The sequence below is a fragment of the Canis aureus genome, chromosome 6 (assembly GCF_053574225.1).
Source record: "Canis aureus isolate CA01 chromosome 6, VMU_Caureus_v.1.0, whole genome shotgun sequence".
Lineage (NCBI taxonomy): Eukaryota > Metazoa > Chordata > Mammalia > Carnivora > Canidae > Canis > Canis aureus.
In genome coordinates this window covers 55388631-55624676 of record NC_135616.1, presented here as the reverse complement: position 1 = coordinate 55624676, position 236046 = coordinate 55388631, and the positions used below count along the sequence as shown (strand labels likewise).

The window sequence follows — 236046 nt, the reverse complement described above, 5'->3', positions numbered from 1 at the left end:
CACTGTGTGTCTATCAAAAATAAATAAAAGTTAAAAAAATAAAAAGCCTAAGAGGCAGAGTCAAGTCTTGAGATCATACAAAATGGCTCTGGGATCTGTGGTTTCAGCCACACTGCTACACTGCTCTCCTACTAGTGGTATATGAAGGTTCTTGTTGGTCTACATGATCATTATGCTTGGTGTTTACCATCTCTAAATTTGTTTTGCCAATCTGATGGGTATGAAATGGTAATTCACTGTGGTTTAGATGCATTTTTCTTTTTTTTTTTTAAGATTTTATTTATTCATTCACGAGAGACACACACACACACACACACACACAGAGGCAGAGACATAGGCAGAGGGAGAAGCAGGCTCCATGCAGGGAGCCCTATGCGGGACTCGATCCCAGGACTCCAGGATCACACCCTGGGCCAAAGGCAGGCTCTAAACCGCTGAGCCACCCAGGCGTCCCCAAGATGCATTTTCCTTTGATTACTAGTACAGCCAAGGCACCTTTTCACATGTGTGGTTGGCATTCAGTTTTCCCTTCTATAAATTGCCTGTTGTAGAAAACATCTTCAAAGGTGATCCTTAGGTTCTTCCATAACATTTTCTATTTCATAAAAAAATTATAATGAGGGAGGTATAAAATGTTAGAGAATGTTGGTAAGCAATGACTGAATTTTCAAACCCTTAGCAAGGGCAGTTCCCTCTTACCTTTGTATAGCTATGATTCATTCTCCAACCCACTGCAATCTGATTTGTGCTTCTGCTAACTGTTTCTAAGTGGAGCAGTTCAGTGTAAATCAACACTTTGTATATGTCAAGGCCCAGAGAACTCCATTTAGAATTATGAATACAATAAACCTGGGGTTTGCAACAACTGGGGAATTTTTATCATACCCAGTAAGAGTGTGCCCATGGGAAGTCCGCATTTCTAGTGGAAAATATCCTAAAATAGATTTTATGTGGATTGGGTATGAGGCAGTAGTAACAGCCAAACAGTTCATCAAGGATTGCTTATAGTCTTTCAATAAGAAATTACAGTTTTCTGTGTATAAAATACTGTACTGGACCCAAGGTTCGACAGTAAACAAGACCCATAGGTTTCCTTGTTTTATGGAATATTTTTTAAAATTTTTATTTATTTATGATAGTCACACACACACACACAGAGAGGCAGAGACATAGGCAGAGGGAGAAGCAGGCTCCATGCACCAGGAGCCCGACGTGGGATTCAATCCCGGGTCTCCAGGATCGCGCCCTGGGCCAAAGGCAGGCGCTAAACCGCTGCGCCACCCAGGGATCCCTGTTTTATGGAATTTTTAATTCTTGCAGAGACATTCTGAAATTAAACCATGAGTTGCACAATTAGTTGTTTAATTACTGTTGGGATATTGTCTGAAAGGGACCTGCAGCATGCTAAAGAAACTACATAATAAGGAGCCCAGACCTGGTCTAGAGGGTATGGGGAGGTGTGGTGGGCAGCCTCTGAGACAGCTCCTGTCTGGGAGCACCTGGCTGGCTCAGTCGGTTAAGGGTCTGCCTTTGGCTCAGGTTGGGATCCCAGGGTCCTGGGATTAAGCCCCATGTCCAGCTTCCTGCTCAGCAGAGTGTCTGCTTCTCCAGCTCTCCTCCTGCCTCACCTCTGCTCATGCTCTCTTTCAAAGATGGCTCATGTCATTTCAGGCTGCCACACACTAGTGGCTTAAACAACAGAAATACAGTTCTGGAGGCTGGGAAGTCTAAGATCAAGGCGTCATCCGATTTGGTTTTTGGTGAGAGTCTTCCTCCTGACTTGTAGATGGCTGCCTTCTCACTGTGTCCTCAAAGGGCGGAGAGAGAGAGAGAGAGAGAGAGAGAGAGAGAGAGAGAGAGAGATAAAGGGTTGGGGTGGGAAAAAGGTAGGGGAATCTCTCTGGTGTCTCTTCTTTTTTTTTTTTTTTTTTTTTCTGGTGTCTCTTCTTATAAGGACATGAATCCTGTCAGATTTGTGCCCTAGCCTTATTATCTCATTTAATAGGCCCTATCTCCAAATATAGTCCCAATGAGATTTAGAGCTTCAACATGTGACCTAGGGATGGGAATGGGGCACACAATTCAGTCTATAATAACCCCCGATGTTCTCTGCCTCATGGTATTCATGCCCTTGTGTAATTCCCTTGTTTGAGCATAAGCTGTACCTAGTAACTAACAAATAGAACATGGAAAAAGTGATGAAATACTACTTCCAAGATTAGTTTATAAAAGGACTGTGGCTTCTGTTAAAAATGTTATCTCTCTCTCGCTGACTGTTGGCTAGAAGCCTCTATCAGTTCCCTGCCATGAGAACCTCTCCATACCTCACGATATGGCATCTGACTTCCTTTAGAACAAAGCAAGTAATCAAAGTCCTCAATCCAACAGCCCGTGAATAACTGAATCTTGCTGTCAGCAACATGAGTGAGCTTGGAAGCAAATCTTTTCCCAAAGGCACCTTCAAATGAGATTGCAGCCTCTACCTACAGCTTGACAGCAACTTCATGAGAGACCTTGAGGCAGAGGCATCCAGCTGAGCCATGCCTGGATTCCTGATCTACAAAAGTTGTGAGATAATAAATGTTTGTTTTGGGGGGATACATTTTTATGTAGCAATAGATAACTAACACAAAAGACTTTACTGAGGGATTGACCCTTAGGCTGGAACATGAAGGATGATGGGGGTTACTAGGTGACTGAGTCAGAAGGGAGGAAGAAGTGGTCCAGAGGGTCAAGAATAGCTTGACTGTAGTGCACCAGAGAGGGTAGCATGAGACAGAGCTGGTGAACTGAGAAAATGCTTTGGGAAATTCAGGAACAGAGCAAGAGGAGTGGGCATTAATCAGGTAACAACAGAGCATTTTCCTAGTTGCTTAGATGGATCCATAGGATGATAGGATGGTATAGTGGAAAGCACTATGATGGGAGCCAAGATTCAGGGTGAACTCTGTGATCTCAAGCAATCACTTGGGTCATTCTGGTCCTCAGTTTTCTCACCCACAATATGGAATCTGAATTCTTTACAAGTCTCAGTCAAGAGTTATTAGTTCCATGAAAACATATGAGGAAAACTATAAGAGACTTCTGAAAGAAACAAAAGTAGGCCTGATCCAATAGAAAGACATTAGATATTATTGGATAGGAGGACTCAATTTCATAAAGATGATAGTTCTCCATAAGTTAACTTATACATTTAGTGGAATACAAGTAAATCAACATCAGAGTTTTGAGCTAGGTAAATTGATTATGAAGTTCATGTGGAAGAGCAGACAAATGAAAATATCCAGAAATAGCCTAAAAAAATAGAAGCAACAAAGGGGAAAGCCAACCCTAACAGATATTTCTAAAGCATGTCCTAAAACTTCTACAATTAAAGTTGTGGTATTGGTATATGAACAGACAAATGGAATGGGGTAGGAAATCGAGAAAGAGACCCAAAAACATATGGAAATTTAGTAGATGATAAAGGTGATATTTCACATCAGTGGAGAATATATGGACTGTATCTTAAATGATGCTGACACAGCTACAGAAAAAGACAAAATTGGATCCATTCCATATAAGGAATTGGACTCTACTGCAATCTCAACATAGGCTTCTGAAGCCCCCGTGAAAAGCTCTGAGGCTAGGATGGCCCTTTAGAGTTGTCACAAGTTGGCGAAGAGGTTGAGTATACTCCACACCACCCAAATTATCGGGAGTCTAAATGCAAATAATAAAAGCATAAAAATAGGACAAGAAAATATAGATGAATTTGTTTATTGAGAATAGAGAAAAACTTCCCTAGGCTCAAAATCTAGAGGCAAAAAGATTTATAAATTTGCATTTAAAAATTTTCCATGGGAAAAATATCACAAATGAAGTAAAAAAATGACACTTAGGAAAAATATTTGTAATATATATATCACAAAGGATTCATAATGTAATATATACATGGGTCCTAAAAATGGAAAAAATATAATATAGATAATTGGGCAAATATGTGAATGCCTGTTCCTCAGAAAAAGATATGGTCCTTAAACATTTTAATATATGTTCGTTCAGTCTTGCTTATAATAAGATAAATGCAAACTACAGCTGTATTAAAACCTGTCAGGTTGGTAAAAATCCAAAATTGGACAATCTGCTCCACTGACATGACTGTGGGGAAGGAGGTGTTCTCATTTATAGCTGGTGTACATACAAAATGATAAAACTTCTATGGAAAGGGATTAAGCAACATTTAGCCAAACTATATTTGCATTTATTCTCTGGCCCAGTAATCCTATTCTCCCAAGGAAACACCTGCAAAAAAAAAAAAAAAAAGTTATGCCTAAGGTTATTAACTGCAGGATTCTTCACAACAGCAAAAGAATGGAAACAATTACAGAGCCTCTCAATAGGGGACTGATTGAATAAACAATGGGATAGCCACATAATGAGGATTATGCAGCTATAAAAAAATGAGGAAGATCTCTGTATACTTACAGGGAACTTCTTCAAGATATATTATTAAATGACAAAAACCAAGTGAATAGTGTGTATAGCATGCCAACTTTGATTAAGTAGTAATGCAATGTGTTAAGTATATATAGGTGAATGTGTATTTACATATATATATTTTAAAGATTTGTTTATTTATTTGAGAGAGAGGGAAAGCACATGTGGTCAAGGGATGGCCAGAGGGCAGAGGGAGATGAGAGATAGAGATAGAGAGAGAGAGAGAGAATCTCAAGCAGACTCCCCACAGAGCACAGAGCCTGATGAGAGACTCAATCTTACAACCCTGAGATCATGACCTGAGCCCATATCAAGAGTTAAATGCTTAACTGACTGAGCCACTCAGGTGCCCCTATATTTACTTACATTTTTAAAAGAACAATGAAAAGATAAAGTAAGACTTTTTTTTTGAAGACTTTATTTGAAAGAGAGAGAGATTATGAGAGGCAGGGGAAAAGCAGACTCCTTGCCGAGCAGGGAGCCACATGAGCAGCTCATTTCCAGGACCCTGAGATCATGACCTGAGCTGAAGGCAGATGCTTAATCAACTGTGTCACCCAAGCACTCTAATAAAAGTGAAGCAATTAAAATGGTTGGCTAGAGGAAAGGAGGTAACAGAAAGGTTAGAGATAGAAACTGGATTTCTCTCAAAGTATTGAATTTTATATTTTAATTTATTAAACATTCTTAACAACTAAAAATTTAAGTGAAATCTACTTTTAGTTAAATAAAATTTTACTTTATTATTTTTTAAGATAATATCTATTTTTTATTTCAATAAAACTTAAGGCATTTTGGGATGCCTGGGTGGCTCAGCAGTTGATCCTGGTCCAGGGATCGAGTCCCTCGTTGGGCTCTCAGCAAGAGGTCTGCTTCTCCCTCTGTCTTTGTCTCTGCCTCTCTCTCTCTCTGTCTCTCATGAATAAGTAAATATAATTTTTAAAAAATCAAGGCCTTTTATTTAAAAGTCTTCAGTAACTTTAAGACAATATCTAATCAAAAAGAAAAAAGTAATGCCTAAATATAGAAAACAAGTGGACAGAACTATATGTCAAATTGGTGGCATACAGTGAATCCTGTAATGTGCCTGCCAGATAGCCTTCAGAAACGAGGGATGTAATCCACCAGTCACTGGAAGTGAGAGAGTGTGAGAGAGATCTCAGGTGTCAGCCTTTTCTCAGAAGCACTCTGGTGGAAGAGAACTGCCTGTTTAAGGCCTCACTCCCTTCCTGTGATCACCTTAGCCAGTGCCTGGTTGATACAGGGTTTACAAGGCACAGCTCCCTTACCCCAATCTTGGGACAACTCTGAAGGGCCATCCCAACTTCAGAACTTCCCAGAGGGTCTGCACAGTCCTTTCTTGAGACTGCACTACAGTCTAACTTCTCTCTCTGACCTGTTTCCTTAACTTTCTTTCTAGGTTTTGATCCTAAGAGCAATCTGTAATTAATTTCCTGCATGCCAAACTCCATCTCAGAATATGCTTCCCAAGGAGACTAATAATGACAGTTGGTGCTAGGAATGCCAGGAGTGGTTCAAGAAGCAGTCACGAAGATGAGATTTTTGGTGTTGGATCACCTGTTGCCAGGCTAGCAGAGAGGTTATATCATCCCTGGTGGTGGAAAGAGTGTAAGTAGTCCCTGACACAACTGCAATGCAATTGTTAAAACTTCCGCTATTAGCAAACTGTATATTTTAGTGGGAGGAAGCATTCTTATGGGTGCAATGTTTCAGGTGTCAGAAATATACAGAAGAAATATGGGTGGGTTGTTGCTCAGCTCATTTGATGCCATCTAATGAAATACAGAGTAATTAATTGTTTATTTAAAAAAAGCATAAGGGATCCCTGGGTGGCGCAGCGGTTTGGCGCCTGCCTTTGGCCCAGGGCGCGATCCTGGAGACCCGGGATCGAATCCCACATCAGGCTCCCGGTGCATGGAGCCTGCTTCTCCCTCTGCCTGTGTCTCTGCCTCTCTCTCTCTCTCTCTGTGACTATCATAAATAAATAAAAAAATTAAAAAAAAAAATAAAAAAATAAAAAAAGCATAAAAGCCAAAGGATTTCCTAGGTAACCAATACAGAAATTCTCATCTTCTGCAACTAGAGGGTAGGAAAAATTGAGGACCAGTTGCAGGACTTAATCATAAGAGTAGCAGAATCTATCAGGAAGTCTGCTATGCCAAGGACAGGGTGCTAGTTGGGAAAGAGTGGGAACTTGACATATGGGATGGGGACATTTAGGTTCATGCACCACAAAATATTTAATTCCCAAAGACCACTGAACCCTTTTAGCCAAAGAAGTGGCCCTTTCCTCCCTTAGGCTAGTGCTCCTTCCTTGCTGTAGGAAAACATGAACCCTTTCAGGATCAGCCCTATCTTCCCGGGTCAAGCCTTACCAGTAGGCTCATAAGTAGAATTAAGTCACTAAATAACCTGGCTGGGGATATGATAGAGCCTGATAATTCAGGCAAAGGACTACATATACCCCCAAGGAGCTCAGGATCTGAGAAAAATCCACATGATGACAGAGTAAAAGGTGATACGGGAGAGCTTGGTTCTGGTCTCACAGAATCGAAGAATGAATCTCGTGGACACAGGAGAGTGAGTAAAGCAATAGAAGTGTTACTAAGCAAAGATACAGAGAAAACTCTCAGAAGTGAGAGGGTCCCTAGAGGGTTGTCACTGAGGGCTTTTTGGAGATGGTACCCAGAATCACTAATAAATTCAATATTGGCTCTCCTGTGTCTTATGTCAGCATCCCCTACCATCAATCTGGGCTCCCTGATTGCAGTGAGGATGTCAGGATGGTCCCACTGCCCTCATACACACAACAGAGGCTAGATGACATAACTTAATCATCAGAGACCAGGTAGATACAATTATCATAATGACCAGCAGGGTCAGAGTAGAAGGAAGGGATCTGTAAGAGTTCTAGAAATGCTTAGTCTCCAGCCCATGCATAGATTGAGCTGATGCTGCAAAGCCCAAGGTCCCAGCAGAAATCACATTGTTAGCATAGGCTGTTGGAGCATGGCCCAAGGGCTCCAGGTAAACAAAGACAGGCAGTTCATTTCAAGGGCTGAGAAGTTACCTACTAGAAGCTTAGGGGAAAAGGCCAACTATTTTTTGGACAAGAAATTTCATTTTTCTCCCCAGCACTTTTCATCCACAGGCACCTCTCTTCTTCTGTCATACTGATTTCAGACCAAGCTGGTGGGGCGGGGGGGGTGGGGGTGGCGGGGGAGGGTTCTGAGCATTGCTGGACGGAGAAAATCACTCAGCTGTGCAGGTTGGGGTGACTTGGAATTTATAGTCTTTAACCTCATTCATCTCTTGAATGGCCCTTCCAAGTCTTCCTCCCTCAGTTTAAGCTTACTGAGTCCAAGGTCATGAAGCTTGGTTTTCTTCAGCCATAAATTTCACAGGAATGAAACATCCTCTGCATTCAAGCCACTGCTACTTTTTTCACTTCAAAATTAGAAGACCAAGTGAAGTTCCTCCTATTCGAGGCCATCACTCCATAGATACTTTAGTCCTTTACCCTCCGTTTGCCTTTAGCATCTTACTACTTCAGTCATCTCTTTATTCTTACTCTCCTCTTTCTATAAGTTCCTTGCTGTCACACTATAGACACACTCAGGCTTCTGTGATCCTCTCCCTGCCACAACATCTCCCTTGATACTTTGTATTCCTTTGACTTCTGAGCAATTTCTTCCCTCTACATTCTATTGGAATTTCTCAAAAGAATAGCAGATATTTACTGCCACTACTTCCTTTCCAATTACAGTTGTTAAATCAATTACCCTGATGTTATGTCTGGCAAATGCCAAACCTATCTTACGTTAAAAATAAAAGTATTTGCTGCAATTAGAGAGTTTTCCTTAAAAGTTTTTTCTTCTACCTTCTTCAAAGCTAGAATATTCTATTCCTAGGGGTCTACTTCATGATCTCCTTCATTCACTCCTCGGTCCATTACAATCTTGATTTTGCCTACCACCCTTCACTAAAATAGATCTCATAAAGTTTTCCCCTTATGCCAAAGTCCATTGTCATTTTTTTTTCAAGTCTTTTTTGAAACGATTTCTTTGGCTTCTATATTGCTTCATTCACCTGGGTCTGTTCATTCTCTCCCTATCTTGCTCTGCATTCTCCTTAACCTAACTATCCCCACTGCTTGCCCTCAGCACTCTGTTCTTGGATGACTCCATCCTCTTTGAAGGTTTTTGATAACATTTATATGCCATGACTTCCATATTTATGTTTATATTCCAGTGTTGTCTATTGAGCTTTATTTTTTTAAAGATTTACTTGAGGGATCCCTGGGTGGCGCAGCGGTTTGGCGCCTGCCTTTGGCCCAGGGCGCGATCCTGGAGACCCGGGATCGAGTCCCACGTCGGGCTCCCGGTGCATGGGGCCTGCTTGTCCCTCTGCCTGTGTCTCTGGCTCTCTCTCTCTCTATGTCTATCATAAATAAATAAATAAATCTTAAAAAAAAAAAAAAGATTTACTTGAGAGACAGAGAGAGAGAGAGGGAGAGGGAGGGAGGGAGAGAAAGTGAGGGCACCTGTACTAGTAAGGGAGGAGCAGAGGGAGAGGGAGAAGGAGCATCTCAAGCAGACTCCGCAGTGAGCAGGGAAACAGGTGGGGCCGTTTGAGCTTTAAAGTAAAATGTATGTTGGCTGGAGGCACCCTGATATTTCTGCCTCTGCTTGTCTAGGACTGAAGACATCATCCTGATTCTAACCCTGCTTTTCTTCAAAATCTCTCTGAATTAGAAGACCCCTAGCTACCTGGTCACCCAAGATAGACACCTGGGAGTCACTCTTGGCTTCTCTGTGTGCCTGTTTTCTTGTCTTTCTCCAAACTGTTCTTCACCCTGCTGTCTGACCTCTTCTAACCCCTTTAACTACGTCTCTCACCTCTCCCAACCACATATTCTTGGCCTCTTTCAATTGACTTATGCAATTATTTTGCTATTTATTTTGTGGCTCCATACCTTTTTACAAATTTCTTTTTGGAATGCCTTTCCCACTTCTTTGCCTATTGAATTTCTATTTGTCCTTTGGTTTTGGATTTTCATTCTGCCATCCTCTATCATATTATTTATTATTCTGATCTTTGGGTCATCTGTTAAGTATGCTTTCTAGGGCTATAGTTAAGTCACTGACACAAAGAAGTTGAAATGGAGAGAGTGAAAATACTAGAGCATCCTGCTAGAAACCTGCCTCCAGGTTTACATTTATCCTCTCATTAATAATATTTACACGCAGTTGTTCATCCACAAGTGAAACACCTAACTGTAAATTTATCCTTCCCAAACTTCATGTATGTATCTCAAAGAATAGCATGTTTCTAAAATAAAGCCATATTATATTTCCCCCCTTCCATAGTATGGGACATTGATGTTTTTTTTTTTTTTTTTTTTTGGGACATTGATGTTACAAGTAACAGAAATCTGGGATCCCTGGGTGGTGCAGTGGTTTAGCGCCTGCCTTTGGCCCAGGGCGTGATCCTGGAGACCGGGTATGGAATCCCACATTGGGCTCCCGGTGCATGGAGCCTGCTTCTCCCTCTGCCTGTGTCTCTGCCTCTCTCTCTCTCTGTGTGACTATCATAAATTAAAAAAACAACAACAACAAAAAAAAACCCCAAGTAACAGAAATCCAATCCTTTTTTGGGGGGGATTATTTAGAAAATAGTAATTTATTGTAGTAATTGAAAAAGGAGAATACAAATTAGCTTCAGGCATGTCTACCTCCAGGGCTCAAGCAACCAGCATCAGATTTCGATCTCTTATTCAGTTCCTGGCTTTTCCATTGTTCTGTCAACTCTATCCATGGCAAGATGGCTAGTCCCAACTCAGGCTGTCCTCTTGTCTTTAACCCCTGCTGAAAAAAAGCATGCCTATTACTTACAGCTCTGCCGGAAACTCAGGATTAGCTTCATTCCACTGATTTGTGTTCTATGTTTTTTTTTTTTTCCCCTGACTCGATTGTTATAACCAGGAGTGAAGAAAACACTGTGTGGCCAGGACTTGATCTGGAGTGGGATCTGCACCCCAAACTACATGGACTGAGAATGTACCACAGGGGTTCCATCCTAGAAAACTGGGTCTTATAATCAGAAGAGGAAGGATGAGCAGGCAAAAACAATGGATGTTCAGTATCACCTCTTCTACTTCTCAACTGTGGAGTGATATACAGAAACAGTTATTTAGTCACACACCAGGAGTGGCATTAGTATCTAATTACTGCCAAGGGGATCTTAATGTAGATTATTTTGAAATCAAATTATAATTTTGGACCGGCATCCTCTAATATTTAATTTGTTTATAGCTAACCAGTGCCAATTTTGTGATGATTTAAACCAGCCTGACCTATGTTCAAATTCTGGTTTAGCCCTTCTCTAGCTGTGTGGTTTTAGGTAGGTGACTCAACTTTGCTGAGTATCAGTTTCAGAATAGTAATACCACCTTCAAAGAGTGGTATGGGAATTAGTGATTATTTATTTTTATTCATTTTTTAAGATTTTATTTTATTTTTTTTATTCATAAGACACACACACACACACACACACACACACACACACAGGCAGAGACATAGGCAGAGGGAAAGGCAGATTCACCGTGGGAGCTCGATGCAGGACTCTACCCCAAGACCCCAGGATCATGACCTGGGCCAAAGGCAGACACTCAACCACTGAGCCACCCAGGAGCCCCAGCAATGACTTACATGAATGACTTAGTGTGGCACTCAGTATGTAACAGGCCAGCAATCAATGAAATACTATGATTAATGTAGCACATTACGTTACCTTGGAATAACTTTCAACTAGTCTATCTTGTTATTTCATCAGAAATTAACATTGTAAAAAAAAAGAAATTAACATTGTGTAAAGAACATGATTCCTCTGTGTCTCTCTCATGAATAAGTAAATAAAATCTAAAAAAAAAAAAAAAAAAAAAAAAAAGAACAGGATTCCTAGTCTATGAACTGTGGAATTCAAGAAATATAATAATTAAAATAATTTCTATTCAGAGGCCCCATTCTCTTAGGGTAGAAAAAATTAATTTCAATCAATTTGGAAACCTCCTCCTCCACCATAATTTTCTGGAGCTGACCTAATTTCTGCAGGGCTCGAATACTGCTTAACTCCTCTTCTCCTTAAGCCTTTTGTACACCAGGACTTCACTGTCTTATTTGGGTTCTTTATTAGAACCCACAGGTTGTTGCTAAGATCTGTCTCTTGCACATCAATTTGGCCCCTTCAGATCCACTGGCTCTTTTCAAAATTCTCATGCCAAACTTGTGGGGCAGGGGATGGGATGTAGAGAGGATCTTAGAAATCTTTCTGCTGTATCTAGGCCACCCTTAGGCCAGAATTCTTCATAAGACTGTTTCAAACCTAGCCTGCCTAAATAAATCACGCAGTTGTTTCTGACAGGAGTTAAGCAGAGAACAAGGCCCTTTGCTTTTAGGTTTCTCAGACCTACTTCGAGTCTTCCCATCCTTTCTAGAATTCAGAGAACTAAAAATAATCTTTAAGAATTCTATTTGACTTTCGGTATTGAAATCCACTTAAGACTTTGCATAAACAGTTGTATTTGGGAATTCTTCACACCCAGTGAAGATTAATTAAAAACAGATTCATGGGGATCCCTGGGTGGCTTAGTGGTTTAGCGCCTGCCTTTGGCCCAAAGCGCCATCCTGGAGTCCGGTGTTGGGCTCCCAGCGTGGAGCCTGCTTCTCCCTCCTCCTGTGTCTCTGCCTCTCTCTCTCTGTCTATCATAAATAAATAAAGAAAGAAATAAATCTTAAAGTCATCTTCCATCCAGATGTTAAAAAGAAACCAACCAGACTATGAAAAATACACACTTATAACGTATCAGAAGTGAAATACCTAAAATGTCTTACTCCTCCAACAGCTTCAGTAGGAAATGAATGGTTGGCAGAGCAAATGTGCTATATATTGTCTGCAGGAGTGAGCTAGCAGATGACAGAACTTTTAGACAATTGTTCCTACCTATAATGTCAAACTCTAATATTTCGACTATTACAACTACTTTGAATAAGCGAAATTTAACAATTACAGTTAAATTTTTTTCCAAACTTATTCTTTATTCCAGAACTTCAGATCTATCCTAGAGATATTTTGCTTGGTTCTTAGGCCGAATATTTATTTTAAAACTAGACTCTCCAGTCTTCAGCTCAAATTCTGAGCTCTTCTAAAATATTACCTCCTCCTTAACGATGTCCTTGTACAAACAGTAAAGAAACGAATGTTTTCCTTCCCTAGCTGTCTTCACTCCGTGATTAATGTGGACATTTATGTAGTTTCTGTGCAAGCGTGGCTCTTCTCTGCTGGCTTTTTTTTTTTTTTTTTTTTTGATGCCCCTGTCTCACCACTTCCCATCCTCCCTTAAAAAAAAAAAAAAGAAAATAAGAAGTCACCTGCTTTGGATCTTAAATTCCTCAACCAACCTAAACGTTAATTTCCAAGGTCCTTCCACTCCTGACACAGCGGGCACTTGTGAGGTCTCAGGAAACGGACTCCTTGGTGACAATGACCATATACCCTAAGAGAAAGACCTCTAAGGGCCTCGAAAATTAAGCAAGCTGCCCGTCATAACTACAATCTTTTGTAGTCTTTCAGAAAGCATTCTTGTATTTCTGGAAAACTCTTTAGTTCAAAGCCCAAAGCTAAGACTTAAGAGGGACCTGCCTCCAATACATACGCACGCCTTATTTTTAAATTTTATTTTTTCTCATTGGAAAGTAAAATAAGCATCATAGGACAGAAAAGTCTACAAAATAAACGACGAGCAGCCCCCCCGCCCCCGCCCCCGGGACCCCGAGATGCAGCCGACCCCGAGGTGCCCCTCCGCGCCCGCCCCCGCGCTCCCGCCGCCCCCGCCTCGCCACCTTGACCAAAGCGCGCAGCCGGAACCGCAGCGCTCGGGGCGGCGCCACCGCGCACGGGTGCGCCGTCGCCATGGTAACCGCGGAAGCCGCGGGCCTGGGGAGCGGTGAGTCGGCGGCGGCGCGGGGCGCGGGCGGCCGGGGCGCGGGCGGCCGGGGCGCGGGCGGCCGGGGCGCGGGGAGGGAGGAGCGGGCGTCTCCCCGCGGGGCGGCTGGGGCCCCGGAGCGGGAGGGGGTGCGCGTCAGCCGCCGCGACTTCAGGCTTTGCCCCTGCCGGGATGTTCGGGTCGCGGCCCCCGGGGGCGGGCGTCCCTCCCCTCCGGGGACGCGCGCTGTGCCTGCCGCCCCGCCGTTTCCCCTTTCTCAGGCCCGCCTTTGTTGGGCTCCCGTGGCCAAGGCTGCCCTGGGGACCCCCTCGTTGAGGTGGGACTTGAAACCCTCCGGGGACCAAGGCTTTTCTTTTTTTTGTTTGTTTGTTTTTTTTATTTTAGAAATTAAAAAAAATTATTTTTGGACCACGTGTTTTGAAGAAAGACTCTAGTTAGCTTAAGGAGCCTTAAGATCTATTTATCCATCCTAACAACTTCAAGCGTGTCTGCCTCCTTGCCCTTTGTTGATTATGCTTCTCCGCGTCTCGGGATTGCGCTGTCTTCTCCTTTTGAGACTCCTGCTCCTTTCGGAAGCCTTTTCCGAGCCGGCGCGCTGAGCTTGGTCTTCACTCTTCGCATCCTTCTACCCCCGGTCTCGGTGCCGACGGTGGGACTGGCCCAGGGCAGCCCCGTGGCCCCGTGATGTTCTGTTGCTAGTGTCTTAGCAGCCTCCGGTGGGTTCGCACTTGGTAGGTAAGAGCAAGAGTTCCTAGACCCCGCTTCCCAACACGGATTAAGTAAAACCGAGCAGCTGCGGTTCTCATTTCACGAATAAGGAGTGTGGGTTCTGAAGAGTCACGTCGTTATCAATCAGATACCAGAATTAAGACCAAGGCGTGGGCCCTCGGGCTCACAGACCGTTAGGCCATTCTGCCTTCGTAGTCCCAACCCTGCCTCTCTCCTCTCCGTGCTTTTGGTTCTAGGTACTTGGGTTGCCCTTGTGACTTCTCTTACAGCTTTTATGGGCAAAGAAAATTTAATTTATTTTTGTCAATGACCCAGTTTGTTTCTTCCTTCCTCTTTCTTTCCTCTTTTCTTTTCTTTTTTTCTTTTTCTTTTTCTTTCTTCCTATTTGTTTATTCATGAGACAGGGGAGGGAGAAGCAGGCTCCCTGCAAGGAGCCCGATGTGGGACTCGATCCCGATCTGGGATCAAGCCCTAAGCCAAAGGCAGACGCTCAACCGCTGAGCCACCCACTAGGTCCCCAGTGACCTAGTTTCTTTTGTGAGCGCTCACTCATTGGTTATTAGGAAAAGAAATAATGGAAATGTGCAGTTTTAAAGTGTAGACCAATCTGTAATTGGCTTGTCTAATGTTTAATTTCTCTTATGCAAAAATATTCAGGTTCTCAGATAACTTCTCCCCTGATTCTCTCCTTGAGATGATGTCCTGATACGTGGGTACATGTGGATGGCTCACGCGATCTTTGGGGGGAATTTCCTGAGGTCTCTTTGTCACGTCTGGGGTCATGTACTTTGTGAACAGATCTCTCCTGGTTTAGTCAGTGCCCTAAGCCCTTGTGACTACTCTTCCTCACTGGTTGGGGTGATTTGATTCACAGGCCTCCCTCCATACAGAACTTCTTCACCTTTTTTTTTTTTTTTTTTAATTTTTTTTATTTATTTATGATAGTTACAGAGAGAGAGAGAGAGGCAGAGACACAGGCAGAGGGAGAAGCAGGCTCCATGCACCGGGAGCCCGATGTGGGATTCGATCCCGGGTCTCCAGGATCGCGCCCTGGGCCAAAGGCAGGCGCCAAACCGCTGCGCCACCCAGGGATCCAGAACTTCTTCACCTTGCTACAGCAACCATGTAAAGGCAAGGGTCCCTGAAAGACTCTGCCACTTCTGAATCTCATTCATGTCCTAAAACAGTGGTCCCCAAAGTTTTCGGTCCCAGGACTCCATTACCACTTTTAAAAAATTACTGATCCCAAACAGCTTTCTTTTATGTGGGTTATATTTAGGCATACAGCAAAGATTAAAAATATAGTAAAAATTAGAAATTAAAACTGAGAGTTAAAAACATGTTGATTAATTCTTTTAACAATAACAGAATTGAGCAGCCCCGGTGGCGCAGCGGTTTAGCGCCACCTGCAGCCAAGGGCGTGATCCTGGAGACCTAGGATCGAGTCCCACATCAGGCTCCCTGCATGGCGCCTGCTTCTCCCACTGCCCGTGTCTCTGCTTCTCCCTCTAGCTGTGTCTCTATGAATAAAAACAAACAAACAAACAAAAAAACAAAAACAAACCAATAACAGAACTAAGCTCATTATATGTTAAATATAAATTACACATTTCTCATCAAAATAAGTATTTTCTAGGGCAGCCCGGGAGGCTCTGCGGTTTAGCGCCGCTTTTAGCCTAGGGAGTGATCTGAAGACTTAGGATCAAGTCCCATGTCGGGCTCCTTGCATGAAGCCTGCTTCTCCCTCTGCCTGTGTCTCTGCCTCTCTCCCTGTCTCTCATGAATGGAAAAAAAAAAAAAAAAAACCTTAAAAAAATAAGTATTTTCTAAAGCAAAAATATTAGTGAGGAAGTAGAGTTAAACATTTTCAATAGGAGGGTCCCTGGGTGTTTTGGTGAAGCGTCCAACTCTTGATTTCTGCTCAGGTTACATCTCAGGGTCATGAGATTGAGCCCCATGTCCAGCTCTGTGCTCAGTGAAGAGTCTGCTTGAGATCCTCCCTCTTCCTCTGCCCTTCCTCCCCCCAAATAAATAAATAAATAATAAATAAATAAATAAATATTTAAAATTTCAATATATAGAATATTGATAAAAGGAAGAAAGGCAAAGCTATATGATCATCCTATTAGTACTTATATTCACAGTAAAAATACTTTGAAATATTCTAAAACTTCTGTGTTATAAGAAGAAAAAGTCATAAAGAATAGAATTCTTTGCTCTGTCTTCAAAAGATAATATGATGAAGGACACAATCAGCAGTAAACCACCAAACATTTGACAGGAGTGTTTATTTTCTTGATTAGATGTTGTCTTTTAAAAGGCAGGCCTGGAGCACCTGGGTGGCCCAGTGGTTGAGCATCTGCCACCAGCTCCAGTTGTGATCCCTGGGTCCTGGGATCGAGCCCCAAGTTGGGCTTCCTGCTCACAAGGAACCTGCTTCTCTGTCTCCCTCTGCCTGCAACTCCCTCTGCTGTGTTCTTACTCTCTCTGTGTCAAGTCAATAAATAAAATTTTTTTAAAAAAATGAAATAATAAGCAGACCTAAGGATAAATACCCAGGAAGACTTCACTTTGTCCTTTTATTTCAGAAAGGCTGATCTCAGTTTAATCTAGATTTAGACTAGAACAGTCTTGAGAGTTTGACCATAGACCAGAGTGGCTTCAGTCTTAGGACTTAGTCCTAGTCCAGTGGTTCTCAAAGTATGGTCTGAGGATTCCTTGGGGATCCATGAGACATTTTTCAGGGAGTTCACCAGTAAAGCTATCTTCATATGAGTTCTTACACATAACTTGCCTTTGTATTCTCATTCTCTGCCATGTTATAGTGGTTTTCTGGAGGTTAAATGACAGGTGATATCACAACATCACATGACATGGCAATGAAAGCAGAAGCAGATGTTTGAACCCATCTATTAAGCCAGACATTAAAGGGATTTGCAAAAATATAAAACAATGCTACCTTCTCATCAAATTTTCCTTGTAAAATATAGTTATTTTTCATAAGCTATATTTTGTATATTAATGTATAATTGTTTTAAGATGAACTAATAAATATTTTAAAGATTTCTAAGTTTTGGGTAGCCCGGGTGGTTCAGCGGTTAAGTGCCGCCTTCGGCCCGGGGCCTGATCCTGGAGACCCGGGATCGAGTGCCACGTCGGGCTCCCTGCATGGAGCCTGCTTCTCCTTCTGCCTGTGTCTCTGCCTCTCTCTCTCTCTCTCTCTCTCTGTGTCTTTCATGAATAAATAAATAAAATCTTAAAAAAAAAGATTTATAAGTTTTAATTTTTAATATGGTAAATGTTTTTTTCTAATATGATAAATATTGATAGATATAACCCACATAAAAATTTTGGGACCTCTCCATTTTTAAGAGTATAAAGGGCCCTGAGATCAAGGAATTTGAGAAATGCTGCCCTAATCATGTTAATTTTGGGCTGATATGGAAATTAAGCTTCATTCAAGGGTATGTCAAGGGTAGCTTTCAGTATTCTGGCCTGAATTGTATTTCCAGATTTGATCTAGTTTATTTACAAATCTCTGAATTAACTTGGGACCACACTGATCTCTAGATGCAGAATAATCTCTCTGTAATCAAGTGTTTGGTGGTGGTAGAGTAGAAAATCATTTACTTACGCCCTACATAGGATAGCTGTGTAGTAGAGAAAAAGAAGAAATAATAATATTACCATCTTTTCTTTTACTTCATGAATGCTTTTGCTGGAGGAATGATGATATAATTAGTGATGATGATAGATTTTGCTTCCTGAGTGCTCAACATGTGCTTGACATATGCATCATCTAATTTGTTCTAATTCTCAGAACAATTATATTTATTTTTTATTTATTTATTTTTTTAAATTTATTTATGATAGTCACACAGAGAGAGAGAGACAGAGGCAGAGACACAGGCAGAGGGAGAAGCAGGCTCCATGCACCGGGAGCCTGACATGGGATTCGATCCCGGGTCTCCAGGATCGCGCCCTGGGCCAAAGGCAGGCACCAAACCGCTGCGCCACCCAGGGATCCCTCAGAACAATTATATAAACTAGGTCTAGTATTATTCTTACAAGGGATTAGGTAAATCACCCAGTATTATGCAGTTAATCAATTGCAGGATCAAGTTGAAAACTCAAGTCTTTCTGACTCCAAAACCCATTGTTCTTGGCTGTGAAGAAAAGCAGAGGGAATTGCAAGCTTGATGTTAAGAGTTATTGAACAAATACTTGTCAAGAATTGTGGTAAGTCTGAAAGTAACACAAGAGAAATGTAAACCTTGATCCTTACCCTCATCCAGTTTATAATCTAATTAAGTAGATGTCTTCTATACTTGAAACAAATAGAAAATAATTTAATACCATACTTGGTAAGTTGTATGTTACAGGCTATATAGAATGGCCTTTGAAGATCATAGAAGAGAGAGGCCTATGTACATTCTAGAGAAGAGTCAAGGAAAGTTTTAGGAAGAAAATAGGTTTATAGCTTGGCCTAAGTAGGATTTGGCTAGTAGGAATGGAGGAGAAAAAAACATTATTCTAGACCTAGTGACAGGAATATGTATGAGATGTAAATAGGATTTTCTCAGTATCTTCAAGGTCTCCTGTCCAGGCCCCCAATAAACCCACGAGGAAAGGCATTTTAAAGCATATTCTGCTTCTCTAAAGTTTGAATATGCATATCTATAGTAGATATGTTCTAGAAAATTACAATGTTATTTATAGGGTGACAAAACAATTTATTGTGTGGTAATGATAGACATTCTTGAGAGCAAAAGAGGATGCCATTAAAAATTACAGCAGGGGAACAGATGTAAATGGGACCCTGGGTACATCGAAACATATGTCACCCAAGCTATTAACCATAAACACATGCTGTCTAACTTCTGTTAAATTCTCTCTTGTTGATTTCCTGCTATAGTTCCATAGAGGTTATTCAAAACTAATGTTTTTTCACCGTGTGGCTTGTACCCCCATTAGTGGGTCATAAAATCAATTTGGTGGATGGCGCCAGCCTTAAAAATTATAATGAGAATAAGATGCCTGGCTGGCTCAATTGGTAGAACATGTGACTCTTGGTCTCAGGGTCCTGAGTTTGAGCCGCACATTGGATATAGACATTACTTAAAAAATAAAAAATTAAAAAATATATAATGGAAATAAAAATATCAGTGTATTACATGTAGTAAGTATAAGTAGTATTTTGGTTAATGATATACATGCAAGTATATCCCATATATGCAATGTATCCAGACAAAAGTGTCCATTACTACTGACAGTAAGTTATTTGGTTACCCTATGTTTTAAAAAATATTTTATTTTTTATTCATGAGAGGCACAGAGGGAGGCAGAGACATAGACAGAGGGAGAAGCAGGCTCCCTATGGGGAGCCTGATGTGGGACTTGGTCCAAGGATCCCAGGATCACTACCTGAGTCAAAGGCAGATGCTCAACCACTGAGCCACCCAGGTGCCCCTGGTTACCCTATTTTTTTTTTTTTAAGTTTTATTTATTTATTTATTCAGAGAGAGAGAGAGAGAGAGAGAGAGAGAGAGAGGCAGAGACACAGGCAGAGGGAGAAGCAGGCTCCATGCAGGGAGCCCAATGTGGGACTCCATCCCAGGTCTCCAGGATCATACCCCGGGCTGCAGGCGGCACTAAACTGCTGTGCCACCAGGGCTGCCCCAGGTTACCCTATTAATAGAAGATATATACATATATACATTTACATATATAAAATTAAAATAAGATATCATTAACTAATATATACTATGTAATACAATAAAATAATTTAGATATACTATGTATAATACAATATATTAAATAGCATATATGTATTTGGACAGAATATCTACCTCATAGTCTAAATTAGCTGTGTAAACTCTAGACATCATGCTTGCAATCCAGTGAGAAGGAATGACACTTTCCTAAAAGTTGCATACTATATAACTTCTTACGTCTACTATTTGGACTTATGGCCACATCATGTTGCAAGAGAGACTGAAAAATAGTTTGATTTCAGTATAAATATTGGTTTTTTAAAAATGTGTGGTTAAAAAAAAGAGAATGGGGTTCTGTTCCTAAGGAAGGGGAGATCAGATTTTGGGGAAGACAGCTATGTCTGAGTACTATATCAAAGGCTCACATAATCATGAGGAGCCTGGAAATGAGCAGGAACCAAGGGAGCTCTGGAGGGTCAGACCACAAGAACCACAGCATGTTCTCATAGCAAGAAGTTTGATCAGTACAACCTTGCTGTCACTGTGATGAATGACCTTCAGTTAGCCTCATGTTCATGTGTCCCTTGTTCAGGTGTTAAGATCCTGGTCACTCACATGTCAAAGCTAGAAAAACTTAACTCACAGATACAGAGAACAGATTGGTGGTTGCCAGAAGTGGAGTTAGGGACAGGTGAAACGGGTGAAGAGGGCCAAAAGGTAAAAATTTTCATTTATAAGATAAATATGTTCTGGGAATGCACTGTACAGCATAGTGAGTATAGTTAATATAACTATTGAAGTAAATACAATACTGTATTGTATTTGAATGTTGTTAAGAGATTAGATCTTAAAAGTTTGCATCACAAACTTTCTAATTATGTGAGATGATGGATGTTAACTTACCCTGGTGATCATTTTATAATGTATACATAGATCAGATTATTATGTTGTATATGTTAAACTAATACAATGCTATATGTGAATAAAAAATGAAATAATTAAAAACAACAGCAGAAAGAGTCTCAAGATCCTAGGATTGAGCAGCAGCTGATTGGCAGAGCCTAATTTATATTCTTGCCCCCAACCTTGTGCTGAGACGGAGAGGAGGGGGATCTTGCTTCTTTGGCTTACATAGTGGAAAGTTCCTTTATCTCTCACTAGAAATCTCCAAAATGGAGATTGGGATTCTTTAAGAAAGTGTGTGTGTGTATGTGTGTGTGTGTGTGTTGGGAAGATGGAGAGTTAGATGATAGCACTCAAAAGGATTATAGGTTTTCTTTATATTCTGTAAAATGAAGGAATTAAATGAAAAAATTTCAAAGATAAAGTTTGGGCCAAATCTTATGGTGGAGTCATCGTTGATTGGCTAACAACTCCCATTTTCACCCCATATACCTTGCTTGCTTCTTATAAAAGCAGGAAAATTGAGAAACGTTCTTTTTTGCTGCTTTTAAGTAAGGGATACAATCTGGCCTTTGTTCGGGCTTGTTCGGAAAGATTTTTTTTTGCTTTCCTTTTAAAAAGGATGGATGGCATAGATATCCTCTGGAGGATTCCGCCTTTTTCCTGCTTCAAATGCAGATGTGATGCCAGGAATTATGACAGCTCTCATGTCACTATGAGGCAACAGCCATGATGATGACGGTCTTACACACTATGATGACATAAAAAGCTAGAAAGAGCTTGGATCTATATTTTTGAGCTGCTGAACCATTTCCACCTTTAAATTTCTTGTTATGTGAGGAAATCTTACTTTTGAAAGCTAATCTTATTATTTTTCTGTTGTAATCAAAGAATTCCTAACTTCAACAGCTTACAAGTATTTATATATTTAGTGAAGGTAGAGATTAATGTAGGGCTATGATAGATAGAGATATTATTCTAACTAGATTTCCCTTCCTTCTGATTTCTGAATGACCAAATCTTGCCTATTCTTTATGGCCCAGCTTAAATACTTTTTTTTTTTTTTTTACTAACTATATGAATCATGTATCCCATTTCCTGTGTCTTCCTCCTACCCTCCTGCCACAAACATGTCCTAAATCTTGTGTTGAATCTTGCTTTTCTTCTTTTTTAAAAAATAGTGTTCCTGAGTCTATTTGCATTGCTAAAAGTCAATTTTAACTGCTTTGAACTTTACAGAATATATCTTGGTATATATAATCCAAAAGATTATACTTTTGGATCTACTTTTTCCTGTTAATATTATATTGCTAAGATTTATTTATATTATATGCTTCAGTTACTTATTGCTGCATGACAAATTATCCCCAAACTTTGGTAGTGTAAAATAGCACACATTCATTATCTCCCAGTTTCTCTGGCTCAGGAATCTGGGCACAGCTTAGCTAGATCTTTTACTTTGGCTTCTCTCACGAAGCTGCAGTTAGTGTGTTGCCTGTGACTGCAGTCATCTCAAGGTTCAACTGGGAAGATCCACTTCCAAACTCATTCAGTGGTTGTTGGCAGAGTTAAGTTCCTCATGGGTTAGTGGACTGAGGGCTTCTGTTCCCTCCTGGTTGTTGGCCAGAGGTTGCCCTCTGTTCCTTGTATGATGGCCCTCTCCATCATACACACCAGAAGAGTCAGGGAGAGAATACCAACACCAGTCACAATCTGCTATAACTGAACTGTGGAAATGACATCCCATCACTGTTGCTGTATCTTCATTATAAGAAAGTCACTATGTCAAGGCTGCATTTCAGGGGGAGGAAATTACACAAGGGTATGAATACCAGGAGACAGGGTAAGACGGGTGAGAGTCATTGAAAGCCATGTTAGAAGTTGCCTACCACATGGTATCACTATAATATGTTCATTTGAACTACTTATACTATTTTGTATGAATATGCTACAGTTTATGCTCACTCCTTTTCTTGGGCTTTGTTTTCCTGCCAGGATTTTTGCTGTTAAGAACAGTGATGCAGCAAACATTCCTATACACATGAAGGGCACTGTGCTACTCTTTTCTGAATCATTACCAATTTAGTATGTGTTCTGCCAGAGTGAGCATGAAGAATTCCTTGATTAATCGTGCCTGGAATTAGTCTCATTCCTTCTGAACTCTCATAGCATACTTCATGTCTTATGATACTTAGCACATGTTACATTTTATCACACTTATTTTATGCATGTCATATTTTCTCCCTTGAAATAGTAAGTCATTGAAGGCAGGAAATAAATTTGGTTCTTTCTTGTAATTTACATAGTGCCTGCACCGCGCTTATAATATTAGTAAGCTTTCAGTGAACAGTTCTGAATGAATAATTCTATCTCAGTGTCAGTGCCTAATTTTAAGAGTTTTAATCTGGCTCCAATAATCCCTCTGTGTTTCTAACTTTCCCCCAGCATGGACCCTTTTTTAGGCAAGTGAATCTGTTCAACATTCATTCTCTTTGAATCTTTTCCTAATAAATCTGGCCACATTGATCTGTTTTTTCTTCTGTTCCGGTTGAATTTACTCTTTATATCACACATTTAGCATTTTAGTATATATTTAGACAGTGTGCACAATAAACTTTTTGATTGCATGGATGAAGTGTCTTATTTTATAATTATTTTCAACTAGTTAAGTATTTTTATCCCACCTATATTGTCAGTTGACTGATAAAATAAGCAAATAAACAAATATTGATTTGTTCAAGTAGATTACTATTACTTTCTTTTTTTAGCCTCAGGTATTTTTGGTGTTAATGGAGCCAGAAGGACCTCCTGAATCAGAGAGTTCAGAAAAGTCAATATTTTTCTCACAGCAAGAAGAAGAAGGAGAAGAAGAAGAAGATGAAGAAGGGAAAGAACCAGAGGAAACAGGCACTGTTAATCCTCTCTTACAACCTGCTCTCACAGGGGATGTAGAATGTTTGCAGAAGATTTTTGAGGATCCTGAGAACCCTCATCATGAACAGGCCATGCAGCTACTCTTGGAAGAAGACATCGTTGGGAGAAATTTGTTGTATGCGGCTTGCATGGCTGGGCAAAGTGATGTGATTAGAGCTTTGGCAAAGTATGGTGTGAATCTGAATGAAAAAACCACCAGAGGTATTTTGTCTTTTTTCTCTCATCAGCATTACTTAGAACTATCTAAAGATGCCACAAACTATCTCTAAAGTTGGATAAATTTGACGTGCCTTCTTTACATTTTGTGTATATGTGTATACATATATATGAATGTATACTATATATATGTTGATATAGTAAAGCATAGTAGTTAAGTACACATCACTTTTTTTTTTGAGAGTGTGCATGCACATTCATGAGTGGGATGGGGGAAGAGCAGAGGGAGACTCTTTTTTAAATTTAAATTCAGTTTAATTAATATACTGTATTATTAGTTTCAGAAGTAGAATTTAGGGACCCCTGGATGGCTCAGTGGTTGAGCATCTGCCTTTGGGTCCCAGGATCAGGTCCTGTATTGGGCTTCCTGCATGGAGCCTGCTTCTCCCTCTGCCTGTGTCTCGCCTCTCTCTCTGTGTGTCTCTCATAAATAATTTTTTAAAAATCTTAAAAAAAAAAGAATTTAGTGATTCATCAGTTGCATATAACACCCAGTGCTCATTATATTAAGTGCCCTTTAATGCCCATCACACAGTTATCCTATCCCCCCACCACCTCCCCTCCAACAACCCTCAGTTTGTTTCCTATACTTAAGAGTCTCTTAAGCTTTACCTCCCTCTCTGTTTTCATCTTATTTTTCCTATATATTTTTCCTATGTACCACTATTTTGTTTCTTAAATTCCACATATGAGTGAAATCATATGGTATTTGTATTTCTCTGACTGATTTATTTCACTTAGCATAATATCCTTTAGTTCCATCTACATCATTGCAAATGACAAAATTTCATTCTTTTTGATGGCTGAATTTTATTTATTTATTTATTTATTTATTTATTTATTTATTTATTTATACACACACACACACACACACACACACACACACATACATACACACCAGCTCTTCCTCATCTGTTTGTCAGTGGACATCTGGGCTCTTTCCATATTTTGGCTATTATGGGCACTGCTGCTCTAAACATTGGGGTGCATATGCCCCTTCAGATCACTAGGTTTGTATCCTTTGGGTAAATACCTAGTAATGCAATTACTGGGTCACAGGGTAGCTCTATTTTTTAAAAGATTTTATTTATTTATTTGACAGGGAGAGAGAGAGAGAGAGAGAGAGAAAAGGAGAGCATGCACCAGGGGGGAGAGGCAGAGAGAGAAGCAGGCTCCCCCTGAGCAGGGAGCCGGATGCTTGCCTTGATCTAGGAACCCTTAGATACTGACCAGAGCTGAAGGCAGACACTTAACTGACTGAGCCACCCAAGTGCCCTGGGTAGCTGTATTTTTAACTTTTTGAGGAACCTCCATACTATTTTCCAGAGTGGCTGCACCAGTTTGCATTCCCACCAACAGTGTAAGAAAGTTTTCCCTGCATCTTCCCCCACAACTGTCACTTCCTGACTTGTTAATTTTAGCCATCTGACCAGTATGAGGTGGTATCTCATTTGGATTTGATTTGTATTTCCCTGATGCCAAGTGATGTTGAATATTTTTTCATGTGTCTTTTGGCCATTTGTATGTCTTCTCTAGAGATAAGTGTGATACTTAAAAAAAAAAAAAAAAAAAGATTTTGGATACTAGCCCTTTACCTGATAAGACATTGCAAATATCTTCTCCCATTCTGTAGGTTGCCTTTTAGTTTTGTTGACTGTTTGCTGTGCAGAAGCTTTTTATCTTGATTAAGTCCCAACCATTTATTTTTGCTTTTGTTTCTCCTAACTTTGGAAACGTGTCTAGGAAGAAGCTGCTGTGGCCAAGGTCAAAGACGTTGCTGCTATTTTGTCTAAGATTTTGATGGATTCCTGTCTCACATTTAGGTTTTTCAACCATTTAGAGTTTATTTTTGTATATGGTGTAAGAAAGTAGTCCAGTTTCATTCTTCTGCATGTGACTGTCCAATTTTCCCAACACCATTTGTTAGACTGTCTTTTTCCATTGGATATTCGTTCTTTGACCATAGAGTTGAGGGTCCATTTGTGTTTTTTTTTTATTCCATTCTCTATTCTGTATTCCATTGACCTATGTGTCTGTTTTTGTATCAGTACCGTACTGTCTTGATGGTTACAACTTTGTAATACAGCTTGAAGTCCAGAATTGTGATACCTCCAGCTTTGCTTTTCTTTTTCAATGTTACTTTGGCTATTCGGGGTCTTTTCTGGTTCTATATAAATTTTAGGATTGTTTGTTCCAGCTCTGTGAAAAATGTTGATGGTATTTTGATAGGGATTGCTTTGAATGTGTAGATTGCTTTGGGTAGCATAGACATTTAACAATATTTGTTCTTTTAATCCATGAACATAGAATGTTTTTCCATTTCTTTGTGTCTTCTTCAACTTCTTTCATAAGTGTTCATAGTTTTCAGAGTACAGATCCTTTACGTCTTTGGTTGGGTTTATTTGTAGGTATCTTGTTGTTTTTGGTGAAATTGTAAGTTGGATAGATTCCTTGATTTCTCTTCTGCCTCATTGTTAGTGTATAGGAATGTGATTAACTTCTGTGCAGTAATTATAATATACTGTGATTTTTGCTGGATTCCTGAGTCAGTTCTAGAAATTTTTTGCTGGAATCCTTTGGGTTTTCTATGTAGAGTATCATGTTGTCTGCAAAGAATGAAAGTTTGACTTCTTCTTTGGATGAATTTGGATGTTTTTAAATTTCTTTTTGTTGTCTGATTGCTGAGGCTAGGACTTCTAGCCTTTCTTTTTGATAACTCTGTTGAGGAGTTTATCAATATTATTAATTCTTTCAAAGAACCAGCTCTTAATTTTGTTGATATGTTCTACTATATTTTTGATCTCTATTATTGGTTTCTGCTTATATCTTTTTTTTTGTCTCCTGCTAGATTTAGGGTTTATTTGCTTTCTTTATCCAGCTCCTTTAGGTATAATGTTAGGTTGTATATTTAAGACTTTTCTTTCTTTTTTTAAATAATTTTTAAAAATATTATTTATTTATTTATTCATGAAAGACACACACAGAGAGAGGCAGAGACATAGGCAGAGGGGGAAGTAGGCTCCTTGCAGGGAGCCCAATACGGGACTTGATCCTGGGACCCCTGATCATGACCTGAGCCAAAGGCAGACGCTCAACCACTGAGCCACCCAGGCAGCCTTGAGACTTCTCATTTCTTGAGAAATACCTGTATTGCAATATACTTACTTCCCTCTTAGGACTGATTTTGCTGCATCTCAAAGGTTCTGAACTGTTATGTTTTCATTTTCATTTTCTTCCATGTATTTAAAAAAATTCTTCTTTAATTGCCTGGTTAACCCATTCATTCTTTAGTAGGATACTCTTTGACCTCCATGTATTTGTGGTCCTTTCAAATTTTTTCTTGTAGTTGACTTTATTTATTTATTTTTAAATATTTTATTTATTTATTCATGAGAGACAGAGAGAGAGAGAGAAAGGGGCAGAGACACAGGCAGAGGGAGAAGCAGGCCCCACACAGGGAGCCCGATGTGGGATTTGATCCTGGGTCTCCAGGATCATGCCCTGGGCTGAAGGTGGTGCCAAACTGCTGAGCCACGGGGGCTGCCCTTGTAGTTGACTTTAGGTTTTAAAGCACTGTGGTCTGAAAATTTGTATGGTATAATCTCAGTCTTTTTGTATTGGTTAATTTGTGACTCTTTATATGATCTACTCTAGAGAATATTTCATGTGTAATTGAGAAGAATGTGTATTCTGCTTTACGATGGAATGTTCTGAATATATCTGTGAAGTCCGTCTGGTCCAGTGTGTCATTCAAAGCCCTTATTTTCTTATTGATCTGCTTAGAAGATCTGTCCATTGCTGTAAGTTGATTGTTAAAGTCCCCTACTATTATTGTATTGCTATCTATGGATTTCTTTAATTTTGTTGCTAATTAGTTTATATAGCTGGCTGCTTCCAAGATTGGGGCATAAATATTTACAATTGTTAGATCTTTTTGTTGGAGAGACCCTTTTATTTTGATATAGTGTTTTTATGCATCACTTATTCTAGTCTTTGGTTTAAAATATAGTTTGTCTAGTATAAGAATAGCTTCTCTAGCTTTTTTTGGATATCCATTGTCATGGTAAATGGTTTCCTACTCCCTTACTTTCTATTTGGAGGTGTCTTGGGGTCTAACATGAGTCTCTTTCTTGTAAGCAGCATATAAGATGGATCTTGTTTTTTAATCTATCCTGATATCCTATATCTTTTGATTTGATGAGCATTTATTTAGTCCATTTTCATTCAGAGTAGTTATTGAAAGATATGAAGTTAGTGGCATTGTGTTACCTGTAAAGTTCCTGTAGATTGTGTTCCTTTCTGGTCTTTGTTACTTTGGGGCTCTCTTTTTTTCTTTTTTTAAGATTTTATTTATTTATTCATGAGAGACACAGAGAGAAAGAGAGAGAGAGGCAGAGACACAGGCAGAGGGAGAAGAGGCTCCGTGTAGCCTGATGTGGGACTCGATCCGGGAATTCCAGGATCACACCCTGGGCCGAAGGCAGGTGCTAAACCGCTGAGCCACCCAGGGATCCTCTGGGCTCTTTTTTTTGCTTAAAGGATCCTGTTTAATATTTCTTGCAGGGCTGGTTTAGTTTCACAAATTCCTTTAGTTTTTGTTTATTCTGGAACCTCTTTATCTCTCCTTCTATTCTGAATGACAGCCTTGTTGGATAAATTATTCTTGGCTGCATATTTTCCCCATTTTTCCCATGTTGAATAGATCATACCAGTCCTTTGTAGCCTGCCAGCTCTCTGTGGATAGGTCTGCTCCCAGCCTTATGTTTCTACCTTTGCAGGTTAAAGACCTCTTGTCCTGAGCTGCTTTTGGGATTTTTTTTCTTTATCTTTGAAATTTACAAGCTTTACTATTTTACCTATTTTTATTGATTTTGAAGGGTGTTCTCTGTGTCTCCTGGACTTGAATGCTGTTTTCCTCTCCAGATTCGGGAAGTTCTAAGCTATAATTTGTTCAAATAAACCTTCTTCTGTCCCTTAGAGATAGAGAGAATCTTATGCAGGCTCTATGTCCAGCACGGAGCCCACTGTCGGGCTCCATTTCATGACACTAAAATTACAACCTGAGCCAAAATCAAGAGTCAGATGCTTAACCAACTGAGCCACCCAGGTGCCCCCACAGACTTCATTCTTAATTAGCTATATGACTTGGGCTAGTTATCTAATCTTTTTGTGCTTCTGTTTCTTCACCTGCAAAATGGGAATAATAATTATATTTTCTTTATAGGATGTTGTAAGGATTAAATAAAATAGTAAATATAAATATTTTATCACAGTAGTTGGCACATAGGAAGTTGATATACAGCAAATGTTTAATAATAATAATGTTATTTCTTTCCTTTGAGGATTTTTTAGTTTTGCAGTCATGATCTAATTAGCTCTTATTATGCAGTCACTTTTTTTTTTCAGATTGCAAATATATTACATAGTCATTGTAGAAAATAGAACAGTGACCTCCAACAAATAGGGAATATATATTTTCTTCATGCTTACATGGAATATTTTTAAAAAATTGATCACAAGTAAGTCCATAAAGTCTCAACAAACAACAAAGGATCTAGAGCATGTAGTCTTTTTTCTCTGACCACAATAAAATAAGATTAGAAAATAGTAACAAAAAGATAACTGAAAATCCCGTATAATTTTAGAAACCAAAGTACACTCTAAATCATCTCTTGGTCATAGAAAATACACTAGAACTTATGTAAGTGACAACAGGATCACTCTATGTCAGACCTGTGGAAAAAACTAAAGTTAAATTCCAGTTTAATGTATATATGGAAACATAAGAAAGATTGGAAATCATAAACAAGACATTTAACTCAAGGAGGTAGAGAAAAAAAAAACAACTGAGTAATCCAAAGAAGGTAGAAGTAGGAAAAAAGTAGTAGTAAAATAATGACACTGAAAATAAAGAAACAATAGAGAAGATTAACAAAACCAAAATCTAGTTTAGTGAAAAAGACAGTTGAGGGACGCCTGGGTGGCTCAGTGGTTGAGCATCTGCCTTTGGCTCAGGGTGTGATCCTGCGGTCCTGGGATCAAGTCCCACATCAGGCTCCCTGCAAGGAGCCTGCTTCCCCCTCTGCCTATGTCTCTGCCTCTCTCTGAGTCTCTCATGAATAAATAAATAAAATCAGCCTCTCTCTCTGTGTCTCTCATGAATAACTAAATAAAATCTTTAAAAAAAAACAGTTGAAAAACCTTTGATAATATTTGATAATTTTTGATATTTGATAATATCAGAGAAGTAGAGAGCATAAATAATATTTAGAAATTTATAAAATGGAGCATACACACAGGAGAAACTAAGACTTAAAGAAGTCATATCCATTGACTGATTAATGGATATGCACACACACATACATATATACAATGAATGTTAACTCAAAAGGAATAAAATCTTGCATTTGCAATGATGTGGATGGAGCTAGAGTATATTATGCTAAGTGAAATAAGTCAGAAAAAAACACCATGTGCTTGCATTCGTGTGAAATTTAATAAATAAAACAGATGAACAAATGGGAAGGGGGAGAAAGAGAGAAAGGGAAACAAACCATAAGAGACTCCTAACAATAGAGAACAAACAGGGTTGATGGAGGGAAGTGGGTGAGGAATGGGCTAGATGGGGTGATGGGTATTAAGGAGGGCACTTATTGTGATAAGCACCAGTTGTTATATGTAAGTGATAAATCACTGGATTCTCCTGAAACCAATATTACACTATGTGTTAACTAACTAGGATTTAAGTAAAAATTTGAAGAGAAAATCATTAGAAAATATTATAAATAACTTTATGACAATACATTTGAAAACATGGATGAAATGTTTGACAGTTTTCTTATAAGATATAAATTACCAAAATTAATTTAAAAAATGGAAATCTTGAGTAGATAAATGATTATTTTGAAAAAAATGAATAAGTAACAAAAATAGGCCTCCTTCCCCCACCCCCATCTAACTCAGATGTTTTAAAAGGTAAGATTCATTGCACTTTTAGGGAAAGGTAATCTTTAGCTTATACAATGTTTGGAGAACATAAAGATAGTTGAAAAATTGCTTAACTCATTTTATGAGAGAAACTACTTTTATAGAAAAACTAGTTAAGGACAGTAGTAGAAAGAAAAATTATAGACCAATCTCAATAACATGCAAATATCTTAAATATAATATTAACAAATTGAATCTAAGATTGCATATTACAAAATGTAATATACTAGACTGGGTTTATTCCATTAACACGAGGTTGATTTTAACATTAGAAAAAATATTGTATAATTCACTACATTAAAGGATGAATGCACAAAACCACATGATCATTTCCAAAGATGAAGAAAGTCTTTTGAAAAAAATGTTGCACTCATTCATGATGAATGCTCTTAGCAAAATAGAAATAGAAGAAACCTTCTTTAAGGCTCTCTATCAAAAACCTGAAGCACACTTACCTAGTGTTGAAGCTTGTTTTATTTATTTATTTTTAAAAGTATGTGCAGATCCCAACATGGGGCTTGAACCCACGACGCTGAGATGCAGACCTGAGTTGAGATCAAGAGTGAGATACGTAACTGAATGAGCCATCCAGGCACCCCCATATAGACTTTAAAATGGAGAGATTAACCTAGATTTTTGAGAAGGTTGGTCTAATCACATGAGTCCTTAAAAGTAGAGGAATTTTTCTAGCTGGGATTAGAAGAGATTTAGAAAAGGAGATCAGAGAGGTTTCTTGCATGAGAAAGTAGTGTTGCTGTTTGCAGATACAGGGACAAGGTGACAACGAATGGAGGCAGCAGGCAGAGCTGAAAAAGGCTTCTGACAGCCAGCCAGCAGGGAATCTGACTTTAGCCCTCCAGCCTCAAATAACTGAATCCTAAATGAGCCAAATGAGTTCCTAAATGGGCTTGGAATCAGAAATTCCTGCAGTCTGCAAATAGGAGCGTGGGCTGGCTAACACCTTGATTTTAGGCCTCTGAGACTTTAAGTCACAATCCTAGCTGAACCATGCTGAACTTGGGCTTCAGAACTATGAAATGATAAATGGGTATTATTTTTAGCTGCTAAATTTTAGGTGCTAATTTGTTTTGACAGCAAAGAAACCAATACAGCTATCCCCTTATATCTTCTAGTGATATTTGTTTCCAGTGTAGAATTTCTTATAGGGAAAGGAAGGAATCAAGTGGTATTCTGAGCATTATGTGTGATAATGATTTGGTATTCCATGAAGATGATTTTATAAAGTATGCATGAACTGGCCAACCTAATTATACCAGTCCACTTGGCAATTATTATTTTAATCTTTGTAAGATAATGAATCACATTAAAGTTTACCAGTAAGCTTCTTGTTTCATTTGCATGATTCAAGGTCCCATAAGCTTTGTTCACCTGAAAGAACAGATCAAATCAAGAGATTGTGTGTTTTTTTTTTTAAGATTTTATTTATTTATTCGTGAGAGGCAGAGAAAGGCAGAGACATAGGCAGAGGGAGAAGCAGGCTCCATACAAGGAGCCCGATGTGGGACTCAATCCCGGGACTCCAAGACCATGCCCTGAGCCAAAGGCAGACGCTCAACCACTGAGCCACCCAGGTGTCCCAAGAGGTTGTGGTTTTTGTTTTTGTGAAACCATTTTAGTCCTACTCTCTTAGCAAATTTCAATTATAAAATAATGATCAACTATAGTCACTATGTTATACATTAGGTCCTCAGGACTTACTCATCTTATAACTGAAAGTTTTTACCCTTTGACCAACCTTTCCTATTTTTTTCACCCCTCAGTCCCTGGGTAGCACTTTCCTTTTTTTTTTTTTAAACTTTATTTATGATAGTCACACACACAGAGAGAGAGAGAGAGGCAGAGACACAGGCAGAGGGAGAAGCAGGCTCCATGCACCAGGAGCCCGACGTGGGATTCGCGCCCTGGGCCAAAGGCAGGCGCTAAACTGCTGCGCCACCCAGGGATCCCGGGTAGCACTTTCCTACTCTATTTCTATGGGCTCAACTTTTTTTTTTTTTTTTTGGCTTTTTGTTCTTTGTTTTTATATGACACATAAAGTGATACTGTACAGTATTTGGCTTTCTCTGTCTTATTTCCCTTAACATGATGTCCTTCAAGTTCATCCAAGTTGTTGCAATGACAGGATTTCCTTCTTTTTAAAAGGCTGAATAATATTCATTATATATATATATATATATATATATATGAAGTCTGAGGATGTATTGGAACATAAGAACCCATTGGCCTAGAATTAAAAGACTTTTGGTTAAAGGACTGCAGTACATATGTCTATAAAGTAATAAGATTTATGCCATTTATTTGTGGATGATACTGAGAAGTGGAAAGAAAATTATTTTCAAGGTGATTGATGAACCATGTATACTTTCAGGATTTCCTTTCCTATTAAATACTGGAGAATTGGACACTTGATCCAAAAGAAGGAGGAGGATGAAACAGTTATGTTGTCTCATCTCTCTGTATTCCTGACTTCTGGTCTATTGGGAAGTGCCTTATTTTCTTATTAATCCAAGGACAGGTCTCTTCAGTTTGTACTTTATTGATGATAAAACCTCCTCTGGTTCTGGCAAGGCTTTGGTCACTAAACTTGACCATACTCAAACAAGCACGACCAGAACTAGTTACCATCTTAAAATTTGTCTCATACGATCAGCAAAGATTTATTAAGGGTGGAAGAACAGCCAGACCTTGTCCTGGAAACAGGATAGAAAGCTGAATGAATTCACCCTTGGACTAGTTTACAGTTTAGCAGAAAACACATCTGTAAATAAATAATTACTATATGGTGGGATAAGGTATGAGATAGCTTAGAGGAGAGATACAAGTGAACTATACCTGGAAGCATTGGACATGGTCAGGGAAGGTTTCACAAAGGAGGCAATATTTGTATTGAATCCTGAAAATGACCAAGAGTTTACCAAAGAAGAGTTGAGGTATAGGCAGTTGATGCTAGGCAGTATAGTAATCACAGTATTAGATTTGGGTGTTACAGTATTGCTCATATTGTGGTATACTTGCCCCTATTTTAGGTAACTGAACCAGTGGTCTTTTAGTATTTAGTCACTCTGTATTTAGTAACCAGGAGTCTTCCACAAAGAGATTATTTTTCTCTTAGAATTAGCCCCAATCCTTCCTAGTTCCATTTATGGTACCTTTTTTCCTACTTGGATTTCTAACATGTGACCTTCTGTATCCGTCTCCTGGGACCCAGCACTCATTACCAACGTTATGGGAAGACTTTAGGAAAATCCCTTTCTCTTCTGAATGCTTTTGAAATCATCTTATTTAAATGGTTTTTCTTCTTCTGAGAAGGCAATAGAGTTAATGTACTATAAGGATCTGTGTGTTTCTTTCTAGAAAACAGATCATTTCCAACAAAGGGATAAAACACCTGTAAAGGTGTTTTAAAAACATGCAAATTTTTTGTTAAAAGCCTCTATTTAGAAATATTTTCTTGTTTTTTTTTAATTTATTTTTATTTTCTTGTTTTAAACCATGTATATTAAATAGAAAAAAAAATAGATGTTACCAGTGGCCTATAACTTCAGCCTTGAGAAGAGCAATATAAGGAGCCAGACATCGCATTTGGAATGGCTTCTTGCTCATGCTCACAGCATCTTGTCAATAGATAGCTCCCTCCCCCAGCAAATCAGGGAGCCTGGATCTTTTGGCTGATTGAAAACTTCTGTCTTCAGACAAAAGGCAAGAACAATGAAAGTGGTATCAGGGTATTTCTTTTCTTCTTTTTTTGTAGTGGATAAAGGCACAAAGAAATTTTGGGCTAGTCTCTATCTCTTTGTTTTTGAAATCTCTCATTTGTTGTGATATTAAGAAAAAAGAAGTTGGGCCAAAGAGGAGATGTAATACCAATTTTGGCTGATCCTGGAGTAGTTCACTTCATGTTCTTTTTGATTCCCTTACTAACCCTTCTGTTAATGATATCCTTACAACTTGATGTAAAACAGACCTGGGATGGTGGGAATTTGGCAAGTAGGGAGTCAAGGAGAGGTTTCTGGAAGGAAGTGGAGGAATCACTATTCTCTTTTTCCCTACTCTGCTCAGTGACAAGCATTAAGGTGCTGTTTCCTACTCCTTATAAACCCTTTATTTGGCAACAGACCTGGGTTTGAGTTTGAGTCTTGCTTACTACCTATGGCCTTGGGCAAGGGATAGCCTCTCTGACTTTCACTTTCCTTTATTTTTTAATGGGGCTAACAATACCAACCTCATAGGTTCTTGAAGGGGTTGAATGAAATAGTAGTACATAAAGTGCCCAGTACATAGTAGAGTCAGGACATGTAATCATTCTTTTGCTCAATTCTTCTTGTAGTAGCAATACATGCCTCTTTGGCCAGTTAAATGAGTCATAAATATATCCTGTGGGTAAGTTAAAACAATGAACTTTTGACTTGATTATTTTAAGCCAGTGTGAAAAAATTTTGATGATACCTTCCTTGTTTTTCACCCTCATTGTAGTTGTCTCAGCAAGTCTAAAAAACAACTTTATAATTTGATGGGTCATGATTTCAGTTTTAATTCAAATGATTAATTTCCAAACCAAAGACTTACACAGTTGTCATAATTCATATGATTTTATTGACAATAATGCTAGCATAATTTGAGTTTACTGAAAATCCCTTAGACTAGAGTAATGGGTTTAATTGTGTTCCAAAATATTGCTTCTAGGGAGGTTGCTGTCTTCTTAGAAGATGTTGAAGAGCTCAGACTTCAGGATACCTTGCTGGTATCTTGCATCCATCATTTACTGGCTGTGCTCCTTGGGCAAGTTTTTGGACTTGAGTTTCCTTCTTAACCTCTCTGGACCTCTGTTTCCTCATCTGGAGAGCGAGGATTATGATAGTTCTGACTTCATAGGGTTTTTATGAACTAAATTAGTTTATCATATATAAAGTACTTAGAATAGTGCCTAGCTCACAGTAATTGTTCAAGATTTGAATGTCATTAAGATCTTCTGTTCAGTAAAACAGCCTAAAGCAATAGTCTTATTTGACCTGACCATCTTCATTCTATTTGTTAGGTTACACACTCTTACATTGTGCTGCAGCCTGGGGTCGTTTGGAAACTTTGAAAGCACTAGTGGAGTTGGATGTTGATATAGAAGCTCTGAACTTCCGAGAAGAAAGAGCTCGAGATGTTGCTGCTCGGTATTCCCAGACTGAGTGTGTTGAATTCCTGGACTGGGCAGGTAAGGAGGCCCACAGGTAGTAGTGTAACTGAATTAATGTGAATACACTCCTTGGTAAGTCATACATAGAAACTACCCCAAGTGAGTTGTCACACATGGAAACTTTATTTGTAACAAATAAGGAGATCACAGAGAAAAACTTCCAAAATGGTGACTCCTCAAGCAAGGGTCCATGGGTTTCTTTTATTTAGAGTTAGAATGAATATTTAAAAAGGAGATCCTGGTCATTGTTTGTAGAGGCAAGCATAAGATCCCACATGCACCTTAAGGAACATTCCTGTACATACATTGTATGTTATGTAAATGAGGCTTGTGTCCCTCCTTGGGTGGAGATTTTAGTATTATAATGAGGTAAAGGTAGTTGTCAGTCATTCTAGAAGTCACTCCATGGCACACCGGTGTAGGTGTGCATCAGGGGTTAAGCTCAAACTGGTCTGGGTAGTCTGAGCTAGTTGGATGCCTTGCAGGGCAGTTGCTATCACTTAAGGTGTGGTTTCGATTTCGGTCTGCCTGAGTTAAGAGATAAACTGCAAAGAAGAGATTAAGGGAAAAAGTAGGACAGAGATCTGTGAGGCCAAGCAGGTAGGCGGTAAAGGTCAGGTCTTGGAGTCTGGCTGGTGATAGTAGCAAATGGGCTGAGTGATGGATTTTTTTTTTCCTGAGTTGTAGGTTATACCATCAACAAAGCAAGAGATGATTAGCATTTTCACCTTTTATCAAGATGTTTTATTTGTACATGGAATCACAGTCACTGTTGGTGATAGTGTGTGATATCTGCCTCTATTTTTCTATTTTGCTATTGCTATTGCCTATATTGTACTTATAGAAACTACATTTTGGAAGTTAGTTGATTGACTAATTTGTAACAATTTTATCAATAATTTCCTATAAGAATATATGTAAGATTTAAATTCAGGGCCATTTTCTAAGAGACTTAGGCAGAGTGGACCATTTTTTTTTTTAAAGATTTTATTTATTTATTCATGAGAGACACAGAGAAAGAGAGAGGCAGACACACAGGCAGAGGACAAGCAGGCTCCATGCAGGGAGCCTGACATGGGATTCGATCCCGGGTCTCCAGGATCATGACCTGGGCTGAAGGTGGTGCTAAACTGCTTTGCCACCTGGGCTGCTCCCCCCCCCCTCCTTTTTGTAAAATGGCATATTTGAGGCATATATATATTTGCTTTCCCAGTTAGATACAATTATAATAATTTAAAAAGACTTCCCAGGGGATCCCTGGGTGGCGCAGCGGTTTGGTGCCTGCCTTTGGCCCAGGGCGCGATCCTGGAGACCCGGGATCGAATCCCACGTCGGGCTCCCGGTGCATGGAGCCTGCTTCTCCCTCTGCCTGTGTCTCTGCCTCTCTCTCTCTGTGTGTGACTATCATAAATTAAAAAAATAAATAAAAAATAAAAAAAATAAAAAGACTTTCCAGGAAAAATTAATCTATAGTATTAGAAATCAGAATAGCAGTTACCTTTCTGGCATGAGGGGAACTTCTAGGGTACAATGTCCTTTCTTTTTTTTTAATATTTATTTATTTATGATAGACAGAGAGAGAGAGGCAGAGACACAGGCAGAGGGAGAAGCAGGCTCCATGCAGGGAGCCCGACGTGGGACTCGATCCTGGGTCTCCAGGATCCTGCCCTGGGCTGAAGGCGGCGCTAAACCGCTGAGCCACCCGGGCTGCCCCAATGTCCTTTCTTGATCTGGTAACTGGTTGGTTACATGGTGTATTCATTTGTGAAAATTCATTGAACTGTACATTTATAATTTTTTGCACTTTTCTGCACGTATGTTAATGCTTCACAGGTCAAAAGCTATGTGCTATTTTGAGTTTTAGTGATATTTTGCTTAATGCATTTACACAATCCTGTAGAGAACATAGCTTAGAGATTCCAGGGAGATAATACCTGCGTAACTATGTATGTGTACACACACTGGTTAAAAAAATAGTACTTGTGAAGTTCACAGTGTTCATTTTGCATAGTTCTCCGCATTTATGCTGTCAGCAAGCATTTATTAAATGCCAACCATGATAATAGCATTATTGTAGGTACAACTGGTTGTTCCTGCCCTCTGGACATTTGTTAGGTGAGGGATGATAAGCTATAGACATAATACCAGAAAGACTATAATTAAGGGTTAAAATTAGCAGAGGAGGTGGTGCATGCTATGGGGTGGTCGGAGAATATGAAGTTCGAGCATATTGGAGTTGAGCTGGGCCTTGTAGAATGGGTAGGATCTTAATAGAATAGAAGGGGACAGGGTGTGAGCACAGGCTGAGGGTTGGGAATGAATGTGGCAAATTGGGAGGAGAGTGATGAGACTGCCTTAGTAGAATAGCAAGTCATAATTTGCCAAGGTAGGCTACAGCACAGGTGGAATCATAAAAGAGAAAGTACATGGGCTTTTGAATCAAATTGCTGGAGTTTAAATATTGGTGTCTCCACTTGAAACCTATGTGACCCTGGACAAGGTACTTAAATTCTTTAAACCTTAGTTTATTTTCCAGAAAAAAGGATCCAATAATAGTTCCTAACCTTTTGGGGATTGTTGTGAGGAATGAAATAAGATGATACAAAGCACTTCCCACAAGGCCTGGTGTGTGATCAGCACCTGAAAAATGCTACTGCTGTTATTACAGCCAGATTATACGCTGAAATGCCAGGCTAAGGTGTTTTCATTTCATTTTTGTTGCAATTGGGAGCCACTGAAAGGTTTTATGTAGAAAAGGAAGAAGATGAAAGTGGTATTTAGGAAGATTCATCTGGTAGCAATAAGGAACTTGCTTATCAGTAAAATGAGAAAGGACTGGGAGAACAGATAAAGGAAATTGGAGGAAAATAGCACATTTGGGAAGAAAAAGGTGAGTTATATACCTTGTGGATTATTTTACAGATAATTGTCCACTTGTCTTAAATGTTTTCTAGGGCAATATTTCTAAGAATACTTTCAATTTCATGGTTAGATCTGTAAGTAAAAAGAAAATAACAAATTTAATTGACCTCCCATGAATAGCTATTATAGCTGAAATTCACATTGTGTAATTTAAAATCCATTTTTGAAGAATGACCCATAGTACTTAAAAAAACACAAACCAGGGACAAATTTTACTGTAACTTTTCTGAAAAGGAACAGTTTGGAACTTATGGGTGTGGAGTTCCAGTGGTTTCCTTTTTCCTAATATCCATGTTTAGTTTGGGTCCTTACATTCTTAGGGGTATTATACATAACATTTACTAATAATTGAGATAAAAGGAGACTACAGTACTATAATATTCTGCATAACATTTACTAATAATTGAGATAAAAGGAGACTACAGTACTATAAACTAATATTCTGTTTTCAGATCAGTGATAGAATTGTAAGGATTGGAGCTTCATTGTAATGTAGCTGTGGAATGTCAAAAACACAAACTACTTAAGAAAACACTTAACATTTGTTTAATTCAGCCTAAAGAGAGTTTAAACCACTGCTATTTCTTATTCTAGTAATTAGAGTAGGAGTCACCTGGAGAGGTTTAAGTGATTAAAGACTCCTTATGTTGCCAGATGAACTGGGAAGATTTCCTGGCCCGGAAGCCTCTGCCTCACCCATTCCCGGGATATCATCACAAAGGCTCTTGGTGTCAAGGACAGACCAACCACAACGATTGAGTGGTGCAAGTAGGAAAGTTTATTAAAGTGAGAGTATATTCTTGAGATATGAGCGTAGGTGAGCTCAAGGGAGAGCTGCATGCCCTAGCTTTGGGTCTCTATCTTTTATTGACAGCTCTTAACTAGAGGGTGGAATATTCATTACTTGGGGAGGGGATTTCTTGGGAGCAGAGTTTTGCATATTTTCTTCATTACCTGATCAGGGTTTCTCACCTTCTTTGTCTTGGGCCTGTCTGGTTTAATCCAGCTTCTTATGGGTTTGTTTGGGAATGCTCTTGGGACAGGTCTCTAACTTTCCAGCCGGTTGGCCAGGCATCCTGTTTAAAGCCTGTCTACTCCAATACCTACCCTAAAAAGAGTCTCCTCCACACTGTTGATAATTCCGCTATTAAAGATCAATTTCTTTGGATTTTTGAGATTTGGAGACTTTTCAAGAGTTCCCATTAAAATAAATTTGTATCAGTGTTCTTTTAGAGGGAATTGGTTAACAGGTCAGAACTCCAAAGGGTTGGAAGAAACATTTTTGGAGATGTACGAGTAGGGTTGTGCTAAGGGAGATTAGAAGTAAGGAGGAGAGTCTGGAAAATGGAATCATAAATAAACTTAATAATCCACAGTAACCTATGCAGGCACTATTCTATTACTTGTAAAGATTGTAGAATTATGACTGTTTCAATAATTTTTTTTTAAAGAATTGTTTTTCAAAAGCTTTTTCCTCCCTTAGGTATTATGGGAAATATGTTTTTCTGGCATTTTCAACATGTTTTAAATCAAATCTTATGTCCTATTCCTCAGATAAGTCTCCCAATTTGTTTGGAAAAAAATATGGTCACCGTACTTATAAAAATTGAGGTGGCTGATCAACAAATGTATGGAGTATGTTCTAAAAATTGAGGTACCTTATCAACCAAAGCCTGATATTTTAAAAATATTAATACTTAATTCACCATTTGCCATAATGAAAATGGAAAATTTTATACTTTTATTTTTACTTTTATTTTTTAGATTTTATTTATTTATTCATGAGAGACACAAAGAGAGGCAGAGACATAGGCAGAGGGAGAAGCAGGCTCCGTGCAGGGGGCCTGATATGGGACTCAATCCCAGGACCCCAGGATCACACCCTGAGCTGAAGGCAGACGTTCAACCACTGAGTAACCCAAGGATCCCCAAAAAATTCATACTTAAAAAATTATTCTTTTTCTTAATATTTCCATACTATTTTAGTAATCTGAGATGGGAAATTAAAATTTTTTGTGTGGCCAAAAAATCCGTTCGGGAAAGTAAGAAAAATCACAAATTAATTTTATCTATTTATCTATCTGTCTATCTATCTATCATAGGCTCCATGCCCACGGTGCTTGAACTCATGACGCTGAAATCAAAACCTGAGCTGAGATCTGAAATCAAAACCTGAGCTGAGATTAGGAAATAGGCACTGAGCTATCCAGGCACTTCACAAATATTTAAATCAGAGATTTATTGAAACACTAAATCAAGATTCTATTCTAATTTTGGTTAATGATTAGTAATCTAACACACAAAAAAGAAAAAAACACTTAAACATGAAGAAGTGATTGTATACAATCTTTTTCTTGGTACTTTAGTAAGTATGGATGCTGTTTTAGCTGAATGGGAATAATTTTTCAACCCATACTTCTTTGGAAAGATTCAGTAAAGTTTGTGACAAAAAAAAATTACAAAGGCTCTCAAAGAACCATTTTTATCCTTACATGAGTTGTCTCAACAGATTTCTTGTGTAATCTTCATATTGAACTGAGCTACATTTGCACATGGATAGGTCTAGTATCCCCTGGCTCCTTCTCCTCCTTCATACTTCTTCCTCTTTAGTTTTCGGTGCTTGACTTTCTTAGCTGGAGGATGATGGGACACCTGATTCAGGTACTTGGTCATCATTGATGTTGTGGCCACCAGCCGGCAGAGTATTTGATCAATGTCATAGATGGACTGATTTTCCAGGTCATTACCAAATGTATCTGTGGAGGCTGGTTTTTTCAGCTAAAAGAAGAAAAAGATGATATTACAGATTTTTTTCTTACTGTAGTTCAAATTACATTTGTTTTCTAGATATGTACATTAAACTCTAAACACTACATATTATCTATATAAAAGAAAGGTTACTGTAGAGGAAAGGTGTAAATGCAGAAGAAATGCTCTTTTGTATATGCTCCCTTATAAATTTATAGTAATCATTCTCACCATCAACAAGCATTTAATATGTGCTTTTTATAAGAGCATTCTGCTGAAAGAAATTACTTGAATATTAGGTAAATGTTTTCTCCTTACTAAGCAGCCTCAATGTATAATGCAATCAAATCATAGTAATTTTATAAATATCTAATTCTTGTGAAGGTCGATGAACTTTTAAGATTGCCTCAAAATACAGTGCCATTGGCAAAATGGGAACTTAGTTTAAGAGTACCATTTCCCAGAAAATTATCCTAACATTAGAAATTAGTTTACAGTCTATTTAAAAAAGGAAAATATATGTAACTTTGACATATTTATCTTTCTTAGATAGATCTGGAAAGGACTTAATAGATCTTTCATCCAGATATTTCATTTTATGGATGAGGCAGTGGAGAAAGATTGAATGACTTATACCTATGGCCCCAGACAGATAATGTCATCTCCTACCCATTCTACTCATTATTGCTTACTACATTCCTGATATATTTTGTAACTTGAGAGAGGATGAACTATATTATTTTAAGGACTTTCTAATTCAATACACATTTGTTGAGCCCCTAGTATGCGCAAGATACTGTACTACATGTTGAAGGGTGAGTGGTGGGGGGCAAGGAGATGTTACAAAGAGAAATAAGACATGCTACTTTCCCTCAAAGAAGCTGATAATCTTATGTTTTAAAGTCCTAAGTATTTTATAACTATTACTATTTGCATTACTAATTCACCTTTTTTTGATGTTTTTTCCATTTCATCCACAGGTAATGCACAGATAAAACAGACAAGATTAAAAAGAGAGCTTGTACTAAAATATAAAGGAGATGTAAAGAACCCTGAAATATATCCATATTAGCAAAATTACAGCATAGTTTGTCCAGAGGGTAAGGTAGACAGTGAGATGGAGAAGGCTTAACTTTCAGATAATGCATTTCTTCTGGAAAAATCTCCCATCCGACCTTTGTCCAGATTGTTCCATCACAAATGCAGAAGCTCTCCCTAAGGAAGCAGATAAACAACAGAGAAAATGTCAGGGATAGTCCTTGAATGGACATCCTTCGCAATTGGGGAAAAAAAATCGATAGCCAAAAAATTGGTCACAGAGCAGGATTGCTCTGGGAATCAGTTAATATGGTGCTCCACTCAACATTTAAGATCCTAGTCAGCAAATATACATTGATGATGTTATAATGATATAACATCATCAGTCATAGTGATTCAGGGATAAATTTAGTGATGTCATAAAGAACTACATTGGAACTAAAAGGTGTCACCTAGCCAATTACTGGGTTTCTTTTTTCTTTTCTTTTCTTTTTTTTTCTTTTTTCTTTTCTTTTCTTCTTTCTTTCTTGTATTTTTGAGTAATTTCTACACCCAACATGGGGCTTGAACTCACAACCCCAAGAATAAGGGTTGCATGCTACACCAACTGAGCCAGCCAGGTACTCTTACTGGGTGTTTTAGGGGTATTTTTCCTCGCTTTTTTCTAGAATGTTTTGAACTCTCTCCCTTTTCTGAAAAATAAAGACTTTACTAATATTTTGCTTGCTAATAAATTCTATAATCATATTAACAGAGTTTTTGTGGAAATAATTTACCTATACCTCCTTCAAGCTTTCTGAGGTATGGCAGTTTTATATCTACTTAAAAAGTTGCTACAGCCATACCATTTCACACAATTTAGCATCTGCTTCTATGTTTTTTCACTCTGGAATGTCCTTCCCTTTAAATAGTTAAGCAAATATTGAGTCCCTTCCTCCTTTAACCTATGTCCCTTTGGTGGCAATGTGGTACTGTCAGATAGTGGGTGAGGGGTGGGAAATTTGGTATGGAGTGTGATAAAAAGATAAGACATGGACCCTGCCTTTAATGAGCTTACAATCTACAGGTAGAAGCAAAAAACAAGATAGTAAAAATTACAAGACAGACTAAACTAGAGCTAGCTCAAACTATAATCGAGTAATGGTTGTAAGAGCAATGGGTTCTACTTGGGGAAATCAGAAATTTCATAGAATAGTATTTGAGTAAGCTTTGAGGAATGAGTAGAATTTTAGAAGATGGCAATGCAGAGAGGGCATCTTAGGTCGAGGAAACATAATAGAGAAATTCTTTGTCAACATTTATATAGCAAATATTTATTGAGTACCTCTGTGTGCTAATACTGTTCTAGGACCTGAGAGTATATGCACGACCTGGTGCAAAACTAGAATCTTTATGTTCCTGAAGTTTATGTTCCTACTTTCTGGTAGGGAGACCCACAAAATACACCTGTCTAAATCTATAGATTTATGAAGTGCTACTAAGAGTAGAGTGGTAAGGGGGTTATAAAGTTGCCAGCAAGTGAATGAGTGAATGTGTGTTCCTTTATGGAGGGCAAGCAGGAAAGACCTACTCTGATAAACTAATGTCTGAGCAGAGACCTGAGGAACTGAAAGAGTGAGCCATGTTGACAGGTAGCAGTGTTCCTCTGTAAATAATGAGTAGACTCTCTGGATGACTGTTGGAAGGGACAGAGTTAGAAAGGTACTTTGTGGCTAGATGGATATCTGAGGGCTCTGTGTTTTATTCAGTAGTCAGTAGAGAGTCATTTGTAGAGTTTTGAGGAGAGGAGTGACATAATAAACTTACTGGGTGGTTTACTGTGTCCCAGGCACTTGAATGCATCATACTTCATTTTGTTTAGTCCTTACAACAATCCTATGAGGACTGTACTATAATGCTTCCATTTTATAGGTGAAACATAGAGAGGTTAAGGTATTACCGTGGTCTGAATGTGTTCCCCCCACTCCCAATTCATATGTTGAATACTAATGCCCAATGTGATAGTTAATTAGGAGGGGTAAGGCCTTTGGGAGGTGCTTAGGATATGAGGGTGGAACCCTCACGAATAAGATTAGCATCCTTATAAGAGTTCCCACAGAGCTTCCTAGCCCCTTTCACCATGTGAAGACATAGTGAGAAGGTTCCAGCTATGAAGAAGAGGGCTCTCATCAGACCACAATCATGTTGTTGCCTTGATCTTGGATTTCTCAGTCTCCAGATCTGTGAGAAATGAATTTCTATTGTTTGTAATCTACCCAGTCGGTGGTGTTTTGCTATAGCAGCCTGAATACACTATATGGGTATGGTGGCATTAAGAGGATGCTGGAATAAACTCCTTTCTCTACCAAGCCCTCCAAATAAACATATGTTCTCAATAAAATCAGTGTGCTTGTTATACAAATGCAGTTTCATGACAAGTCCTTTAGTCTCATCTTTTGACTAATTCCTCCAGCCTGTATTGGAATTCTGCAACTACCACCAACTCTAGGTTACCCAAATAGTGGAGCCAAAATCTAAACCTTGGATTCAAGTTTAGGAATTAATTTTGCTTGCAATGTGAATGATGGATTTGAAGCTGTGAAGAGCTGGAAGCAAGAATAGTAGTTAACTGGTTCCTATACATGAATATTACTCCCAGAGCATCTGGGTGGCTTGGTCGAATGTCCCAACTCTTGATCTTGGCTTGGGTCTTGATCTCAGAGTTGTATGTTTTGAATTCTGTGTTGGGCTCCATGCTGGGCATGGAGTCTACTTAAAAAACAAACAAACACAAAAACAAAAAACAAAAAAAACTGTTCCCGATGTGGGTCTGAATTTGACCTCCTTTATTATGTCCACTTTACATATAGATAAATGAGGCTTAGGTACTACAGATGACACAGTTGAGTGTTACAGTGATTTTTTTTTAAGTTTTTATTTCAATTCCAGTTAACATACAGTGTATATTAGTTTCTGATGTACAATTTAGTGATTCAGCACTCCCCATAATACCCAGTGCTTATCCCGACAAACACTCTACTCAGTCCCCATCACCTATTTCATCCATCCCCCTAACCACCTTCCCTCTGGTAACCATCAGCTTGTTCTCTATAGTTAAGAGTCATTTCTTGGTTTGTCTCTCTCTTTTTTCCCCTTTGCTCCCTTATTTTGTTTCTTAAATTCCACATAGAAGCAAAATCATATGGCATTTTCTTTTTCTGATTGACTTATTTCGCTTAGCATAATACTCTCTAGCTCCATCCACATCCTTGCAAATGACAAGATTACATTCTTTTTTAAGGTTAAATAATATTTCATTGTATATATAATGAAATATATATATACGTATATATACACATATATATTTATATGTGTATATATACACACACACACACACACACACCACGTCAGTATAGTTGTCTATCAGGTGATAGATAGTTGGGCTGTTTCTGTAGTTTGGCTGTTGTAGATAATGCTGCCATAAACATCCGGGTGCACATATATCCCTTTGAATTAGTATTGTATTCTTTGGGTAAATACCTAGTACTGCATTGCTTGGTCATAGAGTAGTTCTATTTTTAATTTCCTGAGGAACCTCCATAGTGTTTGTCAGAGTGGCTGCACCAGTTTGCATTCCCATCAACAGTGTAGGAGGGTTCCCCTTTCTCCACGTTCTCACCAACACCTGTTGTTTCTTGTGTTGTTAATTTTAGTCATTCTGACAGGTGTGTGGTGGTGGTATCTCATTGTGGCTTTGATTTGTATTTTCCTGATGATGAGTGATATGGAGCATCTTTTCATGTGCCTGTTGGCCATCTAGATGCGTTTTTGGAGAAATGTCTGTTCATGTCTTCATGTTTTTTGGGTATTAGCTTTGATAAGTTTGTACAGATTTTGGGTACTGTTTATCAGAGATGTTAATTGCAAATATCTTCCCCCATTCCATAGGCTGCCTTTTAGTTTTGTTGATTGTTTCCTTCCCTCTGCAAAAGCTTTTTATCTTGACGAAGTCCAAATAGTTTATTTTTGCTTTTGTTTCCCTTGCCTCTGGTGATGTGTCTAGTAAGAAGTTGCTATAGCCAACGTCAAAGAGGTTACTGCCTATGCTCTCCTCTAGAGTTTTACTGGTTTCCTGACTTACATTTAGGTCTTTCATCCATTTTGAAGTTATTTTTGTTTACGGGGTAAGAAAGTGGTCCAGTTTTATTCTTTTGCATATTGCTGTCCAGTTTTCCCAGCACCATTTGTTGAGGAGACTGTCTTTTTTCTATTGACTATTCATTCCTTTGTCAAAGATTAATTGATCATATAATTTTGGGTTCATTTCTGAGTTTTCTATTGTGTTCTACTGATCTGTGTGTCTATTTTTGTGCCAGTACCATACTATTTTATAATATAACCTGAAGTCGAGAATTGTGATGTTTCCAACTTTGCTTTTCTTTTTTAAGGTTACTTTGGCTATTCAGGATCTTTCATGGTTCCATACAAATTTTAGGATTGTTTGTTCTAGCTCTGTTGGTATTTTGATAGGGATTGCATTAAATGTGTAGATCACTTTGGGTAGTATAGACATTTTAACAATATTTGTTCTTCTATTCCATGAGAATGGAATGTTTTTCTATTTATTTGTGGCATCCTCAATTTCTCCCATCAGTGCTTTATAGTTTTCAGAGTACTGGTCTTTCACCTCTTTGGTTAGGTTTATTTCTAGATATCTAATGGTTTTTGGTACAGCTATAAATGGGATTTATTCCTTAATTTGTCTTTCTGCAGCTTCATTATTGGTGTATAGAAATACAAGAGATTTCTGGATATTGTTTTGGTATCCTATGAATTTTCAGAATTCGTGTATCAGTTCTAGCAATTTTTGGTGCAGTCTTTTCTCTAGAGAGTATGTTGTCATCTGCAGATAGTTAAAGTTTGACTCCTCTGTGCCAATTTGGATGCCTTTCATTTCTTTTTGCTGTCTGATTGCTGTGGCTAGGACTTCCAGTACTATGTTAAATAACAGTGGTGATAGTAGACATCCTTGTCATGTTCCTGACCATAAAGGAAAAGCTCTTAGTTTTTTCCCATGATACTAGTTGTAGGTTTTCATATGTGGCCTTTATTATGCTGAGTTTTTTTTCCCGCTAGCCCTACTTTGTTGAGAGTTTTTATCATGAATGGATGTTGTACTTTGTTAAATGCTTTTTATGCACCCAGGATCATATGATTCTTATCCTTTTATTAATGTGGTATATCACATTGATTGATTTGCAAATATTGAATCACTCTTGCAGCCCAGGAATAAATCTCACTTGATTTGTTCACAAATTCTACAAAACATTTAAAGAAAAGATAGAAAATAAAGGAAAACTTCCAAATTTATTCTATGAGGCCATGATTGGTGGTAGTGAGTGATTCTTTTAATGTACTGTTGGGTTCTGTTTGCTAGGATTTTATTGAGAACTTTTGCATCCATGTTCATCAAGGATATTGGCCTATAGTTTTCATTTTAGGGGAGTCTTTATCTGGTTTTGGCATCAGTAATGCTGGCCTCATAGAATAAATTTGGTTTTTCTTTTCTGTTTTTTTTTGGAATAGTTTGAGAAGAATAGGTATTAACTCCTCTTTAAATATTTAATAGAATTTGTGAAGCTATTTGGCACTGGACTTTTGTTTATTGGGAGTTTTTATTACTGATTCAGTTTTTTTGCTGTTATGGGTCTGTTCAAGTTTTCTATTTCTTCTCATTTTAGTTTTGGTAGTTTATATGTTTCTAGGAATTTATCCATTTCTTTTAGGTTGTCCAATTTGTTGGGATATAGTTTTTCATACTCTTCTCTTATAATTGTATTTCTGTGGTGTTGGTTATTATTTCTCCTCTCTTGTTCATGAGTTTATTTATTTGGGTCCTTTTCTTTTTGATAAGTCTGGGGTTATAAATTTTAATTCTTTGAAAAAATGAACTCCTGGTTTCATTGATTTGTTTTATTGTGTTTTTTATAGCTTCCATATCATTTATTCCTGCTCTAATCCTTATTATTTTCTTCTTTCTGCTGGCTTTGGGCTTCCTTTCTTTTTTTTTTTTCTCTAGCTCCTTTAGGTGTAAGGTTAGGTTGTTTATTTGAGATTTTTCTTTTTTTTTTTTTTTCTTTTTGAGATTTTTGTTTCTTGAGATAGGCTTGTATTGCTGTATATTTCTCTCTCAGGCCTGCTTTTGCTGCATCCCAGATATTTTGGACCATTGTGTTTTCATTTTCATGTGTTTCCATGTATTTTTTAAATTTCTTCTTTGATTTCCTGGTTGACTCATTCATCGTTTAGTAGCATGTTGTTTAGCCTCTGTGTATTTGTGATCTTTCCAAATTTTTCTTGTGGTTGACGTCAGTTTCATAGTATTGTAGTCAGAAAATATACATGGTATGATCTCAGTCTTTTTGTACTTGTAGAGTCCTGATTTGTGACTCAGTATGTGATCTATTCTGGAGACTATACCATGTGCACTTGAAAAAAATATGTAGTCTGCTGTTTTAGGATGGAATGTTCTGAATATGTCTGTTAATTCCATCTGGTCCAGTATGTCATTTGAAGCCATTATCTCCTTGTTGTATTTCTGTTTAGATGACGTGTGCATTGATGTAAAAGGGGTGTTAAAGTCCCATGCTATTATTGTATTATCATCAATTAGCTCCTATGTTTGTTATTGTTTTATGTATTTGGGTGCACCCATACTGGATGCATACATATTTATAATTATTAGGTCTTCTTGTTGATTTATCCCCTTTGTTATGATACAGTGCCCTTCTTCATCTCTTGTTACAGTCTTCATTTTAAAGCCTAGTTTTCCATATAAGTATTGCTACTCTGGCTCTCTTTTGACATGCATTGGCATGGTAAATCGTTTACCATCCCCTCACTTTCAATCTACAGGTTTCTCTTGTAGGCAGCATATAGATTTTTTTATATTCATTCTGATACCCTATGTTTTTTTTATTGGAGCATTTAGTCCATTTACATTCAGAGTAATTCTTTTTTTTTAAAGATTTTTATTTGTTTATTCATGAGAGACACAGAGAGAGGCAGAGACATAGGCAGAGGGAGAAGCAGGCTCCATGCAAGGAGCCCGATGTGGGACTCAATCCTGGAACCCCAGGATCACGCGCTGAACTGAAGGCAATCAGCTGAGCCACCCAGGCATCTCCATTTAGAGTAATTATTGATAGATTTATATTTAGTGCCATTTTATTACTTGTTTTGTCATTGTTTCTGGAGATTTTCTCTGCTTCTTTCTTTTCTTTGCCACTTTTAGTTTTTCCTTTCCACTCAAAGAGTCCCCTTTAATATTTCTTGCAGTGCTGGTTTAGTGGTCACAAACTCCTTTAGTTTTTCTTTCCTTCTCTTCTGAATGATAGCCTTGCTGGATAGAATATTCTTGACTACATATTTTTCCCAATCAGCACTTTGAATATATTATGCCACTCCTTTCTGGCTTGCCATGTTTTTGTTGAGAAATCTGTAGCCTCCCTTACAGGTCTTCCCTTGCAAGTTAAGGACTTCTTTTGTCCTGCTGCTTTTAATATTTTTTCTATTTTTCTTTTTTGTTTTTAAAAATATTTTATTTATTTAATTTGAGAGAGATAGAGAGAGCATAAGGAGGGGGAATGGCAGGGAGAGGGGGAAGCAGATTCCCTGCAGAGCAAGGAGCCTGATGTGGGACTCAATTGCAGGACCGTGGGATCATGACCTGAGCCAAAGGCAGATGCTTAAGTCACTGAGCCACCCAGGTGCCCCAAGATTTTTTCTTTATCACTGTATTTTGCAAATTTAATTACAATGTCTTGATGTTGGCCTGCTTTTGTCGATGTTGGTGGGAGTTCTCTATGCCTCCTGGATCTGGATAGATGTTTCCTTTCCCAGATTAGGGAAGTTTTCTATTATTATTTCTTCAAATAAATCCCCCCCCCCCTTATCCCTCTCTTTTTATAGGACCTGTAATCCAGATGTTTTACTTTTGATGGAGTCACTCAGTCCCCTAAGTCTATTCTCATGTTCCATAATTCTTTCTGTCTTTTGTTCAGCTTCCTTATTTTCCATTATTTTGTCTTCTATATCACTAACTCTTATGTTTCTTCTAGCTTTGTGTCCATTGTCTCAAGCCTGTTTCCAATCTCAACGATTGCATTTCTCATTTCTGACAGATTCTTTTTAACCCTATTATTTCAGTGTTAGGGGTCTCCCTGAAGTCTTCCATTCTTTTCTCAAGTCCAATGAGTATCCTTATGATGTTGCTTTAAATTCGCCATCAGACACGTTACTTATGTTTCGCTTAGATCTCTGTGACTTTATCTTGATCTTTCATGTGGGGTGAATTCTTCCATCTTGGCACTTTGTCTAAGTCTCTGCCACCGCCTTCTTCAGTGTGGCCTCTTTTCTTGCTTTAGTCATAGAATTTGTTCTGTCAGTCTTCAGGTTCATTTCTTAGGTATTTAGGATGATTGTTATCTAGCTGTATTTGTGGGACAAGGTGAGCCTAGGGTGGTTCTATTCTGCTACCATCTTCCTCTGTAGAGTGATCTTTTTAAGTCTCTCAAAAACTCCTTTGTGAAGTTTCATGAGATTGTGTATGCTGATCATGGTAGGCTGGGTAAGGGCCCCCAAAGATATCCAGGTCCTAATTTCTGGAACTTGTGAATGTTATAAGGCAAAATGGACTTTGCAGATATGATTAAGGATTTGGAGATTGAGAGATTCTCCTGCTGGCCTCTAAGTATAATCACAAATGTCCTTATGAGAAGGAAATAGATGTTTGACATGACAAGAAAGTGATGTGACTAGAAGCAGAGAGTGGCACCGTGTACTTTGAAGGTCTTGGGAGGGGCCATAATCTGAAGAAAACAGAAAATTGCTAGAAGCTGAAAAAGACAAGAGATAGGTTTTCCCTTCAGGCCTCTAGTAGGAGTCAGCCCTGTCTATGCTTGACTTTAGTCCAGTGAAACCAATCTCAGACTTCTGGCACCTAGAAGTGTAAAATAATACATTAGTGTCTTAAGACATCAAGTCTGATCATTTGTTTTAGTAGCCATAGGAAACTAATACAGATTTTGGCACCTGGAATTGAGGTGCAGCTGTAACAAATACTTGAAAGTGGAAGTAGCTTTGGATTTGGGTAATGAGTAGTTGGAAGAGTTTTGAGGTGCAAAATAGAAAAAGGTAGGTCACCTTGAGCAAACTGTTGATAGAAACACAGATGTTAGGGATGCTGCTGGTGAGGCTCAAAAGGAAATGAGGAGCATGTTAGTAGAAAATAGATGAAGGACAATCATGGCAGAGAGCTGGGCTGAATCCTGTCCTGTCCTTATGTCAGAAGCAGAACTTGTAAGTGGGGAACTTGGACATTCAGCTAAAGGGATTTCCAAGCAAAGTGTTGAAAGCATGACCTGGTTTCTTCTTGTTGCTTATAGTAAAATGTGAGGGGGAGAAGATAAATTGAGGAAAAAACTGTTATGTAAAAGGGAAATGGGACTTGATGATTTGGGAAATTCTCAGCCTATCCAGGTAGTAGAAGTGCTAGTATTAGGAGATTCACTGTTGGGAAAGTATGTTCTGGAGAAAAAGCAAGGATGTGGCTGGACAGTGTTTTGTGGATGTTGAAGAGATTGGGTGTGTAATTTATGGCTCCCCTCAATTATCTTAGCAGATGTCAGAAATAGAAATGGGATTATCCAATGACCCGTGGAGGAGCCTCTTGTTTAATGGAATGAGTCTCTGTGGTCTGCAGGATACTCACAGCATTTTTTGAAAATGTTATACCAGTAAGAATGTTGTCAATTTGAACAAAGGGAAGATAGAGAAAACAAAAAGAAAAAAACCTACTGGACTTCCAAAACCATAGAGGCAGGAGGTGGACTGATGAAGCTATTCAGCTGCAAACACACACTATGTTTTCTAAAAAAGGATGATTGTGGCTGGAGCCACAGGTCAAGAGGATGGAGCCTTCTGCCACAAGGGTTACTCCTAGGTCTTGACAGCTAATAGGATTTGCCCTGTGGGATTTCAAAATTGCTTGGGACTGATAATTTCCATTTTCCTTCCACTTTCTCCCTTTCTGAATGGCAGTGTCTACAACTCTTATTCTGTGCCTGTCCCATCATTGTATGTTGGGAGTGGAGAACTCATAAGTCTTCAGGTGGAGAGGAATTTTACTCCAGGATGATGGATCACACCAAAATGTCACCCATAGCTTGTTTAGATGATTTAGATGATGAGATTTGAGACTTTGGAAGTGATGATATTTAGATGAGCATTTGGACATGGGTTGATGTTGTAATGGGTTGAGATTTTTGGATGTTGGGATGGGGTAAATGTATTTTGTGTGTGGGATAGATGTTAATTTGAGGGCAGGCTGTGATGAGCTGAAAAATGGCTATCAAATATATCTAGGTCATTATCCCCGGAACTTGTGAATGTTACTTCATATGGCAAAAGGGATTTTGTAGATCCTTCAGTTAAGGATGGGGAGATTATTCTGGATTATCAAGGTGAGACCTAATGTACTTTGAAGATGGAGGAAAGAGCTACCAGTCAAGGATACAGGTCACTACTAGAGGTTGAAAAGGGCAAGAAGATGGGTTTTCCCTTTAGGCCCCTCAGGAGGAATCAGCCTTGCCAACACCTTGACTTTAGCCTATTGATGTTGATTTCAAACTTCTGGACTCTAGAACTGTGAGAGAATAAATTTGTGTTGTTATAAGCCACCAAAATATGTGGCAATTTGTTACAGCAGCCACAGGAAGCAAATACATCAACCTTTAAGTTAATTTGGGACTAATCTATAATTTATAATAGTCAGTTGTTCCATCTAGGTATATGATAAGCCTTTCCATTTATTTGAGTCTTGTATTTTTCTCAAAGTGTAATTTTATTCAAAAAGTTCTTGCAGATTTTGTGATGACATTACTATGGGTGCTATAATGAATGGAATTATTTTAAACTTTTTTTAACTTTTTAAAAAAGATTTTATTTATTTATTCATGAGAGACAGAGAAGGAGAGGCAGAGACATAGGCAGAGGGAGAAGCAAGCTCCCCGCAGGAAGCCTGATGCGGGCGGGACTCAATCCCTGGTCTGGGGATCACACCCTGAGCCAAAGGCAGACACTCAACCACTGTGCCACTCAGGCATCCCTGTGTTTTGTTTTGTTTTGTTTTGTTTTTAAAGAGAAAAGCTGTGTGCCTGCTTGGCTCAGTTGGAGGGGCATGCAGCTCTTGATCATGGATTCAGACCCCATGTTGGGTGTAGACATTACTAAATAAATAAGTACTTAAAAAAAGATAAAAGATATTTTTGAATTTATTTTAAAGGATCACAAAGGGTAAGCAAGTGACAGCTTATCTATTGGGAATGATTTTTTTGTTCTTTTCTCTAGAGTAGATATTTTAATGGAATATGGTCTCTTTGGGATTAGGTGTCACATTTTTTAAAAAGATTTATTTATTTGAGAGAGAGAGAGAGAGAGAGAGTGCGAGTGCGTAAGTGGAGAGGAGGAGCAGAGGGAGAGGGAGAAGCAGGCTCCCCACTGAGCAGGGAGCCCCCGTGTGGGGCTTGATCCCAGGACCCTGAGATCATAATCTGAGCTAAAGGCAGATGCTTAACCAACTGAGCCACCCAGGTGCCCCAGGTATAACATTTAATATTTATTTGTCTTCAAAATTTTAGCACAATTTTAGGAATACAGTGAGTGTCCCAAAGTGCTGTGCTAGTTGAGTATTATATATCTTGAAATTCAGTGAAAATAACCTTAACAAATCTTCTGCACACAGTCTTTTTTTTTCTTTTAAGATTTTAAAATGTATTTACTTGAGAGAGAGCAAGTGAGGGAGAGAGCACAAGGACAGGGGCAGGCAAAGGGAAAACGAGAAGCAGACTCCTTGCTGAACAGAGAGCCCAGTCCTGGGGGCACTTAATTGCAGGACCCTGGGATCATGACCTAAGCTGAAGCAGATGCCTAACTGATTGAGCACCCAGGTGCCCATTCTATACACAGTATTTATAAAGTATTTATAAACTCTGAATATGTAATAGTACCTTGTAAGTAGTTGAGCATATCTTTTAGTCTTTGTCTTATTATTGGCATTTTATTGTCGTATTCCTTCAGATGCAAGACTGGCTCTGAAAAAATATATTGCAAAGGTCTCCACAGCTGTTACAGACACAGAAAAGGGACCAGGGAAACTCTTTAAGGAAGACAAGGTACTGCATTCTGACTATTGTTTGTTCAGAAGTCTTTTGAGATTTTTGCCTTACATCTTTAATTTCTATACTAATGCTCTAGAGGTAGGTGGTGGTCCTTACTGCTGTCTTCTCCTTCCCTCCCTTCCCACTTTCCTCCTGCCCTCCCTTTCTCTCTTCTTCCTTCCTTTACTTCTTCCTTAGTAAACTACTAGTAAGAGATAGACTGATAAAAATTAAATGTAATAATATTAAAGAGTGACATATAGATGTATGTGCTAAGTATTACACTCAACAACATGAATACTTTTTAAAAAAAATTATTTATTTTTTTTTTGAGAGAGAGAGAATGCACAAGCAAGGGGGAGGGGCAGAGGGAGAGGGAGAGAGTTTTAAGCAGACTCTGTATGCTGAGTGTGGAGCCTGATGTGGGACTTGATCTTACGACCCAGAGATCACCATCCTAAGATCATGACCGGAGCTGAAACCAAGGGAGAGGTGCTTAACTGAATGCGTCACCCACGTACCCAAATGTGAATCCATTTTTGAAATGGATTGTTGAATGAATGAAGGAAAAAAAAATCACCAAAGACTGTAGAGATTTTCATGAATGTCAAAACCAAGCAAAATAAAACTATATTGTTTAGGGATTCCTATACATGGGGTAAAACTATTAAAAAAAAAAAGCGAAGTTATAAACACAGATTGTAATTATCTCTTGCAGGAGGACAGGGGGATGAATTAGGGGCGGCACAGTAGTTGCGTTAGCACTACTGACAATATTCTGGTTATTCTGTTGATTAGCAGGGTCTACTGATACTTATTAAGTTTTGCTTTAAAACTTACATATACATCGTATTTTAGTTTCTATGTAGATATACATTACATATTTTTTAAATTTTTATTTATGATAGTCAGAGAGAGAGAGAGAGAGAGAGAGAGAGAGAGAGAGGCAGAGACACAGGCAGAGGGAGAAGCAGGCTCATGTACCAGGAGCCCGACGTGGGATTCGATCCTGGGTCTCCAGGATCGCGCCCTGGGCCAAAGGCAAGCGTCAAACCGCTGCGCCACCCAGGGATCCCCTACATTACATATTTTTTAACGTATCAAACTTTACATAATGGTAAAAAGAGATACACAAACATAAAGATAGCTAATTGTAAAGCCAACTTCCCACATTTACCATATACTAAGTACTGCATATGGACTAGTTTATTGCTTTGGATATACATTAAACTAAAAAGATATGCTCCAGGTACCAGAAATGTGTTTTGGTTTTAAATTATCTCTTGCAGAGCGCCTGGGTGGTTCAGTCAGTTGGGTGACTGACTCTTGATTTCAGCTCTGGTCATGATTTCGGGGTGGTGGGATCAAGACCTGTGAAGGGCTCCACGCTCACTGGGGAGTCTGCTTGAGATTCTCTCTTTCTCCCTATGTCCCTCCCCCTGTTTGCGTGTATGCTCTCACTCTTTCAAATAAATAAATAAATCTTAAAAACAAATAAAAAAATTATCTCTTCCATTTCTATACAGGATGTTCTGTGAATTCCCTGTCACTTATAATTCTGATGGAAAAGAATTAGCTTTGCTAAAAGTGTAAGACATCCCCAAGTCTGAGAACATGATAAATTACACATTTCACTTGTGGTTTGTGAAACACTTTACAAAATCTCTTATGAAACCAACAAAACATAGGCAAAATTTTATTAAAATAACTATTGCAGCTATTAGATCTGAGAAACAAAAATTTCCTGCCATGGACAGTGCCTTATCTAGTTACTATAAGGGCTTTTCTAATTTCAATTTTTAAATATTTGGTTATTTAAACTAGAAAATATTGCATACATATAGTAATAATTAGAATAAAATTGAAATGCCTAAAGCAAACTTAATAGCTTTCTCTCTTTTATTTCTAGTCTTACTACCCTACCCTGTGGGTTCTGATAAAATCTTGTGTTAATTTCATCATACTTATCCCTTCACTTAATAAACATATGTATGCACACATACAGTTTTATAAGGTTTTGTTTTTATAAAAATGGGGTTACAGTATACATATTATTTTTTTAAACTACATATTATTCCTTAATTTGCTTTTTTTTTTTTTTTAAAGATTTTATTTATTCATGAAAGACACACACAGAGAGAGAGAGGGAGAGAGAGAGAGAGGCAGAGACACAGGCAGAGGGAGAAGCAGGCTCCATGCAGGGACTCCAGGACTCCAGCCAGGATCACGCTCTGGGCCGAAGGCAGGCGCTAAACCGCTGAGCTACCCAGGGATTCCCTGCTGTTTTTCTTTTAATAATATAGACACTTTTCCAATTCTACTTGATTCTACATATGTTTGCATACAGTACTGCTTATTTTATAATATGGACAGGCCATGCAATAAATGCATTCACTTCTTTTTCTTATTACACACCATAGAATAATAAATATCTTAAATCAGACCCCCTCAGTTTGCTGTGCATGGGCAGAGATACCTTTACAATGCAAAATGAGACATTTTCAGTGAGATGGAGCTCTTTCTGCATTTCTTGTACTCTTCTCCTCTGACCCATCTGAGAGGGAATAAAATAGCATTGTCTGTTGGGTTGCATCCAGGTCATACCATCTATGTGTTCTTCTCCAACCTTTGCAAACACTTCTCTTTATCACAGGGCCCAATGAAACTAAAGAATTAGGGAGAGGGCATGTACTGGCCCAAGACTTCATGACTCTTAGATTATGAGTTTTATTATATACAACATTCCACTTATTTTAGAGCTGTGCTGTCCAATATAGCAGCCACTAGCCATATGTAGTTACTTTAAATTAGAATATTTAAAATTAAATAAAATTAAAAATTCAGTTCCTCAGTCAGACTAGACACTTTTCTAGTACTCAATGGCTCTAGATGTCAAAATGGTGACTATATTGGACAATACAGAAAGCACATTTCCATCATCACAGAAAGTTCTGTTGCACAGTGCTAGTTTAGAGATACTATAGAGTTTTATTTTTCAAGAAACAAGTGGAAAGTAAATTCTTTGTTTCTGTCTCTAGAATACCATCCTCACTGCATGCCGTATAAAAAATGAGTGGTTGGAAACCCATTTGGAAGCTTCCATTAACGAACTTTCTGAGCAGAAACAACAATTGGAAGATATTGTGACTCCTATCTTCACAAAAATGGCAACACCATGTAAGTTTTGGATGAAAATGGTTTTAATATCAGATAAGATGAAGATAAGGTTCAGTGTTGTCATTTCTGATATATTCTGATTTTAACAATCTTCATTAAGTAGCCATTAACCTTTTACCAGCACATATATAAGTATGGTATAAATCCCTAGGTTTATTATCAATTTCAATATTAAGAATAAAAATAATAACTGAATTATTTCTATAGAGAATGTCTAATGCTAGTCTTTTTTTTTAATTTTTATTTATTTATGATAGTCACACAGAGAGAGAGAGAGAGAGAGGCAGAGACATAGGCAGAGGGAGAAGCAGGCTCCATGCACTGGGAGCCCGACGTGGGATTCGATCCCAGGTCTCCAGGATCGCGCCCTGGGCCAAAGGCAGGCGCCAAACCGCTGTGCCACCCAGGGATCCCTAATGCTAGTCTTAATATTATTACCATTACTCGTTCATTTTATATAATTTACTATGCCTTTGATTTTCAACTAGGAAGGCATGTCCTCTTAGGAGATGGAGTGGCAAAATTTGAAAAAGCACTTTCAATATCATAACTGTGTTTTGAAAAGCCTGTTGGGGAAATGCTTTCCTGTCCATGGGGAAGGTGCACTATCAGAATCTTGGTCGCAGGCATACCTAAGAATTTTTGAAATGTCAGCTTTATTGAGATATAATTCTTATGCTATACAATTCACTATTTAAAAATACACAACTCCGTGGTTTTCAGTATTTTTACAGAGTTATATAATCAACACCACCATCTAATTTTAGAACATTTTACCACTCCCAAAAGAAACCACATTGGCAATCACCTCTCACCTCCTATAAGCGAATCTTTTCTATTTCTATAGATTTGCCCATTCTGGACATTTCACAAATGGAATTATACAATCTGTGGCATTTTGTATCTGCAGTCTTTCATTTAGCATATTGTTTTCAAGGTTCATCCATGTTGGAACATGTTTCAGTATTCCTTTTTTTCTGAATAATATTCCAATTGTACCAATTCAAAATTATCCATTCATTAGTTGATCAATATTCATAATACTTTTGGCTATTATAAGTAACAATGCTGTGAACTTTCATGTACAAATTTGTGTGACTGCTCATTTTCATTTCTCTTGGGAGAATTGCTAGGCTATCGTTTGAGGAACTGCTGAACTATTTCCAGTAAGCAATGTATATGAAGATTCCAATTTCTCTACATCATCACTAATATTTGTTATTATCTTTTAAAAAAAATTTAGCCATCCTAGTGGATGTGAAGTGTTATCTTAATGTAGTCCTTATTTTCATTTCCTTAATTACTAATGATGTTAAACATCTTTTTATGTGCTTGTTGGGCATTTGTGTATTTTCTTTGGAGAGGTATCTATTTGAATCCTTTGCCCATTTTTAAACTGGGTTGTCTTTTTATTGTTGATTTGTCTTTACATATTTTGGAGTGTACTCCCTTATCAGATATATGATTTGCAAATATTTTCTCCCATTCTGTGGATTATCTTTTCATTTCAATTGTGTTCTTTGAGACAAAAAAGACTTTAAGTTTGAAGTCCATTGTATCTATTTTTTTGTTGCTGTTGCTTATGCTTTCAGTCTCATATCTAAGAAACATTGCCTAATCTAAGGTTACCAAGACCTACTCTTATGTTTTCTTTGTAAGAGTTTTGTAGTTTTAGCTCTTTTCATTTAGCTCTATGGTCCATTTTGAGTTATGTTTTATATATGATGTGAACTCATTCTTTTGAATGTGGATATTGAGTTTGATCTTTATTTCCAGGGCAGAAGGTTGCCATTAAAGGCTTTGAGGTAGCAGAGAAGAAAGATTAAGTAGGGGTGAATAATATGGCTTTCCTTATAAAATGGATGAAGAAGAGCCTAGAGGGAGTGAGACTAGTGTAGTCCAAGAGTGAGATGCCTAAGACTTGAATTATTGATGGTTCAGTTTGGTTCCCACCATCTTCCCCTGTTCTACTACTACTGTTAGCCTGGCCCATCACCCCTCCCAGCTTCCCTTCTCATTTCTGAAGAAGAATCACCTCTCTCTTCAGGTCTCCTACATCCCCCCCTAAGCACCTCAGTATCTTATGCCTTCATATTATAGAAGTGTTAGATCTTGATTGAACCTCTGAATTGACCTCCTCATTTTACAATGAAGAAAAGTGAAGACCAGAGAGGTTAAGCAGTTTATTCAAAGTTATTCTATTCAATAGCAGAATTAGGAATAATAGTATCAATTATATGGGAAATGTGACCTCATACCTTTAAATATTAAAAAAAAAAGGTAGGGAAGAATTCTTGAATTGACATACCAACACCAAGGCTTAATTAATGACGGTTCAAGCTGGGACATACTCATTTATTTCATGCCAATTATTTTAAAAACTGGCTCCACTTTTATTTTATATTATAAACTAATTAAGTGTAATTTTAAAATCTGCTTCCTTTCAGGTCAAGTGAAAAGTGCCAAATCTGTAGCCTAAGCCATGGTCCGAAAAGAAATCAAGATCATACCTCCTACTGAACATATATTTTATAAAAGACCACACTTCCATCTAGTATTTATAAAAGCAAACTTATTCAATATGCCAATTGAAGTTAAGAAAATAGATGTGGGATTTTATAAAAAGGTTTAAATATGAAATTAAATCACCTTGCTTTTGTTTTACCCGATTCAGCATGGCTTAAGTCCAGGCACTGTGGCCATGCCTCTGCTCCAAGTGAAGTTCCGTATGAGTTCCACATGCTCTTTCCAGAGAGCTCTGGGGTACCAATCCCTCACCACAGCTCTTTGGGAGCTCTAACATCTGTATAGGGAATCCAACATTTTTCTGTGTCACTGAGGCATTCTATTAAATGGAGGAATTCTGTTTAAAAAAAAAAAAGACATATTAGCTATTTCCAGAGGAAAACTATGTTCTCCCTCTTTCAAAGGAAAGCTATAGGATGCCATTCTGGAGCAAGGAAATGTTAAGAGGGGTTTAGATTCACACTCCTCTTCTTGTGTAACAATTACTTTTTATGTCTAAATTAAAATGTACCTGTGAGGTGAGATTTAGTCTTTTAGTGAAAAATTTCTCATTTGTCTTTAATCTCTGCCTCCTCTTCTCTCTCTCTCTCTCTCTCTCTCCCTCTCCCTCCTCCCCTGCTCCCCCCCAACACTTAGATTTCCCCTATTCTATAGGTTTGGTAATATAGATATCTTAATAGGGCTCCATGCTATCTTTCCGTCTGTTCTGTTTTATACTTCTTAGGTTTTGAATATTATTGCTGACTTCCTATTAGCGATTTGGAATGTCTTTTTTTTCCTAGTTTACCTTTAAGCCTTCCATTACTGAACCTTCCATTACTCTGATTTTGTAAAAAAAAATTTTTTTATAGAAAGAACATGTTTTTAAAAACCCCCACATTTATTTGTTGTTCGTATGACTTTCTCTTTTGTCCTACCCTGAAAGCTAGTTTTTTTCACTATAGAGAAGAAGGAAAAGAAATAAACAATTCAGTAATTCCTTGTCAGTTGACACTTTCTCAGTCATGGTTTTGAGATTACATTGTTTTAAATTTGTGTCACAAATTTTTAAGTTTTGAGATCATTTTTATGTATGAGCAAATAGTTTCAGTTGCCTTAAGCAAAAGAATAGGGGAGTAGTTGTCACTGCCCTCTGGTAGACCCAGTGGTATTTACAGAGAAGCCCTACAGAGAAGGTCTGTCCGTGATTGCTCTGTTTTTTTCCTGCTGCGTGCTGCCAGAAGTCCATTACCTTTAAGCACTGTAGTAACTTGGGACAAGGCTAGTTGCCATTTTTACTGTTTCTGCTCTAACTTTACATTTTCTGAGCCTTGATCTTGAATATGACATGACGTCCCAGGTGTGTGGTCCTGGTAATTAGGAGACGATTCCTGAATCTCACTTAAAGGATTCCTAGAGAAGACTTAGACACTTGTGGAGATGCCTAGTACAAAATAAATCCCTCTCTCCTTTGTTTATCTGTCAGTCCTTATCTTCAAACTTCTTGAAACTTTTGATGTTTATAATATTGTTCTCTGGAAACTCCTTAATTGGCACCTTTATGTCATTATGGTTACTTTACTTTCTTAACAATCTCCTTTTCTAACTCCTTCACTAGCTTCTGCAGTCTGAATGTGCTAGTATCCCCCAAAAATTCATATGTTAAAACCTAATGTGATAATGTTAGGAGGTGGAGCCTTTGGGAGGTGATTAAAAAATGTTCATGAGGGTAAGGCCCTCATGAATGGGACTAGGCTCTCCTTATGAAAGAGAACTCCAGACAGTTACTTGCCCCTTGCACCATGTGAGGTTACAGAGAAAAGACAGCCATCTAGGAGGTGGGCTCTCACCAGACACTGAATCTTCTGGCACCACGTTCTTGGACTTCCCAGCCTCCAGAACTGTAAGAAGTAAATGTTGTTTATAAAGTGCCCAGCTGATGGTCTTTTGTTATAGCAGCCCAAACTAAGACACCAGCTCCTATTCTTCATCTTGCCTCCAGCAATGGAAACTACTCAAAAGTCAGTCCTATCTTACAATTTTATATATCAGTAATACCTCAATAAAGCTGAAAGAAAAGCACCAATTCTGACCTTTGGCAAAGCAGTCTCCATCCCATGGTCTTTTCTATCCCCAGCGTTAGGAAGCACTGATCCCTCCCTTTTTAGGGCAACCATAGTGCTAATAGCCACATAGACATTCTATTTAATTGTTCACATGTTTGTCTCCCTATGTGAATTGTGAGCTTTTTGAGGGTAAGGGATTTGTAATGTTTTTCTTCATACCTCAAGAGCCTATATGATAGTAAGTTAGTAAATAACAGTTGAATAAATTCTCTTTTGGCACTACTTTATTCATGGAGCTCACTGGTCTTCATTCATCTATAGAACTTATTCACCTTTCTAAAAACAACTCCTGAACCCTTCTCTCCATATCTTGCTCATGCCAGTGCTCCATTTAGCTCCCTCTCCTCCAGTAGACCAACTGCATGTACACGCAGCATCACAACTATATATCCAGTTTCCCCTGTAACCTTCTGTTTGCTGATCTTCACCTTAAATGCCACACTACTTTTTAGGCATGTGAACCTGGTGCTTACCAAGGGATTCCTGGGTCTCACTTCAAAGATTCCATTGATGTGAGATATAGTACTTATAATCTGTTGTTGCATTGATCTGTTGCTCCTATACATAGGAGGATTAAAATGCCCTTATGCTTTGAGTTTGAGCTATTACATAGGTAGCTGTAGGGTGTGTTCTGAACACCCACAAAGTAATTATTATTTCAGTTTTCATACTAGTAAATTAAATCATTTTATTTGGGAAGTGGTCAAGCAAAGGCTAAATTCAGTGCTGTGGTAAACTCTACACAGTGGTTCCTGAGACTTGTGTATTTTGATTGGAAGAATGTGAAAAAATGGAGAAGATTGATATGACATTATTAAGAAAACAGCTGCTATCTGCTCTTACTATTATTTAATAAAAGACATTTTGATATCAGAAAAGAAAGGAATGATTTCATTGTAAGGCTCTGCCCTTTAAATTGACTAAATTAAAAAAAAATAAATTGACTAAATTAAGCTTTATTATGGACTTTTATATTTCTCTCATTTTTCCATGTATGATGGAACTTTTGTCATGAATCACCACTGGTTTATGGTCTAGCCTTTGAGAACAACTATCTAGACTGAGATGAGGCAGCAGAATGCTATTTAGGTTAACATGATGCCCTAAGTTGTAAAGTGCTAACAATACACTCTGATATTTGATCTAATATGTGATACATTGTATTCTCCAAGTTGGCCACATTTCCTGTCCTACTGCTCTTACAATGTGATAATGACCTTCCTCATAGAGAAAGGTGCATCTCTGTTCTCTCTTGAATCTAGGCAGCCCTGTGATTATAGTTGAAGTAATACTATGTGATTTCCATAGATCATAAAAAGTGATGCAGTCTCCAGTTAGTTCTTTTGAGATGCTCAGTCTTGGAAACCAGTTTGTGTGGAGAGTCCCATATGGACAGAAACAGGCCCCCAACCTGAAGCCCTGTTTGAGCTCCAGCTCCAGCTAGCTCCAGCTAGCAGTCACCACCGACCTGCCAGCCATATGAGTGAACCATCTTGGAAGTGGATCCTCCAATCAAGCCACTGCAGCCAGTGCTCTATGGAGCAAAGACAAGCCTTCTGTGTTGAGTCCTGTCAAAATTGTAGATTTCAGCTAAATAAATAATTGTTGTTTTAACCTCCTAAGCTTTGTGTCTTTATGCAGCATTATATCATACAAATTTTAGACTCCAGTAGTGAGAAATTGACATAAAAAACCCTAAAATATGTGGTGTTGCCTTTTTGGGACTGGGTGATAGGCAGAAGCCCAAAGGGCCCAGATAATAGTGTTAGTGAAAGATGCAGAATCTTAAAAAAAAACCCTAGGAAGTTATTAGTGGGAGTTTGATAGGAAAAAGAGGAAAATATTAGAAGCTGGAAAAAAGGGGCCTTTGTTATGTGATGGTGGTAAGTTCCACCACACTGTTGTCTAAGTAATGAACTCAATCATCATGCTAAGGATGAAAAGGAACAGTTCAGTTTTCAAATGAAATTTTAAAGAAATATAGTATATCCAGTACTCAACTGGATTTGAAAATAAAATTGTTTCTCATGCCTAGCCTTTCTAGATGGCAAAAAAATCTCAAACTAAGAAATGAATTCTGAGAAATGATAAAATCTCAGCTGGGATTGTGAGGTTGTAAGACCTTAGAAGTATCTAAGGCAGTGGCTCCGGGAACTGCTCAGACTTGAGATAGGTTTTCTCAGTGCATCTAGGAAGATGACCTCTAGTTGCTCTAGGCAGTCATTGTCCTAGCTAAACCAAAATGCAAAGAGAGCAAATCTCTGTCAGTAAAAATATATATCAAGCTTAGGAACCATCTAATTAGCCCTATCCGAGTCCCATGCCCATCCCTGAACCAATCGTATAGGGGGAAGAGAAACTATGACTAACCAGCCTTGTCTCAGTCAGTTAATATAATCTATTAGAATATGGGGTTGGGGGAAATGCCCTGGGCAGCCTCTCAGCCCTCAGCTCCTAAAGATGTCATAGTTTACTCAGCTGGCTCTACTAAAAATGATGAAATACAGATTAATGCTTTTCTTTAGAGTTCTATGGGAAAGATTATAATGTAAAGATGTTCAATCATCTCTGTATTTTAGTTATGTTCCATCTCTAGCAGAACTATGTGTAATCTAGAGCCAACTGTGAATTTTGTCCAAGGTTTCTCAAGGTAACAAGGATTTTTCTAAAAGCCATGGAGAACCCGAATTTTGAAATATAAAGCTTCATGAGACTTACCGATAGGATCTAGGTGACTTAAGTGAGCCTGAGGGGATAGCAGGATAGGAACTAGGTAGAAGGCGGAAGGATGTTACTCAAAATGATATGAAGCAGTTGAGAGAATTCAAGGTGACCAGAGGTATAGATAACAAAGATGAAAATGGGAGAAAGGATAGTGAACTTGGTAACTAGGAGAGTTAAGTAAGGGCATGGGAAAGAGTAAGGAATTAGTCTCTCAAGAGATAGCTTGTGCAGGGTGCCTGGGTGGCTCAGTTGGTTAAGCATCTGCCTTCAACTCAGGTCATGATCCCAGGGTCCTGGGATTGAGCCCCATGTTGGCTGTCTGCTCAGTGGGGAGCCTGCTTCTCCTCCCTCTGCCTGCTGCTTCACCTGCTTGTGCTCTGTCAAATAAATAAAATCTTTAAAAAAAAGAGCCTGTGAATAAGACAGCTTTATTTTATTTTTTAAAAACATGATACCAGACAACAACAAAGTGTTGAAAGCAAATATTTTGAAGAATGGGGTATGGGTACCAATGGTGGTTGCTGCAATCAGGGCCAGACATAGAGCTATTGACTAAAACTCTAGTTTCAAGTAGGAATTGAGACTTTGATTTGTCAAAGATTCTTTGATATCTAGTGATGTAGAAGATTGATGATAGATTTAGTAATCTCACTGCTGTGGTGCTATCCTTGGTGCTCTGGGGAAGAGGATTAGACTAGTATGACATAAGAACGAGAGAGTAGAACTTCATTGTCACAAAATAACTTCCTTGAAAATAAACTATAAACTTCTTAACAATGTTCATTTGTTTAAATTTGTACTGTATGTTTTTAGTGATTAGATGTGAGGCAAAAATATATTAAGTTTGGGATCACAGAATTTGGGATACACTTGTACTCCAAAGAAGAATGAGTAATGTTGTTTCTTCAAAGTAAGGGCCCAAAGTGAGAAATTCCCATCAAAAAGGACAGATAGGGGATCCCTGGGTGGCGCAGCGGTTTGGCGCCTGCCTTTGGCCCAGGGCGCGATCCTGGAGACCCGGGATCGAATCCCACGTCGGGCTCCCGGTGCATGGAGCCTGCTTCTCCCTCTGCCTGTGTCTCTGCCTCTCTCTCTCTCTCTCTCTCTGTGACTATCATAAATAAATAAAAATTGAAAAAAAAAATATTAAAAAAAAAAAAAAAAAAAAGGACAGATAGGTAGAAAAAGAGAAAATGAGGAGAAATGAAAAAGTCAGATGGGAGACCAGGCAGTGTTGAAGAGGCTTAGGGTTGGAGAATGAAAGAGTATATATTTAAAAAAGAAAAAAATAGGAGGAACGTCTGTCTACATGGTGAGTGACCATTTCAGCTATTATGTCAGGGAGAGAAAATCAGTTAAAACAGTTGTGGGTTGAGCATTCAGAACTGCAAACTTCCCTGAACTGGATCACTTAGCTGCTTCTGGATTGGAGGGGGAGATGAATGTAGCCAATCAGAATGAAAGTAAGTTGGCAAGCAACCAATGGGAATTAGGAATGGAAATAGCTTTGGGTGAGATATCAGTTGGCAGTACTGTCTCTGGCAAACAGGCACAGAGCTGAGCATTGCTCTTTGTGATTTTCAAGGGCCTTCATCTTGATTTCAACTCTGAACCGGCTTAGCCTTGGAAGACGGTATCTCTGGTCTTGGTAATTTAGAGAAAAATTGGATTTGAGAGTGATGCTGTAATGGCAGGTGGGGATAGCAAGATGTAAGGATGCCAAAGACCTGAAGGGCTACTTGAGGGACAGGTGAAGTGGCTTGAAGATGTAGCAATTGAATCTCATTTCTGGCCCATTTCTGCTTTACTCCCAAATCATTATGGCTTGTAGACCAAACAAGTGCAAAATGAAGACCTAAAGATTAATTTTAAATATTATTGGGGATACCTCAGGAACTAATAGGGATTTTTAGATTAAGGTTAACTGCAAGGAAAAATAAAACAGAATGAGTCGTCAGGACCACTACATAGATTTGTGCATGCTGTGTTCTGCATAAGGGCACCAGCTGTGGGTAGGTACTGGGACTGAAATCCAACCTATTACTCATGGGCCAAGCCATGTGCCCTGTCATCAGGAAGGGGGACTTTTTCTAATTCACTTGAAAGTATGATAAAACCTCAACTTTAGTCTTTTCCTTTGCTTTTAGGTTATTGATCCTCTTTCCCCAACCTGACCTTATCTGGTGTGACTCCACTTTGACCTCATTTCCCTTTCCCATTTTGGATTTGGAGGGGCCCAAGAGAGGGAAAAGAGGACATGGGATTGAAGTAGTAAAGGGGAATTCCAGAATGATTTGTACCCATGGAGGAAGAGGTCCCCCTCAAAAAGTTCAGTTGATCAAATGTTATGGAGGGTCTCTGGGCCACATACTGTGTGCACAGCCTTAAGGAAAAATAATATTCAGCCCTGGCCCTTGAGAAACTCACTGTCTGATGAGGAATGCACATACATCACTAGATCATACAATGATTATGTGCAGAAATCAATGCAGTCGCTCCCTCGTGTATACGTAGAAATAGGAGGAAACACTAACACTGCTGTTGGTGTTCCTATAAAATGCTCTTGGAGAAGAGGTAGAACAGAAGGTATCAATGTGTGCCTGTGGCAAGAAGAGGCGTGCTCAGACCTGAGTGTGGTACAACCTTAGGTAGAAAGAAAGTGGATGCACTGGGACCCGGCAAATCTCATTTTCTTCTTTTTGCGCATTATAACAGGTAAGTCTGTGGTGGTGGTGGAGTAACTCACGAACTCATCACATTAGGACTGATGAAGCAATGTCGAATACAAACTCTTCCTTCTGGGTACACAAAGAAGGTCACAAACCTGAATTACTCTGTGGAAGTTCAGCTAGCTACACAGTTGTAAATGGGCATTTCATAATGCTTGTGTGTTCCACTATTATTTTGGGAGGTAAGTGGTTGTTTCTAAATTTCATCTTTTCTCTGTCCTCTGAACCTTTCTCGGTGCAGAAAGTGATCACAACTTCACCATAAGAAGTCCCATGTAACTAAGATGTGAGCGAATGCTGGCGGTGTAGCTTCATTTAATGATCAGTAGCATCTCTACTACATGCTTTCCTTTGGTGTCATTTGCTGAGCACGGCAGAGTGGTAGGCAGAAGGAGAATCAGACAGTCCCCAACCTCAAGGAGGGCTCTCACTGGGGAGACAGGCAAATAATAATTACAATGCAATGTGGTTAGTTTAACTGTAAGGTTGTGGTCCAGAGTCTCTGGTAATGGGGAGGCAAGCCTCATGCTGCCCGCTTGCCGGGCTTAACCTAACCAACGTATATCTGGGATGAGGAGAGGGCAACTGGGGCAAATGGGGCCCAAACATTTGTGTAGTTGGTGTCATTAGTTGTGTCCATTTTATTATGGCTTTAGATGTGATTTTACTTCAGGGAAAGTGCTACCCACTCCACCCCCTAGTGGAGAAATAGAGACTTCACAAGTAAGGGCCTTGTAAATGATAATTAAGAATTCAATAGGTATGGTGAATGATATTCATGTACATGAGACACCAGATTAAAAAACACAGGTACTTTATATCACAATTCAATGCTTGAGATTAGGGAAAGGTTTCTAGTCCTCTTTAAGAAATTTTTATTTGAGAAAAAATGGTCAGCTGCTTTAAAATCCTTCCTGGAATTGGGAAGACTATAATGAAACAATGAAGCAAACACTCTTAAAAAACGTCTTCAATTGTACTTACTAAAGGGAGCAAAATCACCTTCTATCGGCTGATCTTTAAAACACACACTAATGACACTGGTCCCTTGTGGTAGCAGGAGGTGCTGGTGACCATGAATTTCATCAGCTCTAGATCCTTGATGATTACATAGAGATAAGTGCTCCAGCAGGAAAGGGCATTGCAGAAATAGTTCAAGAAATATTTCTTTAGCCTTACACAAAAGAAGTATTCAATATATATCTGCTGATTTAGCTGGAAGACAGGAAATGCAGAATCTGAGATGCCAATGAATCTTGCCCTAGGCATACATTACCTTAATTGGATTATGTCCATATATTGCTTCAGGAGGGAATGAACTGAATAATGTTGGACAGAGGGGAGAGTGGCAAGGAAAGACAATGCACGTAGGCAGAAAATAACACGTCTGCTGTTAACTTGTCTGGTGAAGGCAGTTTTCCCTATAGTTAGAACTCAGTTAAAAATATTTCTGGCTTTTAGGAAAACTATAGAATATATGTTGCTGTAGTTTAGGATAAGTGGTTACTAATAAAAAGTGTACTATGTAGGTATGAAGTTTGGCTTTTTAATTTCTCATCAGACCCACAGGTAAGACACTTGTACAGTGATCATAATGTGCCAGTCATTGGGCAAATGGGAGATTGTTGGAACTTCAGCAGTTTTCAAGTTCACCTGTAAGAGATACTTCATGATGTGTGTCTTAAGAGACAGTATTTCTAATAGCTGCTAATTATTCATACTGATATGACACTCAGAAAGTTCAAATTGAGAAAGGTTGTTAAATTGTTTTGAAACTATACATCCTGTCTAAATAATACATACATGTGTTCCCTCAGGATTTTTGAAGACCCTTTTAAAGAATTCTGAAGTCACTGTTTTGATGATTCTTTCTCTGTTAGGATTTGTGATAGGACAACTGGCTCACAATTCTATTGAGGTAATGTATGTACAATAAATTAGTAAATTAGTAAAATGTGAACAGCTACTGAAAAAATTCATCTGGTATTATACATTTTGAAAATGAAAAAATATATTTTTTAAATATTTGGAAGTAAGGGAAATTTGATTGCATTCTTGGGTTCTTCATCCTCTGCCTTGGGAGCCTTGTTCTTATTTCCTTCCCCTGTCCATATATAGGCTTCATCTGTGCTACTGTCTGCAACACCTGTGGAGACTCTCACTCTCATTATCAAAGGCGCTATAATTGTCATAAGGAAGCTCAATTGTTCTTTCCTAACTGCCAGATTCAATGCAAAACGCATCATAAAATACATAATATAGATACAAGAAAAATTTTTATTACTCGATTTCAAATGCACAACAGTGTGATCAATAACAATTTGTCTCCACTCATTCTTTTATTTTTTTAAAAAATGCAGATTATGCTTGTATCTGTCTATGATTTTAAAAGCCTCTTGCTACTCTTCTGAAAACACCTGCATTACTACCAACATCTTTTGAGTGTTTACTATGCACCAGGCCTTCTTTAAAGTGTTTTGTATTTATTAGTTTATTAACTTCTTAATTATTTTTTCCTGTGAAATATGGAGCTTTTTAGTTTTAAAAATGCGTTTTATTTGAGTAGAGTTGACACACCATGTTACATTAGTTTCAGGTGTACAACATAGTGATTCAACTTCTCTATATGTTATGCTGTGCTCAACTTAGTATTAATTCTTGAGTTAATTCATTCACCTTCACAGGAACCCAGCAGAGGTAGGTATTCTATCCTATTTTATGGATGAGGACACTGAGGCACAGGGGGGTTATATAATGAAGATTAAACTATTAGTTGAGTGTACACATTTTAGTGTACAACCTTCATGATTTATGTCTTATATATACAACATGTGCTATTATCTGTGTGTTATTTTTCTCTTCTTGACTCACTGGAGGCCTTTATTATTTTTTCTAAAGATTTATTTATTTATTTAAAGATTTATTTATTTATTTATTTGAGAGAAAGAGAGAGTGCAGAAGGTGGGAGGGGGAGACATTCTTCAAGCAGACTCCCCACTGAGCAGGGAGCCCAATCCAGGGCTTAATCCCACTACCTGGTGAGATCCCAACTGCAGCCAAAACCAAGAGTCAGATGCTCAACTGACTGAGCCACCTGGGGTACCCCAACTCACTGAAGGACTTCAAAATCCTAGGCAAATGTTTCTGAAATCACAAGTACCTGTGCAAGTTTCTCTTTTCTGTTTTAATGCAAATTAGAATAAATATCTAACAGTCAAACAAAAAATACTTATCCGTGAACACACTTTTAAGTCCTGTCAGGGTTCACCAGTGGCAGGGGTATCACTTTTGAAAACACTGATTACAATACTTACCACAAACAATGTGTAGCTCAAACTCACACAATCCTTTGGTGAATACAGGATTGTACATATAACTCATCTGGACAGTTGAGTCAAGAAATCAATACCCTCAGGACTGGCCTTGTAGATAATCTCTCATTAGTTGCAGATTGGAATATACTAAAATGTATTGATTGATATAACATCAATTTCTGATACCTTGAGAGTTACCTAATTCTAATTTCTGATACCTTAGAATGGCAGTGAACTAATTTATTATTTGTCTTTGTTAGTTTAGGTGCACAAAATTGTCTACCCTCTTCTGAAAACACCAAGTTATTCACTTTATTGTTATTTTTCACCTATGATTATATTTATGGCTGCTTTGGATGTGGACTTTTGTATACTCAAGAATGTGTTTTGGCAGGTAAGAACACATTTAAGAAAATTATGGTCAATCTTGATTATTTATGTTAGCAGAAAATGTTTGTCTATAAAGAAGATTGATAATTCACAAATGGTTCTGTGGAACCATTAATTAAAAGGGAATTGATGGGGAGAGAGAAGGAATAAATATTTGCTGAGTGACCACTGTGATTAGGCGCTGTGTAAATATCTCCATTTTATATACAAACAAATTGCAGTTCAGAGGTCACAAACAAGGCTGATAAATGGGAGAAACTGGATTCTAACCCCACATCTGACTTCATCTCAACTATATCTAGATTTGCCCATTGTCACTGCTAAGGTTGTTTTATTTGTGGCTTCTCTCTTTTTTTCTTAATCATGTTTGCCAGATGATTTTTTTTTTCTTTCAGAAAACATTTTATTTTCTTTAGTTTTATTCTGTGCTTTTTCCTTACATCTTGAGTTAGGTATTAGTTGATTGATTTTTAGCTTTATTTTTTTGTATTTTGTACATTTAAGGTTTAAAATTTTTTTTGTAAGTACTCTTTTAGCTTCACCCATGTTTTGATTTTAGTACTTTTTGTTTTTGTTTTTTTCTTAGAGAGAGGGTGCAGGGGAGGGCCAGAGAAAGAATCTTAAGCAGGCTCCTATGCCCAGCACAGAGTCACAAGGGGCTCAATCTCCCAACCCTGAGATCATGACCTGAGCCTAAATCAAGAGTCAGACACTTAACCAACTGAGCCATCTAGGCCTCCCATGATTTTTAGTGTTTTCATTATCATCCCGAACCTACCTAAAATTTTTACTATACTTTTTTCTTTGACCCATTATTTTTTCCCCATGTGTGGAAGAATTTTATTTGTTTTATTTATTTATTTATTATTGGAATATAGTTGACACACAATATTATATTAATTTCAGGTGTATATCCTAGTGATTACAATTATATACATATGAAATGCCCACCATCATGAATGTAGTCACCATCTGTCATCATAAAAACTTATTACAATATTAATGACCATATTCCCTATGCTGTACTTTTATTCTTGTGGCTTATTTACCTTATACCTGAAAGTTTGTACCTCTTAGGCCACTTTTATTATTTTGTCCATCCTCCATTTCTTTTCCCTCTGGCAACCATTAGTTTGTTTTCTGTATTTCTGAGTCTGTTTCTGTTTTATGTTTATTTATTTTGTTTTTTTTTTAGATGCACTGTAAATGAAGTCATATGGTATTTGTCTTTTTCTCCTTTTTATAGTTATATATTTTTATTTTTTAAAATTTTATTTAAATTCAATTAACATATAATGTATTATTGGTTTCAGAGCTAGAGGTCAGTGATTCATCAGTTGCATATAACACCCAGTGCTCATTACATCACATGTCTTCCTTAATGCCCGGTCACCCAGTTACCCCTCCCTCCACCAGCAACCCTCAGTTTGTTTCCTATGATTAAGAGTCTCTTATGGTTTGTTGGCCTCTCTAATTTTGTCTTGTTTTATTTTTTCCTCTCTTCCCCTATGATCCTCTGTTTTGTTTCTTAAATTCCATTTATGGGTGAAATCATATGATAATTGTCTTTCTCTGATTGACTTGTTTTGCTTAGCATAATATCCTCTAGTTCCATCCACATCATTGCAAACGTCCTTTTTTGATGGCTGAGTAATATTCCATTATACTATATAGGCCGCATATTCTTTATCCATCTGTTGATGGGCATCTGGGCTCTTTCCATAGTTCAGCTATGGGGACTGCTGCTATAAACACTGGGATGCAGGTGCCCCTTAGGATGACTACATTTGTACCTTTGGGGTAAATACTCAGTAGTGCAATTGCTGGGTCATAGAGTAGTTCTATTTTCAACTTTTTGAGGAGCCTCCATATTGTTTTCCAGAGTGGCTGCACCAGCTTGAATTCCCACCAACAGTGTAAGAGGGTCCCCTTTCTCTGCATCCTTGACAACATCTGTTGTTTCCTGACTTGATAACTTTAGCCATTCTGAGTGGTGTGAAGTATTATCTCATTGTGCTTTTGATTTGTATTTCCCTGAAGCCAAGTGATGTTGAACATTTTTTCATGTGTCTGTTGGCCATTTGCATGTCTTCTTTAGAGAAATATCTGTTCATGTTTTCTGCCCATTTCTTGATTGGATTATTTGTTCTTTGGATGTTGAGTTTGATAAGTTCTTTATAGATTTTGGATACTAGCCCTTTATCTGCTATGTCATTTGCAACTATCTTCTCCTGTTCTGTCTTTTAGTTGTCTTTTGGTTCTGTTGACTGTTTCCTTTGGTGTGCAAAGGCTTTTTATCTTGATGAAGTTCCAATTGTTCATTTTTGCTTTTGTTTCTCTTGCCTTTGGAAACATGTCTAGCGAGAAGTTGCTGTGGCTGAGGTCAAAGTGGTTGCTACCTGTGCTCTCCTCTAGGATTTTGGATTCCTGTCTCATATTTAGGTCTTTCATCCATTTTGAGTCTATTTTTGTATATGGTGTGAGGAAATGGTCCATTTTAATTCTTTGCTTTGGTTGTCCAATTTTCCCAGCACCATTTGTTAAAGAGACTTTTTTTTTCCATTGGATACTCTTTCCTGCTTTGTTGAAGATTAGTTGACCATGGAGTTGAGGGTCCATTTCTGAGTTCTCTATTTTGTTCCATTGTGGAATATATCTATGTGGTTTTCCATTTCATTGTGTTTTCCTCAACTTTTTTCATGAGTATTCTATAGTTTTCTGAGTACAGATCTTTTGCCTCCTTGGTTAGGTTCATTCCTAGGTATCTTATGGTTTTGTGTGCAATTATAAATGGGATTGACTCCTTAATTTCTCTTTCTTTCTTTTTTTTAAAGATTTTATTTATTCATTCATGAGAGACACAGAAAAAGAGAGAGGCAGAGACATAGGCAGAGGGAGAAGCAGGCTCCATGCAGGGAGCCTAATTGGGATGTGATCCTGGGACTCTAGGATCGCACCCCGGGCCGAAGGCAGGCCCTAAACTGATGAGCCACCCAGGGATCCCCAATTTCTCTTTCTTTTGTCTCATTATTAGTGTATAGAAATGCAACTGATTTCTGTGCATTGATTTTATATCCTGCACTTTGCTGAACTCCTGCATGAGTTCTAGCAATTTTAGTTTTTTTCATATAAAGTATTATGCCATCTGCAAAGAGTGAGAGGTTGACTTCTTCTTTGCTGATTTGGATGCCTTTTATTTCTTTTTGTTGTCTGATTGCTGAGGGTAGGGCTTCTAGTACTCTGTGGAACAGCAGTGGTGATAGTGGACATCCCTGCCTATTCCTGACCTTGGAGGGGAAGACTTCAGTTTGATAATGATAATTGCTTGGGCTTTTCATAGATGGCTTTTATGATATTAAGGTATGTTCACTCTATCCTTACACTTTGAAGAGCTTTGAAGAGTTTTAATAAAAAAAGGATGTTGTACTTTGTTAAATGCTTTTTCTGCATCTATTGGTAGCATCATGTGGTTCTTATCTTTTCTTTTATTAATGCAGATGTTGAACCACCCTTGCAGCCCCAGAATAAATCCCACTTGGTTGTGGTGAATAGTCCTTCTAATGTACTGTTGGATCCTATTGGGTGGTATTTTGGTGAGAAATTTTTTAAAAAGATTTTATTTATTCATGAGAGACACTCAGAGAGAGGCAGAGACATAGGCAGAGAAAGAAACAGACTCCCTGTGGGGAGCCTGGTGTGGGACTCAATCCCAGGACCCCAGGATCACCACCTGAGCCAAAGGCAGACACTCAACCACTGAGCCACCCAGGCACCCCTTCGGTGAGAATTTTTGCATCCATATTGATCATGGATATTGGTCTGTAATTCTCCTTTTTGGTGGGGTCTTTGTCTGGTTTTGGGATCAAGGTAATGCTGACCTCATAGAGCATGCTTGTAAGTTTTCCTTCCATTTCAATTTTTGAACAGCTTCCGAAGAATAGGTATTAATTCTTCTTCTTCTCCTCCTCCTCCTCCTCCTCCTCCTTCTTCTTTTTTTTGAGGTATTAATTCTTCTTTAAATCTTTGGTAGAATTCCCCTGGGAAGCCATCTGGCCCTGCACTCTTGTTTGTTGGGAGTTTTTTTATTACTACTTCAGTTTCCTTGCTGATTATTGGTCTGTTCAGATTTTTTACTTCTTCCTGATTCAGTTTTGGTAGTTTATATATCTCTAGGAATGCATCCATTTCTTCCAGATTGCCTAATTTGTTAGTATATAGTTGCTCATAATATGCTCTTATAATTATTTGTATTTCTTCAGTGTTGGTTGTGATCTCTCCTCTTTTATTCATGATTTTATTTCTTTGGGTCCTTTATCTTTTCTTTTTTAAAAGTCTGGCCAGGGGTTTATCAATCTTATTAATTCATTTAAAGAACCAGCTCTTAGTTTCATTTATTTGTTCTACTGTTCTTCTGGCTTCTATTTCATTGATTTCTGCTCTAATTTTTATTATTTCTCTTCTGCTTTATTTGCTGTTCTTTCTCCAGCTACTTTAGGTGTAAGGTTAGAACTTTGAAAACTTTTGTGAGCTTTTGAGAACTTTTGTGTTTCTTGAGAAAGGCTTGTATTGCTATATACTTCCCTCTTAAGACCACTGCATCCCAAAAATTTTGAAGAGTTGTGCCTTCATTTTCATTTGTTTCAGTGAATTTTTTTAATTCTTTAATTTTCTGGTTGACTCATTCATTCTTTGGTAGGATGCTCTTTAGCCTCCATTATTTGAGTTCTTTCCGAATTTCCCCTTGTGATTGAGTTCCAGTTTCAAAGCATTGTGGTCCAAAAATATGCGGAAATAATCCTAGTTTTTTGGTATCAGTTGAGACCTGATTTGTGACCCAGTATGTGATCTATTCTGGAGAATGTTCCATGTGCACTCAAGAAGAATGTGTATTCTATTGCTTTAGGATGGAATGTTCTGAATATATCTGTTGAGTCCATCTGGTCCAGGGTGTCATTCAAAGCCCTTGTTTCATTGTTGATCCTTCTGTATGATTCAAAGGTATGACAAATGGTTCTTTACTCCCTCACTTTTAATTTGGAGGTGTCTTTTGGTCTAAAATGAGTCTCTTGCAGACAACATATCAATGGTCTTGCTTTTTTTATCCAGTCTGATACCCTGTGTTTTTTGATTGGGGCATTAAGCCCGTTTACATTCAGAATAACTATTGAACAATATGAATTTAGTCCCATTGTATTACCTGTAAAGTTAGTGTTTCTGTATATTGTCTCTTTTCCTTTCTGGTCTATTTTACTTTGGGGTTCTCTCTTTGCTTAAAGGATCTCTTTTTAATATTTCTTGTAGGGCTGGCTGGGTGATCACAAATTCTTTATTTTGTTTGTCCTGGAAGCTTTTTATCTCTCCTTCTATTTTGAATGACATCATAGATGGATAAAGTATTCTTGGCTGCATACTTTTGTCATTTAGCATCTGGATACATTATGCCAGTCCTTTCTGGCCTGCCAGAACTCTGTGGATAGATCTGCTGCTAGTCTAATGTTTCTACCCTTGTAGGTTACAGACTTCTTGTCCCAAGCTGCTTTCAGGATTTTCTCTTTGTCTCGGAGATTTGAAAGTTTTACTATTCTATGTTGACCTATTTTTATTGATTTTGAGGGGGCGGGGGTTGCTCTCTGTGCCTCCTCCTGGACTTGAATGCCTGTTTTCTTCCCCATATTAGGAAAATTCTCTGCTATAATTTGCTCCAATATAACTTCTGCTTTTCTCTCTCCTTCCTCTTCTTCTGGGATCCCAATTATTCTAATATTGTTTTGCTTTATGGTATCAATTATCTCTTGAATTCTCTCCTCATGATCCAGTGGTTGTTTACTCTCTTTTTCTCAGCTTCTTAATTCTCCATCATTTTGTTTTCTGTATCACAAATCTCTTTCTGCCTCATTTATTTTAGCAGTTAGAGCCTCCATTTTTGATTGCATCTCATTAATAGCCTTTTTTATTTTGACTTGATTAGATTTTAGTTTTTTTATTTCTCCAGAAAGGGGTTCTCTGGTGTCTTCCATGCTTTTTTCAATCCCTGCTGGTATCTTTATAATCATTTTTCTGAACTCTAGTTCTAGCATCTTACTCATGTCTATACTTATTAGGTCCCTGGCACTTAGTACTGCCTCTTGTTCTCTTATCTGAGGTGAGTTTTTCCATCTTGTCATCCTGCCCAGAGAAGACTAGATAAATGAGGGAACAAATACTAAAATGACAACAACGACCCCAGAGAAATATACACTAAACACATCAGAAGAGACTTGAAAGTGAAAAAAGAAAAAAAAAGAGAGAGAGAGAGAGAATATAATCAGACAGGTGAATAGAGCAATAAACTGGATCCTGTGTATATTTGGTCCATTTATTAGAAAACTAGATCTCAAAATTGTAATGAAAGAAAAAATTCTATGTACAAAAATATTTAAATACAATGAAAGGATAGAATATAACTGTAAAAATGAAAGTTAAAAGACACACAAAAAAGAAGGAATATAAACAGACACATGAACAGAACAGAGCAATACACTATAACTTGAGTGTATTTTTGTTAGTTTGCTAGAAGAAACTACATCTCAAAATTATAAAGAAATAAAAACATATATATACAAAAAATACATCGATAGATGTAACTGTGATGATGAAAATTAATAAAGACTTTAACAAAACAGAAAAAACAAAAGGAAGAAGAAAGGAGGAGGAGGAGGAGGAGAAGGGAGAGAAAAAAATGCAGATATGATCACACAAGTTAAGGAAATAGAGCCATACACTAGATGCTGGGTGTATTCTGGCCTGTTTTTTAGAAGAAACTTCATCCCACAATTGTAAAGAAAGAAAAACATACATATACAAGATAAAATTAAATACAATGAAAGGGTAGAATGTAACTGTAAAAACTAAAATTAAAAAAGATTTTTAAAAAAGAATTGATAAAATAAGAAATTGGTTGAAAAAGGAAGAGAAAAAAATTAAAATTGAAAAACTGAAGAATCGTGGGGGGAAAATCCATGAATTCTATATGTTATATTCCTCTAGCGCTGGAGTTTTGCTGTTCTCAATGTTATAGACTTGGTCTTGGCTGGATGTTCTTGCTAAGCTGGGGGAGGGGTCTGCTGCACTGATTGTCCGGTGTCTTTGCCCTGGGTGGAATTGCATCACCCACACCAGGAGGCCAGGCTAAGTAATCTGCTCCGGATTGCTCTAGTTGGTTTTTGTTCCCTGAAAGCTTTACACACTGCTTTAGAGGATGAGAATGAAAATGGCAGCCTCCCAATCTCCAGCCCTGGAGGCAAAAACTCGGGCCTCACTCTTCAGTGCGCTCTCAGGGAAAAGCAGTCAATCACTCCTGTCCCCCTGGACTCCGTCTCCACTCTGTGCTCACCCAGCCTGTGACCCAGTGTGTCATCTCAGGCATGCAACCCATTTGGGGCCCCCAAACCCTGTAGTCTCCTGCAGTGGGCTCCCATACCACTCCTCCCAGGGGAGAAAGGGGGGCCTCCTGGGTTCTGCTGCTGGCTGGGCCCCTGTTCAAGGAGTGGTCATGCTGACTGGGTGGGGGTTCATGGCTTATGGCAACCCCAAGCTGAGAGCCCACTCCTGGGCTCCCAGATTGAGGCTGGTTTACCCTTTCCAATGCCTGGGAACTCTGCCACACTCAGGCACCCCCGGTCTTCCTGTGACCCCAGGGATCCTGAGATCACACTGGGGCACCTGGGTTTTGTCCCTGCTTCCTTGCTTGAGCCCCTTTCAGGCAGGGGATCCCTCACAGGAGCAGACTTCTAAAAGTTCTAATTTTGCCCTCTGCGGCTCTATCCCTTTTCAGCAGGTGGCTGCCTGAGGCTCCCCCACCCACCCCGTGGTTTATCTTCCCATAGATTGCCTCAGATTCACTTCTCCACATCTCCTACATTGTTGCAGAAAGTGGTCGCTTTTCTATTTGTAGAGTTGTGGCTAATTTTTTCTTAGATTTCCGGTTGAGTTCTCAGGTGTTCAGAATAATTTAATAGCTATCTTGGTGAATTCCTGGGACAAGACAATACTAAAGTCTTCTACTCCTCTGCCATCGAGAACCCTCTTGGTATTTTTCTTTTTATGACTGACTTATTTCATTTAGCACAATACCCTCTAATTTCATCTATGTTGTTGCAAATGGCAAAATTTCATTTATTTGAATTTTCATTTCAAATTCATTTTTTGTTTGCCAAAAATGGCAAATTTCATATATTTGCCACATCTTTATCCATTCATCTGTTGATGGGCACTTCAGTTGCTCCCATATCTTGGTTATTGTAAATAATGCTGCAATAAACAAGGACACATATGTCTTTCTGAATTAGTGTTTTGTTTTCTTTGGATAAATACCTAGAAGTGGGATTACTGAATCTTATGTTACTTCTAGTTTTAGTTTTTTGAGGAATCTCCATATCGTTTCCACACTGGCTGTATCAGCTTAAATTCTTACCAACAGTATATGAGGGTCCCTCCTCTTAATATACTTATCAACCCTTGTCACTTCTTGTCTTTTTGATACTAGCCATTCTGACTGGTGTTAGGTGACATCTCATTGTGGTTTTGATTTGCATTTCCTTGATGATTTGTTATGTTGAACATCTTTTCATGTGTCTGTTGGTCATCCATATGTCTTCTTTGGAAAAATGTCTATTCAGGTCCTGTGTCCATTTTTAATTGGATTACTAGCTTCTTAACCTATTAATTACTTAGAAGTTACCTTAAAATTTCCAAATATGGCTTATTATTATTATTTGTTTTATCACATTGTGACCAGAGAATGTGTTTTGTATAATGATTCTTGTGATTTGTGGAGATTTGCTTAGTGGCCTAATACTTCAATTTTCCAAAATGGTCTGTTTGCTTTACAAGAATATATATTCTCTAATATTGAGTACAGGGATCTAAATTTGTTCAGGAGATTATTTTGCATCTTATGAAGTTTGGACTTCTATATTTTTGCCAGTATTGTTTTTCAACTTAATATAACAAGCTTCCATGATAACTATCAATTTTTCTTTGTGATTCTGCCAGTTTTTACTTTATATAAATAGAAACTATTATTAAGAGCCTACAAGTAGTTATTTTCCTAGTTAATTTTTTTCTCATTATTTAGTTTTCCCTTTATCTCAATTAATGCTTTTTGCCTTCAATTTCATCTGGTATTACTATAGTCATTCCAGTTTTCTTTTGCTTAGTATTTTCCTGCTACAATTTTCTCATCCTTCCACCTTCAAGATTTTGGTGGTCTTAGGTTTAGATATTTTTTTGGTGACATATAATTAGATTTTGTTATTTTGTTATTTGAGAATCTCTGCTACATGAAAAACTAGTTTAGTATTTATTGTGATTAAAAATAGATTTAGAGGGATCCCTGGGTGGCTCAGCGGTTTAGTGCCTGCCTTTGGCCCAGGGCACGATCCTGGAGTCCCGGGATCGAGTCCCGCGTGGGGCTCCTGGCATGGAGCCTGCTTCTACCTCGCCTGTGTCTCTGCCTCTCTCTCTCTCTCTCTCTCTATCATGAACAAATAAATAAATAAATCTTTAAAAAATAGATTTAGAAAAAATAAAATAAATAAAAATAGATTTAGAAGGACAAAATATTTTAAAAGATTTGAGGCACCAAGGAAGATATATGGACAGAAAATAGCATTTGAGGAAATATGCTCAACACCATAAGTCATTGGAGAAATTAAAAGCACGGTGATATGTACCACTACATATCTACTGGAATGGTAATAACAGCAACAGTAACAAGCCTGATAATACCAAGTGCTGGTAAGAATGCAGTGAGAATGCAAAATGGTACAGCCACTTTGGAAAACAGTTTAGGAGTTTTTTTAAAAAGTTAAACATAAAAAAAAATATACTTGCCCCATGACCCAGCAATTCCACTTCTGTGTATTTACTGAAGCTAAATGAAAGTTTATGTTTACACTAAAACCTGTGTGAATCTTTTTTATAGCTGCCTTATTCATAATCTGTAAAGTCTAGGAACAACTTAAATGCTCCTCAGCTCATGAATGAATAAACAAATTGTGACACATCTTACAAAGGAATATTATCCAGCAATGAAAAAGGAGCATTAACAGGCACAACATAGAAGAATTTCAGATGCCTTTATGTTAAGAGAAGGAAACCAGACTCAAAAGGCTACCTATGTATAATTCCATTCATAGACCTTCCTTCTAGCAAAGGCAAAACAGTAGGTTTGGAGAACAGATCATTTGTTGCCAGAGACTGGGGATAGAGAAACAAATTAACTACAAAGGGGAACATGAGGACATTTTAAAGAAAGATTTATGTATTTATTTATTGAGGGAGAGAGACAGAGACAGAGAGAGACAGAGAGAGGGTTGGGGCAGAGGGAGAAAGAGAGTCGTTTTTTTTTTTTTTTCTTTTTGAGAAAGAGAGTCTTAAGCAGACTCCACACTGAGCATGGAGCCCAATGTGGGGCTCAGTCTCATGACTCTGAAATCACAACCTGAGCTGAAACCAAGAGTTGGACACTTTAATAAACTGTGCCACCCAGGTGCCCTGAGGACATTTTTTGAGTGATCTGTTTTGTATCTTAATTGTGGTCATGGTTACATGACTGTATCTGCCAAAATTCATAAAACTCTACATCAAAAGAATGAATTTCACTGAATGTAAATTAAAAATAACTTTAAAAAAATCAAAAGAAATAGATTTAAATTTGTTTCTCAATTTTGCACTTTGCATTTACCATGCTTTTCCTTTGCTTCTCATTCTTTCTTTCCTTCTTAAGTTGGTTCAGTTGTCTTTATCCTTTAATTCCTTTTTCTTGTTTAAAAGTTTTATATTCAATTTCTATTTTTTTTAGATTGTATCTATTTATTCATGATAGACACACAGAGAGAGGCACAGATAGGCAGAGGGAGAAGCAGGCTCCTCACAAGGAGCCTGATGTGGGACTCGATCCCAGACCCAGGGATCATGCCCTGCACCAAAGGCAGACACCCAACTGCTGAGCCACCCAGGCATCCCTCAATTTCTACTTTTGAGCAAGACACTACTACTAATTGCCCATCTGATATGCATTCTCCCTTTCTTTCTCATTAACAGAAACTTACTAGATTTTGCTTGGTAGGGTAGTGGGCCCAGTGTGAATTATTCTATTTCTCATCAAGTGGTAGCTGTGTAGCCTCAGAAAAGAGCGTGGCTAATGAAGTATATATAAACCTCTGTTGAATAAAGCTTCTAGAAAGCTCTTAATAAGAGGGCCAAATCAGCTAGCATGTGCTTTTTGCCCTTTGTTTTACCTCTTTTTCTGCCTGCAGCCCTGGAGATCAACACTGAGGAAACACAAAAGCAGGAAAAATTTGCATTCCATTTTAAGAACATTTTGATATTGGGAACTATTAAGCTGGACTAGCAACAAGAAAGATTGTGAATTGTTCTTATAACAATAAGATAGAATCTCTTTTGTTAGGAAGGGATGGTTTCTTTCAGGCAGGTAACCTAGAATACCTTTTAAAGTTATTTTTCAGAGTAATTTCAGAGTTACATATAAAATATGTAACTAAGATCTGATTCTTCCATAAGTAAATGCAGTCATGCCATCTTTAAATGTTAAATCTAATACTGTGCTATGAATTGGTTTCACAGGTCTTGCTAATAGGATTAGTTAGCCTTCTTATGACATTCATCATACTTGGATATGTGGTTCTGAAATTCAATAAAGATTTGTGGGATTTGCAGTCTTCCATACTCTTTAGCATGATCGTTGGCATGACAGATCCTGTTCATTCTGTGAATTCACTGAAAACTATTGGTATGTCAGATTTATTTCTTACATTGAAAATAAAAGGATAAATTATTTTCTTTTGATCTGGGTTTTTTTTTTTTTTTTTGCATGATTTGTGCATGATTTGTGCGGAATAGATATTTATGCTACTTTTCTTGCAGATGGGGCATTGGTTGACTTGAAAGATGCAATGCAAATAAGGTGACCCAAGATCTCGGATAAATAATGCCAATTATAATCTCAATGGATTTTTTATTTTTAAAAAATAATTTATTTATTTATTTATTTATTTATTTATTTATTTATTTATTTATTTGAGAGAGTGAGCACAAGTGGGGTGAGGGAGAGGGAGAAGCAGACTCCACGCTAAGCAGGGAGCCCCATGCAGGGCTTGATCCCAGGACTCGATTGCAGGACTCCAGGATCATGAACTGAGCCGAAGGCAGACACTACCAGTGGAGCCACTCAGGCGCCCTTCAACGGATTTTTTTTTCTTTTTTTTTGATGTAGTCCCAACAGTTTATTTTTGCTTTTATTTCCCTTGCTCAAGGATATGTACACATAAATATGCTGCTGAGGCCAATGTCCAAGAGCTTACTGCCTGTTTTCTTTTAGAAGTTTCATGGTTTCATATCTCACATTTAGGTCTTTAGGTTCAAGTGTTACAGTACACTGGAACCGTCCCCTCTGAACCACTTACTACAGAGCAGTGTCCAACTTTTTCAACAGTGTTATCCAAAGAATCATTCTACAATGATGGAAATATTCTATCTCTCTGCTTTCTGTTAAGATAGCCACTAACTGCTCGCGACTTTTGAGCATTTGAAATGTGGATCATATGACCAAGAAGATGAAATTTTAATTTTGTTTATTTCTAATTAATCTAAATCTAAATAGCCATGTGGGGCTAATGGCTGCCATATTGGATAGAACCGTTTTACAAAAAAAAAGCTGAGTAAGTCACTTCCCTACTTAAAAGCCACCAACAGTTTCCAATGACCTTTCAAATAAGGTTTAAAGTCCTCAGTTTGATATTCAAAGACAAGCTGACCCCTACCCCATTAGTTGCTCCCTGTAACACCTGTTTACTTGGTCTTCTTTATGTTCCTGTGACATACTATGTTCCTTCCACCCTCCAGGAGCTGATTCAGGTTGCTCTCTCTGCCAGGAAAGTTCTCTCCATCCTCACCCAATACTCCTCTTTCTTACATCCTATACAAAAACAACTTCAAAATGGATGAAATACATAAATGTGAGGAAACCATTGAGATCCTAGAGAAGAACACAGGCAGCAACCTCTTTGACTTTAGCCATAGCAACTTCTTACTAGACACATCACCAGGGGCAAGGCAAAACAAAAGCAAAAATGAACTATTGAGACTTCATCAAGATTAAAAGCTTTTGCACAGCAAAGAAAACAATCATAGCAACATTATCAACAATAGCTAAACTATTATAGAGTCCAAATGTTCATTAATTGATGAATGGATAAAGAAGAGGTGGTATATGTATACAATGGAATATTACTCAGCCATCAAAAAGAATGAAACCTTGCCATTTGCAATAATGTAGATGGAGCTAGAGTGTATTATGCTAAGTGCAATAAGTCAGTTGGAGAAAGACAAATATCATATGATCTCACTCATATGTGGAATTTAAGAAAGAAAACAGTTGAACACATGGGAAGGGGGGGCGGTAAGGGAGAGAGGGAAATAAACCATAAGAGACACTTAACAATATAGAACATACTAAGGGTTGATGGAGGGAGGTGAGTTGGAGGATGGGATAGATTGGTGAAGGGTATTAACAAGGGCACTTGTGATGAGTCCTGGGTGTTGTATGTAAGTGGTGAATCCAGTTCTCCAGAAACCAAAATTGCACTGTATATTAGGTAAGTAAAATTTAAATTAAAACAACAACAACAACAACAACACCCCCCTCCCCACATTTACTTTAAAAAGAAAGAAAGAAAAAAAAGCACTACCTCCCTTTTGGACTAGCTAACCTTAAGCGGGTAGTGGAAGGGTGTATAGTTTATTTAAAAGAAATGGGTTAAAAAAAAAAAGAAATGGGTAAGAATATAATTTGGCAAACATGTTCAATAATAGCTTATTCCCAAGAGAGTTTCAGGTCTTGCAGTACTTCCCCTTTTATTTGGTAACAGATAATTTCATTCTAAAATATCCCCCTGATTCATGTTTTATTAGCAGTAGTAAAAACATGAAATGATTAGATGCTATGGTTTCTGTTTTTGACTCAGAAATATTTTCCTAACCAATTTGAAGGTATTGTTTATATTTAGTGAAAATATATTGCCTTATGATTGGAATGGGAAACCTCTAAACTTGCCTGCAAGTGGAATTACCAATTTTACACCACCCATTTATTTTATTTTTTATTTTGTTAAATTTTTTATTTATTTATAATAGTCACACAGACAGAGAGAGAGGCAGAGACATAGGCAGAGGGAGAAGCAGGCTCCATGCACTGGGAGCCCGATGTGGGATTCGATCCCGGGTCTCCAGGATCACGCCCTGGGCCAAAGGCAGGCGCTAAACCGCTGCGCCACCCGGGGATCCCTACACCACCCATTTATATTTGCAGTTGGGAAAATGTAAGTTTTAAGACACTTTTGGTGGTGATATCCTAAATTGTCATATTTCTCAAAAAGTCTAATCCTGTCGTCTTTTCTTTCTCTCTTTTCTAAGTACAATTTTTATCCTATTTTTCCTTCATCTGCCTTTCTTTTTTAGCCATTTGTATTGGCCAGTTGTTTTATTCACCTCATTTTTTCCTGTTCCCTTTTCTGAAATGTCTTGACTATAAGTAAACTATAAACTTTATTGCAGTTTCTACATTCAAATTTTTTTCAAAAAGGAAGTGTAATAGAAAGTTTTTTTATTTCTTTAAAAGAAAACTAGTAAAGGTATTTAGCTCTTAGTTAATATTTTCCTTAAATCAGTAATGCTCAAGGTGATATGTGGATTCTGGATCCAATAACATTTTTTCCTAGTAAGACAAATTTGACTCAGGGGGGGATATCACTCTTGCTTATTTATGGTGTTTGCAGAGTCACCATTTAGGCTCTATATTGTCCTTTCTTCAAAACAGTTTATTTCTAATTGTCATAACACATTAATTTTTTAAGGAAAAATATTTTTTGCTATATGTCTAAAATTATCATGATATACAAAACTACAGTTCCTACAATGTAAATAGTGCTTCTTTTGATGTGGTGCCCTATGCAATGCATCAATCTCGGTGTCCTGACCCACTGAAAAATTAGTGGGGGTTCACATGTGAATGAAAAGGAACTTGTCTATTCATAACCTGTTTGAAAAGAATGCATTGGGCTCACACAGTTTTTTACTTTAAAACAAATCTGGAGAGACATCTGGATTGCTCAGTTGTTGAGCGTCTGCCTCAACAGTATAATCTAACAGTAACAGTATAGTATTAACAGTATAATATAATTAACAGTATAGTATAATCTCAATTGAGGAAAAAGTTTATAAGCTTAGAAAAAAAGACCTCAACATTAAGTTGTATCTGAGTTGTGAAATTGCATGGGCTTTGTTTTATTTTGTTTTGTTTGTTTTATTCTTTCCTTTTCCAAATTTTACAATGAATTAGAGAATATAAGTTAGTTCCACATTAAGCCAATAAAGAATGAGAGAGTAATTCTTGTGGTATTTTGCCATTAAACACAACTAAATTCAAATTCAAAGCTTCATACTTCAGACCTTGTATTTTACGTGTTCCTGGTTGACTCACTGAATTTGAGGGAAATGTGAAAGAATTTCTTGACCAGCTGAAGCCAAAATCCTGTTAGCTTTAAACCTGTTTAACCAGTATATTTGTGCCTTCTATCACAGTCAAAGCTAGCAAAAAGTAGTAAGCTGAATATTGGTTAGCAACCCTCTTGGGCATTTCCTGAGTGCAATTTGAAACTGACCCCCGTACGTGCGTGGAGGACAGGGAGAGATTATAAAGAAAGAGTCAGGCCACTGCAGGTTAGTAGGTAGCAGCTTTTATAAGCAAAAGAAACTTACATTCAAGGCTTATCTTGGGCAGCAGCAAGATGAAAGCATCCCTGCACCTATCTGCCTTCCACATCTTAAAAGTTTTTGTAGAGGCCTTAACTGGGTCCAGTCACATATACCGTGCAGGTGTTCTGAACAGCACATCAATATTTCTTTTTTCTTTTTTTAGGATTTTATTTATTTATTTATTCGAGAGAATGAGAGAGAGAGAAAGAGGCAGAGACACAGGCAGAGGGAGAAGTAGGCTCCGTGCAGGGAGCCCAATATGGGACTCCATCCCGGGATTCTGGGATCAGGCCCTGAACGGAAGGCAGACACTCAACACTGAGTCACCCAGGCATCCCCACATCACAATTTCAGGGCTCTATCCTTGGAGCAGCCTCCAGAGGTGGAAAAGGCAAGTGAAACCCACATTCCAAGCACAGAGGAGGGGCTGAAGAGCCTCAGATCACCCAGATCCAAGTCATGGGTCAACCGCCAGTCATATATCCTTCGTGATATCAAAGAAGCAGGAAAATATGCCCCACGGAGAGTACAAAAATAACAAGTAGAAACAGATTGAGTAATGAGGCAGATGGCAGAATTAGTAGATAAAAACATTAAAGCAGCTACTGTAACTCTATTCTATATGTTCAAAAAATTAGAGAAAAGATTAAGATCAGGGTAGAAATTACTCTTATTAGCTTATGAGAGCCCATTGTTAAATAATCAGGAATTTTGCAAGCCAGTTATTAACCCACTGGACATATATGGTAGATAGAAAAGAGACCTAAATAAAATTTCTAGAGATGAAAAATACAGTATCTAAGGCAAAAATTCCACTGATGGAAGAAGATTAGCACTGCAGAAGAAAGTATTAGTGAACTTAAAGATGCAGCAATGGAAGCTATCCAAAATGAAACACATGAAGAGAAAGACCTTAGTCTTTCCTAATAAGTGAACAACATCAGTGAGCTGGGGGATGACTTCAAGTGGCTTAATATACAAGTCCCCAAAAGAGGGAGAAAGGAAAAAAATTCGAAGAAATAATGGATGAAAAATTTCTGAATTTGATGAAGATTTTACAGTCACAGATTTCAAGAAGCTCAACATACCATGAGCCCAAGAAACACAAAACTACATCATGGCACATAAGAATCAAGTTCCTAAAAAGCAACGATAAAGAGACTATCTTAAAGGCAGCCAGAGGGGAAAAAGAGACACATTATATACAGAGAAACAAAAATAATAGTGACTTCTTTTCAGAAACAGTGCAAGCCAAAAGATGGTGGAGCAACATTGTTAAATTACGAAAAGGAAAGCTTAGAAGTCTCAGTGAAAATATCTTTCAAAAGCAAAAGTGAAATAAAACTTTTTTAAAAAAAGATTTTATTTATTCATGAGAGGCAGAGAGAGAGAGAGAGAGAGAGGCAGAGACACAGGCAGAGGGAGAAGCAGGCTCCATGTACCGGGAGCCCGACGTGGGATTCGATCCCGGGTCTCCAGGATCGCGCCCTGGGCCAAAGGCAGGCGCCAAACCGTTGCGCCACCCAGGGATCCCAAAAGTCTGTCTTAAATTAAGTTCATGATCCCAGGGTCTTGGGATCGAGCCCAATGTTGGACTCTCGGCTCAACAGGGAGCCTGCATCTCCCTCTCCCTCTGCCTGCCGCCCTGCCTGCTTGTGTTCTCTCTCTCTCTCTCTCTCTCTCTCTCTCATTCTCTGTCCAATAAATTAATAAAATCTTACAAAAAAAAAAAAGTAGCCCATGATATGAGGAAAAGTAGTCATTTAACTGGACACATTGCCATCTTGGATAAAAACAGTATTGTTACCAAGAACAAAGGATGGATACTGGTTGGGCTAGTACCAGTCACTATCACCCTACTCATAAGTTGTATTATCATAAAGCAATTAATTTGATTATATTTTCCATTATACTTAACTGTGAATAAGTGCCAATAAGATTTTGTACTTAATTTTTAATAACAGCTTTATTGAAATATAATCTACATACCATAAAATTCATCCTTTTTTTTTTTTGAAAGATTTTATTTATTTATTCATGAAAGACACACACACACACAGAGGCAGAGACACAGGCAGAGAGAGAAGCAGGGAGCCCAATGTGGGACTCAATCTTGGGACTCCAGGATCACGCCCTGGGCTGAAGAAGACAGGTGCTCAACCGCTGAGCCACCCAGGCATCCCAAAATTCATCCTTTTAAACTGTACAGGGGCACAGTTTAGTCAGCAGAGTCTGTCAGCAGAACATATGATTCTTGATCTTGGGGTTATGAGTTCAAGCCCCATGTTGGGTGTGGCGCCTACTTAAAAAGAAAAAATGTAAAAACAAAACAAAATTGAACTGTACAAGTCAGTGGTCTATATCTGCAGAGTTATACAAACATCATAACTATCTAATTTTAGAACATTTTTTATCACCCAAAAGAAATCTCTTACCCGTTAGCAGTCACTCATCATTTCCCTGTCCCCCAAGCCCCTGGCAACCGGTAGTCTATTTTCTGTCTATGGGTTTGCCTATTCTGGACATTTCATACAAATCAAACCATACAATATGTTTTTTTGCATTTGGCTTCTTTCACTTTGTATAATGTTTTAAAAGTTCATCCGTGTTGTAACATATATCAATCAATATTTCATTCTTTTCTGTGGTTGAATAGTTGAATTGATTATTATGAATAATACCACTATGAACATTCATGTACAGATTTTTGTGTGGACATAGACTTCAACTCTCTTGGGCATATGTCTGATATGAAAGGGAGAGAGAGAGAGAGAGAGAGAGAGTGTCTGTGTGTGTGTGTGAGTGAGTGTGCCTGAGCATGTGTGTGTGCCAGGGGAGGGGCAGAGAGAGGTGGAGAGAGAGAATCTTAAGTAGGCTCCACACCCAGCATAGAGCCTGATGCAGGGCTTGATCTCATAACCCTGAGATCATGACCTGAGCCAAAATCAAGACTGGATGCTCAACCAACTAAGCCACCCAGGCATCACTGTATTTATTCCTAAAATGTGATTTTTGTGGAGTTTTATGATTCATGTTTTTTCAAGCTAAATGTTGCGTCCTGAGAAGTGTTTTGTCTCATCCCAAAACTCAAGCATAGTTTGAGGCCATGGACACTTCAAAGAATACTCTTGTCCTGTTCCTTTCTTATTGGAGAGATAAAAAAGGGTGATTATGGTTGTCTCATGGAGCATCCCAGTCATGGCTTTTTTTTTTTCTTTTTTTTCCTTCTCTTGTATTTTTGTGTTTCCTGTGCAAGAGCATCATTTTCATGTACCAAATTAAATTATGTTTTATATTTCCTTTTCCAGGCATTTCCAAAACGTATACTGATATCATAAGAGGAGAATCAATGATCATTTGTGGCTTCACATCCATTTGTTTTGGAGTTTTTCGGAGCGACTTTCTCCACATTTCCATGTTTACTGGTAGGGGCATCTTTTCTATCTGCATATTTTCTTTCTTTCTTCTTTCTTTCTTTCTTTCTTTCTTTCTTTCTTTCTTTCTTTCTTTCTTTCTTTCTTTCTTTCTTTCTTTCTTTCTTTCTTTCTTTCTTTCTTTCTTTCTTTCTTTCTTTCTTTCTTTCTTTCAAGATTTTATTTATCCATGAGAGACAGAGAAAGAGAGGTAGAGATATAGGCAGAGGGAGGAGAAGCAGGCTCTATGCAACAAGTCTGATGTGGGACTCGATCCCAGGAATCCAGGATCACACCCTGAGCCAGAGGCAGATGCTCAACTGCTGAGCCAATCGGGCATCCCTATTTGCATATTTTCTAAAATAATTCTTGTATGATGCATTTCAATTCACACTGAAATTACATTAAAGGGTGCCTGGCTGGCTTAGTCAGAGGGACATGTGACTCTTGATCTCTGGGTGGTGAGTTTACCCCCATGTTGGGTATACAGATTACTTAAATAAATTTTTAAAAATCTTTAAAAAATTAAAATACATTCAAAATGTCTTTACTGCTTTCTCTATAATTTACTTTTGGACCAATTAAAATAGCATATCAGATGATAAGAAAATAAACATCTATGTGTTTTCTTGGACAGTAAAGGGGAAAGAATATTAAATGATTTCATCTCTTTCCTTCAACCCCCATCCTCCAACCCCCCCAGACACACACACATCAATCATCTGGCTCAGAGTAACTTCTTTCCTGGATCAACCTGGATCTCAATGAGTGGATACTACGAATTGACTTGATCCTGAATTTGAGCTTGAGGGTGAAGTCAGAATGCTTCAGGAAGTACTGGAAAGTCAGGTGCTAGAAGCGATTATAGATTCATGTGGTTAAAGTTCACTGGGATATGGAACATATTGCCTTGCTAGGTTTCCAGATGTGATACTAGTAGAAAAGAAAGGGGGAGGGGGGGAGAAATCACAGCATAAAAAGGGAAAAGGTGTCCTCCTGATCTGTTTATGTAATAGTTTTAGGAGAAGAGAGGTGCTTAAAGGAGAAAGAAATATTGGTGGTAAAGAAGGATTTGCAGTGCTTTTTAGTGGGGAGCTATAGACATTTGGGGTGGGGCCATCTTTGTTATTTAGGACTACCCTTGGGCATTGCTTGATACCTGCTCACTACTGCCACTAGTGCCCTCAGTTATTGTGACTATAGAAAATTTCTCTTCTCTATTTCCCAAATGCCCCTGGGATGGGGGCAGGGGTCACAAATGGACTGAAGGTTGGTGGGGACCCTGAACATGATTTGCTTGGCCCTAACATACTTTGTAAAAAATATGAATTTGGATGTCTTTTGGTTGAGCATTCACCCTCCAGTGGGTCGCAGATTTCACATTTATGCTCCCTACCTGGCTTCTGAGGACATTTGAGTCCGTTGTCCCTGGATAAGTGAGCCTCAAACTGAAGACTGTAAGGGAAATATATTCCCAGAGTGTCTGTGTTGCCAGGCTTTCATGGGAAACTCCCACTTGCTGAAGAACAAAACCCCATTCAAAATCTCAAAAGCAAACCAAAGTGCATAGACCCAAATGCCCTCAGTGAACTTCTTTTTTCATTTGTTTTCTTTTTTTAGAGTTCCGTGTAATCTTGGGCCTTTGCTTGGACATCTTGGGAAGCATAATATGTGGATATTCGTGTTCAAGAATCATTCAGTTTATATTGACTGACCTCTTTAGCAATACAATTACTAGCATCATTCTTTGCATTTCAATGGTGTACATGACTTTCTACATTGGTAAGACAGAAACAAATACAAAAAATGTGGTCCTCGAAATGAATTTTATGTATTTTTTTTTCCATTGATCCTGAATCCAGTTGCCTCTTCCCAACTGTTTCCTCCTTGTTGTGGTCCCTCTGTGCTTCCTGTCATATTATCCTGCCACTTATGGCTCTTTTCTAGTCTCTTAACATTCCCTTAATTTCAAGTCCATGTCCCTTCCCTTTGTATTTCTTCTCTATGTAATTACTCTTTTATTCTTTTTGTACTCCACCCTTTGACCTTATATTTAGTCACTGGCAGTCTCCTGGAGGAATCAGCTCAATGCTAATTCCTCTTTTGACCCTTAGCAACTCATCTCTAAAATGAGATTGCTGGGAGAGATGCTTCAAAGGTCTTTCCAGCTCAACTATCTTTCATTCAATGGGTACCAGACTGAGGAGACTAGGAATGGCAGCCTTTATCAGCAGCTAGGAAGCAGAAAGGGAGAGGGGAAAATCAGGTATACCTGTATCTGGAAGAGAAACAGGAGAGTAGAATAATCACAGGAGTCAGCGTGCCCCACAGTGGTAGACCAGCAATAATCACTTGCTAGTTTAGCAAGACTGGCAATGCAAGTTTTAACTGGCGTGAATGGGGTAACCAGTCCCCAAGAGCCATTGTAACTGCATTCAAACAGTCAAATCCTGCTTCTGCTCTCATGCCACACAATGGAGCAACTTCCATCTGTGGAAGAACTCTGGTATCAAGGGCTTCATTGCCCCTCGTGTTATCTTCAGTTACCTAAAAGTGCTACTTCCTCTGGAGGTAAATTGCTACCCAGGAGAGCGTATGGCTCCAAATCAGTAAAATTATGGACAGCATTCCCTGAAGGGTTGTTTCCATGATCCTTTTTCTTTTTTTCTCCCTGTGAACCTTTTATGGATGCTTTAAATGCCTGAAGAAAAAATTTTAAAAATTAATATTTCCATTTCTTCCACTAGATCATGAATTCCTTGAGGTGGAGGCTATCTTATTCAACTTTTTATTTATTCTCTTTTCTCTGTTCCCTCAGCCAAGCCCAGTACTTTCAGTATGCCTGAAAGTAATTAAATACACGTTGGTTGAATAAACTGATACTAGTTCCTGAAGAGCTGTGGAATTAGGCAGACTTGAATTCAAACCCTAGTTTCACAATTTATTAGCTTGCTGATCTTGGAATATTACTTATCCTCTCTAAGCTTCAGTTAGTTTCCTCATCTATAAAAGTGATGCAGTAACACCTAATTGATAGGGGTATTGCTGGCACTAATGAGATGATGTGTGTTATGTGACTTGCTCATGCTGATGTGTTGGAGATAGCTCTTACCACTTTGCCAGAGCTGATTACACATATCTCTTTACAACTCTATGCAAGTGGCATCATTTGAAATTGGTCATATTGGGAATATTTACACTGTGGAAATTGGCAGACTCTGTCCATCAGGGATTTTTTTTTTTTTTTAAAACCTCCAGAGAACTGGTTTTTAACATTTACCAGCTCACCACTGGACTCAAGTTAGGGCAGCCAACTTATGTTGATTCCTTTCCACTTTCTGAGGTGCTTCCAGTCAGTGCTTGGAAGGCCTGGAGTAGATTCTCCCTTTTAGTCTCAGAAGGAATCACTGCTGAAGGAGACTTGATATTAGACTCTGAGATCATAAAATTCATGTTGTTTAAGATAGTTTGTGTTACTCTGTTATAGCAGCCCCGGAGACTTCTCTCTCCTCCATTGCACTTTCCTGGGCTTCAGGGATTAAAAACCCCCTTACTCTTATTAAATATAAGAGTAAAGTCCTTTACTCTTATATTTAATAAGTTCCTGACAGCAGAAGTCAGTAACAGACATGTTATCAGGAGAAGTTCCATTGCCAGAAGTTCCATTGCCAAACATAGATAAAATTCTAATCCACACATTCTCCAATGTTACATTTCTGTAATGTTAACCTAATTTTTTTTTACTTCACTAATGAACACTCAGTCAATTGGCTTACGTCCAGGGAATATCTGATTAAAGTTAGATTGGGGTGTCACCTCTTTTAGCACATGCAGTAATTTCCATTTTTGTCTCAATTGTGTTCAATTCACGAAACCTGGACCTTGAGAAATCATTTGCACATTCATTCTTTTTCATGAATTAAAGCAAAAACAAAACAAAAAAAGGTGCAGGCATTTCCTCACAAAGGACACAATGCTTCTGGAACATTGTTGGTTGACAGGTAGTATAGTTGAAAATATTAATATATTGGCCCAAGGAAGAAAATTTGACTTAGGGTACAAAAGGCACTTGAAGAGTAAACGTATAATTCATGAGACATGGTGGGCTTTATAAAAGTGTAGTTCAGAGGTATACCAAGAGAGGTGCTTATACGAACATGAGGAATATTTTATCAAGTGACATTACTCAGAATTTCTGGGGAATGAAAATAACGAAGAGCAGACAACTTTGTTAGTCTTATTGTTTTAAAAGTCTCTACAATGTAAGCCTTTATTGCCTGTACCAATTCTGATTGTTCACTGTCCTTCACCATTGTCATTGGTGTAGGTGATAAATGTCAAAGGCCTTCTGTCATTACTTGAATATATTTTAGTAAGGAAACATCCAGTCTTGAATCCTCTTGCTTTAATGGAAAAAAAAAAATCCCTTTGATTCTATTAGGAAGACCTTCACTTTTTCTAAACCAGAGAGAGGATGAGAGAGACAAAGATTGAGAGAGCCACTTGTATACAGCATCAATATTCTGTGATGGTTTTTTTTCCATTGAGTCAGAAAAACTGTACAAATCTATTTTTAACAAATCAGGTTTATGCTGATGAAAATTGCTTCCTTTATTACGTGGTCCATGACTTTCCCCCCCTTCAGAACATTTAAAATACAACCGAATATAATAGCATTTGTAATTTTGTAAAAATGCTGTCTAATTATAAAAGTAATACATATGGATTATAGAATTTTGGAAATATCTAAAAAGTCAAAGAAGAAAAAAAATCACCAATAACTGTGTTATAAATTAAACCATGGATACATTTTGGTATATTTCCTCAACTTCTAAAATAATTCATATAAATATACATACATATGTTAATGTGTGCATTCATACCATGTAATCCTATAACACTGGATTATACTAAATAAGATGACATGAGTTTTAAATGAAGTTATTTACTGGTTTCCTCATAGCAGACATTTCTAAGTACTGTCTATTACTGAAAAAGACTATGATGAGCTTTAAAAAATCCAGTAATACTAATTATAGGGAAGTGGAAATAAGATTTCAAGAGACAGTTTCCCTATTATCGCAGTTACCAGCACTACTGGTTTTACTATCATTGGTTATTTATATTAAATTCAGTTAGATAAGTAGGTAAAAAGAAATCTAAAATGGACTTAAGTGATTAGATAAACTGGGGTGTCTGGATGGCTCAGTCAGTTAAGCATCTGCCTTCAGTTTGGGTCATGGTCTCAGCGTCCAGGAATCAAGCCTCACTTCATTCAGTCTCCCTGCTCAGTGAGGAGCCTGCCTCTTCTCCCTCTCCCTCTGCCTGCGGCTCCCCCTGCTTGTGTTCTCTCTCTGTCAAATAAATAAATAAAATCTTAAAAAAAAGTGATTAGATAAACCAAAGAAATAATAAAATTCTCTTCAAATAAACAGTATTAATTTGCTAAGCACTAAAGTGAATGCATAAAAACAATGGCATAGTAGTAGTGATTATATCAGGTATTCTTTGTTTTAAAAGTATGCCAAAGCACTTTTCATGTTATTTAATCTATTATGAATGACAACTCTGTGGGGTAGTATTCTTTTACACCCATTTTACAGATGCAAGGATGCTAATAGAGAAAAGGGAGGTCACCGTCCCAGAGCAGCCAGCTCTGCCTTACTCCAAAGCACTTCAAATTTCAGTTTCTACTATTTATTAGACACACATTTGTTGACATACTATCTGTGGCTGCTTTTGCACTACAATAGCTGAGTTGAGTAGTTGTGACGGACTATGTGGCCCACAAAGACTAAATATTTACTATATGATCCTTTACAGAAAAAATCTGCTGACCATGATCTACAGGACTAGCCGATTCTTTGAAGCAACTTTCCAAGAAATGTGACTCTTCAGTTTCTCACCAATTCTTTGCTCAAGATTAAGTAACTCAGTGTGCATATTCAAATGCAACTAATTCTATTCATTTTTTTTCTCCCCAGGGGAATCTTTTGGAATGTCAGGAATGATTGCGTTAGTCACTGTAGGACTGAATTTCGATTCCTTAAGCTTTAAACCGAGGATTGAGGTAACAATTACTAAGTAAGTCTCCTATTGTGTACTTGGTATAGATATCTTAAAAGGTTAGTGCCTAAGTGGTTCTGCCTTCTTGGACACATAAGACTCCCCTTTTATAACATTTTTCTGCCTTTTATTTTTGAATTTTATTACCAGTTATATTTGAAAGAACTTAAGGTACCAAAAATTCTTGACATCAATTGATGTTCTTGTTATGAATAATGTATCTGTGGTTCAGAGTTTGTGGTCTTTTTATACATAACTCTTGACAAAAATTTACTTTGGACTGTGGGAAATTAAAAAAAATACTTCATTCCTTTGTTTCCTTCATGATGTCCATGAATGACAGCATCCTAATATGGGAGCTGGAAAAGAAAAGTAGCAGAAAGATGCGATGCTAGCAAAATTCTTACCTGTCCTTTACACTTGGTAATGCAAGGTGTCATACTAATCTCTCTGGATGGAGGGAAACCCCTGTGTCCTCCCAGATTAATGAATTAGACTTTCTCTGAGAGACTGTGCTAAATTACGGGATTGTTTCAGAATTATTTCACAACAGGTCATAGCCCACTGTAGATCAAACAAAAGCAAATGTTAAAATTAGAAAAATAAGCCATAATCCTGAGTTTTCCCATAAGATTCCTTTTTTTTTTTAAACATGGAGGACTATCCATTGTTCTGAAATTATGTCCTGCCTTCTTTTTGGTGTTTAATTTTTTATTCTTTAATGAAATCCCAATAATAGAAAATGGTACTTAAAAAAATAACTTCTTTTGGCAAAATAAGAAATTGGCACCTATAACTTCTAATTTTGTATCTATGTGAATATGACACAACTGGTTTTTAGAATCAGAAGCTTGGGAATAGATAGTTCATAGAACATACACTTTTTGTCTGAATTCGGACGACTTCCTGTGCTCAGTCATGCTGTCTGTCAGCATCATTATAAATCCTCATTCTATTCATTTAATTGTTTATTCTTGAACCTATTCAACCAATCCTTTTTTAATGTCACCTGTGGCCTGGATATTATATCTTAGATTTGGGCCTACATAAGTAAGTCCCTTCTCAGACGGCACACACTGTTAAGTAGTGGGCATGTTTATGTATGAAACTAAGTGTGAATCATTATATATTTATTGGGATCCTACTATATGTAGGACATTTTTTTTTAGGTCTTATGGAGACATTTGAAAAAGTATTTTACTTAGTCCATCATTTCTGAATTTCAGAAAACTAAGCATTGGGGCTTGAAGTCCCCGTTATATCCTTCCTTTCTCTGAGTTCTGAATCTAATCAATAAAGAGATGGGAATCAGAAATTCAAACCATCTATTCAATAGGGGTAATGCTGTGTCAGCATGCTTTCCCTCTGAAGCCAAAATGAGGCTTCCTAATGCTTCTTTCCAAATAGATCTTGAGACCTATCTATAGGGAAGCTGGTTTGTGGAACAAGCACACTCAGCTAGTTAGCTGAAAGGGAAAGTCCCAGTGGAGAGGCCCAAGAGGAGGCAGGACTTGCAATCTGCTTGTAGAAATCAAACCTGGCTGGGTGCAAGCATATTGCCACATGGAACCAGAACAGCCCTGAGTCCTAACTACTATGTTCTGGTCTACTCAGTAAGGATCTTTGGGGGCGGGGCTATGTGTATAGATATTTAGAAAGCAATATGGGTGATTCTAATTCACTTGTCTGCCTAACAAACCATGGTGGTATAGACAACTGACCCTATAGGAGTTCACTTCCACTGAGAGTACTTAGGATGGTTTCATGAACAACACAGGATTAGAGTTAGCCTTACAAGATCTTTAGGAATTCAGTAGATGGGAAAACAGAGAGGAGGGACTTTCAAGGTAAGGGACTTTCAAGCAAATCATGAAGGGAGAAATCCTGCATTGAGGTGATCCACCAGCCAGGGGAGGAGGTAGAGACCCTTATTTCTCTGCCTTGCTCTTACTATTCTCCTATGAGAGGCAGCCCACTGCCATTGGGTGATGAGGGTATTGGAGAATATGGAGCTGGGTGTATTCTAGTTCCAACAAAATACTTTTAAATGTTGATAGTAACAGTATTAGAGGCAAGGACCTCTGCTTGACAAGAATGACTGATATATGATACATACTTCTTTATTTATTTATTTGTTTATTTATTTATGATACATACTTCTATGTGAAAAGGCAACTATTTAAAAAACACATTGCTTAAAATGTAATTTATTTTCCATTCATCCTAGGTTCCTAATAATGTTTTCGTCTGTATACCAACAGTTAATATATACTTTCTTTGGCATTGTAATTGGATGTGGAGAAACCAAGTATTTAAGATTTCACACTGTGGTTTTCATGCTCATCTTATTTGCAACAGTGAATTTTGTAAGGTAGGAATTATATTTTTAAGTTTGCTTACTGGACCTAGGTTCTTAAGCCTAGGATTAGAATTGGGAAGCTGTATATTATAGCAAGAAGAGCTCTGGGTATGGAGTCAGAAAACCTGTGTTGTTGTCAATGTCCTGACAAATGCTTGCTGAGCGATTGGGGAAATCTGTACTCTTCAGTTTCATGTAGAAAATGAGAAGGGGCAAGAACAGCAGCAGCAGCATCATGACCCATGAGCTCAATAGAAATGCACATTCACGGGCCCATCCCCATGTACTGAATTGCATCTCTGGAGATGAGATCCAGGAAACTGTTTTAACATGTTTGTTAAAGTTTGAGCAACACTGGAGTGGATTAATGGCTCCTAACATTTTTGTTACCTTTCATCCTCATTTGTTATCTCATAGCTATGGTATAACCATATTATTGAGCATCTACCATGTACATTATACCATTAATACAAATACAGCCCTGTGAAGAGGTGTTAATTGCATCCTTTCACAGATGGAGCCCAGGGAGGTTAAAAGCTTGCCTAGAGTTATCCAATTTGAAGGGCAGAATGTATAGTGTTAATGATAATTCCTTATATTTGTATAAAACTTCTAACACTGTTTTTAAGATTTGAGTATTATATGCAAAAGTTAGACAGCAGATTTAGTTTGTTCCAGAAAGTTCGAACTTATCAATAAACTGATTATTTTCTCTTCCCTGAAAAAATTTTATATGAAATTTAGTTTTCTACCATGAAAACATTGATACATCAGGTGTGATTTTTTAAAAAAGGTTTTTTTCTCCACAGGTTGCTTACTATTGTGTTAGTGAGCCCTCTTCTGATGCATGCGAATTATGAATATAATTGGAGATGGGGAATTGTTATAGCATGGTCTGGAATTAAAGGAATTTTTAGCTTACTCTTGGCTCCTGATATTCATAATCTGGCTGACCAAAAAGTAGAGTCACCGCAATTGGTAGGAAAAATCGTATCTCATAATTATCCGTACTTATTTATTTTGTAGTATTTGTCACAGTACCCAGTGATAAAGTTAACCATTTTTTTAAAATGTCAATTTTATTTAAATTTAAATTTCAGTTAGTTAACATACAGTGTTATATTAGTTTCAAGTGTACAATTTAGTGACTTAATACCTACATACAACACCCAGTTATCATCACAAGTGCCCTACTTAATCCCCTATCACCTATTTCACCCATCCCCCCCCATGCATCTTCCCTCTGGTAACCATCAGTGTGTTCTCTATAGTTAATAGTGTCTATTGGCTTGCCTCCCTCTCTCTCTTATTTTCTGCCTCTTCGTTCATTTTATTTTTTAAATTCCACGTATGAGTGAAAACATATGGTATTTATGTTTCCCTGGCTGACTTATTTTGTTTAGCATAATATTCTCTAGCTCCATCCATATTGTTGCATATAGCAAGATGTCATTCTTTTTTATGGTTGAGAAATATATGTACATATATGTCACATCTTCTTTATTCATTCATCAATTGATGGACACTTGTGCTATTTCCATAGTTTGGCTATTGTAGATAATGCTGCTATAAACACTGGAGTGCATATATAGCTTTGAATCGGTATTTTACTGTTTTTTGGATAAATGCCTAGTAGTGCAATTGCTGGGTTATAGGGTAGGTCTATTTTCAACCTTTTGAGGAAACTTCATACTGTTTTGCATAGTGGCTGCACCAATTTGTGTTCATCAACACCTGTTGTTCCTTTATGTTCTTTATTTTAGCCATTCTGACAGGTGTGAGGTGATACCTCATTATAGTTTTGATTTGTATTTTCCTGATAATAAGTGATGTGGAGCATCTTTTCATGTGTCTGCTGTGTCATATGTCTTCTTTGGAGAAATGTCTATTCATGTCTTTTGCCCATTTTTTAGTTGGATTATTTGTTTTTTGGGCGTTGAGTTGTATAAGTTCTTTATATATTTCAGATACTAACCCTTTATCAGAGATTTCATTAGCAAATATCTTCCCCCATTCCATAGGCTGCCTTTTAGTTTAATTGATTGTTTCATTTGCTGTGCAGAAGCTTTTTATTTTGATGAAGTCCTAATAGTTTATTTTTGCTTTTGTTCTTTGCCTCCAGAGATGTATCTAGAAAGAAGTTGCTACGGCTGATGTTAAAGAGGTTTCTGTCCTATATTCTACTCTAGGATTGTAATGGTTTCCTGTCTCATATTTAGGTCTTTCATAGATTCTGAAGTTATTTTTGCGTATAATATAAGAAAGTGGCCCAGTTTCATCCTTTGCATGTTGCTGTCCAGTTTTCCCAACACTATTTGTTGAAGAGACTGTCTTGAATATTCACTCCTACTTTACCAAAGATTAATTGACCACATAATTGTGGGTTTCTAGATTTTCTAGTGCGTTCTACTCATATATGTGTCTATTTTTGTGCCAGTACCATATTTTTTTGATCACTACAGCTTTGTAATATAACCTGGAGTCCAGAATTGTGGTGCCTCCAACTCTGCTTTTCCTTTTCAAGGTCGTTGGGGGTTGTTTTCAAGGCTACATTGGGATTTTGGTGTAATTTTGATAGAGATTGCATTAAATGTTTAGATGGCTTTGGGCGGTATAGACATTTTAAGAATATTTGTTCTTCTAATCCATGAACATGGAATGCTTTTCCATTTCTTTGTGTCTTCTTCAATTTCTTTCATCGATGTTTTATAGTTTTCAGAGTACTGGTCTTTTACCTCTTTGGTTAGGTTTATTCCTAAGCATTTTATGGTTTTGGTTCAATTGTAAATGGGATTTATTCCTTAATTTGTCTTTGTGCTGCTTCATTATTGGCATATAGAAATGCAACAGATTTCTGTATGTTGTTTTTGTATCCTATGAATTTATGGAATTCATGTATCTGTTCTAGCAATTTTTTGGTAGAGTCTTTTGGGTTTTTTATATCAAGTGTCATGTCACCTGCAATTAGTGAAAGTTTGAATTCTTCCTTGCCTTGCTTTTTATTTTTTCATTGTCTAATTGCTGATGCTAGGACATCCAGTACTATATTGAATAACAGTGGTGAGAGTGGACCTCCTTGTCTTGTTCCTGACCATAGAGGAAAAACTCTCAGTTTTCCCATTATGAATGATACTGTGGGTTTTTTTGTATATGGCCTTTATGATGTTAAGGTATGTTCACTCTAACTCTACTTTGTTGAGAGTTTTTATAACGAATGGATGTTGTACTTTGTTAAATGCTTTTTCTGCATCTATTGAAAGGGCCATATGGTTCTTATTCTTTCTTTTATTAATGTAGTGTTTCACATTGATTTGCAAGTATTGAACCGCACTTGTAGCACAGGAATAAATCCCACTTGATTGTGGTAAATGATTCTTTAAATGTACTGTTAGATGTGGTTTGCTTTGAGACTTTTTGCATCCATGTTCATCAGGGGTATTGGCCTGTAGTTTTCCTTTCTAGGGGAGTCTTTATCTTGTTTTGATATCAGGGTAATGCTGGCCTCATTGTATGAATTTGGAAGCTTTCCTTCTTTTTCTACTTTTTGGAATAGTTTGAGAAGAATAGGTACTAACTCTTCTTTAAATATTTGGTAAAATTTGTCTGTGAAGCCATCTGGCCCTGGATTTTTGTTTGTTGGGAGATTTTTTATTACTGACTCAGTTTCTTTGCTGGTTATCAGTCTGTTCAAGTTTTCTATTTCTTCCCATTTTAGTTTTGGTAGTTTATATGTTTCTAGGAATTTATCCATTTCTTTTAGATTGTCCAATTTGTTGGCATATAGTTTTTCTTACTCTTCTCATAATTGTTTGTATTTCTGTGGCGTTGGTTGTTATTTCTCCTCTCTTGTTCATAATTTTATTTATTTGGGTCCTTCTCTTTTTGATAAGTCTGGCTAGGAGGTTATCAATTTTTTTTTCAAAGAACCAGCTTCTGATTTCATTGATCTGTTGTATTGTTTTTTGTTTTGTTTTGTTTTTTAGTTTCTATATCATTTATTTCTATTCTAGTCTTTATTATTTCTGTCTTTCTGCTGCCTTTAGGCTTCCTTTCTTGTTCTTTCTCCAGCTCCTTTAGGTATAAGGTTAGGTTGTTTATTTGGGATTTTTCTTTCTTCTTGAGGTAGGCCTGTATTGCTATATGCTTCCCTCTTAGGACTGCTTTATTGCATCCGAGAGGTTTTGGACCATTGTGTTTTCATTTTCATTTGTTTCCATGTATATTTTAATTTCTTCTTTGATTTCCTGGTTGACTTATTCATTGTTTAGTAGTATGTTGTTTAATCTCTGTGTATTTGTTGTCTTTCCAAATTTTTCTTGTGGTTGACTTCAGGTTTCACAGCGTTGTAGTCAGAAAATATGCATGATATGATCTCAGTCTTTTTATACTTGCAGAGTCCTGATTTGTGACTTAGTATGTGATCTATTCTGGAGAATGTCCCATGTGCACTTGAAAAGAATATGTATTCTGCTGTTTTAGGATAGAATATTCTGGACATATCTGTTAAGTCCATCTGGTCCAGTGTATCATCCAAAGCCATTGTTTCCTTATTGATTTTCTGTTTAGATGATGTGTGTGCATTGATGTAAGTGGGGTGTTAAAGTGCCCTATTATTATTATATTATTATCAATTAGTTCCTTTATGTTTGTTATTGTTTTATATATCTGGGTGCTCCTGTACTGGATGCATAAATATTTATAATTATTAGGTCTTCTTGTTGGATTATCCCCTTTATTATGATAGAGTGCCTTTCTTCTTCTCTTGTTTAGTTTTAAAGTCTAGTTTGTCTGATATAGATGGATAGATAGATAGATGTTGTGATAGAATATATCACAACAACAACAACAAATGATTTATTTGTAACACAGCCCAGGCTCCATCACTTCAGCACAGCATAGGAGTAGAAAAGAATCACAACTGTAAGCATCATTTAGTCTAAGGCAGAACTTCATGCCTCCGCAAACACCACAGCCATGTCCCCCCCAGAGAGCCAGCCCAGAGCCAAACTGAACACACAAACATGAAAGCCCAGAATGAAGTTGGCCCCAGCTTCAGAACATCTCATCACCGTTCCCCCACAGCCCTTCACATTACCTGGCTGCAGCCTTCTACCCCTCTACCCCAACCACGCCAAAAAACCAGCCTCTGAGCCACCAGAGAGCTTTCTTTGTGGGATAATTAACAAGGATTTAAGTGTTCTAGAACAATGCTCTGAGAAATCTATTGCTCCCTGAAAAGTTTAAAATGACTCCCCCCATTTATAACCCTAATCAGCAATGATAGATCGTCCTCTCCTCACCATAGGTACAGGCAGTTTTGAAGTGATTATCCTCAGCTTCATACTCAGATTTTCCTATAGACTTTATTAAAGACTATTCTCCTCACCCAAGGGTAGGAAGGTATCTCAGGTAATTTCCCTAGATTCAGAGGCTGAGAGGAAAAGCCCCAATAGCTTAGAAAAAGATTTCTTGTTTCTCTCCAAAGATTTTAATGGAGATTTTTGCCTAAACATTTTTTAACCCATCTGAGAAAAGTTAGTTTTAGATTCAGAGGGCAATGCAAGCATAGAAGCAAGAAGTCTTTCTGATTAGGTACTAGTTTTGAGGATATAGAAGACAAGATAGAAGAGTATACAATCTCAAGTGGCTTTTTTTTAACCTAAAATCTTCTAGAAAGCTTCAAAAGATGGATACCAGGAAGACACCACTTTTGCAGGCCTTGGTAGGACAATTCCAAAAATTATACCATCATGGACTGGTGACTTTTGACAAGATCACAATAAAAAAGACATGAAAGTGGAACATCTCTGGAGAAACATCTTTAAGGGTCTCTGACTCGTGATATGGCTTTCTTTTAATGTTGATTTGCATGATAAATGTTTCTCCACCCCTTCACTTTCAATCTGTGGGTGACTTTAGGTCTAAAATGAGTCTCTTATAGGCAGCATCTATATGGGTCTTTTTTTTTTAATCAATTCTGACACCCTCTGTCTTTTGATTGGAGCTCTTAGTCCATTTACATTATTGATAGATGTTGATTATTGATAGATATGTACTGAGTGCCATTTTAGTACTTGTTTTATCATTGTTCCTGGAGATTTTCTTTGTTTTTCTTTGTTTTTTTTTTTTTTTTTCTTTGTTCCTTTCTTGTCTTTGTTCCTTTCCTTCTTTGTCACTTTTGGTCTTTTCTTTCCACTCAGAGAATCCCCTTTAATATATCTTGTAGGGCTGGCTTAGTGGTCATAAACACCTTTAGTTTTTGTTTGTCTGGGGAACCTTTTCTCTCTCTTCTGAATGATAGCCTTGCTGGATAGAATATTCTTGGCTATAGACTTTTCCCACTCAGCACTTTGAATATGTCATGCCACTCCCTTCTGGCTTATCATATTTTTTGTGAGAAATCTGCAGCTAACCTTATTGGTCTTCCCTTGTAAGTTAAAGACTTATTTTGTCTTGCTGGTTTTAAGAGTTTTTGTTTATCATTATATTTTACAAATTTAATTACAATATGTCTTGATGTTGGCCCACTTTTGTCGATTTTTATGGGAGTCCTCTCTGCCTCCTGGATCTAAATTATGTTCCCTAATTCTTTTTTCTCTCTTTTGTTCAGCTTCCTTATTTTCTATTATTTTGTCTTCTATATCACTTATATATTCCTCTGCATCTTCCAGCCTTGTGTTCATTGCCTCAAACCTGTTTCCAATCTCAATTATTGCATTTTTTCATTTCTGACAGATTCTTTTTAACTCTATTATCTCTGTGGTAAGAGTCTCCCTGAAATCTTCTATTCTTTTCTCAAGCCCAGTGAGTATCCTTATGATGTTGCTTTAAATTCTCTATCAGACATGTTACTTTTTCCTGTTTTGCTTAGATCTCTGGCTATGACCTTATCTTGTTCTTTCATGTGGGAGAATTCTTCTACCTTGGCATTTTGTCTAAGTCTCTGCTTTCGTATCTGTATTAGAAGAGTCAGTTATGTTTCCTGCTCCTGAGAGTGTCCAGGGCTTGGCACTTTAGGGAATATCTCTGGTGTGTGTTGTGTCCACTCTGCTCTTGTGTTTTGGCTGCTGTATCCTTCAGGACAGTTGTCTGCAGAGGCTCTGTGTGCCTGCTGTGAGCACTCTTTGGTCCTTGGCCAGAGTGTAGTGAGTTTCAATTAAGTGTGCTCTGGCCTATTTGTTATATGAGACCTAATACTACTTCCACTAGAATTGAAGCCTTGCAGAGTGCTGGTTGGGAGACATCGTGTGGGCAGGAGTTTTTGCTGGCTTTGTGAGGAAGGGGCTGGCCATGCTGGGACAGAGGCAAACTGGACAGAGAGCAGTTGTGCCAGAGCATGGGTGGTGGGGCTTGGTGTAAGCAGGTTAGGCAGCTACTGGGGGCACTGTGCTGCCTCCTGCAAGTGGCTCTGTGTTTATGCTGAGGGGCAGGCTTGGGAAATGGCACCTGCTGGCACCTTTGTTTCTGGAGGGAGGTGTGAGTCCTGCCTCTCAGGTATATGCTCCAAGAGGAGAGAATCATCTCTCTTGTACCCCAGGCATTCTTCAGATGCTATTTCTACACCATCTGCCCCCAGGTTGTTTGTCTGCCTTCTCTTCAGGAGTAGGGCAGCACCCTCAGAGCTTCTATCTCAGTCAAGCTGGATGACCTTTAAAACTCCAGTCTTTAAGCCCTACTGGTTGCAAGAACTCATGAAAATCAGTCCCTCTCATCTTCCCAGCCAATTGCTTTAGGGAAGTGCTCTCCTTGTGCATTCCCCTGTGTGCCTCTCTCTCTCATCTTTTTCTGTGACCAGGGCTCCCTCCTCTCCAGAGCAGTTGTGATCTGTTTCTCCCCTAAATCATGGCTTTGTACTTCCTACCCTCCTTGTGGCTTCTTCTTTTCCTTTATTTTTTTTTAATTTATTAAAAAAAATTTTTTTTAAAAATTTTATTTATGATAGTCACACACAGGGAGAGAGAGAGAGAGGCAGAGACATAGGCGGAGGGAGAAGCAGGCTCCATGCACCAGGAGCCCGACGTGGGATTCAATCCCGGGTCTCCAGGATCACACCCTGGGCCAAAGGCGGGCACCAAACTGCTGCGCCACCCAGGGATCCCTCTTCTTTTCCTTTAGTTGTAGACTTTGTTTTGTCAGTTTTCAGGTTGGTTTCTAGGAAATTTAGAATGAGTTGATAGCTATTTAGTTATGTTTATGGGGACAAGACAAGCCTAGGGTCCTCCTTACTCCTTCACTATCTTCTCTCCCTTCTCCCAAAGTTAACCATTTTAAAAATTAGATTTGGAAAACGTGTTTTTTTTTTTTTTTTTTTTTTTTTAAGTAGAAAGGAGATTTCAGAGGAAAGTTTATGTTGACAGTATGAAAGGGACCAACAGTTAAGTAATGGTTAACAGTGTAGGAATTAGGTGGATTTGGGATCGAGTCCTGGTTCCATCATCACAGGCTCGGTGACCTTGAGCAAGTTTCCCAGATTTGTGGAACCTCAATTTCCAGTTGAGGATTGAGATGATACTTAGTAAAATACCTGCCATTTAGCAAAAGCTCAATAAATGTTACTCTCCCTCAAAGCCTCTTCTTCATAGGCTATCTGGTGGATTTCTGGGCGATCTGGTGGTGGCAGTATCTGTGGTCTGAGACTCCAGGAAAGATCTAAAGAGCCCAGTGCATCTGCTGACAGTGTTAGGGCCTATCATCGTTTGTGACAAAATTGTGTGAATTAGCTGGAGAAATTGCTAAAAGTTGCTAGAAATCCCCAGGACACCCCGACCATCTTCCAGTCAGATGAATTCCAAACCTGCTGCTAGGAGGGAGAAAAGCCCCTCAAATAATGTGAATTGAGAACACCTGCCCACCTCCCAAGGAACTTTAATCTGCAGGTAGAAGTACAGAGTTTCTTGATAATGGCCAATTTCCCACTCAGGGATTTCTCTTTGTCATTTTGCTCCTGTGCCAGGAGACCCCAGCAGTATAACATTTAAAAAATATTTTGCGGGGGGGGGGGGTCCGTTATCATCCTCTCCATCTTGCATGTAGAGAAATCAAAACAAAGGGAATAGCATGTTAGGCAAAGAAATTGGGTGATGTCCCAAAAGAAGTTCTTTTTAAAATGGAGTATTAGATTCCTCATAATCTTTCCTGAGGATTTGCACTTTATATCGATAGGCATCATGTGGGAATTAATTTGGAGTTCTGTGAATCCCCAAAGGAAAAGTATCATAACCAATATCTGAGTTCCTTCAGTTTTTGTAGAGATTTGGGTCCTGTGAATCCCCAAAGGAAAAGTATCATAACCAATATCTGAGTTCCTTCAGTTTTCTTTTGTTCAAGGAATTGTCCTAAAACCAAGTCAACTAAAGGCTAACTAATATTTGAGTATCACTTACAGTGTTTCCCAAATCTATCTGACATTACATGAATCCCTTCCGTGCCACCCCAGACCTACATAATCATAATCCAACCTGGAAGTTGGCATCTTTTAGAAGTACGTTAGGTTCTTGGGGTTATTAGTCAAATTTGAGAAACAATCTCCAAGGGACATACTGCTCTTAACTCCAGTTTCTAGAGAAGGACACAGACTCAGAATGGTTAAGTCAACTGACCCCAAGTTACACTGCTATTAAGTGGCAGAACCAAGACCTGCAAAAGTGGTTGTGTTTTTGCTTCTACATGGTGCCTCTCTAGACCCCATCATGGTTTCTAAAGGCTTCTTCAGAGCCTCCTGAGCAGCTGTGGTAAATGCTGGTGGCAGACACACTTTCCCATTTCCTTTGTGGTCAACACTGCCTGCAGTTGCTGGGGTTTCTCCCCAACCCTGCAGGCTCCAGGGCCATTTCTGTGATGTCTACAACCTTGGTGGCTTTGTATGGCTGCTGCTGAAAGCAGCAACGGTGGAGAACTCTTTGGTTGTTTTTTTTTTTTTTTTTTTTAATTTATTTTTACTGAAGTTCAATTTGTGGAGAGCTCTTTGATCAGTGTTCTTATCCCTCCCAGAAATTACAAATCCTTTTCTCATTCACACGAAAACTAATTTCTCCTTCAGTATATTATATTCAAGCAGTGTCCACAAAACAACCCTTCTGCCTCAATTTACTTAGCAGAAGCTGGATTTAAAAATGTGGATTAAGATAGAATTTTGTTGTTGTTGGTTAGTTGAACAATGATTCCCTTTGGAGTACTTATTCATTTTTTGGTTCTAACTATTTGTGTGTTTTGTTTTTTAGTTTATATTGTATGTACAGGGAATATCACTAATGACTATGGGAATAAATTCATACATGATGGCTCATTCAGCCAGGACATTAGGTAAAGTATATCTATCTTTCATTAATTAACTGGGAAGAATAATGCAAATAGATTATTGTTGGGAAGTCATGGGGATATTTCTTATGGAGTTCATGGAACTGATTATGAAATCATTCATTCATTATTTATAGATGCTGTATTAATTGGGATGTTGGTTCAGCCAGTTTTACAGAAACCACATTCACAGTAGGTTAAACAAGATAGAGAACTTTCTTTTCCCCTTGATCAAAATGTCCAAAAGAGTGGGATGGCTCTGCTTTTCTTTTCTTTCTTTTCCATTCCCTGGGGTGTTCTTGTCTGCAGGATAGATGCTAGCTCACTACCTCTATATTTTCAATCCAACCAACTAGAGAGGGAAAATGGGGAGATGGGTGGCAATGGAAAGTAGGGAGCTTCCTTTCAGGGGCACAGTCTAGAAATTGTATATATCATTATCACTTAATTCCATTGGCCAGAATTTTGTCACAAATTCTGAGTAAGAGAAGCTATGAAATATAATCCCTATCTGGCTTGCCATGTGCTCAGCCAAAACTTAGGGATTCAGTTGGTAAAGGAGGAAGGGGAAGATGGATTTTGGGAGACAGTCAGCAGGCTGTGCCACAGTTTCCTATTTCCAGAAGACATTTGAGGCCATTGATAATAAAATGCATAATATGATAAAATCACACATAGACACATTGTCAGTAGAGAAATCTAGGATAATTGGTGGCAGTACAGTCAACAGGGAAGGAGAGGGCTAGATGAGATCATACAGTCTTAGAGTAGGGCCTTAGTATCACTCAATATCCTATGGCCTGGTCTTTAGCTATGCTGGTGCATAATTTTTTCAGTATCTAGAATTGATCAGATTGTCAGAGATTTACATATGCTGCATTCATAGGAAAATGTGGATAAAGGAGAAAATCTATTAATTTATAATGAGGATGATTTTTTTCTATGTCTTGAAATTATTGCAATCATTATTCAGGATGCTTACCTCTAAGTACCAATTTCCTTGATAAACAAAACTTGTAATTAGAAGATTTCTTGGGATGTGTGGAACTAATGAGAGGTCAATGGAAGGAGGATATTGAAGGAGAATTCTTCTAAACAGGGAAATAGTCTGGTGAATTTACTCTTTCCCACCCATGAGAGATATCATCTCTCTGCTTGTGTCTTTTTATATTTTTTAAGATTTTATAATTATTCATGAGAGACACACAGAGACAGGCAGAGACATAGGCAGAGGGAGAAGCAGGCTCCCTGGAGGGAGCCTGATGTGGGAATCGATTACAGGACCCTGGGATCACGACTCGAGCCAAAGGCAGATGCTCAACCACTGAGCCACCCAGATGCCCCTCTGCTTGTGTCTTTTCATAGTCATGCCCATTCCTAAAACTGCGCCCCACCAGCACTATAGCAGAACTTCCTGTTACTGGGCTAGTAAATGGGACAGATTTTTGGTAGCTCTCCTTTCCCCCTAGTTATGGATTTGTTCTTGTTCTCAGTAGAAAGGTATGCTTGGTCAGTGAAAGCCTAGGCTGGAGAATAAATGAAGTTAATTTGATCTTTGAAAGCTTTCTCACATCTCCCTTCCCACCAATTTCCTTAGACTCCCAGGTATCCAGATCCACTTCATTCTCTTTGCTTAGGATATAACATCTGGATTTCTCCCACTTCTTTTCTTATGATTCTTCTTATTCTGACAATCAAAGGCAAGATCAACCAGGGGTTTTACTATCATGGTAATATTTTTTTTCTTCTCTGTTTCTTCCTTTAAAATTTTTTAAATTTTTTTTTTTTTGAGGAGTGGGGAGAGGTAGACAGAGAGGGAGAGAAGGAGAGAATCCCAAGCAGGCTCCATACACCCCAAGATCATGACCTGAACTAAAAATCAAGAATTGGATGCTTAACCACCTGAGCCACCCAGGATTTTTTATTGTAGTAGCTAAACCTCAAAATTTTCATTATAAAATAAAAGTAAATGATAAAGTCTTTCTCCTCTTAGAATCCATACTCATCCTTTCTAGAAATACTGTGTGGCACACATTTAATACTTGACAGAGCTGAGTTTTATCAGTAAGAGTTTCAAACCAACTACTTCTGTCCAGTCTAAGGCTTTACAAGATTCCCTCCTCATACTTTTCCAGGATCATCTTAAACACAGGGAGTTCAATCAAAGGTATTGGTGACACCAAGTGGTTCACATATACTCATGTTTCCCTAGAGAGCAACCGGAAAGTGGCTGTTTCTCCATCATACGGGTACAATGTAATTACGCAAATGAGAAAAATTTCTTCTTGTGTGGTCTTAGCCACGGGAATTTTGAATCTAAAGCTGACAACGTCTAACTTCAGCCTACAGTAAAATGCATCTTTGTTCTGGACCACAGTGTATCAAGAGGGATATGCCTCTGGACCTGAAAATTTCAAATACCGTCATTGTACACAGTGTCCCATAGAGAATGCAGTAAAGTTAAACTAAACATTTAGAACTCATTTTAACTCTTTATGAGACCTTTCATGTGCAATTATGAAAAGAGAACAATTTTATTGAGATGGAATTCCAAGTGAGCAGACTAAGTTCATTCACTAATTAAATTCTTTTTGGTGAGTGAACCTCATAGCAATAACTTCAAATTCATACCTCAGGAAGATACAGACGGCTACAAGTTTTGGGACATGTAGATTTGCTGGCCAGAAAACAGATATACTATATTGAGGGATCTCTATCGCAGTGAGCTTTAAATTTAAATTTTTTAAATTTTAAAAATTTTGTATAAAAGTCATTTGGAGAGCTTGTTAAAATGCAAATTCCAAAGTCAATCTGATTCTCTAAGTATGAGGCAGAGCCAAGGAATTTGCATAGTTTAATAGACAGTCTTCCTACCTGTAGAAAACACACATAGTCTCTTACACTTTGAGAAATACTGATTGGGGACCCTGAGGTAGTAAGTCACATCTCTTGTTAATGGGAATGAAAGGAAACTAACAAAGCACCCCTTAGCAGTTGAGTCAGATAAAGTTGAGCTATACAGTCAGAAGAAACAGCTAGTTGGGTAAGTTTCTGGAAAATTTTGGACCAGTTTGTTCTTGCTCTAATCACTACAGTTTAGCTGTGTAGGTGATTCACTACAGCAGTAGATTTCATTATACCTTGTAGGATTTTGCCTTTTCTTGCCACCTTCACTGTATTCTACTAAGACCCTTGTTTTTTCTGGTCACAGGTTTGTGTGCTACTTCCCTCCCAAGGCAAATGGCCATACAAAATGCCATTAAGCACATTCAGGAGATAATACAGAACACGATAACGCTATTCAAAACAGAAAAAGTTTTGACAAATGTTAATTGGACCTTAGTAGAAGAAAAAACAAAGATTGAATACATAATTCCTGTGAGTTGATACTTGGCAAAAAATAGTCCTCCTTCTCTCTTGGCTCTGCCTCTTTTGCTTTCGTTTATTATACAAAACTTGATTCTGCTAATAAAATGTCAGAAAACTGAGGAGGGGGAATTTACTTACTAACTTTGCTATCTTAGTGAAAAAACTTCTTTCAATCCTCTCTAAAGAGAAGGTCTTGGTTATCTAGCTTTGTTTGCCAAGTACAGAAGAATTGGTGTTTTTATACACTGGCTGATTTAGTAACTAAAATGGCTTCTGTTTTTGACCATTTGAGGAGCTGAGCAATTTGTCTTCATGTTATTATAGAAAGCAGAAAACACAGGTTGCTTCAGAGAGCAGTCAAGCATAGACAGGTTTGGGGGAGAATCTGACTTGCAGATCTCCCCAGATGAATTGTTACTTTACCACAATTAAAAAGCAACATTTCTTTAATGTGAAGAAGAGGGACTCAGTTATACATAGCCCTTCATTTTAGCAATTCTGATTTGAGTTATTGGAATCTTTGTTGAGTGAAGTGTTTGACAGCTCCTATTTATTTTAGCTGATTTTTAACTTTATCTACTTATGTTTTTAAATTTAGTCTGATGCTTATAATAATGTTTCACATGATGATATAGAGGAGGAGTCCCTAACAGAAGAAGTTTTAATAGAAGAAGCCAGATTGCATGTAGCTATAATACAAATGGTTGGTACAATCCATATAACTGCATTTTATTTATTTTTAATTTGTGCAATGCTCTCATTTCTTACATAAGGTTTCAGGTGACGAGAAAAATATTTTTTCACCTTTGGATAGCCTATTGGTTATTAAAATTTGCTTGCTTTATTCAAGTTAAAAAATAACAATAAGTGTCTTAGGCTTTATGTTCAAGTCACAAATCTTATTCTAAGTCTAGAAATTTTTAGCAGTTCACTTTTGAGGAGGTCTGAATAATATTTGGTGCAGTTTATGTGCTTGACTAAACATCTTCAAATATTTGAAACTGCTTTTATAAATTTAATGTATTTGAGTTACTTTTATATAAAATTCTCTTAAGTGCTCATTTAACTCTTGAAAATCTAATAATATAAATCTAGTGAATCAAAAATTCTCATAAAATATTTAATATTTAAGGGATGCCTGAGTGGCTCAGTGGTGAGTGCTGCCTTTGGTACAGGGCATGCTCCCAGGGTCCTGGGATCAAGTCTCAAATCAGGATCCTGCCGGGAGCCTGCTTCTCTCTCTGCCTGTGTCTCTGCCTCTCTCTCTGTTTCTCTCATGAATAAATAAAATCTTTTAAAAAATTAATATCTAAGTGTTTTTATATAAATATTATATTAAACAAATACATTTATATATTATTTTATATTATATATATTATTTATATATTAAAAATAAAGAAGATTACTCGGTAAAAATCCAATTTAATTAACTTACCAAATTACACATTTTAAATTGGTGTTATATACTAATAGGACACACTTTATTCAATATTGCAAGTACACAAAAATTTATCCATATATTCATTATGCCCAGAGTCCATTTTTTAAAATTTTATTTTAAAGCTTGTTATTATGAATAATTTTTAACATATACAAAAGTAGATATAATGCTGTAATGAATCTCTATGTACTCATCAGCCTTAAAAACTAACATCACTAACCCTGTCCCATCTGCAGCCTCAGTCACTACCCTACCTTCCATATTATTTTGAAACGAATCCTAGATACCGTATGATTTCATCTGTAAATACTTTGTTATGTATCTCTAAATTTTAAAGTCTTTAAAAACAGTAAAATATTAATATTGTACCAGAAATTAATAATAATTGCTAATAACATCAAATATTGAGTCAATGATCAAATTTCGGATGGTCTCATTAATGTGATCAATGTGTATTTTCAGTTTACATATACATATTTAAAGATTTATTTGTTTATTTTGGAGAGAGAATGAGCAAGAGGGAGAGGGGCAGATAGTGAGGGAGAGAGAATCTCTTACAGACTCCTCACTGAGCATGGAGCCCAACACAGAGCTTCATCTCATGATCCTGAGATCATGATCCTGAGCCAAAATCATGAGTCAGACACTTTACCACCTGAGCCACCCAGGCACCCCTCACAGTTTATATTTTTAAATTGAATTCCAGTACAGCTCACACACTGTAATTAATGGATAAGACCTTTTAGTCTCTTTTAACCTATAAATTACTTTTTTTTTCTGTTGAAGAACATATTTGTTCTTAATACAAAAAATTAATATTATATTTTCCTTCTTTTAAACATTTGTAAACTTAATTTAAAATGTTCTTGGAGTTTGAAAGTTTCTTACCTAGAGGAGTACAGTATGTCCACAGATTTTTTGTAGAGCTTCCTATTAAGAGGTGGTACTTCTGGCCCTCCCTACTACCCCCATCTCATTGAATTTGGGCTGTTCTGGTGTCTTATTTTGACCAATAAAATGTTTCAGAAGTGACTTTGGGAATGTTCTTGAACCTATGCTTTGAAAAGATTTACAGCCTCCACCTTCTTCTATTTTGAATACCACCCTATTTTGAATTCCTCATGTGAGGAAACTGGCCTGCCTCTGAAGAATGAGAGGTCACAAAAAAAATAAACTGAGGCATATATCCAAGAGTCAGTACCCTACTACTAGACTTGTTAATAAGGCCATGTTAAATCAAGGGTTGGGGCAATAGACTCAACCTCTCAATGGTAAGAGTTGCAAAGAATTTGTGGCCATATTTTTGTTTGTTTTTTCTTACATGCTTTCCCCCACCCAGTTTTATTGAGTAATAATTGATATGCATTACTGTATAAGTTTAATGCATACAGTGTGACAGTTTGATTTACATATATTGTGAAATGATTACCATTGTGGCTTTAGCTAACATCCATCTTCTCATATAGACACAAGAAAAAGAAAAAAAGAAGAAAAGGAAAGAAAAAAATTTAGGACATAACCTTATTTATTGGTACCACAGTGTGCTTGCTGGTCACAAATATTTATATCCTTCCCATTAACAAAATACACTCAATCCTTTTCTAAGACCCCCACCACCACACACACATACCAAGCTTCATTCTATTATGGTATCATGGTACTCAAAGTCCAGTATCTCATGATCTGCATTTGGTCTAGGTATGCTGATGCTCCTCGATTGCATCTCCTTAAGTATGATTCATCTTGAGCTGGAGAGAGCTATGAACTAAGAAAAAAGTTATCTGTTCCCAACCTCACTCCCCAACATTTAGTGCCAATCAACAGCCAATTCTGTTCAAGAAGGGGAAGAACAGGAAGTTCTGATTAATCACTGGTCCATGGCAATTCTGAAATTCAGCTGGGAATATGCACTAGTGCACCTTATTCTTTACATTTCCATAGGAAATAATCTATATTTGTAGCTGACTGGCTTTGTCAGCCTGATTTCTGTTGGTAGAAACTTGTGATGTTTCTATTCATTTAGAATGGTTTCTATCTTTTTTAGTCTAACCTGGTACAACTTCCTTAAAAACTTAAGTATTTTCAATCAATCTGATTATAGTCCACTCCATAATTCCTTTTCAGAACATGGGTCTGAGAAAGACTTTAGTCGGCTTGAGAAGATAGACTGAATATCAGATTTAATCTTTCAGTGGTCTTAACAAAGGGTCTTCAGGCACACCCTTAACTTGACCTTGAACCTGAGGCTATATTTTACTGTCAGCATTCTAGATTTGATCTTTGTTTTTAGGTCTTTTGCCAGCTGGGGAGACTGCAAAAGAGAAATGAGTTTAGTTTGCAACCTGACAAATCATGGACTCTAATTTCTGCTGCAGAGTTAACTGGTTCCCTTTGGTTTATCCCTCTTCCCATACTTTTATAAGTAGCTCAGACAGTTGATAGTTTTAATATTTCCAGAATATTAGAAATCTAGAAATATTCTTAGCAGCCAGATTCATAAGATCATTGGGCACATTTTCCATCTTCCAAATGGCCTCGGGTGACAGTATTGTGGTGCCTCTTTATAGCACAACTGCCTCTCTCCTGCCCTTATACCAGTTTTTGCACTGCTCTCCCAGACTTTATTAACCCCCAACTCCTAGAGCTAATGTCACATGTTTTACCCCTTTGTTATAGAGGCTCTGCACAGTTGGTACTGATTTCTGTTTTGGTCAGCTTTTGCTATATATCAAATCAGCCCAAAACTTACTGGCTTAAAACAATGGCTTATTATTTCTCACAGTTCTATGGGTTGGCAATCTGGATGACTCTGTCATTGGTCTTGGCTGGGAGCACTCAAACCTGCTCTTGCATTCTTGGTCTCAATGAGTGGACTTATTACCCATGTGATCACTTGGGTCAATCCTCTTTTTCCCTCCTTTCCCAAGCGCTCTCAAGCTTACCTTCTAAATATTTGTCAAATATACCCCTTTCCATTCTTGTGTCTATTAATTTAGGACATTATAACCTCTTGCCTAAATAATAACCTTCAACTAGTCTCTCCCTATTTTCAATATTTCCATGATCAAATCACAGTGACTTACCTAAAAGACAAATAGGACTATACTATCTTCCAGCTTCAAATGGCTCCTCAGGTCCTACAGCATTTTCCAAAGTGAGTTCCAAAGAATATTTGCTACACAGAATGTTAATAGGGACTGCATAACAAAAAAAGTTTCCATGCTCAAATTTGTTTGGGAAATGCTAGTTTAAACAAAGTTAAACTGGTTTCTTATAGAACTCCTTCTTGTAGACTATCTCAATTTCTAACATGCTGATATGCATTGAGACTCTCTAAGAGGGAATATTGAGTGCAAACTTTCCCTCCTCCACTTTCTCATATAGCATATTTTGGTGGGGGGAGATTCAAGTAGTATCTCACAGGATTAACTTATTACCTTCCAGGAAGAGTTTACCTATGAAATCAAGTCTATATATAAGTACAAGGTCTTTTATAATCCAGCCCCTACTTGTCTCTCTAACTGATTCTATCACCATTCTCTGCCCCACAACTTGTCCTTTACTGCACTCAGCATGCTATTTCTCATCTCTGTGCATGCATTTCTGATGCCCCTCTCTGCTCACTTCCTTTCCCACTCTTCACCCCCACCCCCATTCTTCATCTGGATAATTATGCTCATTTTTTTAAGACTCAACTGAGGTATCATTTCTTTCAGGATATTTTCTCTGACCCTGCCCCACACCAAGTTTAATTAGTGTCTTGTGGTTACTTTTATCCTTTCATACTTCCTACCCTGTTTTACAGTTCTATGTGTCTATTTTTCCTCGTCTTCTACTAGGCTACAAACTCCTTAAAGCCTTAGATTATATCCTCCATGCCTTAGCATGGGGCTTGGAATCAAGGACACATTCAATAAACAAATTCAATTTAAAAAAACCCATAAGGAATATAAAAAGATAGTGAAAGGGAATAAAGGGGAAAGGAGAAAAAAGTGAGTGGGAAATATCAGAAAGGGAGACAGAACATGAGAGACTCCTAACTCTGGGAAACGAACAAGGGGTGGTAGAAAGGGAGGTGGGCGGGGGGTGGGGGTGACTGGGTGACGGGCACTGAGGGGGCACTTGATGGGATGAGCACTGGGTGTTATTCTATATGTTGGCAAATTGAACACCAATAAAAAAAATAAAAAAACCCTATAATACTAGTAAATCATAATTTTCTTTTTTTTATTTAAAAAAAATTTTTTTTAATTTTATTTATTTATGATAGTCACAGAGAGAGACAGAGAGAGAGAGGCAGAGACATAGGCAGAGGGAGAAGCAGGCTCCATGCAGGGAGCTCGACGTGGGATTCGATCCCGGGTCTCCAGGATCGCGCCCTGGGCCAAAGGCAGGCGCTAAACCGCTGCGCCACCCAGGGATCCCACTTTTCTTGAGCCAAACTTATTTCTGGATGGGCAGGGCTGGAATTATAATTATATATGTGTGCAATAATTATATATTAATTGTGTAATATTTATATATATGCCTCAGATCTGAATTCTGGGACATAACCTTCTCTCATAGTGAGTATCTTTCCAGGGCTATCAGGAAAGCCTACAAAGTGGAGATAATCTATCACGTGCCTCAGTGGCCATCAGAGTAAGGATAGCCTGTTCATTGCCCTTCTACCCTTTAGAAGGCAGCTTCAGAGTTCACATGCTTTATCTTCCCATATATTATACATGGATCATTTTCCTATTTCTTGGAAAAGGAGTTGGTGAATAGATGACTATTACCTCAAGAAATAAGCGGTATGAATTCCATTTTCCTGTAGTGACTATTATCTCTACAATTGTAAAACTTGAGGGATCCCTGGGTGGCGCAGCGGTTTGGCGCCTGCCTTTGGCCCAGGGCGCGATCCTGGAGACCCGGGATCGAATCCCACGTCGGGCTCCTGGTGCACGGAGCCTGCTTCTCCGTCTGCCTGTGTCTCTGCCTCTCTCTCTCTGTGACTATCATAAATAAATAAAAATTAAAAAAAAAACTTGAGAAAATGTGCTAACTTTAGTGGAGGTTGGAAACAACATTTAGAAACAATAGATAAGCAAGAGCAACATGGTCAGCATTGAGGAAGAAAGTTTAGGCAGTAGTCTTAGGAGGTTACTTTAACCTTCAATATTAATGGCCCCTAAAAGATGTTATTTTTTTCTCCTAAATTTTATTGGGGGGTTGACACAAGAATACAGTCTACTTATATTTATAAGATGTTTTATAGAAGCCTCATTGGTAATAACAAAGAAAAAACACATAGTAGATACATGAAAGATGAAAGGAATTAGAATATACTACTACAAAAAATAAATCACAAAGGAGTGAGAGAGAAAAAAGGGAACAAAGGAACTAAAGAAACAGTCATAAAACAACGAACAGAATGGTAGTTATAAGTCTTTTCTGTCAATAAGGACTTTAAATGTGAATGCCTAAATTCTCCAATCAAAAGACAGAATGGATGAATGGTTATAAAAACCCAAATCCAACAATATGCTGCTACAAGAGACTTAAGATTTAAGGACACACATAAGGCTTGAAAGTGAAGGATTGGGAAAAGATTCCATGCAAATATTAACCAAAAGAGAGTAGGAGTGCCTATACTTTTGTCAGTTAAAATAGACTTAAAGGCAAAATTAGTCACAAGAGAAAAAGCCACTATATAGTGGTAGAGGTGCCAATAACATGTGTAAATATACATGCCTAGCACTGGAGCACCTAAATTTTTAAAACAAATATTAACAGAATTTAAAGGAGAAATAAATAGCAATGAAAATCATAGTAAGGGACTTCAATACTCCATTTTCAATATCAAATAGATAATACAAACAGAACATTAACAAGGAGACAGTGGATCTGAATAAAACTTATAGATCAAATACACTAAGAAACATTCAGAATATTCCATTCAACACATCAAAATGCATATTCTTCCTAAGTTCACATGGGACATTCTCCAGGATAGATTATATGGTGAGTCACAAAACAAGTCTTACCAAATCTAAAAAGATTGAAATTATATCAAGTGTCTTTCCTTTATATCATTGTAAAGATGGTATAAAACTAGAAATCAATGGCATAGAATGGTATAAATGGTATGAAACTAGAAATCAATAACAAACTGAAAAATTCACAAATACATGGAAATAAGACAACACACTCCTAAACAACCAATGAGTCAAGGAAGAAATCAAAAGGGAAATCAGAAAATATCTTAAGACAAATTAAAATGAAAACACAACATATTAAAACTTATAGGATGCTGCAAAAATAGTTCTAAGAGGGAAATTTATGCTAAATTGCTAAATGCTAAATATAAGCATTTATGATAAATGCTTATATTAAGAAAAAGAAGATCTGAAATAACCTAACTCTACACATCAAGAAATTAGGAAAAAAAAGAAAGAGAGATCAAGGAATGCATCCCATTTACAATTGCACCAAAACCCATAAGATACCTAGGAATAAACCTAACTAAAGAGGGAAAAGATCTGTACTCTGAAAATTATAGAATACTTAGGAAAGAAATTCAGGAGGACACAAAAAATGGGAAATCATATCATGCTCATGGATTGGAAGAACAAGCATTGTTAAAATGTCTATGCTACCCAAAGCAATCTATACATTCAATGCAATCCTGGTAAAAATAGCACCAACATTTTTCACAGAGCTAGAACAAACAATCCTAAAATTTGTATGGAACCACAAAAGACCCCAAATAGTCAAAATAATGTTGAGAAAGAGAAGCAAAGTGGAAAGCATAACAATCCCAGACTTCAAGCTGTATTACAAAGCTGTAATCATCAAGAGAGTATGGTACTGGCACCAAAACAGACACATAAATCAATGGAACAAAATAGAGAACCCAGAAAGGGACCCACAACTATATGGTCAATTAATCTTTGACAAAGTGGGGAAGAATATCTGATGGGAAAAAGACAGTCTCTCCAACAAATGGTGTTGGGAAACCTGGACAGCAACATGCAAAAGAATGAAACTGGACCACTTTCTTACACCATAAACAAAAATAACTTCAAAATGAATGAAAGACCTAAATGTGAGACAGGAATCCATCAAGATCCTAGAGGAGAACACAAGCAGCAACCTCTTTGACTTTGACCATAGCAACTTCTTACTAGACACATCACCAGAGGCAAGAGAAACAAAGGCAATGAACAATTCATAAAGATAAAAAGCTTTTGCACAGTGAAGGAAATGGTCAGCAAAACTAAAAGGCAATGGAATGGGAGAAGATATTTGCAAATGTCATATCTGATAAAGGATTAGTATCCAAAATACATAAAGAACTCATCAAAATCAATGCCCAAAAAAGAAATGTCCAGTTAAGAAATGTGTAGAAGACATGAACAGACATTTTCCCAAAGAAGACATACAAATGGCTAACAGACACATGAAAAATGCTCAACATCACTCATCATCAGGGAAATACAAATTAAAACCACAAGGTGATACAGCCTCACACCCCTCAGAATGGTTAAAATTAGCAACCTAGGAAACAATAGCTTTGGCAAGGATGTGGAGGAAGGGGAACACTCTTACATTGTTGATGGGAATGTAAACTGGCACAGCCACTCTGGGAAACAGTATGGAAGTTCCTCAAAAAGTTAAAAATAGAACTACCCTATGATCCAGCAATTGCACTACTAGGTATTTATCCAAAGCATACAGAAATGCTAGTTTGGAGGGGACCTGTACCCAATGTTTATAGCAGCAATGTTCACAATAGCCAAATTATGGAAAGAGCCCAGATGTCCAACTACCAATGAATAGATAAAGAAGATGTGGTATATACATATTCCATTATATATATATAGATATCTATATATATAATGGAATATCACTCAGCCATCAAAAAGAATGAAATCTTGCCATTTGGAACAATGTGACTGGAACTAGAGTGTATTATGCTTAGCAAAATAAGTCAGAGAAAGACAAATATGATTTCACTCATGGGTCAAATTTAAGAAATGAAACAGATAAACATGGGGGAAGGGAAGGAAAAATAAGATGAAGATAAAAATAGAGAGGGAGGCCACCATAAAAGACTCTTAACTATAGAGAACAAACAGGGTTGCTGGAGGGGAGGTGGATGAAGGGGATGAGTGATGGGCATCAAGGAGGACACTTGTTGGGATGAGCACTAGGTGTTATATGTAAGTGATGAATTACTAAATTCTACTCCTGAAACCCTTATTACCTAAAGCCATTATAGATTCAATGCAATCTTCATCAAAACACCAATGGCATTTTTCACAAAAATAAAATAAACAATTAAAATGTATATGAAACCACAAAAGAGGGACACCTGGATGGCTCAATGGTTGAGCATCTGCCTTTGGCTCAGATCATGATCCCAGGGTCCTGGGATCGAGTTCTGCATCAGGTTCCCTGCAGGGAGCCTCCTTCTCCTTCTGCCTATGTCTCTGCCTCTCTCTGTGTATCTCTCATGAATAAATAAAGAAAATCTTAAAGAAACCACAAAAGAATCTGAATAGTCAAAGCAATTTTGAGAAAGAACAAAGCTGGAGGCATCACACTTCCTGATTTCAAACTATGCTACACAGCTAAAGTAATCAAAAGAGTATAGTACTGGCATAAAAACAAAGACACATAGACCAACAGAACAGAATTGAGACCCCCTAAAATAAACCCATGCATGTATGGTCAACTAATATTTGACAAGAAAGTGAAGAATACCAATGAGAAAAAGTGTTTTCTGATAAATGGTGAGAAAACTGAGTATTTACATGCAAAAGAATGAAATTGGACCTCTGTCATACCACCTACAAAATTAACTCTAAATGGATTAAAGATTTAGATATAAGACAGAAACCATAAAACTCTTAGAAGAAACATAGAGAAAAAGCTTCTTGACATTGGTCTTGACAACCAATTTTTTAAGATGTTACCCAAGACACAACAGAAGCAACTGCAACTAAAAAACCTTCTGGATAGTAAAATAAATTATCAACAAAATGATAAGGCAACCTATAGAATGGAAGAAATTATTCGCAAATCATATGTCAGATAACAGGTTAATACACAAAAAATATAAGAAACTCATATGACCAATAGAAAAAAACCAAATAATCTGATTAAAAATAGGCAAAGGACCTGAATAGACATTTTTCCAAAGAAGACAAATACAAATGGCCAACAGGCACATGTAAAGGTACTCAGCTAATCATCAGAGAGAGACTAATCAAAATTATAATGACAACCTATGGAATGGAAGAAGATATTTGCAAATGACACTTCTGATAAAGGGTTAGTATCCAAGATATATAAAGAACTTATAAAACTCAGCACCCCAAACCCAAATAATCCATTTAAAAAATGGACAAAAGACATGAACAGACACCTCTCCAAACAAGACATACAGATGGCCAACAGATACATGAAAAGATGCTCATCATCACTGATCATCAGGGAAATGCAAATCAAAACTACAGAAAGATATCGCCCCGCACCTGTCAGAATGGCTAAATCAACAACACAAACAACATGTACTGGTGAGGATGTGGAGAAGGGAACCCTTTTATACTTTTGGTGATAATGCAAACTGGTGTAGCCATTGTGGAAAACATTATGGAGGTTCCTCAAAAAGCTAAAAATAGAACTCCCCTCTGATCCAGGAATCACAATACTGGGTATTTGCCCAAACAATACAAAATCCCTAATTTAAAGGGATACATGCACCCTTATGTTTATAGCAGCAGTATTTGTAATAGCCAAGATATGGAATGAGCCCAAGTATCCATTGATTGATGAATGGATAAAGAAGTGGTATATCATCGCAGCGACATGGATGGAGCTAGAGTGTATAATGGTGAGTCAGAGAAAGACAAATACCATATAATTTCACTCACACGTGGAACTTAAGGAACAAAACAAATAAACCAAGGGAAAAAAATATATATAGACAAACCAAGAAACAGACTCTTAACTATGGAGAACAAACTGAGGGGAGGTTGGCAGGGGGATGAATGTAATAGGTGATAGGGATTAAGAAATGCACTTGTCCTGAAGACCACTGGGTGATTAAAATAAAAACTTGAAAAAAAAATTATATCACATCACACCTGTTAGGCTGAATATACCCCTCAAAACAAGAGATACATGTTGGCTAAGATGTGGAGAAAAGGGGACCCTTGTGCACCGTTGATAGTAATGTAAATTGGTACAGCTACTACAGAAAATTGTATAAAGATTCTTCAAAAAATTAAAGCTAGAACCACCATATATTCCAGCGACTCCACTTCTGCATATACATCAGAAGGAAATGGTAATAGGATCTCAAAGAGATCTCTGTAGTCCCATGTTTCTTTCAGCATTATTCACAATAACCAAGACATGGATATAACCTAAGTGTCCATTGAAGGATGAATAAAGAAAATGTATATTATCTATCTATCTATCATCTATCTATCATCTATAATCTATCTATCTAGTGGAATAATATTCAACCACAGAACAGAAGGAAATCCTGACATTTGTGACTTGAGGGCATTATTCTAGATAAAATAAGTCAGAGAAAGGCAAATACTATATGATTTCAGTTATGTGTGGAATCTTAAAAAAAAAAAAAAAGCCAAACTAATAGAAACAGAGTAAAATGGTGGTTTCCAGGGATTGGGAGGTAGGGGAAATGGAGGAGATGTTAGTCAAAGCCTACAAACTTCCAGTTATAAGATGAATAAGTTCTGAGGCTATAGTGTGGTAACTATAACAATTCTATATTATAGACTTGAAAGTTGCCACGAGAGTGGATCCTAAATCACACACAATCACACACAAAAAAGTTATATTAACTAACTATATGTGGTAACCATTTTGCAATATATATGAGTATATTAAGTCATCACATTGTACACCTTAAACTTACACAATGTTATGTCAATTATATCACAATAAACCTGGAAAAAAGGGAAAAAAGAGCACAGTGTACTTTTCTTTCTTGGTAGTTCTTTAAGAAGTTGAGATGATTAGTTAACCTTTGAATTAATTAATACTTTGCATTATCTTGCTGCAGAAACATGATGCTATGGTGCTATTTATATTACTTAAGAAAAACTCTTTGACTTGTATAGATTTTGAGCTGAGAAACTTTGTGTATTTTATTGTATCCAGGAAAGTACTTTGCAATAAATGAATATTCAGTAAACATTTAAACTGAATGAAATTTATTTGCTGCTACAAGATTTTAAAAATATTTATATTATATATTATATTTTCCTATAATGAATTCAACAATAATAGTGAGGGCTATGTAAATGTCAAACAGAATATATTATATTATGTTTTGGTCCTTTGTAATGTTTATTTCAAATTGTATGTTTAGAGTAGCTTTGAAAAACAATGTAACGATGGAATCCTCAGTGTAGAGGCAGCCCGGATATTAATTAGTGCAACCAAAAGCTTTTGCCCCATCCAAGGAAAGTGAGTATAATATCTCTTAAATTGTTATTTCCAAAATCAAATAGGTATATAGTAAAAAAGAATCAAACTCAGAGTCAAATGTCTAGATTGATCAATCTATTTATCTCACCTATCTTCCATCTCTCTTTCCATCCACCTGTCTATCTATCTACTTCTTATTTTACTTGTTTATACTTTTTCTCCTGAAAGTTCATAACTCTGGTAACATTAGGAGATTCTGGTGGAAGATCTGACTACAGTGTAATTAGATAAGACACTAGGGGTGCCATGAAAGAGAACCTATGCAGTTTCATATACTATTATATTTATCTTTTCTTTATATCATCTTTACTAAGTTACTGGATAGGGTAGGTAGAGAAGTGTGGAACCTGCCATTAGACAGGTGGGATAAGCCTTGAAGGAATTGACCCAACTGATGGATCTGAGAGATGCAATTAAATTTGGTGGGCAAAGTTTGACTATCTTAGAGACATGTCAATATCTGGTCGTAGTCCTGGAAAGCATTAGCTAATGGATGGTCCAGGACAAAGCTTATGGACGGAGCAATGATGGGCAATCCTGCCAGGGGATAGTCAATATTTTGGCAATCTGGTGATCTATCTGGGAGATCTAACATCAGTTCCTAAAATTTGGGAAGGGGGCCTTCAGGGTCTTGGAGAGGTTTGGGTAAGGCAAGGCATGACAAAGGGGAGCTTGATTCTGAACCCCAAAGAATTGGTCTGGAGAGGCTGTACTTACTTATATACTACCTCAGGTCAAGAGTGATTCCAGGGGCCCGAGGCAGCAGGGGTTTCCTGTACCTCACCATGGGTGGGTATGTGGATGGATACAAAGACTCAGGACAGAGCATTTTTAATACATCTTTTTAATAAACTTTCCCTTTTTATATCACCCAAAAGTATAGCACTTGATTTTTATTTTACCATATATGTGTATTTTTCTTTGTTAGATTCATGAGTATTTATGATGTTTCAACTTATGTAAGAGCTAGAAGTTGGCTTATAAAGTTTAAAAACATGTTAACTTCCTTGGAATATCATAAAGATAAGGCACTTTTTATTCTATATGGGTAAGTATTATAAATCTTTATAGCAATATACTTAAAAATATGACCAGCTGACAAATGCTGCCATTGTCAGCATTGATTACATTGATTTTCCCTATTAAAAGAAAATCAACGAATACTATGGCCAGCTTTTATTGATGGAGTAGTAACAGAGCAGGGCACTTGATTCTCTTCCTCCATTCTATTTTAGCAACTTTGTTGATGCCTCTGTTAGAGAGTAGGTAGGAAGAAGAAGAAAAAGAAAAGAATGGTCAGGGGCACCTGGGTGGCTCAGTCTGTTAAGCATCTGCCTTTGGCTCAGGTCATGATCCCAGGTCCTAAGATGGAGCCCCACATGGGGCTATCTGCTCTGTGGGGAGCCTGCTTCTCCCTCTTCTTTATGCTCATGCTCTCACTATCTCTGTCTCTCTAATATAAATAAATAAAGTATTTTTTAAAAAATGGTCATATTTGGACTCTTTAAGTGGTAATTGCCACGTCTTAGGGTGATATTGCAAACTGGGCTGCTTTCATATTCTTCTGGGTATAACACTGGGCAAGGGAGAGAAATTTCAAATTCATGGCCTATATCTTCCTCTCAATTTCATCCATGCCATGGGGTGGTTCTGTTGATGTCCATAACTAGGAAAAATACAACATAGCCTTAATAATATCTGTAACCAATTTTCTAAAACATCACAAGATATAGATTTACTTAACTGGTGTAAATTCCTCACTTTATTACAACTTGTGAACTCATCCACTTTTTAAAGCAGGAAGACAAGGTTTTTCTGTTAACAAAAGATGTAAAAGTGAGAAATGCCAGAAACATTCATGCTACTAACTTTTAAATGGGTGTTGACATACCTTTCATAACAAATTCTGATAATATTTTTACTTTTTTCTATGTATCAAGTTTAAAGAGATATATAAAGAATTAAAATCCTAGGATCGTAGCATATACCCAGGTAACCACTTTTTGTTAGGCTCTACTTAGGATGGGTTGGAAAATTAAAAAAAAAAATACATCACGGTAATTACTGAATAGAATATTTTTTCCTGTTCTTACTTTTAAGTGATGTTGACATTTTTCTCTGCTTCTTGCTTTTGATGAATGAATCTTTGCCTTGTTTCTTATGTACTATTTGCCTTGATTTTGAAAAATGCTCCCCATCCTGATAGAGATGAGTAACAGCTATATTTTTATCTTTATGATGATTATTGTATATTGAAGGTTTAGGTTTTTGCTTATTTATTTTATATTTTATATCTTATAATCTTCTCCAGATTAATATCAATGATTTGTTAAAGTAAATTTTGAACTTCAGGTCTCAATTGTTTTATATATATATATATTTTAAATATTTTATTTATTTATTAATGAGAGACACACACACACACAGAGAGAGAGAGAGAGAGAGAGAGAGGCAGAGACACAGGTAGAGGAAGAAGCAGGCTCCATGCAGGGAACCCAACATGGGACTTAATCCCAGGACTCCAGGATCATGCCCTGAGCCAAAGGCAGTCACTCAACCACTGAGCCACCCAGTTGTCCCTCAGTTGCTTTATTTTTAATGTGATCTAACATTTTATTGCTCTCTTTTTTTCAGGGATAATAAATTTCTGCTTTTTGTATGTCATGTGGTATTTTCAGAAGAATTTGAATATGCAGGACATATTATAACAGTAATGTACATTTATCCTATGATAATGCATCTATGGCCAATGGCAAGAGAGTTAAATGTGTCAGGACTTATATCAGTGAACAACTATTTTGTCTTTTTATACATATTTCAAGCAGCAATGAAGGTACTGTTCAAAATATATTCAATGAAAAGAACAATTCAGATGTTTCTGAATCTATTTTTGTCATATTATTGAAATACCTTGATACTAGAAGCCATTTGATGTAGTAGTTGATAGGATCTTGGAATTTTAATAATCTTTCTGAATTTTCTGTTTAATAATGAAATCAGTATTATAGTCATGGTCTTGGATATTAGATAAGCATCATAAAAGTGGAGCGAATCCATTTGACATGCAAGAGAAATGGAAATCCATATAGAAAATACAAATGGTTGTTTCCTTCAAATGCTCTCACTAATGATGCAAAAAACGAATCAGTGAATAAACCCAAATTGGCTTGCTAGGTCCTTGTCATAAGATGAGAACTGCTTTTTAGGACAAATGCTTTGAAGACGACTTGTCAGCACTACTGTTTTTATACTTTCTTATTAAGATGGTTGCAATGACTCTGTTTATTGCTATTTTTAATTGCTTGCTTTTGGCATTTCAACTTCATTATACGTTATATATATTTTGAATCAAATTATAATTTTTGAAGTTGGAAATTAAAAATATTTTTTTGGAATTCCAAATGAATAACTCAAAACTCAACTTTTGGAGTACAACTCACTTGTAGTTGAGGATTGAACTGCTAATTTTGAAGATGCTTTCCCACCCCCATTATTGCATAGGTGCTATGAAATAACATACATTCTATTTGTTTTCTAAATAGATAATAAGTTTGAAAAGGAAGTATTTTCATCAATATTGGAATACTTTGGAGTTTCTTATCATGCTTGTTGGAATCATTGATATCTTTTGTATATACTTTGTCAAATTGAGACCAGACAACTTTGCTCTTATTCAAATGACAGTAATACTAGGATATTTCAGAATAATTAGGTTTATTCCTTTCATCAAGGTAAAATATCACATTTCTAAATACTGTTTTTTTTTTCTACACTGTATGTTAAATATGTTTAGAAACCTCATTATTCTGAAGGAAACAAGAGAAGGAGCTGTCTTTCTGGTGCTGTCTCTACAGGTGTCTGCTTGGTTCATTCTCACCTTCTCACAGAGAGAATGCCTTCCCTGACCACTCTGTGTGAAATGGCAACCTGCTCCCCCCACACATACCAGCTTCCCATCCCATCTTCCTGACCATCCTCTATCTGCTTAAGGTTTAGTTTTTTCTCATAGCACTTACTACTTTTGTACTGTATGTTGTATGTACTCTCCATGAGGTAGAAATCTTTGTTTTGGTCATTGATGTAACCTATGTCTCTGGAATGGTGCCTAGCATGTAGTAGCTCTTAATAAAATACTTGTTGAGTGAATAAATTAAAATTTGGTGCCACTTGAAGTGGGGTGACCCAGAAACAAGTTCTCCAAGTTTTAGTAAAATTTGCTCTTTAGAAAGCCCTAAATGTGCAGAACATGAAAATATTTTCTCTACAGGCTAATTTTATGCAGCATAAAGTCTAGGGAGCTTAATTTTACTGTGGCCTTCAATCTCTGTAACAACTACTATTCCTTCTTTCCATGCCTCTGGTTTTGATTCTGAAGGTAGATTTTCAGTTTTCCAGTCTCAGCTCTTAAATCTCCTTTCTTTCCAATGAAGATTTCTTATATAAGATTTTTACTTGGGAGCTTTAGATGATTTCATTTGCCATTCCATTTTTTTTGAGTTGTTTAATTCTTATTATGTCAGACAAGTTTATTGGTATATTGAAGTTATGAAGAATTGATATTAAAAAAACTGCTGAAAAACACCCTAGTAACAAAAGGTGTTCATTTTGGAATCCTCCATTTAGTTCCTATTCTCCATGAAATTTAGTAGTCATCTTAAAGGCAAAATTGTTTGAATGCTCAGACTTGTAGACTTTATTGTCTGTTCCTTTCTTGATTCTATATCAATGTTACCAAGCTTTGCTATTCTTAAGAGTTACCATACAGAGTTGTATACAGAAAACCTGCTTTAAGGGGTAATTTTGATTATTTGTGATTTTTGCTTTATGAGCTAAGTTTACAGCCAAGTGTCTACATAATGTATAACCCTACCATAACACAAAGTATGTTAGAAGTCAGGATGTATAGTATGAGGCTAAGTCTTAAAATGGAAGGGAGAGGCTTCCTTAGGTAATCAGTTTTTATACAGCAAGTTGCTACTTGTGTCCACCATGCTTTGACAAATCTCCATGAGGTATATTTAAGGAATTAATATAACCAGGATGACCTCTTTCTATTGAGCAATTACTATGTTCCAGGAACTGTGCAGAGCACTTGACACACATTATCTAATTAAATTAAAATTATGGCAATAGCCTTGTGAAGTAGATGTTACCACTATATAACATCATATAGTAGATGTTACCACTATATGAAGTCAGATGCTTTAATAGCTAGTCTCAGTACAATGTGGCTTTCAAAAGAAACCTATATTGGAGAGCTTGGAAGAATATTGGAGATTTTTACTTTAGATCTTCTTAGGAACAGCTCAAGGGGTGGCAGCACATCATGGAAAATAACTTTCTAAAAATCCTCCTTATTATCTCTCCCTCTGCCCAAAGTTACACAACCATAAAAGCAGCTGAAAATCTCTTCTTTCTCTGCTCTTGTAATTCCTCTGCTTTGATGTTATTTTGCTCTTTTCACCTTCCTCCTTTGTGACCTGGTCCCTCACCATCTACCCTGTTTTCTGACCTGATTCTGTCTCTGTGATTGTTTGTATCAGCTGTGAGGAGCTGCTCCATTGGACGTTGGGTCCTTACCTATCATTACCCTTATTTTATAGATGAGGAGACAGAATCCTCAAGGTCATAAGTAACTTGCTCCAGGTCATAGAGCTGGCACTTGAACCTCCAAAGTATTATATTTAGAATACCATTCTCTTCAATCACTACACTCTCTTGCCTAAGCTTATGATTTGAGAAACTTAGAGCTAAGAATTATCTTTAATATCCTATGTTCCTTATCTTGCAAGTCAAGAAACTGAAGGATGGTTGATTTGGTTGGTGATTGTCATGCAGGTTAAGGGACTACCACCGGTCTTGTCTCCTGAAATCTGGGGGTGTGGAGAATGGGGGGTAAAGACAGTGGTGGGGACTTCCTCTTAAAGCTACAGAGCCAATTATTCATTGACTTTTCATTTCTTTAAAGGGTGGCTCTCAAACTTGAGTGTAGATAGACTCACCTGGAGGACTTGTTAAGACACTGATTTTTGAGCCCCATCCCCAGAATTTCTGGTGTAGCAGGTCTGGAGGGTAGGGGGCTGAGAATTTGCATTTCTTTTTTTTTTTTTTTTCTTTTTTTTTTTTTTTGAGAATTTGCATTTCAAATACGTCTCTGGGCAGTGTCACTGTTCCCTAAGATGATACTATGAGAACACTTGCCTTCGAGGGTGCTTTTCTTCATTAAATTTTCAGACTTTTTTTCCTCTTCATTGTTCCAGTTAATAATACCACTGCTGATAAATATTGTAGATGTACAGATCAAAAAGCGCCTCCGCTTGATGTATAGTATTACAAAAGGTTATGTCAAAAGTCAAGAGGATACCAAACTTCTAATAAAACAAATTTCCAGCCGAGAATCAGTATATCAGGTGAGAGAGAAGCACTGGTCATTTGGGAAAATAATCACTTGGGTATAGTCATATCTTTTAAGACTACTTCTACATATATTTGGCCCAACAGATAAATTACAACAAGTGAAGAGGATTCAATTGTTTATTATGTTATAAGAGGTGCCTGCAGAGGAGTCTTTGCTCTTTAAATGTCAGGTATCTTTATCAAACTCATTTATGATCTTCACGGAAGAAACTCTACCCTTTGCTTTTATTTTCTGAACACAGACTAGAGACTCATCTGCCTTTGTAACACTCTAAAGGGTTGGGTAAGTTGGAAAGGGCATCATGCAGCAATCAAAACTCAAGTCTTCAAAGTAAGAGTAGGTCTGAAGTGGAGAGAGGAAGAGAGGGGAAAAAGAACAAAGATTTGACAGTGGAAACTTGAAATACTGGTGCTGAAGAATGGCTGAGTAGTAGTATTTATTTATTTATTTATTTTATCATTCAAGACCCTCATTTCCAGGCAGTATGAGGTATGTACCAAATGGGAGATGAGGATGTGAGCATACCAGGAACTTGAAGATGGAGTGAATCACTTCCTGGCTTGGTTCCCTCATGCAAGACTGTCGACCCAGGACCCTCTGCAAACTTGTAGAGCGATGTTTCAAATTTCACATGTGACTGTCTACTTAAGAATATTCAGTGGCAGGGCACTTGAGCAGCTCAGTTGGTTAAGCTGAGTTTGACTCTTAATCTTAGGGTTGTGAGTTCAAGCCCTGAGTTGAAAAAAAAAAAAAAAAAGAATATTCAGTAGCTCTGCATGGCCTGAAGGGTAAGGTCTTTGAATCCAAATACATAGAGAGAGACAGGAGAGAACACGGAAAAGATGGTAAAAGAATAGTCATGCAGAATTTTACAACTCAAAGGTAATAAAATACAAGAATTAAAAGTATCCCTTCCTGCCCTCCACTCTACTGCTTCCCAGAGATAGCCCATTGTAACCATTCTTGTGTTAATTCCTCCACTGCTTGCCATAATAATTTTAATAATGTGCACATGTATTTAATTCTTGATTTATCTCTAAACAGCCTTTATTTACTCTCTACCATGAAGTGTAAAGAGATTAGAATATTCCTTTAGCCTTTTATTTTTCTCCCAATCTTAAATTTTTGGAGCTATTATTTTTACAGAGAAAAGATTTTACATTTTATTCTGTAAGTATAATTATGTCTTCATTCTTTCAATAAATGACTCCATACATGGAGAACTAAAACCTTTACTTTGTTATGATTATATAACATTCACTTTAGAACCTATCATTTGATTCAATCCATAACAAAATATCACTATCATTAAATATCTGCTACTTGATAGAGACTCTTCTAAATGAAACAGTCAAATGGATTGATTTAAAAAAAATGTTTCTTTAACATTTAACTATCTTCCTCTCGTCCTTTAGCTTATATTCCTTAGCCATCCTTTCTGGAGTCCCATGTGAGCCTCTTTTTTCCTTTTCTTTTTATTAAAAATTCCTATAAGTAGTTTTTTCAAGGTGATGTATGGGCTTACACATGCAAAAGTCTTTGTATTTTGCTCTCATAATTAATCTTTTCACTGTCCAAAACTATTTTCTTGAAGATTTTCATTTGTCTTCAGCATTGATGATATAAGTCTGATTTTACTTGCGCTTTTGTAGGTGACTTTTCTCTCTCCATTTAGAGGCTTATAGAATTTTCTCCCTGGAGTTCTGAATTTTTACCACATTGTGTCTAGGTATAATTAAAAAAAAAGTTAGGGGTACCTGGTTGGCTCCATCAGCTAAGTGTCTGACTCTTGGTTTTGGCTCAGGTCATGATCTTAGAGTTGTGAGATTGAACCTCAAGTTGCACTCAGTGCTCAAGGGGGACTCTGCTTGAGGATTCTTTCTTATTGTACCCCCACCACTCATGCCTATGTGCTCTCTCACTTTCCAAAATAAATAAATAAATCTTAAAGAAATTATCGGGTTACCTGGGTGTCTCAGTTGGTAAAGTATGGGACTCTTGTTCTTGGGGTCATGAGTTTGAGTCCCACATTGAGTGGGAGACATAACTTAAAAAAAGAAATTAAAATAAAAAATAAACAGTTATCCTACAGAGCACTTGGAGCTTTCACAATCAGATCACTGTCATCTTTCTTCCAACACTTCTTTGATTATTCCCTCCCCTAGGTTTCTATTCTCTCCTTTCATCACCCTTTTAAACAATTTTTTTGTATTTCTGGATTTAGACCTTGTTTCAAGTTTTCTTATTACTTCCAAGTCTTTCCTCTTTGTGGTGAGAATCCCCCAACTTGGTTTCTCATGCTCTAAATTTAGTCTGTAGCTGTGTTCATTCTGATATTCAGTCCATCTATTACATTTTCTCTCCTCTTTTTTGACTGAACACTCTTTGATCTCCAAGTACTGTGATTGCTTCTTTTCATTGAGACTGGTTCCTTTTTCTTTTTTTTAAGCAAATGTGATATTCCATTGAATCTCTTTATTTAAAAATTGTTGTTCTCCTGTATTAGTGCTTCCTTGAGGTTCATTCTTCTCTTTGTCATGTTTGGTTATTGTCTTTCATCCTGTTTATCCTGCCCAATGTTTGGTGACTTTTGGTTACATTTTCAGGTATGTAGGTGAGGGGTCCAGACTGACAAGTATCAATAGCTGAAGGGTATTTTCTCAGCCTAGGAGAGACTCTTGATTTTTAATCTGATAATTTAAATCTTGATTACTAAAGCCCTAGATCTAATGATTCTGTGTATATATAAAATCAGGAATGGGCTGAGCGTTACATCTTCTGCTTGTTGTGCCTATTTTTGTGATGACCATTGGTTACCTCAGGGCCTCAGCCAAGAAAGAGAGGCTCTTTCCTTATTAAATCCAGAAGAGGGAAGGAGGCTATGAAGTTACCTACTTTAATGTTTTAATTTTAATTTCTTTTTTTAAAAAAGATTTTATTTATCTGGTAGAGAGAGAGAGTGAGACAGAGCACACATGAGTGGGGAGGAGGGGCAGAGGGAGAGGGAAAAGCAAACTCCCCACTGAACAAGGAGCCTGATGCAGGGCTTTATCCCAGGACCCTGAGATCATGACCTGAGCTGAAGGCAGATGCTTAACTGACTGAGCCACCCAGGTACCCCTAATTTTAATTTCTAAAACACATAAGAAGACATATTGTTAAATATCTTTAGAATTTAAGGTTTTCTTTTATGATCAGGGACCACTATAGAAAGAGTATAGCTGAATTTTAGCAAGGCATCTAACGTCTTTCATGACATCTTTATAGATAGGCTAGAGAACTATTCTCTAGATTTATTACAGAAATACCAATTATTGGATCAAATGTGCAACAGAATTCTTTCTGTCTTATTGATGTACTTTGAATATTAGAGAAAACAAAAAAAAAGTACGGAAAGTCTAGATGGCTCTATAATAGAAGATAGAGCTCATAGAAGAAAATATTTCAGAAACTGGAAGAGGTGGGAAGAAAACAGCAGTCAGTCATGGGAGGTAATGTGTTTTGAGGAGTTTGGGAGAAGGCATTGACATTTGGGGGCACTTGTCTCAAAGTGTAAGAGATAAAACAAATTCCCCTTTGGCATTTATAAAGGAGACTTCAGTAAAGATTTAAATGTTGTGTGGTTGTTTTTTTTTTTTTTTTTTTTTTTTTTTGAGATGTATTTAGATATCAAACTTGTGTTTACTCTGAAAGTGAGGTGGTTCAAAAACTAACCAGTGGCAGCTCACTTTTAGAGGAGTTCACATGAAGGTCCAGGCTTTAAATGATTATGTAGGGGGGAGGAGCAAGATGGCGGAGGAGTAGGGTCTCCAAATCACCTGTCTCCACCAAACTACCTAGAAAACCTTCAAATTATCCTGAAAATCTATGAATTCGGCCTGAGATTTAAAGAGAGACCAGCTGGAATGCTACAGTGAGAAGAGTTCGCGCATCTATCAAGGTAGGAAGACGGGGGAAAAGAAATAAAGGAACAAAGGCCTCCGAGGGGGAGGGGCCCCGCGAGGAGCCGGGCTGAGGCCGGGGCGAGTGTCCCCAGGACAGGAGAGCCCCGTCCCGGAGGAGCAGGAGCTGCACCGACCTTCCCGGGCGGAAAGGGGCTCGTGGGGAGTTGGAGCAGGACCCAGGAGGGCGGGGATGCCCTCGGGCTCCCGGGGACAGTAACAGAGCAACTGCGCGCCCATGAGAGTGCGCCGAGCTCCCTAAGGGCTGCAGCGCGCACGGCGGGACCCGGCGGGACCCGGAGCAGCTCGGGGGGCTCGGGGGCGGCTCCGCGGAGGGGGCTGCGCGGCCCCGGGAGCAGCTCGGAGGGGCTCGGGCAGAGGAAGAGGCTCCGTGCGGAGGGGGCTGCGCGGTTCCAGGAGCAGCTCGGAGGGGCTCGGGCGGCAGCTCCGCGGAGGGGGTTGCGCGGCCCGGGAGCGCGAATCCACCAGCGCAGGCCTCGGAGCACAGGGCGCCGGGACACAGCCCAGGATCCCGCCTCCCCCGGGACAGGCAGAGGCCGGGAGGGCCCAGGACACCAAGGACGCTCCTGCCCCAGCTGAGCAGATCAGCGGCCCCGCCCCGGAGCCTCCAGGCCCTGCAGACGGAGTTCCTGCCGGAGCTGAATCCAGGTTTCCAGAGCTGCCCCGCCACTGGGGCTGTTCCTCCTGCGGCCTCACGGGGTAAACAACCCCCACCGAGCCCTGCACCAGGCAGGGGCACAGCAGCTCCCCCAACTGCTAACACCTGAAAATCAGCACAACAGGCCCCTCCCCCAGAACACCAGCTAGACTGACAACTTCCAGGAGAAGCCAAGGGACTTAAAGAACACAGAATCAGAAGATACTCCCCGGTGGTTCTTTTTTTGTTTGTTTGTTTTTGTTTTTGTTTTTGTTTTTGTTTTTGTTTTGTTTTGCTTTTTGATTTGTTTCCTTCCCCCACCCCCTTTTTTTCTCCTTTCTTTTTCTTTCTCTTTTTCTTCTTTTTTTTTTTTTTTTTTTTCGTTTTTTTTTCTTTTTCTTCCCTTTTTTTTTCTCTTTCTCTTTTCTTTCCTTCTTTCTCTCCTCTCTTTTTCTCTTTTTCCCAATACAACTTGCTTTTGGCCACTCTGCACTGAGCAAAATGACTAGAAGGAAAACCTCACCTCAAAAGAAAGAATCAGAAACAGTCCTCTCTCCCACAGAGTTACAAAATCTGGATTACAATTCAATGTCAGAAAGCCAATTCAGAAGCACTATTATACAGCTACTGGTGGCTCTAGAAAAAAGTATAAAGGACTCAAGAGACTTCATGACTGCAGAATTTAGAGCTAATCAGGCAGAAATTAAAAATCAATTGAATGAGATGCAATCCAAACTAGAAGTCCTAACGACGAGGGTTAACGAGGTGGAAGAACGAGTGAGTGACCTAGAAGACAAGTTGACAGCAAAGAGGGAAACTGAGGAAAAAAGAGACAAACAATTAAAAGACCATGAAGATACATTAAGGGAAATAAACGACAGCCTGAGGAAGAAAAACCTACGTTTAATTGGGGTTCCCGAGGGCGCCGAAAGGGACAGAGGGCCAGAATATGTATTTGAACAAATTCTAGCTGAAAACTTTCCTAATCTGGGAAGGGAAACAGGCATTCAGATCCAGGAAATAGAGAGATCCCCCCCTAAAATCAATAAAAACCGTTCAACACCTCGACATTTAATTGTAAAGCTTGCAAATTCCAAAGATAAGGAGAAGATCCTTAAAGCAGCAAGAGACAAGAAATCCCTGACTTTTATGGGGAGGAGTATTAGGGTAACAGCAGACCTCTCCACAGAGACCTGGCAGGCCAGAAAGGGCTGGCAGGATATATTCAGGGTCCTAAATGAAAAGAACATGCAACCAAGAATACTTTATCCAGCAAGGCTCTCATTCAAAATGGAAGGAGAGATAAAGAGCTTCCAAGACAGGCAGCAACTAAAAGAATATGTGACCTCCAAACCAGCTCTGCAAGAAATTTTAAGGGGGCCTCTTAAAATTCCCCTTTAAGAAGAAGTTCAGTGGAACAGTCCACAAAAACAAAGACTGAATAGATATCATGATGACACTAAACTCATATCTCTCAATAGTAACTCTGAATGTGAACGGGCTTAATGACCCCATCAAAAGGCGCAGGGTTTCAGACTGGATAAAAAAGCAGGACCCATCTATTTGCTGTCTACAAGAGACTCATTTTAGACAGAAGGACACCTACAGCCTGAAAATAAAAGGTTGGAGAACCATTTACCATTCGAATGGTCCTCAAAAGAAAGCAGGGGTAGCCATCCTTATATCAGATAAACTAAAATTTACCCCAAAGACTGTAGTGAGAGATGAAGAGGGACACTATATCATACTTAAAGGATCTATTCAACAAGAGGACTTAACAATCCTCAATATATATGCTCCAAATGTGGGAGCTGCCAAATATATAAATCAATTATTAACCAAAGTGAAGAAATACTTAGATAATAATACACTTATACTTGGTGACTTCAATCTAGCTCTTTCTATACTCGATAGGTCTTCCAAGCAAAACATCTCCAAAGAAACGAGAGCTTTAAATGATACACTGGACCAGATGGATTTCACAGATATCTACAGAACTTTACATCCAAACTCAACTGAATACACATTCTTCTCAAGCGCACATGGAACTTTCTCCAGAATAGACCACATATTGGGTCACAAATCGGGTCTGAACCGATACCAAAAGATTGGGATTGTCCCCTGCATATTCTCGGGCCATAATGCCTTGAAATTAGAACTAAATCACAACAAGAAGTTTGGAAGGACCTCAAACACATGGAGGTTAAGGACCATCCTGCTAAAAGATAAAAGGGTCAACCAGGAAATTAAGGAAGAATTAAAAAGATTCATGGAAACTAATGAGAATGAAGATACAACTGTTCAAAATCTTTGGGATGCAGCAAAAGCAGTCCTAAGGGGGAAATACATCGCAATACAAGCATCCATTCAAAAACTGGAAAGAACTCAAATACAAAAGCTAACCTTACACATAAAGGAGCTAGAGAAAAAACAGCAAATAGATCCTACACCCAAGAGAAGAAGGGAGCTAATAAAGATTCGAGCAGAACTCAACGAAATCGAGACCAGAAGAACTGTGGAACAGATCAACAGAACCAGGAGTTGGTTCTTTGAAAGAATTAATAAGATAGATAAACCATTAGCCAGCCTTATTAAAAAGAAGAGAGAGAAGACTCAAATTAATAAAATCATGAATGAGAAAGGAGAGATCACTACCAACACCAAGGAAATACAAACGATTTTAAAAACCTATTATGAACAGCTATACGCCAATAAATTAGGCAATCTAGAAGAAATGGACGCATTCCTGGAAAGCCACAAACTACCAAAACTGGAACAGGAAGAAATAGAAAACCTGAACAGGCCAATAACCAGGGAGGAAATTGAAGCAGTCATCAAAAACCTCCCAAGACACAAGAGTCCAGGGCCAGATGGCTTCCCAGGAGAATTTTATCAAACGTTTAAAGAAGAAATCATACCTATTCTCCTAAAGCTGTTTGGAAAGATAGAAAGAGATGGAGTACTTCCAAATTCGTTCTATGAAGCCAGCATCACCTTAATTCCAAAGCCAGACAAAGACCCCGCCAAAAAGGAGAATTACAGACCAATATCCCTGATGAACATGGATGCAAAAATTCTCAACAAGATACTGGCCAATAGGATCCAACAGTACATTAAGAAAATTATTCACCATGACCAAGTAGGATTTATCCCTGGGACACAAGGCTGGTTCAACACCCGTAAAACAATCAATGTGATTCATCATATCAGCAAGAGAAAAACCAAGAACCATATGATCCTCTCATTGGATGCAGAGAAAGCATTTGACAAAATACAGCATCCATTCCTGATCAAAACTCTTCAGAGTGTAGGGATAGAGGGAACATTCCTCGACATCTTAAAAGCCATCTATGAAAAGCCCACAGCAAATATCATTCTCAATGGGGAAGCACTGGGAGCCTTTCCCCTAAGATCAGGAACAAGACAGGGATGTCCACTCTCACCACTGCTATTCAACATAGTACTGGAAGTCCTAGCCTCAGCAATCAGACAACAAAAAGACATTAAAGGCATTCAAATTGGCAAAGAAGAAGTCAAACTCTCCCTCTTCGCCGATGACATGATACTCTACATAGAAAACCCAAAAGTCTCCACCCCAAGATTGCTAGAACTCATACAGCAATTCGGTAGCGTGGCAGGATACAAAATCAATGCCCAGAAGTCAGTGGCATTTCTATACACTAACAATGAGACTGAAGAAAGAGAAATTAAGGAGTCAATCCCATTTACAATTGCACCCAAAAGCATAAGATACCTAGGAATAAACCTCACCAAAGATGTAAAGGATCTATACCCTCAAAACTATAGAACACTTCTGAAAGAAATTGAGGAAGACACAAAGAGATGGAAAAATATTCCATGCTCATGGATTGGCAGAATTAATATTGTGAAAATGTCAATGTTACCCAGGGCAATATACACGTTTAATGCAATCCCTATCAAAATACCATGGACTTTCTTCAGAGAGTTAGAACAAATTATTTTAAGATTTGTGTGGAATCAGAAAAGACCCCGAATAGCCAGGGGAATTTTAAAAAAGAAAACCATATCTGGGGGCATCACAATGCCAGATTTCAGGTTGTACTACAAAGCTGTGGTCATCAAGACAGTGTGGTACTGGCACAAAAACAGACACATAGATCAGTGGAACAGAATAGAGAATCCAGAAGTGGACCCTGAACTTTATGGGCAACTAATATTCGATAAAGGAGGAAAGACTATCCATTGGAAGAAAGACAGTCTCTTCAATAAATGGTGCTGGGAAAATTGGACATCCACATGCAGAAGAATGAAACTAGACCACTCTCTTTCACCATACACAAAGATAAACTCAAAATGGATGAAAGATCTAAATGTGAGACAAGATTCCATCAAAATCCTAGAGAAGAACACAGGCAACACCCTTTTTGAACTCGGCCATAGTAACTTCTTGCAAGATACATCCACGAAGGCAAAAGAAACAAAAGCAAAAATGAACTATTGGGACTTCATCAAGATAAGAAGCTTTTGCACAGCAAAGGATACAGTCAACAAAACTCAAAGACAACCTACAGAATGGGAGAAGATATTTGCAAATGACATATCAGATAAAGGGCTAGTTTCCAAGATCTATAAAGAACTTATTAAACTCAACACCAAAGAAACAAACAATCCAATCATGAAATGGGCAAAAGACATGAACAGAAATCTCACAGAAGAAGACATAGACATGGCCAACATGCACATGAGAAAATGCTCTGCATCACTTGCCATCAGGGAAATACAAATCAAAACCACAATGAGATACCACCTCACACCAGTGAGAATGGGAAAAATTAACAAGGCAGGAAACAACAAATGTTGGAGAGGATGTGGAGAAAAGGGAACCCTCTTACACTGTTGGTGGGAATGTGATCTGGTGCAGCCACTGTGGAAAACTGTGTGGAGGTTCCTCAAACAGTTAAAAATATACCTGCCCTACGACCCAGCAATTGCACTGTTGGGGATTTACCCCAAAGATACAAATGCAATGAAACGCTGGGACACCTGCACCCCGATGTTTCTAGCAGCAATGGCCACGATAGCCAAACTGTGGAAGGAGCCTCGGTGTCCAACGAAAGATGAATGGATAAAGAAGATGTGGTTTATGTATACAATGGAATATTACTCAGCTATTAGAAATGACAAATACCCACCATTTGCTTCAACGTGGATGGAACTGGAGGGTATTATGCTGAGTGAAGTAAGTCAGTCGGAGAAGGACAAACATTATATGTTCTCATTCATTTGGGGAATATAAATAATAGTGAAAGGGAAAATAAGGGAAGGGGGAAGAAATGTGTGGGAAATATCAGTAAGGGAGACAGAACATAAAGACTGCTAACTCTGGGAAACGAACTAGGGGTGGTGGAAGGGGAGGAGGGCGGGGGGTGGGAGTGAATGGGTGACGGGCACTGGGTGTTATTCTGTATGTTAGTAAATTGAACACCAATTAAAAAAAAAAATAAATGATTATGTACTGTTTGTGGGTAGGAGTCAGTTCCTATGCTCTGTTGTGCAGGTCATTCTATAGAGTTTTTACGGAGTTGCTATTGATCCAGTTTGATTTGAAGGGTCTTGGAAGCTACCTAAGCCCCTGTGCAAGCAGGGTGGGACCACAGTGTGTGGGTGCCATAGACAGGCCATTAATTTGGCACCTTCCCAATATTGACTCAGTGTTATCAAGTGAAAAGAAGCAACTTAATAAAAATTGTATACCTCAATCTTATATTCAAATATAATAAATAAATAAATAAATAAATAAATAAATAAATAAATAAATCTTATATTTATTACATGTGATTTTTCTAGACCAAAACAACAAAAACTTAACTTTAGCTACTTAAACTTTAGATAACAAGCCAGTAGGGGTGCCTGGGTGGTTCAGTTGGTTAGGTGTCAGACTCTTGATTTCAGCTCAGGTCTTGATCTCAAGGCCCTGGGGTGGAGCCCCATGTCAGGCTCTGTGCTCAGTGGGGAGTCTGCTGGAGATTCTCTCTCTCCCCCCACCCCACTACCCCTCACCCCACTCACACATGCATGCTCTCTCTCTTTCTCTCTCTAGAATGAATAGATAAATTATTTTAAAAGATTTTTATTTATTTATTTGAGATATATATAGAGAGATCACTAGTGCGGGTGTAGAGGGACAAGGAGAAGCAGACTCCCTGCTGAACAGGGAACCAGCTGGGGAGCTCAATTCCAGGACCCCAGGAACATGACCTGAGCCAAAGGCAGATACTTAACCAATGGAGCCACCCACATGCCCCTAAAATGGATATATAATTATATAAATATATAAAGCAAACCAGTAAAATAACACTGTATTTGTTATTCTTTCCTGTAAATAGCATTATGCTGTGTATTAATTGGGTGAAGGATTTCAGTCATCTGTACCTGACAATCCTAGGGAACTGTGGATTGTTTGCTGCCAAGTGAAAGCTCCAGAAGATTTAAAGCTGGAGAATAAGCTCCATGAAGAGCAGTGCCTGGGAAATAGGGGGCATCTGACCAATACCTACTGTATGATTGAACACCATGGTTAGCCTTGGAGTAGAGCCATTTCTTCATTATGCCAAGAGTGATCTATAGGAATCATGGAACTAATCAATACCATCATTTCTCATTATTGCAGTTGTTTTTATGCTCCTAATAGACTGGCTGCCCAAAAAGCTGCTCAGTTGGCTCTCTCTTAATGGAGTTTTATCTGTGAGAATTCTCTTTGGTGCACAGTGAAATGCACACTAATCTTTTCTGAGAAAGGCTAGGTCCAGTAGTTATGCAGGCTACTGACTGCACACTATTCACTGTTAACATGAGTGGGAGCATGAGTGAGGAAAGCAGCAGAATTGGCACAGAGGAGAGAATTGAGCTAAACATCTTCCCCAAATCATAAACTTAGTGAGATTTCTTCTTTTTCTCAGATTTTAAAGCCAGATATGCAGTTGGTGTAATAACAGATTAATGTCTTTCTTGACTTCTTGCAGAAATTATATGAAATTTTGGAAACCAACAAACGAGATGCTGTCAAAGAACTAGGTAGGTAGTAGGAATATCTGACTTCCTGAAATCACACCTTATTATTCTATAATTTAACCAAGGTAAGACAAGTTCATGCTTTCCTTCAATTACTCACTTATTCATTCAATAAGCTATTATCAAATGCATGCAATAGGCCAGCTATGCCAAAAATGCATAATGGAGGGTATGAGAGTATCAGTAGACAATTGCAGAAAGTTAAAGCAGGTCATGTGGGCAGCCTGGGTGGCTCAGCGGTTTGGCACCTGCCTCTGGCCCAGGGCCTGATCCTGGAGTCCCGGGATCGAGTCCCACATTGGGCTCCCTGCATGGGGCCTGCTTCTCCCTCTGCTTGCGTCTCTGCCTCTTTCTCTCTCTCTCCCTGTGTCTCTCATGAATACATAAATAAATTTAAAAAAAAAAGCAGGTCATGTATTTGCTATGGGAGCATAGAGGAAAGAATGAAGAGTGTAGAAAGTGTATTAAAGTGGCAAGATCAGATTCCTTAAGTCTATAAGAAAAAGACACATGAAAATTACATTTGACAAAGGGTGTTTTTGTTTTGTTTTACTTTGCTTGCAAAGATATTCAGGAATGTGGGGCTATAAGAGATGTCATTTTTTGAGCATCCATAAGCACTCTGCTTCAGTTGAAGTGTGCAGCAGGAGTCTTAGGATTTTATACAAAGCTTCTTGAGTCTGCTTTCCTCACAAGGGGCGGTAGACCAGGCTCTTAGTGTGTGCAAAAGTTTCTGGGAGAGAGCCTGGCATACAGTAGGTCCTTCATAAATGGAAATTATAAAAGAAATAAAGTAAAACCACTTTGTAAGATGCCATATAGATTTATGGGGATAATACTTTCCAAATCAAAATTGGAAGAACATGGCCTAATGATAAAATTATGAATTTGGAGATGTGTCAGAAATTTTGGCACTGTCTCAAAAAATCCAGGATCCATTATTACCTTTCATATAGGTAGATTTTTATTTCTGTGCTTTTAAAGATTAGGGGCCTAGGGGCTGCTGTCTCATATTATGCTTTAGATTTAGATTTAGTATGTAATATTACAAAGTTCTCTTGATTTAGTCCTGTAAAAGGAAGTACCTGTTCCCACATGGTTACTGCAACTGATTATCAAATGCTAATTATGTTAGGAGCTGTGTTAACAGATTTATATGCATTATATATACATTATATGCATTATCTCATTTAATCCTTAGGACTACTCTATGAGACAAATACTATTATTATCTTCATCTTATAGATAATGAAGCTGTGGTTCAGAAAGTTTAATTTGCCTGAAGTCATATGGGTGGTAAATGGTGAGCTAGATCTCCAGCTAAGGTGTACTTGACATTGAAACCCAAGTTCCTTTTTTAAATTTTTTTATTTTAAGTGGTTTCCATACTCATTGTGGGGTTCAAACTCATTACCTTGATATCAAGAGTCAAGTGCTCCATTGACCTATGCTCCTGATTATGCTATTCTTCATTTTACCAACCAGCTCATTTCAATTAAAAAAAAAAAGTACCTTCCAGATGTCAGGCATTCTGCCCATGTTAAGATGAGAGAGTTTTGGCCATGACTCACAGTCTAGTTCATGACTTCTTGTGTTCATTAAAGAGGAAAAGATATGTGCTTTGATCTCAGAAAGCTCCATGGGCAGAAGTCCAGGGGCTCTTTCATTAAGTCATTTATTCACCCAACAAAGTTATATGATATGTTGGATGAGAAATAAGTAAAAATCAAAATATCACAATGTTGTAAGTTCCACAGTGGAGATATGTAGGACATGCCATGGGAATGAGGCAGAGAAAGTGATTTTCTCCTAGCTAGTAGAGGAAGCCAGTTTTCAATGTTCTCATCCATAAAATGGAGTTGAAAATAACTCTAGTCCTATCAGCCTCACAAGTTCTGTATGAAATAGGAATGACAGGTATTGAATAAATACTTTGGAAATTATAAAGTATTAAACAAATATAAGTTATTATTGTGATTATTGCATTGTTTGCTTACTGATAGTTTTATTTGCTTCAGGACTCATAGAGCATGAGGGTCGTGATGTTGTCATTGCTTTGAAGACTAGGCAGGCAATCCGGAGGGTTATTGCTAAAGCTCTGAAAAACCTCACCTTCCTTTGGTCAAGAGGCATTATTGATAAACATGAGGGCATCGAGATGAATAAGGTAATGAAGCAGTTTTCCATGTTGCTTGATTCCATGGGCCCAACACTCAAGCCTGCATTGTTACTTGAGCAGAGTGTAATGAGTGAGGAAGATTAAATCAAATTTTAACTCTAATTTGCTGATAGCCTTTGTTAATGCCAGTGGTAGCTAGCGCCAGTGCTACCTGGTGCACACCATATCAAAACTGTTTGGTTGCAAGTAACAGAAACTAACCTGAGTTAGGCTTAGCCAAGAAATAGGGCTAGGGGTTTCTTATAAAGACACATGATGTCTTACCGAACCCACAGTAGCCAGACCATGTGGCCAGGCCTTGGAAGTGACTTGACTATGGATAGAAAGCTTTCCAGATTCTCCATTTCCTATCAGAGTTGGCATCTTCTTTGGCTCCCTCTACAAGCTCAACTACATTTTTCTGCTTCTCTGTCTACTGGTGGAATGTGTACTGACTGGTCCTAGCAGCTGTGGCAAGGGAGTGGGAATCACATAATGTTAACATCATAGGGAGAGGATCAGCTTGTGTGTATGTGTGCTTGTGTGTTTTGGTGGAGGTCAGGGAGGGGACAGTTCTGAGAGGAGAGGAGCAGGGAAGGCACTATTAATAGCTGATAAATAGACTTTTGAAAAATGATAAATGTATTTGCAAAAAAATTAGGGACGTAAGACAGAGGAAAACATGTTTAATATTTAGTACTATCACCCCATCACATGTGCCATCTAGATCATTTATTTGTGCAAATGTGATTGTTCTTTCTATCCTTTGCAAGAATCTGTTTCCTAGCATGCAGAAACATGGAAGTTCCGGTCTTACATTCTGTCTGTGTTGCTGTTCCGGGTATCACATGCTTTTCCTTGTCACTGGCAGCTCCTGGCCAAGTTTCACAGGCACTGTGCTTCTGGTCATTCCCTGGACATAGTCCCCTCTCCATGGTCCCCAAAGGGAAATGGGTGTGGGACAGGCCAGCTTTCCCCTTTAAGGCTCTATCTCTTTAGACTAATATCATGGTGAAGGACTAAATGGGTAATATGATTCTTCCTTAGTGTCTGATAGAAGGAAGAAAAGGGCTAGTACAGTATTCTTCAAGCTATACCTCAACACACACTGTGTTTTCTATTCTATTTTTTTCATTCATCACTTTGAAGGCTATATAAGATTCAACTGAGTGCTTGATACCCATTAATTTAAATAAATAAATAAATTATAGCCCTTATGAAGAGAGAGATCTTTTTCCTATAGGTTTGTTTAGAAAGGTAATAGGTAAATCAATCATTCAATAGTTACTTATTGAATGCAATACTGATTGTCTAATTGTCAGCCACAGAGATGTAATTATCTTCCAATTCATAAGGAGCTAGTTGTAAGGAGTTGATTAGCTAATCCAATTTAATTGAATAAATATATGTTGAATACCTGGTATGTACCATGGACTCTTAAGGAGATTGGAATACTTAATACACCATTGACCCCAAAGTCCATGGGCTCTTCCTCATTCTTTCATTTAGTCCTTTATTCATGAAGTCAACAAAAGTTACAAAATAGGAAGGTGAGGCAGATAAGTAAAAGTAATAATATTATAATGTAATTAGTTCCATAGGGAGAGTTGTAGGGTATGCCATTAGAATAAGATAGACAGGTGATTATCTCTTACCTTATAGGGAAGCCAGAGAAGATTTCTGAGAACCCACAAAACTGGAACTATATCCTTCAAAATTAGAAGAATTTAGAGAAGTAAATTCATACATATGTATGTATGTAAGTATAGAAGTAAATCATACATATGTAAAAGATTTGAGAATATGTGGCATTAAATTGTACAGTAACCAACTGTGAAGTTTAAGTGATATGAAATTAAGACACAGTGGAATACAGTGTTAACTGGATTATAGAGATACTAAGTTCAATATGAGTTAATATATCAATTCATAAATTCAATGAGTTAAGAGAAGAATAGGGACCAAAAAAGGTTAGAGGATAATTTAAGTAGGGTGAAAGAAACTCAGTCAAAATCAAAATAAGCTTACATAATGGTAGTTTTGTTAGATTTCCTAAATTTTTACCTATTGTCCTTTTTCACAGGATATGATCATCATTATTTTGATTGTTTGTTTTCAGGTATTTCTTGCAAAAATAAAAGCACTGAATAACTTTCCAATGGCAATTCCACCACCTACTCCTGACAAATATCTTCATAATATTGTTTGGCTGGAAAATAAAGATGTTCTCATTGAGTTCTTCAAGGTAAAGATTCTGTCTTCTATTCTGGCTCAGGTTTGATAATAATTATTTTCCACTTCCTAATGCAAGACTAACAAAAAAGCATATTCAAAGCAAGAATCCTGTGATGGCTAATGAAGGGTAAGCCAAAATGGAGGCCCAGCAAAACCCGGAAGAGTAGATATCATTTTGAGCCAAAGGGCAAAGATGGTTTTCCACAATGGCTTATCTGCTTAGGATAAGGTATCTGTGCGACTAATTATTAACCAATCCCATATTACTTTATGTTGTAGAGTTCTGGACTTCCCGATACGCACTCTGAAAAAGACTTTTTTTTTTTTTTTTTTTTAAAGCATGAGTCTCAAGTTTAAATTACTATACAGGCCAGGCAGATGATATAAACGTAAAACAAGCTGTATACAGTATTATAGGGAACAATGAGAACTGTGGCATATTCCAGAGTTCATGCTCTGTCTAAAGTCAGCTGAGTGTTGCTTTGCAATTTTAGACTCTTTCAAGAAATATTTTTTGAATATCCTCTTTGTGCTGGAGACTGTTCTAGGTTTGAAGATATGCCAGTGAACAAAATAGATAAAGTCCTTGCTTTGGATTTTATATTATATGGATAGAGATGGACAAAAAATACACCAACATACACAAATATATAGTCTATTAGATCATTGTCAATGCTACGGAGAAAAAGGAAGAAAAGGAAATATAGTGGGGAAGCTATTTTATATGGGATAATCAGGGAAGGCTGCTTGAATAAAGTGACATTTGAAGAGAGATCTGCAAGCAATAGTATACCATGTAGATAATCTGAGAGAAGAGCATCCCAGGCAAGTGCAATGCTCTGGTGTGGAGTGTGCTGTTTGTTCAAGGAACATCCCCCAAAGCCCCTGTGGCAGAAGTAGTGATGGTGGGACCAGATGAAGCTGGAATAGTTGCAGAGCATGAGTTTGTAGAACTCTGTAGGCCAGTATAAGGACTTCAGCTTTCACTCTGAATTAAATGGAAACATATGGGAAGGCTTCAAACAGAGAAGTGATATGATCTAACTTACATTTAAAAGTGACCACCTTGTTGCTGTGTTGGGAATAGGCTGTAAGCGGACAAGGGCAAGCCAGAGAGATGATTCCTGTAATGGAGGCAAGAGGTGATGGTGGCTTGGATTAGTGCAAGTGGTAAATAGACTCTCGATGTCTTGAAGGTAGAGTTGATAGGTATTTATGGAAGGAGTGTTAGGGAGAGAGGACAACTTCTGGGATTTTAGTCTGAAAATAGAATGGAATTCCCATTGACTTAGAGAAGATTTATATGGAGAGGACAAGCATTTGATTCTGAATGAGTTAAATTTGAGAAAGCTATTGGACATCCAAATGGAGATGTTGAGTAGGCACCTGGAATTCAGGTGGGAGGCCAAATGGGAGATAGAGATTTTGGAGTTGTCCAGAATAGAGATAATATTTAAGGTATGAAGACTTGATGCACTAATTTAAGGAATTATTATGGACATCCAGGAATTGAGTCTTGGGCTATCCAACATTTAGAGCGAAGATGAGGAGGAATTAGGAAAAAGAATAGAAAAAGAGAGCAGATTTCTGGTTACCTAGTAGAGGATGGAGGGAGGGGGAATTGAAGAAAGATAGTCAAAAGGTACAAACTCCCAAGTTATAAGATAAACGAGTACTGGAATGTGCTGTACAACATGATGGCTATGTATTTAACACTGCTGCATGGTATATTTGAAAGTTACTAAGAGATTAAATCCTAAAAGTTCTGATAATAGGAAAAGAATTTTTTTTGGTAACTAGATGAGGTAATGGATAACTAAACTTGTGGCAATTGTTTCATAATATATGTATGTCGAGTCATTATTCTGTATACCTTAAACTTGAACAACTTCATAGAACTGGGAAAAAAAGAATTGAGGAGGTGGGAGGAAAACTAAAGGAGAGTAGTATTCTAGAAGCTGAGTGAAGAAAGTAGTTCTTAAAGGAGCCCATAAGCAACTATGTCAACTGCGGCTGAGGTCAAATAAGATGAAGATTGAAAATTGACTATTATATTTAATAATGTAGAGGTCAGGTTTTTAAAAGAAAATCCATAGATCTGAATTTTTATGTGAAATTTCCAAATTTTAAAAATTTGACATCAATTTAGAATTTTGAAAATATCATGCAGGCCAAACAAAATACATCCTTGGATTGGATGTGACTCATAGACTACCATTTTGTGGCTTTGGTTTTATTTTTTAAATTATTTTTTAATTTTTAAATTTTTTTAAAGATTTTATTTATTTATTCATGAGACAGAGAGAGAGAGAGAGGGAGGGAGAGAAGGGCAGAGACATAGGCAGAAGGAGAAGCAGGCTCCATGCAGGGAGCCCTATGTGGGACTTGATCCCGGGTCTCCAGGATCATGCCCTGGGCTGAAGGTGGTGCTAAACCACTGAGCCACCTGGGCTGCCCTGTGGCTTTGGTTTTAAGTGGTTATTGTATGAATTATAAGGCTTATAACGTTTTCATCAACCAATCAAAACCTCTGTTAGATTTTTAGAATCAGGAAAACACTGTGACAAAGAATGGTGTTTGCTTTACCACAAATTTAGTTGTACCATGCTTTGTGAGCTAGGCAAATAGATATATAAGGCATTTGTTTGTCCACAATTAGGGCATTTTGCTTGTTTTCTAGAAAGACAGCAATCATAATGAGATTCTACTGAGCTTTGAATATCTTTTTTGCTATACTAATGTTTCCTTCATACCAGAAATTTTTGAATTTTTCTTTTGAAATTGATCTGAAATTTACTTGAATTAAGACTCTTTTGGTTGAAAGTAATAAAAACTTACTTGAACTAGTTTAAGAAAAGGGGAAGTTGACCTGGAAAGACAATGGGGTGGTGTATAGAAGCTGCTAAGAAATAACTAACTAACTATGGGCAGGGTAGGATTCAGGCCAGCTCAGGAATATTATTGGTGGGCTTCTGTGGACCTTTCTTCTAGTACTTGGATTTCATGGCTCAGTTCTCAATTCCCAGGCTCTTTGCCTCTCAGTTCAAATTCTTGAGAGAGAAATCCACCTGGCCTAATTTGGGTCTGATGTTCTGCTTTGGCAAGTACAAGTGTGGCTGCAAGAAGGAGGAGGAAATCTGATGGGATGGATGGCCAGCGGCCAAGGGATAGTTGGAAAATAGATCTCAAATAAATAGTCCTGAGAGATAGGAGATGGTCTTGGACTGGGAAGAAGGTATCTCAAAGGTGTTTCTTATAATTTGCATTCTGCTTAGTTTTGTTAAAATCCAATTTAAGATAAAATTAGAATTTGGTTCTTTATAGGTAGTAATTTTCCAAATGTAATTAACTGACCATCCAGCAGTGACTGAGGAGGAATGGGAAACTGATGAGAAGAAGATCACTCTATAAATTAATGATTCATAGATACCTAAGGTGAACCTGTCACTGGGGCACAACCTTCTTCCTGTCCCTAACTTTCCAAACCTCTGTAAGGCTGTTGGACTTTCTTAACCCCCTTATTGACTTCCCTCACTCTAAGTGCCCCCTTTCCTTAATATGTTGTAATATGTTCTTCTTTTTTTTTTTTAAAGATTATATTCATTTATTAGAGAGAGAGACAGAGATAGTGAAGGAGATAGCACATGAGAGAGAAGGGTGCAGAGAGAAGAGGGAGAAGCAGGCTCCCCACTGAGCAGGGAGCTGGATGTGGGGCTTGATCCCAGAACCCCGAGATCATGACCTGAGCCAAAGCCAGATGCTTAACCGACCAAGATACCCAGGCGCACAAATATATAGGTTTTTGACAGCCATTTCAATTGGATTTTACCAGAACAAAAATTGTGATGAATTGGGAATACACAGGCATTATTCTCATTAGGGACAGCCCATGGATTATGTGGTTAACTAAAATCCACAGTAAACAAAATAAACACCCCTGATTGTAGGCTGTAATTTCAATCTTGGTTTCCATCACAGCAACAATACTTAATTTTAACTACTACTCCCTTCTTTCATCCTCCAACTGATGTGGTTAATTAAAAACGTAATGGTCGGGACACTCCGGTGGCTCAGTGGTTGAGCATCTGCCTTTGGCTCAGGCTGTGATCCTGGGGTCCTGGGATGGAGTCCTGCATCAGGCTCCCTGCAGGGAGCCTGCTTCTTCCTCTGCCTGTGTCTCTGCCTTTCTCTGTGTGTGTCTCATGAATAAATAAATAAAATCTTTCAAAAAAAAATCCTTTAAAAATGTGATAGTCTATAATGATAAGCCAAAAGTCAGTGGTAGAAAACCAAAGTCTGAACAATATAAACGCTGGATAATTGGCTTTAGGTGACTTTTTTAAAAAAATTGTGAAGCCATCCATGCTGGTTTCAACACTGAATTCAGAAGTACATGAAGTAAAACGTGAAAACTCGTCACTCCTACCCCATACTTAGAGATAACCACTGTGAATGATTTAGAGATATGTTTCCTACATATCTTTGAAAAATGCAAATCTGTCACCCTGATGCTTCTGTTAAAAACCATTCTGTTGCTCCTCCCTGGTTTTGGGAAAAAGCTCAAACTCTTAATGTTAAAGAGGCCTGGCTCTGGCTCATCTCTCCAGTCCTTGCTCCACTGGGGCTGCAGGATGACTTTCATGGGTCCTGGCACTTTGGCCTTAGTGAGCCTCTTCCCACATAAAAAAATGACAAAAAATTCTACTTTATGACTGTGTTAGTATAAAGATGAATTATATATTAGTATTAAATGTTTTAGTATTAAAATATTTTCCTCAACCTAGAAGTTATTTATTCTCTTTTGGTTTAAAAAAAAAACTAGAATGTTGTGAGTTGCTAAAGTATTGGGAATCCTACACACTATGGCTACTGAAGCTAAATTGATAACTCAGTGCTGGTCCACACTCCTCCCTGTGTGAGACATACTGAATCTTCTGCAGTTACTCCACGTGCAGATGTTCTATTTGCCTTTGGGTCTTCACATATACTGAGTCCTCTGCCCTGAGTGATGTTCAATTCATTGTATCCTGGCTATCTGTTACCCTTTCTTCAGGCCTCAGCTTAGCTCTTCCTTCCTCTTTAAAGTCTTCCATGGACACCCAAGACAGGGTCCTGTGGCCTTTTTGGACTTTTCCAGAGCATCCTGTCTCCGTCTCCATTGTCCGAAGTTTCACACTTTATTGTAAACATCTACTCAATTGAGCATTTATTGGGTATTTCTACCAATCACTGTGCCTGGTACTAATCACAAAATCTATAGTTTGCTTGCTTGTCCCTTTTTTTTTTTTTTTAAGATTTATTTATTCATTCAGAGAGAGCAAAGAGAGAGGCAGAGACACAGGTGGAGGGAGAAGCAGGCTCCATGCAGGAAGCCCAATGTGGGACTAGATACTGGGTCTCCAGGATCACACCCCAGGCTGCAGGCGGCGCTAAACCGCTGCGCCACCGGGGCTGCCCTGGTCCCTTTCTTTTAAAAAAGTTGATGAGGGGGACACCTGGCTGGCTCAGCAGTTGAGCGTCTGCCTTCCGCTCAGGGCATGATCCTGGTGTCTGGGATCGAGTCCTGCATGGGGTTCCCTGCGAGGGGCCCACTTCTCCCTCTGCCTGTGTCTCTGCCTCTTTCTCTGTGTCTCTCATGAATAAGTAAATAAAAGATTTAAAAAAAAAATTGATGAGGTATGTCAGCATGTTATAATTCATTAACAACCAAAGAATATAGTTTGTACGGTTTTTTTTTCTACTTGAAAACCATTTTAGCTTTAAAGTTTTATTTCTATTTAGAAAAGAAGACGATGAAAATTTTGTGTTGACTCTCATTAATTTTTCTTGCAGGAGAGAGCCAAACTTGCCTATTTTGATTATGGAGATGTCATTTGTAGAGAAGGTGAAATGCCACAAGGAATCTACTTAATTATTTCAGGAATGGCAATTGTAAGGGACTATTTATACTTTACTGAAAATTTATTTTGAAATATATGATTTTAACATAAGGAGAAATTTAGGAACCTGGAAAGTTTAAAATTTTTATAAAAAGATTTATATATTTATTTTGAGAGAGAGGGTGAGGGAAGGAGGGAGGGGCAGAGGGAGAGAAACTCAAACAGACTCTGTGCTGAGCATGGAGCCCGAACTGCCTCCTTCCCAGAACCCCGAGATCATGACCTGAGCTGAAATCAAGAGCTGATGCTTAACCGACTGAGTTACCCAGGTTCCTTGAAAGTTTTAAATTTTTAACATAATTTCTAAATGAGACCATTTTCACTCAGAGTGAACACTACAGCTGAAAGATAATACCCAACATCTTAAGGGCATTTCTCATTTATCAAAATGCTTTTATAGTCAATACTTATTCCTCAAGGCAATCCTGGGAGGAAGTGATATTTTCCATGATGTTTAGATAGGGAACCCAATACTTGGAGTGGTTGAATTACTAAAGGAAATGACAGTCAAGAGTGAGGGGATGTGGACCGACTGCAGTGTCAGATCCTTACGGAGGTCGAATAGAATAAGGATTGAAACTATGACTTTTACCTAACCAACAGGATACTTTTGCTGATCAGAGAAAGATGTTATAGAGTGAGGAGAATAAGAATCCTTTAGAGTCTGAATGCTGGTAGCTGAATACATACATGGGTGAGCCCCTAGCTTATGGCTCAAATAATTCCTAGATCCTAAATGATGTTTATAAGTAACAAACTCTTATTATAGTGCACATAATATATTTGACTTTCTATTTTGGAAGAGATATTTTCAGACCTTAAAGATATCCAATTGATCATGGAAATAAGCTATTAGGATAAATATAAGACTAATACATGTATAGCACTTATGAAATGTCTCAGGTTTAATCTGATGGGTAGTGAAATGGAATAGAGAGGCCCAGCAAAAGTTAATCGAAATAGGCTTTTAATGGGACGGGCTCTCCGGCAAGGTTTTGGGCCCACAGGGGAGGGAGAGAGCAGGGAAGTCCCGGTCAGGGGAGGGCAAGTGGCTTTTTAGCGGGGGAGGGGTAAGGGGCTGTGTGTCTGGACGGAGTGATAGGTATCAGGCATATTACTGGTGAAATCGGCCTGGGGCAATAACTGCCCATGCCCTTATATGGGGTCTGGGTAAGTATGGTTCAGGTTTCCTGCACAGGTCCAGTCTCCCCCTGATGACATGTCTTGTGGGGGGGGAGTCTGCTGGTGCTGGGAAAGTTCTGAGGTGGGGGCAACAAGGTGGAGGGCCTGCTGCCATTTTGGTGGTGCCTCCCAATCCCCCTTGATCCCGCCGGCCCAACAAAATGCCTGGTGCTGTTCATTCACTCATTCATTCATTCAACAAATGTTTGCTTCATTTGTGAAGCAAATGAAGCAGGCACTGTTCATTTTAGGCACAGAATTGACAAAACAGACAAAAATCCCTGCTTTCTTAGAGTTTGCTTTTTAGTAGAGGCATGGAAGGAGATAGGACAGTGAGCAAAATATGTAAGCAAAATATGTCATATTTAGAAGTAACTGACAGATGAAGAGATCAGTTGTAGTTTTTTTAAGGGTGGTCAAAATGGCAACATATTATGACATTTAATTCTTATAACTACCTTATTTTTCACATGGGATAACTGGTGCACAGAGAAAGTAATTCAGTTGTCTCCCAAGGGTACACAGTAAGAGGTCAAGGAGGACTTTGAACTCATAGAGTTGGCCTCAGTATCCATGTCCTTAGCCATTATTCTATGCTGCTTCCAGTAGAATCCTTGCACTATGCTCCCATTAGAATCATAACAAAAATACACTGCTACTTGTGTTTGTTAGATATATCAAATTGAACACTTAAAAACTGCAAAATACATTTTCCTTTGGGGAATTTTCCTGCAATGACTGGACCAGTTAAGTCTTCTTCAAGAGTAAATCCAACAATATTTGGGCTGAAGTTGTTATGTTAGTGTTCAGTTGATGCCATAGGAACTCAGCATACATTTAGTGGCTTAGACTGATGATCTCATAGTTGTTTGTTCAGAAGTCGAAGTTGGTTTCTATGCTTGAGTCTAACAAGGCCAATATCAAAGGGTCAGCAGAGCAGTGTTCCTTTCTGGAAACTCTGAGGACAGAATCCATTTCCAGATTAATTGAGGTTGTGGGCAGAATCTAGTTGTTTATGGCCATAAACAAAGAAGCCCTGCTTCTTTGCAGGCTGTCAGCTGCGACCCATCTCCAGCTCATAAAGCTCCTTCCATCTTTGGACACAGGTACTCATCTCAGAGCTGAAGTACAGCCAATCCCTCTCTTGATGCCACATCTCTCTGATTCTGCTTCCTTTTCTACTTTGGAGGGTCCTTGTGATTGATTACATTGGCCCACCAGGATAATCCAGAATCATCTCTTTAAAATCTGTTGATTAGTAACCTTCATTCCATCTGCAAAGTCCCTTCCCAGTGGTCTCTAGATTAATGTTTGATTGAATAACAAAGAGAGGAATCTTGGAAGCACTTCTTTAAAATCTGCCTGCAGATGTTATCTTCTTTTCTTGGTTTATAAAAAGACAGAGACATTGTTCCTTGCTCAAAGAGCCTTTGAACTGCATTCAGAATTAGAAGAATGTCAAAGCCCTTTGGAAGCATGAATGCCTCTAAAAATCTGAATGGTAATCACTGGCAGAGGGGGCAGTTTCATAGCAACTTCTTCAGTGACCCTTTGTTCCCTGTTTCCTGTGTCCTGAACAATAGCCTTCCTTTTTGATGTTTACAGCTAAACTTTCTGAAAAATTTTGTAATCCTTCTGGTTGATTCCTGCGGGTTCCTCCTGAAATCTCATAGCTTTCTTATTTCCCACATTCACATCTATCCATTCTTTTCCTGAAGTGACTCACCGTAAAGACCTTTTTTCTGTTGATGGCCCATGGAAATTTTTTTTTTTTAAAGTAATTTCTACTGCCAACATGGGGTTCAAACTGGACCTGGAAATCAAGAGTTACATGCTCTATGGACTGAGCCAACCAAGCGCCCCTTGTGGAAATTATTCTGAAACATTTTAAAGGGTGACACGGTTGATGGAAACCATGGCTTGGTTTGGAGGCATACTAATTCATGGCATCTGATTTCTGCATCCATGCAATCAAAGGCCTTCATCCACCTGAGGCACTAGCCCAGTATGATAAGAATTTCTAATAGACTCGGAGTGGGTAGTTGCATTAGTTGCAGACTGCAATCAGTACTTTTGGTAGGATTTTTTATGGAAGGAAGGTATAAGGAAGTTGTAAATGGGGTCATTTGTAAAGATAAAGATTGGAAACAATCCTTCCCTTGGAGAATTGAAATGTGAAAGAAACTGTGATTTTTTTTTTTTTTTTGGAAGCCTTAATACCTTTTTCACAGCTTAAAGTGTTCATAAAGAATCTTTTCCTTCCATTTTTAATAATGCAGGAAACAGTGGGAGCTCCTATGGTTTGGTCAAGGATTTTTAATTTTGGGTTTCACTTTGCAGTTGCATAGTTCACCTCCTACCTTTGGAATAGACAGTAGCCTAAGGTCTGAAAGAGGGTCCAAATCCATGTTTACAGAATACTGTACCAGCGGGGACATAATTGGAGAGCTGAGCTGTCTGCTTAAGCGTGAAACTGAATATACAGCCATCTGTGAAACTATTTTACAGGTAAGAAACTGGTTCTGTCTGTATTGTGGGCTATTAGTTAATTCTTCCTGAAGTAAATAAGGAATGCCAGCATCTTTTCTTCCTTTGGGTTCTGATATTGCCCACCCAGATACTGTGAAGTAGCATAGACTAATTGAAAAAAGATTTAATGTCTCACATCCTGGCTGTAAGACCTGGAGTGAGCTATTTTAACCTCTTTGTGTCTTAGTGTCCTTGTTTATTTTTTATTTTTATTTTTATTTTTATTTTTTTAGTGTCCTTGTTTATTAAAAGAGAGAATATCTCATCTAACTTTTGATGTTATGAAGATTAGGAAAATATCTAAGTTAGGTGCCTGGCATGTACAGGCACTCAGTGAATGATTCCCATTATGAAAGCAGTGTTTTTAGGTATGTATGTGTGTATGTTTAAATATTTTATTTGAGACAGAGAAAGGTGGAGAGAGAGGGAGAGAGAGAAAGAGAGAATGAGTGGTGAGGAGGAGCAGAGGGAGAGGCAGAAGCAGACTCCATGCTGAGCAGAGAGGCTGATGCAAGGCTTGATCCTGGAACCCTGAGATCATGACCTGAGCTGAAGGCAGATGCTTAAATGACTGAGCCACCCAGGTGCCCCAAGAGAAGTGTTTTTAAAGAATACTTATTTTTACACTCACTTTCTTCCATTTTTCACTGGCTAAGTTAGAAGTTATCTATTCAACAAATAAGCAGCCTGATATTCCACTAGATACTGGGGATTCAAACAGAAATGAACCAGAGTTCCTGCTTACAAGGAATTCTCTAGCTTTTGGGACTGTTACATGCAATAGAGCAGGGTCCAGAGTCTTAGGGGTGTGTGGGACAGAAAGCAATGTTGCTTTGTCAGTTTTATACCATTTCATTTCTGGAAGAGGACAGGAGGCATAATTTAGTCACAAAGCTGAGCTGAAATCAATTGAAGTTCATGTAATTTGAATTCTGAAAGAGCAGTCTTCCTTATTTAGGTAAGCAATTGGCTTCTGGAAACAAATACAGTGAGTCAGCCTGTGGCCAGCATGCAGGAGTGCAAGAGTACCTGTCCTCAGGGCTCCCTGACAGACCAGATTTAGCCCTACTCACGGCTGACAAAAACCAATGGCAGAGACATGAGTGGTGGTGAAACAAGAAAGGAATTAATTTCAGTGAGGTTCACCTGGGGAAGAAGACAGCCGACTAGAAGCTCAAAGACTCTTCAACATGCTGAAAATACTTCCAAGTTTATAGAAGGAAAGTGTGGGGCAAAATGCATGGGTGGATACATGCAGGTGGTCAGTGAAGGTCAAATTGATCGCTGACAGGGCCTTGCTGGCTTAGGGCAGTCCTTACTGCTTGCAGAGATAGTTTCCTTCCCATCTAGGGATGCTTTGCCCACAGAGGCCTGGGCCAAGAAACAAGCTGGAAAGAAAAAAACAACTAGAAAGTTTAAGGTCAAAATGGAGGCAGCTGAATTCCTCTTTGGAGCCCCCTTCAGTGACTGTGGCAATAAAAATAGATAAGTTTATGTGGCTTAGTTTGTGAATCTTAGGCTCATAAACCATATCTTTTATCATAGCTATGGACTGGCATAAATTTTCCCAGCTATTAGGTATATGCTTTCATCGAACTATAGATTTTGTTAAAACAGTTTCTCTATAGTGCAATGCTTTTAAATGGCAGAGTACCAGAATTGTACGAGAGTCGATAACTCTTCTAAGGGGTTAGATGAAGATTAAATCTTATAGGCACCTTGTCTTCAGATGGCCTTATAATTTAGTTCTCAATCAAGTTTGCTGTTTGATACCTTGTGGTTTTAGGCCTGCTTTATCTCCCTGGAGGATTTGTATGAAGGTTTTGATGTCTTTTGGCCATCTTTGGAATACAAAATATGGCTAAAGTTTGCACTCAGTGTTGCCTATCAGTATTTTGAATCAAGTCTCATTGATGAGGTAAGTTAAACAATTAAAATATGAATGAACTTTTATTTAGTTTTTATAAAATGCATTTCATATTTTTGGGACAGAGAAATTAAGACTGTGATCTTCTAAAATGAGATTCTATGGGTGTCTGGCTTGCTCAGTTGGAAGAGTATGTGACTCTTGATCTTCAGGTCATGGATTCAAGCCCCATATTGAGCGTAAAGATTACTTAAATAAATAAAACTTAAAAAAAAATAAAATGAGATTCTAGAATTTTAGCCACTCTTGTCCTGACTTCCTGCAGATTGTCAATCCATTGGTCACAGCTAATTTCCCAGGGTACCTGCAGTCATACCTTTAAAAAAAGTTATAGGGGGATCCCTGGGTAGCTCAGTGGTTTAGTGCCTACCTTTGGCCCAGGGCATGATCCTGGGGTCCCGGGATCGAGTCCACGTTGGGCTTCTGGCATGGAGCCTGCTTCTCCCTCTGCCTGTGTCTCTGCCCGCCCCCCATGTGTATCATGAATAAATAAATAAAATCTTAAAAAAAAAAAAAATAAATAAATAAAATCTTTAAAAAAAAAAGAAAAAAAAAGTTATAGATTCAGCAAATACTAAAGGTAGATTCCCAGGAACTAAGTAAGCATTAATTGGAATGAGGTAATAAAGTTTGTTGTTTATTCATTGTTTTTTGCCCGTGTGTCTGGGTTTTGGCATTTTTAAAAGAAGCCCCCTGGGTCTTTCTAAAGGGTATCCAATGATGAAAACCACTGCTTTAAACTCTGTCATTAGGGATACAAGAGGAATAGCAGGTGTCTGAAGGAAATAATGATCCCTTTTCACTAATACACAGAAAGATAATGACTTCTGCTTTCAAGCTCAAAATCCCAAGCATTATGAGCCAATCTGCTCAGGCCCAGGGAGATGCTAATTGAGTTTCCTCTTTGGGCTGGCTATTTTTTGGCTTTTCCCACGATCTGAGTGAGGACTGATTGGAGTGGTGTTTATTATAATCTACCTATGTTAATATAAATCTCTTGCCTTTTCAAACTCTTTACTGGGGTGACTAAGACCCTTTTGTGAACTTTTTCTCCAACAAGTAGTAACTCAAGTCTGTTCTTGGATTGGCATAATTTACAATCCATATTTATATCCTATTTAAGAATTATTTGAGCCCCCCTATTATAAGTTAGGAACTTAGGGAAGTGACAGACCTGGAATTCAACAATGTTCATTGCAGTGAGAGACTGGATATGAATGTTGGGCTAAAAAATTAGCATGTCTCAAGAGAATGAGAAGACAAGTCACAGAGTGGGAGAATATAGTTGCAAAAGACACATCTGATAAAGGACTATCATCCAAAATATACAAAGAACTCATAAAGCTCAACAATAGGAAAATAATCCAATTAAAAAATAGGCCTTGGGCAGCCCAGGTGGCTCAGCGGTTTAGCGCCGCCTTCAGCCAGCCCAGGGCGTGATCCTGACGACCTGGGATTGAGTCCCACGTTGGGCTCCCTGCATGGAGCCTGCCTCTCCCTCTGCCTGTGTCTCTGCCTCTCTCTCTCTCTCTGTCTGTCATGAATAAATAAAATCTTTTAAAAAAATGGGCCAGTTTTAGCCCAACTCCCGTCCCCTCCCACCCCCCACCCTAGGGCCCCTCTGGCCAAACTTGCTTAGAGCTCCTGGTTCCTGTTAAGCTAGTGCTGCCAGTGTCTCTTTCCAGCCGTCCTCATGCTCATCTACTGGGACCTCATCAGCCATGATGAGATGTTTTCCAACATCTGCAGATCTGGCTGATCACGGAAGGGTTGTACCTGGAGGCAGAGGGGAAAGATGGTCAGTGGGACACAGGGTAACACTGATGACTTACTCATTGGTGGAAATGCTTCTGCCGAAGGCCCGGTGGGCAAAGGTACTGAAAACACGGTCATCACTGGTGTTGATACGTCCTGAACCATCACTTGCAGGAAACCAGCTTCACAAAAGAAGCCTACAAGTACATTAAAGATTATATGAAATCAGTCAAAGGCAAACTTGAGGAACAGAGGCCAGAAAGAGTAAATCCTTTTATGACAGGGGCTGCAGAACAAATCAAGCACATCCTTGCTAGTTTAAAAAATGATCAGTTCTTTATTGGTGTAAACATGACTCCAGATGGCATGGTTGCTCTGCTGGACCACTGTGAGGATGACCCCATATGATTTTATTTAAGATTCAGAAATAGAAAAATGTTAACAAATTTGGCTATTACTTTGGATATATCACCTGTTGTCATAACTGGCTGCAGCTCTTCATCTACACAATGCCAGGACTTAGACAAATGGGACTGATGTCATCTTGAGCTCTTCATTTATTTTGACCTTGATTTATTTAAAGCGGAGGCATTGTTTTTAAGAAAAAAACATTTCATTTAGGTTGTCTAAAAATATAATGCATTTAAACTAAAAAAAACGGGCTAAAGATCTTTAGAGACATCTCACCAAAGAAGATATATAGATGGCAAGTAAACTTTTTTTACAATCCTATGTTCTCAGAAAAATGTAACAATGTGATTCCATTACCACCTATTAGCATAGCCAACATTTGGAACACTGACAACCTCAAATACTGGTGAGGATATGGAGCAGCAGGAACTCTCATTTATTGTTGGTAGGAATGCAAAATGGTACAGCCACTTCAGAAGACAGTTTGGAGACTTCTTACAAAACTGAACATACCCTTGCCATATGATCCAGTAAACAGTATCCAAAGATTAATTTATCCAAATGAATGTATATTCATACAGAAATCTGAACACAGATATTTTATCAATTTTATTCGTAATTGCAAAAAACTTGGAAACAACCAACCAAGATGTGCTCTAGTAGATAAATGGATAAATAAACTGTGGCATATCCAGACCATGGAATATGAGAGCATGTGCATGAATGGGGGGAGGGACAGAGGGAGAAGGAGAAGCAGGTTCCCCTCTGAGCAGGGAGCCAGATGCTGGGGCTCAATCCCAGGACCTGAGCTGAGCTGAAGGTAGATACTTAACAGACTGAACCAGCCAGGTGCGTCTCCTTTCATTTTTAAAAAAAAAATTCTCAGGCAATGCATATTCATTATCTATAGAAATTCTAGATCTGTATTACAGAAAATACAGATCCAAAACATTAGAAGATGTAATAGCCTTTTACCCTGATTTTACTCCCCCAGAGAATCTTTATTTAACACTTTGACTATGCCCAGCGTGGGGCTTGAACTCATGACTCTGTGATTAAGAGTCATGTGCTCTACCAACTGAGCCAGCCACATGCCCCCAAATTTCTCCTTTCTATTTATTTGTTTGTTTGTTTTAGAGAGAGAACACTCAAGCATGAGCTGGAGGGGGGCACAGTGAGAGGGAGAAGCAGACTCCCCACTGAGCATGGTGCCTCACACAGGGTTCAATCTCCTGACTCTGAGATCATGACCTGAGCTGAAACCAGAGTCAGACATGTAACCAACTGAGCTACCCAGGCACCTGATCCCCTTTTCATTAGGACACCAGTCGTATTGGATTATTTGCCCACCCTACTCCAGTATGACCTCATCTTAACTTAAACAATTATAGTGGTAATGACCCTATTTCAAAATAAGGTCACATTCTAATGTACCAGGGCTCAGAACTTCAATGTATGAATTTTGGGGGGACACAATTCAATCCATATATAGTAGCTCCCTTCCAGCTCTAAAGACTATTATTTTGAACTTTGATGTATGATTCAGACTCAGTGTATTGCTTTATTTTGTTTTGGCTTTTGCTATTGTTTGTTCACTTGCCCAGTAGGGTATTTGCTTACTGCTGGATAAAACTGAATCCACAAGGCATAACTGGCCACCCTACTGAGATGGATTGAGAGCTCATGCAAGCCTGTATGTAAGGCTGGACAGCCATAATCAGGACTACTAATAGTAACAACAGAAAGACCCTGAGTTCATAATCTTGTCTGAGGTCATTCTGAACTCTAGATAAATTCTGTTGGTCCTCGGGTCTAAATGCCTTTTGACATGCTCAAAGGACTCAGCTCAATCAGTGAATTTGCTTTCTTCTTGATTTCATGTGTCATTTAGCATGATTTATAGAAAAAAATGTAATTCTATTGTAGGACTTAGAGTTTCAGAAGTGTGTGACGTTCAATCTGGCATACGTGGAGACTTTATCAAGCTATAATGAAATGACTATTGATAATGTGACCATGAAATTCGTCATTATTGTGTACGGCAGTGTAATTGATACTAAGACAGAGGTACCATATCTTGCACCTTGCATTTTGCCTAAAACCTGTGAGCAGGTAAGGACAGTTATTTCTAAAGAGTTGCTTGCTTTCCATGGTGCCCATAAATGACTTTCAAACTCAACCTACCACTTTAAAAAGAAATATAACATGGAAAGACCCTGCAGTTCTCACCTTAACAAAACAGTCAAAACCTGCCCAGGGCTTCTCTACTGTTATGCAGTTTGTGCCCTACCCAAGAATGTGGCCAGGGGGCACAGGGGGCTGGAATCCCCAAGCTCTCTGCATGCCAAGCCATTTGCCCTGGAGTGGGGCTGTCCCTCCGGAGGGACAGAGGTATATTTTCCCTACCTTACACGGAGGCAGTGACACTGTACACCAGTGTGGTTCTGAAGGGTCTGTACTGATTAGTAAGAAGGGAGTTGAGGAGGGGCCACATCACGTTGTTGCCATGTTAGGGGCTGTGAGCATCTCTTGAGAGTGAGCCCTGGCCTCACCATTCCATTGCCTCTGTAAGGAATAGGAGACTGTGAACACCTAGGGTATAACAGGATGGGGTGACAGGAAGGTGGAGTAGGAGGACCCAGAATTTGCTTTCTCCTCAGAGGGAGTGAGAAGAGGGGGCATCTTTCTCATCTGCTAGTATATTTCTCCTCTTTGGGAGAGATGCTTGCTGCCTCTTTATCAATTAAAGGAAAAGTTGTTAAGTGAAAATTTATGTCCTGGGAAAGTGGGTAAACTTCCTAAAAAGTGCATTTGTCCCTTTTGTAGCATTCTTATCTTTGTACCTCTCAGTAATTCAGAGGGTGATGATAATCTAAATGCTTTTCTAATAGAAAATGAAAATCTCTTTAGCTTTGAAGGAAGGGGTGAGGGCGAGGCAGGGAGCAGCAGGAGCAGTGCTCATAGTTTTAGTTTAAGACACCAAGGTTTAGAGTCAGGCACACTTGGGTTGAAAGCCTGACCCCTGTGCCCACTGGTGTGTGAGCAGAGATGAGCTGCTTTCTGACCCTCAGTTTCCCATTAGTAAGATGAGGCCAGCAGCAGCAGCCATCTGGTAAGGTTCTTGTGAGGATCGAGGGAGGGAGATGGTATCTGGTGTCTAGAAATGAGAGTGATAATTGTTACGTGTATGCTACTTACCTTCTGGGAGGAGAGATTTTGATGGGCACACAGGGTGAATGTTCTAAGGAAAGAACAGTCCTGCTGCCTGGGAAGTCTGGGCCCAGAGCCCTTACACATCAGTGTAGGGTTACAAGTATCTCTATGGATGTTGGGGAATTCCCTGTTTTCCAAACTCCGAATGTCCGTTCTGATTATAAGGAAGGTGTAGAAAGTCTAAAGATGTAAAAGATAATTTTTTGGTCCAAAACTACATGAAACAACATGAAAGGGGATTTGAAATGAAAAAGATAGAAAGCTTAGGCTGGAAGCCCAGTTCTGGGTTTCGGCTTATTTCTTATATTGTTTGAAAAGGTTAGGAAGCAGGCAGCTTAGACACCAAAGGATACTCTTCTGAATAGTTTTGACTTTTTCCCTTTAGATTCAGGGAACTTCAGATCTAAGCAAGCTGCTGGTTGTCCAACCATCTGATCCTGCCAAAAATACTGATGACCCCAAAGTCATGGGTAAGGGCAGCCCATTAGTGATAGGGAAAGCATGCAAAATTCATTTAATTCTAAAAAAAATGACTCAAGGGTATTGTATGAGTTTATCATCAGTCCCCATCCTTGGGCCCACCCTGGTTGCCATATTACTTCTGGGAGGTCATCTACCATAGTCTTCCAGACACTGAAATCCAGCTGGCTCCTCTCTCTCTCAGGTCCTTCCCTTCACATCCGTGTTGGCAGAGAGCAGCTCCCATGTTGTACCCTGTTCCAGTCCTGGGAGGCTGAGGTCACAGAGTGCTGTTGGGCCCAGAGTGACAACGGGGAGGGCATAGACTTTTACAGTGGGTCCAGGTGTGGAGAGCTGGTGTGCTCCCAACAACTGAAGGGAATATGGAACCTGACCCATGCTCTTTGAATATTCTAAACCACAGTTGCAACCACAACTCAACTGTCTTGCCTGAGGTGCACTTTGATTGTTACTAAGTAATTATAGTCACTAAATGTGCCCAACTGCATGTATCATGGTGCTAAGCAGTATACTGAGAAGATGAGGCAGGAAAGCTTTGCTCTAGAGAAAATGCATTCCCATCTTTCAATTAAAGCTCAGGACTCTTGGTCTACCAAGCCCAGGGTTGCCATTTCCCCAACTGCCCCAGCTTGAAAATAGTCATCCTTAATGTGCTTCTCTAATTGGTACCATCCAGGCTTTCCAATTCACAGGATTTGTCAGCTTAGAGGTCAAGCAATCAATTCTCCATGAATTGTTAATTTTGGGGCGGGGGAGGGTTCCAACTGTGTACAGAAAGTGACATTATTATTTTATATCTCATTTCTCATTTGCACAATTCTTTTAAAATGCAGCCCCACTGTGTGCTGGGCTCCATGCTAAGTGCTAGATGGCAAGCAAGCCAAACAAGTGAGAAGAAGAGAAAGACATTCAATAAGTAATTCCATTTCTACCCTAGAAGCAAATTCAACCTCAGACATTCTTGTGGCTTACTTTCTAGGCTCTATATAGAGGTCATGTGCAGCACCTGATTTTGGGGGAGTCCCCTCTGCTCCAGGTCTCCTGTTTAAGCTGGTGAACACTGAAATAATCCTTACTTCAGCCCTCAGAGTCTTCAGTCCGCCACTCTGCAGCTTCCAGAGTACTCTTAGGGCACAGGAGTCCATGGGAGGGCCTGAACTCAGGGCCTAGTGCCAGCCCCTTTGGGGCATCCTAAGGGCTACCAAGATCTTAGCAGTTCCAGGAAGCAGGGCACAGGTCTCCACTGTTCCTGTGCCTCTAGGCCTCTCTCTTTCTTCAGGCTCTCTGCAATCGGTGATTTTTAGATGGATGGTGGTATATCACTCTGTATTCTCCAGTGAATTTGGGACAAAAGTCACAAATGCTAGGCTCATGGACTGGATTCAACCATTGTCCTAGATTTGGTCCACATACATGTTTTGTTTTAAAAATTTAGAGTAAGTTGCAAAGTAGGAAAATCTAAAAATTTCACATTAAAAAAAAATCCAGATTTTGAGCTCTTCTCGAAAAACTCAGAAAGCATGCACTCGGTCCCCATTCCTATATGTGGTAACACTTAGAGCTGAGTAAAGGGGAAGCACATGCTGTGCAGTTTGCCACAGACCACACCCCACCCTCTTGTCTTAGATATGGCCCACTTCCTTGTCTGTGTGACCTGCCTGTTCTCATTTGAATTTGTCAACCCTTGAGTGGGATTCTTGGGAGCCTAATAACAAGCCTCCTTGAGGGAAGAAATTAAAGGGCCCATTTGAAAGGGGAGAAGGGAAAGGGGAGACCTACTAGGTGAAAGCAAATTGATATTTCAAAATATTCTTCTGCTACCTTTACTCTTAAATTCCTAATTTCATTTTTCTGTCTGATGCATGTATTTGGATTGGCTCAGTCAGCACTGGTCTTCGAATGTCCCAGAGAGAATATAATTGGAAGAGAAAATATGAGGTAATAAACTTGACACTTGGATTCAATTTTTCTTACTGTGAATATTAACTACATAAGTGGAATGGGTTGTAAAGCCTAGTAGTAGCAAAATGTAGGTGGTGAGAAAAGAGACTCTTAGTGGCAGCTCATGGATTTGGAAAAATTGGGATAAAGCTTACTTGAATTGTTTAACAATTAAAATGATAGAATGTCTTTGAAAGATGTGATTTTGCCCCAGGACCCCAGTCTACTGGGCACCTTAGGGATGGGGAGGGTCAGGCCACATTCACAATTAGGCATGAGCATCTATGTGCCTGTGCTCCTCCCTATAGAGTGTGCCTTCTCTGAGGATTTGTGGTGCCCCCGGGTATATGGAGCCACAGCCTGATCCAGAGCATCTTCCTAGAGTATCTCTTTTACTTGATGCTCTTTTAAAGGGAGGAAACTCATTTAACCATTAGGTTATCTGAAATGTTTTATATTAAAACAAACATGTTATGGAGTAGGGTGACAAACTTGTCTGAATTTTTACAATAAATCAGGAGACTTCAAACCATTTATTATGGAGAGTCACTTAAATTTTGCCCTGATAGCTTTGCTTGTTTTCCTCAGCAATCAGGGCAAATCTGGAAAGCTTGAGAAGTGCTGAAAATCATGTGTAGAGTGGGAGAAGGGAGGGCTGGTCACACCGGGGCAGGGCAGAGTGGGGGTAATTCTTGGCAGTAGGGGACCTACGAGACTAGTTACTCAAGGAGTCTCTGTCAGAGCCCCTCAAAGAGCTCATTTGGGCTCAAGCCCACAGCTGAGTGGAGAAGACGGCTCTCACAGGCACTAGGTTGCTAGCTAGACAAATGCACAGGTAGACCAGGGAGCAGTCAATGGTGTCCGGGATGGGCTGCAAGGACCTTCAGCACCCTCTCTCTCCCAGTTGCAAAGTCACCCCAAATAAAAATGCTCTCCAAGAGAGCACTTACACAGCTTCAAGAGAAGTTCCTTGGTTCACCACATCCCCAACCAGAGTCACCCTAAGACCCTTTTAATAGAAATTCTGGGTCTGCACAGTCATCTATGACAGTCAGGGTGGTGTACAGTGTGTTTGCTGAGGGAAGGAAGTTTGCATTGACCAAATGTATGACTTATGGTTCCTTATAGAGAACAACTTAGTTCTTTTAGGTAGCCTTCCAAGGTCATCCTCTCCTCAGAGACTTCTTAAAAGGACCCTATTTCACAAATGGGAAACCTAGTTGGGAGTCAAGTAGTTGACTCAACTGACTCCTCATTGTTGCTATCTTTTCCAGGCCCCATTATTAAAAAAATTTTATCATTTTTTAGGAAAGAAATTTCCCGTTATCTTGGAATCGGTCACAAACAACTAGAATTCAACTCCCTTGACGTTTCTCTTTTCCTGAAGTGCACCTTTGTCTGACTGCTCTTACTGAATTAATGTAGTATCTCTTTACAAGATGATGTCTGACGGTAGAGATACACATGTGTCTCACAGCCCTTAATATCAAAAATCGTTTAGAGGGAATGTTTCAGATGATAAAATAGAAAATTCTCAGTAAGTTTTCTGATTGCATTTAGTAGTTTGTTTTTCCTGAAATGCTTATCGTCTAATATTTTTACTTTTGAGTTTCTTTTATAGTTGGAAAGTGCATCCCATTTTAGAAAAGAATATTAATGGTGCTAATGTGATATGTGGAGTCAGGTTAAAGACTGAGCCTCCTTGAGGGAGCACCTGGCCTAAGTGCTGAAGGATTACCTGGTGAGGAGGTTACTTAGAAGTTGCTGGAACAATTAACTGCTGTATTTATTTCACAGTTGATGGAAAAGCTCCAATTTTAAGCAGTTGCATTATCCTTGAGATGTTCATAAATTCTTCAGGATAATAATATAATTTATGGCCTACTCTTTTAGGAGGGTAAAAGTTATCAAAAGCATTGTATAATTGATATATTACTGACTAAAGCACATGACCTATAATTTATTTGATTTGTTCTTAGTGCCTAACATTTTCCAGAGAAACGTTGTTCCCTCCCTCCCCAGTTTAGTAAATGTTGAAAAATGGAACTGTATTTCACAATCTTAGTTACTGAAAACAAAGTTTAGGAGAAATTAACAATCTTACAGTGCATAATACTCTTTGGTATCACTTTTCAATTTCTTTTTAAAAGTCAAATAAAATTTAGTTTTATGGTCTGATGGTTTATTATTTGGAATCCATTATCCCTTTTCATTTCAACAAGATTTTGAAAGGATATTTGGTTCTCTACGGAAAACCATAATAGAGGTAAGAATAGAAGAAAAGGTAAGGGGAAAAGTCAGGCCTACCTATTTATGAGAAACTTCTGGACACCTAGCATAACAGGGCAGTTTGGACTGCGATCACCAGCATGCCAAAAAATATTGGATGTGGCTGTACATACAGGAATCTGACCACTGTGACTGAACCACGTATGAAGTAGTTTTGGAATATAGGTGAGGTTTGGTGGGGTTGGGTCCTGAGAATAGGACTAAGAAAGAATTGTTAAGAAGTCTTTGGTGCAAAATGATGGTTGTATTAGACTGGGGACAGGACCTGTGGGCAGAAAGACCTGCTGCCCCAGGGTTGTGAGGGGTGGCTGATTATATACTTGGTAGTTGGAGGGCGTAAGGAAAAGGGAGGCTTCAAAAGGATTTTCATCTGTTAAAGAGGACTCACAGGATACTGGAGGCCTTGCTATTGTCAAGTTAAGGTTGTTTTTCCCTCTAGCAAGACATTAACAGGAAGACAATTGGAACTTCTGGAGAAATATCACACATAGCGCACCTGGCAGGGGAGGGTTGGGGGGTGGAAGTTGTTTGTGGGGTGTGAGCTTGTGCTTTGTCCTCAGCTAGCCTTCTGTTCCCCATTACATATGCTTCATTTTCCTTTTTAAAAAATTATGTGAGTTGACACACAATGCTGTTAGTTTCAGGTGTACAACATAGTGATTCAGTTTCTCTAAACCTTATGCTGTGCTCACCCCAAGTGTAGCTACCACCTGTCACCACATGATGCTATTATAGTACCAGTGACCATATTCCCTATGCTGTACCTTTCATCCACTTGACTTATTCTTTTAAGGTCTTCATTTTTCTTCTGCCTTTTTTAAAAAAATATTTAATTTATGTATTTGACACAGCACAAGCAGGGGGAGTAGGAGCAGTGGGCAGAGGGGGAGGGAGAAGCTCAGCAGGGAGCCCCATGTGGGGCTCGACCCCAGGGATCATGACCTGAGCCGAGGGCAGACCCTTAATAGACTGAGCCACCCAGGCGTCTGAGGCTTCATTTTTCTTAGGGTAACAAAATGTTGGAAATAGGCAGAGGAGGGCAGGTGCAGCTGCTTGCGGAAGTTATCGTGGAGGGAGGCTGCAGCCTCTTCCCTGACCCTTGGCCTGTGACTTTGAGTCTCAGGCTGGCAAACTGACATCTGTACCTCTGGGAAACCTATTGGCTTTTTAGGAGGGCAAGGGGTTTTTCTCTTCATGAGGTTTTGCCTTTTATTTAGGAATGGACCTCAAGAGGGCCAGCACTATGAGTGCCCAATCCTATCACCTTAAGATGAATTTTAACTGGCACTTCACTTTGCCACCTGGATACAATCTGGGTGTTTTTTAGCGAAAATAAGGGGTAAATGAATATTGGGTAACAACTGCAATATCTGTTCGACTCTGCCTCATAATCACCTGGGTATTACAAATGAAGAACATCTGGCCAACTACAGAGTCAGTCTCTGGGGGTAGGTAACACTCCTCGTGGAATTTGAATATTGAAACTTGAGATACCCTAGTCTGCACTAGTCTTGCTTAGGAGGCACATCACCAAGTATCTGAAAGAACTAGGGACACTACTTCATTCCATATATATCAGTTAGGATGCTTTTGGCCTAAACCCAACTCAAAAGGCTTAAATCTTAAGGAAATTTATTATTTTATATACTCCGTAAGTCAAGAGGTAGCACAGGCTCACAATTGGTGGACTAGGATGATGAAGGTTCAGAGCTTTTTCTCTCCACTTCGCTGTTGACCTTTACAGCCTCATTCTATGGTTCCCCATTCCCAGGTTATCAGATGCTGCCAGGACCAATTCGTGATTTATGTTTTGTGCAAGACAAAACAAAAAACAAAAAAAGGCCTCCAACTGCTGACAGGAGATAGAATTCTTCTAGAAACTCTAAAGATCCTCATTCCCAAGAATTGAATCACACTTGTCTATTTGTGAGCCAGGTACTGCCAAGAAAGTGGTAATAACCTTTTATCTATTTAACACACTCTTTAAGCTAAAATTAAAGTTGTATTTCTTCAATTTGCATTGCCCTAAAGAGGTGGAGTCAGAGGGAGTAAACAACTATACCAGCCACTTTGTTGCACCCAATTGGCATTTTGACTTGGCCATTTAGACACACCATTCTGGCTCCTTCCCCTTTGCTGAGCATCATGATGAAGATTCCTACACTTGGGTGCAGGTTAGAAGTGAGATCAGACTTGTGACCAAAGCACACAGGAGCCACAGGTTCACCACTTGGAGAATCGTAGAAGTGGTGTATTTCCACCGAAGTCCACAGACTACCTCTCAGATTCCTTATGCTTCTCCCATAGTCACGATGGTCATATATTCACTTCCAATTGATAAATCTTTGAATGCAGGATGCAATTTATTCTGTTCTCCCATGAAAATTGACAGCAGCAGCTCTTGATAGGGAGGCTCTACTTTCCATGCCCACTAGTGTATTAAAGATATACTTGTGATCCTAAGTATACTACTACTACTACTTTATATTTGGAAAACAATACTTTCACAAAGTCTCATGGCTGTGTGGTGACAGCCAGAACTCCACTTGGGGGGTACATGGCCCCTTTTTCCTTTGAGCTTTTTCATTGTCTTTATATCATATATACAGATAGAGAGGGCCAAACAAAACACCAAGGTTTGGGTGCCTGAGGGAGCAATGGGGGCGGGGGGGCAGGAGATTTACTGGGTGGAAAGTTGACCAACTTGATTTTGAATCTGGATATTCAATGGCACATGTTCCATCGGTCAGTAAAGACCAACACTCAGGTCTGGATAATTAATGTTGGAGATTTAGACTTTGAACTGTCACCATGAAAGTAAGTTGAAGCCAGCCTTTCCAAGAAACAAGGACTAGCAGAATCAAATAGCCAAGGGAAGAGAAGAGAACAGCTATTAGAGGAATCTAATAGCTGGGGAGGGGACAGGAGACCAGGGATCCAAGGATTAGCATATTAGGAGATATACTCTAGAGGACCAGGTATTAGTTCTTTAAGGGCAAAATATACTGTGACTTGAAGAGGCAAGAGCAGGGCACCAGTCCGCTTGTCTTTCACACCAGCATTTTTCAGGATATTGGGTAACTTTGATTTTTACTCCATTTTCAACCTTCCTGGTGTCACTTGAATTTTACATGTGGAGAATTCAAGGAAACTGAAGACTTAATGACTTGTCTAACACCTGGCACTGGGCATCATGTTTTACATTATTATATTCAATGCAAATATAAAGGGCTACATACAAGAGACTATACCAGGTATAGTATATATTGTATATACTTCTTTCTAAACCCAGGATATATTAGCACAGTCTAATAAAAGTCTGAGAGACCATGAGTTCTCAGTCTTTAGTATCTTTCCAGAAAAGATGTACTATTTTCCTCAAGATTCATATTCTTAAGCCTAGTAATGCAATTAAAGTAATATGTTAGGAGAGCTCTTTATACAGGAGTCACAAACACAAGGACCCAGGGAAATAATAGGAAGGACCAAAGCGGGCCAAGAGATGTGGTGAAATCACTTGTTCATCAGTTGCTCTTCCATTTTCATTATATGAAATTTTATGTATCTGCCTTTGGAGAAAAGTAAGTACCAATGCCAATTCCAGCAGACCTCTGCCGTGCAGGAGAGTCTAAACTAGTACTTCAAAATGTGACAACAGAATTCTCTGGTCCAGTTTTAACAAAGAATTTATTTGCTGATCCCCCAAAAGCAAGAATCAGAAAAAAGACTCACCCCCTCACTGCAAGAATAGTTCTATAAAAAAGTTTCCATCATCATCTCCTTTCTCTCGAAGGTGTGCCCTTGCTTGTGTCCATCATTGCAGAGCAGACCAACATATGGAAATACTTTGTATGAAAGGCACATGGCACTGTCATATTGCTCACACCTTCTGGTACACCTCCCTGGCAGGCAAGTGGAGCCTTTCCTATAGCCTCCTTCTTTTGGTAGAAATTTACTGAAAGATTTTTCTTTATAGCACAGTATTTAAAGATCCTTCCCCCTGTTCATCTCACTTATCTATTGAAAAAGTATAGAACCGAAAGGTTTTTTTTGCCCCTGCTGTGATCCAAACACTGAAGAGTGAAGAACATCTTAAATACTCATCACAGAGGAATCTGTACCCCAAGTTCTGGATTTGATTAGAACAGCTAAAAAAATGGATAGTCATTCTACGATGGAACAAAGCAGGCTTTTCCAACCATACTACTTCAATGATCCCAAATCTTGTAAAGATCCAAGATCAGAGCCTCTCATACAGACTATATTTCAAAGAGAGTCAGTGGAGAATGCTAAGGTATATGAACAGAGTTGAATGCTGGTGAAGGCACAGAGTAAAGGATCCCAAGAAATTTTTAGTGCCATTTTCATTTAATAAGCCAGTAGTAGAGCAACCTAAAGGCCTTAGCTGTGATCACCCCAGGATGTTTTGACGGAACAGTTGTAGGAGAACATGACTGGCAGCCCGGATCCTCTGGCTCACTGAGCTACGCCAACAGCTCCAGCACCGACTCCTCGGAGAGACTAAGGCTGGGGTGTGTAGCGGAGGTACTTCTTGCCAGATGGGAGCTCTTTGGTGAAGACTCCTTTAGGGAAGAGTTTTTTGGCTTCATCTTCAGGGATGGTGGGAAGAACCATCACGCTGTCTCCATCCTATTGAAAGACATGGAGAATACTGAAATTCAAGTAAAGTGAAATGAGAACAACTCTGGATTGGTTTACTCTCCCCCTCTGAGGAACTTTGTTTTGATCTCTGACACTTTCCTGAGGGAACTACTCTCCCATCTTAACAAGAAATCATCTGATTTTAAACCCAGTGATGGCTTGGCATTAAACACCTGCAAAGGTTTAATTCTAAGTCCTTCCGGCTGCCCCACTTCCTGCTCCTTCTCTTGCAGGCACACTGGCTTTTCTTCTGTTTCTCAAACCCACCAAGCTCACTTTCTTTAGCTGTTCCTTTTGCCTGCAGTGCACCTCTCTCACAAATATGCATGACTTGGTCCCTTGCTTTCTTCGTGTCCTTCCCAAAAGTCCCTTCAGAAAAGGCCTTCCTTGACAGCCAATTATAAAACCAACCCTCCCACCCGTGTTCTGGTTCTTTCCACCTCTGCTTGATTATTCTGTCATGTTCAATGTCACCTAATGCACTGGAAACTTGCTGTGTGTCTCCACCCAGTGGACTGTAAGCTCTATGAGGGCAGGGATTTCTATTTACATTTATATGGATATTTTTCACTGCTCTATCCCAGTGCCCACTGCCTGGGCTCAATAAATACATATTCAGTGGATGGACACAGAATTTAAATGATTTGCTGGTCAGGAAAAACAAAACCAACACAACCTGGCATTCAGATTAGCACGTGTTTAAAAATGTAGCGACATTTTTTGTGATGTCCTGTCTTTCCTTTTGCAGAAATCCTAGAGATTAAATGTTTATGAACATGATTCTAAGAATCTGACTTGAGTTTAAAGGACTGAATGAAGCTTACCAGAAATGAAATGTTCCATGACATTAATACACCATGTGGTTTTCTAGCCATGACTTAAGCGGCCAATCTAAGTTTAGCCGTAAATATTTTGCCATTATTTTCCTAGTTTTTAAAAGGGTTGAAGGTTTAAAAAAAAAAATCTTTTATTAGGAAACGGAATCGTTCTCACCAATTAATTTGATCAAATGACCTACAAGTTAGAAAGCAATATAGGGACTTGTATTATATATAAAAGGTGTTGAAGATCTTGACAGTGGCCTCACAGCCAATCTGAAACTTAGCCAGGCAGGAAAAGCCTGCCTGTGTGTGCATGCCAGACATAAAGCCCCATGTAACAAAGACTCCGAGGACAGCCATTTAGAGACCGGGCCCTTAGGCCTTGCAAGGCAAGTTGGGTATCTGCCCTTTTAACAACTTTACCTTCCAATCAACCGGGGTGGCAACCCTCTTCTCTGCCGTCAGCTGGAGGGAGGTAATTACTCGGAGAATCTCATCAAAGTTCCGGCCAGTGGTCGCTGGGTAGAGGATAGACAGCTTCAGTTTCTTATCAGGACCAAAAATAAACACCTGCAAAGCACACAGATGTATAAATAGAGGAATTCTTTAAGTGCCTTTTTTTTTTTTTTTAAGATTTTGTTTATTCATGAGCGACACAGAGAGGCAGAGACACAGACAGAAAGAGAAGCAGGGTCTCTTCAAGCACCCCGATATGGGACTCAATCCTAGGACCCCGGGTTCACGAGCCAAAGGCAGACGCCCAACCACTGAGCACCCAGAGGCCCCTCTTTAAGTGTTTTTGATATTAAATCCTCTTTTTTGGGATCCCTGGGTGGCGCAGCGGTTTGGCGCCTGCCTTTGGCCTAGGGCGTGATCCTGGAGACCCGGGATCGAGTCCCACGTCGGGCTCCCGGTGCATGGAGCCTGCTTCTCCCTCTGCCTGTGTCTCTGCCTCTCTCTCTCTCTCTCTCTCTGTGTGTGTGACTATCATAAATAAATAAAAAATTAAAAAAAATAAATAAATCCTCTTTTTTTTTAAATTTTTATTTTATTTTTTTATTTATTTATGATAGTCACAGAGAGAGAGAGAGATTGGGCCAAAGGCAGGCGCCAAACCGCTGCGCCACCCAGGGATCCCATTAAATCCTCTTTGAAAGCTCTTCAGTCATTAGAAATGTTCAAGGGTGTTAAAAACAAAAACTACCAAAACACCCCTCCCGGCCTCCCTCAACATCTAGAATACATCAAACTATTAATCTGGGTGGCTGACCCAGACATTATGCTACTGTAAGGCAGTGACTGGATAGGTAACCAGTGACAAGAAAAAGGAAGTTAAGATAATAAAATTAAGGAACATTATTAAGAAATGAAAAAAAAACCCCACAAAACTTAAACCCAAGAATGGAGAGTTGAATATATACTTTAAGGACAAGTAAAAGGTAAATAGAATCTATACTGTTATTGTTCTTTTTTTAAGATATATTTTTTATTTTTAAATATCTCTACACCCAACGTGGGGCTAGAACTTACAACCCTGGGATCAAGAGTCACATACATGCTCTACTGACTGAGCCAGCCAGGCATGTTCCCTGTTATTTTTCTAAACTTAGAAGGGAATTCTATTGGTTCTGGCTGTTTCAGTAAGAAAAACTGTTATGAAAATGAAATCCAGGAAAGTCTTCAGGAAGGTACAAGGTTAACTAGGGATGATTATCTTAAAAAATATACTAATGGGAGTTGATACCGGTCCCTCAAATAGTTATACATTTTTGCAGATGAGGCCTTGTTTCTTCTCTAGTGATACGGACAGAACAAACAGGAATTCCAAACCAGAGCTGCCTTATGGAGAACGGTATGGCCCACCCCTTTAAAGAGAGGGCTGTCAGGAGAGCTGGAGAAAAGATTCTTCACTTTCAGATGACATCTTACAATAACTACTTATTTATTTTATGTAGATTTCCAAGGTGTCAAATTCAGCAATTAAAAAATTTAGCTGAAGATTTTACTTTCATTAGCAGTACAGATGATCAGTGATATTGCCATTAATATAGTTGTTTTGTAATTGAACGTATTTCCTTATTTCCTGGAGTTGGTGCAAGCACTCAGTTAGACATAGCACCTGGCCGGTCCTGAGGACTACATAACGGATTTCTATGACTCACCACACGAGCTGTCACAGGCATGCCCTTTTCGTCCTTCTCTGCCGGGTCCAGCATGCCTAACAGGATGGCAAGGTCCCGATTCTTATCATCAATGATGGGGAAAGGTAATGTTTCTGTGGGCTCCTGCCCATTGTAGGCATTGATATCCTGAATGCAGGTGAAAGAGAAAAAATAATTCTAAACCAAACACATCTTCTAAATTCAATCAGTTAACAGCTATTGTCTTGTAAGACAGGAAAGAGGACCACAATCATAATTTTCTCTAAGCAATCTGAGTAAGGAAATGAATAAATGAACACCCCTCATTCCAATCAGTCTTGACAGAACAGTATGGTAGAGTCCTTAGGTTATAACCATAGACCCTTTTCATGTCCAGTTCTCTTAAAATTTGGCACGCTTTTACTACTTTAAGTAGCAAGAAAGAAAGCAGCTTTAAAAGTCAAATACTGTAGTTAGATCCTAATACAAGGTACCTCTGGTACACAACAAGTAAATAGCATCAGAAATAATGGGTTCATTAAGTCCATCACATCTAGAAATAATGCCACATGCAAAGATAATTCTATAGATCTAGTGCCTACACTCTAAGTACCCTGACCCAAACATTATGCTACTGTAAGGCAATGACTTGATAGGGAGCCAGTGACAAGAGAAGGGAAGTTAAGATAATAAAATTAAGGAAGATTATTAAGAAATGAAAAAAAAAATCACAACGCTTAAAACAAACCCAAGAATGGAGAGCTGAATATATACTTTAAGGACAGTAAAATGTAAATTTTTTATGGGTGAAAGGCAGAGGTAAATGTACACGAGGGTGAAATCCACACAGAACATAAAGCATTTCAGGTCTCAACTGAAAGACAGTAATGTATTTTCTTCCTTATTCCTAGTAAACTTCACTCATTCACTTCTTTTCCTATCCCTCGAAGCCTTTGCGGGGAGTGGGGGGGCGGCAGGGGGGGATCTAGCTTAATTATTCGATCAAGCATTGATCTAGCACTTAAAGTGGGGTAAACACTAGAGCAAGTACATGTGGATGAGTCAGGCACACTTCTTGCCTTCATTTTTTTTTTTTTTTTTTTTGAAATTTTTTGCCACTACACCTTTTCACAGATAATACAGCTTTTCAAGAGTCCTAGTTCATGCAGTGGTTTTATTTATTTATTTATTTATTTATTTATGATAGTCACACAGAGAGAGAGAGGCAGAGACACAGGCAGAGGGAGAAGCAGGCTCCATGCACCAGGAGCCTGACGTGGGACTCGATCCCGGGTCTCCAGGATCCTGCCCTGGGCCAAAGGCAGGCGCCAAACCGCTGCGCCACCCAGGGATCCCCACTTCTTGCCTTCAAAGAAACTTCTACTTTGGTTAAGATGATTCCCCTATGAAATAGCAGCAAATGCAAAACTCTAATGTTTAAATGGTAGACTGTCAATGCTAAAGAATACTAATGTCCCCAATTTGTAGGTCTGCCCAGTTTGTTATGACTTCAGGGAAGATATCTACCTGGGGACTTGAAGAATGGATCAGATTTTTACAGGTAAGGGGAGCAGTATTAATGAAACATGTAGACAAGTCTGCATGTAAGTAATTGGGAAGAGAGTGAGTAACTTAGCTTGGTGGAATTTTAAGAAGTAGCAGAAAAGAGGATTTAAAGTTGGAATAAGGGGGGATTCCTGGGTGGCTCAGCAGTTTAGCACCTGCCTTCGGCCCAGAGTGTGATCCTGGAGTCCCAGAATAGAGTGCCGCATAGGGCTCCTATGAATAAATGAATAAATGAACACCCTAAGTTGTTTTGTAATTGAAGGTATTTTGAATACATTTGAATAAATGAATAAATGAACACCCTAAGTTGTTTTGTAATTGAAGGAGGCCTGCTTCTCCCTTTGCCTGTGTCTGTGTCTCTGCCTCTCTCTGTCTCTTATGAATGAATGAATGAATAAATAAATCTTTAAAAAAAGTTGGAATAAGGTCTATGTATTATGTGGAGTCTTAAAAGTAAAACAGGCTGATGTCATGGTAGTTATAGAGTCTAATTTCTCAACAGACATGACAGGTATCGATGAACTTTGAAATGGATAAGAAGGCATTTTAACCTGTTCCTTAATTTTATTATCTCAATTTCCCTTCTCTTATCACTGGCTCCCTGTCAAGTCATCACAACTGAAAAGTAATCACAATGGCTTCATGCTAGAGGCACCCTAAAGTTTCCTATTTAACCAGCTGAATGTCAAAGTTTGGCCACTGCTTCTGATAGTTGGGACCTGTTTCCTATTGAATGCAATTGCAGTTGTGAAAATTCTAAGGCAGAAGTTCACCAGCTAAAAATGAAGCTGGGCACACTGCTGTACTTTAAGGGGTGTCACATGATAGGTGATATGCTCTTCCTTTGGTGATTTCTAGTTTTAATGACTGCTATACCATAATGATGGTCAACACTGCCACTTCCTGATGGGCATTATGTTACATCCAAGAATGCCAAAGAACCACATACTTTGGCTTTATTCTGTCCTAAATCTGGCTAATGCCTACCCTAAAGCATTTAGTATCACAAATAGCATTGGTATAAAGTTCTGACTGCGATCATTTTCCAGCAGGACAATCCTGAGCAAGTCCCTCTGACTCGGTGGGAGGAGAAGGTATTCTCATCTATGTACATGAGAACAAGAACTACGCCTCCTGTAAAGGGCTGCTCCCAGGAATGAATGAGAAATGGTCTGAGAGAACGCTGTAGAAATGTAGCCATTAGTCATAGCCAGAAGTAAGGAATGAAAAAAAAACCCCACCCCAAGAAAGAGCAATGCCCTTCTCTTTTCTCCTATATATCATTCTTCTAATCTCAGACACAGAATTAATTAGCATGAGATGGCCAAGGGATACAGCTCCAGGTGCCAACTCACAAGTCAGGACCACGTCTTTTATCCAGTTGTATGCGGAGTGCTTGCTATAATGCCTAAGTGTCCCTCGAAACTTACCTATCAGCATTATTTAGTGGCATGTTGTAGCAAAGTCATCAGAATGTTCCGGAGTTAAGCCTCAACCACCACATTTATTGTCCAAGTCAATCCTTTTGTTGAAAGCAGGCAATTCCTTTAGGCCATGCATTCAACATGTATAGACCGACTGCCTAGAATGTACTGGGTGCCAAATATTGTCTAGCAGTGCACAGAAAGGTAATCTGCCCTACTGAGCGTCCACTCTGGTGGGTGTGGATAAATGAACAAAAGAAACTGGCAATGTGCAGAGCATTTTCTTTTAGATGGTGACAAGTGCTAAGGAGACAATCAAAGGGGGCTAGGCAGTATGGAGGGGAGTTATAATCTTAGATAAGGAGGCCATGGAAGGCTTTCAGGAGGAGTCATTTGAGTCAAGACCAGAAAGAGGTGAGGGCAAGCCACAAAGATATCTGGGGAAAGGGATTCTGGATAATTTTAAAGGTAGGGTAGACCAAGTTTCCTGATGAATCAGACATGGACATGGAAAAACCAGAGGAATTAAGGAAGACGTCTGGCTTTTTGCCTGAGCAACTATGAAAACGCAGTGTCCATTAGCTAAGATGAAAAAGGTTATGAAAAGGAACCCAGTGTTAGATATATCAAGTGTGAGATGACAGGACATCCCAGGGAGAGGCTGAGCTGGGACTGGTTCTATCAGTCTGGAAGCTAGCGGAGTCTGGCCTGCAGATGAAATTTGGGCATCACAGCATTTAGAAGTGAGTGGATGAGCTCAACAAGGGGGAGGGTGTAGATAAAAAGAGAAGGCATCTATGAAATGCATCCAGGGCAACGTCAGCATAAATCAGGAGTTGGAAAATGATGGGGCTCAGTCTAAGGATAAGCAGGAATAGTTAGAGATGTGGTGTCTGGAAGCCAAGAGGGTAAAATGTTTCAGAAAATACAGTGATCAGTGGGTTGAAGGCTGCTAGTAGGCCAAGAAAGATTAGGGCTGAGAACTGAACACTGCGTTTAGCAAGGAGGAGTTCACAATACAGTCCAAGTCAGATTTTCAGATAATTGGTGAAGTTTGAAACTGAGGTTACTTGTACCTTTACCTCAAAAAACAAGCTACTCTATAAAAGTTAACAACTCAGGAAACAGATGTTGGCAAGGATGCAGAGAAAGTGGAACCAATCTTACACTGTTGGTGGGAATGTAAACTGGTGTAGCCACTCTGGAAAACAGTATGGAGGTTCCTCAAAAAGTTAAAACTAGAACTACCCTATGACCCAGCAATTGCACTACTGGGTATTTATCCAAAGGATACAAACAGTGATTTGAAGGGGTACCTGCACCCTAATGTTCATAGCAGCAATGTCCACAATACCCAAACTATGAAAGAGCCCAGATGTCCATCAACATGTCCATAAATGGATAAAGAAGATGTGGTGTAATATATACAATGGAGTATATCACTCAGCCATCAAAAAGAATGAAATCTTGCCATTTGTAAGATTGGCAACTAGAAGTGGATGGAACTAGAAGGTATTATGCTGAGTGAAATAGGCCAGTCAGAAAAAAAATACCATATGATTTCACTCATGTGGAATTTAAGGAACAAAACAGATGAACATAGGGGAAAGGAAGTAAAAATAAGATGAAAACAGAAAGGGAGACAAAGCATAAGAGACTCTTAACTCTAGGGAACAAACTGAGGGTTGCTAGTGGGAGGTGGATCGGGCATGCACTTAACTGGATGAAGGGCATTAAGGAGGGCACTTGATGTGATGAGCACTGGGTGTTACATGCAACTGATAAATCACTAAATTCTATCCCTGAAACTAATAATACAACTAAATTGAATTTAAATAAAAAAATAAAAAAAAAACAAAACCCAAACCAAGCTACTCTATGTAATTTATAACTTGATCTATAACCTCAAAGCACATGCCAATTGGTACTATACCTTGCTCCAGGCAAGATGGTCTTCAACACTGTCCACTGAAAGGGCAATCATCTTAACATTCTTCTTGGCAAATTCTGGTGCCAGCTTTGCAGCTCTGCCAAGCTCTGTGGTACACACAGGGGTAAAATCTCGAGGGTGAGAGAAGAGAATGCCCCATCTGAAACAAAGGAAAAGGAAGTCACAAATGATTGGAGAGGTTATTACCATCATGCAGAACAAGAAATCACAAATCCTAGGTCAAAAATGAATGCTTATGAGGACAATTACTTTTCTTTCTTACTCACTTCTATTTTCTTTCTAGGCATAGAGACCCTGATATTCAGCTTCAACAATGAATGTCCCAATATGCCCCACTCCAAACAAATGCCTGACTGCGAAAATAAGCAGGTTATGTAATCTGAAATAAATAGGCTTCTATCCCCTATTTATATGTAAAATTAAAGTTGACACTTGGCTTCTTTGTAGTGAATGGATATAAAAACTTTTGTAAATGGACTTTACTGACCTAGCTTGCCAAACAGGACACACAATCCTTATAACCTGACAAAACAACTGCACTTAAACAGTTTTACCTGTCTCTTCATTTGCAGTCTTGCTTCTTGCTTTAAGATCAAGTGGGCGGAAAACTGACAGCCTACAATAGATTGTTACAACTACAGACTCTTACATAAATTCTAGTATCTAAATCATCATTGCCTAAGGCAACACTGTGCATAGATTTTAAGCACATTTCAATCGAAGTCACCAGAACTTTTGGACTACTATTTTCTTCTCCTCTGCAATAGAAACTACTCTTCTGACTGAAAAGGAAAACTTAACACTCGGTTTGCCATAACCCCTGTTGACTTACATTAAACCAGGATCCTAAACTAGTAGATTACTAAACCTAGCCTAGATGCCAAGCTGATCTCTCAAAGTTTGCCAAGTTACAAAAGCAGAAACAAGGGTTCCTCCTTCCCAGTCAGGCATTTTTTGGAGTCGGGCATACTGGGACATCAACTTGGACTCCCAGGCTTCAGGAAAGGAAAAGCCTTCCCACAAGAATGATAGAGGGACCTGGGCAAGCCTGTGAAGAGAGAGGTAATATTTTTAAGATTCTGGAGGATTGTAGTATGCTTACTTTTTTATGCAATAAGAGGGACATACATCTTTTGAAAGAAGTAACCTAGGTTTACGTAAAATCTAGGCCTTAGGTTCTATGGCAAACGATCTGCTTAAGGGTCAGATGAGACTTAAGAGAAAGTCTGCAGAAGATGAGAAAAAAATAAATAGGACATTTCTTCCTGTGTCGTTACAGGATTGATGAATTATCAGCATTAGACATACTCTTTCCATTGTGTGTCAAGAATGTTTTGCTGAATCATGCTAAGGAACTAAGTTTAAGCCACTTCACATCCTGCTTCCCTCAGAAGCCAAACTCCAGTTTGCCATGTGGCTAGGAATAGGGTAACTCTGAGAATGTCTTACTATTCCCCTCTAAGTCTCCCTATTGTGCTCCTAAAGAGTAGTTTAATTACATTATCCCATTTCCTTCCTTATTTCCAAAAGACAAAAAGTTTCCTCCTTTAAGGGAAGGGTCCTCACTCACTAACCCCCAGAAAATCCCAAGAAAACACCTTTTTTGGGGTGAAAACGTAGGGTAAAGAAGCTGCTTCTACCACAATCATACAAAAACAGTGATAAAGCTGATTAAAGTCATCAAATGCAGCACCCAACCCCTTAGTTGTTTCCAATTGTCAGAGGTAGTAGATACCTGTAATGTCTGAAATTATTTTATTTTTTTCCTCCAAAAAAACACCTGGATCAAAAACTGGCATCCGAATTGAGATAACCCACAGAACAGAGTTGGAAAAAACTATATTAGGCAAAATCCATCTATTATTATATAAAGAGCTCCAACTTCTTTTTGGGGTAGGGTAGGGAATACTACCCCATGCCTGATCTGAGGCTGACTTGTTATACTACTTGTTACAGATGCAGGTATTTTTCTCATCTTCCTACTGGTGGTTCCCTGAGAAGGTACCACTTTTCATGAAATTGAGATAGATCTAGGGGCCAATAAACGACAACAGAAACCCCCCAAATTAGGGTTAGCTTAAATAGTGACAGCATTTATAATTATTGCTATAGTAAATATACTTATGTTAATACTTTAATCTATACAATCTAAGAGTTCTGGTAAGATTTTGTTATTTCCGGGTGAGGGCTATCGATGGGAATGGGAAGGAACATACTCTGAAAATCCCATGGACTTTTGGAAAAATACTAATACCTAGATTATGATATTGGACACAATCTGTACTTCTGAGGTTATTTCCTGCCTTTACAGTCTGAATGTTCCATTTCTCATCTTTTTTTTTTTTTTTTTTTTTTGTAGCCTAATCTTCTCTTTCACAAAGCTTGGCTTTTCCCTTAATCAGTGGCTGGACAATGGAATTAAAGGATTGTAAGGGGATATGCAGGCCTAAAATGTAAGAATCTCTCCCAGGTTCTCTGCATAGCCCTGTCCAGTCATTGATTAATCTCATAAACTTCTCTTTCTCTGTCTATATACACATACACCTGGACACTAAATAAAAAGGGTAACAAATCATGGAAGAATTGTTAAGTGTTACTACATCACGGTGCAAATTGAACACACGAAAAGCCAGGAACAGACTCATAAATACAGAAAACCACGGTTGCCAGAGCAAGTGGGGGGAGAAGGGGACTAAGAGGCACAAACTTGCAGTTATAAAATATATAAATCATGGAGATGAAAAGTAAAGCATGGCGAATACAGCCAATAAAACTGTAATGTATGGTGACAGATAGTGACTACACTTACTGCGATGAGCACTGAATAATGTATAGAATCGTCTAATTAATCTGTTGTACACCTGAAACTAATATACACTGTAAGTCAACTGTACCTCAATAATCAAAAAAAAAAAAAAAAAAAAAAAAAAAGAGAGAAACCAGTGTGGTGGGGCTGCTGCAACTCCAGAACCATAATATAATGAGACATATCTGGGATGTTTCAGATTAAAACTAAGCAACTTAAAAAGCCTGATTCAGGAGCTGTAAAATATAAAACCCAGGGCAACATCAATTCACTCCTAGTCATAATGGTGTGACTCCCAGGCCAGATTTGGCTATTACCAGCAAGGCCACGTGCTGGAAGCAAGGCAGAAGGGGGAGGAAGAGGAGAGGGGCACACCACTGAGGAACAAAAGGGTCTCAAAAGCCGGGAGGTAGGAGCGTCCCAGTGCACGGGATAGCCTGCAGGCCCGCCCGCCGCGGCGAGGACCCGCCACCGCCACGGCAACTGAGCAACCTCAGAAAGCCCTTCCCTCAAAATGTTGCAAGTTCTGGAATGAAGGACACACCTACATACACAGTGTTCTTGGTTCCTCCCGGAGCTGTTATCAAATCCTATGCCAGCCACTGGAGGAGGCTCTGGACAAGAAGTCTCTCAGCCGGTTATTATTTGGCTGCTGGTGGCTTTAAACTGTCCGTTTTGTGCCGAGAAGCCTGCAAATGCCACTGCAGGGAGCAGAAGCCTGCAAATGCCACTGCAGCGAGCAGGACCTTCCGATAACCCGCTGGGCCATCGGACACCTCCAGCCAGCAGCAGTGACCTCAGACTCTGGCCTCAGACCCCCACCTTCCCCAGGGAGCAAATTCCAGAACGGAGGGAGGAGGGAGGGAGGTGCGGCGCTGGGCACGAATCCCGGGAAGTGACCGCTGATGCCGCCCGGCCCTGGCCCCGCTGGGCCTCCGCGGGCCAGGCCGAGAGAGGGCGGCAGGCAGCCCCCCGCACCGCCTCGGGGGCCGGGACCCGCGGGAGCCCAATTCGTTCCCCTCCCCCTTTCCCGCCGAGGAGCCAGCTCAGCCACGCGGGGGCCGCCGGCGGGGGGGGGGGGGAGGGTGCAGCGCTCGTTCGCCGCGGGGCGGGGGCCACTCGGCCGGAGGCACGTGCAGGAACCGGTGCGGGGAGGAGGCGGGCGGCGAGCGGGAAGGAGGACGGAAGGGAGGAGGAACAGGGAAGGCACCTCCGAGGCCCGGCGTCACCCGAGGGCAGCGCAGGGCTGCGAGGTGGCCACTTACGAGTCTCCCAGGTAGTCGTGGAAACGGATGCGGCCGATGGTAGTATTGGCCTCGAAGTTGGGAGCCTCGTCCCCGAGAAGGAGACCTCCGGGCATGGCGGCAGCGGTGACGCGGGAAGACGAGGAGGCGCAGCAGCAGCAACCACCTCCTTCCCGGCTCTGGCGGCGCAGCTGCCCGCCGCCGAGTGAGGCCGCGCACGGAGGGGGCGGGGCCTGGCGGGGGCGGGGCCTGGCGGGGGCGGGGCCTGGCGGGGGCGGGGCACCGAGCTGCGGTCGGAGCGGGTAGGAGGGACGGTGGCGACCGACCCGCGGGGCACGGCTGGGTGAGCTCTGGGCACTCGTTTGCTGCCTCGAACCTGCCAGACCCTGTGGGCGCCGGCGCGCGTCTGCACTCACGTGACGTGGGGCTCAGTGACCTCGGGCCCCGGAGTGGAGCAGCAGAAGGGGAGCCCCGAGGTGGAGAATCCGGGTGGGGGGATGACGAATCCGCGGAAATCCTGTACACTCACGCTTGGTCGCCTGACCCTCCACTCACCTCTTTTGAAGTGTGAGCTTCTGGAATCCTGACCGCCCTAGCCACCCTAGCCGTCATGAACTCTGTATCGGAGGATGTGGCAAGACCCTGACGTGGTGGGGACCTTATGTCAGAGGAAGTGGCTTTCATATTGCAGCAAAAATTCCAGCACCTATGTCAGTCAATGCTTGGGGGAATGTGAACTAAACTTATATTTTGCTCCCCTTTCCCAGGATTATGAGCACAAACTATTCAACACAATTATCCTGAAATCTACACATACATTTTTAAAAAGATTTATTTATTTGTTAGGGGGGAGGGGCAGAGGGAGAAGGAGAGAGAATGTGAAACGGACTCCTCACTGAGCATGAGCCCCAGGAGGGGCTCTATGCCACAACCCATGAGATCCTGACCTAAGGGGAAACCAGGTGTTGGTTGCTCAGGGGACTGAGCCACCCAGCTGCCCCTGAAATCTGCATATACATTTTATTTTTTAGAAAGATTTTATTTATTCACTTGAGAGAGAGACAGAGAGAGAAGGAGCAGGTCAAGGGGATGGGCAGAAGCAGAGGGAGAAGCAGACTCCCCGCTGAGCAGGGAGCCCCACATCAGTCTCCATCCTGGGACCTCAGATCAGGATCTGAACTCAAAGCATCTGCTTAACCTGCTGAGCCACCCAGGTGCCCCCCCCCCCCATATACATTTTAAAACATATTTATTGGGATCTGCTGTGTGCAAGTCGACTTTGCTACCCAAGGAGGTGGGAGGTTTAGATTCATTTATTTGCTATGTGCCAAGCATGAGGCAGACAAAATGACTGTTCTCTTGGTGTTTTCATTCTAGTAGGGGAGACATAATTAAACAAGAATATATTAAATAGCAGTGAATCCTCTTTAGAGAAATAAAATAAGTTTCTGTGCTAGAGGGTGTCTGGGGTGCTGCTTTGGGTTGGATGGTCTGGTCTGGGAAAGCCTCTAGGATAATGTAGGTATACTACTTAGCATATAGTAAGTGCTCTGGAAACGGTAGCTATTATTTGGATGATGATACTGGCTCATGCAATACGTCTTGCTTTGCCAGTTGTGTGCGAGGCACTGTTCCAGCCTGGTGATACAGTGATAAGCTGCAGTCCCTGCTCTTACAGGGAAGACAGATGTACATGCAGTTTTGATAAAAATATAGAGTAAATGCTGATGGGGGAGGGTGCTAATTGGTTGGAGTTCAGAAGTGGGAAAATCCTCTGCATGGAGCTTCTTAGGCTCAAGGAAGGCACATGGTAGTGTTAAGAGAAGTGACTCACATACTGTGATTTGTTTTTGTCATAGTGCTGTGGTGTGTGTGTGTGTGTGTGTGTATGTGCACACTAACCATATTTACTCAGTTCCCCCCTAAACAAGGATTTACAGTAAGATTACTGGTAAAATTTCTAGCCACTCTAGAGAACTCTATAAAGCTACTGTAATTTAATACCTAAACTAATTTGACTTCAAGCTTTGGTTTTAAAAGCACTATGTCTTAACTCCTTTCACAGGGGACGGAGAAAGAGAGGATGGAAAAGAGGGTAATCTGACTTTAATACACCATTTTTAATGCCATGGAGATGAGGTAGAAAACACATATACCACAAATATGGGGAATGAATACAGAAGCAGACTATTGATCTCTCTAAAAAAAAAAAAGCATAGTTATGGAACTCTCTGTTGTAAATTAAGCAGATATAATCAGATAAATTCCTCTTAATATTTGCAGTGCCAGAAACTGCACACTGGCAGTCTTTTGCACCCTGCATGCCTATTTGCTTTAGGCTCTGCAACATTTTAAGTTCTTTTGAATTAGCTGAAAACATTCGAAGAACAGGGGTCTTTACAAAAATATCTGGATTTCTGTCTCCTGGAAAATCAGAAACACTAGGCCCCTGTTACATGTGGGTGAACAGTGGCTGGAGAGTAGCCTTCTAAGAGTGCACATGTTCCCAGTTATTCAGAAGGTCTCTCACCACTTACTGACACAGTAGTGTCTGTTGTCACTTTAATCCCACGCTAGCACTATTATTTTTCTTAGAGTAGAATTAGGAGGAAAATGTATCCTATCCTAATGTATCCCTATCTCGGTCAAAATTGTGAAAATGAAAGGTTGACCAAGGACCATATGTTTCAAGGAGGAATAAGAGCATATTTCTTTATCAAAGTAAAGAATATTCCCTTACCTTTAATGTGCAAAGTTGAAAGAACACTGTCTGTCCTGCTTGGCCCTCATAGGGAGTTAGCCTAGCCTCTACTACACTGAAAGTAGGTGCTCCGTGGACTGAGTCCATTCCAGAAGGAAGACATTAGAGCTCTTTTCCTGAGGGCTACCAAGAAGTGCCAAGGGAAAGGAGAAGAGGAGGAGGGGCAAGGAAGGCATTCCTGGGAGAGATCGGAATGTGGGAAAGGGAGACCAGGCTACAGGAGTGATTTACTTTGTAGAGTAATGATAGTAGAGGCTCTGATATCAGGGGGAATAAATGTTTTCTGGCAGCTGGCAGGGTTGGGGAGAATCTTGAAGTTCTTAGAAGTAACTCCTCGGCGACAGGAAGGAAGGAATTGCTGGGATTTTCAGAGGGCTATGACTCCTGTCCGATTGATAGGCTCTTCTTTCTTTACCACTTTGGACAGACTGGAGGAAAAGGTGAAGGGATTGGCAAAGGCCTTTTGGAAGACAAACTGCATTATGTGTCTCTCTGATTTTCTCACGGGGTTGTGAACTCCTAAAGGCTTTGCCACATTTTACTGATAAATATTTGTGACCCATCAGACATGGTGGGCTAGATTACAAAAAGTGTTGGAGAAAGATTATCTACCTTCTGCAGCCACAACAAGGAAGTTTGTCTGCCTACAGCTAGGGATAAAATAGCAGTGTGTCCCTAGTTATAATTGTAGCTAGGGAAAAGTTCTTATGCGTGTGGGAGGAGATACATAGAACTTGAAATAAATGTTAGGAAGGTGAGATTAGGTTTTTAAAAGCAATTCTTAATAAGTTTTCTTGTTAAATCTGATTATCTTTTCAGAAATAAAAATGGAAAGAAGCCTGGTGCACAGGAAACAGTGCTGCCCACCTGCTGCATGAGAGGGGCTGCTAATCTCTCCACTGTTCTTTATCTTGTAATGCGGTCACTCCTCCCTATTGTATCTACTACAGGACATCTGCAATCTGGAAAGAAACCAATGTGGGAGTGAAAATGAAGACAACAGCTTTTAAATATATTTTAAAAAGACTTTTATTTATTAGAGAGAAAGAGAGAAAGAGAGAGAGAGAGAGAGAGAGAACAAGTGGGGGGAAGAGCAGAAGAAGAAGCAGGTTCCCCACTGAGCAGAGAGAGGCTGCTAAAGTGCTCCATCTCAGGACCCTGTCATCATGACCTGAGCCAAAGGCAGCCACTTAACTGCCTGAGCCACCCAGGCGCCCCAAGACAATAGCTTTTAAAATGCTAGAATAATGAATAACTCTCAACAGGGCTCTGGAGTCATAAATTCTGACACTTATTTTCCCAAATAAAGCATCCTGAAAGTTTACTGTTTACCCTGAAAGAGACTGTTTGGAAAGTTTCACAAATAATGATTTTTTTTTTGAGGGGGGGAAATTTTGTTCATAAGTGGTTAAAGGATTAGATTTAGAGACATTCTATAATAACTGGGTAACTGAAGACCACAGGCCAACTTAGAATTGTTTGAAGGCTGGTGAGGTAAGTTAACCAATTCTCTTAACTGTTAGTTAGGCATAAAAGGCCCTATGCTCTACAGGGAAGCATTTATTACTGTCACAGTGTGGGCAGTGAATATAAATATAAATTTGTGAAGCTCCATATCCGCATATACACAGAGATTGTCATAGAGAGGAAGGAGGAGGGAAGGAAGGAGGGAAGGAAAAGGAAAAGAGAAAGCAGAGAGCGTATAAGTCACAAGCACTGGCAGAGAGAAGAAAGAAAGAAAACAGGGAGGAAGGGGAGTTTGGGGAGGAACCGCTTTGAATGCCTCTCTGCCTTGTCTGGGCTCCCTCCAAAGGAAAGCTGACCACATGGCCCTGCCACTCTGGCCTTCAGTGATTTCTCAGGGTTGGGTGTCGGCCCAGAAACAGTCAGTCTCCAAACTGGCTCACAGCTCCTGAGGGAGCCTGGCACAGAGTGTTTTATTATGGGATCCTCTTTTGGTGACCAGAGTGTAAGACAGCAGATTCGTCACCTGTTCACAGCCGCAGTAGAAGCTGAAAGATGGTCAGGTAAGGTGGTTAGGCAGAAGCCATGTGAGAGTAGAGTGGAGAGTAGCAGGAACTCTAGAAGCAGAGCAGCAGGTGACTGATGCTAGTGACTGAAGCACTGAGTTACTAAAGCTACACTGGGAACTAGTGGCCTGCGAGCTTCCAAACTCACTCTTTGAGGACCAGGGCCAAGAGTGAGCTAAAGGTCAGTGGTGAGAGAAGCCCTCCCCAGGTACAGGGAATCAAGTTATGCATTTCCTGAGAATTAAAAAAATAATAATATCAGTCTGCATTCTGCATGTTATTATCAACAAAATCTGGCACTTCTAAGGAATGTTAGTGATAAAATACTCCTCCCAGAAAAATCTTGATGTTGTTCTAAATTGTCAACAATTGCTGCAGTTCACATAGAGTTTTTAGTAATGTATACATATATTCCAGCTTAGCACATTTTAATTATTTATCCTTTAGGAAAAAAAAAGTATCCCGCATACAAGTCAATTTGGAGAATTCTCCATTATACAATCTGCTTTCCGTATATGTGGACTTTATTCATTTCAAGTGTGAACTGATATTGGTCAAGCTATCGTCCAGCACAGTTTCTGTCTACAACTCCTGCGTTTAATAATTGCTGCATTCAAATCATAGATTTGAAGTAAACGACAATAGCTCAGTGGTTACAAAGTTAAAGTAAGAGAACTTATTTTCCTGTGAGTGACTGCTTGAATTTTTTGTGTTTAAAATTTAAAACACACATACACTGAAAACTATGAAACATTACCTGAAGAAGTTAAAGAAGGCACAGATTAATGGAAAGATTTCCCATATTCATGGATTGGAAGACTTAATATTATTATTATATTATATATATTTTAATATTATTAAGGTGTTAACACTAACCCAAAACAAACTACAGATTCAGTGTAATTCCTATCAAAGTCCCGAAGTTATTTCTTGCAGAAATAGAAAAATCCATCCTAAAATTCATATGGAATATCAAGGAACTCTGAATAGCCTCAAAATTAGCTTGAAAAGAACAAAAGTTGGAAGTCTAACACTTTTCTGATTTTAAGACATATCACAAAGCTAGATTTATCAAATCACTGTCGTACTGGCATAAACACAGACTCATAGGCCAGTGAAATAGAATAAAGAGCCCAGAAATAAATCCTTATATACATGGTCAAATAATCTTTGACAAGAGGGCCAAGGACACTTAATGAATAAAGACAGTCCCTTCAACAAGTGGTTGGAAAAACTGGACATCAACATGCCAAAGAATGAAGTTGGACCCTTACCATATATACAAAAAAAGAGGGAGGGAAGCTTTTTGAAAACACAAACTTCTATGAAAACTTCCTTGCCCCAAGTTTAGTTCACAGCCTCCATAAGATTACCTGTGGAGGGCAAATACAAATCCTAAAAGTCTGTGCAAATACTAGTAAAAAAGCTTTAGCAATCTAAGTAGATATCCATAACTTGTTCCATTTGTCAGAAACACAATTGGATTCAACTGTTCTTTTATAAACTAATGAATTTTGTGTTATCATACCTCTCTCGTGGCTAAAATTTTCAAATGAGAGCTATAAGATTTCTGTTTGTGTCTTCATGTTTATATATGTAATGTATGTGATACTCTTCAACCTCTGGATGATACTGTCATAAGTTGTAAAAGGACTCTATTTAACTGGCTTAAAAAATAAGCACTTACATAAATTAAGACGAGTGAAATGAGCTTATGTTGTCTCTATTAGATATTTAAGATTATAAAATTGTGAATTCAACCTAAGAATAAAACATATAATAAAAGAACATATATAATAAAAAATAAATTACTTAGTGTATGTCAAGCACAGAAGGAGAGAGAGAGAAGCCACATGTTTAACTTTATAGACGCTTTGCTTCTATAATGTTTTTGATATTACAAAAGTTGTCAATGAGAAAAATAAGATGATGGCTAACTTTGTCTAATGTCTCATGAAATTTTCACGAGTAATCTAAACATAATTATTTAGAAATGTGAGTTAAATACATGTAAATAGAATAGGTTTATAAATGAACTTTTCAACAGTGATTTCATTTTATAAAATATGGCTACTTAAAAATAGTTTCCAAAATCTTTTTGGTAACTTGAATCTTTAAAGTTATACTAAGTTAAATTAAATTGATATACTAGATATTTATTGAATACTTAGATCATTTCCAGTAAGATAAAATGCTGAAACATTAAATACTAAATATAGGGATCCCTGGGTGGCTCAGCAGTTTAGCGTCTGCCTTCCGCTCCAGGGCGATCCTGGAGTCCCTGGATCAAGTCCCACATTGGGCTCCCTGCATGGAGCCTGCTTCTCCCTCTGCCTGTGTCTCTGTCTCTGTCTCTCTCTCTCTGTCTCTCATGAGTAAATAAATAAAATCTTAAAAAAATATACTAAATATAAATTTATCTGCTTTGGCTTTTTCTTTTTCTTTTCATTTAAAAGATTTTATTTATTCATGGGAGACATAGAGAGAGAGAGAGAGAGAGTCGGGGGCAGAGACACAGGCAGAGGGAGAAGCAGGCTCCATGCAGGGAACCTGACTTGGGACTCGACCCTGGGTCTCCAGGATCAGGCTCTGGGCTGAAGGCGGCACTAAACCACTGAGCCACCCAGGCTGCCCTGTTTTGGCTTTTTCTTACAGAGAAACAAAAGACATTTGGCCTGTTAATAACATATTCTTCTTGTCACACTGAAAAAAAAATTATAAAAAAAGCAAATACTCCTAGAAATTCTAAAATGATATGTTTATACATTTGCTAATCTACTACAGAATGTTGGGATGTAACAAATACTTCACAACTGGCAGCTTCCAAGTTTTCACTAAAATTAGGATTCCTGAGAGTTAAAAATTCTAATCAACATATGTAACTAAAAATGCTAGAAATAGGAAAAAATTCTGTAGGCAAAATATACAAATAAGGTAGGATATGTTTTTGATAAAAAAAAGATATGAGGTATGATGTGTTTTTGTTAAGGGAAATAGAAAGTAATCTTGTCCTAGTTTAGAGGTTAAAGTTTGTTTCCAAATTAAAAAAAAATAGGGATAAAGGACAAAAACTAAATAGATATGGAAAGTTGCAAAGAAGACAAAGAAGGAGAGAGAAAATCTTATCCTGTATAGTCAAGCTGGCTAAAATTAAATGAATTTATTTATAAAGGTTTAAAAAATAAGCTTTAATATCAAGAGCATACCTATGCAAGGAAACCAGAATGGCATCCCCAAATATGCCTCTTTGACATAAAATTTATTTTGAGCTGAAGGCAACCAAGAAAGCCAGAAAAAGTTCCTCCTTTTCTTCATAAAGGCAGGACATTTATTCTCCTTTTGCTGGAGACAGACTCTTATCAGTTTAGAGATGGCACCAGAAAAATCTGCAAACAAATCTTACTCCATTTGTTTCCTCCTGCATATTTACCTTCCCACAGGATTTATTAGAAACGCAGAGTATCAAGCCCCATGCCAGACCTGCTGAATCAGGAACTCTGGGGATGGGACCGAGCAGTATGTGTTTTAACAAGTCTTCCAGGAGATTCTGATGCTCCTGGCTAAAATAGTACCCTGTCATTTCTGGGATTTTTTCAAGAACGGGCATTCATTATAATTCTTGCTAATGAGTCATTAGGTCTACTAGGAGAACTTCTGAAAACTGTTCTCACTCCTGAGTGAAAATCAAAGGGAGTGAGTTTTTCTTCTTCCTCTGGAAATTGTGTCTGGATGCTTAGAAATATTGCAGTTATGTTGCTACAAAACCAAGAATGACATAAAACCAAGACCAGCAGAGCAGAAAGATGGAAAAGATCTGGATTCTTAATAGCATCACTGAACTACAACCTTCCCTGAAACTTATTCTACCTCTAGACATGCTTTTGAGTCAAGAAATATCCTTATTTTTAAAGAGAATTTGAGTCAGGATTTCTGTTACTTGCAATCAAATATATCTGATAGTCTGATACATTAGATTTGCTAATATTTTAGCAAAATTTAAAAAAATTATTTTAGAAAGAGAAAGAGAGAGAGAGAGAGAGAGAGAGAGAGAAGGAATGAGCAGGGGGCAAGGGGGCAGAGGGAGAGAGAGAATCTTAAGCAGGCTCCATGCCCAGCGCTACATGGGACTTGATCTCATGACCCTGAGCTGAAGTTGAGTCAGATGCACAACCAACTGAGCCACCCAGGTGCCCCTTTACTTTAGATTTTTAAATGTATATTCATTAGTAAAAATAGACCAAGATTTATTTTATTTTTGCTGGCATTGTTAGCTATTAGTATCAGGATTGAACTTCTTAATAAAGTAAATTGGGGGGCACCTGGCTCAGTCAGTTAAGTGTCTGCCTTCAGCTCAGGTCATGATCCCAGGGTCCTGGGATTGAGTCCTGCATTGGGTTCCCTGCTTAGCAGGAAGTCTGCTTCTCCCTCTCCGTCTGCTTGTGCATTCTCTCTTGCTCACTCTCTCTGTCAAATAACTAAATAAAATCTTTAAAATCTTTAATAAATTGGGAAGCTTGTAGTAATTTTTGTTATGTAAATAATTTAACTCAGGAATTAGCTGTTCTTTAAGATATGTTAGACTTTAAAGTACATAAGACGTGAAAATAATCTGAAACTAGTACTTTTTTTAAAAGTTAGATCTTTTGCTACATTTTCAAGTTCTTTGATTATTTGGCTAATTTTCTCTCTTTGTGAGCCAATATTAGTAATTTATATTTTTAAAAATCTGTCTATTTCAGGGCACTTAGCTAGCTCCGTGGATGGAACATTCCACTCTTGATCGCTGGGTCGTGAGTTCAAGCCCCACAATGAACACAGAACTTACTTAAAAAAATCTATTTCATGTAGATTTTCTAATTTACTGCTATATTAGAAATCTTAGAATTAAAAAACAATTTTTGGTTATATTCCCTTCTCATTATATATATTTGTGTTTTCTTGCCCCCCCCTTTTTTTACTTGGTCAGACATAATAAGGATTTTTGCATCATAGCATTCAGAAACCAAAAAATGCCCCTATTTTATTTATCAGGTCTCTGCAGCTTTCTAGTTCATTAATTTCTCCTTTTATTTTTATTACTTTCTCCTATTCTCTGTTGATTTGTTTTGATTTTTTAAAGTTTCTTGAATCATTTAAGTCTTGTGTATCTACTAATAAGATCCTAAAGCTCTGAATTTTCTTTTCAGTTAAAGTTTTTGTGGAATCCCATAAGTTTTGAAATGGAGTGGGTTTTATTAATTTCTAAATGTTCTGTTTTTAGTGTTGATTTCCACTTTACCCCAAGACTATTTTATAATGTTCATTAGATTAGATTTGCTATCTTTTTCTTATTAATTTCTTGTTTTATTGCAATTTGATTTTACTTTCAAGAGCATATTGAGATTTTATTTGCAAACTAGACCTTGATAAATGTTTATTAATCTTTCAAGGGCCATTTAAAATGAATGGATTGTGTCTCTTTTTAAAGGATAGGACAGAGGTACCTGTGTGGCTCAGTCAGTTGAGTATCCAACTGTTTATTTCAGCTCGAGTCATGATCTCAGAGTCATGAGATTGAGCCCCATGTCTGGATCCATGCTCTTCAGGGAGTCTGCTGGAGATTCTCTTTCCCTCTCCCTTTGCCCCTCTCTCTTTCAAATGAATAAATAAATCTTTTAAAAAAGTTTAAAAATAAGGGCTGGAACAAATATCTGCCTGTGTAGACCTATCCTTCTCTCTGCCTATCTGTGATTGTATTCCTGCTCCCATCTACTTAAGCTTGTTTAGATCTTCCCTCTTCAGTTTACTCCTTTCTTTCCTACATCATTAATCTCTGCTTCTCTTCTGGTCATTCTGTTAGGATATAAACATGCTTTAGTACTTCTCTCCAATAGGAATATAATGTGAGTCACACACATAATTCAAAATTTTATGGCAGCCATGTTGAAAACATAAAAAGAAAGGTAAAATGAATTGTAATGTATTTTATTTAGCACAATATTATACAAAAAATCATTTTAATACACAACATAAAAATTATTAATGAGATGTTTAATCTTTTTTGGTACCAAGTCTTTGAAACCTGGTGTGTAGTTTATACTTATAGCACATCTCACTTTGCACAGTGTCATTTCAAGCGCTCAATAGCCTAGCCACCTGTGACTAGTGGCTACCATATTGGACAGACAGCTCAGCTGTCTTAATGTTTCCTCCTGCTACCACTCATTTCTCTGTTCCTCTCTTTTTGTCTTCCACTAACCATTAAAACTCATCTCGTTAAATCCAGTGGAAGCTTTCCTTCATTTTCAATGTATTTGACAAGGTTGATCCCTTTTTAGGGAAACATTTCTTTCTCTACTTCCATAATACCAAACTCTCCTGATTTTTCCTTCTCTCCCACTGGCTTCTCTGTTTCCTTTACGGACTCTTCCCCTCTTCTCTGATTTCTACATGCTGGAGCTTCTCAGGGCACATTTCTTGACTGTTTCATCTATGTCTAGTTTCCTTTGGAGGCAATATAATTGAGTCCTGTGGCCTTAAGTAGCATCTCTATGCTGATAAGGCTCACATTTTTATCTTCCGCCAAACTCAAGATTTGTATTGCTGCCCATCTGCCTATTTGACACCTTGACTTGAGTGTGTCATATGACATATGCCCAAAATATAATTTTTAATTCTCTATCTTCCCCAGCAAAGCTCCTTTGATACAAGACTGGACATCCCCAGTTTTCTCCTTTTCTCTAGAAGAAAGTCATCCTGACTTCTTTTACTTACTTCCCAGGAGTAAATCCAAGTCCAACTGATTCTGCCTCCCATGTTTATCTTGTAACTGTTCATCTCCTTCCATCTTTATTCCTTGTTCCTGTATTCAGGTGTTTAAGTTAATTTATTTTCCTTTAGATCCAAATTCACCTTTGTCTTTGTCCTACTTTTTGATCCTGTAGCTTTTCTCTGCTAACGGTGTTGATGTTAGGCACAGCCTGGGGGTGGAGGATGTGCTGAAGGGATTCTCAAGGATTTTTCTTCCTGTATTTTTTTTTTCGTTTTTTCCTTCACATGACTATGAATCTGCATACGGCTGGCCCCAGCAGTATTCTTTATGGTGATGGATTGCTCCCATGGCTCCAGAGACAGTAAATGTCTCGGAGGGTTTATTCTTCATTCCAGTGGTGGGTGGCATGTTTCTTTAGCAGCTATGCCATCCTGGAGAGGCCTGAATCTTAGCCTGGTCTTTTCTCTATATTTTGAAGTTTCCTCCTCGTTTACCATGCCTGCAGTCCTAAGTGTGATAACTATAGTCTGTGGTTGCCACCTCTATGACAATGTAAATTTCTCTTTTATCTTTTTCAGTAGCTACCTTTTAATGGAGTGAATAGTTCTTTATATTATGCTTTCCCTGTTTGAATTATTGGTGGTTTCTGTCTGTCAACTGGACCATGACTGAAATGGAAATCGTACCAGGAATATCCTAGGAGGAAAACTCAGTGATTGTCTTTTGGGGTTGGTTTGGTCTGAGCCTCTTGCCAATGGTAAATGCAATGCTGGTAATACATGATACTCAATGGCATCACAATCAAATGATCACACTATTAATTGTGACGATATGTCAACTACAGCATGTGCTTTGGGGGTCCCAGTGGCTGCTGCACTTGGCAATAGTGATCACTGCAAGGACCACAGTGCGGGACTGTACTATAGTGGAATGGTTACAGAAAAATGAAAATATCAGGTTTCTAAACTCTTGGTTCAACTCTTGGTCTGAGATTCAGAGAATTTCCATGGCAGCCCTAAAAGGATTTCTTATTTCTTATAGTCGCAGGGGTAATATTGTTGAAAATCAAATGTGAACTTCATTTTGTTGGTTGCAGAATTACATCAGTTTGAATTCACTGCCTTGCCAAGTTTCCAGTGTGAAAGGAACCAGAAAGTATCTGAAAAGAGTAGAATATCAAACTTGAAATAGGTATTTCTGGTCAGACTCATATGAAATGGAAAACCTTGAGTCACTCTGAGTCTCCCTGCAGCAGGGAGTCTGCTTTCTGTATCTGAGGAGTCTGCCCTCCCCCTCCAAATCCTACAGTTCCCTCACCTGGAGCTGATACCTCATAAAAGAGAGGTTGCCCATGCTCCTTAAAACCTATACCAAATACCCCTTATTGCCATGAGACCCATTACTAGGGTTAAATTTCATTGTGTTCTAGTGGCCCGGAAGTAGGTCTCTAAGTATAACTGGTGCTGAGTACAGGGTCCCAGATTTGCCCCTTCTTCCAACGAGTCACAACTTGCTCTGTAGAGTATGTAGGGGCCAAGATAATCTAAATGTCATGTCCTCCCTAAGTACATGTTATGAAACAGCCTCAGGTATACATAGCTCCCGTCTCTAGCTTTGTTTATTTTTGGTGGTTGTTTTCTTCTTTGACCCTCAGTTTCTGGCTCCAATTTATGACCAAGGCTGAAGTACAAAACAAACCCAAGTTTGGAAAGGAAGGTGGGAAAGTTTCTTTAACAGAATTTGTTCACCTGACCACTGAAATGCCTAGCTTCTTAGTTTTTGTTCATTGCTAACATTAAATATTTATTAAGCAATCGCAACACACTGACTGGGCAAGTAGAAGTGATCATGTGCTCTGCAGCTCCAAGAGAATACAAAGCCAGAATCTGAGTCTCCAACCCTCAAGAATCCATTCTAGATTAAGAGGAAACACATGCCTCTATGTTTTCACAGACTGTGCTCACTGGGGCTTTCCAAATTCTCTTCATTGGGTGACATACTCTAGGTAACAAAATTTTCCAGACCCCACATGGCCAAGGTAGCAGCAGCTGTGCAGAGAGAATACTCTAAAACTCAAAGTGCTTCTGAGGGAAGTAGGGGTTGTACTCTTGCTGAGGGAGGACACAAGTAGATGAAATCTGAAGGAGCAGGTGGTTAGAGCTTCGAGTCCAGCCTCAGGGAATTGATCTCAATGGGGCAGCTAGCTAGGTAGCTTATGCCACCTCCATGCCTCCAGGTGTCCCACAGGCAGGTATTGTTAATGACCAAGAGAAGAGTGGGGCCCACCATGGCTAAAGAACTACTCAAATCTTCCAAATTTGAATTAGCTATACCTTAATAGCAAACTATCTTTATTATATGCTAGGCTAAAAATGTAAAAGAAAAAAAAGGGATGGGAGAGGAAAAATGTTTAGAGGAAAAGGATGAAAAAATTTGAGAAGAGGTAAGGAAAAAGCATTATCCTATAAGCTCACTGAACCTTAGATCAGCACGTTGCACAATGGCTTGCATATAGAGAAGCAAATGCTTGTTGAATGGATGAACAAGTGAACGAGGAGGGAAAGGGGGAGAGAAATATCATAGATGAATAATTTAACTTCATAATTAGTTTTAAATATTCAGTCTCTAAATAGTAAGTAAATCACTTTTTTAAAAAAGATTTTGTTTATTTATTTATTCATGAGAGACACAGAGAGAGAGGCAGAGACACAGGCAGAAGGAGAAGCAGGCTCCATGCAGGGAGCCTCATGTGGGGCTTGATCCCGGGACTCCAAGATCACACCCTGAGCCAATGGCAGGTGCTAAATCGCTGAGCCACTCAGGGATCCTTGTAAATCACCTTTATATGAAAAGGCAGCACCAGTGATAGTCCAGCTTCTTCAACCTCCTCTGGTCAGGAGTGTGTGCTTTTGATTATTTATCCTCTATTATAGATAAATCAGCCACATATCCCACCCACTTCCTTTTATGATCAGGATACTGATTCCAGAATTAGGACTGTACAACAGAGCAAAGTTAACAGGTTCCCAACGATGCCTAAACCCATGCTTTGGCTTGCCCTGGAATTGTGCTCTCAACTAACATGAGACGAAGACTGAATGCTTATTAACAGGAACTGACTATATACCTAAGTAGGTACACAAAATAATAAACCTATCTACAGGGGGTCCTGGAAGAGTGTCATTGATTGAATAGTACATGTAAATAGCTTGTTGATATAGCCTTAATTGTCTAGCTGTCTGTAGAATGAAAGAATTTAGTTTAGAGACACTTGAGCTCAGTATCTAAGGACTATGACAAGCCCACATTCCAGCTCTGTGGAATGTAGGGACCTTCTCTTTCAATGGCTAAGCCCCAGCCACTTGCTAAAGATGACTCAGTGCTCAGAAAGCTTGGGGGAACAAATATCGTAGGAAGAGAGCACTGCCTCTGCCAAACATCCCACTTCTCTCAAGATTTATATGCTGCCTAAGTATCACAATTTAGAAGTATGTTGTTTGATTTCCAAATATTTTGGAGGTTTACTAGATATATCTATTTTATTAATTTCTAACTTAATCCCATATGATCCAAGAAGGTATTTTGTATGATTTCAATCGTTCTAAATTTCTTATGGTTTTATGGCCCAGATTATGATCTTTCATGGTAAATATTCCATGTACACTTAAAAATATTTGTTTTCTTCAGAGAGTTAGAACAAATTATTTTAAGATTTGTGTGGAATCAGAAAAGACCCCGAATAGCCAGGGGAATTTTAAAAAAGAAAACCATATCTGGGGGCATCACAATGCCAGATTTCAGGTTGTACTACAAAGCTGTGGTCATCAAGACAGTGTGGTACTGGCACAAAAACAGACACATAGATCAATGGAACAGAATAGAGAATCCAGAAGTGGACCCTCAACTTTATGGTCAACTAATATTCGATAAAGGAGGAAAGACTATCCATTGGAAGAAAGACAGTCTCTTCAATAAATGGTGCTGGGAAAATTGGACATCCACATGCAGAAGAATGAAACTAGACCACTCTCTTTCACCATACACAAAGGTAAACTCAAAATGGATGAAAGATCTAAATGTGAGACAAGATTCCATCAAAATCCTAGAGGAGAACACAGGCAACACCCTTTTTGAACTCGGCCATAGTAACTTCTTGCAAGATACATCCACGAAGGCAAAAGAAACAAAAGCAAAAATGAACTATTGGGACTTCATCAAGATAAGCTTTTGCACAGCAAAGGATACAGTCAACAAAACTCAAAGACAACCTACAGAATGGGAGAAGATATTTGCAAATGACGTATCAGATAAAGGGCTAGTTTCCAAGATCTGTAAAGAACTTATTAAACTCAACAGCAAAGAAACAAACAATCCAATCATGAAATGGGCAAAAGACACGAACAGAAATCTCACAGAGGAAGACATAGACATGGCCAACATGCATATGAGAAAATGCTCTGCATCACTTGCCATCAAGGAAATACATATCAAAACCACAATGAGATACCACCTCACACCAGTGAGAATGGGGCAAATTAACAAAGCAGGAAACCACAAATGTTGGAGAGGATGCGGAGAAAAGGGAACCCTCTTACACTGTTGGTGGGAATGTGAACTGGTGCAGCCCCTCTGGAAAACTGTGTGGAGGTTCCTCAAAGAGTTAAAAATAGACCTGCCCTACGACCCAGCAATTGCACTGTTGGGGATTTACCCCAAAGATTCAGATGCAATGAAACGCCGGGACACCTGCACCCCGATGTTTCTAGCAGCAATGGCCACGATAGCCAAACTGTGGAAGGAGCCTCAGTGTCCTTTGAAAGATGAATGGATAAAGAAGATGTGGTCTATGTATACAATGGAATATTACTCAGCCATTAGAAATGACAAATACCCACCATTTGCTTCAACGTGGATGGAACTGGAGGGTATTATGCTGAGTGAAATAAGTCAATTGGAGAAGGACAAACAGTGTATGTTCTCATTCATTTGGGGAATATAAAAAATAGTGAAAGGGAATAAAGGGGAAAGGAGAAAAAATGAGTGGGAAATATCAGAAAGGGAGACAGAACATGAAAGACTCCTAACTCTGGGAAATGAACTGGGGGTGGTGGAAGGGGAGGTGGGCGGGGGTGGGGGTGACTGGGCAGCAGGCACTGAGGGGGGCACTTGACGGGATGAGCACTGGGTGTTTTTCTGTATGTTGGCAAATTGAACACCAATAAAAAATAAATTTATTATTAAAAAAAAAAAGAAAAGAAAAATCCTTCCCTACCTCCCCTTACAATAGGCCAATACATATGGAAACTTTAAAATATATTATTTATTTTGATTATATTTAAATCTTAATAAAAGGACTTGCTTTTTAGCTTAAAAAAATCAACAAGATGAGCAATTTGTGAAATTCAGGGTCTGCTTCTTTATGGCCCTTTGGAGGGAAGGCTTTCGAGGTAAATGCAAGTTTGAAGCTGATTAGTATGATCCTTTCAACCTTGAGCTGGTATGTAGAACACCATAAATTTTGAGAAGGTATTTTAAAATATCAGTCTATTTATTTACCAAAAAAACTCCTATTTAATACTGAAAGATTTTAAAAGTTTATACGGAGATGTGAATTATTTTATTGTAATTTAAAATACAATAAAAACTTCAGCAGTTAAAAAATATTTGTTTTCTACTATTTTGGGATGTAGTGTTGTATAAAGGTAAATTATATCAACTGGTTTATTTTTTATTTTTTATTTTTTTTTAAGATTTTATTTAATTATTCATGAGAGACACAGAGAGAGAGAGAGAGAGAGAGAGAGAGAGAGAGAGAGAGGCAGAGACACAGGCAGAGGGAGAAGCAGGCTCCATGCAGGGAGCATGATGTGGGACTCGATCCCGGGTCTCCAGGATCACGCCCTGGGCGGAAGGCAGGCGCCAAACCGCCGCGCCACCCGGGCTGCCCTATCAACTGGTTTATAATGTTCCTCAGGTTTTCTATATTGGCACTGACTGGTTTTCTGTCTACTTCTATCTATTACTGTGGGAAGAATGTTGAAGTCTCTAAATATAATTGTGTATTTATTTCTCATTTCAGTTTTGTGTCTGTTTTAAGTTTTTGGAAGTTCTCTTATTAGGTACATACATGTTTAAGATTATTATTATTATTTTTCTGTGTGTGTGTGAATTGACCCCTTTCTTATGAAACATCTTCTTTTATCCCTGATAACATTCCTTGTTTTGAAGTCTACTTTGATACTAATATAGCCACTTCATTTTTCTTTAGATCAATTTTGCATGCTCTTTTTCCATTATTTCACACTTAACCCATTTATGTTTTTGTTATTAAAGTAGGCTTCTAAAAAAAAATAAAAAAAAAATAAAGTAGGCTTCTTGTAGGTAGCATATATTGTGGTATTGTTTATTTTTAATCCAATATGACAAAGTATCTGTTAATTAGTATGCTTAGACCATTTACATTTAATGTATTTATTGATATGTTTAGATTTGTTTTATTATTTATTTTCTAGTTGTCTCTCCATTTTTTATTGTCTGTCCCCCTTTTCTGTTGATCTTTCATTATGTTTATGACTCTTTTCTTTTCCATTATGCTATTGAGGCTTCAATTGAAATATTAACTTCAGATGTTGTATTTTTTTTCACATCTAAAATTTCTATTTTGTTCTTTAGAACTTTTTGAAAAATAGGTTTAATTTTTTAGGTTTAACAATTTTAGGTTCACAGCAAAATTGAGAAGAAAGTACAGAGAGCCCCCCTATGCCCTTGGCCCCTATACACCTATAAACTCCCTCACTATCAACATCTGGCACCAGAGTGGGCTTTTGTTATAATTGATGAATCTACAGTGACACATTTTTATCATCCAAAGTCCATAGTTTACATTAGGGTTCATTCTTGGTGTTGTACATTTCATAGATTTTGACAAATGTATAATGACATGTATCCACCATTATAGCTTCATACAGAATAGTTTCACTGCCCCATAAGTCCTCTGTGCTCTGCTTATTCATCCCTCCCTCTCTTCTAAGCCGTTGGTAACCACTAATCTTTTTCCTGTGTCCAAAGATTTGTCTTTTCCAGAATGTCTTAGAGTTGAAATCATACAGTCTTTTCAGATGGTCTTCTTTCACTTAGAAATATGCATTTAAGTTTTTTCCACATGTTTTCATGGTTTTAGAGCTCATTTCTTTTTAGTGCTGAATAATATTCCATTGTGTGGATGTACCACAGTTTATCCATTCATCTGCTAAAGGGCATCTTGGTTGCTTCTAATTTAACAATTCTAAATAAAGCTGCTGTCAATATTGTTGTGCAGGTTTTTACATGGACATAAGTTTTTAGCTCATTTGAGTAAATGCCAGGGAGTGCACTTGCTAGATCATATGTTAAACATATGTTTAGTTTTGTTACATATATATATATATATTTTACAGTTTCTATTTCTTTGGGACTTTTCTTGAGGTGTTAGCCAACTGCAGCACCACCATTGCAGGTCCATTACATGACTGTCCTTGGCTCAAAACTGAAAGCAAAAGAGGAAATAAAATGAGAACTCTACCCCTGTACAAATTGCTTTTTCAGCTTTTGACTCCCCTCCTTAATCTGATCAAATTTCTTTACTTTCCAGATTCTTTAGGTTGTTGCTTTTTTGTACTTTGTCTGGACTTTGTTATTGTCATCAGTAGAAGAGACAGGTTTTAGGGAGCTGCCTCTTTTTTTTTTTTTAAAGATTTTATTTATTTATTCATGAGAGACACAGAAAGAGAGGCAGAGACACAGGCAGAGGGAGGAGAAGCAGGCTTCACGCAAGGAGCCCGACGTGGGACTCGATCCCAGGAATCCAGGATCATATCCTGAGTCAAAGGCAGGCGCTCAACCTCTGTGCCACCCAGGTGTCCCAGGGAGCTGCTTCTTGACTGCATTTGTGTGTGTGTGTGTGTGTGTGTGTGTTCTCTTTCCATTTCCATCTCAATTGCCCCGTCACAGAACAATGACAGACACCTACCCTATCCTTTCATTCAGTGAATGGAAACCATGACTACACCTTTTGGGATGCCTGGGTGGCTTGGTGGTTGAGCATCTGCCTTTGGCTCAGGTCATGATCCCAGGGTCCTGGAATCAAATCCCACATCAGGCTCCCATAGGGAGCCTGCTTCTCCTTCTCCCTCTGCCTATTTCTTTGCCTCTCTCTGTGTGTCTCTCATGAATAAATAAAATCTTAAAAAAGACCTATACCTTTCACCTTAGTGTTTAACTTATGTTTTTCACATCCTGGCTAACTAAGTAAAACTTGATTAGAAATTATAAAATTCAAGAACTTCACTTTGAAGATGTCTGATTGTTAAGTCCAGTTTACCACAAAAATGCAATTTGAAACCACATGAATGGATTGTCTGTCTCTCCTGCGTCTTTATTATCAATATGCCTCTTCTTTCCCAATCCATCTATTCAATCTGTCATTCTTCTGCTCTCCTCCTACCTCATTCTTTCCCCAACCAACCTACTCATGTTTACTCTTTCTAAATGGGCCTTCTCCTTTATCAGAATTTCAACACTCACTTCTTTTTTTTTTCTTTTTTTTTAATTTATTTTTTTATTGGTGTTCAATTTACTAACATACAGAATAACCCCCAGTGCCCGTCACCCATTCACTCCCACCCCCCGCCCTTATCCCCTTCTACCACCCCTAGTTCGTTTCCCAGAGTTAGCAGTCTTTACGTTCTGTCTCCCTTTCTGATATTTCCCACACATTTCTTCTCCCTTCCCTTATATTCCCTTTCACTATTATTTATATTCCCCAAATGAATGAGAACATATAACGTTTGTCCTTCTCCGACTGACTTACTTCACTCAGCATAATACCCTCCAGTTCCATCCATGTTGAAGCAAATGGTGGGTATTTGTCATTTCTAATGGCTGAGTAATATTCCATTGTATACATAAACCACATCTTCTTTATCCATTCATCTTTCGTTGGACACCAAGGCTCCTTCCACAGTTTGGCTATTGTGGCCATTGCTGCTATAAACATCGGGGTGCAGGTGTCCCGGCATTTCATTGCATTTGTATCTTTGGGGTAAATCCCCGACAGTGCAATTGCTGGGTCGTAGGGCAGGTCTATTTTTAACTGTTTGAGGAACCTCCACACAGTTTTCCAGAGTGGCTGCACCAGTTCACATTCCCACCAACAGTGTAAGAGGTTTCCCTTTTCTCCGCATCCTCTCCAACATTTGTGGTTTCCTGCTTTGTTAATTTGCCCCATTCTCGCTGGTGTGAGGTGGTATCTCATTGTGGTTTTGATTTGTATTTCCCTGATGGCAAGTGATGCAGAGCATTTTCTCATATGCATGTTGGCCATGTCTATGTCTTCCTCTGTGAGATTTCTGTGCATGTCTTTTGCCCATTTCATGATTGGATTGTTTGTTTCTTTGGTGTTGAGTTTAAGAAGTTCTTTACAGATCTTGGATACTAGCCCTTTATCTGATACGTCATTTGCAAATATCTTCTCCCATTCTGTAGGTTGTCTTTTAGTTTTGTTGACTGTATCCTTTGCTGTGCAAAAGCTTCTTATCTTGATGAAGTCCCAATAGTTCATTTTTGCTTTTGTTTCTTTTGCCTTCGTGGATGTATCTTGCAAGAAGTTACTATGGCCGAGTTCATAAAGGGTGTTGCCTGTGTTCTTCTCTAGGATTTTGATGGAATCTTGTCTCACATTTAGATCTTTCATCCATTTTGAGTTTATCTTTGTGTATGGTGCAAGAGAGTGGTCTAGTTTCATTCTTCTGCATGTGCATGTCCAATTTTCCCAGCACCATTTATTGAAGAGACTGTCTTTCTTCCAATGGATAGTCTTTCCTCCTTTATCGAATATTAGTTGCCCATAAAGTTCAGGGTCCACTTCTGGATTCTCTATTCTGTTCCACTGATCTATGTGTCTGTTTTTGTGCCAGTACCACACTGTCTTGATGACCACAGCTTTGTAGTACAACCTGAAATCTGGCACTGTGATGCCCCCAGCTATGGTTTTCTTTTTTAAAATTCCCCTGGCTATTCGGGGTCTTTTCTGATTCCACACAAATCTTAAAATAATTTGTTCTAACTCTCTGAAGAAAGTCCATGGTATTTTGATAGGGATTGCATTAAACGTGTATATTGCCCTGGGTAACATTGACATTTTCACAATATTAATTCTGCCAATCCATGAGCATGGAATATTTTTCCATCTCTTTGTGTCTTCCTCAATTTCTTTCAGAAGTGTTCTATAGTTTTGAGGGTATAGATCCTTTACATCTTTGGTTAGGTTTATTCCTAGGTATCTTATGCTTTTGGGTGCAATTGTAAATGGGATTGACTCCTTCATTTCTCTTTCTTCAGTCTCATTGTTAGTGTATAGAAATGCCACTGACTTCTGGGCATTGATTTTGTATCCTGCCACGCTACCGAATTGTTGTATGAGTTCTAGCAATCTTGGGGTGGAGGCTTTTGGGTTTTCTATGTAGAGTATCATGTCATCGGCGAAGAGGGAGAGTTTGACTTCTTCTTTGCCAATTTGAATGCCTTTAATGTCTTTTTGTTGTCTGATTGCTGAGGCTAGGACTTCCAGTACTATGTTGAACAGCAGTGGTGAGAGTGGACATCCCTGTCTTGTTCCTGATCTTAGGGGAAAGGCTCCCAGTGCTTCCCCATTGAGAATGATATTTGCTGTCAACACTCACTTCTAAGAACCAAGCACACTTTCATCTCACATCTCTATCTGCAATTAAATCTCTCAGAAAAACCCACAATTAAAAGTAAAGGCATATATTCTCACTTTCACTTAAGAAGGGATTATAGTCATTCTAGAAAATTGGCACATTTTCAAAATCAAAAACAAAAAAAATTTCCCAATAGTCTGACCACCCATAGAGAAAAACTGTTAATGTTACATGTGTGGCCTTGAGTGTGATTTTAAAAATGAAGTTAGAAAAGCTTACAAATTTCCCACTTTCTTTGTAGAAAAAAGAATGTAAACTAATCTAAGTAAATTAATAAATCTAATCTAAAGCTATCAATCCAACTTCAAAAATGGAACTCTTCCATATATACTATTTTCTGTAATATTTTTTCCTTAATAATGTATCTTGAACATCTTGGTATATTAAGTATAGAAATATTTTATCATTTTAAGAGCTGTATTGTATTCCATTGTATGTGTTGTCTGCATGTATCATAATTACTTTGACCATTCTTTACCCTGTAGGTTGTTTTCAGCTTATTAGGATTATTATTAATTTATTGTGAGTAACTTATTCTATTAGTAAAATAATAATGCATTTTCTGGTTTTAAAAAAAAAGCCAAAATACTGTTCTAGCTTCTATGGTTTTAGTCTTAGAATCCTGCTTGAGTCTCTTTTGCTAGTTTGGTGCCATTTAAAATGTTTTGACCTATTTTTGCTCATCTTTTCTGTATATCATGTTAAATCTATTCTCAATTTGATTTCCATAGCTACCAGTGATGCCCCAAAGAGAAAGACAAAGTAGACATTAACAGTACCCATATATCACTAGTCTCTCTCCTGGCCCATCTCTAGGCCCGCTGTCAGGAAAGAGGCTCATAGACTTAAATATTCTAAATATAAATGTTGTAAAACAGAATAGATTAGACTTCTCAGGGACAATTTCATTTTAAAGATAACAAAGAAGTCTTAGAGTCAAATGATTAAAACAGTTAAAAAAAAACAGTTACATATATGGAAAAGGCGTTTTGTTTATTTATTTGGGTTTTGGGGGAGGATGGGGTGAGGGGTCGGGAGGAGTTTGGGAGCAGGGGCACTGAGATACGCTTGAAATCCACAGAACATGACCTACTTTTTCTGATGAAAGATTGATCCTGGTAGTTCTGGATTTGAAAGGATTCTCAATGTCTTCCTCTAAGGATTGTCACAGCAATTAAGTTTAATGATCCATTCTTGTCATGATCAAAGACACTTTCATGATTTTTCCACCCATGGAACCAGTATTTTGCGATTTAAAAAAAAAATGAAACATATTATGTACTAATTATCTCTGCTTCTAAAAATAGAGATATTTTAAAAGATTTTTTCTTATAAGAAAAAAATATATGCACAGTTACTAAAATTCAAGGATTATAGGAATGAACAAAGTAGAGAGTCCCCAGAACCCAGTCCCCTGATGCAAACAGGTTGTGCATATCTGAATAGATTTTATTCTGTGCTTATATTTTTGCCCTCCTCCTATGATCTCTTAATACGTAATAGAGATGGAATCATACTATACTATTTTGCAAATTGCTTTTTTCCTCATAAAACATGTAATGAATAGGCAGATTTCTTGATTTGTTTAGATGGAATTATTGTATGGATATGTATTTAACCTATTTTTTCTTTATTGATATTTAGATTCTCAATTTTCTTGACATTTTAAACAGTAATGAAGGTTTCCATAGGTGCATCATTTCTGACTTTGTTTTTTTCTTTTTTTTTTTTTCTGACTTTGTTTTTTTCTGAAGGAATTTCTAGAAATAGAATTTGTTATATAAAAGGGTATGAGTATTTTAAATTTTAAAATATATTGCTTAATTGCTCCTGGAAGGTTGAACTAATTTATATTCCCACCTATCAATGAATGAGAAAACCTGTTTGTTTCTACAGTCCCTTGCCAACAAAGGACGTTATCAAACTTTTTAATCTTTGCTGATCTGATTGGTACAAAAATTTTTAACAACATTAGTTAATTCTGACTTTCAGTGCTCCTTTTGCCATATATTAAGATTCCTCCCAAATCTAGTTTCTGTTCTATTGGTCTGTTTTGTTTTTCTTTACCAGTACCATACTGTTTTACTAACTTTTACTAACATGATTTAGTAGTATGTTTTGATAGCTACTAAGAATGACCTACCTTCAAGAAATTTCTTTTCTAAAAAAATGACTTCGTGCCTACATAGTCTTTCATATAAGCTATTTTTATCTAGGTGTCCTTCCATATGAACTTTAGAATCAATTTGCAAGTTTTAAAAAACAAAAACATAAAAAAATAAAAATTGGCAAGAATTAGTATTAGAACTATATTAAATTTATCAAATAAGTTGGGGAAAGGATTAGCATCTTTTAAATAGTAAACTGTTTTTTATTTAGGGGTTTGGTAGGTCTTTCCATTTTTTCAAGACTAATTCTATATTTTCATATATATATATATATAGCATGCAGTTTTATTTATACAAGCATTGAATATTTTTGTTATGTTTACTCCAAGTTGATTTCTCTTTTTATTTGCTCTTGTGTAAAGGATTTGTTCCCTGTTATGTTTCCCAACTGGTTATTTCTGCTATGCTAGAAGCCTGTGTCTAAAAAAACCCCTGCAAAACAATATTGAAAAATAGTGGTGATAGTGAGTACTTTTTTAAAAAGTATGTATGTATGTATGTATGTATTTATTTATTTTACAGAAAGAGAGAGTTGGGGGAGGAGGGGCACAGAGAGAGACTGTCAGGCAGACTTGGCACTGAGCATGCCAACCCGGGACTGACTTGGGGCTTGATTTTACAACCCATGAAATCATAACTCGAGCCAAAACCAAGAGTCAGGTGTTCAACCGACTAAGCCACCCAGGCACCCGTGATAGTGGGTACTTTTATCTTTTTTATGACTTAAATTAGAATAACATTAATTTGGTCATATAATAATTTATATTTATTAAATTAAGGAAACTGTCTTCTAACCTTAGTTCACCAAGTATTTTTATCAGGAATGGATGTTGGATTTTAACAAATGTATTTTTTAGCATTTGTTGAGCTGTTGGTATGATTTTCCTTTTTATTTTTTAAAAAATTTATTTAAAAATGGTTGTTCCCTGTTATATTTTCTAACTGGTTATTTCTGCTTTACAAGAAATATGGCGGGGCATGTGGGAGGAGGGGCAGAGGGAGAGGGAGGGAGAGAGAGTCTTAAACACACTGTGCTGAGAGTGGAGCCCACTGCCCGGCTTGATCTCATTACTCTGAGATCATGACATGAACAAATGCTCAAGTGACTGCACCATCCAGGCACCCTTGATTTTTCTTTGTTACTCTACTAATGAAATAAAACAAATTAATAGATTTCCTTATATTGAACCACACTTTCAGTCTTAAAAAGAAATCTACTTGTCATGTGCATTTAACCTTGAAATACACCACTGATTGTGGTTTATCAATATTTTTGTTGGATCTTTGCATCTACATGTGTGAGACATTTATGACTTATTTTTTTCAACTTTTGATATTAGCATTAATGCTTAATTTGCAGAATGAATGAAGGATTGTTTCTTTTATTGCTATGTATGCAACATAAATAACTTAGATATTATCATTTTCTTGAAAGTATGACAGGCTATATGCAAACCATTTGAGCCTGGAAGTTTTTGGCAATTGTTTCCATTTCTTCTACGGTTATTTATTTTTATTTATTTTTTTACCTTTTCAGTTAATTTTGGTAACTTTGCCAAATAGTTCCTCATTTTCAAATTTAAAAAGTTTTAACATTACATCTACATCTTAAAATGCTTTAAAAAATTTCCTCCATGTAGTGGTTGTGTTCCCTTTCTACACATAGTATATAATATATGCATTTCTCTCTCTCTTTGGATGAGGGTCAGATTTGCAAGAGATTTGTCTAGTTTTACTTTCCTGTTCAAAATACCAGTTGTTTTTATTTTTCAATTCTTTTACCTAAAGTATTAACTTCTTTCTTTTTCTTTAGTCAATCAAGGGCATAACTACCAAAGCCACTACTCAATATGCGATAACTAGTGTCATCAAACCAACTTGAATTCTATCCCAAAGCAAAGAAACTTGACATTTTATTAACTCCTGCAACCTTATCGTAAATGAAATAACAGTTTCAGTTGGACTTTTTACATGGTAGGAAATGAGTCAGAGATTTCCATGATTACGTTTGAGATCCTAGGTAGGGATTATTAAGGACATAATTGATATAATTGTCAAGGAAAGAGGACTGAGTATATTTTATTTAAGACTGAACTTGGGGATCCCTGGGTGGCTCAGCGGCTTAGCGCCTGCCTTTGGCCCGGGACGCGATCCTGGAGTCCTGGGATCGGTCCCGCATCGGGCTCCCTGCATGGAGCCTGCTTCTCCCTCTGCCTGTGTCTCTACCTCTCTCTCTCTATCATGAATAAATAAATAAATAAATAAATAAATAAATAAATAAATAAATCTTAAAAAAAAACAAACCACTGAACTTTATTTATAACTTTAAAGTGTTTGTACTTATAGAAAGAAAAAGAGAGATACCAAGAAAGACTCTTAATTATAGAGAACAAACTGATGGTTTCTAGAGAGGAGTGATGTGGGAGGATGATTATAGGGATTAAATAGGTTATAGGGATTAAGGAGTGCACTTGTCTTGATGAACACAGGGTGATGTATGGAATTGTTTGGTCACTATATTGCACACCTGAAATTAATACAACAGTGTGTCTTAACTAACAGGAATTAGTTCTCCTTGTGGTGCAAACATTAATCCTTTTGTTTTAATTATATTTTATGTCTTGTATTTATGATGGTTTGACAACCTGAGGCCTTGCTGACTGTAGAGCTTCTCCCTCTCCCAACATTAGCTAATTCCTAGAGATAGCAAACAATTTGCCTACATGCATGCCTTTGATATATAAACCAACCAATCTCAAGTCCATATAACATAACTTTCTTTTATCAGATTCCTGTAGTCTGGGATACTACCCTCCTATCCTAAATCATCCCAGACCTAGGTACTGGACAACTAGGGATCACATCTATAGCCAACAGCCTACTGAAATTACTTAAAATATTCAGTCCTAAGCCTGCTCAGTTGCTTACCCTGTGTTGTCCATTTCTTCATGTGAAAATTGTAATAAAGTATTTTGGCCATACCTTCCTCTCCTTCTGCCTCCTGATCAACCCTGGTGCCTCCCCATGTGAACCTGTGTTGTATGGCATGCCCCCTTTGTCTTCAGAACTATTAGTAACAAACTATCTTTAGTGGCAAGTATCCCCTGATCTGCTGTCCTGGCCATATTTGAATAAAACAAATCCAAGGTACATTTAAAAACACTGTTAGTTGATGGATCATAGAAAGGTCTAAGGTATGCTGGGGCAAGGTTGAGATGGAAAGGTGGAGCCATTCGGTAGGGGACTTGGAGTACCAGGTATTTACCATCTGTAGGAATGCAGTGGTAAATACTGGCTGGATATCAGCCCTGAGTGCATTTCTTTACTTTATTGGTAAACCAGCTGAGTGTCTGATGATTAGGTAGGGATAAATCTGGGAATATAACTGGCCAAGACTTTATCATCTTGTCATACTGCTTTATTTATTTATTTATTTATTTATTTATTTATTTATTTATTTAAAGATTTTATTTATTTATGAGAGACACACACAGAGAGAGAGAGAGAGAGAGGCAGAGACACAGGCAGAGGGAGAAGCAGGCTCCATGCAGGGAGCCTGACGTGGGACTCGATCCTGGTTCTCCAGGATCACGCCCTGGGCTGAAGGCAGCACTAAACCGCTGAGCCACCCAGGCTGCCCCATACTGCCCTTTTTAGAGAAGAGGCTGCATCTTTTGTGCCCAATTATTCTCCTTGGGAGGTGGTTAGCTCTTACATAAGTGAACCATGAAAGAAGAAGCTAGAACTAGATGAACGGGCTCCTGTTCTTCAGGAGCTAAAGATCTGGTTGGGAAGAAAATATGTAGTGGGTCTGTATCCACAGGATGCAGAATTAGCGATGTGTAGTTAACCAGAGCTGTGGGATCCCTGATCCTGAGGCTGGGAAGTTGGAGAAGATCTCAAGAAAGAGGTAGGCTCTGAGCTAGTTACTGAAATGTTAAGAAGGATTCGGTGAAAGAGGAAGGGAAAGGGCTTCTCAGCAGAGAATAGCAGGAACAATTCAAGCTAAGAAGACATGTGGTTGGGGAATGATGCTTAAGTCTGTAGAATTTGCTGGAGGTGAGTTGGAGAGGTACAGTGTGGAGGGCCTGATGGAAATGAGGACTCAGGAAGATTGAGGTGGTGGCAGAGTGGATGCAGTGCTTGATGCTTCCCAGACGCTGAGAAAATATCTTCTGGTTGAAGAAGTGAACTTTTTTTTTTTTTTTTTTTTTTTTTTTTTAAAGAGAGACACTCAGAGAGAGGCAGAGACATAGGCAGAGGGGGAGGCAGGCTCCCTGCAGGGAGCCTGATGGGAGACTCCATCCCAGGACTCTGGGATCATGACCTGAGCCAAAGGCAGACACTCAACCACTGGGCCACCTGGGTGCCCCAGAAGTGAACTCTTTATTCACAAATACTGATATCAGTGAGAAATTATTTGTTGCTAGTTTGCCTACACATTTGTGAAAAGGCTTCCTTCCATTCTGTTATTCCTATAGCTTTGAAAATCCCATTTAGTTTCTGTGCCATCAGGCTTTCCCATATAAGTGGGTGAGAGGCGTGACTTTTCTGAAGGGTTGGGCAGGAGCTGGCTTGTACTAGTTTGTGAGAGCAAAATATTGAATTTTCAACAACCCAGCAAGCTGGTTGTTAAATATAGGCATTATTAAAAATGAAATTACATATACTTACACTTAAATAAGTTACACTATAAACAAAGGTAAAAATACCCAAAACTCATCAAAACTCATCACCTTCTGATTATTTTGCCACATTTTCCTTCTGGTATCTCTTGAGATAATTTACAACCATCTTATGAACCGTGGGGACCTACTCCCAGCTCACTGTTCAGTGATGTTAACTTTAGTAAGCCTGACATTGGTCAATCCTCAATATACCAGGCTGCTGCACAAAATTCACTTTCCAGCCCTACTTTGGAGCAATAAGGGACCCCATCACCTCGATCTGTCTTTTTTGGAGTTGCTTCATGTGGAAGACCTGGTATCTGTCTATGGAGAAGTGACCAATTGAGTTCAAACAGCTTTGATGGAGCTTGTCCAAAGTAATACAGTCCTAGAACAGGTACACTTTTTTTCTTTCTAAGTCCACCAATCCCCAGGGGGAACACCATGAACATATGTGGGCACAAACACACACACATCCATGGACACCCACATGTAGGAAAGTAAAATTTTCTCTTAGAGTGAAAAAATAGAAAATGTTTTTAAAACACCCACTCTAAAAGTTAAAACTAAGAGTTCTTGAAACAAGTCCTAATGATTGACCTTTGGACTTACTTGATAGTTTTCAAATGGCAAGGGGTGGGAAGTAAGGGACGGCAAGAGAGGAGACTAAAGTAGAGGAGGGAAAGAGAAAAGAGAGGTGAGAGGAATGGGGATGGAAAAGAGGAAAAGAATGGGAAGGAAAGGAAAAGTGTAGAGGACAGGTGTGAGAAGAGGTGCATTGTGGGATGAGAGGTGGTGTGTGCTGAGAGGGGGTGGAGTCTGGCAGCTCCAGTTCCACTTGGCCAGAGGGGCAGGAGAAGGGTTGCCTGTGCTCTCTGACCAGCACCTTAAGGGAGTTGTGACAATATGAGAAGTAGCTTTTTAAAAAATATTTATTAATTCATAACAGACACACAGAGAGGCAGGGACATAGGCAGAGGGAGAAGGAGGCTCTCTGCAGGGAGACTGATGCGGACTCCATTCCAGGACCCTGGGATCACATCTTGAGCCAAAGGCAGACGCTCAACTGCTGAGCGACCAAGGGGCCTCGAGAAGTAGCTTTTATTCTTGCTTTCTATTTTATGATTTATTTTTGACAATAAGAGTATTTTCTCATGAACTTCTTCACCTTGTGGCACAATTTAGAATTTAAGATTTTAGTAATTTATCTTAGATTATGTAAATATAATCTGTATTTTGCTTTGAAGGATTTAAAATCTGACATTATTTTAAAGGGATTTAAAATGCCTCATTCCACCATGTCTAGAGATGACATCTAGAATCAGTGTTTACTTAAAAATAAATCTACTTTTAGTCTTTTTAGGACCAAGTATGAGGAGCACACAATGCAAACAAAGAGCATGAGATAAGACACTTTCACAGGAGGCGTCACTAGTTTATTGTTTACTTAACTGCTTTGAACAAAATGCTTGGTTCTTACATGAATGAGAAAGTGGATGAGGCCCAGTCATCATGAAGATGAAAATTATATTCTGGTTGAAGCTTCTGCTGACGGACAACACTGTCTGCTGTAGTGTAGAAGAGCAGCAGCATCTTTAAACAAGAGGGAGATGAGGATGAAGAGTGCTGGGTTTCCCACCCAAGAAGGGGCTGGTTTGAGTAATTATTTACAAGCCGTGTGTTTGGTGTCGGGGGTTGGAGGAGGGTGTTGTGCTGCCTCCTGGTCACAAGCACATCTACAGAATCACTCAGCAGCCTTTCTGGTTAACTTATCCTGTGTCCTGATTGTCACTGCTAGGAACCTACAGCCATAATTGGTGGCCTTTGCCCTCTCATGGCATACAACTTTGTTCTCTTGTTCAACCCTTCTCTTGCTGCTTCCCCCACGACTTCCATAAGTGACTCAGGGCATGTGAAAGTAATGCCTAGGGACAGCATCCCTTCTCTGAGGAGACCTGGGGCTGGAGGCTGTGAGTGCCCTACACAAGGCAGGTGGTTGGTGACCAAAAGGAAGGCACCTGTGATGGGCAATGGCATAGTCTTACTTTGAGATGTAGGGCATTCTGGAGAAGAAAAGTGCTATGTCACTGAGTCAACAGGAGTTGAATGTTGTAGCAGAGCAGAAGAAAGAAACAAGAGGACACAAGTTTGATTGTGGACTAATTGGGGTGAGAAGAGTCTTTTAGCCTGTAATGTTATTTATGTTCGTGTACAGCATGTTGTTGATTAGAAAAGAGACTCTTTGTTCTGAAATGTCTTCATCAGTCAAGGAGGCAAGCTTGGAGGGCACACAGTGAACTCAAGTCCACTCCTTTGCACTGACAGGGTCTCTTTGGATTTGTCTGCAGAACCAAAGTCACCTTCTGGAAGCTTCTCCTGCCTGTCAGCCTACACCCTCTCCTCTCTCTGAGTTCCTGCTGGCAGCCTGTATTGATGGTGGCAGTGGTCTCAAACTGTTTTACAGGGACAAGTTCTTAATTCTGGTAGGTCAGGGAGTGTGTTTCATGTTTCCCTTGTACTCCTGTTTATTTGCCAAATAGTAGGTACACAAAAAAATTTGCTAAATGTGCAAAGAGCTCTGAACTTGGAATTACATGGCCTGGTTTTGATATGGTTTTATACTTGTTATACTTGTTAGCCCCATGGACTTGGGCAAGACTTTCAGCTTCCTCATTCTCCACAGAGAGGAGTGATCTCTGCTCTGCTTACCTCACTGGGTTAATATAAGAATTCATAAAAAATGTGAATCTCCTTTTGTGAGCTGAAACTGCTATAGAAATATAATACACCCATCCTTTAGGCTTTTATTGAGCAGTCATCTCCACTGTGAGAACTTCCTGGTGTTTTAGCTGGATGTTGGGAAAGTGACACAGCCCAGGTGGTGTGGCTGGCTTCAAGTCTGAACCTGCCCTTGCCTGTCACACCCTGCTCTGAGGACAAGCTACTTACAAAATATTAACTATTTTCCTGAATATGGGTTTTTATTGTGGGCATTTATAGGTCTATGCTTTCGAGATGGTACAACGTTGGTTTCTGTTGTCTGTGGGCTGCGGGCAGGCGACTTCTCTTTTTTGCCTATTTATTCAACAAATTGTATTAGAGGCCGAGGAGCCAAAGATGAATTTAAAAAACGCTTACAGGGGTGCCTGGGTGGCTCAGTCGGTTAAGCATCTGTCTTCAGCTCAGGTCATGATCCCAGGGTCCTGGAAGGGAGTCCCGCATCAACATCATCAACATCATCATCATCATCATCATCATCATCATCATCATCATCAGGCTCCCTGCTCAGCAGGGAGTCTGCTTCTCCCTCTGCCCCTCTCCCCACTTGATCTCTGTGTGTGTGTCTTAAATAATAAATAAAATCTTAAAAAAAAAAAAGCTTATAGTCCAGTGAGGGAGACAGCACAAGGAAGAAGAAATATAGATTTATAGTTAGCAATTGTGATAAGGTAGAGGGAGACATAGGTTAAGCAGTTGGGAGGATCTTCTGTTGTCAGAGACCTGAGGGAGAAAACAAGCTGGCCGTACAGATAATATAAGAACCTTTTGGGCTGAAGGAACAGGATGCAAGAAGGCCTGGAGGCTAAATGAGTTTTCTAAATGCAGAACTGCAAGTTGGGTGAGGCTGGAGTCTAGGGCAGAGAGGAAGAGCATAGCCCAGGATGAATCCGGAGGGTAGACTGGGACCAAGTCATGGTTGGCTGAAAATCGGAGTGTGGAGTTTTAAAATCAACTTGTTGTCGGAGTCAGGATGTTTCTCTGTCTTAAAGTCAAACTAGAAATATTGCCTCTGATGCTCACACATACCCATCAAAATCTGGGAAATACTCTTATCTTTCTCCTCTTTGACCACCCTATGCCATGTCCAGTTTGTCAGCAAACAAATCCTGCTGATTCCATCTGCAAATATCTTTCCAAATTCAACCACTGACTTTCACCTCCACTGTCACCACCCTACATCAAGCTGCTACCCCTCCTGCCTCCAATTCCATGAGGTAGAAGATCTCTAGGCAGTAGTGGAAAGGAGGGTGGGAGGGTAGGGATGCCCTGATCTGCAGCCTTTGCAAATGTCCTTGGTGTAAATACATCATGGCCTGGTTCAGTCTACCAAACTGATGCCATTAAATGTGGCCTTGGGAAGATATGTGCAGAGTCAACTTTCTGGAGCCAGAAGAAGGCGGCAGCAGCAGCAGCAGCAACAGCAGCACTGCTTGGGTGGTCCTGTTCCCTTTCTATAAAAGAAGAAGGAAGTCCTGCTGTGTGATCAACGTGGATGGACCAGAGGGTATTATGCTAAGTGAAAAAAGTCAGACAGAGAAAAACAAATCCTGTATAGTTTCACTTGTAAGTGGAATCTAAAAAAAAAACCCAAGTCTTGGAAAGACAGATAAAATTTGTGGTTGCCAGAGGTGGGGGAGGGAGAATTGGAGGAGGGAGGTTAAAAGCACAAACCTCTAGTTTTAAGATATGTAGGTACTGGGGTGTTGCTGTACAGATATATGGGCGTTGCTAAAAGGGTAAGTAACAAAAGTCCTCCTCATCACAAGAAAAGTGTTTTGTTTTCATTTTTTGTAACTATATGAGGTAATGTATGTTAACTAAACTTATTGTGGTAATCATTTTGCAATACATGTATGACAAGTTATTATGCTGTACACCTTAAACTTATACAGTGCTGTGTGTCAATTCTATTGCAGTGAAACTGGAAGAAAAAAGTAAGTACCAGTAAAAATAACTCATTTTTATACCAACATGATTCAGTTTATAAATAAAATAACAATTTTAATTTGCCTCTAGTCTTTTGAAGGATTTAAACTTTCAAAATTAGTTTTAACTTAAAGATCTTTCTAAAATCTACAACTTTGATAAACTGTCTGTTCTGTTGAAAGACAGGAAACTTACTGCTCCTCTCAGTGTGCAAAAAGGCCTCTCTCTGACATGAAAAACTCAACTGCTGCCCCTATCTAAATAGGGATAATTTCTGGAAGGACAGTCAGACAATGGCTACCCCAAGGTGGGAAAGAAAATTTACATTTTGTTATATAATCTTTTGCACTGTTTGAATTTTTAAGACTACATGTCTGATTTCTTTTTCAGTAAGAAATAAAAACCAGGGCAGCCCAGGTGGCTCAGCGGTTTAGTGCTGCCTTCAGCCCAGGGCGTGATCCTGGAGACCCGGAATTGAGTCCCACATCGGGCTCCCTGTGGAGCCTGCTTCTCCCTCTGCCTGTGTTTCTGCCTCTCTTTTCTCTCTGTGTCTCTCATGAATAAATAAATAAAATCTTAAAAAAAAAAAAGGAAATAAAAACCAGTTGAAAAATGGCCTTCCAAGCTAGAAGGAGAAAACCTCCTGATGGAAAGGAGGGAAAGAAGATCCTTGTAGAGCCTCTCCATCCAAGGGGACTGGAAATAGCTGGAAGTGATTGTTTCATATGAAGAGTGCTGACGTTGCACAGATTGCACAACAAATATTTGAGCCAGCTGAACTTTTTAATCATTTACAAATATCCCATTGACTTCACGCAGCTTGCGTCTAACATCCTCCCCCTTCCCCAGTCTTAACACTGCCCAAGGGTGGAAGTGCAGGTCATGCTTGTGAACACCCTCTGGCTGGAGATGCATGTTGGGTCTTATGGACCTCGTGAACCTGGTACAGCTGAAAGACAAGACTAGAAAAGACAGGACTGTCTTAACCCATCTCTGTCTTGCTAGCGTATCTTTCAGCACATGGTAGGTGCTCAATAAATGTTAAAATGTTATTCCTCCTTTCCCCCTCTAGATGCTTTAAGTCGTTGAAAGCTTTAGGCTTGAGCTAATGTACCCGTCTTCCTGGGAAATGCTGCAGGCAGGAAGTTTGTGTGGTTCAGAAGTGGGGCGTGACTTTAGGGAAGGTAGTGGGTGTCCACATAGTGCTGCCACGGGTCTGGCTCAACAGGCTCAGGTCAGCAGGTGCCACCTTCTCCTCCTCAGCAAGAGACATGGAATTATATAAAGTTAAATCACAGGCTGGTTAGTAACTACTCCTGTTTGACCAGTGCCCTATGGTGTCCACCGCACATTCACATAGATTTTCTTATGTGGGTGTCAAAGCAATCCGGGGAAGTCCCCCGTTTTAGAAGAGAGGAAGCTGAAACTCTTAAATGATTTACCCAAAGTCAAACCATTGGCAACAATAAAAGGACCTCACTCCAGGTTTTCCGACGTTCAATGAGATGTTCTTTAGACAGTATCATATTTGATTTTGGGGGAGCTCCCTACCTTGGCTGTGTGGATAGTTTGTTGCTGAAAACCTTGGATCATGTCTGAAAAACGTTTGATTTCTCAGAGGTTCATGTTTCCCTTTGGTAGAGTAGCTTTCGTGTAAGAATGCCAAACTTGTGACTGTAAATTAATTCCTTGTGCCCTTGGGAGATTGACCCTTCCCAGTGAATTGTAGTAACACATTTTTACAGATGCTGTTGGTAAAATAATCTGTTTAACTTTCAGAGGACTCACAAAAGCTCCAGCAGGGCAGCAGGTGGCAGCTGACTGGTATTCAACCTTCCTTAACCTAAAATGTACCTTGATACATACACTAGTAAGAAGGCTTCAGCTGTAATTGCTACATTTTTCATAATAAGAACATTTTATTACTCCACTGAAGGGTGTGTGCCAAGAAATTCTGTACTTAAAAATTACTAAGTAAACCAAATAGCTAGGACAAACACTAGCTTCCCAAAAAAAAAAAAAAAAAAAAAAGGAAGCCCATGGTTTAAGACACAGACTCAAACCAACCAACGCTTAAAAGTCAAAACAAAATCCAGTCTTCACTTCATGAATACCATAAGCTTATATAAATCCAATGTGGATTAGGGAATTAAAATTTAAACAGGAGTTATAAAAGAAATAGAAAAACATATTAACGACTACAAGAAAATTAACACAAATACTCTATGATCTTTGAATTGAAGGACTTCTTAAATACAGATGAAGAGACCATAAAGAATAGATTTGTGTAGGGACACCTGGGTGGCTCAGCAGTTGAGCAGCTGCCTTTGGCTCAGGGAGTGATCCCTGGATCTGGGATCAAGTCCCCCATCAGGCTCCTGGCAGGGAGCCTGCTTCTCCCTCGGCCTATGTCTCTGCCTCTCTCTCTCTCTCTGTGTCTCTCATGAATAAGTAAATAAAATCTTAAAAAAAAAAAGAATAGATTTGTGTAGATGAAAAATTTTTTAAATCTGTGTATCAGAAAATGCAATAAAACCAAGAAGCAAAGGACATATTGGGAAAAATACTTCTACTTGTTAAGTCAAAGTCATTGTCTTCGTCTTCTTCTTCTTCTTCTTCCTTTTTTTTGGTAAGTAAACTCTACGCCCAGTGTGGGGCTTGAACTCATGACCCTGAGATCAAGAGCCACATGCCACACCAACTGAGCTAGCCAGGCTCCATGAAACTTAATATAGAAAATAGGTAAAAGATAACAGTTCACAAGAAGGAAATGCAACTGACCAATAAATATTTGTGGAATCATTCAAACTCATGAAAAGTCGAAGAAATACCCATTCAATCCACAGTGAGGTTCTTTTTCAACTGCTCAGATTGGCAAGGGGGCATTTTCAGTCTTATGTGTTGCTGGTAGAAATGAAAATTTTCTGGAGGTAATATAGCTGTAAAAATTCTTAGATCCTTGAGATTAACAAGAAACTTGCTTGACTTGGATTAAGAACATCTATTAAATTCTTTAAAAAGTATTTGTTTTTACTGTGGCATATAGCATCTTTCTGCATGGATAGATTCTGTTTTGTAAATAGCATATCAATTTACTAAAATTAGTTTTTAAGTTTAATGCGATTCCAATGAAAAACTGCAGTAGGATGTTATTTTGGAAGGCTGTTGGGAATTGACAATGATTTAAATTGTTCTTTAAAATTGTTTTAAAATGCAGTTCTGAGTACTGCATTTTATTGGGGTGCAGACAATTTTATTATGGAAGAATAAATAGGAGAGCAAGCCAAGAAGATTTTACATAGGAACAATATGTAGGAAAGATGCATGCAATGCCATCTTAATCTGTATTCCAAAGCCACAGAAACTAAAGACAGAGGTGATGCAAGAAAAGACGGCCATGTAGATAGAACAGAATAGAGTGATCACATACAAACCCTAGTGTATGGGAATTTAGTATGTGAATAAAAACATACTTTTCAGCACTGGTACAGCATGGCTCAAAACCCCCATCATAAATCACATCATTAGACTGTCTGGTGGCCAAAGCCTCTAGGCAAACAAGGCACTCTTACCAGGCAGGGCTTTCCAGGGACCTAGAGATCACCTGTCTGTATCCAAACACAAAGGACAGAACTGTCTTTGGGAAAGGTTAATTCTTTATGACACCAAGAGAAACTAATCATTCTTGGCCTACTGGGCCGACAAAGAATAGCAGATTGGCATCTGCTTTGCCATTAGTTCCAGGACGTATCCCTGAACCCTTGACTACACCCCATGGACTTCTTTTTTTTTTTTTTTTTTAAAGTTGTTTATTTATTTGAGAGAGAGAGAGAGAGAGAGAGAGAGAGAGAATGTGAGGGAGAATGAGCAGCGAAAGGGGCAAAGGGAGAGGGAAAGGTAGAAGCAGACTCCCTGCTGAGCAGAGAGCCTAACGTGGGGCTCAATCCCAGGACCCCAGATCATGACCTGAGCCAAAGGCAGATGCTCAACAGACTGAGCCACCCAGGTGTACCAGGGCTTCTGCCACTATCTCCATCTCTGTACCTGAGGAAAAAAAAATTTTTTTTTGACTACTGAAGGCCCTCTATCCCCTTCCTTCAAGCAGCCCCACTAAACTACTCCTGGAGGTAATAATTACCATGTCCAGGTGGGATAGTTCTGAGAGATTGCACACTAGTTCCCAGGGTTTGTCTACAAGATTAAACTCCAGTTGTCCACCGTGGTAGCTGGCTTAGTAACACAGTCTCTATCCGCAGCCTCTTCTGAGAACTGCTTACCCATTTCTCTCCTTATATTCCACTAACTCAAATGTTCTGTGCTTGAAATTTTGTCTAAGGTCTACTTCTGGGAGATACTACATACAAAATTTAAAACAAAATTCAGGGGTGGCATAAGTATTTGGAAGAGACATTCTCATCCACTCCGTTGTGGAGTGTAAATTGGTTAAAACATTTGGGTGAGTACTTTGGAAATGCTTATCAAAGAACCTTAAAATGTAACATAATCTTCCATTTAGTAATTCTGCTTCTGAGAATGTTTCCTGAGAAATAGCTAGGGAGCTGTACAAGATTTTCTTTTCCAAACAGTAAAAGCTTTCACAATGAGGAAAAAGACAATAAATAATATCCTTCATGGTAAAACTTTTATCTCATGTATTTAAGGTAGGATGCAACAAATAATTGACTGTAGTTTGCCTTTCACCAGCAACTAACAACCTTTTGAATTTTTCTTCAGAGGTGGATTAACTTTTGTTGAATATAGCCAGCCAAGAGAAATTATTAGATTTCTTGTACACTGTACTAGTCTGCTTGGGTTGCCATAACACAATACCATAAATTAGGTGTCTTAGACAACAGAAGTTTATCACAGTTTTGGAGGCTGGGAAGTCTCAGATGAAGTGCCAGTGGGTTTACTTCCTGGTGAGAGCTCTCCTCCTGGTTTGCAGGGGGCTACCTTCTTACTGTGTCCTCATGTGGTGGCGAGAGAGAGTGAGCGAGCTCTCTGGTGTTTCTTCTAATAAGGACACTAATTCTGTTGGAACAAGGCTCCACCCTTATGATCTCATTTAACCTTAGTTATTGTATTTAGAGTAAATACTCTAAATACAGCCACACTGAGGGCTTGGGGCTTCAACCTATGAATTTTGGGAGATTGTACACTGTTCAGTCCATAGCATATATTAATAGATATCTCAGTTATTTAATGAGTTCTAGATTTTTTTTTGTTTTAGTTTCAGAGATAGAGTTTAGTGATTTATCAGTTGCATGTAACACCCGGTGCTCATTCCATTGAGTGCCCTCCTTAATGCCCATCACCCAGTTACCCCATCGCTTCACCCCTCTTCTCTTTAGCAACTCTCAGTTTGTTTCCTATTGTTGAGTCTCTGGTTTGTCTCCTTCTATGATTTTATCTTATTTTATTTTTCCCTCCCTTCCCCTATGATCCTGTTTTGTTTCTTAAATTCCACATATGAGTGCAATCATATATTAATTGTCCTTCTCTGATTGGCTTATTTTGAGCATAGTACCCCAGAACTTTCTTATTTGCTCTGCCTTGATCATTTCCAGCTCCCTGGGTTATATCTATAAATGGTATCTCTGGTAGGCACAGGCCTATTTTCCATCACTTTCTGGATCCATCAAAATAAGGGACTTTGATGCCATTACCCAAAAGATTCAGCCTTGCTTCCTATCATGTGGCATCAGAGTGCCAGAGATAATTCTGAGTACCCATGAAGCTTAGAGTCTCAGCAATCCTCACAACTTCTCATTTGTTGTCCACCTCCTGTCCTATTTTGGTGATCTATCTATAGGTGGAAACTCAGTATGATTCATACCCATTAGTCCAGTTTTCTACCAGGAGTGAACCCTAGGTCATTTGACTAGGGTTCTATTTATTTAGTGTTTCACCATCTCCTATGGGAACATTGGCTTGCTCTTCCAGGCAACAGCACACTTGTTACCAGACACTAAAAATTTCCCTGGACTGCCTTTTTTTGTCTGCCAGATTAGTTCTCCCAAAATAAAAACGTGTGTGATCCATGCTTCTATTCACCATTCCCTTCAGAAACTGTATCGATTGCCAAGATGACATTATGAGTGCCAGCCTCTGCAGAGGAAGGTCTTAGCCGGCATTCCATATTTAGACCCTATGACATTGAATATCTGCACATTTTAATATCCATCCCATTTCATGATCCCAAAACTTCCCAGACATTAAATTATAGCTTATTTAGAAAACAACCAAATAGTGGGAACACCCTTGCCACTCCCCTCCAGCACATCATGACCCCTTGCCCAGTCTCTGCTATACTGGACTGTCTTTCATTCTCACTCCCACGCTGAGCCTCACTAGCATCTTCCACTGGTTTAGCACTTGGTAATTAAAAAAAAAAAAGTTAAAGTTCAGTGGTCAAATGGGCTACATCAAAATATCCGTAATGTTGCAGCATATCAATTGTTGGTTTACTCACCAATTTTTCTGCCAGTCCCCTAAGTGATCTTCTGTATAAAAAGAAGAGAAAATGCCACAATGTAAATGATACGAGGTTTAACAGGGACCAAAAAAGCAACTAGATGGTCATAATGTTAGTTACCATGCTCAGGTAATATCTTAATTAGACACAAGGCAAGAAAATATAAGGGAAGGTAAAATCATTAAAAGTTTTTACATATTACTTTTCTAGGGTTGCCAAAACAGAACAACATAAACTCATGGCTAAAACAACAGAAATTTATTGTCTCAGAGTTCCGGAGGCTGGAAGTCTAAGATCAAGGTGTCAGCAGAGTTGGTTCCTGGTGAGCCTGTCATCCTGGCTTGCCGAGTCCCCTTCATGCTGTGTCTTCACACGGGCTTTCCTCTGTGTGCAGAGAGAACTCTTTGGTGTCTCTTCTTTTTGTCAGACACCTATTGGATTAGGGCCCTACCCTTATGACTTCCTATCTCCAAATACAGTCATGTTGGGGGTTAGGGTTTCAATATATGAATTTTGCAGGGGATACAATTCAGTTTATAACACTTTGGTTTTGACTGCATTTTCTAATAAAGATATAGCTGCCTTGGGCCAGTGGCGTGTCTGAGAGAGCTGGCCTCTAGCTTGGGACTGGGTCCTTTACTGGGGAAGAACCTCTGACCCTGACCACTTTTTTTTTTTTTTTAAGATTCTATTAATTTATTCATGAGGGATACAGGAAGAGAGGCAGAGACATAGGCAGAGGGAGAAGCAGGCTCCCTATGGGGAACCTGATATGGACTTAATTCTAGGATCCTGGATCACACCCTGAGTCAAAGGCAGATGCTCAACCACTGAGCCACCCAGGCATCTCCCTGATCACTTCTTTATAGCATATTCCTAAAAGTGATATGTCTTGCTTCATGCTATTATGTACCAAGGGCTTCTTTTTCCTTTACTCTGTCAGCCATTAGTAGTTAGGTATCATTTATCAATCCTTAAGGCTTTCTTCCACCAACTTTCTAGACCCTCTCAGGGCATTGCCACACCCTGTTTATTTCTCTTCACTGCTTGCATAAAATACATATTATGACTAGAGGGCTCTGTACTGAGCTTTAACAATAGCCCTATGTTCATGAGATATCTTTGGTCACAAGCAAAGCTGGAGGAGAACAACTCTGCCGAGGAAATAAACACATACCCTGATGATTCACTTTAACACTCCCCTTCCTCCAGGAAGGCCTCCATAGAGCCATCACTGTGGGGGAAGCTGGGCTCCTTCCAGTTCCCTTTCTTGTATCTCCAATGACTTGGATCAGATTTCTTTCCCTTTATCTTTTCTTTCCAGATTCCCTGCCACAGAAAGTTTCCCTGCTTTTCTGCAATGCACCTTGCAGAAATATATACAAGGGGAGTACAAAGAAGCCATACTTTGAACACTCATCCTATGGTGGATGTTTTTTATTCAGCACCTTCCTTATTTACCACATAGCTCATTCTACTGTGAAGGTCAAAGGTGCTCACAGGTTAGGTAACATTCTCAGGGTGACCTGCGGTAAGTGCTTGGTTGGGACTTACACTTAAGTCCAAACTTCACCCAAATTAGGTTATGGTCCTGAATACTTTTTTAAAAAAAAGTTTATTTATTTATCTATTTATTTATGTATTTATGTATTACTAAAATAAGTAATCTCTAAACCTAACATGAGGTCCTAACTCATGACCCTGAGATCAGGATTTGCTCACCCCTCCCACTGACCCAGCCAGGAACCCACTGAATACTCTTTTTATCCCACGCATCCTGAGACCAGGGAATACTGTAGGTGGAGGACAGCATGCAAGATAGGGCATGGGAACACAATCTGTCAACTGTGAAATACTTCATTCAAAAAGCAGGAGCATTGGCAAAAGAGGATCTTTTTAGCAGCCAACCTTGCCCCGGGAAGAACCCTCAGCAGAGGTTGGCTCACCAAAGGCAGATGAATAGGCACATTGTAGCTGAGGGTCCAGAAAGGCACAAGGCAGTGTTTCTGCAGGCAGGAGGACTGGGCAGAGCCGGAAGCCCAGGATTCCGGGCCAGGCCCCTCCTCTGTTGCACTTCCAACAATTCTTGCCCCAGCAAGTTGAGAGCGCCCTCTACTGCCCAGCATTTTACTTAAGATGGAGCCTTTTAAAAACCTTTAAAAACCTTAACCAAAAAGGCGTCACAGTGTTTCTGAATTTTTCTTTTTCTAAAGTTTTTTTTTTAATTTAAGTAATGTCTACACCCAACATGGGACTCAAACTCACCCACCCTGAGATCAGGAATCACATGCTACTCTGAGCGATCCAGGTGATCCTGTTTATGAATTTCAAACCCAATTTTAAGGTTATTATTTAAGGAAACCAATATATTTTCTTTAAAAAAATTAATGTTGAATAATACGAAAAATGCCAGCATTCTGCAAGAAAATTGGAAACAATCAGTTATTCACTTTGTTTATAGATAATAGATATTAACAATATAAAAGCATCTTCTTTAGCCCTTTAGAGGATGGCAATGGGGAAAACTGAAAAAAAAAAAGATCTAGTAGTTTTTTGGCTGAACCACATTTTAAGAAATCTAAAGATGAAAGATGAAAATTCAAAAATGAAACTATCTCTTTGGATGCTGGTTATTCAAGTTATGCATGGGTTCTTCATTTTACAAAAGACTTTGGTCTTGACTACCAGTGATCCTAACCCCCGCAGAACTCCAAGAGCCAGAGAAGGGTAGGGATTTATGGCATCTTTGGGAACTAGGGGAAGAGGGTCTAGTCTTGAGATTTTTCTGGGATTAGGTGCATAGCCTCTGAGTTACATCTGACCTAAGTGACACAAATTACATAAATGTTGGGATTGCATACATCATATAATACAATTATTTGTACATGTACAGTATGAAATTTGTGCCTGTAGTGAACACCTGCACAGTCTCTTCATTGGAGTATACTACTACCATTTTGGGGCGCCTGGGTGGCTCAGTCCAGTGTGTCCAAGTCTTGATTTCCACTCAGGTCATGATACCAGAGTCCCTGGATGAGCCCTGCCTGGGGCTCTGGGCTCAGTTCACAGTCTACTTAAGTCTTTCCCTCTGCCCCTCCTCTCGCTTACTAGCATTCTCTCTCTCTTTTTCTCTCTCTCTCAAATAAATAAATAAATCTTTTAAATGACTGCACAAAATTGTATACAACTTAATGAGTTTGGGATAAGTACACACTTGTGAAACCATCACTGTGATATATGCCATAAACATATCCATCTTCTCCAAAAGTTTCCTCTTTCCTTCCCTCCCTCTCTCTCTCCTTTTGGTCTGTCTGTATTTATTTATTTTTAAAGATTTTATTTATTTATTCACGAGAGACACAGAAACAGAGAGGCAAAGACATAAGCAGAGGGAGAAGCAGGGAGCCCGATGCGGGACTCGATCCCAGAACTCCAGGAACATGCCCTGAACTGAAAACAGACACTCAACCGCTGAGCCACTCAGGCGTCCTCGGTCTGTCTGTAATTATTACTTTTGTGATAAGAACACAGCATAAGACCTCCGCCCTTGGAGGGCTTGTAAAGTATCTGACGCCACGGTGTTGTTAACTCCAGACAGGAGGAGGGGTGAAGCCAGCTGGGGGTTGACTCCGCCTCAGTGCGCTGGGCCCTCCACACTCTCTACTTTAAGGACTGTGATAAAGGTAAGAACAGAGCTGGCAGCACTTAAGTGGACTTCTTGAGTAGTAGCTATTTAAGTGTAAGATTTACTTAATACAGCAGCAGCTGTCAGCTTCAGCCCAGCACCTCCCTGAAAGTTCTTGTTCAGACAGAGTCTGCTGTGCTGATGTCACATTACAGTTGTGGTGGTTGGAGGGGGGTTGAAAATACTGCTAAAGCTCCGTAAGACATTTAATTCAAGCTTACTTAAGAACTAAACCCACTGGATCAACTTCCTCCTTCCTTCCCTCAGGACATGTTTATAGGGTACCCACCATGTGCCAGGCACCTGCCAGTGCTGGGGATTCACCGGTCACTCAGCTGCGTGGTCTTTTTCCCAATTGGCACTGAAGGTTATGCCTTAGCCTGTGCCCAGGACTGGTGCCAGTCTTTTGAGGATCAGTTCCTCTTTCAGCTCTTGTTTCCAAGAGCCTCAGAGAGTTAGCGTCTCTCTCTTTGCAAGTGAACTCCCCACGCTTTAAATCAGAATGTTTTCTATTTATTTAGCACCTGACAAATGGTAAGAGAATTCTGGATATTTATTCCTTTTCTGCTTTGGTTGGGATTGGTTGGGATTCTCAGCATGACAAATGTGAGCAGATCATCTGGAGAGATGAGGAAATGCAGGAAAGAGGAAAAGATCATTCTCTCTGTTGCTGAAAAATAGGAATTTTTCATAGAGATAGACATTTTCATGATTTTCTTTAAAAATGTTTTAGAATGGAAAAAAACATTTTAGAATGGAAAAATTTAAATATGCAGAAAAGTAGAGAGAATAGTGTAATAACCCCCCATGTGCCCTCCACCCTGCTTCAAGAATTATCAACTCATGGCTTGATCTGGTGTCACACACAGCTCCTCACTTGTATTATTTTGAAGCAAATTGGATATATTATCTCATCTGTAAACATTTTAATAGGTAGTTCTAATAGATCAAGACTCCTTTGGAAAAAGTAATCACAAGACAAGTAATTCACCTACATTAGCATAATTCCTTTTTTAAAAAAAGATTTTATTTATTTATTCATGAGACACACACAGAGAGAGGCAGAGACATAGACAGAGAGAGAAGCAGGTTCCATGCAGGGAGCTCGATGTGGGACTCAATCCCAGGACCCTGGGATCACGACCTGAGCCATAGGCACTTGCTCAACCATTGAGCTACCCAGGTATCCCAGCAATAATTATTTAATATGGTGTACCATCTAGTCAATTTTAAGTTTCTAATTGTCTCATAAGTGTACATGTACATATTTTACAGTCTATCTGTTTGAATTAGGATCCAAATCATCTCTACCTATTGTACCCAGTAAATCTCTCTCTCTCTCTTTCAAAGATTTTATTTTTTAAGTAATCTCTACACCCAACACGGAGCTAGAACCCTGAGATCAAGAGTTGCATGCTCCACTGACAGAGTCAGCCAGGTGCCTACTCAGTAAATCTCTTACATCTCTTTTATTTCACAGATTTCCCCCATCCGTGTACCTCTGTCTTTTGTCCCTCTTGCAATGTGTAGAAAAACTGAGACATTCATCCTTTAGATTTTGCTGATTGCTGGTGCTTTTTTAAAAGGTCCTCCATTCTGTTTCCTATAAATCAGTAGTCGATTCAAGAGGCATGGTTAGATTCCTATTCTGTTAAAATGATTTAGTAAGTAGTGGAATAATTTCTCTCTTTAAAAATAGCATTCTTTAGAATGTCATCGGTTTCTGAACTTGGTTGCAGCCTATAAGAGAATGTTTCTCAACCCTGGCACTATTGAAATTTTGGACTGGATAATTCTTTGTTGTGGGATCTCTGCTGTGCTCAACATGAGATGATGAGCAGCATCCTGGCCTCTACTCACTAGATGCCAGTAGTACCCAGACCCCAGTTGTAGCAATAGAAAAGATCTAGACTTTTCCAGTTCCCCTGGGGAGGGTGAGGCAAAGTCGCCCTTGTAGAGAACCACAACTGTGAAGCACTGACCGTTCTTAAAGGTTATTAGTCCAAACCTTTAAATGTTCAAATGTCCATCAGTTGGTCATAAGGTATTGGCCATTCACTACACATATTGTATGAGTTTCCTGTTGCTGTGATGACAGATTACCATAAACATGGTTGTTTAAAACAATGCAAATTTACTGTTTTACAGTTCTGAAGGCCAGAAATCTGAACTGGGTTTCATTTGGCTAAGATCAAGGTGTCAACAGGGCTGGATTCCTTCTAGAGTCTCTAGGACAGAATCTGTTCCCTTGCCTCTTCTGGCAACTGCCATCAGGCCTTGGCTCATACCTCTTCCTCCATCTTCAAAGCCAACAAGGTGGCAGCATCAGCTCTCTGTCTCTCTATCTCTGACTCTCCTGTGTTCCCTTTATGAGAATCCTTGGGATAATCCAGAACAAGCTCTGCATTTAAAAATCCTCAACTTAATCATAGTAGCAAAATACCCTTTGTTATGTAAGGTAATATAGTCACAGATTCTCATGATTAGGGGTGGACATATTTTGGGAGCCATTATTCTGCCTTTCATGCCCATATGACTAAGAATCCAAAGGAGTAGAAAGTTCATCAATAGATTTAAAGAGTCATCCTGACTGAAAAGAGAACAAAAATGTGTAGAAAGTAGGGCCAGTCATGATTTGTTCATAGTTCCCAGGCTTGGCCTCCTTGTTGTGCATTCATAGAGCCTCCATGGACACATGAAATGTTGTGTGTATATTTACCACTTACAACTCCCCTTGAGCAGGACTGAATTGCTAAATGCTAGAGGAAAAACTAGAACTGGACATAGAGTAGTAAACAAGATTTCACTTAGAAAAACTATTTTAGTAGGAGAAAGGCTGACCCCACAAGGATGAATGGAGATTTATAACCAAGGAATAGATTTGGGTGTCAGTGGATGGAAGATGACTAAGAGGAAACAGCATTGGTGGGGGAGGGTTGTTTTTGTTTTTGTTTTTGTTTTTGCTAAATTGACTTAGCAGGATTCTTGCTAAAGTGGAACGATGTGGAAATGAACACAGACTCTTGAAAGAAAGATCCTGGTTGAGAAGAGAGTTCAGGGGAGCCTGAGCAGAGTTTTGTCAAGGAGAGAACCTGTCCCTGGCCCATGCCCTTTTCTATCTGGTTGTATTACTGGCCCCTGAGATGGAATGTGGCCCCAAGTCACTGACTTCCCTTCCAAACTAGCTCCTTTTCCCTCTTCACTAGTTGTATTAATGACACACATCCTTCCAGAGCCCGGAATTCAACCTCTTCCTTGATCTCATTTTTTTGCTAAGTCCGAGGGATTCCAATTCCATGAGAATTTTAAAATCAATTGTTTGCTAAGTCTGAGGGGTTCCAATTCCATGAGAATTTTAAAATTTATCCTTTCTTCCCTGTCCTCACCACCATTCTCTTATTTCAGGCCTTCAGATTCTTTCCTTGGATTATGAGTCTTCCTAAATTACCCCCTAATCAGTCTCCATGGCTCTAGTTTCCCCTCCTCCCAATTTGTGCATTAAGGATAACAATAGCTATTCTTATAGAGCACTCTTTGTATGTAATCTCATTATCCTTACAACCTTTCCTGGAGCAGAGTTGAGCCAAGGGACAGGCCGGAGGGGAATAAGTTCAAAGTCACAACTGGTCAGGGGTGTCAAGACATCACGAGAAATTGAATTCACTAGGAACTCCTGTTGGAGGGTCGGCACCTAGTTTTAAGGAAGAAGACTCAGGTTAACTACAGAGTACTGTTTGGCTGGGTGGAACATTGGAATTGCTTGGGACAGTAGAGGAAAGGCAGAGGGTCTCTACGTGAATCAGTGCTTAGCCTCTCCTTAAAAAAAAAATAGTTGAATCAGTATTTAAAGAATCTCTGATGGAAGAGACATTATATTATTGCATGTTTGGGGACCCACCTACCTGGTCCCACTTTAATAGATGAGGCAAATGAGCTTCAGAAGATTTAAGTAATTTGCCTAAGTTCACATAGGCTGTAAATGACAGAATTAGAATTTTATCTCAGGACTCCAATATTCCATGTTCTTTCCACCCTATGATCTGGCTTCACTTGTGTTTGCAACTTAATTTCCCACTCTCTTCCTTCTATCTCCAATGTTGCAGTAAAACCAATCTTCTCAGTTCTCTTTAGTGGACTTTGAGTTTTACCATCTTTATTTTTGTATGTGGTTTCCTCTGCCTCCTAGAATGACCTAGAATCCATCTTCACCTTCGCAAAGGCTATTCTCCTTGCAAGCCTAGCAGCAACACTATTGCTTCTAGGAAACCATCACAAAGATTCCCACCTGGAAGTGATGGGTTCTTCTAATAACCGATAGCAGTCCGTACCTTGTTTATGACTGTTTCCACTTTGTACATTTTATCACAGATATTTATGTATAGGTCATTCTCTTAGTGAACATGTCTATGAGTACAGGTCTGGATCTAATTCATCTTTGTGTCTCTCACGGAGCCTTGTCCATTGGAGGCAATCAAAAAATACATATGGCATAAAGGAGCAAGTACAGAGATACTTCAACCAGAATTGTCTATTTTTTTCTAATTATTAAGGAGTTGGCAAAACATAATATTAAAGCGAGAGATACGGAAGAAGGGTGTAGTTTTGTTCTAGTTTGATTCTGTGCCTTTGTACAAATTGTTTCTTCTCTCCTTCCTATACCACTAGCTTTTGCCTACAGAACTTCCTTACTTGCATCAAACTGTTACTGAGTACTTTGTATATGAAAGGCCTTGCTGTGTCCTGGGAGGTCAGGGAAAGCTTTGCAGGAGAGGTGGGATCTAAGCAGGGTCTTGAAGGCTGTGTTTTAATTAAAGAGGTGGAGGGATACCTGGGTGGCTCAGTGGTTGAACATCTGCCTTCAACTTGGAGCGTGATCCCTAGGTCTCGGGATAGAGTCCCACTTCGGGCTTCCTGTGGGGAGACTGCTTCTCCATCTGCCTGTCTCTGCCTCTCTCTCTGTGTCTCTC

General features: G+C 38.8%; 4 protein-coding genes and 2 long non-coding RNA genes across 24 annotated transcripts in view; 4 read left to right on the top strand and 2 right to left on the bottom strand.

The window, feature by feature from the left end:
• The first annotated feature begins 13426 nt into the window (after positions 1 to 13426).
• On the top strand, positions 13427 to 64528 carry ANKRD45 (ankyrin repeat domain 45). Of its 7 annotated transcripts, XM_077901713.1 has the most exons (7): positions 13827 to 14235; positions 18349 to 18472; positions 23619 to 23985; positions 36044 to 36211; positions 55019 to 55113; positions 58137 to 58275; positions 60723 to 64528. In XM_077901713.1, exons 3-7 carry the CDS (start codon positions 23640 to 23642, stop codon positions 60752 to 60754), a joined length of 780 nt encoding a protein of 259 aa, XP_077757839.1. In that variant the 5' UTR covers positions 13827 to 14235; positions 18349 to 18472; positions 23619 to 23639; the 3' UTR covers positions 60755 to 64528. The 7 variants fall into 7 exon arrangements, with proteins under 7 accessions (XP_077757838.1, XP_077757843.1, XP_077757839.1 ...); XM_077901712.1 differs by lacking the exons at positions 13827 to 14235; positions 18349 to 18472 and adding an exon at positions 13427 to 13504; XM_077901717.1 differs by lacking the exons at positions 13827 to 14235; positions 18349 to 18472 and adding an exon at positions 13650 to 13820.
• TEX50 (testis expressed 50) lies at positions 41336 to 43258 on the bottom strand. The gene is made up of 2 exons (XM_077901719.1): positions 42811 to 43258; positions 41336 to 41893 (listed from the first exon to the last, which is right to left on the bottom strand). The coding sequence occupies exons 1-2, from the start codon at positions 43132 to 43134 to the stop codon at positions 41678 to 41680; spliced, it is 540 nt and encodes a 179-aa protein (XP_077757845.1). The 5' UTR covers positions 43135 to 43258; the 3' UTR covers positions 41336 to 41677.
• Positions 64529 to 67135: 2607 nt separating the features above from the next.
• On the top strand, positions 67136 to 174476 carry SLC9C2 (solute carrier family 9 member C2 (putative)). Of its 12 annotated transcripts, none has more exons than XM_077901700.1 (28): positions 67136 to 67263; positions 68346 to 68541; positions 70177 to 70277; positions 71939 to 72067; positions 83692 to 83857; positions 91188 to 91304; positions 92913 to 93074; positions 97277 to 97376; positions 99586 to 99729; positions 100527 to 100695; positions 109938 to 110019; positions 113225 to 113391; positions 113981 to 114085; positions 126216 to 126313; positions 127263 to 127382; positions 128969 to 129167; positions 129877 to 130065; positions 132595 to 132744; positions 144356 to 144407; positions 146423 to 146571; positions 148682 to 148807; positions 154630 to 154728; positions 158259 to 158426; positions 160234 to 160365; positions 164467 to 164652; positions 166139 to 166223; positions 168116 to 168171; positions 169483 to 174476. In XM_077901700.1, exons 2-28 carry the CDS (start codon positions 68406 to 68408, stop codon positions 169540 to 169542), a joined length of 3447 nt encoding a protein of 1148 aa, XP_077757826.1. In that variant the 5' UTR covers positions 67136 to 67263; positions 68346 to 68405; the 3' UTR covers positions 169543 to 174476. The 12 variants fall into 12 exon arrangements, with proteins under 12 accessions (XP_077757826.1, XP_077757825.1, XP_077757829.1 ...); XM_077901699.1 differs by having other exon boundaries at positions 67139 to 67278; XM_077901701.1 differs by having other exon boundaries at positions 67159 to 67380.
• On the bottom strand, positions 174124 to 187311 carry PRDX6 (peroxiredoxin 6). The gene is made up of 5 exons (XM_077901718.1): positions 187100 to 187311; positions 183011 to 183167; positions 178109 to 178255; positions 176370 to 176516; positions 174124 to 175113 (listed from the first exon to the last, which is right to left on the bottom strand). The coding sequence occupies exons 1-5, from the start codon at positions 187192 to 187194 to the stop codon at positions 174985 to 174987; spliced, it is 675 nt and encodes a 224-aa protein (XP_077757844.1). The 5' UTR covers positions 187195 to 187311; the 3' UTR covers positions 174124 to 174984.
• Positions 187312 to 188299: 988 nt separating this feature from the next.
• Positions 188300 to 193932, top strand: LOC144316159 (uncharacterized). Its single transcript, XR_013381995.1, has 3 exons — positions 188300 to 189173; positions 190659 to 191333; positions 192317 to 193932. It is a non-coding gene; the product is annotated as an uncharacterized LOC144316159 (long non-coding RNA).
• Positions 193933 to 234465: 40533 nt separating this feature from the next.
• Positions 234466 to 236046, top strand: part of LOC144315217 (uncharacterized) — a 14716-nt gene continuing 13135 nt past the window's right edge. For both annotated transcript variants that reach the window (XR_013380970.1, XR_013380969.1), the window contains exon 1: positions 234466 to 234794. This is a non-coding gene — a long non-coding RNA (uncharacterized LOC144315217). The remainder of the gene's footprint in view (positions 234795 to 236046) is intronic.

Excerpts from the sequence above, each read along its gene's own strand:
- ANKRD45 (XM_077901712.1), top strand. The coding sequence starts at position 23,640 with ATGGAGCCAGAAGGACCTCCTGAATCAGAGAGTTCAGAAAAGTCAATA. Across the intron at positions 55,114-58,136 it reads AACTCTTTAAGGAAGACAAG|AATACCATCCTCACTGCATG; the intron begins GTACTGCATTCT and ends TTCTGTCTCTAG. Across the intron at positions 58,276-60,722 it reads CACAAAAATGGCAACACCAT|GTCAAGTGAAAAGTGCCAAA; the intron begins GTAAGTTTTGGA and ends GCTTCCTTTCAG.
- TEX50 (XM_077901719.1), bottom strand. The coding sequence starts at position 43,134 with ATGTCCATTCAAGGACTATCCCTGACATTTTCTCTGTTGTTTATCTGC. Across the intron at positions 41,894-42,810 it reads GGAAAAAACATCAAAAAAAG|CTGAAAAAACCAGCCTCCAC; the intron begins GTGAATTAGTAA and ends TTCTTCTTTTAG.
- SLC9C2 (XM_077901700.1), top strand. The coding sequence starts at position 68,406 with ATGTCGAATACAAACTCTTCCTTCTGGGTACACAAAGAAGGTCACAAA. Across the intron at positions 144,408-146,422 it reads AGATGCTGTCAAAGAACTAG|GACTCATAGAGCATGAGGGT; the intron begins GTAGGTAGTAGG and ends TATTTGCTTCAG. Across the intron at positions 148,808-154,629 it reads TTCTCATTGAGTTCTTCAAG|GAGAGAGCCAAACTTGCCTA; the intron begins GTAAAGATTCTG and ends TTTTTCTTGCAG.
- PRDX6 (XM_077901718.1), bottom strand. The coding sequence starts at position 187,194 with ATGCCCGGAGGTCTCCTTCTCGGGGACGAGGCTCCCAACTTCGAGGCC. Across the intron at positions 183,168-187,099 it reads CACGACTACCTGGGAGACTC|ATGGGGCATTCTCTTCTCTC; the intron begins GTAAGTGGCCAC and ends CCTTTGTTTCAG. Across the intron at positions 178,256-183,010 it reads ACCATCTTGCCTGGAGCAAG|GATATCAATGCCTACAATGG; the intron begins GTATAGTACCAA and ends ACCTGCATTCAG.